Source organism: Myotis yumanensis, unplaced genomic scaffold, assembly GCF_028538775.1.
Source record: "Myotis yumanensis isolate MYYU_CA2020_CCGP unplaced genomic scaffold, mMyoYum1.0.hap1 SCAF_1, whole genome shotgun sequence".
Classification (NCBI taxonomy): Eukaryota; Metazoa; Chordata; class Mammalia; order Chiroptera; family Vespertilionidae; genus Myotis; species Myotis yumanensis.
The window spans coordinates 139,050,063-139,281,947 of NW_027223752.1; the positions used below are offsets into that span (position 1 = coordinate 139,050,063).

Here is a 231,885-nt window from a genome sequence, read left to right on the forward strand (position 1 = left end):
CATTGTTTATTCTTGTGTATTGTGTGTAGTATGTGCCAGCCACTTTAAGTCCATGATGAGAATTAGAGTTAGAAAAATGTGGGTGAGGACTTGGCCAGGTATCTCAGTTGCTTAAAGCCTTGTCCCTGATATGCCAAGGTTGTGGTCTTGATGCCTGGTCAGGGCACAATCCAGAATCAACCAATGAATGCATAAATAAGTGGAACTATAAACTAGTGTTTCTCTATCCCTATTTCTGTCTCTGTCTCTCTCTAACCAATGTTTTAAAAATATTTTTAAAAAATAGAAGTAAAAATGTGGGTGAGAGTTTAAGTAAGCATGCAGACCACAAAGAAGTTTTCCAGGTAAAGTGGCAGAGGATGATGTTTGGCAGGTGAAACCGCTATTGAGATTACAGGTTTGGCAGCAGGAGCAGCAGTGCAAGGGCTGAGATGACAAGTGAACTTGGAGGGGTTATGAGCAGAACCATTTCAATGTGCAAAATGTGTGTAATGGGAATGTTGGGAATGAGGTGAGTGCCTAGCTAAGGCAGGCTGATGAAAGTCTTTAGTGCTATGGAAAGGACCTGGTCTTGTCCTCTAGGCCTTGGGAAATTTATCAGATAGAATGCTTTTAGCTTCAGATAATAGGTGTTCTAATCAATAGAGGCTGAAACAATAGGAACCAGGATTGTTTTCATGGTTCAGTAATGTCATCAGGATCCTAGTTGTCCTTTTTTTCAGCTGTGAGGTTGTCAGTGTTTATGTCTGCTTACCTGGTCAGCTACTTAGAAATGGCTCCAAAGCATCCTATTCTCACATGTCAATATGTGAAGCTTGAAGGCCTGCTTTTCCTTGGGATTTCTTTTTCCTTTCTTAAACTTTTTGTTAGAGTAGAGTTGGCACACATTATATTGCTTTCAGGTGTGCATCCATAGTGGTTGGACATTTACATACTTCATGATGTGTTCACAATGATATGTCTAGTACCCATCTGTCATTGTGCAAAGTTATTACAATACTGTAGGCCCAGTGCAGGAATTCATCCCTCGGTCTGTGTGGTTGATCAGGCTGATTGGGACCTGTCTCACCCAGTCCCAATTGGGCCAATAGTGGCAGGGGGAGGGGCGGGGTGAGCGCCTGGGGAGGTTGGCTGTGGGAGCACACTGACCACCAGGGGGCAGCTCCTGCATTGAGCATTTGCCCCACGGTGGTCAATGCGCATTATAACTATGGGTCAGTTGTCTGGTCATTCAGTCATAATGGTCGCTTAGGCTTTTATATAGAGAGATTTGACACATTCTCTGTACTGTACACTATATCCCTGTGGCTTATATATTTTATAACTGGAAGTTGGCACTTGTTATACACATGCTTTATTTCATTCCTCTCCTCAACTTACTATCCTCTGGCAAGTAAGGGATCAGTTTGCTTTTTGAAGCTATGGGTCTATTTCTATTTTATTCTTTTAGATTGCACATGTAAGTGAGATCCTGTGGTCTTTGTCTTTCCGCATCTTATTTCACCTAGCATAACACCCTCTCAGTCCATCCACATTGCCATAAGTAGCAGGAATTCATTATTTTTTATGTCTGAGTAATATTTCATTCTGTATATATGTATATGTGCATGTGTATATGTATATAAAACCCACATATTCATTATTCATTTATCTATGGAAGGACACTACATTGCTTCCATATCTTGGCTATTGTAACTTAATGCTATGGTAAACATAAGGGCACAGATATCTTTTCAAATTCATGTTCATGTTTCTGTTGATTAATACCCAGAAGTGGAACCTCAGTTCTAGTTCCAATTTTTTGAGGAGTGTCCATGCTGTTTTCCACAGTGACTGTACCAATTTACAATCAACTGTACAGTTCAAGAGACTTTTGCTTTTTTCCATATCCTCACCAACACTTGTTATTTATTTATATTTTGATGACAGCCATTCTTAGATAATGAGCTGGTACTTCCTATGGTTTTCATTTGCATTTCCCTGATTAGTGATGTTGATCTATGTGTTTCCTTTAACCTTTTTCGAAATAAGTTTTTATTGTCTCTAGAGGAGACAAGGGAAGGGAGAGGGCCATAGAAACATCAGTGAGACAAAGAGCCATCACATCCATCAGCTGCCTCCTGCACGCCCCCTAATGGGAGATCAAGCCTAACTGTGCCTTGACCTAGAATATAACCAGTGACCTCATGGCTCATGGAAAAATGCTCAGTCCTCTGAACCACACAGGCTGGGCCTATGTGTTTCTTTTAAAATAGGAAGAAAACTGAGTGGCCTGCAGCTCACTTCCTCTAACATTTTATAGGCTTGGGTTACATCCCATGCTCATTCCTAAACCAGACAGTGGTCAACTTGTTACTGTGATGAGCTTAGTATAATCATTTCTCTCTTTGGAGTTGGAGAGATACCACCTTCTTTGTGTATCAGGACAGTAAATGTCCAAATACAGTTGTGGTTCTCCAGCAAAAATAAAGACCAAGGTAGGGAGCCAGGAATATTTGCTGCAGGGCTTCATTGCAGTTCTTGGAAGAAGAGTAAGAAGATTATATTTGATTAGGGCCTGGTGTTTGTGGCATGAAGCAGGGATCAGCAAGCTTTTTCTGGAAACCGCCTGATTTTAGTCATGTGGTCTGCATATCTACTCAAGTCTGCCATTGCAGTGTGAGGGCAGTCCTAGAGAATCTGCAAGTGAATAGGCATGGCTGTGTTCCACTGAGACTTTATTTACAAAACCAGATGGCAGCTTGGATCTCGCCTGTGAGCCCTATTTTGCTAACCCCTCATGTAGAGCATAGATGGAAGGAAACCACATAAAGAGACTGGGAGACAAATGAAGATTTTCCCTCCTTGGACTAGCATCAGTCCATTATGAAGTTTTTACCCATTTTTGTGGAAATGAGTCAGGAAGCTCAATTATTTTCATTCAAAATGTTAATTTTTTTCTAATTCTATGGCTTTTTCATTTGTTTTGCTTAAAAAATCATATTGATTTTATTAATTTAAGAAAGAACAATAACAATTAGTTGTATTATCTCACTGTGAGAGCCATCTGTAAAGAGCTCATGTTTGACTAGGGCAGTTGACAGTAGCAAAATAAGTGGAGACAGTAGGAGGCCGAGTTCATATGATTTCCTGGTGATTGCATGTAAAAAGTGGCGAGGAGAAAGAAATCTAAGGTGACTGACAGGTTTCCAGGTAGTGCACTGGCATTTAGATCAGACATAAAGAATAGGACTTTATCAGATGAACAGGAAAGAGCCACTGTTCCAGAGGTAAGACCAGTATTTTTCCATACATGTGGAGTTTGGTAAAATATCCCTACAGTTTGGATACAATTTCTTTGACTTTTTGACTTGTCCTGTGAAGATATGCTTTTGATAGGTGAGCCATGATTTTAGTTTAATAAGAAATTTTAAAAACTTTAGGAACAAATAAAAAGAACTTTGAAATAACTAGAACCCTATTTTGGTATATATGATAATTTTTGTTTTTCTACAGTTCTCCCAATATTGATTGATTCATGACTATTGTAGAACGTAATTAAACCCTGTTTAGTTGTATAAAATCGTCAGTGTGATGTCTTCCTTTCCTTTATAGGAACTTTGATACTATAGAACATGTTGTCAATCATTAGGATTCTTTTATTTCTTATTCTGAGTAAATAGTAATGTTGCTTGTTTCACATTATTTTCTGACATCATTGCTTTCTTTATCCCTTTCATGTCTTTATTCCAATAGTTATAGATCTGCGGCACACTCAAAATCAAGCATGGACTGAAAGAAAACCAAACACAGGTACTCTGAAATCAATTTCTGATTATCATCATGTATAACACACCAAATAATACCAATTTTACATAATGCAATTTTGTTAGAGGTTCCTAAACCTACACCTAGGTTTGCTGATTCCCAAGAAAAATTTATAGGAGTCAGCATATAGTTTTACTCATAAAAGAGGATTTATTTCTGGGAAAGGCCAAAACAAAATCAGAAAGAGAACAGGTGTGTGAGAGAAAGTGTGGAGGACACCAGGCACAAGCTTCCAAGAGTCCTCTCCCTGTGGAGTTACCAGCATGTGCTGAGTTGCTCCAGTGTCTAATTCTGACAACACACATGAACTATGTCATCTACCAGTCTTGTTAGACTCAGTGCCAAGGTTTTTATGGCACTATAATCACATGAGCATCTTCCGATAGCATGTACCAAACTTCTAGATTCCCAGAAGAGTGGTGCAGGGAGCCACTCTTCTCAGTTAGGGAAAGGTGGAAACCCTCCCCAGATTCAGGTTCAGACACCAACTGAAGGGCAGCCATTTAAGCAGGACTTTCTAAGGATAGCAGTCTTGAGCCTGCGGTAGGAAATGTTTCTGCCCAGCAGGTATAGCCCTGACCGAATTTTTGGTGTTGACTTAAAAATTTATTTTTAAAACGAGCAATATGATAATGTAATATGGTACTGGTTTGTCACAGCATCCATAATTGCTTGCAATGCTGGTTACTTCTGTGATGCTTGGTGGATATTTAACAGGTATTTGGCCGTAAATTACTAGTATAATATTAGGCAATTTTAAGGTTTCCTTTTTATACAACCAATTTTTCAAGACGATTTTTCTGTAAAATCATCATAATGATTTTTTATTTAAAATTAGAAAAAAAGTGTCTTTTAATTATATGGATGATTTAATTTTAATTTATGTCATGCTAAATCTATATCTATATCTATATCTTATCTATATCTGTATCTACATCTATATCTATATCTATATCTATATCTATATCTATATCTATGGAATATGATAGTTAGCAGACCATCACCACTGCTGAGGAGGACACTGCATCATGACAGCTCAGGAGGAGCTGAGCAAGCAGATGGGTGGGAGGGGACTGCTTACCGCCCCCACCCTAGTGACCAGGGGGAGGCTGGGGCTGGGGGTGGGCCAGATTGGAGACACAACCCATGGAGAAGCTGAGGTGGGGGCTGGCCAGAGCTGAGACACAACACACAGGAGCACCTGCCCCCACCCCAGCAGGCACAATGAGCATAGAGCTGGCCCCCACCCCGACACACAATGAGGTGGCTGCCGCTATGCTGGTCAGGTGCAGGTCCTGGCCAGCAGGGCACCTCCTCCCTTGATTACAATCGCGCGCTGGGCTTTTAATAATAAAGCAAGATATTCAATCATATTCATCAGTTACTTTCCTGCCCTAGTACACAGTTAAAATTATTGGCTTTATTTATGTTTTTCCATACGTTTCACTCAATTTTGGGAATAATACCAATTTTCTGGTACTTGGGTTTTTCTTAATTTCCAAGGTGACTGTGTCTTGAAAATAGTACTAATGTGGTCACGTATGTTAATAACACATTTTTCACAGAAATTCATAACCTTACTTTTTAAAGCAGTATTAGGTGCACAGCAAAACTGAGCAGCAAGTACAGAAAGTTCCCTTAAACCCTACATCCCCCTCACACAGCCTTGCTCATTTTTGACATCCTGCACCTGAGAGGTACATTTATTACAATGGGTAGATGTGCATTGATGCATCATTATAAACCAAAGTCCATAGTTTACATTAAGGTTCACACTTGGTGTCCATTCTATGGGTTTTGACAAATGGACGATGACACGTATCCACCGTTAACAGTATCTAGAGAATCACTTAACTGCCCTAAAAGTCCTCTGTGCTCTCTTATTCATCCCTCCCTTCTCCCCAGTCCCTGGAAATCACTGATCCTTTTTACTGTCTCACAGTTCTGCCTTTTCCTGAATGTTGTATAGTTGGAATCATACAGTGGGTATCTTTTTAAATGTTTAAAAATTACATCCAAGATATTTGGATGTAGTTATCAAAGATGTTCTTAGTCCTTTGTGCTTTGTTGTTGTTGTTTATCTGCTTAGGCTCTGCTGACATATACTGTACAAGCTGAAAAAATGACCTCACACACTCTTGCAGAGCACTAACTGTTTGGACCACCCTGAGCTATGATGTAGGCCCAGGTAGACTCTAGCACTGGAAGGGGACAATCTCATGTGGTTATATTTTACACAACCGAAATCACAAAATCTTTCCTACTTACCTTGAAGACGGTAATGCGGCCATAAACACTGTTTCCTATATGTTGCTGTGCTGCAAAGTGTAGTGCCAGCGACCAAGCTTCCTTGTGATAGGGTGTTTCATCCTAAACTAGCTAGTCTTCACTGAAGAGCCGGAGAAGTTGTATTGTGTTAGAGCAGAATAAGTGTACTCTCTTCTAACTGCTCTTAATGGAAGAGGTCCAGAAAACTCATGCTATTTACAATTTTCATTGTTAGTCTATGGTTCTGCTTCAACTAGTGAAACAATTTTCTCTCAGTCTGGTGGGGTTTGGTTAGGAATATGTTCATTGTAAATAATAGTTCAAAGGTAAGTATCAAATTTTGATAGATGCCATTCTTTTTTTTTCTTGCATTTGGTATATTTTAAAAGAGAAAGTAAATGTTCTTAATGTGTTAATGGCCTGCCAATAATATGATTCATATTCACTCTAGTATAGTCTTTAGGTGTGGTCCCAAAGGAATACTTCCTAACAAAGCATTAGTCCAGTACTTTTAAAGTCCAGTTTTTTTATTGTTTAAAAATGTATTTTATGTTTTTCTTTAATAGTGTTTGAGAGCTCTGAAAAAGACTCTTTAAGCAGGTAGGATTTTATGGATTTTTAAAACTATTTGTTAACTAAGGGAGTGCAGAGACAAAACCTAACATTTCTAAAGTGTTCTGCCATGAGCCGGTCACTACTTCATGTAATTAAGCCGTGTTATATAGTGTTCACAATAGCTCTGCAAAGTAGCTGTGCTATGTAGCCTACTTTTTCTAGTGAGGCCGCTGTGGTTCCGGGAGGTGGATGAATTGACCCACGATTCCATAGTTAGCAAGGGGCTGACCCATGGTTTGATTGTTAACCAGGCTGGCTCCCAAATTATTCTCTTGTCTCTCAACATACACTGGTAAGTTCCTATGTAGCACAGGCATTGAGATATGGATGCAAATCAGATAACTCAGAAAGTCAAATCCGATTGTGTATTAACTCTGACTTAGAGTTTTATTAAGTGGCTCAGTTAGTCCAAGTATGTATCTTACTGTACTTGAACATTGTAGTGGCAAATAGGACCTTGTTCTTCCCACCAAAGCTTTTAGGGCACATCTCAGTTAGCTATGGCCACAGAACCAAAGGTTTTACCTCAGCAAGGCCTAGTCAGGCAAGTGTTTTTACATAAAATGATATCTACTCTTCTTGACATGAATTATTTATCTGTAAGTGAGTAATCTCTATGTATAGACCATGTTATGTTAATTAAATTCAGCATGTATTTAGAGGATATTCCTAATTGATTTCTCTATTTACTGACTCCCAGTGTGGATTTTCCTTCAGGTTGTAACTTTGCCCAGTTGTATGAAGTTTTTTTTCATTTTCCCTAGTGCCTTCTTTCCTCTTCCATGACATTTACTTATTTACTTATTTATTTATTTTACTTTCTTCTCTGCTTTTTTTTTGGTGTGTCTTTTATTGTGTTATTTTTTTTCTACTCTGCCAGCTCCAGCGTTCTTCATTTTTTCATATGCAGAAAGACAGGCAGGTAGAATTTCAGGAGTTTGAGGAAGGCTATCAATTAATCAAATCAAAACTCCCTGTAGTACTTTAACTTGTTTAACATCCTGGCCCAGTGGTTGTTTACATGGAATATTGGAAACTGGTTTAAATTGACTCATGGGGATATAAAAAGTGGTGGAATTCATATGTAAATTCAGGTTGCTAAGTGTAGTACTCTTCTTTATCATTCTGTTGGCTAGTTTTAATAATAGACATACAGAGATTGGGTAGTGAACACAGTCAATAGAGGAAAAGAATGGAATTAGCAGGACTGTCTAAGTTCCAAGAGGAAAACACTGGGTGAAGGTTGGAATAAGAGTTTTGGAAAGGAGATGAGTATGTTGGGGTTTGTGACAAGTTAAATAAAATATTAAGAAGGAAGGCCATAGGGTGTTGGCAGTTCTCTAGAAAGACAGATTAAAATATGGGGTTCAAAGAAGTCCTGACAAGTTTGCTGCTCTTTTGTTAGTTTGTTTAATTGGAGGAACTAGCAACATTCAAGTTTTCTCTAGAAAGATATTTTAAAAATGTGAGCTAGTGGAAAAGTCTTTTGATTGCATAAAGGATTGTGATGTCAGCTACCTGAACGCTGATTCACAGAGTGGGGCTTAGGTCTCCTTGAAGCCTAGGGAACAGGGATTGATGAACTACATAGATCTATGCCCCAAGGCAGGTGTCTTCTCACTGCTACCTGTTTTCCCAATTAGTTGATGTGCTTCTCATCTACATGGAGGGTTGGGCAAAGGTAGGACTAGATGTCAGATCAGTAATGGAGTTGGTAACACGCCTATGTTATGCGTGGATTACTGAGATTCCATTTAGATTGTTTTCAAGGAGCAAGGAAAATAGAGAGCTCCTATTCTTTGTCATTTGAGCCTGTCCTTGTTTCAGGAGACTGTGCCTCACAGGCTGAAGATGTAAATGTTGGAGACTGGCATGGAGCCTGCAAAGGGTGATCTGGGATACATTTGTTCTTTGACATTTGGACATTTAACTTTCAACCACTTCAGGGAACTTCCTGTACAGTTTTAGGATAAAAGGAAGGAATGGGTTCTCCTTAACAAGTGGTTTCCATGTTAAAGAAGCAAAACTGCCATTTTTTTGACATTGATTAGTCTTTCAATCAGGGACAGATGTTGAAGAAGGATCAGTGTATCTTCCTACCTGGATGCAGGTCATCAGATGTGTTCCAGTTCAGGGTACAAAACTTGTGTCTACCCTTAATTGGTGAAAACAAATTAAGCTCAAGCAGAGTGTACCTTCATTAAATAGATCTTAGGTTGGGAGAGGTGGTGGCAGAAATAGGTAACTAAAATATTTTTTAAAACAGAGGTCTGGTGTTACTTGTATCAAGAAACTATTCCATTTATAGGTAGCTGATCTTTCACTTAGATTTTTTGTTGCTTTTTATTTTTTTCCTTTTTTTATTGTCTAAAATTTTACATATGTCTCCTTTTCCCCAGCTTGATCTCCCCACCCCCCTGCTTTTTGTTGCTATTTTAAAGTAATAAACTCACTTGTTTTTGTTGTATATTTTACTGTAAAGGCTTTCCAGAAAATCTGGCATTGATGATGCATGCCCTACATCCAACAATGAAGACTTTAAGGTACTGTGCTCCCTTGTGAAAGTAATTTTCCTGATATCAATATAATTTTATGTAGCAATAACTCTTAAAATTTTGTAGTGGCCTACCTGTCATTGTTTTATGTTTGTAATATAAAATGAGTCTTTTGTTGTTAAATCCTCAAGTGAGGATATATATTTTTTAAATTGATTTTAGAGAGAGAGGAAGGGGGAGGGAGAGGGAGCCACTGAGAGAGAGAGAGAGAGAGAGATGTGAGAAAGAAATATTGATTTGCTGCCTTCTGCATGTGTCCCAACCAAGATTGAACTGGCAACCTGAGTATGTTCCCTGACTGGGAATTCAACCTGTGACCCTTTGGTGCATGCGATGATGCTCCAACCAACTGAGCCATGCAGGCCAGAGTGGAAAATATGTTTATTTTATTATCTGATTCCTTTTATATGTAATTTCCACAATAAGGTAATCCATAGAGACAGAAATCATACAAGTTATTGCCAGAGACTTTGATAGGAGGAATAGGGAGTTCCTATTTCATGGGAATGAGGTTCCCTTCTGGAGTGATGAAAAGTTTTGGAACTAAATAGAGATGGTCATTGCACAGCATGGTACATGTACCAAATGCTATGGAATTTCTCACTTTAAAATGGTTTATTTTATGTTTGGTGAACTTTACTATCTAAAAAAACAAGAATACTATCAGAATAATAATCAAATGATTGAATTAATATCATATTATTCCTTTTACAACAATACAATAGGTTCATTTAAAACATGTCTTCTGATGAAGTTACATTGTTAATTTGAGATTTTTCTTGTTTCTTGAGTTAGGCCTGCATTGCTTGGAATTCCTATTTTAGGACTGCTTTCACTATGTCCCATTGGTTTGTCATCTCATTTGTCTCAAGGAATAATTTGATTTCTCCTTTGATCTCATTGTTAATTCATTCACTGTTTAGTAACAGGTTATTTAGACCCTCTGTATTTGTGTGTTTTCAGGTGTGCATAATTAATTTTTAATTTGATACCATTAAGGTTGAATTTTTAAGGGAAGATCTATCCATTGATGTCAATGGGGAGTTAAACCCCCAACTATGATTGTATCAATATTTTTTAGACTCTGAGTCTAATTTTTTAGAGTCAGCTCCTATGGTAGGTGAATAATTGGTATTTCCTGCTACTTTGTCTTCTAAATTAAAGATTCTATTCTCACCCATCTGGCATAGCTCAGTGGTTGTGTGTCTTGTTGGATTGATCCCATTATCATTATGTAATGGCCTCTTTTGTCACTTGTTAAAGTCTTAGTTTTAAATTCCATTTTTTTGGAATAAATATTGCTATCCAGCTTATTTTTGTTTGCATTTGAATAATTCTTTAAATTAATCTTTATTGTTGAGATAACTACAGATGTTCCTTTTTTTCCCCCCTTACTACCGCCCACCTGGTTTCCACCCCACCCCAGGCCCTCACCACTCCATTGTCTGTGTCCTTAGGTAATGCATACATGCATATAAAATCTTAGTCTAATCTCGTCCCGCACACCCCACACCCCATTCCTTATGAGAATCCTCAGTCTGTCCATTTCCATGCCCCTGATTCTATTTCATTCACCAGTTTATTCTGTTCATCAGATTTTTTATTCATTTGATTTTTAGATTCAATTGTTGACAGATATGTATTTGTTATCACTTTCTTGTTCATATTTTTTATCTTTGCCTTCTTCTTTTTAAAAAATACCCTTTAGCATTTCATATAATCCTGGTTTGGTGGTGATGAACCCTTTTAGCTTTTTCTTGTCTGTGAAGATCTTTTTCTGACCTTCAATTCTAAATGATAGCTTTTCGGGGTAGAGTAATCTTGGTTGTAGGTTTTTGCTATTCATCACTTTGAATATTTCTTGCCACTCTCTTCTGGCCTGCATAGTTTCTGTTGAGAAATCAGCTGACAGTCAGCTGACAGGCACTCCCTTCTAGGTAACTATTTTTCTCTTGCTGCTTTTAAGATTCTTTGTTTGACTTTTGCCTTTGGCATTTTAATTATACTGTGTCTTGGTTGGGTCCTCTTTGGATTCCTCTTGTTTAGGGTTCTCTGTGCTTCCTGGACTGGTAAGTGTAATTCCTTCACCAGTTAGGGAAGTTTTCTATCATTATTTCTTCAAATAGGTTTTCAATATCTTGCTCTCTTTCTTCTTCTGGCTCCCCTATAATTCGGATGTTGGTACACTTGAAGTTGTCCCAGAGGCTCCTTACACTATCCTCATATTTTTGGATTCTTTATTCTTTTTGCTCTTCTGATTGGGTATTTTTCTGCTTCCTCATATTTCAAATCATTGATGTGGTTCTTGGGATCCTCTAGTCTACTGTTGAATCCCTCTATACTATTCTTTATTTCCGTCACTGTATGCTTAAATTATGACTGCTCCTTTTCTTTTTTTCTTTTCTTTTTCTTTTTTTGGCATTCTCACTAAAATCCTTGAAAGTCTCACTAAGGTCCTCAGAAGTTTCTAGAAGATTCTTGAGTAACCTTATAACTATGGTTTTGAATTCTATATCCAGTAGTTCACATTCTTCCATTTCTTTCATTTGTGACATGTTTCTATGTCTCTGCATTTTGGCTGCTTCCCTGTGCTTGTTTCTATCTATTGTGTAGCTGCTAAGTCTCCTTGAGTTGATAGAGTGGCCTTGTGTAGTAGGTGTCCTATAGGGCTCCGTGGCTTAGCCCCGCCAATCACCTAAGGTGGACACTTTTGGAACACCCCTTTGTGGGCTGTGTTCACAGTTTTGTTGTAGTTGAGCCTTGATTGCTGTTGCTGTCTCTGGGTGGAATTGACCTCCAGGCCAATTGGCTGTGGGGATCAGTTGCAACTATAGTGGGAGAGCTACTGTGCTGGAGATACCCTTATGGAGCAGGACTTGCTTCAGTGGGGCTTTGGTGCTCACTGAGTCTGTCCCTTGAGTGTGATGTTTATGGATGTGAAGAGTTGTCATCTGGTATGGCCTCACACAGACCACTGGTACACTGGCTCTTTGGTCTCCAGAGAGGTGCAAAGTCAGCCACTGCCTGGGGCCATCCAACAGGAGCTGCAGACAAATCTGCAGATTCCTCCTCTTTGTATTGGGTTTGGAAATGTCCAGATGAGGCCCAACTGTGAAGCAAGGCAGGCTTGCACTGGTGCTGGTTCTTGGGACTTTTATTGATAGGTTTGGGGCTCCCTGACCCAGCTTCAGCTTGTTTGACAGATTTTTAGCCTGAGAAAGGACAAACTATTCATATGCAAAAGCCATTGAGCACAGCTTGGAGGTTGTAAATTGGGTGGGACTGAGTCTCAGGGAATCACCAGGGCAGAGCATACCTCAATGGCTGCCAGTCTGCTCTGCCTTGGAGCGGTCCCGGGGTCTGTGTCCCGAGGCCCCATGCAGGAACAATGAGCACAGATTGGGGGTTGTAAATTGGGTGGGACAGAGTCTCAGGGAATTACCAGGGCAGAGCAAACAGAAATGGCTACCAGTCAGCCCTGCATCGGGGAAGTCTCAGCACAAGAACAATGACCGCTTCAAGCACCTCCATCTGGAAGAAAGCTGCCCCTGAGTTCCTGCTCCAATACCAGACAGTCCAGTTCTCCCCTTATGTGTCTGGGTTTCCCAGAGCCTCGCCTGGCACTGGAGCTCAGAGGAATTGGGAGCTTGTAAATGTAGTTCATGGTGCCAGCCTTTTAAGAGGAGCAGGTGGGCTGCCAGCAGCCTGTGTGTCACTCAGCCCCAATCCACACTGGTTTTTACAGCCCATAGTTCTTCCTGCCCATAGTGACTTATTTCCTGAGCTCTGGGACCCTGGGCTGGGGGTCTGGTGTGGGGTTGGGACCCCTTGCTCCTCTGGGTGGCCTCTGCAGAGGCAGTCTCCCTCCTGATTAAAAAAGAGACACATCCGGGTGCCGACCAGCCTGTTCTGAGCCTCCGTGTCTCCTACCAGTCTCAGTGTGCTTTCTTCTTTACTTCTCTAGTTGTAGTACTTCCACTCACCCAGATTTCCAGTGGTTTTGGATGATAGTTGTTCTGTATTTTAGTTGTAATTTTGATGTGGTTGTGGGAGGCAGCAAGTACAGGCATTTACCTATACCACCACCTTGGTTCTCCTGAATAATGTTTCAACTATTTTTTTTTTTTTTTTTTTTTTTTTACTTATTGAGACAAAAGAAAGAAAGAGTGAGAGGCAAGCAGATAGACAGAAAAAGAGATACACAGAGAGAGAAAAACATTGATTTGTTGTTTCACTTATTTATGCATTCATTGGTTGCTTCTTGTATGTGCCCTGATGAGAGACTGAACCTACAAACTTGGGACAATGCTCTAACTAACTGAGCTACCAGGACAGGGCCTTTTTACTTGGCATTTTCAAGAAATATCTTTTTCCATCACCTTACTTTTGGTCTGTGTATGTCTTTTGCTGATGTGGTTCTATTGCAGACAGCACATATAGGGGTCTTGTTTTCTTGTCCATTCACCTACTCTGTTTTTTTAATTGGAGCTTTTAAGCCATTTACATTTAAAGTGATTATTAATAGGTACACACTTATTGTCACTGGACAAGATTTTTTAAATGATTTCAGTCTTTTTAAATTTACTGAGGCTTGTTTTATGGCCTAACAGGTGGTCTATCTTGAAAAATGCACTTGAGGAAAATGTATACCTTGCAGTTTTAGGGTGTAATGCTCTGAAAAAAATCAATAAAATTCATCTGGTAAAATGTATCCTTTAAGGGTGCTGTTACCTTCCTGATTTTTTTTTTCCTTTGGAAGGTCTATCCATTGATGTCAATGGGGTACTTAACACCCTAACTATGATTATATCTATATTTGCATTATATATTCAAATGTTCCTTTGGTGGATGCATAAATGTTTATAAGGGTTATTTCTTCTTGTTGGATTGATCCCATATCATTATGTAATGGCCTTCTTTGTCTCCTTTTATAACCTTAGATTTAACTTCTATTTTGTCTGACATAAGTATTGCTACCCAGGCTTTTCTTTGTACTTGAAAAAAAAATTTTAAATATGTTTTATTTTATTTTTGAAAAAATATATTTTGTCATGTGCCTTGAAGAGAATGGAACACAGGACCCTTCAGCCTGCAAGCTGACACTGTCCACTGAACCAAACCTGCTAAAGATGTGTTATTGATTTGAGAGAGACAGTAAGGGAAGAGGATATAGAGATATAAACATCAATGAGAGAGAAACATCAATTCTGTGCCTCCTGCATGGTCCCTACTGGGGATTGGGCCCATAACTGGGCATGTGCCCTGACTAGGAATCAAACCAGTGAACTCTTGTTTCCTGGATGGACACTTGATCTCTGAGCACACTGGCAAGGCAAAAATGTGTTTAATTATTTTTTTAACTTATTATTTTGAGAGAGAGGTAGAGGGAGACAGACAGACTGATAGAGATAGAAAGAAACATCAATTTGTTGTTCCATTTATTTATGCACTCATTGGTTTCTTCTTGTATATGCCCTGATGAGAGATTGAACCCACAAACTTGGCATATCCGGACAATACTGTAACCAACTGAGCCAGCAGACAGGGGCCTTTTTTGTTTGCATTTTTAGGAAATATCTTTTTCCATTTCTTTATACTTTCAGTGTGTGTGTATCTTTTGCTGAGGTGGATCTTTTGTAGACAGCACATGTAGGGATCTTGTTTCCCTATCCAGCCATCTACTCTCTGTCTTCTGATTAAAGCATTTAAGCTATATACAATTTAAGGGATTATTAAAAGTACTCACATATTGCCATTTTATTCTTCATAATCATTGCTACCCTTAATTATTATGTCTCTGCCTTTTTTCTTTTTCTTTATATAGAAGTCCCTTTAATATTTCCTCTAATATTGTCTTTTTTTGAGATGAACTCCTTTAAATTATGTGGAAAGCTCAATTTTACCTGATAGCTTTACTGGGTAGAATAGTTTTGGTTGTAGGTCCTTCTTTTTCTTTTTTTTTTTTTTTTTTCAAAAATGCTCAGCTGAATTTTATTTTTTTTGATATATCTTATTGATTTTTTACAGAGAGGAAGGGAGAGAGATAGAGAGTTAGAAACATCGATGAAAGAGAAACATCGATCAGCTGCCTCCTGCACATCTCCTACTGGGGATGTGCCCACAACCCAGGTACATGCCCTTGACCGGAATCGAACCTGGGACCTTTCAGTCCGCAAGCCGACGCTCTATCCACTGAGCCAAACCGGTTTTGGCGGTCCTTCTTTTTCATAACTTTGAATATTTTGTATCAACCCCTACCAGCCTGAAATGTTTCTGTTGAGAAAGTATCTGATAGGTTTATTGGGCCTCCCTTGTAGGTAACTATCTGTTTTTCTCTTTTTTCTTTTCAGATCCTCTCTTTGTCTTTAGCCTTTGCCATTTTAATTATGCAGTGTCTTGCTGTGGGCCTCTTGTATGGAGCTCTCTTTACGTCCTGCACTTGTATCTCCTTTTTCTTCACCTAGACAGAGAAGTTTTCAGTCATTATTTCTTCAAATCTGTTCTCAATTTTTTGCTCGCTCTCTCTTCCCTCTCTGGTGCCCTCTAATGTGGATGTTACTATGCTTTGTGTTATCCCAGAAGTCCCTTAAACTAGCCTTATTTTTTTTTAATTATTTCTGCTCTAATTGGGTGTTTCCTGATACCTTGTCTTCTAAATCAAAGATTCTATTTTCACCCAGCTGGCATAGCTCAGTGGTTGAGTGTTGACCTCTAAACCAGAGGTCACGCTTGGATTCCATGTCAGGACATATGCTGAGGTTGCAGGCTTGATCCCCAGTGTGGGGCATGCAGGAGGCAACTGATCAATGATTCTTTCTCATAATAGATGTTTTTATCTTTCTTTCTCCCCATACCTACCTCTCTGAAATAAATAAAAATATTTTTGTAAAAAAGATTCTATTCTCTGCTTCATCTAATCTGCTATTGATTCCTTTTTGTGTATTTTTCATTTTAGATATCATATTCTTTATTTCTGAGTGGTTATCTTACGTGATTTCTTTGTCCTTTTTTGTACTTGCTATCTCTTTGTTGACGTTCTCACTATGTTCCTTGACCATCTTTGTAACCATATTCTTGAACTCTGTATCTTGCCTTCATTTCATTTAGATTTTTTTTCTGGGGATTTCTCCTGTTCTTTCATTTGGGGCATCTTTGTCTCTCCATTCTGGCTGCCACGTGGTGCTTGTTTCTGTGTATTGGGTAGATCTGCTTTGCCTCCCAGGCTTAGTATAATGGCCTTATGTGCTAGGTGTCTAGTGAGGCACATTGGTACAATCTTTCTGATCACATGATGTAGGTGCTCCAAGAATGTCACCTGTGTGTGTTATTGTGTTAAGTGAGCCCTCCTTTGGTGGAATTTTCATTGCTGTAGGCCTGTTGATGGATGGGGTTCATCCTCATGCCGGCTGACTACACAGCATCAAGCTGTTGTTCAAAGATTGACCCCATGTGAAGTAATTCATGCCAGCTCGGGGTGGTGCCTGCCCAGATTTCTGTTTGGGTTTCTGCTTGTGAAGCTAATTGGGTCATGCTCTGAAGCCCCCCACTGAGTGTGTTGGTTCTGGGGCCTCTTGGGAGGGATGCTCTTGCAAGTCAATGTCAGCCTCTGCCTGTGATTTCCCCTGGGCTACCTGTGTGGAGCTACAAAGCAAGCCAGCTTGTGACTGCCTCTGCTGGGCCTGGGTGCGCCTGGAAGGGGCCAAGCTGCACAGCAATGCTTCCTTCTACCAGCACCAAGCCCATGGGGCAGCTGAGCAAAAAGCCAAAGTCACTCCAAGATCCACCTCCACCTACCAGCTTTCTGTTGGGGTCAGTCTCTGAAAGAGCTCCTGTTGGTATGTGAGTTGCATGAGATAAGTGAGTCATCAGGTAGGTGCAAGTGGTGTTTACCTGATTGATGCAGATTTAAACTCTTCATTTCTGGGTGTGAGGCCACTCAGCACAAGTTCCAGGGTATACAAATGCCAGTTGTCACCCACTGGGGACCTGGGGACCTTTCTGGTAGGGTGGGGCCAGCAGAATTCATCAGGCCCCAAGTATCAAGATTTGGCTGTGTGAAGAGAGGGCTTGGCACTAGAAAGGTGGCCTCAGTTAGACCAGCAAGGGAACAAATGCCCCCAACCCAAAGTCATACAACTCAGTCTCTGACACCCCCTGAGTCCATCTCAACCTTCTTAAGAGATCTCCATGAAAGTGTACACCATGGGCCCAGGCAGCTGGTTCTTTTGTACTGTGTAGCACCACAGGGCCAGGGACAAGGATTCAGGATGATGGGCTATTACCATGGTCGGCAAACTGCAGCTCGCGAGCCACATGCGGCTCTTTGGACCCTTGAATGTGGCTCTTCCCAAGCCTTAGGAGTACCCTAATTAAATTAATAGCAATGTACCTACCTATATAGTTTAAGTTTAAAAAATTTGGCGCTCCAAAGAAATTTCAATCATTGTACTGTTGATATTTGGCTCTGTTGACTAATGAGTTTGCCGACCACAGGGCTAGTGAATCCCCCAGGCTGATGCCATAAGGAGGGAGGACTTGACCCAAGGGTGATGGCATCTGTGGACATTGTGGGAGAGGGACTCAGCACAGGGAGGGCACCCAGGGGCCATAAAGCTCTCTCCCAGAGCCACATAAAGCAGTCTCTCCTCACATGACTCCCAGTCTACTCTGAACCATCCTTTCTTCATAGGCCCAGGGTGAGTGGTGGGAATGATTTAAAAATTTAAAAATAAACATTGACTTGTGCATGGGTGATACACATAAAGCTCTCTCTGGCACCAATGAATCTTCAATTTCTAGACTCAATATAAAGGGTGAAGTTGCTAAAACCATTAAAAAGGCTTATTATTGATGAATGCACCATGGCATCCAGTTATGCTATAAACGCCATAGATAGATTACTAAGAGAAATTATCGTTTGAATATTGCATTTGGTGGAAAAGTGCTCCTTGGAGGGGATTTTTGACAATGTCTCTGTGTTGTGCTGCATGTTGTGCCATTGGCTATAGTACAAACGAGCTTAAAGTACTGTACTGTTTGGGGATGTTTCAGACAGTTGTCCCTTAAAACAAATATGAGATCAGAGGATTCTGCTTATAGCAAATGGTTAGTAAAACTTGGAGATGGCAAACTAGATAACAGTTTTCATTTAGGAATGGATATTATTGAAATGCCCCATGAAATGATTTGTAACGGATCTATTATTGAAGCTAGTTTTGAAAATAGTATATCTATAGATAATATTAAAAATATATCTAAACGTGTGATTCGTTGTCCTAAAGGTAAGCATGTTCATAAATTAAATGAAGAAATTTTGGATAGACTCAATGGAGATTTTCACACTTATATGAGTGATGATCCTATTTGATTCAACAGATGATGCCAGGAAGAAAAATTTTCCCATTGAATTTCTTTTTTTTTTTTTAATATATTTTATTGATTTTCTACAGAGAGGAAGGGAGAGAGATAGAGAGTTAGAAACATCGATGAGAGAGGAACATCGATCAGCTGCCTCCTGCACATCTCCTAGTGGGGATGTGCCCGCAACCCAGGTACATGCCCTTGACCGGAATCGAACCTGGGATCTTTCAGTCCGCAAGCCGACGCTCTATCCACTGAGCCAAACCGGTTTCGGCCCCATTGAATTTCTTAATAGTATTACTCCTTTGGGAATGCCATGTCATAAATTAAAATTGAAATTAGGTGCAATCATCATGTTATTGAGAAACCTTAATAGTAAATGGGGTCTTTGTAATGGTGCTAGATTTATTATCACAAGGTTGCGACCTAACATAATTGAAGCTGAAGTATTAACAGATGCTGTGAAAGGAGAGGTTGCTCTGATTCTATGAATTGATTGCCCTGTCTGACACTGGCGTCCCATTTAAATTAATTTGAAGAGAGTTTCCCGTGATGCCAGCATTTGGGATGACTATTGAAAAATCACAAGGACAAACTCTAGACAGAGTAGGAATATTCCTACCTGAACCCGTTTTCGGACATGGTCAGTTATATGTTGCTTTCTCTCGAGGTAGAAGGGCATGTGACATTAAAGTTGTAAATATTTCATCACAAGGGAAATTAGTCAAGAACTCTGAAAGTGTTTTTACCTTTAATGTAGTATGTAGGGAGATATTAGAATAAGTTTAATCAATTTATCAGTCATTATTTTTATCAATGTTTTTATATCATGTCTTTGTTGTTATATCATGTTGTTATTGTTTATTTAGTAATCAATTCAAATGTTATTTTCATATGCATCTTACTTATTTTCTTTCATCTCTGACACTTCTATTAGAGAGAAAGGGCGACTAGAAATATTAAAATATTTCTTTTAGTTAATTTCCTTTCAATGTGCACAAATCCGTGCATCAGCCCACTAGTATTGTAAGAAGTGTGAATGGTGTCAGATGGGTATTGAAATTTCAGGGGGTTCACTTTGTAAAGTATCTGATTGTCTAACCACTATGCGGCACAACGGAAAGTAATACAAATAATGTTGAATGTGAACTGTAATGTAAAGATCAAAAAATATAAAAAGAGATAGAACACCTTCCAAAACTAAAATCATGGCAATTATCATTTTGACATGTATGTATCATATATGTCACATCAATTATTTGCAATAAAATCAATATTTATCTCTATAGGAGAAGATTCAGTTTTGAGGTTCATTGACTTTTAAAATGGAAAAAGCTTGATATATGATGCATCTTTATAAGAAAATGTGGATGAGTCCTCTCATTACACTACGGCAGTGGTTGGCAAACTGCGGCTCACAAGCCACATGCGGCTCTTTGGCTCCTTGAGTGTGGCTCTTCCACAAAATACCACGTGTGGGCGCCCATGTACAGTGCGATTGAAACTTCGTGGCCCATGTGCAGAAGTTGGTATTTTGTGGAAGAGCCACACTCAAGGGGTCAAAGAGCCACATGTGGCTCGCGAGCCGCAGTTTGCTGACCACTGCACTAAGGCATTAAATTACTTTTCAAAAGTCAAACTTAATTTACCTGATTAATTTGACAAAATTTTCTGTTTACTTATCTGATTGAACACTATAGAATTATATCCTTTCTTTTGGTGCCATACAATGCTAGGGATTGCATCCTTACCAAGTTTGGACAGTTCATCTAATCTTGGTTTTATTTCCATTATTAGTAGCTATGGGGCTAAAGTAAGTAGATTTTATAGTGATCGTATTACTCATTTTCCAGAATTGAACATTAACCACCAATCCATGGGTTTCACTCTGCTCCAGTGCTGTGGTAAACTGTGGTTCATATATTTTATGAGTACCACCAATTTTTTGAAGCCCTCAAAGATCTTAAAGGAAAAAGAATTGTAAAAGACAATGGGGGAAGGAATAGCTTAGTGCAGACCCAGGAAAGCTTCCTATTTGTTCCTGAAGCATGATTTCACATTCTCTAAATCTGGTGGGTAATGCAAGATCCAGGTTTGAAAGACAGAAGAGGACACATTTTGCATCTTTGTCCTTTTATTTCTCTGTCTCTGCTAGTTAAATGGGGTGGGGGTGGGTAAGGGGAATGTTAGGTAACAAAGTGTGGGTGTGATGTGAATAGGAGCAAAAAATTAAGAAAGGCCTGTTAGAAATCTTGGAAAAGTCATCTTCTTTACTGACACAAATGAAGTAGAATTGACAACAATTTTAATGACCTTTAATAATAAACCTCAACACACAAAATATTTTTATTGATTCAAGTCATAGCAATTTCATTAATTTCATAAAATTAATGAAAACACAGCCTTTTTAATGAATAATGTAATCAAAATATCCTTAATATTAAACTTTCATCAAAGGTTGAGGAAAAAAAGAAGCAGAAAAGCAGCAAAAGGGAAGTGTCAGGAAACATGGGTGATCGTGCTGATAAGGACACTGGCAGTATTGGACTGAGTCAGCAGAGCAACAAGGAACACACTGATAACCAGCGGCCAAATGATAAGATTAATGAAAACACAGTCATTTTCATGAATAAGGTAATAACAAAGCCAAATAATAAAAGCCAAATGGTAGAATTAATGAAAACACAGTCTTTTTAATGAATGAGATGATTACAATATCCCTAATATCAATCTTTCAACAAAGGTTGCAGAAAAGAAGAAGCAGAAAAGCAGCAAAAGGGAAGTGTCAGGAAACATGGGTGATCGTGCTGATAAGGACACTGGCAGTGTTGGACTGAGTCAGCAGAGCAACAAGGAACACACTGATAACCAGCGGCCAAATGATAAAATTAAAGAAAACACAGTCATTTTCATGAATGAGGTAATAACAAAGCCAAATAATAAAAGACAAATGATAGAATTAATGAAAACACAGTCTTTTTTTTTTTTTTAAAACACTACCGTGAAGCACGTGCAAGATCTATGAGTTAGTGCTTCAGTTAATTTTACTTAAATCCTTACAAAATAATTATTCTTTTTTTTAATTAAATCTTTATTGTTCAGATTACATTTGTTCCTCTTTCTTTCCCCCCCCCCATAACTCCCCTACTCCCAGTTGCCGCCCCACCCTCTGCCCTCACTCCTCACCCACTGTCCTCATCCATAGGTGCACGATTTTTGTCCAGTATCTTCCCGCATCTCCCATTCCCCTTTCCCCCCCAAGAATAGTCTGTCCATTCCCTTTCTATGTCCCTGATTCATTATAATCACCAGTTCATTCTGTACATCAGATTATTTATTCACTTGATTCTTAGATTCACTTGTTGATAGATGCATGTTTGTTGTTCACAATTTGTATCTTTACCTTTTTCTTCTTCCTCTTCTTAAAGGATACCTTTCAGCATTTCGTATAATACTGGTTTAGTGGTGATGAACTCCTTTAGCTTTTCCTTATTTGTGAAGCTCTTTATCTGACCTTCAATTCTGAATGATAGCTTTGCTGGATAAAGTACTCTTGGTTGTAGGTTCTTGGTATTCAGCACTTTGAATATTTCTTGCCATTCCCTCCTGGTCTGCAAAGTTTCTGTTGAGAAATCAGCTGACAGTCGTATGGGTATTCCCTTGTAGGTAATTGAGTCTCTTTCTCTTGCTGCTTTTAAGATTCTGTCTTTGTCTTTTGCTCTTGGCATTTTAATTATGATGTGTCTTGGTGTGGTCCTCTTTGGATTCCTTTGGTTTGGGGTTCTCTTCGCTTCTTGGACCTGTAAGTCCATTTCTTTCACCAGGTGGGGGAAGTTTTCTGCCATTATTTCTTCAAATAGGTTTTCAATATCTTGCTGTCTCTCATCTTCTGGCACCCCAATACACAGTCTTTTTAATGAATGAGATGATTACAATATCCCTAATATCTTTCAACAAAGGTTGCAGTAAAGAAGAAGCAGAAAAGCAGCAAAAGGGAAGTGTCAGGAAACATGGGTGATCGTGCTGATAAGGACACTGGCAGTATTGGACTGAGTCAGCAGAGCAACAAGGAACACACTGATAACCAGCGGCCAAATGATAAGATTAATGAAAACACAGTCATTTTCATGAATGAGGTAATAATAAAGTCAAATAATAAAAGCCAAATGATAGAATTAATGAAAACACAGTCTTTTTAATGAATGAGATGATTACAATATCCCTAATATCAATCTTTCAACAAAGGTTGCAGAAAAGAAGAAGCAGAAAAGCAGCAAAAGGGAAGTGTCAGGAAACATGGGTGATCGTGCTGATAAGGACACTGGCAGTATTGGACTGAGTCAGCAGAGCAACAAGGAACACACTGATCACCAGCGGCCAAATGATAAAATTAATGAAAACACAGTCATTTTCATGAATGAGGTAATAACAAAGCCAAATAACAGAAGTCAAATGATAGAATTTGTTATGCCCAGATTTCAGGATCCCCAAGAAACCACATCAGGGAGCCAGCCAGTCCGATGCAAAAGCATAAGAGTCTTTATTCGAGCTAGCTCGGCTCCCCGACCTTGCCGACGCAGCGACAGGAAGCAGAGAGAGATAACTCTGTGTGGAGACGGGTTATATAGGGGGAGTTGGTGGAAGGGGAGGAGAAAGGACTGTGCTCTGCTGATTGGCCAGGCATCAGTCTGTGTCTTGTTCTTGGGTGTGGCTAGCAGAGGCTTAGACTTCCGGGAAGGAGCTCCTTGCCAAGCACGTGGCCAAGGTAAGATGGAGCACTTACCCTGGGGCAAGGTGGAGGGCCTAGCCCTTACCCTGGGGCAAGGTGGAGGGCCTAGTCCTCACCCTTTCAGAATTAATGAAAACACAGTCTTTTTAATGAATGAGATGATTACAATATCCCTAATATCAATCTTTCAACAAAGGTTGCAGAAAAGAAGAAGCAGAAAAGCAGCAAAAGGGAAGTGTCAGGAAACATGGGTGATCGTGCTGATAAGGACACTGGCAGTATTGGACTGAGTCAGCAGAGTAACAAGGAACACACTGATCACCAGCGGCCAAATGATAAAATTAATGAAAACACAGTCATTTTCATGAATGAGGTAATAACAAAGCCAAATAATAAAAGCCAAATGATAGAATTAATGAAAAGACAGTCTTTTTAATGAATGAGATGATTACAATATCCCTAATATCTTTCAACAAAGGTTGCAGAAAAGAAGAAGCAGAAAAGCAGCAAAAGGGAAGTGTCAGGAAACATGGGTGATCGTGCTGATAAGGACACTGGCAGTATTGGACTGAGTCAGCAGAGCAACAAGGAACACACTGATCACCAGCGGCCAAATGATAAAATTAATGAAAACACAGTCATTTTCATGAATGAGGTAATAACAAAGCCAAATAATAGAAGTCAAATGATAGAATTTGTTATGCCCAGATTTCAGGATCCCCAAGAAACCACATCAGGGAGCCAGCCAGTCCGATGCAAAAGCATAAGAGTCTTTATTCGAGCTAGCTCGGCTCCCCCACCTTGCCGACGCAGCGACAGGAAGCAGAGAGAGATAACTCTGTGTGGAGACGGGTTATATAGGGGGAGTTGGAGGAAGGGGAGGAGAAAGGACTGTGCTCTGCTGATTGGCCAGGCATCAGTCTGTGTCTTGTTCCTGGGTGTGGCTAGCAGAGGCTTAGACTTCCGGGAAGGAGCTCCTTGCCAAGCACGTGGCCAAGGTAAGATGGAGCACTTACCCTGGGGCAAGGTGGAGGGCCTAGCCCTTACCCTGGGGCAAGGTGGAGGGCCTAGCCCTCACCCTTTCAGAATTAATGAAAACACAGTCTTTTTAATGAATGAGATGATTACAATATCCCTAATATCAATCTTTCAACAAAGGTTGCAGAAAAGAAGAAGCAGAAAAGCAGCAAAAGGGAAGTGTCAGGAAACATGGGTGATCGTGCTGATAAGGACACTGGCAGTATTGGACTGAGTCAGCAGAGCAACAAGGAACACACTGATCACCAGCGGCCAAATGATAAAATTACTGAAAATACAGTCATTTTCATGAATGAGGTAATAACAAAGCCAAATAATAAAAGCCAAATGATAGAATTAATGAAAACACAGTCTTTTCAATGAATGAGATGATTACAATATCCCTGATATCAATCTTTCAACAAAGGTTGCAGAAAGGAAGAAGCAGAAAAGCAGGAAAAGGGAAGTGTTAGGAAACATGGGTGATCGTGCTGATGATGACCATGACAGTATTGGACTGAATCAGCAGAGCAACAAGGAACAAAGTGATGAAATGAGTGAAAGCACAGTCATTCTTGTGAAGAAGGTAATAACAAAACCAAATGATAAAATTAGTGAAAACACAGTCTTTTTGATGAGGGAGATGATAACAATATCCCTAATATCAATCTTTCATCAAAGGTTGAAGAAAAAAAGGATGGGAAAAGCAGTAAAAGGGAAGTGTCAGGAAACATGGATGAGGGTGCTGATGACAGTGGCAGTGGTGGATTGAGTCAGCAGAGCAACAGTGAACAAACTGATCAGCAGCAGGTTTCTATTATGAAGAATGATGAGTCTGACAGGTAGGCCTACAGCAGTACTTAACAGTAGGTAATTATTCTTTTCCAATAAAAAATTCCAACTTGAACTAATATTACTGATTAACTAATTTTATATTTTCACTAGAGGGAGTGAACCTTGCTTGATAATTAGAAAAATGCAAATCAACAAACAATGAGATACCAATTTTAGAACTGATAATGATAAGTAATTTATTAAAGAAAATATAAACCAGGATTGGCACGTGGGAGGAAAAGGCATTCTTGTGCACTAGTGGGAGATGTAATTGGCACGTCTTTTTTTGAAGGGTAATTGAGATTGTTTCAAAATTTCAAGTATGTCATTCTTTTATCCCAATTGCGTCACTTCAAGACATAAATCCTACGGGAAAACGTGACTTGTATGAACACACATGTACACATTCTAAGGATATTAATTATATATTATTATGTATATCAAACATACAGTTGGTCATTATATGTATTATTTATATATATAAAAGCCTAAGCAACCGAATGACTGAATGGCCAAATGACTGGTTGACAGGAGCTGTTCCTGGTGGTCAATGGGCTCCCACAGCGGGAGCACTGCTCAGCTGTCTGACCTGTCCCAGCAGCCACCAGCCTGGTGGCAGCCACTCACTCCCTCAGTAGTCATGTAGGTCCAATCTCTGGAGAACGGGCCAGGCACTGATGGACCTGCACTGTTGGCACAATCCTGACAGTGCCGCTGTCCTCCTGGAAGTCGGCCTCGGGCATCACGGCCACTTCCCCTCCCTAGAAGCTTGGCAAGGAAAAAAGACATACTAGTAAAGGCAGCTGTCAGGTGGCTCCCAACAACTGGTGCTAATGTCAGCAGGATGGATACGGATCCCAGCCCAGCAAGGGCACCTCACTGTCCACCCAGAGGGCTGATCACTGATCGCACCCCAGTCCGCCGCGCCCCCCCCCCCCCGCAATCCCCTTGGAAGGGGCAGCAGGTGCAGGGCTCATGGCTGGCGAGCACCGCTGAAGCTGTGCGAGCCTCTCCTGATTGGGAATGACTGGGCAGGTGCAGTGGGGCCTGGATGAGCAGCAGCAACAGGCAGGAGGGGCAGGCAGCATTGGACTGCCAGTTTTGGACCGAACCCACAGGCCATGCCAAGGGGCCCCACCGGTGCACGATTCTGTGCGCTGGGCCTCTAGTATATATATAAAATGTGACATAGATGTTAAAGATATATCATATACACATATGCATTAAGGATATTTATATAAATGTTACAAATATACATATGTATGTTAAAGATATTTATTACAACATTGTATGCCAAAAAGTTGGAGATAGTGTAAATAGCTATTTTTAAGGAAATACTTTATTATACCCATAAAATAATGTAGTATGCAGCCACTGGAAAAAAATGAGGGTAGTCTGGCCTACAGTATACTGATTATTAGACAACTGATGTGTATTTAAAGCATTAGGTTTAATGTCATGTCTTAAACAAATTTTGTGTGGATACTTTTAATACCTGCTCAGTTATGATAGGAAGTTATATGCTACACCGCCACTCTACTTTGTTTCCATCTAAATTACTAGCTACTTATTTTTTGTGTGCTTGTTCCTAATTCCTGAGTGTTCAAATATTGGACCCTCAAATTAATCTGAAAGCCCAAGATTTCACAAGGTAATTTGTCCCATATCTTATATACAAATTTCAGAATATTGAGTAAAAGCTATTAAACACATCAAGGGATTAATCTGCTAGATCAGGAGTTGACAAACCTTTTTGGTAAAGGGCCAGACGCTCAGTATTGTGGGCTTCATGAACCATCGGGTCTCTGAAATCTGTCATAGACACTAGATAAACCAAGGTGCTCCTCATGTCGTGAATCTTTTTGAAAGGTACCATGAGTGCATGCCTCTATCCTTCTTTTTTAAAGAGAATACATTTCAGTATGTACCTCACCCACTTTTTCAACAGGGACTGCATATTACAAAACTTACGAAAATTCAGTTTATAAAGTAAGAATATTACATGCATGTTTCCCCCTTTATTTCTATTACACAATTTTAATATGCTTGATTAGTGTACTTTGTACATTTGAGTAGTATATTCTAGAGTTGGATGATTTTCATCTAGAAAGAAATCCTTCTGTCATCTTTGTAAGCATGAGAAACATTATAATAAGGTTATTGAATATTATATATCTAGAAAAAAATGATGGCATCTTTTAGGTGTATAATTTTGTGAACAACTAGTCTGGCATGTTTTAAACCATATAGTGCCACAGCTGCGTAATTAAAAAACTTTCAAGTATTACAAAAATACTTCATAGTCACTATGGAAGGATTGAAAGCTACAGCTAAACATGAAGCAGATGAGATCATCCAGGGCTGTGCCATTTAGCTACAAAGTCCTGAAAAGAATGATCTATACTCACTGATTCGAATTTCCCTTCCATGCACTCTTGAGCCCACTCTAGTACTTTTCAGTCCCACCTCGTCTCCAAAATTGTTTTTCACAAGGTTAGTGCTTGTTTTCCTCTAATAAATCTAGACATAATGTTTTAGACCTGGTTTTACATAACCTATCAGCAATATTTGACCCAATGGAAAACTCTCTCTTTTTTCATTTGACTCTTAGAACTTTGTGTTTTCAGTGGGGAGGGGGAACATAATCACCTGGATTCCTCCTTGCCTTTCCTAGTCTGTCCTTAGTCTGGTTTCTCCTCATCTCCCTCCTTTTACACATTCAGGTGTCCCAGGATTCAGGCTTTGATCTTTTTTCTCATGACTTTTACTATCTTCTATATACTAATGATCTTCAAATTTATATCTCCAGACCAGATCTCTCTCCTTAATGCCAGACCTATATATCAAATTGCCTACTTGATATCTTTTTTTTAATAGCCATTGGGTGTTTCAGACTTAAGATCTCCAAAATTGAACTATTGATCTTCTTTCGCATAGTTGCCCTTCATGTGGTCTTTCTTGTTTGAGTTAATGACAGTTCTTCCAATTGCTCTGCCAAAAACTTGGTGTCATCCTCAACTCCTATCTTTCTCTTTGTCTTAAACCTCACATCTAATCTGTCAGCAACTCTTGTCAGGTTATCTTCAAAATACAGAGAGACCTCAATGTAAGGGACTAATTCAGGCAAGGGGGTATCCAAAAGCCAAAAGTCTGTTATATATAATAAATTAGGTTTTCTGAATGTGTATGTGAAAAACTGACAAATTAATTTACCCGCTTTTACTTATGTAGACACATTCGTTTAAAATTAAGTGTTTATGAAAAGTTTAGTTTCACAGAAAAATTTTCTATAGATATTATTGCTTATGTACTTACCATTGTTTTGAGACTGTGATAAGTATGCAATCTAAATTAAAATAAACATTTTTCCAAAAATACACTTTAGTTATATTTAACTAAAAAATAAACAATATTCTTAAAAACAAAACAAAATTTAAATTTTATAAGAACAGAAGAAAGTTTTCCTATATAATCATCTTTGGATGGTGATATATCCAGACACTCCCATTGTGGTGTGACGTTAATGTGCGATGTTGAGGCGCTTGCTTTAGGTAATCCTGCCTTGAAAAACCTGTCAAGTTTAGTTTGAACTTTTGAAGTCTGCTGTTTTTTATAATTAACTCCCTAATATTTCAAAAATGGGTGTAATAGAGCTGCATTTCATTATCTGATGAATTGCCAATAAGTGTTATTAGATCATGGAGATGAGATCCAAGCACTGATAACTTTTTGTTTGGGGCATGTTGTTTCTTCTTCCTCCTTATCTTCACTTCTACCCTCATATTCCCAGGTCATCAGCTCATCTGCTATTCACTTTCAGTCATAGTGTGGTACCCAGGGTCACCTTCATCTTCTTCTAACCATTGTAAAACCTCTTCCTCAGCTACTTGCCCACCAATATTCTGTGTTGTCCCACAGTAATCGGTAACCTCTACACCTTCTAAATGCAAGTCTCTCTTCATCATCAAGCCAGTTCTTCCAACCCGTTTCCAATGTTTGCACTTTCACTTCTTTTCATGCTGCATCAAAATTTAAAAATTGCTGATTTTAAACGGTAACTCTAAAACGGTAAGTTTTGTAAGATACACTGTCCTGTTGTATGTTCATCATTACTTTCTGTCTGCAATACAACCACTACTTCCTCTAAAAATTTTTTGCGGTATATTCATTTAGTTCCCAGAATTATCCCCCAGGTCCATGGGCTATATACAAAGCAGGCAGATGACTCATTCTATTTTTTAAAACTCTAGGATTATGAGTTTTGCCAGTGATTACAGGTGTCAGTTTACTAGGACGTGACCCATCGGTGTGGGCACATAGCAGTGCCAAGATCCTGTCCTTGCTGACTTTTCTTCCCGTGTCAGTTTCCCCTATTTGCAGACTGGTGTGTTTTCAGGCACAGAAGCCGGAACAAACCACTTTTGCCAGCATTGTAAACCTGAGGCTGTAGTGGCATTGCGTTATTTATATGTTCTATTAATTTTTGCCTAAATGGTTCAGACTCTTCTGTTGGAGCACTTAAATTTTCACCGTAAATTCATTTTCTCATAATTTCGTGCCCTTTGTGAAAGCGCCCAAGCCACCCATCACTTGCTTTGAATGGTGTGTTCATATGATTTGCAAACTAAACTGCTGCAGATTTCAATTTTCTGCCTGCACTGGGCCCACAGGAACGCTGTTGTGTGCACACTTAACAATGCTGCCTCAACTGAAGTGTCACCAGCCCATTCAATTGCTTTTTGGTGCCAATTTCATCAGTTTCCCATGTTTTCTGTGATTGGTGTTTACCCTGTACCACATATTAACATATTTTTTTATTTTGTCTTTGCGTTGTTTTTAACCCTCACTCAAGGATATTTTTTTCATTGATTTTTTAGAGAGAGTGGAAGTGAGGGGGGGAGAGACAGAAACCTCCATGTGAGAGAAGCACATCTAGTGGACCAGGGCTGGGGATGGAACCTGCAACCCAGTATGTGCCCTTGATCAGGAATTGAACCCGTGATCCTTTCGGTGCGCAGGCCGGCGCTCTCCCCACTTGGCCACAATGGCCAGGGCCGTCTCTGTTTCTTTTTAATGTCCAATACAGTTTGCTTTTTCTAATGCCATGTTGCTCACATATATGAAACACACATACTCTCGACTCTGTTTTGTATGATTTCTAATTTGTAATTTAGCATTATATTAACTCTTTTCCTTTTGTTTATATTTTAAGGTTAGGGTTACAATGATGTGTTTTACCTTACATATATAATTTTAATTTTTACTGAATAGGTCTAGAAAATGCATGCATTCACCAGTCACTGAGAATAAGCCAATGGGCAGGGCTGGGCAGGGCTGGGCACGGCTCAGTGCACATGGGAACATCGCCGGCTCATGTTAAAACTGCTGCAGAAAGTCACTCCAATCGCCAACAGAACCAATTACCCACACGCCACTTGGTGTGATCACATCCTGATCATTTGTCCAACATTGTTTAGGAGCAGAGACTCTTGGATTTAAATATGTAGACTATAGTTGAAGATAAGTAATATGTATTTATGTTGGTGAAATTACTACAGTGGTTTTACAACATGTGGCAAATTTGCTAACGTTTGTTAAAAATAATTGAATTAATTACAAAAATAACCTGTTAATTTAATTATAAGCAGATCTTGGTTAAAAGCATTTTAAAATTAATGGGGTGTTAATTTTCACTCATGACATACAGACCAGAAGTTTTATTTGTTAAATCCAAAGTCTTTTAATTCAATGCCTGCAAAATTGAGGGTTTACTGTATGCCCAGAAACCAATCACATCTTCCATTCCACGACACTAACATCTGTTATCAACATTAGCTTAATAGTCAATTAATTGACTTCTTTCCTTTTTCCTTCCTTCCTCCCTTTTCTTCTTATTTACCTTCTTTTTATCAATTCTAGTCTTTTATTCAATTGTAAACACAGCAGGCCTATTAAAAGCTAAGTCACATTGTGTTGTTGTTCTGCTCAGTACCTTCTAATTGCCTGATGCACTCAGAGTACATGCCTCCCGCAGGCACCCCTATAGCCCTGGCCATTGTGGCTAAGTGGTGAGACCATGAACCTGCACACCCCAAGGATCACGGATTCAATTCCTGATCAAGGGCACATACCTGGGTTGCAGGTTTCATCCACAACCCTGGTCCACTTGATGTGTTTCTCTCACATGGAGGTTTCTGTCTCTCTCTCCCTCACTTCCACTCTCTCTAAAAAATCAATGGAAACGGGGAGAGATCAACCAAAAGACTTATATGCAAGCATATAGGCCTAACCAATGGACACAGACAACAGGGGCCTGAGGGCATGAGTGGGGGAGTAGGGGGTAACATGGGAATAAGGACACATATGTAATAACTTAATCAATAAAATAATTTAAAAATCAATGGAAAAAATATCCTTGAGTGAGGGTTAACAACAACAAAACCTAGGTAGGTGTCCTGACTTAGAATCAAACTTGCATTTTGGCGTAAGGAGCAATGCTCCAATCAACTGAGCCACCTGGCCAGGGCTAACCAAATGTGTTCTGTTTAAAAGTTGCCTTCCGAACTCTTACCATTTGCAACAGCATGGATGGAACTGGAGAGCATTATGCTAAGTGAAACAAGCCAGTCAATGAAGGAAAAATACCACATGATCTCACTCTTTCATGGATAATTAAGACCATTACAAACTTTTGAACAATAATAGATACAGAGGCAGAGCTGCCTCAAACTGATTGTCGGACTGCAGTGGGAAGACCAGGGAGGGTTGGGGGCTGGAGGGAGGGGAGTAAGAGATCAACCGAAGGACTTGTATGCATCCATGTAACCATAACTAATGGACATAAGACACTGGAGGGGTAAGGGAGGGCAGGGGCTTGTTAAGGGCGGGGGCGGGAAAAAGGACACTTATGTAATACCCTTTGTAATACTTTTAGCGAAACATAAAAATTAAAAAAATTAAAAATAAAACAGTAAAAAATACATAAATAAATAAAAGTTGCCTTCCATCAGCTATGTTCAAAATAAAAACTATTTCATATTCAATAATTATAGACTTATTTTTGAAGTTTGGGTCAAGAAGAATTGTTTAATAATTGCTCTCGGCAAGATCCTCCCCTCCTTTCTAATATCTTTTTATTAGTTTTAGAAAGAGACGAAAGGAGAGGGAGAGAGAGATAGAAACATCAGTGATGAGAGGGAATCATCAATCAGCCACCTCATACACGCTCCCTACTAAGGATCGAGCCAACAGCCCGGGCATGTGCCCTGACTGGGAATTGATCTGGTGACCTCTTGGTTCATGGGTTGATGCTCAACCACTGACATACACAGGCCAGGAACTCTTCTTGTTTTTATTATTTTTTTTAGATGTTTAGTGATAACCAGGAGAGTTACTTGTTTAACTATATATGTTATAATTTTATTTTAATCCTCACCTGGGGATATGTCTTACTGATTTTAGAGACAGGGTGAGAGAGAGACACACACACAGTGATGTGAGAGAGAAACATCCATCAGTTGCCTCCTGGTATGCTTCCTATCCCGGAATTGAACCTGAAATCCAGGTATGCCTTGATGGGGAATCAAACTGGCAACTTTTTTGTGCACAGAAAGATGCTCCAATCATCTGAGCAACCTGATCAGGGCATTTTTGTACATTTGTTAAGGTATATGATAATGATATTCTTATGCATGCATTTATTCCATAAAAAAGTAATTATACTTTTCTGTTGGTAAGTTTCGCTTTTTATATTAAGACTAGAGGCCTGGGTGCACAACATTCGTGCATGAGTAGGATCCCTAGGCCTGGCCAGCAATCAGGGCCAATCAGGGCCTTCCTTCCCCTGGTTGCTGGCTGCCAACCCAGGCCTTGCTCTGTTCCACTTCTCCCCCTGTTCCTACGTTCTGCACCAGCTCCTGGTGGTCAGCACATGTCATAACAAACGGTCTAACTCCTGGTTGGTTGAACTCCCGAGGAGACAATTTGCATATTAGCCTTTTATTATATAGGATTAAATATTAGGCTAAAAGTCTACAAAAGTTACCAATTAAGTTCATTTTCAAAGAAAATCACAACTAATTGGATTATTGCCATTTTCTAACTATATATATAATGACATGCAGGTATTTTATTCAACTTCTAATTTTTCCCCAGTTTATTGAGCTATAATTGACATGTAACATTGTATATTTTGAAGGGATATAGTGTGTTCATTTGATACACTTTTATGTTGTTAAATGATTAACACAGGATTCTTTGTTCACATTTCCATTACATCACATGATTACCAATTCTTTCTTTGTGGTGAGAACATTTAGATCTACTCCATTAGCAACTTCCAAGTACATAATAAAGTATTGTTAACTACAATCACCATGCTGTACATCAGACAGGGTTGAGTCATATATGACATTTATTCCAATGATGCTGGCAATATGAGAGAGCAGCAGGTCATCCAAGAAAATCTGCTCTGCACCCCCCACACCATAAGCCAGCTGCTTATATGCTGTAGAAAGACAAAGATTACATGTCGTAAGCAAAAGAAATAAGAATGGGTATGCAAATGCAATAAAAATGGGTATTACAGGCATGGGGAAGTAGGCAAAAGGAATAAAAATGGGTATAATGGTTATAGATTACAGGCAATGCAAGCTGGGACTCCATTGTTTCACCAAAAAGGTTGTGAATCTTTCCATGATAATAAACAGTTAAAGAGGATGGACCACATTTCCAGGTTAACTCCCAAGTCCAAGGGGGTTGGTTGGGGGAAACTCCCAGCCAGATGAGAATATGTTTTCTTTAATCAGAACAAAACAATCATGGTTAACACAGCATTATTAATATTTCTTATAACTATAGGTCATCTCTACTATTCTATTTCTGCTCTTAGCAGTAGGATTTCCCTCTTTCTCATACCTGAGAAAATGTCACTGTGTGTGTGTGTGAACATATATGTGTGTGTACACATATGTACCATATACATGTATATATATACACACACATATATACATGCACATTCACATACATAATACACACATATATACAAAATACATAGAAACATATATACATACATACCACATCCTCTTTATTTGTTTGTTTATTGGTGAGCACTTACTTTATATATTTTGCTATTGTGAATAAGGTTGCAGTGAACATGGGAGTGTAGCTATCTCTTTGAGGTGGTAATAAAAAATGAATGACTGTTCTATAAATGTTTGTCTGTCCATTCAGTCCAATGTTTGGTTCAAGTTTAGCATTTCCTTACTGATTTTGTGTCTAGAAGATCTATTCATTGCTGAAAGTGAAGTGTTGGTGGCCCCTGCTATTATTGTATTGTTGTCTATTTTACCTTTAGTTCTGTTAGTATTTGTTTACTATTTTTAGGGGAACCAATGTTGGGTGCACACATATTTACAGTTGTTATATCTTCTTTATGAAGTGATCCCCTTATAAAGACCTTCCTTGTCTCTTGTTACAGTTTTTGGCTTAAATTCTGTTTTGTCTGATATAGTATAGTTACAGCTATTCTCTTTTGGCTTCCACTTGCAAGGAATACCTTTTCCAACTCTTCACATTGAGCCTTTAAGTATCTTTAAGAATGAATTGTGCCCTGACCTGTATGGCTCAGTTAGTTGGAGCACATCAAACAGACCTTCAAACCTCAGAGCGAAGGTGGGGGGCGGGGGAGGAGGGCACGGGTAAGAGATCAACCAAAGGACTTACATCCATGCGTATGAGCATGACCAATGGACACAGAAAATAGGGGGTGGGGGCATGTGCTGGCAGGGGGGGCAGAGCCGGCAGCTGGGCAGAGGTCAATGGGGAAAAAGGAGACATAAATAATCTTTCAACAATAAAAATTTTTTTAAAAAAGATAATGAATTGAGTCCTGGCCTGTGTGGTTCAGTTGGTTGGAGTACCATCCCTTATATCAGAAGTTTATAGGTTTGATTCCCAGTCAAGGCATATACCTAGGTTGTGGGTTTAATCTCCTGTCAGGGTATGTATGGGAGGCAACCAATCTGTGTTCTCTCTCACATTGATGTCTGTCCGTCTGTCTGTCTGTCTGTCTTTTTCTCTTTCTATTCCTCTCTTTCTAAAACCAAGGAGCATATACTCGGGTAAACATGAAAAATGTTTAAGAAAATGAATGAATTGAGTCTCTTGTAGGCAGTATACAGCTGTTTCTTATTATAATCCATAAAGGCATTCTATGACTTTTTTCTTTTTTATTTGATCTATTGAGGTTACTCTGGTTAACAAAATTTCACAGGTTTCAGGTGCACAATTCTACAGCACAGCCTCTGTACACTGCATTGTGTGTTCACTACCCCAAGTCATTCTATGCCTTTTGATTGGAGAACTCAGCCAATTTATAAAGTAACTAGAGGCCCAGTGCACAAAATTTGTGCATGGGTGGGGGGTGGTCCCTCAGCCCGGCCTGCACCCTCTCGCAATCTGGGACCATTGGCTCCTAACCACTCACCAGCCTTTCTTCCTGATCAACCCTAACCACTCTGCCTTCCTGCCTGATGCCACTAACTGTTCCCTTGCCTGCCTGATCACCACTAACCACCTCTGTCTGCCTGCCTGACCTTCCCTAACCACCTCTGCCTGCCTTCCTGATAGACCCTAACTGCTCCCCTGCCAGCCAGATCACCCCTAACTGCTCCCCTGCCTGCTTAATAGCCCTTAACTGCCCTCCCCTGCCAGCTTGGATTCCTCTAACTGCCTCTGCCTCAGCCCCCACCACCATGGCTTTGTCTGGAAGGATGTCTGAAAGGTGTTTTCCATCTAAGTACCATATTACCCTTTTATCAGTATAGATTATTAACAGTAACAACTCAGTAATGATATCTTGTTTTCAGGCTGTTTTGTGGTTCCATTATTCCATTCTTCCTCTCTTGCTGCCTTCCTTTGTGAATTGAGGATATTCCATAGTTGTTTTTGATTCCTGCGCTTGATCTTTTGTGAATCTGCTGGAGGTTTGGCTTTGTGGTTACCATATAGTTTACATAAGACATCATATAAATATAACAAGCTATCTTATGTCCATCACAGCTTTGGTTATATTTAACTGCAGATTTTCCTTAGAAGAAGAAAAAAAGAAGAGACAAAAAGTTGATCTGTTATATGAAAAAAATAGGGTGCAGTTAAGAAAAAAAGAAGAGCACTCTATTAAAGAAGTTGAAATGAACCCCTGTCTTCAAACCACCATTAGAACACGAGACATTGTATCAAAGATTGTAAGAGAGAATAAGGTAAATTTATCTTTGGTAAAAATTTCTTATTTCTTACAGTATTTTATCAATATTTATATCTCTTTGATTTTAAAGTATATTATTATGATTAAAACAAAAATTTTGTATCTCATTCAAAATGTGAATTATGACATTTATGACTAAAATTATTAATTTATTACTATCCTTGGCATCTAACAGATACTGTGTATATGTTTTCTAAATGAAGAAATGGAAAGTAAATTGAGCTTAACCATTAATATAAATGTTAATTTTGGCTTTTAGAAAATTTTGACATAGAGTTTAAGTTGCCTTGAGACTGTGATGGAACTAGTCAAATTTCCATAAAGAAATTTTATTTCAGAATATTGTATTTTTGCTCTATGGCAAATATAGCTATCACTTAAAATTTGACTTTTTCATGGAGAGGAAAGATCCTTGTGCTTAAACAGGCTACTTCCTTTTCACAGTTTTTTAAGGTACTGCTCTTAAGGTTGGACTTTTTAATGGTATGAGACCAAAAATTCAATGAAATGTGTTCCTAGGTCAGTGATGGTGAACCTATGACAGGCGTGTCAGAGGTGACATGCGAACTCATTTTTTGGTTGATTTTTCTTTGTTAAATGGCATTTAATATATATAAAATAAATACCAAAAATATAAATCTTTGTTTTACTATGGTTGCAAATATCAAAAAATTTCTATATGTGACATGGCACCAGAGTTAAGTTAGAGTTTTTCAAAATGCTGACACGCCGAGCTCAAAAGGTTCGCCATCACTGCCCTAGGTTGTAGAAGAGCAAAATTACACTCAGAGCCAACTTTCTCAAGAACAGAACGCCAGAATGTTACAAGATGGAAATCTGAACAAACACCTTTGCAAACCAAAGGAGATAGAAATAACTTATGAGAAAATGAATTCTGAGGTAGTTTAGACATTTTCAAGTGTGTGTGAGTATGTGTGGGTGTGTACATATTTAAGAAACCAATACTTTACATATGGAAACTATCGAGGATTTAAAAAGTGTGTGGTGTGTGTGTGTGTGTGTGTGTGTGTGTGAGAGAGAGAGATAGCGGTGACATTTTGGATAAAACTAGTGGCCCTGTGCACAAAATTCAGACACATTTAAAGGGAATTAATTAAAGGAACTATTTTAATATTGCTATTTTCCCTTTCTCTATAATAGAAGTATCTGGCTGGCCCCACCCCCATTGGGCAACACCAAGACCCAGCTGGCCCCACCCCTGTCAAGCCCCGCCAGGTGGGTGATGCAGCCTCACATCCCAGCACCAGGGTGGGGAGCATGGCCTCAGGTCCCCCAGCCCTAGCGCTGGGGCGGGGGGTGCAGGCTCAGGTCCCCCCGGCCATGGCCTGTGCCACGCAGCCTCACCCAGATCCACCGTGCCATGGGACCCATCAATGCACCTCCTGGTGACCAGTTGTTTGGTTGTTGCAGATGAAAATAAAGTCATGCATTTAAGCATGTACATTCATTTTCAATGCCTGATTTGTCCACATTCTCTAAATTGCAAAATAAATAAGATCTTCAGCCAGACAACATCATAATGCCAAGTTCTTTATATAACGACACATACCATTCTCTCCACTCAGAAGGCTCCATTTGAGTGGATTAAATGTATGTGACTCATATGAAAGGCACTGCTGTTTGCTCTTAATAGAGGAAGCATTAGCTCATTACTCATCACTATAAAGTGCTATAAAGTGGTTTCTGACTTAAAGAACAGAAAGAAAAATAACAAAAAATAAATAAAATGTTCAGTGCTGTGGACGGCAGAATCCTCTCCCTATCCTTTTGTGTTTTTCTGCTTTTCCCATGAACCTATTTGCGCTCTGCCTCAAAAAAAAACACAAAAAATAAAAAACAGAGAAGACAAAATCAGATGCTGTAATCTGCATTTTATAGTGTCATTTGAGTACAAAGAGGTGTTTTTCAATCTTTACTTTTTGTTTTTAGTCAATGCAGCTCAAACTTGCTCCCAACATTCCAGGAGCCAGGCCAACATGGCTGTGCAGACACACCTTTGCTAGGTGCTGTCAGGCTTCAGGGCTGGGGCAGGGAACACGCCAGGTGTTGCTGGAAATGAATCAGCTCTCCTCTCTACATAGAAGGAGTCTTTTCATCATAAAATGCAAACAGCAGCCATTTTCCATTACCCACTCCCCACCCCTCCTCACCTGGGGCCATAGGAAGGGGCTGGGAGGATATTTATTCTCAGCTCTTTGATTTCTCTTATTTAACTGAGCCCATTTACAGCTGCTTCTCTGAGGACAATGCCAGCCACTCAGGGCTAGCCACTACTGGAAGGCAAGTGGCAGAGCTGACCAGGGGCTTTGACCAAGCCTGAGCACGTAGGTCACAGCCACCTCAACAGGCGGGCTACTCCCGAAGATTTGAGGCCCCTCCCAGCTCTGCACCCCAGCTCCCTGCTCTCCCCCTTTCACCCACAGGTGCCACTGGCTTCGTGTGCCCCAAGGCTTTGTGTGGAGATGTCAGGGTTGCAGGTTCAAGACACTCTGCCTCCTCCTGGCACTTTGAGCCATAAGTGCCAGCAGGGACCTTTCCACTGGGTTTTGGTCTTTGGTCACTGCTGAGGTTTTCTGGACTCTCTAGGCGAGGGACAGCCAGGACCTTTGCCTCTGACCAACACCCTTCCTGCAGCCTGCCTGGGGTAACCCAAGCCCCAAGAAAGCATGGGAGCGTGTCTGGCCTGTGTGAGGGGTAGGGGGATTTGGCTAGCCGTCCCATCCTCAATTGCAGTGGGAGAGGCTGATCTGGTGTGGGGCCAGGGCAGGGACTGGGCAGGGAAGCCATCTTGTGACAGTGTTATGACATGAGGGTCACTTTGCATATTATCTCTTTATTATATAGGATGATATTGTTCATTCAAATCCATTTGTCTCTCACAGCCAAGTAGTGACATTCACAATGGCCTCATTCAAAGGGGAGGCTTTTAATATTTTCCATTGTGCATGATCTCCAAGGTATTGTTACTAACAACAGATGTTCCAAATTTGGGCAGTGATCTTATTTCCTTGATATATCAATAGAGAGGTTAGTTTTCACTTCCATTGATGGAATGGAAGAGGGTATAACCGATTCAGAGATGATATTTTAGATGTCATTCATGTACTTGTGAGAAAAGAAACAATTTGTTCCTAGTAGTATCCCATTTTAATACAAAGGACTTCTGAAGAGAATGACAGGCCATAATATATACTCCTTGATAATTTATTGGTAGGTATTTCATTCCCAGTAAAGTAGTTCAGTGTATTTTCCCTCATTTTACAATTATTACTACTTTAAACATCATGAACAAGAAATAAAAGTTATTGCATTACTGAAGCAACAACAAATCTCATGATATTCTAAGAAGAGCTCTGTAACTTTTATCTTATTCACCATTAGTTTTTTGAAACATAGACTTCTTTTGTTTTTCTATATCCACACTGGAGAAGAACTATGAACTGGTGCAAGAGCACGAATTGTGGAATCTGAAAACCTGGGGAAAATCCTGAACTTGCTTATGTGTTTAACCCCTCCATTCCAGATTGTGATAACAGAATGAGGCCATTGATGGATGTAGAAGTGCTTAGGAAAATGTTCGCTTATCAGTTAATAGTAGAGGTAGTTTTTGTAACTAACTCTGAAAGTATTAGAAAAGTAGAATATCTATGGGTTAATATTGGGAGAAAATAATTTTAGGAAATTTAGTTTATCCTATTATAAGCATGGTTAATACTCTTACTGTGGGGTAACTATAGGTTCAGACTATAATCTCAATTTGTAAGTGTAGTTAGCGTTATTAACCTTTTACTTAAATGCATTCTGGGCTTGTGATTATTTAGAAAAAACCTTCCTAATTCTGAGACTTTTAAAATTCTCTTGTGATTTTTTTCACTTAAAAAAATTTATATTATATTACATTTTTGAACTTTGGAGAATTTATGCTTGTATAAAGTTAGAGGTTTGGATCCAACTCTATTTTTTTCCAATGGGATATCCACTTATTGCAATTTTTTATTATAATAATAGATTATTCTTTAGTTTCAGAAGCTATCGTGAAATGTCATTTCAATGTTTTAGCTAAAAGTCTTCTTTATGTTGCATAGGTTTCTGAGAGTTCTGGAAAAGAAGAAAGTCGATTGCATGGAAATCACATGTTGTGGAATGAAATTGCCAAGCTAAGACTGGAAATAGGCACAATAAAAAATCAGGTCCAGGAAATGGGAAAAAATGTTTTTGAGGCAATAGCAATTGTCAAAGAAAAGAGTGACTGTCTTGAAAAGACAAAAAGAAAAACAGTATTTCAACACAATGCGGAGCTTGAAGTTCTGAGAGCTGAGCTTATAATGCTGAACAGTAAACTGGAGGATGAAAAACAAAACAGAGGAAGACTGGAAGCAGAAGTTGAATCATACCGGTCTAGACTGGCTACCGCTGTACAGGATCATGAGCATTGTCAGACATCAAAGGGAGACCTACAACTTAATTTCCAGAGAGCAAGAGATGAAGGGTTTTGTTTATGGGACAAAATGAATTCGAATATGTCTAACCTAAAATATAACAATGAGATTCTTTCTCAACAACTTTCAAAACTGGAAAGTAAAAGCAATAATTTAGAAATTGAGCTTCATCACACAAGAGATGCTCTCAAAGAAAGGACATTGGATTTAGAAAGAGACCTCATTCAAAAGCAGTGTCAAAAGGAGGAAATTGAACACACGTGTCAAAAGGAACAAGGTAAAGTGGATAAAGACATTGGAAAGCAGGAATCCTTACAGGAGAAGTTATCTCACCTACAGAGTGAAAATATGTTGCTTCGAAAGCAATTGGATCAGGCTCACAACAAAGCTGACAGGGAAGAAAAGACAGCAATTAACATCCAACATCAGATTCAGGATAAAATAAGCATATTTAATGCTGAATGTGTAAAGCAAATTCATATGCTGAATGAAAGAATTAATGAATTAATCAATGAATGGCAGCTTTTTAAAGAAAGAATACATCAGTATGAAAATGATCATGTAGAAAAAAATGTAAGTATCCAGACAGATAAGTATTTTTCAAGTTTCCTAAGAGAAAATTCAAAGTAACATTTGATGATGGCTAAATGTTGAATCTAGTTGAATATTAAAAATATATAGATTATATATGTGTTTGCTCTATCAGCTTAAAAGCAGACATTGTATCCAGCAAATGAGCATTGGACCTAAGAGGTGTTTTTCTTTTCTTTTTTCTGAGTATTTATTTCTAATATAATTTTTAAAATTATAAGTTTATAGAATTCATTTTTAATAATTGCTGCAAAATTTCTGAAAATGTAACCACCAGGTCTGACTGAGCAGGCTCTGGCCCTCACGGTTCACTGCTACCATATTCCCAGTGTTTACTACTCAAAAGGTGCTCAGTACATATGTGTGGGAACAAAGTATAACCCTGTGGTGATTTCACTCCTAAGAATCTGCTATTCCAGAGGCAATCTAGACTGTCCTGTAAAAAGATTTTCCTACAGAAGGAAATTTTGAAAGCTACAGAAAATACCACCATCTTCCATATAACACGTTATCTTTGAAAAGGGGGTGGGTTTCTAATTTTTAGTATAAGCTCAAATGAAAAAACTGTCTCTGATAAATTCTCCTTGAGGTATTTCTTCCACAAAAACTCTTAGGCCCTGGGAAGTTAATTTGTCTGATATGCTTTAGCACCCTGTGTGGCATTATTCCCAGGATGTTCCTTGGTTCTAGCTATGGCTCTGGAAAAACAGAGCCAAATCGGTACCTCCAGGCCCCAGAGGGCACTGAGCTGGTACTGAAAACTGCTGGGAGCTCTCACTCCCTGGATTTATTCTGGTTCAGTTTGGGTCCTCTTTCTTTCTTTTTCTTTTTTGTTTGTTAATCCTCATGACAGAATATTTTATCCCTTTAATTTTAATGTATATTATTATGTTTAAAAGCAAATCAAAAAATGTCATCTCATTCAAAATCTGAACTTTGGCTGAAACCGGTTTGGTTCAGTGGATAGAGTGTCGGCCTGCGGAATGAAAGGTCCCAGGTTCGATTCCGGTCAAGGGCATGTACCTGGGTTGCAGGCACATCCCCAGTAGGAGATGTGCAGGAGGCAGCTGATCGATGTTTCTCTCTCATCGATGTTTCTAACTCTCTATCTCTCTCCCTTCCACTCTGTAAAAAAAAAGAACAATAAAATAGATATATTTTTAAAAATCTGAACTTTGACATTTATGACTAAAATTATTAATTTGTTACTAGTCATGGCATGTAACAGATGCTCTGTGTATGTTTTCTAAATGAAGAAATGGAAAATAAATTGAGCTTATTCATTAACATAAATGTTAATTTTGGCTTTTAAAAAATGTTAACATACAGGCTAAATTGCCTTGAGACTGTGATAGAACTATTCCAATGTTCATAAAGAAATTTTATTTCAGAATACTGTATTTTTGCTCTATGACAAATGTGGCAATCACTTAAAATTTGACTTTTTCATGGAGAGGAAAAATCACTGTGCCAAAACAGGCTACTTCCTTTTCACAGTTTGTTTAAGGTACTGCTCTTAAGCTTCGGTTATATTTTTTAATGGTATGAGACCAAAAACTCAATGAAATGTGTCCCTGGGTTGTAGAAGAGTGAGATTACACTCAGAGCCAACTTTCTCCAGAACAGAATGCCAGAATATTACAAGATGGAATTCTGACCAAACACCTTTGCAAACCAAAGGAGATAGAAATAGCTCATAAGAAAATGAATTCTGAGATAGCTTATTTAGTCATTTTCAAATGTGTGTGAGTATGCATGGGTGTGTATATATTTAAAAAAACAATACTGTGCATATGGAAACTATAGAGGATTTAGAATGTGTGTGTGTGTGTGTGTGTGTGTGTGTGTGTGTGTGTGATAGGGGTGACACTTTGGGTCCATTAGAGAAAATGATATTGTTAATTCAAATCCATTTGTCTCCAACAGTCAAGTAGTGACTTCACAATGGCCTCATCCTAAGGGGAGGCTTTTAATACTTTCCGTAGGAATCAATGTGTTGTCCATGATCTCAAAGATATTGTTACTAACAACAGATATTGCAAATTTGGGCAGTGATTTTATTTCCTTGATATATCAATAAAGAGGTTAGTTTTCACTTCCACTGAATGAGGGTATAACCAGTTCAAAGATGATATTTTAGATGTCATTCTTCTACTTTTGAGAAAAGTAACAATTTGTTCTAAGTAGTATCCCATTTTAATACATAGGACTTCTGAAGAGAAAGGCATGCTGCAATATATACTTAGTGACAACTTATTGATAAGTATCTTATTCCTACTAAAGTAGTTCAGTGTATTCCTTCCCCCCCACACACACACACATTGCTCATTTAGTATTACTTTAAACATCATGAACAAGAAATAAAAGTTATTGCAGCAACAAAAAACTCATGATTTGCTAAGAAGACTCTGTAAATTTCACCTTATTCATCATTTGATTTTTGAAACATAGGCTTCTTTTGTGTTTTTATATCCACACTGGAGAGGAACTATGGACTGGTGCAAGAGCACGAATTGTGGAGTCTGAAAACCTGGGGAAAATCCTGAACTTGTTTATCTTTTAACCCCTCCATTCCAGATTGTGATAACTGAATGAGGTCATTGATGGATGTAGAAGTGCTTAGGAAAATGCTTGGTTATCCGTTGTTCGTGGAGGCAGTCTTTATAACTATCTAGGAATGTATTAGAAAAATAGAATATCTATGGGATAATATTGGGGAAAAATGTTAGGAAATTTAGTTTATCCTAATATATGTAGGGTTAATACTCTTACTGTGGAGCAGCTGTGTGTTCAGACTGTAATCTCAATTTTTAAGTGTAGGAGTTAGTAATCAATTACTTAATGCATTCTGGATTTGTGGTGATTCAGGAAAACCCTTTCCAATTTTGAGACTCTTATAATTCTCTTGTGATATTTTTCATTTTAAAAATTCATAATTGTATATTAAATTTTTGAAATTTAGAGATGTTGTGCTTGGAAAAAATTAAAGAATTGGATCCAACTCTATTTTTTCCAGAAGGATACCTACTTATTGCAATTTTTAAAATTATAAACATAGTTATTCTTTAATTTCAGAAGCTATCATGGCATGTTTTTCAATGTTGTAGCTAAAAGTCTCCTTTGTGTTTTTTAGGTTCCTGAAAGTTCTGAAAAAGAAGAAAGTCTATTGATTGAAAATTGCATTTTGTGGGATGAAAATGCTAAGCTAAGACTGGAAATAAACAGAGCAAAAAATCAGAAGCAAGAAATGGAAAAAGAAGATGTTGAGGACATTGCACTTGTCAAAGAAAAGCTTGACCATCTTCAAAAGACAATAAGAGAAACAGTATTTCAACACAATGAGCAGCTTGAAGTTCTGAGAGTTGAGAACACTGTGCTAAACAGTAAACTGGAGGATGAACAACAAAACAGAGGAAGACTGGAAGCAGAAGTTGAATCATACCGGTCTAGACTGGCTACCGCTGTACAGGATCATGAGCATTGTCAGACATCAAAAGGAGACCTACAACTTGCTTCCCAGACAGCAAGAGATGAAGGGTTTTGTGCGGGAAGGTCATTCTACAAACCAGTTGAAGTAGGCATATCTTTCATGTTCTCTCACTTGGAAATATTATGAAAGCATGAAAATGTTCAGATCATTGTAATATGTACATCCAGAAATGACAACTAAAAAAATTAAATCTAGATCCACTAATGGATATTTTTAAAATATTGATATAATTCACACATTGTATAATTTGCCTATTTAAATTATATGAGTCAATATTTTAAACATATTCAGAGAGTTGTGCATCTATCCCCTCAGTCAATTATATAATATTTTTATCACTCCAGAAACAAACTCCACTTAGCAGTAACTACCAGTTTCTCGCAAAAACCAGTCTCATTTCTGTCTCTATTGATTAGCTTATTCTGGATATTTCATATATATGCAATCACAGAAGTTATAGTCCTTTGGACTGGCTTCTTTCCCTTAATCTCATATTTTAAAAGTTTGTCCACATTATGGCACATAACAATATTTTATTTCTTTCTTTTTATTGCCGAACAATACTTCACCATGTGGCTCTTCCACTTATCCATTTATCAGTTGATGGAAATTTGTATTGTTTTCACTTTTTGGCTGTTAGTAATTCAACTATGAGTACTATTGTACAAGTCATTGTGTGAACATAGGTTTTTCTCTTCTTGTCATGGGATTTATTTTTTTAAATATACTTTATTGATTTTTTACAGAGAGGAAGGGAGAGGGAGAGGGATACAGAGTTAGAAACATCGATTCAGCTGCCTCTTGCACGCCCCCTATTGGGGATGTGCCTACAACCCAGGTACATGCCCTTGACCGGAATCGAACCTGGGACCCTTCAGTCCGCAGGCTGATGCTCTATCCACTGAGCCAAACCAGTCAGGGTGTTGTCATGGGATTTTTATCCTCTGAGATAACTGACCTGATTTCAGCATCTCTCTGCCTTTACTCATGCTGTCCATTCTGTCTTTTCAGTTTCTTTCCCTCCTGCCTCATCCTATATCTATTCGGACCTGGCTCCCAATCTCCCCTCTATGAAGCATTCTCTGTTTCAACTCTCACTGACCTCATTCATTTCTGCACTTATCATCTCATTTGTGTGGAATGCTTTAGCCCTGAATTTCCCATTGTCTTAATTTTCTTCCCAAGAGATAATCTTGTCTTTCTATGTGTTAATTTGTCTGTGGGGGATATTATTTGATATAAGTGTACCTATCTGTGTATAAATTGAACACATTTGAGCTTAATATTGTTAAGATACAACTAAATACTTTATATCACTGGCAGTCTTGGAATTCAAACCAAGATATTTGATCAACACAAATGTTGAGGTAAAGAGTCTTCTGCATTGGCAAGAAAATAGCTCTAGCTTTCCCAAGCCTTCAAACAATATAGTTGAGATAACATGTGAAAAGAACTTCAGAAGACTTTTATTGGTCAGGTCTCTATGAAATAAGAATGTATTATTATTTTTAAAGGCAAATAATTGATAATCTGCCACTTGCAAAAATAACATTTGCATTATAAGAGAAAAACAAGACAGAGAATGCTGGTCAACATCCTAAGGGTGAAGGTGCCCCCAAACTCAGAACACAACAGTAGTACACTCAAAGTGACGCCAGTAAGAATCAACATAAAATGTACAAGCTTAGCAATCTACAAGGGCGATCCAGGTCACTCATGGTTTATGAGTGTGTGGTTGAGGATATTGTTTATGAGGAGCAAGAAGGGAAAAGGAAAAGTACAGATGACCTCAGTAAAGGGGTCAAGGCTAGAAATGTTGATAGGGAACCTGGTTTAAAGTGTTGAGATTGAAGGATCTCTGAGAGAATTTTAAGAAGGGAACAGATTGATTTCTAGAAGTCTATTTCTATTTTGCTTGGTAGTTCAGTTTGTTTATTAAATTCCACATATGAGTGAAGTCATATAGTACTTGTCTGCTGCTCATGGTGGTGGTGTTGGGAGGTGGTATAGGGATTGAGCAAAAAAGAGAAAAATTAGAGAGGACTCATGGACATGAACAACAGTGTGGTGATTTCCAGGTGTGTTGGGGGTTTGGGTGGAGATGGGAGAGGTCATAGAGGGGATACATCATGATGGAAAGAAAATAAAAAAGAAGTGAGGTAGAAAATAAATTAAAAATAAAAAAAATTGTGAACTTGGGCGATGAACCTATAGAGGGCCAATATAATATTCTATCTTTTGCTTGTTAGAAATTTTCTATACTAACAGGTGAAGAAAACACCCTATTGTCTTAGGTGAACACTGTCTCTATCTGCTGCTGGACTGGGGCTCCCCTAATTGATTCTTCAGAGTATTCCTCTTCTGTGTATGTCCGGGATTTGGTCCTATCAGCTTTCTGTCTTTTAGGGATTCTTAGTTTGAGGTTGTTAACTTTCTGTCTTTTTGAAATTCCTCATAATTTTTGTTGTATTGATTATATACTTACTTTCTTATGCTAAGTACATAATCTCTAGCCCTTATTTTTAGCTTAAGTATTCAAAACAAAGGTCATCAAGTTTTAAAACCAGGTATTGAGTTTCTTAAACTTGTTACATTTCCCTTGAACCTCAATATGGTTCTAGTCCATGGCATTCAATGCAGTGAAGAAAAATAAACATGCTACCACTTCCTTCCCCAAGCAAAAATAAATAAATAAAGAAGGAATAGACAGAGTGGAAGACTGTACATCATGGTTACTGTTTAGAAATGAAGTGCTGTTGGAGGGCCGGAGGGAGAGTGTGTATGTGGTCATTGTTATCAGTTGCTGCTGAGAAGTAAAGCATTAAGGGACTAAAAGAAGATGACCCTCAAAAAAAGTTAGTGCAATTATAGAATGGAAAGTCAGATTCTTATGTAAAAGAAAAGAATGAGTGTTGAAAATATGAATATGTGGATGAGACCTTGCATTTAAAAAATGTTAGATTTTAATGGGTGGGGACAACGGGATGACACAAAAAGCTACAAAAGTCAAGTGAAAGTTATGTTTTATATAATATAGAGAAGACACTTTATTTAAAGATAAAGGTGTATAATAGAAAAGGAGAAAATGAAACCTATGGAAGAAAGCTTACAAAGAATGAGAGTCTTTATCTCATCCTAAAGTCAGGTTACCATCATAAGGTAATGGGGACTGCATGGGAAGTTTTCAAAGATGACCTTAGTAGGATGTGGTTTAATAGAACCTGGGATATCTGGAACTATTGGTGAAAATGTTTCCAGGGCATCTTAGAAACTAAAAGGTCAATATAGCCACTCTCTTAAATATTTTTTAGCACTTAGTATTTAATATTTTATATATAAATACCTCTGTTTTAACAAACTTTGGCAATTTAAGTTTCAGAAAGAAAGTGGTAAAAAGGTAAAATAAACTTAAGCTGCTGTAAGAAGTAATTATTTTTTAAATCTGTTCATATTGGCATCAAGTTTATAAACTAGATTTTATAAACTTGTCTACACACGTTATTCATGAACTCATGAGAAATTGTATTTTTAAGAAAGAAAAGTGAGTCTGTCGATTTTTAATGATTTTCTTTAATTTTTTTTTCAAAGTCTCAGCACGAAAAGGAAGACTTAAAAAAATATATTGAGTCAAACATCTTTCTGCAACAGAGGTGGCAGCAAGCAGTGAATACAAAGAATGACTTAGAAAAAGAGAAGACCAGGCAAGATTTTAATATTTCAGATCATTTCTGCTGTGAATTAAGATTTAACTGTCATTTTACTTTATTAAAACTGAAATACAAATTTATTTCATCTCTGTAATTTTCATAATTAAATTATCCTATTTTAAAAATTACCACAGAAACACACAGCACAATCTGAAACTGTTTTGAGGTCCACGATATTGTACTTACTCTTTTATGATTCCTAAAACCGTAATGAGGCTGCCTTTTGCATATCCTGTCACCTGCACTCTTCATGTCCACCTTGAATTTTTATTTCTGCCACATATCTGGTCTCTCTGGTGACCTTCCCTTCTTTTGATAGTGTGTGTCCCTTCCGCCTTCCAATAGTTTAATAACTAAAACTTATCTGTGTCATTGTTTAACAACACTAAAAATTATCTTGATTTGGCTTATGTTTCTTTTTATTTTTTTTATTTATAAAAGATATCACACATACAAAATGTCCGTATGGTTTAAAGAAGAAATTGGATAATCCTGTTTTTGCCACTCATAGAAACACAATGGCATCTTTCCCATGTCTGGGGAGCCCCCACCTGGCTTCCTTTCTGTTTATTGCCTGAGTTCTTCAGTTTGTTCTCTGATTCTCATCAGTGTTTTCCCTCTCATTTAACTGTCTTTCTCTACATTGTTTCATATCCCTTTCACTGTGTTAACACTGTGCTAGCAAAGCTCTCTTGTTAAAACAGTCTTGAAGAGACTGTTACACCTTATCTCCCTGATTTCCCTTCTTCTAAAGCCTGCCTCTTTCTGATTTCCCCTTCCACTCAGACTTCAAAGATTCTTCTTTCCTGCTTCTCCTTCTGTTTTGAATGATCTCCTAGATGTTGGTAATTTTCTTTACTTCTTGTAGACTATTGTCAGTAGGTACCAAAAGGTATTTTTGTGTTTTTTCAAAACATTCACATATAACTATGCTTTTCTTCTTCACCTTGGATACTGGTCTCTGGTTTCTAGTTGATCTTTAATAATAGATTAATGATTTATAGTAACATAGTAAAATGAATATTAATAATAACTTATTTATAAGAACTCTATATAGTTACAATATTAACTATATAGCCATATCACGTATGTCATGACTTGTTTCATTTTATTTACATAAGATTATAATTTAGTTTGTAGGATTTCAAGCAGTATTAGATTAGAACAAATGAGAGCATCATAATTTATAGATTTGTTTTATATTATTTTATAAACATAATATCTGTTTAAAAAATAACTAAAGGCCCTAGCCGGTCTTGCTCAGTGGATAGAGCATCGGCCTGTGGACTGAAGCGTCCCAGGTTCGATTCAGGCCAAGGGCACATGCCTGGGTTGTGGGCTCAATCCCCAGTAGGGGGTGTGCAGGAAACAGCCAATCAATGATTCTCTCTCATCATTGATGTTTCTATCTCTCTCTCCCTCTCCCTTCCTCTCTAAAATCAATAAAGAAATATATTTTAAAAATAACTAAATATTTAATCTTAAAGAATTTGACATATTTGTTTTGTACATTTCTTCAGACTTAAAAAACTCCTAAAAGTTGCAAAACAGAAATTACATGAGTGTGATAATGAAGAGCTTAGTTTCCCTGGAGATTCAAAACCAAGTCCAGCTGACATGGAAAGTCAGTCTAAAAAGCCAAAACAGAAGGTAATTTTAAATCAGTTTTGGGACCCAAAATTCACCTAATTTGGGGAAATAGATAACATTCAATGCTTTGGTGGTAAAATATAGATTTTTCTGTTAATTTAATAGACTTGGTATCAGTGAAAAAGACAGCTTTTTCTTTATCACTTTTCTATGAAAAGGGCCTACTGTTAACTCTCTATGTCTTGAACCCTGGCACCAGCACCAAGTCCAAAACATTTTGGTGGCAGCTTTACTGAGACATAACGAACATACCATGCAGTTCACTCATTTAAAGTGTACGGTTCAGTGCCTTTTTCTGTATTCACAGAGTTACACAGTCATCATCACAGTCAGTTTGGGGACATTTTCATCCCCCTAAAAAGTAGCCCTGTGCCCTTTACCAACCACCCTGTGCCAGCTTCCACCTCCCCACTCTTCCTGGCCCTCAGGAACCACTACTGTCCTCTCAGTCTCTCAAGATTTGTCTGTTCTGCACATTACATATCAGTGGAATCACACAGTAGGTGCTCCTTTGTGACTGCCTTTTTTATTTAGCATAATGTTTTCAAGGTACATCTCTTTTGTAGCACGTATCACCAGTACTTCATTCCTGTTTATTGCTGAGTAACATTTCATTGCATGAAGTGACTACATTTTTAAAAATCTATTCATCGTTTGATGAACCTTTAGGTTACTTTCACTTTTTGGTGTTGTTACTAATACTGCTCTGAATCATGTACAACATTTTATGTGAACATATGTTTTCATTCTCTTGGGAATCTTATCTAATAAAGAGAGAATGTGCAAATTGACCATCAGGCTATAACGGTCAAGATAGCTGCACCCACAGGGGAGGCCAAGTTCCTGAGTTCCCTAAACGAGCCTTAAGGAGAAATCAGCAGGGACCTGAGGCTGCGTGGTGGTAGGCCAGGGCAGGGGACCTGAGGCCACACCCTCCCTGCCCCTATGCCAGGCCGGGGGACCTCAGGCTGTGCCCCCCCCCCCTCAGTGGAGCTTGACGGGGACCACAGTCCGTGGCCCCCACCCAGCAGGGCATCACAGGGGACCTCAGCTGTGCTCCCCACCCTAGCGCCAGCCTGTGGGACCTCAAGCCGCACCCCCTGGCCCAGGCCAGAAGACCTCAAGATGCACCCCCTGACCTAGGCCAGGGAATCTCAGTCCTCACCCCCCACCCCAGCACTGTGCCAAGTGACCTGAGGCCATGCCCCCCTCCCAGCGGGGCTTGATGGAGGTAGGTCTGGCTGGGTCTGGATCTAGCCCAATGTGGGTAGGGCCGGCCGGGTCTGAGTCTTATGTGATTTTGAGGTGCATGTGTGTGGGCAGAGACTTGACTCTGGTTCCTATGGCACACCCCAGACTCTGACAGGAGGAAGACTTGCATATACATTTTACTAATTTTCTTTCACCTCTGACACTTCCATTATAGAGAAAGGGCAAATGGCAATATTAAATATTTCCTCTAATTAATTCCCTTTTAATGTGCACATACTTCGTGCACCGGGCCTCTAGTATAATTATAAATGGAATTGTTGGATAAGATCTTTAGCCTTTTGAGAAACTGCCAGATTGTTTTCCACAGTGGCTGCAGCATTTTGCATTTTCATTGGCAGTGTATGAGGGTTCCAGTTTCTCCACATTCTTGGCAACACTTATCATTACCTGTTTTTTTATTGTAGCCATCCTAGTAGGTATGAAGTGGCATCTTACTGGTTTTGATTTGAAATTGTCTAATGACTAGTAGTGTTGACCATTTTTTCACATGCTTATTATCCATTTCCATATATTCTTTGAAAAACTATTCAATTCCTTTGCCTGTTTTTAATTAGATTATCTTTTTATTATTTAAGTGTAAGAGATCTTTAAATATTCTACATACAAATCTCTGACTAGATAATGGATTTTCAAACATGTCTTCCATTCAGTAGCTCACCTTTTCATTTTCCTGATGGTGACTTTCAAAGCACAGAAGGTTTTGATTTTGATGAAGTCCAGTTAATCTATTAATCTATTTTGTCTTTTGGTTTCACATCTAAACTTGAAGTAAGACAGAGGAGACTTTGTATTTAAATGGTGCCAAATCCAGTCCTGAAGATATACACCTATGTTTTCTTCTAAGTCTTTTATAGTTTTAGCTTTTACATTTTAAGTTAACTTTTATGTATGGTCTGAGGTAGAGGTCAAATTTTATTCATTTGCATGTGGATATCCAGCTGTCCCTGGACAATTTGTTAAAAAGACTACTCATATCTGATTTATTGTTTGGCACCTTTGTCAAAAAGCAGTTGGCCACAAATTGGGTTAAGTTTTGGATTCTCCCTTCTACTTCACTGATGAATAAGTCTGTCCTTATGCCAGTACCAAATCAAATGTTATGAGTATCTTTCCCAGTCATCTTGCATATTACTAGTTGTTTTATGTAATTAAAAAAGTCAGTGTAGTGGAATGTTTTTACCTCTACTTTTATGGAGGTTTCTTGTTTCTTGATAAAGCTTATGGCCAGCTTATGTTTTGGTGCCTCTGTGACATGATGGGAAAGTAGGCTTACAACGATAACACCCATTCCTTTTTTTTCTGCATTCAAACCCAGTGCCTCCCACTTCACTTCCATTTCCATGAAATTCTAGTAACAGGATCCGCTGACTTAGCCATTTCCTTCATTGTGTTTAACTCATAATTCATAGACTTGCTGGTAGGTGTCACTGCCTGGGGAGGAAAAGATTAAAATCTGGACTGTCACCTTTCCTCATCAGAAATGCCTGACTTTGAAATCTCAAATTTTATTTTATTTCTTAATGTATTTCAGAGAGGGAGGGAGGGAGAGAGAGAGAGAGAGAGAAGCGAGAGAAATATCAGTGATTCGAGAGAATCATTGTTGGGCTGTCTCCTGCATGCCTCCTACTGGGGATTGAGCCTGCAACCCAAGCATGTGGCTTGGACCTGAATTGAACCTAGGATCCTTCAGTCTGCAAGCTGAAGCTCTGTCCACTCTCCCAAATCGGCTAGGGGTAAAATCTCAAAATGTTAAAGCCAATTTGTTTCCTATGGAGAAACACTGAGGTATAACATACAAGCAAGCTTGAAGTAAGCTAGAGAAGGTATTGTACTTAAATGGTGCCAAAAGGCATTGCAGTTGTTTTGCCCCTGAAATTTAAAATGATTTCATAATCCTCTCTGTTTCCTCACTGAGGAAAGGAAAGCTTAGTCCTAACCTTGGAGTGCTTCTCTGTGGCCCTTGGCTGTTCCCTCTGAGACTTTGCTCTGTCCTTTTCATAAGAGATGACATGTGCTTGCAGCTCTTTTTGCAGCCTGCGTCCTCCCTGTGGAACATCTAAAGCCCACAGGCCCTTTTGATCGTGTACTGTCTTGGTCTCCCTTAAAGAGGCAGAGCTAGCAGGCAGGGTTTCTCCTTCTACCATTCTCTTAGGTTTGGGTGTCTGTCCAGTTAATTTTACTGGGGTTCATGGCATTAAAAAAGCCACCTCACAAATAGTTTTCAGATCAGATCTTCACCTTGGGCTTCCTGGAGGTGTTGTAGGACACTGTCTTTAACATTCTTACATTCTGAAAATCCTTAAAGGAATTTGAGGCACCACATAAATGCTTCTGAGGTTTTAAGGCAGCAGTTCTCAACCTGTGGGTCACGACCCCTTTGGGGGTGGAATGATCCTTTCACAGGGGTTACCTAAGAACATCGGAAAACACATATATAATTACATGTTGTTTTGTGATTAATCACTATGCTTTAATTATGTTCAATTTGTAACAATGAAAATACATCCAGCATATCAGATATTAACATTCTGTTTCATAACAGTAGCAAAATTCCAGTTATGAAGTAGCAACGAAAATCATTTTATGGTTGGGGGTCACCACAACATGAGGAACTGTACTAAAGGGTCGCGGCATTAGGAAGGTTGAGAACCACTGTTTTAAGGAGTTTTATAAATGTAGGTTTCATCCTCTGACCATGTTTTCCTGGAACACCTTGGATTTGATGTTAGCCCAGAAGCCATTTCTTTATGTTAGGATTATTTGACAATTGGACATGTGGGAGAAGGTACAAATGGGAAATCGATATTTGAAACCCGTAAATTGGGTCCTTTTTTATTTATTTGTCTATTTTTAGCTTATGATTCTCATCGATTTCACTTTCAGCTGCTTCCTAGCGAGAATCCCTGTCATCTTCCTTTCAGCGTCATTGTGTTCACTTGCCCAGAAGCCCTTGCTGTCAGCCTCCTCAGGGGCCATCAGGCCTCCACTCACCCTTTCTTGGAGGCCCTTTTGGTTTTCATTCTCACGCTTCTCTACATTATGTCGGGTTCTACCTGCCGCCTGTTCAGAGGTGCTCCCATACGTGTGTGTGTTGCTTTTTTAGTGTCAGCACTCTATTTGTAATGTCAGTATCTTGTGCCAGTTACTTATTGCTGCTCAGTAACCACCTCCAAACTTCGTGTCTTAAAGCAGCATTTACTTGTTCACAAATCTGCAGTGAGGCCAGCTCTTTTCATTTCCACTTGCCATCAGCTAGGATGACTTGAAGCTGGGAAGTTGAATCATCTCTAAAGGCTTGGTCATTCATGGGTTTCTCAGGTGCAGCAGGCTTTTGGCTGGGACGTTCGCTGGGACAGTCTCATCTGGACACTTGTTTGAGGATGACCATGTGGCTTGGGCTGCTTCGTTCTTCACAACATGGTGGCTGGGTTCCCAGGGTGAGCTTCCCTGGGGAGAGAGTCCGATGGCACCCAGACATAACAGTCACACAGCAGTCACCATATCCTATTCACCAGGACCCAGGTAACACTGAGGCCAGCACCTATTTCCTGGACAAGTGCCAGAGAATCTGGAGACGTGCTTCAAAAACTCAACATCCCTCACCTTGTCTTACCAAGTAATCATTGTATCTGAAGGAAAGTAGTTCTTCCCAAGTCATGATCACTGACATTCCAGCAAGTTTGTTGTTGTTGTTGATGATGTTGTTTTGTTTACTATGTTTCCTTAGTTTGTGGGAAGTAACAGAGAATTTCAAGATAGCACTATTGGATTAAGTCCCCATCCCCATTTTTTTTTTTTAATTCTAAAAAATGTAGGGCTCATCTCACTAAACTTTTACAGTGAGAAATGTAATTTCTCAGTAACGCAGGGAATCATTTCTTTTTGGAATGCAATTCAAGTTAGCATCAAACTTTTGTAGTTCAGTGAAAAATTTATGACATTAGAGTCCATATTTATAAGATTCATTAATTAGTCTCATTTTGAAAGTCTTACTTTGGGAGGCATTTGCTGACTCAGTCCTGAATATCTCAACATGATATCCCTAAAACATTTGTAAATATTATGAAGTGTTAAGATGGGGAAGAGGAAACAGACTTTCTCCTAAAGGGCAGCATATAGATATTTTATGGAGGACAGACATGAAAAAGTCTTCGAAAAAGGAGTATAAAATTAAGTGCAGACATTTTGTCAAAGATGACAACAGTAAATATATTTTTTTAACTCCTGGTCATTTTAACTTTGGTCTTGATTCTGAGTAATTCAAGGTTCCACATTCCAAGACTCTACCACTGTACAAGTAACATTTTATTGCAATTGAATTCATTTCAAAATTCCATACTGGCGACCGCACCTTCATAATCAAACTATATTCTTTTATTCATGCAGAATGATGAGCTTACAGCAAAAGTGCAACCGTCATCTTCAAAATGTATACCCCTGGATGAAAAAAAGACACCTCTACAGCAGTTAGCAATGGAAGCACTTCTAAAGGAGTGTGAAGAACTAGAGAATACAGCAAAGAAGTGGGAACAAGAAAATGTAAACCTCAGAACACATATGGAAATGAATATGGTAGAATCCTGTGTAGCAGAAGAGTACAAAAAGAATATTGAAGAAAGAACAGGACGGGATGAAGTAGACAAATATAAACAAATCAATTCATTTTTACAGGTTAATTTATTGATCTTTAATGTGCTGTAATTCATTTCACTGCAAATTACCTTTTAGATAAATACAGTGTATTTGTGTTTCCTCTACTTTCTTTAATAGCAATTTATTATGTAGACTTCTGGAAGGAAGGTGGCATTTGTTTTACTTTTCAGTATTTCAGTTTCTATCCTTATTATCGCTAAATTGATCTTTCCAAATGATTCCTGGTAGAGTATCATTTTATTTTTAAGACCAATTGATGTAAAACAAGAGTATCAGGAAGAAAAGGTAAAAAATGTGATTAATTTTTATGTTCTACTTTTAAAACTTTAAACTGATTCTATTATTCTCTGAATGATCAGATTACATGAGTACTAATAGAAGAATATTAACTTTATAACTCAGATTTAATTCAGTGGACATTGTTGATAACTTTTCAAAATTTCAGTTTTTTTCACACTTAAAGCTGATCTCTGAGTCATTGACTCAAAAACTAAAGAAAACATATATAAATTACTTTAAAAATGTATCCTTTTTATTTGCTTTAGAGACTAAGAGAATCTCAAGAAATGTCAGAGCAGATGATAAATAATCAGGATGCAAAAAGAAGTTATTTGGAACTCAGAAATAAAGAGCTAAAATCAGAGCTCTCCAGAGTACAAGATTCTCGAGATGACAGAAAAAAAGAATTAGAAAAATATGTGCAACTCTACCAAGAGCAAGTGAAAGGCAGAAAGTTACTGGAAAATGAACTAACTGAGTAAGTCAAACACAGAGTCAGAGAAAATGAATTTAACTCAATGAGCCTCTATGCTTAAAATATAATTACTGTTGTGCCAGGTTCATGAGATTAGCAGGACGTGAAAGCCAACTAAATAGTATAACTTTGGAAAGGGATGTTAGTAAATAAACTTACCTTTCAAATGTCCCTCCAAGACAGTTTCATCTGTCCCCTTTTTTGCTTTTACCTTCCTTTATTTTCCTGTTAATATTTCCATGTAGTTAACTGGGTCTATGACTAGTCTTTAAGCTGAGTGTCTTGAAGTTGTAAAATGTAGACAGCTATCTACACTAATAAAAGATGAACATGAAAATTGGTGTCACTCCGCTACGCCTACCAGTCAGTCAGATGAGTATGCAAATTAACCCAACAAAGATGGCGGTTAATTTGCATATGCAGGCTTGGAGCGAAGACTGAAGGCTCCAGCCAGAGTGAAGACTGAAGAGTGAAGACTGAAGAGGCTTGGCTTCTCCACTGATGCCTCAGCGGAGAAGCCAACTGGTCACAGAGCTGGAGGCTTGAGCTGCCCCCTGCATAGGAGGAAGCCAAGCTTCCCACCTGCCCTGGCCACCGCTCGAGGGAGAAAACAACACGCAGGTGGGGCCAGGAGTCGGAGAGATCAACACAGAGGGGCACCTGCTCTGAGCCTCCATGGTGCGGCTGGGGGCAGGCCCCCAGTGGACACACACACACACACACGGTGCCTGCTCTGAACCTCTGTGGCGTTGCTGGGGCAGCCACCAGTGAACACACACACACACACACACACACACGGTGCCTGCTCCGAGCCTTTGCTGTTGGACTGTGACTTAGGACTGCTCCCTGGGGAGCAGGCCTAAGCCATCAGTAGGACATCCACTGAGGTTCTCCCAGACTGTGAGAGGGAGCAGGCTGGGCTGAGGGACCTCCACCGTCCAGTGCATGAATTTCGTGCATTGGGCCTCCAGTATTATTATAAAACTGCTCATCAGATGCCCCTAAATAGAAATACTTATGATAACAACTTAAGCACAAAGGGCTAAGTTACTTCAACACATTCTGGTACTTGGTAATTTTACGTACTTAATTGTGATCTTGGTTATTATCCCTAGAGGACGCCTTTAGACAAACTATTCTTTATAGTTTTTCTACTCTCCATAGAGACATACATGTTAAACTAGAGGTCCAGTGCACGAATTCTTGCATGGGTGGGGTCTGGCTGACGGAGGAAGGGAGGTGGGAACTTGGAAGGTTGGCTGGCTGGCCCCACCCCCTGATTGAGGGGACAATTTGCATTTTTGGCTTTTACTATACAGGATAGGGAAATATTAACATAAGGGTGAGGGGCAGTATAATTGACAAAGTGGATAAAAATAATGTGTTCTGCAGGAGGAGGGTATGGGGAAGACAGAAAGGGAAGATCCCACCTCCAACGCCTTGGTAACAATGTCATAAGCAATGGCCTCTGGAGCTGTTTTCGGTCATTTGATCACCAGCCAGGCTATCTTGTTCTCCCTTAGAGGTTGTTATCCTAAATTATGACTTGGTGTCAAGTTATTAATATCTCCAAAGTAATGAGTGTATTGTACAGGGTGGTAAAGGCAAATGCTTGGCAATGCCTTTGAGGGATTTTTTTTTTAATCTCTAAAGTGGCTGCTAAATATGTCCAAGGGCATCTTCAAGGATCTTGTAAGTACAGCCCTTCCATAGGCAGCAAGTATTACCTGATAAGCTGTCTACATCACTGATAGCCTCCCCACTTTGGATTACTTAGCTGGGACCCCCTCTCCCCACTGTCTGGAAACATAAATACTTTTTTAGAACAATTAAGAATCTATACTTGAATAGAGTAGGTCTGCTCTGACACATTTTCATTGCTAAAATGCTATTTCATGGGAAATTCCATTTACTATCCTGGCTACTTTAAAATAATGCAAGTCACTTAGGAAAAAATAAAATACTAAGCATTTGTTGTTTACAGTTTTCACAGGACTCAGGAGAGGCTAGCAGAAGTCAGGACCGAACTTCTCCTGGAGACACAGGATAACAGGAGGCCAGTCCTGACAGCACCTTGTGTTGGAAATCTTAATAACAGTTTTCTACCCAGGAGAAATTCTACTCCAAGAGAAAACTTGGACAGTCCAACCTCAAGGTCATACACTTTAACTTTTCAGAAGGTTAGTTATATTATCTGTTTTAACCTTAGGTTTCAGATTTCTGATGAAATTCATCTGTTTAATTGGATGAAATTCTGAGTTGGTTAATTGACTTAAATAAAATTGCTTAAATAAAAAGTTGCTCAAATAAAAATCTTAATTATTGTGCTAATATAGAAAGGAGACAGAAATTTTATAATCACTTTTAAGTCCCTGGATCTCTCATTTTCAAGAGATACCTATAATTAACTTTATTCAATAAATATGACTAAAGTGACATATTTTTAAACTTCTTAAAAAGCTGCATTTCAGTTTGATTTTAGAAATTATATATTACTAGAGGCCCAGGGCACAAAATTCATGCACTTGTGGGGGGTCCTTCGGCCAAGCATGTGCCCTCTTGCGGTCCAGGAACCCTTGGGGGATGTTTGATTGACGGAGAGGAGCAGGCCTAAGCCGGCAGTTAGACATGCCTCTTGCAGTTAGGAACCCCTCGCTTCTTACTGCCTGCCTGTTCTCTACTCTTTACCTATTGGCTCACTGCTGCTTAGCACTGCCTCGAAGGCGGGAGAAGCTCCCACCACCGCCACTGGGCTTGCCAGCCATGAGCCAGGCTTTTGGCTGAGCAGACCTCCCCCTGTGAAAGTTCACTGACCACCAGGGGGCAGCACCTGAATTGAGCGTCTGCCCCCTGGTGGTCAGTGCGAGTCATAGTGACCAGTTGTTCCACCATTCAATTGATTTGCAAATAAGCATCTTATATAATTAAGAGCTAATATGCTAATTAGACAGAACAGCAGAACGACTGTCTGGATGACCTTCTGGACTAAGCCTGGGCTGTGAGGGCCTGCCGAGGCTGCGAGGGGCTGCAAGGGGCTGTGAGGGCCGGTGGATGCTGTGAGAGGCTGCAAGGGCCCACCGAGGCTGCAAGAGGCTGCAAGGGCCGTGTCCTTTGCACGAATTTCATGCATCAGGCCTCTAGTCCTTCTAATAAAGAGGGAATATGCTAACTCACCCTCATGCTGTTGCAAAGATGGCAGCGCCCACAGCCAATAAAAGGTGAATACGCTAATTGACTGCCACACCCTCAAAGATGGTGGTGCCCACAGCCACAAGATGTTTGGCTGGGGAGAGCAGTTGGGGGCGATTGGGCAGGCAGAGGGGGCAGTTGGGGGCAATCAGGCTGGCAGGGCAGGGTTGTTGGGGGCAACCGTGCTGGCAGGGGAGCATTTAGATATTGATTAGGCTGGCAGGGGAGTGGTTAGGAGGTGATCAGGCTGGCAATCAGAAGTGGTTTGGGGCAATCAGGCAGGCAGGCAGGCAAGCGGTTGGGAGACAGCAGCCACGGATTGTGAGAGGAATGTCTGACTGCCGGTTTAGGCCCTGTGGGATCAGGTCTAAGCTGGCAGTCGGACATCTCTTGAGGGAAAATGCTTGAGCAGACATATCACTAGATTTTCTTTTTTTTTTTTTAATATATATTTTATTGATTTTTTACAGAGAGGAAAGGAGAGAGATAGAGAGTCAGAAACATCGATGAGAGAGAAACATCGATCAGCTGCCTCCTGCACATCTCCCACTGGGGATGTGCCCACAACCTAGGTACATGCCCTTGACTGGAATCGAACCCGGGACCCTTGAGTCTGCAGGCCGACGCTCTATCCACTGAGCCAAACCGGTTTCGGCCACTAGATTTTCTTGCACATGGAATTATTTTCTTAGAACTGGAAACTTAAAAATTTATTCCAGACAATTTTATAACAGAACAATTCCTCTAATTTAAACATTTTTTATATTCAACTATTTTTCTGTGTTTGTGTTCCTAACACAATGCATGTTACGATAGTCCCTTGTTGTTTTATAAATCTCTGTTACATAGAGAGACTCAATTTAACATTGATTGATTTTGAACTTTTGGTCCATTTCTAAAACTTTCAGAAAATATTAGAATTCCAATGATTTATTTAAGTTATAGTTTTCTATTTCTCAAATGTGTATTCAGTTAGCAAATCTTCATATACAAATACATGAAAGTTAAAACAGTTAAGATTCCTAAGACTATAACTTTGTACATGGCATATAGAACATTCAGTCTCACCAGAATGTTGAGTCACAATTCTTCCTGACTAAACACAGGCCTCACGTTTACATCACCAAGGCAGTACCTTTCCACTCTGAATTTTACCTGTGTTCGCTCTCTCACAGTGGTTATGCTAGTTTCTCAAAAGGCAGAAACAGAGTTTACAAACTTGTTTACTGCATCAATTATGTGATCTATATAATTCCTCATGTCTTCACTTGGTTTGTCCACTTAGACAATTGCCCGTAGTCATTTTATCTTTTAAAGGATACCGATAATTGCTCAACTTCTGTTTTTCATTTTTTTTCTGTATTTAACTTTTCAGCTCTCTGATCAGCAAATTTTTCCTTAGTTTTTTTCTCTGCAGCAAAATACATGTTTTTAACATTACAAACTGATAATGTATTTCCTTCAATCATTAGCCTATTTACAGTTGGATAATGAATTGCTATGGTCTAAATGGGCAAATGTACTTGTCTTTATTATGTTTATATTAATTTATTTTATAACATTTAAAATTAGAATATCAAATTTAACTTAAGATATCAATAGTTACTAAAAATATATTACATATGGGAATATGTATGTGTTTGTGGTTTGTATGTGTTTATCAAATTGGTTTCAAAAAGAGAAGGCAACATTATTTTCTAACCTGTAATATCAAATATAACTGAATGGAAGCTTATCAATAAATTAGTGTTAAATGAATGACACATATTTGCATTTGTTGTGTTTTGCATGGCTGTCAGCTTCTCTACATTTCTCTTTTATTATTATTTTTATTATTTATGTATTTATTTTTATTGTTTAAATATTACAAATAGTAGTACATATGTCTCCTTCCCCCCCCAGCTGACCTTACTCTAGCCTCCCCTACCCCCCAGCACATGCCCTCACCCCCCTGCCAGTGTCTTGCGTCCATTGATTATGCTTATATGAATACATACAAGTCCTTCGGTTGATCTCTTAACTCACCCTGCCCCCCAACCCTCCCAGCCTTCCCACTGTCATTTACCAGTTTGTTCGATGCTTCTCTGCCTCTGTATCTATTTTTGTTCATCAGTTTATAATGTGCTTTATTATCCATAAATTAGTGAGATCATGTGGTATTTTTCTTTCACTGACTGGCTTATTTCACTTAACATAATGCTCTCCATTTCCATCCTTGCTGTTGCAAATGGTAAGAATTCCTTCTTTTTTTATAGCAGCATAGTATTCCATTGTGTAGATGTACCACAGTTTTCTAATCCACTCATCTGCTGATGGGCATTTAGGCTGTTTCCAAATCTTAGCTATTTGTAAATTGTGCTGCTGTGAACCTAGGGGTGCATATAACTTTTCTGATTGGTGTTTCTGTTACTTGGGATATAATCCTGGAAGTGGTATTACTGGGTCAAATGGCAGTTTCATTTTTAATTTTTTGAGGAAACGCCATACTGTTTTCCACAGTGGCTGCACCAGTGTGCATTCCCACCAGCGATAATGAAGGGTTCCTTTTTCTCCCCATCCTCTCCAGCACTTGTTGTTTGTTGATTTGTTGAAGATAGCCATTCTGAAAGGTGTGAGGTGGTACCTCATTGTTGTTTTGATTTTTATTTCTCAGATGATTAGTAACTTTGAGCAAGTTTTCATATGTCTTTTGGCTTTCTGAATGTCCTCTTTCAAAAAGTGTCTATTTAGGACATTTGCCCATTTTTTGATTAGATTGTTTATCTTCCTTTTGTTAAGTTGTATAAGTTCCCTGTAAAGGTTGAAGATTAAACCCTTATCAGAGATAACATTGGCAAATATGTTCTCCCATGCAGTGGGCTTTCTTATTGTTTTATTATGGTTTCCTTCACTGTGCAGGAGCTTTTTATTTTTATGTAGTCCCATTTGTTTATTTTCTCTTTAGTTTTCCTTCCCTAGGAGCTGTATCATTAAATATATTGCTACGAATGTCTGATATTTTGCTGCCTATGGCTTCTTCTAAGATTTTTATGGTTTCCCATCATATGTTTAAGTCCTTTATCCATTTAGACTTTATTTTTGTGTATGGTGTAAGTTGGTGGTCTAGTTTCATTTTTTATTTGCATGTATCTCTCCAGTTTCCCCAACACCATTTATTGAAGAGATTGTTTTGACTCCATTGTATGCTCTTGCCTTCTTTGCATAATATTATTTGCGCATAATGCAGTGATGGCAAACCTTTTGAGCTCGGCGTGTCAGCATTTTGAAAAATCCTAACTTAACTCTGGTGCCATGTCACATATAGAAATTTTTTGATATTTGCAACCATAGTGAAACAAAGATTTATACTTTTGATATTTATTTTATATATTTAAATGCCATTTAACAAAGAAAAATCAACCAAAAAAATGAGTTCGTGTGTCACCTTTGACACGCATATCATAAGTTCGCCATCATTGGCGTGATGGCTTGTGTCAATTTCTGGGTTCTCTGTTCTGTTCCACTGGTCTGTATGTCTGTTCTTGTGCCAGTACCAGGCAGTTTTGAGAACAATGGCTTTGTAGTATAGCTTGATATTTGGTATTGTGATCCCTCCAACATTGTTCTTCTTTCTTAAGAGTACTTCAGCTATTCAGGGTCTTTTTTTATTCCAAATGAATTTTTGGAGAATTTGTTATAAGTCTTTGAAGTATGCCGTTTGTATTTTAATGGGGATTGCATTGAATTTATAGATTTCTTTGGGTAGTATGGACATTTTAATGATATTGATTTTACCAATCCAGGAACACAGTATATTATTCCATTTGTTCATGTCTTCCTTTATCTCTTTTTTCAATGTTCTGAAATTTTCTGAGTACAGGTCCTTTATCTCCTTGGTTGATTATTCCTAGGTATCATAATTTTTTTGTTGTTACAATGGTAAATGGGATTGCTCTTTTAATTTCTATTTCTGTGAGTTCATTATTGGTGTATAGAAAAGGTATAGATTTCTGGGTGTTAATTTTGTATCCTGCTACATTGCCAAATTCATTTATTAAGTCTTGTAGTTTTTTGATGGAGTCTTTGAGGTTTTCTAGGTACAATATCATGTCATCTACGAATAAGGACAGTTTTACTTTTCTTTCCCAAATTGGATGCCTTCTATTTCTTCTTTTTGTCTAATCACAATGGCTAGTACTTCCAGGACAATGTCAAACAGGAGTGGTGAAAGATGGCATCCCTGTCTTGTTTCTGTTCTTAGTAGAAATGGTTTTATTTTTTGCCCATTGAATTAGATGTTGGCTGTGGGTTTGTCATACATGGCTTTTATTATGTTGAAGTATGATCCTTCTATCCCCACCTTGCTGAGGGATTTTATCAAGAAAAGGTGTTGGATTTTGTCAAATGCTTTTTCTGCATCAATGGATATGATTATATGGTTTTTATCTCTCAGTTTGTTTATATGGTGTATCACATTTATTGATTTGTGTATATTGTACCATCCTTGCATCCCCAGAACAAATCCCACTTGGTTATGGTGTATGATATTTCTAATGTGTTGCTGGATTTGGTTTTCTAGGATTTTGTTGAGGGTTTTAGAGTATATGTTTATGAGGGATATTGACCTATAATTCTTTCTTTGTACTGTCTTTATCTGCTTTTGGGATTAGGATATTGCTGGCTTTGTAGAAAGACCTTGGAAGTGCTCCTTCCTCTTGAATCTTTTGGAATAGTCTTAGGAAGATAGGTTTCATTTCTTCTTTAAATGTTTTGTAAAATTCCCCTGTGAAGCCGTCTGGACCAGGACTTTTGTTTGTTGGAAAATGTTTGATTACTGCTTCAATTTCCTCCATAGTTATCAGCCTATTCAGATTTTTTTATTCCTCCTGGCTCAGTTTTGGAAGGTTGTATTTTTCTAGGAATATGTCTATTTCTTCTAGCTTGACCAGTTTGTTGGAGTAGAGTTGCTTATAGTATATTTTTATGATTTTTCATATTTCTGTGTGTCTGTTGTTATTTCACTTCTTTTGTTTCTGATTTTGTTTATTTGGGTCCTCTCTCTTTGCTTCTTGGTGAGCCTGGCTAGAGGCTCATCTATCTTGTTTGTCCTTTCCAAGAGCCAGCTCTTGGTCTCATTGATATTTTGTATGTTTTTGTTTGTTTGGTTGGTTTTTGGGGGGGTGTCTCTCTGTCATTCATTTCTGCTCTGATCTTTATTGTTTCCTTCCTCCTGCTCACCTTGGGCTTTTCTTGTTGCTCTCTTTCTAATTCTTCAAGTTGCAGAGTTATATGGTTTATTACCAATTTTTCTTGTTTTTTTGAGATAAGCCAGTAATGCTATGAACTTCCCTCTCAGTACTGCTTTCATTGTGTCCCAAAATTTTTGGATTGTTTTGTTTTTATTGTCGTTCGTTTCCAGATGTGTTTTATTTCTTCTTTGATCTCTTTGGCAACCCACTCATTGTTTAATAGTATGCTATTCAGCCTCCAAGTGTTTGAGTTTATGTGATTGTTTTTACTGTAGTTGATTTCTAATTTTATGCCATTGTGATCTGAGAAGATGCTTGATATGATTTCAATCCTCTTGGATTTGGAGAGACTTTGCCTGAGTCTCAATATGTGGTCTATCTTTGAAAATGTCCCATTTGCACTTGAGAATAATGTATATTTTGTAGTTTTGGGGTGGAATTTTCCAAACACTCTGATTAAGTCTATCTGATCTAGTGAGTCATTTAGGATTGAAGTTTCTTTGCTAATTTTTTGTCTGTAGGATTTATCCAGTGATGTTAATGGGGTATTAAATTCTCCTACTATGATTGTGTTGCTTTCAATCTCACCCCTGAAGTCTTCCAGGAGTTGTTTTTTTTTTATGTATTTGGGTGCTCTTGCATTAGATGCATAAATGTTTACCAGAGTTATATTTATCCTCTTCTTGTATTGATTTAGAATTATGAAGTGGCCTTCCTTGTCTCTTGTTATGGTCTTCACTTTGAGGTCTATTTTGTCAGATATAAGTATTGTTACCCCAGATTTTTTTAAATTTCCATTTGCCTGATAGATATTTTTTCATCCCTTCACTTTCAGTCTGTGTGAGTCCTTTGTTCTGAGGTGGGTCTCCTGTAGACAGCATATATAAGGGTCATGTTTTCTTATCCATTAATTCATTTGATGTCTTTTGATTGGACCATTTAATCCATTTACATTTAACGTTCTTATTGATAGGTACTTGTTTGTAACCATTTCTGTATTTTTAGCTTGTGTTCCTTCGTCCCTTTCTATTTCTTCTTTTTACATCATTCCCTTTAGCATTTCTTGCATTGCTGGCTTGGTAGTGATAAACTCTCTTAGCCTTATTTTGTTGGCAAAGGTCCTTATTTCTCCTTCAGTTTTTATTGATAGACTTACTAGATAGAATATTCTTGGATTCAGTCCTTTGCTTTGCATCACTTTGTATACCTCTTTCCATTCCCTTCTAGCTTGATGTGTTTCTATTGAGAATTCATTTGATAATCTGATGGGGGATCCTTTGTAGGTAACACTCTGTGTCTCTCTTGCAGCCTTTAAGATTCTCTCTTTGTCATTAACATATGCCATTGTAAGTATGATGTGTCTTGGTGTGGGTCTTTTGGGATTCTTCTTGCTTGGGACTCTCTGTACTTGGGTAATTATTTTCTTCATATCAGGGAGGTTTTCTGTCATTATTTCTTCAAATAGATTTTCTAATCCTTGCTGCTCTTCTTGTCCTTCTGGCAGCCTTATTATATGTATATTACTTTGTTTTGCATTGTCTCAAAGCTCCCTTAGGCTCTCCTCCTGCTTTTTAATTTTTTCTCTCCAGTTGCTGTTCAGCTTGAGCTCGTTTCTGTATCTTATCTTTCAACTCACTAATTCGGTCTTCTGCTTCTTCTAGTCTACTGTTAAAACCTTCCATGGTGTTTTTTTTCATAGCTATATTACTTTTGATTTCTTCCTGGTTGTTGCATATGTTGTTGATTTTCTCGTCCATCCGGTGTATGAACTGTATGACCATACTCTGAATTCTTTTTCTGTCATGTTGCATGCTTACTTTTCACTTATTCCTTTCTTGGTGATTCCTAATTTTCTTTCTTCTGGGGATTATTTCATTGCCGCCCCATTCTAACTACCACCAGAAGGTTCAACTGTCCAGTTGTGGGGGCCTGGGCCATGTGCTGTGGGAACTTCCCACCCCCGAGTGTCACTAAAGAGCTCCGACACCAAGAGGTGTGGCTGCCATGGGTTGGTGGAAGCCACGTTTGCCCAGGATCAGGGTCACAGGTGCTCAGTGTGGCCTTGTGCCTGCACCGAGAATCAGGGACTCTGCCTGCGCTGCACTGAAACAGAGACCCCGCTGGCGTGTGCTGAAAATCAGAGTCCCCTAGCATGTGTCAGAAGTCAGAGACCCCCTGTGTCTGCACCGAGAACTGAATATCAGAGTCTTTGTTGCTTGGTGCGGCCTCACGCCAAGAGTCAGGGTCCCTGTGTGAGCATGTGCCAAGAATTGGAGTCACTGGCTCTTAGTGTGAATTTACTGAGAATCAGAGATCCTAGGCGCGCACGATCAGATACAGAGTCAAGTCACTGGTGCTCAGTGTTGCCTCCCGCATGGAGAATCAGGGTCCCTAGTCTGCTTGAGGAACTGGGTTGCACAGTAGCACTGTGTCGGCAAGAGGTCCACTCCTGCCTGCGGAAAACAGCCTTCCATGTGTGCTTGTCCTGAATCAAGGTGAGGTGGCTCTGCCATCCTGTGTGGGTGTGGGGTCTGGTCCCACAGGTGTGTACTGTGGAAAACAAACTCTCTGTGTCCATGTACCCAGGCTCAAATTCAGCCTAGCCTTCCTGCGTGGACCCAGGGTCTGGTCACAGGAAACAAACTCCTCAAGATTGTGCTCCCCGGACAAATTTAGCGCAGCCTCCCTGAGTGGGCATGGGGTCTGGCCCAGGGAAACAAATTTCCTGTGTCCGCACACCCAGGCTCAAATTCAGGTAGGACGACTGCTGCTATGTGGGCAGGAGGTCTGTTTGAGCAGAGAGAGTCTAGCAGCCCAACCTGCACCCCCTCCAATCTGGGAGCCCTCAGGGGAGTCCTCTTCAATCAGGGAGTTTCTGTCTGTCTTTGTAATCATATGAGCAAATTGTCTGAGACCCCAAGCCAGTTTGGTTTGGTGCTCACAGAATAATAGAGATCTTTTTTTTCTTTGATCCATTGGTGGAGATTTCCTAGAAGTTGCAGGATATCTTACTTTTAATTTTGTCTTGACACTTTGACTTTACTTATGTCTCTCACCTTTGCTTTCTCTCCATTCCCCACCCGCAACAGTACCTTGCTCCAGGTTCACTTTGCTCTAGTGTCTAGGAGATCCCACAACACATCTGCCACCAGAACTATAATTCCCAGCATTCCTGGTGTTCCCCAGGCTCTTGGTTTCAGCTTCTGGGCCATGAGCTGCAGAATCCCAAAGGACTGGGAACTCCAGCCGCCCCCAGGCTTGGCTGACAGAACCTGACACTCCAGTGGCATCCCTGGGACCCCGGCTGCTTGGTGCCGGTGCACACGTTCTGGCCACAGGCTTGGAGCAGGCGGGGTCCCAGGGATGCCCGCCATGTTGCTCCAACGATGAGGCAGGCAGGCATCCCACCCCACCCCCAGCTGTTCAGTGCCTGCATGTGTGCATGCTACCCACGGACCCGCCATCTTTGTTGGGGTAATTTGCATGCTCACTCCTGCTTGGCTTTGGGCATTTTGGAGGGATGGTCAATTTACATATTTGTCTATTATTTGTTGTTATTGTTGTTATTAATCCTCACCTGAGGACATTTTTTCCCACTGTTTTTCAGAGAGAGTGGAAGGGAGGGAGGAGGGGGAGAGAAACATTCATAAGAGAGAGGCATATCGACTGATTGCCTCCCACATGCAAACAAACTGGGGGTGGGGGGCAAACCCACAACCCAGGTATGTGCCCCACACCACGAATCAAACCTGAAACCCTTAGGTCGACGAGCCTTTGCTCTAACCACAGAGGCAAACTGGAAGCAGCTATATATTGATTTTTTTATTCCTCAAATCAAAGATTTTCTGAAACCTTTGTTGTTCATATGAGTAAAGAAATGTATAGTCATAATACAGACAGCAACATAGTTTCAGTTATTTTTTTCCAGTAGAATGCTCATGTGACCTTATGACAGTACCACTTTTGTCATTTTAGGTTGAAAAATTAATAGCATACAACATACTTTAAGATTTTAATTTTCTAAAAGTATAAGAATAGAAAGCTCATTTTAAAGAAAAATCCATTTAAGTTAAAAAACTAAACTTTTATAAATAGCAGTTTTTATTGGAATTGCAAAGTAATGCATTCAGTGTGAAATATGATTTGACTTGCTTAACCTTCTTTGAACAAATGGTATCAAATATCACTTTTCTGAAGTTATGCTTATTCAATAGACAATAATAATTGTATTTTTATCAGATTAATCTAAATAGCATTATATATGCCTGTTCTCTAAAATTAAAATGAATACAAGTTAATTTCACTTATGTGATTTTTTTTCTATTTGTTCAATCCTGATTGCTCTAGTCTCTAAAAGTGGTACTTAAAGGACACATTACATAACCTATATATATCATTCCTCTAATAATGTCTATTGTTTAACCTAAATACTAAAATTAATATTTGCCCTATTTCAGATGTGGCAGGAGTTTGAAGAAACACTAACTAGTGGACTAAAAGAAGGTATGTTGCCAAAATTTATTAATAATTTTAGATATCATTGACTTTGTAAATAAACTGAAATTAGGAAATGGCATCTGTTTCCATGTTTGGATAATACATAGTGCATTAAATATTTTCTTATCCATGCGAATTAAAAATGTGAAAGTATAAACATTCTTATGGGAGAATATATTTATTCCACATGTAATCGTCATGTTCTACAGCTCCTTAAACATCTCACAAGCCCATCATTTCTCTTCATTTATGACTATTCCCTTTCTTCCTTCTGCTCTTTCTATGTACTGTTGACTTGCACACTGGAACTATGGTCAGAAAATTGGCTTCATCCATTTCTCATGGTTTTGCTAGTGATATAAGGCCAGATAACCAGACTCATCTAGTAATACTGAGTCAAGCAGTTAAAGTTCATATAACCGTCAACTGAGAGGGAATTTTTAAAACTCCAGTCATTGACTTTGTAATTCACTTACCTTTTACCCTCATGAAAAATTCCAAATTCCTTTGCATAGAGTAAAGTCACTGAAATCCACTTAGTTTTTGCCAAAAAATTCTGCCTTATCTTTGATACTTCCACTACTCTGGCCCTTTGCTCTAGCAGCTAGCTAAACTAGACATTTCTAGTTCCACAAATGGTCTTCCTCACGTCTAGTCCTGGCATCTGCTTCATCTCTCTTTTATTTGTCCATCAGGTATCAACTTACATATCACCTCTACCAAAAACCAACACAAAACTGGGATATCTCCTCTGTGTGCTCCAATAGTGCCCTGTGTTATACTTGTTAGTGGTATCCATGACTGAGTGCAAATTGCCTGTTCATTTGTTGTTGTTGTTTTTTAGTGTATAGTACACTAGGGGCCCGGTGCACAAATTGGTGCATGGTGGGGTCCCTCTGGGTGGCCTGCAGCGATCGGGCCGAAACCCATAGTCCAACGCCACCTGCAGCTCCTACCTGCCGCTCCCACTCATCCGTGCCCCACTGTGCCTGCTGCAAGACCGTGCCCAATCAGTTCTGATCAGGAGATGCTCATGCTGCAGCAGCAGCGCTTGCCACTCATGAGCCCTGCCTCTGGAGCCCTCCCAAGGGGAGTAGCCTGTGGAATCACACTGAAACTGGCTCTCTGACATCCCCCAAGGGGTCCCGGGTTGCAAGAGGATGCAGGCCAGCCTGAGGAACCCCACCAGTGCACAATCAGGCCAGGGAGGGACCACAGGGAGGCTCCAGGGCTTGTCCAGCCCATCTCACTCAGTCCCAATCAGCCAGACTCCAGCAGAAAGCTATCCTACCAGTCAGAGCATCTGCCCCCTGGTGGTCAGTGCACATCATATCGACTGGTCGACTACTTGACTGTCTGTCCCCTGGTGGTCAGTGCACGTCATAGCAAGCTGTTGAGCAGCCTTAGCATATCATTAGCATATTACGCTTTGATTGCTTTTTCTGTTACTCTACTGTTCAGTCTATTTGCATATTACCCTCTTATTATATAGGATGAGAGGCTCGGTGCACCAAATTCATGCCCGGGGTGGGGAGGTTCCTCAGCCCGGCCAGTACCCTCTTGCAATCTGGGACTCTTCGAGGGATGTCCAGCAGTTGGACATCCCTCTCGAAAAAAGGGACTGCTGGCTCCTAAGCGCTCACCTGCTTGCCTGCCTGATCATCCCTAGCCACTCTGCCTGCCTGCCTGATCGCCCCTAACTGCTCATCTGCCTGCCTGATTGCCCCTAACTGTTTCTGCCTTGGCCCCCATCATGGTGGCTATGTTCAGAAGGATGTCTGAAATGACATCCAGAAGGTCATTCCACTGTCTAGTCTAATTAGCATATTATGTTTTTATTATTATAGATGACTCTTCAGGGGTGGGCTGTTTCATCTTCAACTTATAACTCCAGTGCTTTTCCTATTACCTTCATGCATGGTGTTGAATAAATGAATGAAGGACAGGAAAATCAGAAGGTCTGATATTTGGCCATGATAACAATTAATTCAGTGTGCAATCATGGGCAAATTATACTTCATAGTAGTCTTGTATTGTGTATTATAGTCAGATATAGATGTTTTCATTCTCCTTAACACTTATACTTAATTGTAGTTTAGATAAAGAATAGAATTATTTTTCTTTCCAGATGCTGCTGAATTTGAGGCTGAAACCTACAGAGCTTGTTCAGTGGCATCAATCTATCAGTCAAGTTCAACCCAAGATCTACTTTTGAAAACACAGCAAGAATATAGAGAGATTTTGCTGAAAAACTACATGATCTAAAACATAACCAGTAAAAGTTTATGTACTAGACTGTGCATAACATCTTGTTTACATTAGACACACGATGTAAAATCTTTACTAAAGAAAAAAAATTTTAATCATATGTGTCTGATGAAAATTTATATAGTATTTTAAACTGGGTTTTTGGGGGGCATCAAAATAAGTTTTAAGCACACTTTGTACTTGAAAGCCAGCACTTTTGAGTTATACATACTCAAACTGCCCAAATACCAGCTGTTCAAACAACACTGAAACAAACAACTTTTAATTCATACTTTAGTGATGCTAGTTGATAGATTTTTTTCTTTTTTATTTTCTTTTTTATTTTTGTTTTTTAATTTTTTTATTGCTTAAAGTATTACAAAGAGTATTACATATGTGTCCTTTTTTTCCCCGCCCTTGACAATCCCCTGGCCTCTCCTACCCTCCAGTGTCTTATGTCCATTGGTTATGCTTACATGCATGCATACAAGTCCTTCGGTTGATCTCTTACCCCCCTCCCTCCTGCCCCCCAACCCTCCCCGGCATTTTTGCTGCAGTTTGACAATCTGTTTGAGGCAGCTCTGTCTCTGTATCTATTATTGTTCAAAAGTTTATAATGGTCTCTATTATCCATGAATGAGTGAGATCATGTGGTATTATTCCTTCATTGACTGGCTTATTTCACTTAGCATAATGCTCTCCAGTTCCATCCATGCCGTTGCAAATGGTAAGAGTCCTTCCTTTTTTACAGCAGCATAGTATTCTATTGTGTAGATGTACCACAGTTTTCTAATCCATTCATCTACTGATGGGCACTTAGGCTGTTTCCAGATCTTAGCTATGGTGAATTGTGCTGTTATGAACATATGGGTGCATATATCCTTTCTGATTAGTGTTTCTGGTTTCTTGGGATATATTCCTAGAAGTGGGATCACAGGGTCAAATGGGAGTTCCATTTTTAGTTTTTTGAGGAAACTCTATACTGTCTTCCATAGTGGCTGCACCAGTCTGCATTCCCACCAGCAGTGCAGGAGTGTTCCTTTTTCTCCAAGTCCTCTCCAGCACTTGTTGTTTGTTGATTTGTTGATGATAGCCATGCTGACAAGTGTGAGATGGTACCTCATTGTTGTTTTGATTTGCACCTCTCAGATGATTAGTGGCTTTGAGCATGTTTTCATATGTCTCTTGGCTTTCTGAATGTCCTGTTTTGAAAGGTGTCTATTTAGATCCTTTGCCCATTTTTTGATTGGATTGTTTATCTTCCTTTTGTTAAGTTGTATGAGTTCCATATAAATTTTGGAGATTAGGCCCTTATCAGATATGACATTTGCAAATATGTTTTCCCATGCAGTGGGTTTTCTTGTTGTTTTGTTGATGGTTTCTTTTGCTGTGCAGAAGCTTTTTATTTTGATGTAGTTCCATTTGTTCATTTCCTCTTTAGTTTCAAGTGCCCTAGGAGCTGTATCAGTGAAGAAATTGCTTTGGCATATGTCTGTGATTTTGTTGCCTTTGGATTCTTCTAGAATTTTTATGGTTTCCCATGTTACATTTAAGTCCTTTATCCATTTTGAGTTTATTTTTGTGTATGGTGTAACGTGGTGGTCTAGTTTCATTTTCTTGCATATATCTGTCTAATTTTCCCAACACTATTTATTGAAAAGACTATCTTGGCTCCATTGTATGTTCCTGCCACCTTTGTCAAATATTAATTGGGCATATTGGTTCGGGCCGATTTCTGGGCTCTCTATTCTATTCCACTGATCTATATGTCTGTTCTTGTGCCAGTACCAGGCAGTTTTGAGAACAGTGGCTTTGTAATACAGCTTGATATCTGGTATTGAGATCCCACCTAATTTGTTCTTTCTCAGGATCACTGCAGCTATTCGGGGTCTTTTTTTATTCCAGATGAATTTTTGGAGAGTTCGTTCTAGAGCTTTGAAGAAGGCCATTGGTATTTTAATGGGAAGTGCGTTGAATTTATAGGTTGCTTTGGGTAGTATGGACATTTTAATGATGTTGACTCTACCAATCCAAGAACATGGTATGTTCTTCCATTTGTTTATGTCTTCCTCTATCTCTTTTTTCAACGTCCTGTGGTTTTCTGAGTAGAGGTATTTTACCTCTCTAGTTAAGCTTATTCCTAGGTAGCTTAATTTTTTTGGTGCGATGGTAAATGGCATTGTTTTTATAATCACTCTTTCTGGAAGTTCGCTATTGGTGTACAGAAATGCCTCAGATTTCTTTGGGTTAATTGTGTATCTTGCTACATTGCCAAATTCATGTATTAAGTCTAGTAGTTTTTGGATGGAGTCTCTAAGGTTTTGTATGTATAATATCATGTCATCTGCAAATAAGGACAGTTTTACTTCCTCTTTTCCAATTTGGATGCCTTTTATTTATTCTTCTTGTCTAATTACAATGGCTAATATTTGCAGTACTATGTTGAACAGGAGTGGTGAGAGTGGGCATCCCTGTCTTGTTCCTGTTTTTAGGGGAAATGGTGTTAGTTTTTGTCCATTGAGTATGATGCTGGCTGTGGGCCTGTCATATATGGCTTTTATTTTTATTTTTATTTTTTTTTAAATATATTTTATTGATTTTTTTACAGAGAGGAAGGGAGAGAGATAGAGAGTCAGAAACATCAATGAGAGAGAAACATCGATCAGCTGCCTCCTGCACAACCCCCACTGGGGATGTGCCCGCAACCCAGGTACATGCCCTTGACCGGAATCGAACCTGGGACCCTTCAATCCGCAGGCCGACGCTCTATCACCTGAGCCAAACCGGTTTCGGCAATATATGGCTTTTATTATGTTGAGGTATGATCCTTCTATTCCCACCTTGCTGAGAGTTTTTATCAAAACTGGGTGTTGGATTTTGTCGAATGCTTTTTCTGCATCAATTGATATGACCATATGGTTTTTTTCTTTCAATTTGTTTATGTGATGTATCACGTTTATATATTGTGCCATCCTTGGATTCCTAGGATAAATCCTACTTGGTCATGGTGTATCATCTTTCTGATGTACTGCTGGATCCAATTTGCTAAGATTTTGTTGAGGATTTTGGCATCTATGTTCATGAGGGATATTGGCCTGTAATTCTCTTTCATTGTGTTGTCTTTACCTGTTTTTGATATTAGGGTGGTGCTGGCTTCATAGAATGAGCTTGGAAGTGTTCCTTCCTCTTGAATTTTTTGTAGTAATCTGAGGAGGATAGGTTTTAGTTCTTCATTGAATGTTTGGTAAAACTCCCCACTGAAGCCATCTGGTCCTGGGCTTTTGTTTGCTGTAAGCTTTTTGATGAGTGCTTCAAATTCTTCCATAGTTATTGGCCTATTGAGATTTTTAGATTCTTCCTGATTGAGTTTTGGTATACTGTATTTTTCTAGGAATTTGTCCATTTCCTCCAGGTTGTCTACATTGTTGGAATTAAGCTGTCCATAGTATTTTTTAACAATCATTTGTATTTCTGTGCTGTCTGTTTTTATTTCACCTCTATCATTTCTAATTTTGTTTATTTGGGTCCTCTCTCTTTGCTTCTTGGTGAGCCTGGCTAGAGGTTTGTCAATCTTGTTTATCCTTTCAAAGAACCAGCTCTTGGTTTCATTGATTTTTCTGTATTGTCTTTTTGTTCTCTATGTCATTTATTTCTGTTCTTATCTTTATTATCTCTTTCCTTCTGCTCACTCTGGGGTTTTCTTGTTGCTCTCTTTCTAATTCTTTGAGTTGTAGCGTTAGATGATTTACTACCATTTTTTCTTGTTTTTTGAGATAGGCCTGTAGAGCTATAAACTTCCCTCTCTGAACTGCTTTCATTGCATCCCATAGGTTTTGGATTGTTGTGTTTTCATTGTCATTAGTTTCCAGGATGCTTTTAATTTCTTCTTTGATCTCATTGCTAACCCAATAAATATTTAATAACATGCTATTTAGCTTCCAATTGTTTGAGTATTTATTTTGGTTTTTTTTTTATTGTAGTTCATTTCTAATATTATGCCATTGTGGTCTGAGAAGATGCTGGGTATGATTTCAATGTTCTTGATTTTGGGGAGACTTTTTTTGTGAACCCATATGTGGTCTATTTTTGAATGTGTCTTATGAGCATTTGAGTAGAATGCATATTCCGTGGCTTTGGGGTGAAGTGTTCTGAAGATGTCAATTAAGTCCATCTGATCTAGTGAGTCATTTAGGGTTGCTGTTTCTTTGCTGATTGATTGTCTAGAGGATTTATCCAGTGATGTCAGTGGTGTATTAAAGTCCTCTACTATGATTGTATTGTTGTTGATCTCTCCTTTGATATCTTCCAGGAGTTTTTTTATGTATTTGGGTGCTCCTGCGTTGGGTGCATATATGTTTACCAGGGTTATATCTTCTCATTGTATTGATCCCTTTAGTATTATGAAGTGGCCTTCCTTATCTCTGGTTAAGGCCTTTACTTTGATGTCTATTCTGTCCGATATAAGTATTGCTACCCCAGCTTTATTTTCCTTTCCATTTGCCTGAAAGATATTTTTCCATCCCTTCATTTTCATTCTGTGTGAGTCCCTTCTAATGAGGTGTGTCTCTTGTAGCCAGTAAATGTTTGGGTCATGTTTTTTTATCCATTCAGCCACTCAATGTCTTTTGGTTGGAGCATTTAGTCCATTTACATTTAAAGTTATTATTGAAATTTACTTGTTTGTAGCCCTTTCTTTTTTTTCTGTGGCTGTTTTCTTTCTGAGCTTTTTCTTTTTTCTTTTTACACCAGTCCCTTTAGCATTTCTTGCATGGCTGGCTTGGTGGTGATAAACTCCCTTAGCCTTTTTTGTCTGTGAAGCTTCTCATTTCCCCTTCAATTTTGAATGATAGCCTTGCTGGTTAGAGTATTCTTGGATTCAGTCCTTTGATTTGCATCACTTTGTAAATTTCCATCCATTCTTTTCTGGCCTGATGTGTTTCTGTTGAGAAATCATTTGATAATCTAATGGGAGATCCCTTGTATGTAACTTTCCGTCTCACTCTTACAGCCTGTAAGATTCTCTCTTTGTCCTGAACATTTGCCATGGTAATTATGATGTGTCTTGGTGTGAGTCTTTTCGGGTTCACCTTGTTTGGGACTCTCTGTGCTTGTGTGACTTTTTTCTTCCCCACCTCAGGGAAGTTTTCTGATATTATTTCTTCAAATAAGTTTTCTAATCCTTGGTCCTCTTTCTGTTGTTCTGGCACCCCTATTATTCGTATGTTGTTTCGTTTCATGTTGTCCCAAAGCTCCCTTAGGCTCTCCTCCTGTCTTTAAATTTTTTTCTCCAATTTCAGTACAGTTTGGGTGTGTTTTACTTCCTTGTCTTCTAATTCACTAATTCGGTCCCCCGCTTCTCCTAGTCTACTGTTGATTCTTTCAATGGTGTTTTTTATTGCAGCTATATCGCTCTTCATTTCTTCTTGGGTCTTACATAAGTTATTGATTTTTTCATCTGTTTCTTCTTGCTTCTTGCATAAGTTATTGATTTTTTCCTCCATCCGGTTTATGCACTCTAGGACCCTTATTCTGAATTCTTTTTCTATCATGTTGCATGCCTCTGTCTCACTTAGCTGCTTTTCTGGCGAGTCCTCCTTTTCTTTCCTTTGGGGGTTTCTTTGCCTACCCATTTTTGATCTCACTGACATATCAGGATGTTGAGTCTTTCAGTGGCTGCTCCCTGGGTGGCAGTGGCTCCTTGGTCTGTGCTTGCTCCTCGAGCGGTTGCGGTAGCCACTGCTCCTCACTTGGCAGCAGCTCCTCTGGTGGTTGCTGTTCACAGCTGTGGTGTCTCTTCTGGCTGTGGGGGGAGGCTTCACGTATAGCTATTGCTCCTCAGACAGAGGGTGTGGTGATCAGGAGGCTGCTGTTGCTTGGATCTGCTGCGTTGATTTAAATCCACAAAGTACAACAGAACAAGGCACAATGTACCAGGCACTGAACACAAATATATTCACAATATTTTTTTTTTTTTTTTGTGGTTCTATTCCAATAAAACTTTATTTATAAAAACAGAAAGCTGGCAGAATTTGGTTCATCATCCATAATATTCTAAACTCTGAACAAAAGTATTGATCATTTATTGATCCCTCATAACGTTCCAGAGCCTGTGCAAGCACTTTGCATTTCATTTCAACAATCCTAAAAGATTAATATTATTCCCACAGTTCTACAAATGTGAAAGCTGATGCTCATGTTAGATAACTGGCCCAAAGTCTGGAAATTGTAACTGGCAGTGCTGAAATGCTGGGGTCCAACCCCAGCAGGTCCAGGGGTCCCCAAAGGTGTGGACGGAGTCAGCAAAGAAGGAATGACACAGAGGCAGCGTTCAGTCCATCAGCATAGCCATGTTCTCTAGCAAGGTTCTCTCTCCAGGTTGTATGTCCATGTTCTCTCGATAGGTTCTCCAGATTCTCCAGCCAGGTTCTGTCCAGGTTCTCCTGCCATGTTCTGTCTAGGTTCTCCAGCCAGGTTTTGTAGCCAGGTTCTGTCCAGGATCTCCAGCCAGGTTCTGTAGCCATGTTCTCTCACTAGGTTCTCCATCCAGCTTCTCCAGGTTCTCCTGCCAGGTTCAGTCACCAGGTTCTTTAGCCAGGTTCTATCCAGGTTCTTTTGCCATGTTCTGTCTAGGTTCTCCAGTGAAGTTCTGTAGCCAGGTTCTGTCCAGGATCTTTTGCCATGTTCTCTGGCTAGGTTCTGGTTAGGATCTGACCTATATTCACAATATTAATAACCCCAAATAAAGGTGACCACTCCAATTAAGAGAATTAGGGAATAAGGAAGAAAGAAGAGAAAAATACAAAAGAGAAAAAAGAAAAAAATAAGAAAAATAAACAAAATAGAAGTGCAAAATGAAATTGGAAAAAAAGAGGGGGGAAAAAAGAAAAAAGAGTGAAAAGAGAGAATCAAGTAGTAAAGGGGTAGAGACTATTTGTATGAGGAGAGAACTCCAATAGAACTGCCACTAATCCCAACAAATTCCAGCAACAGATCCCTGGAGATGAATGCAAACTACAAACAACGAATGATATCAAGAGAGGCAAGGGTAAACAGAAGCACAAAAATAACCAGGGGGGTGGGAGGGACATAGGGTAAAAACAAGCAGAAAAAAATAAAAAGAAAAAGCAAAAGAACCTCACAACCAGTCCTAAAAAAGAAAAACAAAAACAAACATAAAAACAAGCAAAAAAAAAAAAACACCCAAATAATATACTCAACAATCAAGCAAACAGCAAGAAAACAATAGAAAGATAAGGGAAAAAAATGTTTGGATAGTGAAGAAAGATAAGGGATAGGTGTATAAGGATTTAGAACAGTGGATTGAAAATAGGATATATAAGTAGGGTGAAATTAGACAGGAGGTAAAAAGATGGAATAGGGAAAATCTAAAGCAGGAATAGGGTAAGAGAAACAGGACACCAAAAGGGGAAAGTGAGGAAGAGGGTAAATGTGACCACCTGAGTTAAGAGAATTAGGGGATAAGCAAGAAAGAAAAGAAAAAGATAAAAGAAAAAAGAAAAGAAAAAAATAAATAAAAGGAGTGCAAAAATGAAATTGGGAAAAAGGAGGGGGGAAAAAGAAAAAAAAAAGCAAAAAGAGAGAATGAAGTAGAAGAGGGGAAGAGACTATTTATATGAGGAGAAAACTCCTATAGAACTGCCACTAATCCCCACAAATTTCAGCAACAGATCCCTGGAGATGAATGCAAACTACAAACAACCTATAATAGCAAGTGAGGCAAGGGAAAACAGAAGCACAACAATAACCGGGGGGGGGGGGGGGGGGGAGGACCAGCAGAAAAAAATAAAAACAACCTCACAACCAATCCTAAAACAAAACAAAACAAAAAAAAACAACAACAATATCCTCAACAATCAAGCAAACAGCAACAAAACAATAAAAAGATAAAAGAAGAAAAAAATTTGGATAGTGAAGAAAGATAAGGGAGAGGTGTATGAGGATTTAGAGCAGTGAATTGAAAATAGGATATATAAGTAGGGTGAAATTTTGACAGGGGGTAAAAAGAAAGAATAGGGAAAATCTAAAGCAGGAATAGGGTAAGAGAAACAGGACAACAAAAGGGGAAAAGTGAGGAAGAGGGTTTTAGCATAGAGGTAAAATTGAGGTAGGGAAAATTGATGCTAAAGGAACGATGAAAATAGAATGGAGAACACTACTCCCAAAATAAAATAGAGAGAAAATAAAATGGCACTTTAAAAAATGGTAAAATGGTAGGAGTAATAATACTGGTTAAAAATAATAATGTAGTAATTAAAAGGATAAAATCAGGTGATGGAAAAATAAAAAAAATTGGTTTCTTAGTTAAAAGGCGAAAAAAGAAAAAAAAGAAAAAATTTGCAGTAGTGAAGGTCTTTCGGTTCTACTCTTCAGCCTGGCTTGCCTTAGTCCTGCCAGGTATTCAAGAGAGTGTTGAATTTCCCTGTGATACACTCTTCCTCCGTGTTGTAAATCACAGTCCTGATTTTAAAGCAGGTCATATTTGTGATCCAGACTGCCTTAATTTGTGTTCACCTAAGAGTCAGTTTGTGGCTCAGCCTCTGGGTGGCAGTGTTTTGGGGTTGGCCTCTGAGGCTGTATGGCTTCTCTATCCAGCAGCAAGGGTATATTTTCTCTATTGCACTTAAAACTGGTTTGGGGAGGTCAACTGCCCAGAGCTGGTTCTTTAATCGTTACCCTGCTCTGTGTTGTTGGTGGGCCTGAAAGTCCCTCTATAGGCCAGACCCTGGTAACTCCCAGGGACTAATCAGATTATTTGATCCTTTATCTCGTACAGGGTGGAATCTGGGTGTGGCTGTTCTCCTTGCCCAGGGGCTGGGGGGAGGAATTCCACGCTCCGGAGAGAATGGCTGCCCCAGTCCTGGGCCTAAGGGTGTCTCAGCACCCAATTCGCTGCCACCTCCCCCGGCTCCCCCTCTCTCCTCAGCCTCTCCCCAGATTCCACTCGTCCGCACCTTCTCCCTCTCTTCAGGACAGGTGAGTGTCTGTATCTGAACTGTCCTATGAGCAGGGTTCAGTGTAAACAAACAAACAAACAAATGCCAGCCTGCCGCGGAAACGCTCCTCTCTTACCGGCACTGCATGATCTGGTCAGCTCCTTAGGCTGCCCCCTTTAGGCTCAGTCCTCTGTAATCACAGAATCCAAATCTCAAATCCCCCAGCGCCAGCAATCTCGCAGAACTCCTTTCCCCAGTCAGGGGCTGTGTCTGTCCCAAGAGACATGGCTGTCTGCCACTTGGTCTCCCTCCGACCCTCTGGGCTCAGAGGTCTGGCAAACTTTCCTGCCCAGATCCCTGGTTTTTTACCTTTCCAGGGGAGCTCTGCCCTTCCTGGCTGTAAACTGTCTCACCAGCTGAGTAATTTCGCCAATTCAGGGTGGGTGTTATTAGTTTCAGCTGCTTACTACATTTGCTCCGGAACAAGACCTGGGACATGTCTGCCTATATCGCCACCATCTTGCTTCTCCTAGATTTTTTTTTATATATTCCGATTTTATCACAATATTTGGCCCTAACGATTTTGATAAACATAATTTTGATATCTGCTGCTATGGCCACTAATTGGATGTATTAAAATTATTATAGTGCCATTAGACTTATGTAATTTTTTAAAAGTATTTTTTTTATTGATTTCAGAGAGGAAGGGAGAGGGAGAGAGAGATAGAAACATCAGTGATGAGAGAGAATCATTGATCAGCTGCCTCCTGCACACCCCCTACTGGGGATTGAGCCTGCAACCCGGGCATGTGCCCTTGGCCAGAATCAAACCTGGGACCCTTCAGTCTGCAGGCTGAAGCTCTATCCATTGAGCCAAACTGGCCAGGGCTAGACTTAAGTAATTTTAAATGCTGATTCCAAAATCTTTCCTCATGGGGGAAATAAAGTTTGCCCAAGGCTTTTCTACCTTTCCACTTACTGATTGATTTTTTTTAGAAAGAGTCTTAAAATTACAGAAAGGTCCAAGTACAAAGAACTCTGTTGCCCTGAACTATTTGAAAGTAAATTGTTGACACTGTGCCACCAAGCCTTATTCCTTTAGAACATTCCATTTGCCTACCATACCACCTTCACAATCAGAAAATTCACCCTAATATATTCCATAATTTCATCCTCGCATCTTTTTCAATTTTTGCCACTGGTCGGTAGTATCTGTTAGAGCATAAAGACCCTGTTCAGATCCATGGGTTACGGTGAGGGCTGGTGTCTATTCTTCTCCTTCAGTCTGGAACAGGTCCTTAGTCTTTCCTTCACTTTCATGACCTTGAATCTTTTGAAGAGGAAGTTCCACTAAAGTATGTAGAATGTACTTAAATGTGGATTTTTCTGATGTTTCCTTATGATAATATTTAGATCAGACATTTTTAGCAAGAGCATCACAGAGGTAGTCCCATACTCTTCTCATTGCATCCTGTGATGTGACCTACAGTTTTGATTTGCCATTCCTGGGGCTGTTAATGTTGATCAGTGAAGGCAGTATCTGCTTGGCTTCTCTGTACTATTTCCTTTTTCACTTCACAAGTATTGCTTTACAGGGAAGGTTTATGGAGCCAGTGTAAATATCTCTTCTTCATTAAACTTTTGACTCATTTATCAATACAAACTCAATGTTTATTTCATTTAATGGGTTATAATTTGTTAAAATAAATTTTAGAATTTTTCTTTTAGAAATATTCTGTATTGGAAGTTTCAGTCTTATAGAAGAATTACAAGAATAGTACAAAGAATTCCTGGAAACCATTCCCCAAAGGTTAACATTTTACTACAATTACTTTATCCTTTCTCACTTCTTGTCTATTACCTAAATAAATGTAAATGTAGGTTGGTTAGATATAATATATGAACCATTTGTAAGTTACAGACACAATACCTCTTTACTCCTAAATACTTTAGTGTGAATTTCCTAAGAAAAGGGAATTATCTTACATAATTGTAGTATAATTATCAAAGTCAGGGAATTAAAATTGGGTCAGTATTAATATTTAATCTTGGATCTTACTCAGATATTTGCTATTGTCTCAATAATATCCTTTATATTCCAGGTAAATCCAAGATGATGTGTTATGTCCAATGTCGTGTTTCTTTAGTCTCTTTTAATCTGGGACAGTTCTGTAGGCTTCCTTTGCTTTTCATGACATTTATAGTTTGAAGAGTACAGGCCAGTTATTTGCAGACTTTCTGCTTAGGTTTGTTTGAAGTTTCCTCATGTAGCTTCACGTTATGCCATGTGGGCAGGAATCTCACAACAGATGCTGACTTCTTCCCATGCAGCAAATCTGCAGGCATGTGCTCAGCTCCATTACTGCCAGTATTGACTATGATCATATGGTTAACAAGTGTCTGCTCTGTTTGTCCAGAGTAAAGGTACTATTTACCTTTTGTATGTCACAAACATCTTGTGTGGAGGTACTCTGTCTATAAATAGTTTGTTACGCCTCAAAATTTCACCTACTATTTTTAGCATCCAGTGAAGATCCTTACATGAATCAATAATAATTATGTTGTTTGCCAAGTGATATTATGTTGTTTGCCTTGCTACAAAAATAAATGCGATAGAATAATAATAAGAATGCCATAAAAACAATAAGGTTGATTTAGCTGGAGGAAGAACAGATTCCCTCATGAGAAAGGCAAAGAGTTTGAAGGTCAGACTCCACAAAGTGAAGGGGCATTGAGCTCTGTAAGGTCAGGATAGACACATGTGGATGATGCGCCTGCTCCTAAACAGGGTTTCAGGAAATGGGTTGTGTTTTCATTGTTACTAGATCAGAAAGAGTGCCTGGGCCCCATCAAATTGAGTGAGGAAGAGAGGCAGGGTCCCAGCTGCCTGGACTGATCCCTACAGGGTGTGTCTGAAAGCTGCAGAAAAACCCCCTAGTGAAAACAAGGAGGGCCTCCAGTCACTTAGTGGGACAAAGATACGAATTGGCTACAGAATATCAGGCCAGGTTTGAGAGGGGAAATCAGGATAGATCCGTGTAAACACTCAAAAGTGAGTGACTTTTAAGGACACCACTCACTGTATGTTGTAACCTGGGGAATATGCTCAAGAAATTATGGTGAAGATTGGAGGGAAGGCACAGAAAAGATGAGCAATATGGAAGGAAGGGAAAGGGAAAGACTATCCTATTCACTGAGCTATTGTTTTTGTTATGGATGTTGGTCTGCTGGAATGATCTCTTCTGGAGGGACTATCTAAGCCAGGTCTGACCTATTTTTTTTTAATATTCAATTTAATTTTTAAAAAACTTAATAAAAATATAACAATCAAAAAATTTAAAGTATACTCACTACCCATTCCAGTAAGTCATATCAACTATAGAATAGGAAAAATAAATTCAGAAGTGTAATTACTTTAAAATACACTACCTCCACTTTTGTCAATATTCTACATTTATATATATATTCTATAGGGGACGCAGAAATCCTTTCTAAAAACATTATCTCCTTAAAATCTTGATTATAGCCACAGGCAATATTTGACATATAAAACTGTTGTACAGGCCTTTCAAATTTGGCATTTCATTGGTACAATACAATGACCAACAGGTATAATCACTGTAGAGTGCCTAGACATTCCAGTAAGAGCCATTATTTTTTTTAATGTAGAATGATTAATATATATTCTACAAGGGGCAGTGAGGTGAGTAATTCTATAGGGTGTGTCCTGACATAACTTTAAAATTGTATAATAACACAAACAACTTTGTTAAGGCCATGTTTTATTTGCTGATTAATGGACAAAAGGCAATGTAATTTATCTTCAAGTATTTTCTTGAAAGTCTGTGCTCATAGAAATCCTGAAAAGTTGGAAAGACTGTTAAATCACTGAAACTTTAAATATATCATACACAATCTTGTTTGTACAAAAATACAAGTTAAACATAAAGCCATCATGACAATTTTATGCAAATCTGCTTTATTTGATCTTTAGTTATTTATAAAAGTTTCTCAGTTCTGTTGAGAAAATATCAGTACCAGATTAAATTACTATCTATTGGAAAAGGGCCCTAAAAAGCTTATTTTAGCATTAAACTTTTATGTGATCAAGTGCATTGCCTAATTGAGATCACCTAAACACTGCGGGGGGGAGGGGGGGCAATATGTCTAAAAACCATCAAATAATTTGGCTGTAATGTATCATAAAATAAAGAAACCTCACACATCTGTACAATGAACAGTATGTATCATACACACACACACACACACACACCGGTGTATACCAGCGTGCATGTACACGCACACGTAGAGGCAAGGACACACGCCCAGTCATAAAGCCTAATGAGGTGCTCTTCCAGTTCACTATTCAGCTTTGCATTTTTTCTTACTTCATCAAATCAATATCTTTTTGTCACGTTCCTTTCTTGAAGACAGTATGTAGAAGATCATGACCATATTCCTCAAGGTCTCCTTTTCCTTCCTCAAGTGTAACAAAATCTCCCTCTGGTGTTTTATGTAAAGACTAGAGACCCGATGCATGAAATCCATGCAAGGGTAGACCTTTGCAGCCCTGGCTGCCACAGCGGCTGCCTCAGCCCTCACAGTCCTGGCTTCATCTGGCAGGTTATCTGGAAAGTTGTCTGGACAGATATTCTGCTGTTCGGCCCTTTGGTCAATTTTCATGTTACACTTTTATTATTATAAAGACTAGAAGTCTAGTGCACAAATTTGTGCATGAGTGGGGTCTGGCAGGCCTGCCCTGATCAGCGGGGTTGGCCAGTGGGGGGCGGGGGCGGCACAGGTGGTTGGCCGGTCAGCCACCCCCTGGTTGAACTCTGGGTTGAGGAGACAATGTGCTTATTAGCCTTTTGCTATAAGGATAATCAACCTTTTTTGGACCTTTTGTTGGGATCAGCAACTGGGTCCTTGAAGACATTAACCCCAAGGCCATTGGTTACAACATAACTACGCTTAAAGGAACGATTCAAGAGATCTCTTGTTAATTTTTGTAGCAAAGCTCCCCAGAACCAAAGGCAATATTTTCAATACTCCATTTGTTTTGCTTCATGCCTTCTACAATCTCTTGTAAGGTACCAATATCTACTCCATCCTCTTGAATAACTTGAAGATACAGTGGCAGCAACTTGTAGCCCTTTGAGTTCTTAGTAATAGGGGATTTCTTGCCTAAAGTATCCAAAACCTTTAATACAGTGTCCAGAGGATTTCCAGAATCAGGTCTGATTATTAGTGGTGCCTCTGAACTTCTTGATACTATTAAATGTGTTGATCTTCACCCCATATTTTCTCACAAGCATTATAAATGTCATAATTATTGCTGACCACAGATGCAGGCACTGAAGAAAATTGTGTTACTATATGTTCAAAAGCATCTTTTTCATGGTCTTTCCCCCAGGCTGTTATGGTACTGTGTTCTCCTGCTGGAAGAGAACAGCCTGGAACTTGATCTTTCATTCACAGCATTTTTTTAAAGCAATTCCTGCTACCGTATCCATTCTTCTGAACTTAACCAAATAAGCAGATGCTCCCATGCCAGCAGTCTCTTGGGAAGAGACTCCTCTATAGCCAAAATACATGCAACTTGTATTCCAGACCAACTAAGTTACCAGATGTTTCTAACAAACATTTGGCCAATATTTTCTTCAACTCTCTAGAATTTGTGGCCACAGTGATTGGATACCAGGAGTGAACAGGAATTGTCTCAACCCACTGTATAAGCCATTTACACTCTTGATCTGTGTTTTTTCCACTGTGAAGAGCATATTTCCTCTGTGAATGACAGAGCCCTCAGGGACAGCTTTTACTTCTACTGGAAGATGCCCAGGGTATTTCTCCAGAATGTAGTTCCGCCCCTTTTCATTAAATACATCATCTTGGAAATGCTCTATGTACGCCTCTTTGGCTTCCTGGATCTTCTCCTTGGTCACTACTTTACCTTTTAAGTACTTATTAAGAATGTACTGCAACCCAGAAAATACTGTTTCCTCATAGTTCATCTTCCTTATTTTGGAGTTTTCTGTCTTCTTTCCATGGCATTCAAAGTAGGAATAAACTTTGCTTGTGTTAGGTGAGTATTGTTTATAGTGAGTAACCTTGTAGGAGTTGGTGGCCAGAACATGCTGAACTCAGCTTCTGCCTCAGCATTCATCTCAGGCCAGAGTGGGAACACGTAAGGGGGGCTGCCTGGCACTACTGTGAGAAGGAAGAAAAAATGGGCTTCACCTTGCTCTGTCCCTTATGTCACCGCTGGTCAGAGGAGGAGTTGAGAGGGAAACAGAGTGTAGAGGCGAGGCCTGAGGAGGGCGGGCCAGTAGCTGGAAGTGGCAGGGGTGGCAGGGGCTAGGACATGTGCACCTGGGAGTAGGATGGCCTCACCTGGGCTCCATGACCTAATTTTTTAGTGACCAAATGCATTGATGACAAACATCTTGCATGACTAAAACATTCAACGTGAAAGAGACCAGTGGATTTTGATGTAAGAGTTGGAGACATTCATAACATTGTTTCAGGTTTCTCATGGCCACTAACCTTTAAAAAACTACTTGTTATGTTTTGGTGTGGTATCGAACAATATCCACAATTATCTGAAAAGGCTATTAAAATACTCTTCTGTTTTTCAACTATGCATATATGGGATGTGGCCAAATTTTCTTTATCTACTCACCCACAACAGCAAATGACAAAAGATTGAGTACAGAAGCAAATGTGAGAATCCACTATCTTCTATTAAGGCAGACATGACAGAGATTTGTAGGAAAACTTTCACCGTTTTCAATGTGGTACGTGTTAGGGTTTTTGGCAGGTGAAGCAGGCTATGAAGGAATTCACAACTAAAAGAAGAGATAGTTTTTACTTTCCCCAAAGGGAAAGGGCCCTTGTATTGCTAATCAATACATAAGCAAAGAACAAAACTTCCCTCCCTCCCTCCACCCCCTTTTAAAGCCTTGGCTACTGTTGCTAGGTGTCAAGGAAGGGAGGGGTTTTGGGGGGCGGGGAGGCTGAAACTGAGCATTCATTAGGGGCATTGTCCATTAGTCCTTCAGGAGACAGTCCACACAGATGTCTTAGGGAGGTGTCTTATCGGTATTTTCCCCAAGCCTGTAAAACATGCTTAGAGTAAAAGTTATAAAGCGTTCAAAAGAGGCTTGTTTGAAGGGGAGTGGAAAGGGAAGTTTTTAGTAATTATCCCTGAGTTGTAAACCAGCAGGGAGGAGGTGTATGCAAGAATGTAGCCTTGAGAGTAACTTGTCTTGTTGTTTGAATCAGAAGAGCTACAATCTTGGATATTCATGACAAGGTGCTTCTCATAAATTGTGGAAGGTTACAGCAAAATAAAAGAAAGGCCTTTTTTCCTGTCCTTACAGTACCTATTCAATATTATTTCCTGTTCTTACAGTACATATACAATATTATAGCTGAATATTACTGAGCCATAAGAAAAGATGAAATACTGCCATTTTCAACAACATGGATGGATCTTGACAACATCATGCTAAGTGAAATAAGTCAGATGGGAAACGTCAATAACCATGTGATTTCACTTACATGTTGGATATAAACTGAAAACAATAAACAAAGAAGACAAACAAAAACTCATAGACACAGACAACAGTATGGTGGTTACCAGAGGGAAAGGGGAGTTGGGGAAGTAGAAACAGGTAGAGGGGGTCAAATGTGTGGTGACAGAAGGAGATAACTTGGGTGGTGAACACAATGCAGGATAAAGATGACCTACCATAGAATTGTACACTTGAAACATACATTTATTAACCAATGTCAACGCAATAAATGTAATAAAAATCTTTAAGTACCATCTTTTTCAATGTTTTTCTTTTTCAAATATAATTATTTTTTCATTAAAATCTTTATCATGTTAACATAATAGTTTTATAATAGATTTAAATGAATTACTGAAATAATTAAAACGTTTTCATTTTAGCTTTTAGTATGCTAATGTCAGTAGAATGATTGATGTAAAAAATGCCTATTAGAGATTCTGAATAATTCTTAAAAGAGTAAAGAGATTGTGATAATGATGGTCTCTAGACTAAGGAATCCAAATATAATTTAGGAAGTGAGCATAGTTTTATAATCCAAACTGTACAAGTTTTGGCTTAGAGTGGCATTTTGATTTGAAGTGTTTTTCAAATGGTAGTGTTAAAGTAGGTTATGTGGTTATCAGACTTTGTATTATTTTAAGTCATCTTATTTTGAAACATTTCTAAACCTTCATTTTTATGTTATGTCTTTAAAATACAACAGAGGAAGTGTAAAATAAAACAGTATTTGCAAAGCTGTAGAGTTGTTTTTTGTGTGTGGAACACTAGTGTGTGTGTGTTGTTTGTTTTGTTTTTGATTAACCATGACTAGTTTCCTGAACTAGCTAAATAAGATATAAGAATGCTGAAAAAGATGTATGAGAATCTGGAATATTCCTGGTATCTTACATATACAGAATGACCTAAATGGAGAAAATTTTACAGTATTTAAAGAATGTACAGGCCATTGCCATTTCAGAATGTACGTGGGTGTTAATTCACCGCAATGAGAGCCCTTGCCTATTAGTGGTCACTGCTATGTAGCATCTGTGGCCACATGGTTACTGAGGTTGAGGATTCTGGTGTCTTTTCTCCCTCTAAGCGGGCGGTCACCATCAAGTCCCTCCCAGCAGCAGGTTGGGTCAGGGCAGGCGCTGCTCAGGTCACCTCTGTGCCTGGTCACCGCCTTGGTTTGGAGCCTCACTCCCTGCGGCTGCGCTCACCCGCCGCCCGCCTTCGCCGCCCCTGCTCCTCCCCAGCGTCGCCCAAGGGTCCTCCAGCTGCACGGAGACTGGAGACCGAGGCAGAGGGAGGACGGAGGACACAGCGCCCGCCGCTGCCGCCGGGCTCCGCACCCTCGGGAGGAACGTGAGTGCCCGCCTTCTTCCCGCAGCGCCCGCTTTTCTCTTTCCCGGGGCGTGTTGCGGGGGGGGCGGAGGAGGCTCTTCTCCCCAAGTTGCCGGGTTTCTCCCACCTCCGGTGGGAGACGCGGCTCTTCCTCCGGGGGCAGCAGGCGCACGCAGAGCACACGCGGGGCCGCAAGGGCGGGTGCTCCCACCGCGGGCCGCCCCCTCGCCTCGCCCCCATCCCCTTCCTCCTGCCCGGCCGGCGCGGACGCCGCGGAAACCGGCCCCGGGGCTCCGGCCACCAGGGCTCCGGCCCCCGGGGCTCTGGCCTCTGCTCCCCGCCGTGCTCCCCGCCGCCCACCGCCTTTCCCTGCGACTGCGGGGCTGCGAGCGCGGGTGGGACCGGGAGCAAGACCCCTCCGCCTGACTTCCAGGCAGCGCCTTTCCCAGGGGGGCCGCTCCTTCGGGCTGGAGGTGGGAGCCAGTCTGTGCAGGCGGCTCCACCCCCTGCAGGAAATTATTGTCTCTGGGGGAGAGCGGGTGGCCTCGCAGGTTGAAGGATGGCTTGTCAGAGGCCCAGGAAGGCGAGGGAGGAGGGACAGAGCCTCTAGCTGCCACTTGGTGCTGGGTCGCTGCTCTGTGCCAACAGCCCTGGGCTCAGCGCACTTAAGGGTTTCTTCCCTGTCCATTGTAGCAGGAGGCTGCACCGTGTAGCACAATACCGAACTCACATTATTCATTCCCAGCTTCTCCTGCTAAATCTATGATCTGATTTTAGTTCCGTTGTATTTACAGTTAATCTCAAGACACTGGTTTTAATGAAATATGTAAATGCAACTATGTTTGGTAAAACTACATATAATTTATCCTAAACACTTTTCCTAATTTGTTGTTTAACTGTTCAGTAATTACAAAATATGTGATGAATTCTGTAATTTAATTCAAAGCTGGAAGCTTTTTTTGTTTTGTTTTTTAAATAGTAGCAATGTGGAATACCATACTTCTTTCTACATGTTCCCCAGTTTTTTTTCATGCCTGTCTTTTTTTTGGCTTTTTTATTTTTTATTTTAATATTTTTATTCTTTAAAGTATTACAAAGTAGTAAATATGTCTCCTTTTCCCCTCTCTGCTCCCCCCCCCCCATGTCTGTGTTTATTGGTTATCATAATTTCCTCTTTTTCAAACGTACTCCATTGGCAGTGTTGGGAAAATTGGACAGATACATGCCCCCCAAAATGAAACTACACCACCAACTTACACCATACACAAAAATAAACTCAATATGGATAAAAAGACTTAAATGTAAGTAGTGAAACCATAAAAACCCTAGAAGAAACCATAGGCAGCAAAATCTCAGACATTTCACATAGCAATACGTTTACTGATACATCTCTTATGAAAAGGGGAACTAAGGAGAAAACAAACAAATGGGATACATCAAAATAAAAAGCTTCTGCACAGCAAAAGAAACCATTAACAAAACAAAAAGAGAGCCCACTGTATAGGAGAACATATTTGGCAATCATACATCTGACAAGGGGTTAATATCCAAAATATATAAGGAACTCATACAACTTAAAGGGAAGAAAAAAGATCCAATTAAAAAATGGCCAAAGGACCTAAATAGACACTTATCGAAAGAGGACATACAGTTGACCAAGAGACATGAAAAAATGCTCAAAGTCATGAATTATCTGAGAGATGCAAATTAAAATGACAATGAGGTACCATCTCACACATGTCAGAATGGCTACCATCAACAAGTCAACAAATGACAAGTGTTAGTGAAGCTGTGGAGAGAAAGGAACCCTAGCACACTACTGGTGGGAATGCAGGCTGGTGCAACCATTACAGAAAACAGTGTGGAGTTTCCTCAAAAAATTAAACATGGATTTGCCATTTGACCCAATGATCCCACTTCTAGGAATGTATCCTAAGAAATGTGAAGCACCAATCAGAAAGAATGTATGCACCCCTATGTTCATAGCAGCACAATTTACAACAGCTAAGATCTGGAAACAACCCAAGTGCCCATCAGTTCATGAGTGGATAAAAAAGCTGTGGTACATTTACACCATTGAATACGATGCAGCAGTATAAAGGAAGAATATCTTACCCTTTGAGACAGCATGTAGGGACCTGGAAAGTATGCTATGTGAAATAAGTCAGTCAGAGAAACACAAATATCACATGATCACACTCATATATTGAATCTAAGTAACAAAATAAACTGATTAACAGAATGGACCCAGAGACATGGAAGCATGGAACAGAGTGAAGAATCTCAAAGGGAAGGTGGGAGAGGGTGAGTCGGGAGGGAGGTAATCAAGCAAAGACCTTGAATGGATAATCCATGGACACAGACAAAAGGGTGCTAAAGGCCTGGGGCAGGAAGGGGAGGGACGAGAGGGGGCTGGAGGTGTCAAAGGGGAAGAAAGGGGGACATAAGTAATACTTTCAACAATAAATAATTACTTAAATAAATAAATGTACTCCATTGGCCTCTGTCAACTGGGACTTTCCCACCCATTCTATGCAAGTTATTATTTTTTATTTATTTATTTATTTATTCATTTTTAATTAAATCTTTATTGTTCAGATTATTACATTTGTTCCTCTTTTTCCCCCCATAGCTCCCTTCAACCTGGTTCCCACCCCACCTTCTGCCCTTACCCCCTCCACTGTCCACATCCATAGGTGTATGATTATTGTCCAGTCTCTTCCCGCACCCCCACACCCCTTTCTCCCCGAGAATAGTCAGTCCACTCCTTTTCTATTCCCCTGATTCTAATATATTCACCAGTTTATTCTGTTCATCAGATTATTTATTCACTTGATTTTTAGATTCACTTGTTGATAGATGTGTATTTGTTGTTCATAATTTGTATCTTTACCTTTTTCTTCTTCTTCCTCTTGTTAAAGGATACCTTTCAGCATTTCATATAATACTGGTTTGGTGGTGATGAACTCCTTTAGCTTTTTCTTGTCTGTGGAGCTCTTTATCTGACCTTCAATTCTGAATGATAGCTTTGCTAGGTAAAGTAAACTTGGTTGTAGGTTCTTGCTATTCATCACTTTGAATATTTCTTGCCACTCCCTTCTGGCCTGCATCGTTTCTGTTGAGAAATCAGCTGACAGTCGTATGGGTACTCCCTTGTAGGTAACTGACTGTTTTTCTCTTGCTGCTTTTAAGATTCTCTCTTTGTCTTTCGCCCTTGGCATTGTAATTATCATGTGTCTTGGTGTGGTCCTCTTTGGATTCCTTTTGTTTGGGATTCTCTGTGCATCCTGGACTTGTAAGTCTATTTCTTTCACCAGGTAGGGGAAGTTTTCTATCATTTCTTCAAATAGGTTTTCAATATCTTGCTCTCTTTCTTCTTCTGGCACCCCTATAATTCGGATGTTGGTGCGCTTGAAGTTGTCCCAGAGGCTCCTTACAGTATCTTCATATCTTTGGATTCTTTTTTCTTTTTGCTTTTCTGGTTGGGTATTTTTTGCTTCTTTGTATTTCAAATCTTTGATTTGATTCTTACGATCCTCTTGTCTGCTGTTGGATCTCTGTATATTATTCTTTATTTCAGTCAGTGTATGCTTAATTTGTAGTTGGTCTTTTTTCATATCCTCCGGGGTCTCACTAAATTTATCGGCGGTTTCTAGAAAATTCTTGAAAAACCTTATAAGTATGGTTTTTAACTCTATATCCAGTAGTTTTCTTTCCTCCATTTCTGTCATTTGTGACCTGTTTCTTTGTCTTCGCCTTTTTTATGCTTCCCTGTGTTGGTAGAGTGGCTTTGTGTGCTAGGTATCCTTTAGGGCCCCGTGGCTCAGCCTCTCCAATTACCTTAGGTGGACACTCTTGGTGCACCCTTTTGTGGGCTTTGTGCACAGTCTTGTTGTAGTTAAGCCTTGATTGTTGTAGGTATCACTGGGAGGAATTGACCTCCAGGCCAATTGGCTGTGAGAATCAGCTATGTCTACGGTGAGAGAACTTCTGTGCTAAAGACACCCTTCTGGGGCAAGACTTGCTTCAGTGGGGCTTTGATGCTCACTGAGTCTGCCCCCTGAGTGTGTCCCTTATGGATCTGAGGAGTTGTAATATGGATGGTCCCACTTTGACCACTGGGTACACTGGCTCTTGGATCTCTAAGGAGGTGCTAATTTAGCCTCTGCCTGAGGCTACCCAGCAGGAGCTATGAAGAGATCTTCAGATTCCCCTTCATTGTTTGGGGTTTTGAGGTGCCCAGATGAGGCCCAGCTGTGAAGCAATGCAAGCTGCTGTGGGGCCTTGGGCTTTCTCTTGGAAGTTCTGGGTCTGTCTGGCCCAGCTGCAGTTTGTTAGGCAATTTTCAGATTGCAAAGGGCCATGGCATTCATATGCAAAAGCCTCTGCAGCTTGGGTGGGGCAGGGTCTCAGGAAATCAACAGGGCAGATCAAGCAGCTATGGGTGATCCTCAGCCCTGCTGTAAGAGGCCAGGCGTCTCAGCATCCAGTATTCACTGCAAGCACTGCTGAGAGAAAGCAGCCCTAGGGTTCCAAGTTTGGCCCACTGCCAGACAGTCTAGCCCGGGGGGGGGGGGGCACGAACTTTTTGACTCAACGGCCACAATGGGTTCTTAAACTGGACCGGAGGGCTGGAACAAAAGCATGGATGGAGTGTTTGTGTGAACTAATATAAATTCAAAGTAAACATCATTACATAAAAGGGTACGGTCTTTTTTTTTTTTTTTTAGTTTTATTAATTTCAAACAGGCCGGATCCGGCCCGCGGGCCGTAGTTTGCACATGGCTGGTCTAGCCTCTCCCCGTATGAGTCTGGGTCCCCAGAGACTTTCCTGGAACTTAAGTTCAGAGCAGTCAGGAGCTTGTGACTGCCTCCGATTCAAAAAGACAGCTGCGTCCTCAGTTGCCAGCCTTTGCTGCATGCGCCTCCGTACCTCTGCACTTTATTTCTGCACCGCACCTCCTCTGAGTCTCAGTGTACTTTTCTCTTTCCTTATAGTTGTAGACTTTCCACTCAGCCAGCCTTCCTGTAGTTCTGGATGATGTCTGTTTTGTCTTTTAGTTGTATTTTTGAAGTTGTTGTGAGAGGCAGCAATTTCAGGTGTTTACCTATGCCGCCATCTTGGTTCTCTCTCTATGCAAGTTATTTAAAGCTGAAATGAGTGTGGTCCTTTCATCTGCTCTACAGTTTCAGCATATCCAGCATTAGTTCCCAGCAGCTCAGAATCTTTAAGGAAGTATCTAAATCTAGAAATGGTGTCCATGGAGCTTACTTTGAAAGCAATGTCTGATTCAAACTTTGGCCATATATCTGGAAGAAGCCAGTGCTGCAGGAGGAGGTGGTATGAATGCAAAATGAATCCAGGGCCCTGAATTATATTTTCAGTGCAGTATTTTCCCTTTTGATATACTATAGGTATGCTGAAGTTTCTGTAAAAATATGGGGGCCCATTTACATGTATCTAGCCTTTCTCTCAGAGTATAATTTTAAGAAAATATTAATATAGGTTATTGGGTACATTGTATCCTTTCTCTTAAACATACTAAGCTGATGTGGCTCAGTTGGTTGGCATTGTCCAGTGCACTGAGGGGTTTCCAGTTTGATTCCAGGTCAGGGCACATGCCTGGGTTGCAGGCTTAATCCCAGGTAGGGGCATGCAAGGGGCAGCCTTTCAATGTGTTCTCCCATCAATGTTTCTCTCTCTCTCTCTAAAAGTCAATGAAAATGTTTAAAAAATAAAATAAAGAAGATGGAGGCCACTCTTTGGGGAAAATATTTAATGGCCTGAACTTGGCTCAGGTAATGCAAATAGAATATTGCAAGTAAAGAACAGTATTTATTTGGCAACTAATTGAATATGGAATTGAGAAATGAGTCACACATTATCACCTTGGCAGTAATGAGAATGTGAAATCTAATAATATATATTTAATCCATTAGAAGAGGAAACATGAATAGTCCATTTTAGAACTTTGGAGTTGGACTTTCTGGCCTGCCATTTATATTATCTACTCCTTGATGACAGAGACTTTCATACTAAGTTGTTTTTATTTTTTAATTGAGCTTCATTTTTTTATTGTTGACACTATTACAGATAATCCTATTCTTCCCCCTATGCCCACCTTCACCAATCACCCCCCCCTTCCCTCTGGCCATCATCATACTGCTGTCTGTGTCCTTGGGTTATGCATGTATGTTCTTTGATATTCCCTTCACCTTCGTTCATCTAGTCCACCCTTCCTACTGCCCCTCTGACAGCTGTCAGACTGTTTCATGTATCCATGCCTCTGTTTCTATTTTTCTGGTCAGTTTATTCTGTGCATTAGACTCCACATATAAGTGATCTCACATGGTATTTGTCTTTCTCTGACTGGCTTATTTCACTTAGCATAATAATTTCTAGGTCCATCCATGCTGTCTCAAAAGGTATGAATTCCTTCTTTTTTACAGCCACATAGTGTTCAATTATGCAAAGGTACCACAGCTTTTTTATCCACTCATCTACGGATAGGCTATTTCCAGATCTTGGCTATTGTAAATAATGCTGCTACGAACATAGGGGTGCATATATACTTTTGAATTGGTATTTCAGTTTCTTCGGATATCCTCCCAGAAGTGGAGTCGCTGACTCAAAAGGCAGTTCCATTTTTATTTTTTTGAGGGAACTCCATACTGATTTTCCATAGTGCCTGCACCAGTCTGCATTCCCATCAACACTGCGTAAAGGTTTCATTTTCTCCACATCCTCACCAGCATTTGTTTGTTGATTTGTTGACAGTAGCCATTCTGACAGGCATGAGGTGATATCTCATTATTTAATTTGAATCTCTCTAATGATTAATGACATTGACCATTTCTTCACATGTCTGTTGGCCATCTGTATGTCCTTTTCAGAGAAGTGTCTATTCAGGTCCTTTGCCTATTTTTAAAAAATATGTTTTTATTGATTTAGAGAGAGAGAATGGGAGAGGAAAAGAGAGAGAGAAACATCGGTAGAGAGCAACATCGATGTTGAGAGAGAAACATCAATAGGTTATCTCCTGCACACACTCCAACTGGGGATCCTGCAACCTGAGTGTGTGCCCTGACTGAGCATCAAACAGGAAACCTTTTGGTCCATGGGGCAATGCTCAACCTACTGAGCCACACTGGCCAGGGCCCTTTCCCTATTTATACTTGGACTGTTTTTCTTCCTCATGTTGAATTGTATACTTTATTTATATATTTGGGAAATTATCAGATGTATTTTTGCCCAATATTTCCTCCCATACTGTGGGTTTTCTTTTCATTTTGTTTATGGTTTCTTTTGCTATGTAGAAGCTATTTAATTTGATGTAGTCTCATTTGTTTGTTTTTCTTCATTTCCCTTGCCCTAGGACACATATAGGCAAAAATATTGCTATGAGAGATGTCTGAAATTTTACTGCCTATGTTTTCTCCTAGACTTCTTATGGTTTGTGACATTAATTTAAGTCTTTTATTAATTTTGAGTTTATTCTTGTGTAAGTTAGTGGTCTAGTTTCTTTTTTTTTTTTGTACATGTAACTCTCCAATGTTCCCAGCACCATTTACTAAGAGATTGTCTTTATCCCATTGAACATTCTAAAATGTTCAAACACATGGAGGCTAAGTAGCATGTCATTAACAATGAATGAGTTAACAATGAAATCAATGGAGAGGCAAAACTTACCTGGAAACAAATGAAAATGAACACACAACAACCCCAAATTGATGGGAGACAGCGAAAGCAGTCCTGAGAGGGAAGTTCATAGCATTAAAAGCCTTCCTCAAGAAGCAAGAAAAATCTCAATTAGACAGTCTAACCCAGCCGTGGGCTAACTATGGCCCGTGGGCTGGATCCGACCCGTTTGAAATGAATAAAACTAAAAAAAAAAAAAAAAAAAAGTACGTTTTATGAAATGATGTTTACTTTGAATTTATATTAGTTCACACAAACACTCCATCCATGCTTTTGTTCCAGCTCTCCGGTCCAGTTTAAGAATCCATTGTGGCCCTCGAGTTTGCCCACCCCTGGTCTAACACAACACTTAAAAGAACTAGAAAAAAAAAAGCAGTAACAAACAAAGCACAGAGTAAGCAGAAGGAAAAAAATAATATAGATCAGATTGGAAATAAATGACAGAGACTGAAAAAAAAATACAGAGGATCAATGAAACCAAGAGCTGGTTCTTTGAAAAGGTAAACAAAATTAATGCACCTTTAGCCTGACACATGAAAAAACAATGAGAGAGGCCTGAAATAAAAAATCAGAAATGAAAGAGAAAGAACAACTGACATTACAGAAATACAACGGATTATAAGCAGACCCTATGAACAACTATATGTCAACAAATTGTCAACCTGAGCAAAATGGGCAAATTCTAAAAATATAAAACTTCCAAAACTGAACTGGGAAGACTTATTCCTTCATTGTAATAAGACTATTCAGATTTTCTGGTTCAGTAATCAAAAATCTTTCAGCAAACGAAAGATTGGATGGCTTCACAGGCGAATTTTACTGAACATTCAAAAAAGAATGAACACCTGTCCTTCTAAACTATCCCCAAAAATTCAAGAAGAGTAAAGATTTCCAAGCTCTTTCTGTGAGGCCAGCATTATTCCAATTCCAAAACCAGATAAAGACTACAAAGGAAGAAAATTATATGCCAGTATCTCTGATGAGCATCCTATCTAATAAAAGACAAAAGGGTAATTAACCATACCTCTGCTATGCTTCCCATTAGCTAATCGATGAGATATGCAAATTAACTGCCAACAAAGATGGTGGCCAGCAGCCACACAGCTGAAGCGAGCAGTAGACTTGCTTGCTCCAGTGATGGAGGAAGCCAAGGTTCCCTGCCTGCCACGGCCCGGCTCTGAGCTTCAGAAGCAACGATGTTTCAATTACAGAAGCTAAACAAACCCCAGATACCTTCTTTCAGCCAGCTGCAGCCTCAGAGCTGGAAGCACCAGTGAAGGCAACAGAGTTTCAATTATAGAAGGTAAATAAGTCCCAGAATAAAAAAAAAAAAAGAAAAAAAGGAGAGGCTGGGAGCTTCAGCCGCAGGCCAGCCTGAACACAGCCCTTAGCCTCTCACCCAGACTGGCCAGGCACCCCAGTGGGGAACCCCACTCTGAAGGGGGTGTGGCCAGCTGCATACAGCCATTAGCCCCTTACCCAGGCTTGGCAGGCACCCAAACGGGATTCCCACCCTGATACGGGACACACTTCAGGACAAACCAGCCGGCCCCCATCCATGCACCAGGCCTCTATCCTATATAGTAAAAGGGTAATATGCAAATTGACCCTATCATCAGAAAGACTGGGAATGACTGGTCACTATGACACACACTGACCACCAGGGGGAAGATGCTCAATGCAGGAGCTGCCCTCTGGTGGTCAGTGAGCTTCCACATGGGGGAGCTCTGCTTAGCCGCAAGCCAGGGTGATGACTGCCAGTACAGTGGTGGTGGTGGGAGCCTCTCCTGCCTCCTCAGCAGCACTAAGGATGTCTGACTGCTGCTTAGGTCTGCTCCCTGCTGGCAGATGGACATCCCCCGAGGGCTGTCAGGCTGCCAGAAGGATGTCTGATTGCCAGCTTAGGCCCAATCCCCCAGGGAGCGGGCCTAAGCCAGCAGGTGGTCATCCCCCGAGGGATCCCAGGCTGCGAGAGAGCACAGGCCCAGCTGAGAGACCCCCCACCAAGTGCACAAATTTTTGTGCACAGGGCCTCTAGTAGATACTGAAATCCTCAACAAAATATAATCAAGTCAGACCCAGCAATACACTAGGAAGACCATACACCATGATCAAGTGGGAGTTATTCTGGGGATGCACAGCTGATACAATATTTGCAAGGCAATAACTGTGAAACATAACATAAACAAAATGAAAGATAAAAATCATGATCATGTCAATAGGTCCTGAAAAAGCATTAGATAAAATCCAGCATCCATTTATGATAAAAATTCTCAGCAAAGTGGGAATAGAGACATCATCTTTCAACCTTGTAAAGACCATATATAAAAAACCTACAGCCAACATCAGACTCAGCAGGCAAAAACTAAAAGGATTCCCCTTAAGATCAAGAACAAGACAGGGATATTGCTTTCATGCATAGTAATGCAATTCCTAGCCACAGTGATCAGACAAGAAAAAGAATGTTTTCCACTTAAACATTTGTGAAAAACCCTCTATCCCTATTTTTTAAAAAGACAGTGCTTTGTTATCATACATTTACAATATAAGACTCATTTTATACTGACAAAATGCATCAAAGTAAAATAGCATAGTATGTTAAGTTTTTTGAAGTTGCTCCACTAGTAATCTTTATCAAATGGAATAGCAGTGTGTGTAAGAGAATCATGTACCTGGAAGGCACATTTATCTATTAGGATATGTTTTAAGTACATTATAAATGCTTAACACAGGATTTTTCTTCTCATATCAAATGAAGGTGCTTGTTCATTAATCTTAAGATTTTAACCTTGCCCCCAACACATGTAATTTAAAATAATTTTATGTCAACACATATTACTTATTTTCTTGAATTCTGAATCCATTAAATTGACTTGACTTGCAAATTAGCTTCATACAGATGAATGTATAAAGTGTTATGCAACAGCAATGTATGCTTTTTCCTGTAGGTTATATGTAATCTATTACAAAGCATTTTAAACTTTACTCCCCCTCATAAAAATATCTACTTCAGAGAAGTTTATTTGATTTAGCTGGGCAGTTTAAAATAATTTTCTTGGAACTTGTATTAGCTTATTGCAAAAGATTTCAAAACAACCTAAGCGTGGTCTGGCATTCCAATAAGCCATAAAACATGATTCTTATATTTTATCACTAAGCAAACACCTTAATTTTCTCAAATTCTACAATTGGTAGAAGTAGCAATGTATTATCTCTACTATTACAGTCATTATTCAAAAAGGAATAGTATCACATTTCATTTTTAAATAGCTATCAGATGGAATGCTTCAATTGGAATATTCATTATCTGTCTCAATTTAAAAATAATTAAAGAAGTGCTTAAATTTAATCTAGAAAACATGAAATATATTAAAATAAATTTCTAAGGAAAAGAAAAATCTTACTGTTTCATCAAGTTATTATTAAAGTGCAGATAACTAAGGCATTGGTATATTCCTTTTGTATTATATTCTTTCTTAAGTGGAAATAGGTGTCTGTTTAAAATGTCATATTAGCCCTGGCTGGATAGCTCAGGTGGTTAGAGCATTGTCCCCATAGGCAAGGTTGTAGGTTCCATCTCTGGTCAGGGCATAAACAACAATCAACCTATGAATGCATAAGTAAGTATAAAAACCAACCAAACGCCCCCCCTCTTTCTCTCTTTCTAAATTTAATTAATTCATTGCCATATCTAAGTCACTTACCTGGTATACTTCGGTGATCACTTAGCCTAACATTTTGGGTTGATTATATTCCATAATATATTCTACATTGTACTCTTACGGGAAGAGAAAACCTGCCACTATTATACTAAAACTCTATATTCTGTAGTTTAAGTGTGTATATTCTGTATTTTACAGAATATTCTGTATTCTGTGTTTTCTATACTTCCGTATTTCAGTATCAAAATTTTAATATGCCAATCATATTCCCCTTATAAAAATGATTTAGTTTAGCTGTATATTGTCCAAAAATTACATATTGGTAAAAAGCAAGTGTCTATTTACAAAGGCCAGTGTGTAGGACTAAGAGGGGATAAAACAACTAAAAAATAAGTGCATTTAAAAATGTTGTATGCTCTAATAAACTTTAACCAGTATATATGAGTTCTGAGTATTCTGAGGAGGACATATGCATGCATTACAGCACACACACACACCTGCAGAAGAAAGTAAATTAATGCACATGAAATAACTGCAGAACAAAAGATTATTAATTTTGAAATAAAATTTTTAAAATAGAAAACAGATTAGTGGTTGCCCAGGTTAGGAACAAGAGGGAAGAGGGTGTGGTTATAAAAGGGCAACACAGAGAGGCATCCTTGTGGTGATGAAAGCCTTTTGCATGTTGACTATAGTGGTGATGGATACACACAGAAAAAATTTTATACCACACACACACCACACAAATAAGTACAAGTGAAACTGGGGAAACCTCAATTAAATCCATGCATTATCAAAATCAACTCCTGGTTGTGATATCATAATACAATTTTCAGGTATATGGGATCTTGGATTATTTCTTTGTTTGTTTGTTTGTTTGTTTTTAATTTTGTTTTATTGGTTAAAGTATCACAAAGAGTATTACATATGTCTCCTTTTTTTCCCCTTGACCTTCCCCCGGCCGCCCCTACCCCCCAGTGTCTTGTGTCCATTGGTTGTGCCTATATGCATGCATACAACCCTCCCTGGCCATCCCACTGTTGTTTGATAATCTGCTCTGCCTCTGTATCTATTTTTGTTCATCAGTTTATAATGCTCTTTATTATCCATAAATGAGTGAGATCATGTGATATTTTTCCTTCATTGACTGGCTTATTTCACTTAGCATAATGCTCTCCAGTTCCATCCATGCTGTTGCAAATGTTAAGAATTCCTTCTTTTTTTACAGCAGAATAGTATTCCATTATGTAGATGTACCACAGTCTTCTATTCCATTCATCTACTGATAGGCACTTAAGCTGTTTCCAAATTTTAGCTATGGTGGATTGTGCTGCTATGAACATCAGGATGCATATATCCTTTCTGGTTGGTGTTTCTGGTTTCTTGGAATATATTCCTAGAAGTGGGATCACAGGGTCAAATGGGAGTTCCATTTTTAAATTTTTGAGGAAACTCCATACTGTCCTCCATAGTGGCTGCACCAGTCTGCATTCCCACCAGCGGTAATGGAGGGTTACTTTTTTTCCAAGTCCTCTCCAGCACTTGTCGTTTGTTGATTGGTTGATGATAGCCATTCTGACAGGTGTGAAATGGTACCTCATTGTTATTTCGATTTGCATCTCTCAGATGATTAGTGACTTTCAGCATGTTTTCATATGTCTCTTGGCTTTCTGAATGTCCTCTTTTGAAAAGTGTCTATTTATGTCCTTTGCCCATTTTTTGATTGGATCATTTATCTTCCTTTTAAGTTGTATGAGTTCCCTATAAATGTGATAACATTAGCAAATATGTTCTCCCATGCAGTGGGATTTCTTGTTGTTTTTTTGATGGTTTCTATTTCTGTGCAGAAGCTTTTTATTTTGATGTAGTCCCATTGGTTTATTTTCTCTTTAGTTTCCAATGCCTCAGGAGCTGTATCAGTGAAGAAATTGCTTCGGCATATGTCTGAGATTTTTTTTGCCTTTGTATTCCTCTAGTATTTTTATGGTTTCCCATCTTACATTTAAGTCCTTTATCCATTTTGAGTTTATTTTTGTGTATGGTGTAAGTTGGTGGTCTAGTTTCATTTTGTTGCATGTATCTGTCCAATTTTCCCAACACCATTTATTGAAGAGACTGTCTGGACAATTTCTGGGTTCTCTATTTTATTCCATTGATCTATATGTCTGTTCTTGTGCCAATACCAGGCAGTTTTGAGAACAGTGGCTTTGTAATACAGCTTGATATCTAGTATTGAGATCCCACCTACTTTGTTCTTCTTTCTCAGGATCTCTGTGGCTATTTGGGGTCTTTTTTTATTCCAGAGGAATTTTTGGAAAGTTTGTTCTAGGTATTTGAAACATGCTGTTGGTATTTTAATCGGGAGTGCATTGAATTTATAGATTGCTTTGGGTAGTATGGAGGTTGTAATAATGTTGATTTTACCAATCCATGAACATGGTATGTTCTTCCATTTGTTTATGTCTTCCTATGTCTCTTTTTTCAATGTCCTGTAGTTTTCTGAGTAGAGGTCTTTTACCTCTTTAGTGAAGTTTATTCCTAGGTAGCTTAATTTTTTTGGTGTGATGGTAAGTGGGATTGCTTTTTTAGTCTCTCTTTCTGTAAGTTCACTATTGGTGTATAGAAATGCCAGTGATTTCTTGGCATTAATTTTGCTACATTGCTGAATTGGTTTATTAAGTCTAATAGTTTTTTGATGGAGTCTTTAGTGTTTTTTATGTATAATATCATGTTATCTGCGAAGAAGGACAGTTTTATTTCTTCTTTTCAAATTTGGATGCCTTTTATTTCTTCTTCTTGTCTAATCACAATGGCTAATACCTCCAGTACTATGTTGATCAGGAGTGGTGAGAGTGGGCATTCCTGTCTTATTTCTGTTCTTAAGAGAAATCGTTTTAATTTTTGCCCATTGAGTATGATGTTGGCTGTGGGTTTGTCATATATGGCTTTTATTATGTTGAGGTATGATCCTTCTATTCCCACCTTGCTGCGAGTTTTCATCTAAAATGGGTGTTCGATTTTGTCAAATGCTTTTTCTGCATCAATTGATATGACTATGTGGTTTTTATCTCTCAAATTGTTTATGTGATGTATCACGTTTATTGATTTGCAGATATTGTATCATCCTTGCATCCCTGGGATAAATCCTACTTGGTCATGGTGTATGATCTCTCTGATGTATTGCTGGATCCGATTTGCTAAGATTTTGTTGACAATTTTGGCATCTATGTTCATGAGGGATATTGGCCCGTAATTCTTTTTCATTGTGTTGTCTTTACCTGGTTTTGGTATTAGGGTGATGCTGGCTTCATAGAATGAGTTTGGAAGTGTTCCTTTCTCTTGAATTTTTTTGAATAGTCTGAGGAGGATAGGATTTAGTTCTTCGTGAATGTTTGGGAAAACTCCCCTATGAAGCTGTCTGGCCCCAGGCTTTTGTTTGCTGGAAGCTTTTTGATGACTGCTTCAATTTCTTCCATAGTTATTGGCCTCTTGAGATTCTTAGCTTCTTCCTGATTGAGTTTTGGAATGTTGTATTTTTCTAGGAATTTGTCCATTTCCTCCAGGTTGTCTAGTTTGTTGGAGTAGAGTTGTCCATAGTATTTTTTAACAATCATTTGTATTTCTGTGGGGTCTGTTGTTATTTCTCCTCCATCATTTCTGATTTTGTTTATTTGGGTCCTCTCTCTTTGCTTCTTGGTGAGCCTGGCTAGAGGTTCGTCAATCTTGTTTATGCTTTCAAAGAACCAGCTCTTGGTTTCATTGATCTGTTGTATTGTGTTTTTGGTCTGTGGGGGGGCTGTTTCTCTCTTTTCCATGGAAAAGGAAACAGTCCATTTGCTGAGTGGAGGAGCTGGGGATTAAGAAATTAAAGATAGACCAAGAGGCAGAAATAGATTTTAACCTGGGGCCAGGTGGGCGCCATCCTCTCTGATGGAGAGGTGGCAAAAAGCAGCCTGAGACACACAGCAGGTTTATTTTAATAGCCTAGATTTACATATCTAGTTCAGCCCCTGACTGATTAACATGTCAGCCTTATTGGGGAAGCATGTTCCCAGGGCGTAGCTGCCTATGCTCTAAGTTCAACTGAGAATAATTATAAGAAAATGCCTAGGTGCCTCCCAGGTGGCCCTCTACATTGGTCTCTATATCATTTATTTCTGCTCTAATCTTTATTATTTCCTTCCTTCTTTTCACTCTGGGATTTTCTTGTTGCTCTCTTTATAATTCTTTGAATTGTAGAGTTAGATGATTTACTACCACTTTTTCTTGTTTTTTGAGTTAGGCAGATAGAGCTATAAACTTCCCTCTCAGGACTGCTTTCATTATGTCCCATAGTTTTTGGATTGTTGTGTTTTCACTGTCATTCATTTCAAGGATGTTTTTAATTTCTTCTTTGATCTCATTGGTAACCCAATCAATATTTAATAACATGCTATTCAGCTTCAGAGTATTTGAGTGTTTTGGATTGTTTTTATTGTAGTTTATTTCTAATAATGTAAAAAGAAATAGAAAATAAATCAACAAACAAAAACAGGAAAACAAAGAAAAAAAGAGATAACAAAATAATAAAAAGTAAAAAAATAAAATGAAAAAGTGAAGTGTTCCTATGGCTGGCTTAAGATCCCAGTCTTCTGTACTATTGTGTTTCTCAGGTTCCAATTGCTGGGACTGAAAGTCTCTCTTTAGGCCTGTCCCTTTGTACTCTCAGAAACTATTTAGGTTGTTGTTGTTTTTTTAATCCTTTGTTTTTTTGTATCCATTCAGCTACCCAATGCTTTTTCACTGGAGCATTTAATCCAGTTACATTTAGGGTTATTATTGATAGGTGTTGGGGTCCAACCCTAGGAGGACCAGGAGTCCCCAAAGGTGTGGACGGAGTCAGCCAAAAAGGAATGACATGGAGACAGATTCAGTTGATCAGCAGCCTAGCCAGGATCTCTAGCCAGCATATCCAGCCAAGTTCTGTCTTTTATTGTCTTACTAGAGAACCGGTGCATAAAAATTTGTGCACTCGGGAGGGGAGGGGGGCCCCTCAGCCTGGCCTGTGCCCTCTTGCAGTCTGGGACCCCTCGGAAGAAAACGACCTGCTGGCTTAGGCCTGCTCCCGGGTGGCAGAGGGCAGGCCCAATCCCTAAGTGCAGCCCCTGGTTGGGCTCAGAGCAGGGCCGATTGGGGGTTGGGGTGCTGCCCCCTATCATGCACAGAGCAGGGTGGATCGGGAGGTTGTAATGCCACCACTAGTCACTCTCAGGGTAGAGCCAATTGGGGGGTTGGAGCACCGCCGCCTGTCACACTCAAGGCAGGGTCGATGGGGAGGTTGCGGGGCCACCCCCTGTCACACTCAGAGCAGGGCTGATCAGGGGGTTGAGGCACTGCCCCCTGTCACTCACAGAGCAGGGCCCATCAGGGGGGTTGGGGCTCTGTACCTTGTCACGCACAGAGCAGGGTTGATCAGGGGGTTGGGGAGCTCCCCCCATCACACACAGAGCAGGGTCGATCAGGGGGTTTGGGAGATCCCCCCCTGTCACACACAGAGCAAGGCCCATCAGGGGGTTGAGGAGCTCCCCCCTGTCACTCACAGAGTAGGGCCGATAGGGGTGTTGGGGCACTGCCCCCTGTCACACACAGAGCAGGGCCGATAAGGGGTTTAGGAGCACCCCTCCTGTCACACACAGAGCAGGGCCCATCAGGGGGTTGGGGAGCTCCCCCCTGTCACTCACAGAGTAGGGCTGATAGGGGAGTTGGGGCACCGCCCCCTGTCACACACAGAGCAGGGCCGATGGGGAGGTTATGGCTCTACCCCATCACACACAGAGCAGGACCGATCAGGGGGTTGGGGCGCTGCACCCTGTCACACACAGAGCCGCTGGGCGATCGGGGTTGGGGAGCTATCCCCTATCAGGCACAGAGCAGGGCTGATCAGGGGGTTGAGGCAACTTCCCTGTCATGAACAGAGCAGGCTGGATAGGGAGGTTGTGGCCCCGCCCCCTGTTTCACACAGAGCTGCAGGGTGATTAGGGGGTTTGTGCTCAGCCTCCTGTCATGCTGATCCCGGTGCTGGGAGGCATATTACCTTCTTACTATATAGAATAGAGGCCTGGTGCACGGGTGGGGGCCGGCTGGTTTGCCCTGAAGGGTGTCCTGGATCAGGGTGTGGGTCCCCACTGGGGTGCCTGGCCAGTCTGGCTGAGGGCCTGAGGGCCATTTTCAGGCTGGCAGATGACTGACGCTCCCAACCTCTCCTTTTTTTCTTTTTTTTTTAAAATTCTGGGCCAGCTTTACCTCTGAGGCCTCAGCTGCTGAAAGCAGGTTTCTGGCCTTTGTTTACCTTCTGTATTTGATACAATGTTGCAGTCCAGCTGGCTGAATCCCGGCTGACTAAAGCAGGTTTCTGGGGTTTTGTTTAGCTTCTATATTTGCAACACAGTTGCTTAGAGTTGCAGCTGAGAGGCCGGCAAGTCAGGCGGGGAACGTTGGAGTCTGCTGTCACTGGAGCAAGCAAGCCTCCCTGTTCGCTTCAAGCTGCCTGGCTGCCTGCCACCATCTTGGCTGGCAGATAGGTACTTATTTATTGCCATTTTAATTTTGTATGCCTAGGTTTCTCTCTGTGTTTCTCCTTCTCGTTATAGCAGTTCCTTTAGCATTTATTTTAATGCTGGCTTGGTGGTGATGTACTTGGTTAGCCTTTTTTTTGGTCTAGGAAGTTTTTTCTTTGACAATCTATATTGAATGATAGCCTTGTTAGATATAGTAATCTTGTTTCAGATCCTTGTTTTTGATTACTTTGAGTACTTCATACCATTTCCATTTGGCTTAAAGGGTTTCTTTTTTTTTTTCCAGCTAATTTTTTTTTCTTTTTTTTATATTAAATCTTTATTATTCAGATTATTACATTTGTTCCTCTTTTTTTACCTCCATAACTCCCCTCTTTCCAGCTCCCACCCCACCCTCCGCCCTCACTTCCCACCCACTGTCCTCATCCATAGGTGCACAATTTTTGTCCAGTCTCTTCCCGCATCTCCCAAACCCCTTTTCCCCCCAAGAATAGTCAGTCCATTCCCTTTCTATGTCCCTGATTCATTATAATCACCAGTTCATCCTGTACATCAGATTATTTATTCACTTGATTCTTAGATTCACTTGTTGATAGATGTGTATTTGTTGTTCATAATTTGTATCTTTACCTTTTTCTTCTTCTTCCTCTTCTTAAAGGATACCTTTGAACATTTCATATAATACTGGTTTGGTGGTGATGAACTCCTTTAGCTTTTTCTTGTCTGTGAAGCTCTTTATCTGACCTTCAATTCTGAATGATAGCTTTGTTGGATAAAGTAATCTTGGTTGTAGGTTCTTGCTATTCATCACTTTGAATATTTCTTGCCACTCCCTTCTGGCCTGCAAAGTTTCTGTTGAGAAATCAGCTGACAGTCATATGGGTATTCCCTTGTAGGTAACTGACTGTTTTTCTCTTCCTGCTTTTAAGATTCTTTCTTTGTCTTTTGCTCTTGGCATTTTAATTATGATGTGTCTTGGTGTGGTCCTCTTTGGATTCCTTTTGTTTGGGGTTCTCTGCGCTTCCTGAACCTGTAAGTCTATTTCTTTCACCAGGTCGGGGAAGTTTTCTGTCATTATTTCTTCAAATAGGTTTCCAATATCTTGCTGTCTCTCATCTTCTGGTACCCCTATCATTCTGATGTTGGTACGTTTGACACTGTCCCAGAGGCTCCTTACACTACCTTCGTATTTTCGGGTTCTTTTTTCATTTTGCTTTTCCGGTTGGGTGTTTCTTGGTTCTTCGAATTTCAAATCCTTGACTTGATTCTTGGGCTCCTCTGGTCTGCTATTGGGAGTCTGTATAATATTCTTTATTTCAGTCAGTGTATGCTTACTTTCTAGTTGGTTCTTTATCACACCATCGAGGGTCTCATTAGATTTCCTGTACATCTCATTAAGTTTATCGACAGACTCTAGAAGCCTCTTGAGAGACCTCAAAAGTGTGGTTCTGAACTCAATATCCTCCCTTGATAGTTTTGTGCTGTTTCTTTGTCTCCGCATTTTTTACGCTTTCTTGGTGCACCCCCTAGTGGTCTTTGTGCCCAGTCTTGTTGTAGTTAAGCCTTGATTGTTGTAGTTAATACTAGAGGGATTTTACCTCCAGGCCGACTGGCTGTGAGAATCAGCTGTGTTTGCAGTGGGAGAACTTCTGTCCTCTAGGGAAGTGCTAATCTAGCCTTTGCCTGAGGCTATCCGGCAAATGCCTCTGTGCAGGGCTTGGGCAGGGCGGGTCCCACAGGATCAACAGGGTGGAGGAGGGAGCAGTCATGGCTGCTCTCATTCTGTCCCCAGGGGTTCTTGTCTCTCTGTCCCAGCAACTGCTGCAAACCTTGGAGGGACTGAAGCCAGACAGTCCCGCTTCTCCCGTTTGAGTCTGGGTCCCTAGAGACTCGCCCGGATCTGTAGCTCAGAGTCTGAGGCTCCCTCCGGATTGAAACAGACAACCAAGCCCTCAGCCACCAGCCCGCGCCGCGCGCACTCTGCACCTTAGTATTTTACTTCAGCACTGCACCTCCTCTGATTCTCGGTTCCTCCTAGTTGTAGAACCTCCACTCAGCCAGCCTTCCTGTGGTTCTGGATGATGTCCGTTCCGTCTTTTAGTTGTATTTTTGTAGTGGTTGTTCGAGGCAGCAAACCCCAGTGTTAACCTATGGCGCCATCTTGGTTTCCCCCGCTTAAAGGGTTTCTGATGAGAAATCAGGTGTCAGCATTATGGGATCTCTTTTGTAGGAACAGTTTGCTTTTCTCTTGCTGCCCTTAGGATTCTCTCTTTGTCTCTAAATTTTGGCATTTTAATTATGATGTGTCTAGGGATGGGCCTGTTTTGTTTCTTCTTACTTGGGGTTCTCTATACCTCCTGAACTTATATGCCTTTTTCCTTTACCAAGTTAGTGTAGTTTTCTGCCATTATTTCTTCAAACATGTTCTCTATTCTTTTCTCCCTTTCTGCCTCTTCTGGTACACCTGCTATTCTAAAATTGTTACCTTCCATGTTGTCCCACAACTCCCCTAAACTGTCCTCCTGTTTTTTAATTTTTTTGTTGTTGTTGTTCTCTGATTGAGTGAATTTTTTCAACCCTGTATTCTAATTCACTGATTTGATCTTCAGTTTCCCCTAATCTGCTTTGTATTTTTTCCAATGTGTTATATCATTCTTTATTTCCAACTGTTCTTTTTTCAGTTACTATATCTTTTTTCATGCTGTTGAGCATCTTTACCATCATCACTCTGAACTCTGTTTCAGATAAAATTCTTATCTCTGCTTTATTTATCTCTTCTCCTAGATAATTCTCTAGTTCTTTCATGTGGGGGTTGTTTCTTTGTTTCCTCATTTTGGCTGTCTGTTTGAGTTTATGACTATAGCTCTCAGTCTCTGGTGCAGAACACTGTTAAATGCTGTTTCTGATTAAGTAGACCAGGTAAAGACTCAAAGCCTCCAGAGACTGCCTCTGCCTAGAATCGCGGTTCTCAACCTGTGGGTCGCGACTCCTTTGGGGGTCAAATGACGCTTTCACAGGGGTCGCCTAAGACCATCAGAAAACACATATATAATTACAGATTGTTTACAGTAGCAAAATAACAGTTATGAAGTAGCAACAAAAATAATTTTATGCCTGGGGGTCACCACAACATGAGGAACTGTATTAAAGGGTCGCAGCATTAGGAAGGTTGAGAACCACTGGCCTAGAGACTGATAGACTTGAATTGCCTCCAGGCAATCATCCTCAGGTGTGGTGAGAGATTTTTCAACAGGGTGGGGCAGTTGCTTCTGCCTGGAAGCTAATTGTTATTTTTTTGTCTCTTAGGTGGCCTCAGGGCATGGTGTTTTCCAATAGGATGAGTCAACTGTCTTCCCCCGAGGCAAGGCAGGTGTCTATGTGGGAAAGATGTCCTTTGCTGCATGAGAGAATGACTCAGCCCAGGAAACTGGGGGTGTTTGTCTTTTGGGCTCTAATCCATGAGTCTACAATCCTGGCTTCTGCTCACACAGCTCCAGTCCACTCCACCCTCCCTCTGCCAGAGCACAAGGTGGGAGACTCCACAGGGAATGTTTTGCATTGGCCCTTTAAGAAGGTGCCTGAATTTTCAGCTGTCACTCCAGGGCAGATAGCAACCTTGCTGCTTTTCACAGCCAGATGGTATGTGGGTACCCTCCTCAGTTGTGTTGCTCTCTGCTGAGGGGCCCAGCTTGGGGATTAGATTCCAGAGTTCTTAGTGGCACCCCCTTGCTCCCTCCCCTCCCCCCCCCCCCCCCCTGCCCCGCCACAGCTGAGATATCTCTCTGCAACTTCAGTTGCTGTCTGTAGGCATCCAACCAGCCCTTCCCCACCTCTGCCCCTTCTACCAGTCTTTGTGCAGTCTCCACTTTCGGTACTTGGGTATCAGGGTTCTCTCCTGCAAGTCTTCTGTTGATTATTCAGGAAGTTTTTTTGTATTTTAGTTGCAATTCCAGTTTGTTCCCGGGAGCATGTCCATGCACCATCCTCTTACTCTGCCACCATTTTTAATCCCTGGGAGTTGATTTTCTTTTTAAAGGGTTGTCCTTGTTTTGTCTAATAAGTTTCCTCCAGCAAATTTGTGAAGTTTGTCCCTTCTGGAGTGTGCAGACATTCATGTATGTCCATTTATAAAATGTTTAAATCTTGCTTCCTAAGATTTGCTGCTGGGTCTGCATTGCTTAGCATTTAGCCAAAGATTGGATCAAAGTTCTCTTTACACCTCATCAGTTAGGACTTCCACTTGCTGATGGATCTGTGTGTTGGCTCACAAGGACATTCAATGATCAGGTCATTTTCAAGTCTGCCCTGGTTTTGCACATCCCAGAGAATGAATGAATTGGTTGTGGAAGAGTGTTCCACATGTTTCTTGGTTACTCTTACAGGGAAAACACATTAATGACAGCCTTTGAACTGGAATTGGAAAATGTTTGCTAAGGGATTTGGTAAGGCATCCATCTCTCAGTCATTTTTCATTACAAAACAAATACTAGTCTACACATTATGAATTCCATTAGCATAACTTAAATGAGTGTGCAGGGAAAGTTGAACCAGGGCATTATTTGAGTCTTAGATAGGCATGAGGATTCCAAGCAATACCTTTCTACAGGGCATCTGCTCTGGGTCCAAAATTAGTTCCACAAAAATCTAGGAATGGGAAATTTTAAATTCCAATTGCTCGTTTGCCCAAGGAAACACAGAAACTCAGAGTTGGCCTAACGTTTACTCTGAGTATCTCTGGTCCATAGAGAAACTCTAGGTTCCACTGACCTGGAGTCCTGGTGACTGGTTCCTACCTCTCTGCAGCCAGGTCATGTCTTTGATCCTCAGTGCAGGCTGAATCAGGAATGCCAGAGTCTTCTGGTCACCTGTCACTACAGAGAGCCTCTCCTGTAAATCTGAGGAGCAAATAAGGTACAATAGGTCATTTTCTAATTGGGCTGCTGAAGGAGGCAAATGCTTGGTGATCATTGTTTAAACCATTCACACACACAAAAAACCAGTTGGTCTAGCTTAGCTGAGTTGTCTTGAGAATTTTTTGTTGTTGATTTGGTTAATTGTTCTTTTACCAATGAAGGCACTCATCCCTCAGCAGGGAACCCTTCACCAGCAGCAATTTTTGCAGAAGGTCCAGGCACTCAACTTCTGAGTTTCCATTTCCAAGCAATTTTGCGAACTATTGAACCAAAGAACAAAATGGCAATAAATGGCCTCAGAAGAATAACTCCCTAAATTAAAATCTATGTGTTTGTCTTGCTGTAAGATGTGTTTACCAAACTTTTACATTTTCCTGGTGCGTTTTATGCAATGTTGGTTTCTGTTACTCTTCATTTTGGCTAGCTTCTGAAATCATTAGCAAATGTAGTAGGAATGTGGTGAGCTCTGAGTTAGATGGTTTTGCATTAGCTGTTGCCTTGGGCCTGCTCCTGCTCCTGTGCGTTTCACCCACCATAGCAGGTGTGGTCCTATTGGAATTGCTGGATCAAGAACTACACTAAAAGGAGTCTCTGTTGGCACTCACATGTTTATACCAGTTACTGTGGAATATGGAGTCAACTATTTTACCTTCCTAAGAAATGGACTAAAGATGAAAAGACAGGAGTTGCTGATAGAGAAAGATGTAAGCAAGGGGAAATGAGTATTTAGATTTTAAGTTTGTAAATCTTAAAGAATATAGAACATGTATGGAGCACAAGAGGCTTCATAATGGTGAAGATGATCAGCTCAGTAAGAGAATTACTGAAAAATTTGGCTAAAGTGATTTGAGGAAAAAATAGGTATTTTATGTCATTAAAAAAATATCTTACCCTTCAATAAAAACAGCCTCTCTTGCTTGCATTTTACTTTTCTTGTTTTTTTTTTATCTGCATCATAAAATTCCTCAATAAGACATCTTCCTGGTGAAATCTTTACCATCCAGTTTGCCTTCCCTGCGAACCTTCCATAAACTGTCAACTCCTTCACCAGTTACAAAAGTAATAGCTTGAAAACTTCTTCAGTCTGATTGTCAACTGTAAAGATATTAATATAATAATAATTTATAATGATAATGGAAAAGTATTCCATCACAATAAAAAATGAAAAACCCTGATATGTCTAAAGTGGGCAGGATTTACATAAGGAAAAATACTACCACATCGCCAATAGTGTCAACAACAAAAACAAACCAAAAATCCAAACATGAAAGTATCGCCCTGCCTGGGAGCTCAGTTGGTTAGAGCATCGTCCAGGTATGCCAAGATTGTGGGTTTGAATCCCAGTTCAGGCACATAGAAGAAGCAACCATGAAAGAATAAATAAGTGGGACAACAGATGTTTCTGTCTAAATAAATAAGAATATTTTAAAAAGCTTTATTTAAAAAAATAACTACCAATAGATAAGAGGAACATATAATAGGACTTAAATAAATTGAGAGACATCATATGTATCTGCATATACTGATTCAAGAGATTATCAGTTAAAATTAATTCTCAAGCTAATTAAAATTTCACTAAGATTTCTTTTAAAACTTGGAATACTGATTAGAACTTCATTTCAAATAATTTCAAGGTAAACATGGCCAGGAAGAGACAGAAAAAGAATATTAAAGAGGGGGAACATTGTAACTGTAAAACACTACAATACGTTTTATAAAGAAGCTAAAATAGTGCAGTGCTGATGCAAAAAGAATCAGACAGTCCAATGGATAAAACAGACCACCCAAAAACAAAAAAACATAACCTGAGAGTTTAATGCATGGTAAAGTGACATTTTAAACTAGGTGAGAAAAGGTGGTTTGGGACAGGTGAATAGCCATTTTTTCAGGAAGTTCTTAAATGTGAACACCATGCTCCAAAATAAATCTTGGATTGATTAAAGATTTATTTGGCCCACCTCTTACACAAATTAAAATGTAAGAGGTGGGCCAAAGGGGGAGGATTAAGAGGCCTGCAGAAAGGTGCTTTCATCTGGAGAGCGGGCACTGGTTTCTCATAAATGTGCACCTGCAGACACATACTGCCACAATCTCTGAAACCATGAAAACATCCTTCTGTTGTTGCATCTGCTAAATTCCCTGGAGGTTGTCTGGGGCCAGAGGGATGTGGAACAGATATAAACGGGGGCACTGGGAGATTTAGAGGTGTTTTTAATGGGAGTTTTCTCAGGGACCAGACCTTGAGCATCCTGAAGTTCTACACCACCCTAGCCCTGTTCATAAGCAAAGATTGCTTTTTCACCGGGGCAACTATTGCAAGTCTCTGGAAACACCTGGCCAACTCCCAGGGATGTTTGAAAAGAACCCAGACCTGCCCACAGACAATCACTGAGATTTTTTTAATTTTAATTTTTGTTAATCCTCACGGAGTATATTATTTCCATTAATTGTTTCTTTGTGGAAGGAAGGGAAGGAGGAGGGGTGGGGGTGGCAGAGAGAGAAACACCAATGTGAAGGAGACTTTGGTTGACTTCCTCCCGAATGCACCTGATGGGACCAGGGATCTATCTGCAACCTAGGTTCATGCCCTTGACCAGTTATGGAAACCGCCACCCTCTGATGCTCAGGCAGAAGCTCTAACCAGGGAGACACATCCACCAGGCAGTCTCTGCGATTTGAGTTACTTGGGCTTTGCACATGGGCTCTGGCTGCCCTTGACCACAAGGCCCTACGCACATGCCTAGTGATGTCAGAGGCCGTTGCTTGGTTACTGCGATTCCGAAGGGAGAGATGCTAAACTGCCAAACTGCCCTGCTTGAATGCTGTGGTGTGAGGTGGTTGGCTAGAGAGCTAGTATTGAGCTCAGGAGGCGCGAAAAGTGGAGGGAAGGTAAGGCTTCTCTGAAGCCCTGACTCTCCACCATGAAGAAGGTGTTTTCTTTTCTGAAAAGTCCCAGGGTGGGGGCCATGGACTCCCCCACCAATCCAGGGAGGAGTGGCTTGGGAGCCCCAAGGCCTCTCTTTCGAGACACAGATATGGGAGCGATCCACAAAGCTGCCAGCGTGGGCAATGTGCGGAAAGTGAAGAAAATCCTATTGTTCAGGAAAAGCGGCCTGAACGATAGGGACAGGATGAGCAGGTAATGGGGACTGGGAGGCTGGGGTCCTGGGGTCCACTGGGAGGAGGTGGGTGGACTTGGGAGAGACACCCCTTGCAGGTCTCAGCAGGTGGGAGCAGCCTCCTGTCAGCCAGGGTGCTGTAGCTCCTCCCTGGTGGACACCTGACCTGGGGTCTAGCCCTCAGACCAACTTTATGAGCAAAGACAACAACATAAGGACCCTCTCACAATGCCTCTTACAGAACACTTCACTGACAACCTTTAAGGGATGTAACTGCATATCAATAATGGAAACACAATTAAGTATATACAGTATTTTGTATTAGACAGAGGCCTGGTGCACAGAATTTGATCACTGAGGGAAGGGGGGAGTCCCTCAGCCTGGCCTGCACCCTCTCACAGTCCAGGACCCCTCACTCCTTACCGCCAGCCTGCGCACTGCTCCTTAGTGTTGCCGCAGAGGCAGGAGAGGCTGCTGCCACCGCCGCTGCCCTCACCAGCCCTGAACCCAGCTTCTGGCTGAGTTAAGCTCCCCCTGTGGGGGCACACTCACCACCAGGGGGTAGCTCCTGCGTTGAGCATCTTCCCCCTGGTGGTCAGTGATATCATAGCGACTGGTCATTCTGCTGTTCGGTCGATTTGCATATAAGGCTTCTATTATATAGGATGTACACATTTTTACACTATAATGTTACATGCTATAGAAAAATGCATAATGAGAGAAATAATTCCCATAATCAATCACCTTCTGAGCTAAAAGTTCTTGGGATAAAATCCAATACCCGCTTTATATCAGTGTGCACCTGTGTTCTTTATGGAGGGACCTCAGAAGGAACTTTGAGGTGGGAAGATGGCTATGGTCCTGATTAAGAAGACTCACTTTCTCAAAATGTGTGCTCTTCCTATGTTTATCAATTTTACAACCAAGTAAATATGTTTTAAAATTGTTTCAGTTACATGCTATCTTTCATTGATCTGGTGAAATTAAGAAAATTTTGTATAGTAGACACAGGTTTACCCTTCTAGCTATCATCAGGTGCTATAAACTTTCAGAAAGTATTTATTTACAGATAAATAGTTGGAACAGAATGGAAAATGCCCAAACACCCCAAATATATGTAAGACCTTAGAAATTGATACTGGTGACATTTCATGTTTGTAGAAAAAGGTCAATTAAAAATGGACATTTTATGTTAAGTATTGGGGGGAAAATAACTAGATTAAAATAAATTTCCAATTAAAAATTTTAAATATAGAAAATGAGAAAAGTACCAGAAGAAAGCACAAAGGTTTATTTATGCATTTTTAAAAAAATGTTGACCAAGACTTCAAGAGCAAGATTTCAGGAGGTTGATTGAGCAATATAAAAAATTCAAACCCTCTGTGTATCCGAAAATAATATTATCAAAATCAAAGAAAATGTGCTTGCAAAATATTTGCAATGTATGTGTATCAGAGGAAAAAGTATGTCTTCCTTTTACAGAGAAGCCTTTAAAATCAACAAGAAAAAACTCTAATTTGAAAGTGGACAAAGTGCTTTTTGCATAAGTATAAGTGACCAGCAGACAAAGGAAAAAATATTTAGCGTTCCTGGTAAGAAAAGGAATAAGTTAAAAGAGGAGTTAAATAATATTTTCCATCCACAAAATTTGTGAAGTTGACTAGCGATTGTCTTTATATTGCTACTTCAAATTTAAGTTGCTTTTGATTTTGAAATAGGGAATTTGATGCTGAGTACCACACTTAACATATGTATTCTCTATACCCATCAATTCTCTTTATACTAAAATATCATTATGAAATAATTAGATAAATTACACAATTTGTTTTACTCAGCACTTCTTAAAATAGCAGTGTATTAATAAGAAAGACTCAGCTTGGTTATACATACAAACAGACTATGATCTTCTGTTATGGAAAAATATGTGCAAAATGTGATAAAATTTATTTCTGAGCATTTGTATTATAAACTAGAGGCCCGGTGCACAAAAATTTGTGCACTCGGGGGGGTCCCTCAGCCCAGCCTGTGCCCTCTTGCAGTCTGGGACACCTCGGGGGATGACCACCTGCTGGCTTAGGCCCACTCCCGGGGAGATTGGGCCTAAGCTGGCAGTCAGACATCCCTCTGGCAGTCCAGGAGCCCTTAGGGGATGTCCATTTGCCAGTGGAGAGCAAGCCTAAGCTGCAGTCAGACATCCTTAGTGCTTCTGAGGAGGCAGGAGAGGCTCCCACCATCACCACTGTACTGGCAGCTGGCAACCTGGCTTGTGGCTGAGCAGAGCTCACCCCTGTGGGAGCGCACTGACCATCAGGGGGCAGCTCCTGCATTGAGCATCTGCCCCCTGGTGGTCAGTGTGTGTCATAGTGAACAGTCATTCCCAGTTGTTCTGCTTTTAGGGTTAATTTGCATATTACCCTTTTATTATATAGGATGAACATTTCCTTTAATGAACACATACAGACATTCTAGTAAATATTATGAATTGATTTCTCACTTTCTGTTTTTTGGAAAATTTTTTGAGATTTGGTATCTTCTGACAACTATTGGCCTCTTCAGAAGTAAAGGGGATATTTTTATGTTTATTTGATGTTTACTGTTGACACTGTTACAGATGTCCCCCATTTCACCCCCTTAGTGCCCTTCCACCCAGCCACCTTCAGCCTTCACACATTGCTGTCTGTGTCCATGGGCTGTGCACATATGCACATATGTTCTCTGGCTAATCTCTTCCAGTTCCCCCACCCCTTCCATCTGAGATCTGTCAGTCTGGCCCATGTATCCATGCCTCTTCTCCTATTTTGTTTGTCAGTTTATTTTGTTTGTTAGATTCCACATGTAAGTGAGATCATATGGTATCTGTCTTTCTCTGACTGGCTTATTTCATTTACCATAATAACCTTCAGATCCATCCATGCTGTGGCAAAGGGTATAAGAGCTCCTTCTTTTTTACAGCAGCGTAGTATTCCATGGTGTAAATGTACTACATCTTTTTCATCTACTTATCTACTGATGGGCACTTGAGTTGTTTTTCACCTATGCCTGTAAGCACATCATATGTGTTTTACTTCATATAGCTTTATTACATATAATATGTAAATGGTTATAGATAAATCTTTTTAGTTGTGTGGTTATAAACATGAAACATTCAAAATAGTGCCCTGACTAGTATGGCTCAGTTGGTGGGAGCATCGGCTGGTACCCCTCCTGTACACTGAAAGGTCTCAGGTTCTTCTCAAGTCAAGACTCCTATCCAGGTTTCTGGTTTGATCACTGCTTGGGTGGGGTGCCTATGGGAGGCAACCAATTGATGCTTCTCCTTCACCTCAGTGTTTCGCTCACTCTCTCCCTCTCCTTTCCTCTCTCTCTCAAATCAATTAAAACTAATTTTTAAAAAACATTTAAAAATGTTCTTTTTGTTTTATTGTTGACAGTATTACAGACTTCTCCCATATTTTTCCTTTTTTGTCCTCCCTCCACCCAAACCCCACCCCACCAGGCAACTTTCCCATATTATTGTCTGTGTCCATGGGTTATGCATATACGTTCTTTGGTTGATCTTTTCCTGTCCTCCCACTACCACCCTGATATCTGTTGATCTATTCCATGCATCCAAAGCTCTGGATATATTTTGTTCATCAGTATGTTTTCTTCATTAGATTACACATATAAGTGAGATCATGTGATGTTTTTCTTTCTCTAACTGGGTCTTTTTCTTTAAAAAAGTAATAAAATAGAAAATATAGGAGAACTATGGCCTGTGGGGATCAGCCAAAACAGGCAGTCCAACACCACCTGCCGCTCCTGCCTGCCACTTTGGCTCATCCCAGCCCACTGCACTTGCCCCCACCACTGTTCCTGCTGCTCTGCTGCAGTCTCTGGGCTGTGGCGGCCAACCGTAAGCCCTGTATCTGGCGCCTGTCCATCAGCTGAGCCACACTCCCACTGTGGGAGCACACTGACAACCAGGGGCAGCTCCTGTGTTCAGTCTCTGCCCCCTGATGGTCAGTTCACATCGTAGTTACTGGTCGAGCACTTGCATAGGCTTTTATGTTTATACTAGAGGTCAGCGCACAAAATTGAGTGTCCCTGCCCGCTAATCGACATCCCCCCACACACGTGAGCCTCACTGTGCCCGCCTCACTGCACCCACCTTTCCACAACTACCCGCCCACCACCCCGCCACCTGCTGGCCACCAGCCTTGCTGTGATCAGAGCTTGCAGGCTGTGGGGGAGGGACTGAGAGGTGCTCCATGCACCTCCTGGTGACTGGTCATTTGGTCATTACGGCATGAAGGCATTATGTCCACTGGCCTTTTTATAATATAGAATAATGGCCCAGGGCATGAAATTCGTGCACATTAAAAGGGAATTAATTAGAGGAAATATTTTAATATTGCTATTTGCCCTTTCTCTATAAAAGAAGTATCAGAGCTGAAAGAAAATTAGTAAAATGTATATGAAAATCTTCCTCCTCTCAGAGTCTGGAGAACACCACGGGACCCAGAGTCAAGTTCCCAGCCACCCGCTGCACCTCGAAATCACACGAGACCCAGACCCGGCAGGACCCAGCCCCATTGGGCAAGATCCAGCCCCAGCCAGCCCCACCACCATCAATCCTCGCCGGGTGGGGGGGAGGGGGCGGCGCAGCTTCAGGTCCCTCGGCCTGGCACCAGGGCAGGGGGCATGGCCTGAGATCACCCATCTACCCCCGCCAGGCGGGTGGCGCAGCCTCAGGTCCCCACCCCGACTCAGCACCATGCAGCTGCACGCAGGTCCCTGCTGATCACTCATTACGGCTTGTGACGGGAACCCTGCCTTTGCTGTGGGCATAGCCATCTTGTAATGGCCTGATGGAGTGAGGGTCAATTTGCGTATTATCTCTTTATTATATATAGGACTAGAGGCATGAAATTCGTGCATGGGGGGTTCCCTCAGCCCCGCCTGTACCCTCTCCAATCTGAGACCCCTCAGGTGATGTCCGACTGCCGGTTTAGGCTTGTGGATCGGGCCAAAACTGGCACGGATAAAACCTAAACCATCAGTCGGACATCCTTCTCACAATCCGGGACCCCTGGCTACTAGCCGCTCACCTGCCTGCCTGCCTGCCTGATTGCCCCTAACCACCTCTGCCTGCCTGTCTGATGGCCCTTCACTGCTCTCCCCTGCAGGCCTGATCACCCCTTACTTCTCTCCTCTGACAGCCTGATCATCCCTAACTGCTTTCCGCTGCTGGCCTGATCACTTCTAACCACCTCTGCCTGGCCCCCCCCCCCCCCCCCCCACCATGGCTTTGTCTGGAAGACATCCGGAAGGACATCAAAAGATGTCTGGTCTATCCGGTCTAGTTAACATATTACCCTTTTATTAGTATAGATAGATAATATTCCATTGTGTAGATATACCACTGGTTTTTAATCCACTCATCTGCTGCTGGGCACTTAGGCTGTTTCCAAATTTTAGCTATTATAAATTGTGCTGTTATGAACATAGGGGTGCGTATGTTCTTTCTGATTGGTGTTTCTTATTTCTGGTGATATTTTCCTAGAAGTGGGATTGCTGGGTCAAATGGAAGTTCCATTTTTAATTTATTGAGGAAACTCCATACTGTTTTCCAAAGTGGCTGCACCAGTCTGCACTCCCACCACAGCAGTGTACAAGGATTCCTTTTTCTCCACATCCTCACCAGCACTTGTTGTTTATTGATTTGTTGATGATAGCCATTCTGACAGGTGTGAGATGGTACCTGGTTGTCATTTTAATTTGCATCTCTCAGGTTTTTAGTGACTTAGAGCATCTTTACATATGTCTCTTGGCCTTCTGTAAGACATTCTGAATTGAAAATTGGATTCCAATGTCAGAGATGTTAAAGTGAGAGAATATAAGCATTTTAGAATAATTGAAATTCTGTGTTCTTTCTAATCCTTAAAACACATATGCAAAGTAGGTATAATGATATCAGTTTGCTAATTGACATGTTGTCTTTGTAAAGTGGCGGTAATAGTAATAATGATACTAATATCACAATTATTAAGCTGTTTTTTATGTGCAAGTTACTGTAGTAAACACTTTGCATAGATTCTCATTAAAAAAAATAGTGGTGGCCTGTGAGATTCCTATTATTTTTATCCCCATTTTGTTGATGAGGAAATTGAGGCCCAGAAAGGCCAAGTGACAGCTACTAAGTGACAATTAAAACAGGATCAGAACCAAGTTGAGCTGAATTCCCAGGTCATCCTCTCCGTATTCAAATAGGCTTTTCCTTCACTAATGTGGTGAGTAACAAAAACTAATAAATATCGTACTGTCTCCAGAAGAAAATTAAATATTTGCTTTGAAGGCATAGAGAGAAATGTTTACAATTATGTGGATATTATATGCTTTCATCTGGTGCCCTCTAATTCTCTAAGCAGTCCTCTCACTTTCATAGGACTGCTTTGCATGTGGCCTGTGGCAAGGGCCATCCGAGAGTGGTGAGATTGCTAACACGCAGACATTGCTTATTGAACCTCTGTGACATTGACAACAAAACAGCTCTCATTCACGTATGTATTAGCCAACTATGTCAACATGAGGGGGGTTTAATTTAATTACTTAGAATAAAAATGAGTTTGTCTCATTTAACTAGAAGCCATTGGTGAAACTTGTGGAATGTTTACTTTGAATACCTAGAACTTATAATCTATTTCTTGGCATAATACTGACAGGCTATACAATATGACCAAGAGGAATGTGCAACCATTCTTCTAGACCATGGTGCCAATCCAAATGTAATGGACATCCATGGCAACACTCCTCTTCACTATGCTGTCCTTGGCCACAATACAGCTATAGTGGAAAAGCTACTTTCCTGTATGGCAAATATGGAAGCAAGAAATAAGGTATAGACCAAGTAACTTTATTTACAAAATACTTGAAATACATGTTTTTACTTTATTTTCAAGCCTTTTAAAAACTATACGTTCTATTAATTTTAAAGAGAAAGGAAAGGAGAGGGAGAGAGATAGAAACATCAATGATGAGAAAGAATTATCCATTGGCAGCCGCTTGCCCATCCCGTCTGGGGATTCAGCCCACAAACTGGACATGTGCCCTGACCTCCTGGTTCAAGGGTCAGCACTCAACCACTGAGCCACACCAGCCAGGCACAAGGACTTTCTTTCTCCTTCCTTCCTTCCTTCCTTCCTTCCTTCCTTCCTTCCTTCCTTCCTTCCTTCCTTCCTTCCTTCCTTCCTTCCTTTCACACAAAGATTTTCTTTCTCACATACATACACTGAATACAATAGATCAGGCCCTATCACCATGGAGACACTCCAAAGCCCAATCAGGGCGGGCTGGAGAAATGTAGTGTCCATGGAAGGGGCAAAGCTCTGCCTCTCAGCTACCCTTCCACTCCAGAAGGAAGAACTTCCTGTTAGTGCCTGGGAGTGGGAGATGGGCTCAGAGCCCACTAAAGCTGAAGGCCTGGGGGAGTGAAGTGATGCTGGGGCCTGGCTGCTGTGCTGGCAAGGGCTTAGGAAATGGTGCTGCTGGGGATGGGTGGGAGGAGGAGGCCTAGTCCCCAGCAAGGGGAGCTGGGTGAGTGCAAGAGGGAAGAGGAAGCCCCAGTCCACAGGCAACAAAATAGCAACAGGATACCACGATAGGAACACAGATTCTGGGAACCCGTACTGTAAATGTTGGAAGTGAGATTTGGAGAAGGATGCTGCAGTTAATCTGTTGAAGAGGAAGTGCAGGGCATTTTAAAGGGAAGAACAGCAGTGACTGCACAGGGGTGAGAAGATGGGGATCCTTTTATTTATTTTTCCTCCTCACCAGAGTATTTCCCATCCTCCATTGATTTTAGAGAAAGTGGAAGGGAGGGAAGGATGAGGGGTGAGAGAGAGAAACATTAATGTGTGGGTACCTCTTGCATAGGCCCAGACCAGGGCTGGGGACCAAATCTGCAACCCAGGTACAATCTCTTGAATGGGAATCAAACCTGGACCCTTCCATGGGCAGACCAATGCTCTAACCAGTGAGAACACCAGCCAGGGCAAAAGGGGCTACTTTTTATTTACTTTCTATATTATATGTGTAAGTTCAGAGGATCTTTTATAAGTTTTAATGTTCAGTTTATATTTATATAATTTAATAAATTATAAACTGTTTTTCTGTTTATACAGGATGACTTCACACCACTTTCACTTGCTAAATATGAAAACAAAGAGAAAATGGTGGAGATTTTAGTAACTAGAGCTTCAAAAACCAATCACATGGAAAGGTACAATTGCTCATTCCTTGTTTTATATTTGGAGGGTACATTTATTAAAGCTGGGGCCAGTGAAACAATGAAGGGCTGAATTGGAACTATTCTCAGCTGTCAGAGAGACTGAAATAAAGCTGCAGGAAAAGACCAGACTTTCTCCTTTGTTAGCAGACCTGCCCCCCAAGGACACTAGAACATCTTTGTTCAGGTAATGGAAGGTCCCATGTCGCCTTTCCCAGAGAAGTAGGCAGCAGCCTACCTGAGACTCCATAACTGAGGTTGGCCCCTCAAAGGATCTCTTTGCCATAAGAATGAAACATTCCCTAGTGAGTTTAATTTACCTCAGGTTTCAAAATATTTTAAATTATGCCTCACATGGAAGCCAGTTAGAAATCTCTGATTCAAGAGTAGGTTATTGGTCCTTACAATTGTTAAGGCCCCATAATGACTCATCAGTATCCATTAGTGACAGGTAGGATTCTGTCATCCAACCCAGTTGGGTGTGGACAGGGATATTAAGCATCATTCTCATAAAGATCTGCTGGTTCACAGTGTGAGTAGATAGGGAAGGGATAGTAGTGGTCCAGGCCACATCCTGACTTCTATTAGTTTTCTGTGGTCGACATGATTCACAACAGAAATAAGGGAGCATTGTGTTATCGGACTTCATGAGGTAATATATTTATACATACATTTAGTTGCAAGTTATATAGTAGCTAAAAAACCCTGAATTATAAACCCCAAAGAAAGAATAGGTAATAACCAAAATCCTATATAATAAAAACCTAATATGCTAAGTGTCTGGTTGTCTGGTCATCCATTCAACCAATAAAAGCATAATGTGTTAATGATATGCTAAGGCTGCTCAACTGTTCACTATGATGTGCACTGATCACCAGAGGGCAGATGCTCCAACTGGTAAGTTAGCTTGCTGCTGGGGTCCAGCCAATTGGGACTGAGCGAGATGGGCCAGACATGCCCTGGAACTCTTCTGTGGTCCTTCCCTGGCTGGCCAACCTCCTGCTTCCCTCCCCAGCTCCAATTGTGCACCAGTGGGGTCCCTCTGCCTGGCCTGCACCCTCCCTCAATCCAGGACCCCTCAGTGGGGCACATTGACTGTCAAGTAGTTCCATCCTATATAATAAAATGCTAATAGGCAAGTCAACCAAATGGCAGAATGACCGATTGCTATGACGCACACTGACCACCAGTGGGCAGAAACTTAACACAGGAGCTTCCCCCTGGTAGTCATTGCACTCCCACAGGGGGAGTGTCACTCAGCCAGAAGCCCTGAGATGGCCTCATGACTAGCAAGCACAGTGGCAGTGGCTGGAGCCTCTACCACCACCACTGCAGCACTAAGGATGTCTGACTGCTGGCTTGAGGGCAGGCCTAAGCCGGCAGTTGGACATCCCCCGAGGGCTCCTGGACTGTGAGAGGGCACAGGCCAAGCTGAGGGACTTCCCTGCCCCGAGTGCACGAATTTTGTACACCGGGCCTCTAGTTAATATTTTCTGAGAACTGCAACATTTGAATGTTAGAAACTATGAAAAACCCACATTGGGATTTCATTTGGATTCTAAATTAGTTTCAAAAAATAAAGCTCATAATGAGAGTTTTCCTTTGCCTTGCTGTTTCTCCAAGCATCTCTTTTTGCTGTATTATGTCATTTAATTCTCCAAACAACCTTCAAAAGTAAGGTAGTAAAACTATTATTTTGTAAAGGAGGACCTTGAGCCATAGAAAAGTGACTTGTTTGAGAAAAAATAGCTGTTGGTTATAGAACAGGGATGTCTGAGTTCAAGAGACTTGCCATTATGTCAAGTTAACTCTAGTTAATTCACCAAACTATATTACCCTCAAATCCTGACTGTTTCGTGCTTTTAAAAAAAAAAATTACATGCTTCATAAGAAGTTTGTAGAACTTACAAGTTTGAAGTGTATAGTAGAATTAAAGTTTTAATATTGACTCTGATGTTATCTGAAATATTCTAAGAATTTACAATATTAGGAAAATATTTTTATGTGTGTATTGACATAGTAATATTATTTATAACCTTTTTTTTAATTGATAGCGACCAACAACTACCTTCAAAATATAAAGAAGAAAGACCTATAAGATCTTCTGACGGTAGCAATCTTGGTAAGACTTCTGATAGTGAATTACTCTTGGTTGTCCTACCATGGATGAATTATGAGTAAGTTTTGCTAATGAAAGAGCAATAAAAGAAAACCCACAAATAATGTGTAAGTTGCATGTATAGTTTTTCTTAATCTCTTTCTTAATAGAATAGTGTTCGGTATTATTAAAACAGTTAATTATAGGTAATTTTAATACCTGGGGCAACAGTGAAAAGAGGTTCATTTATTTAGTCCTTAACTCTAAAATCCTATATGATATCTTTATGTAAAAAAGAAAAATGATTTTAAGTTACGTTGTTGTATGTTTCCTCTATATTCATTTTGTAACTAATTGGACTTGTTTTAAAAATGAATCTTTTGTTTAGTTTTTACAGCCAGTAGATTACATTTAGTAAATGAAAACCTGTTTTTTCATAGTGATTTGTCTGACTAAAAAAGTCACTAAAACTGGGAACTCAACAATATTTTCCTGGTACCACAAACAAATGGCAAAAAATAAGAACTACAGCACTTAGTTGAACTACAACGCTCAATGAGATTGTTTTTCTTGATTTCAGAGAGGAAGGACAAGGAAGAGGCATAGGATCATCAATGATGAGAGAGAATCATTGATCAGCTGCCTCCTGCACACCCCACACTGGGGATCGAGCCTGCAAAGGGAGCCTGTGCCCTGACTGTGAATCGAACTTTGATCTCCAGTTTCATAGGTCAATGCTCAACCACTGAGCTGTGCTGTCAGGGCCCAATGAGGTTATTTTTCAAAGATACCTACTGACAGCACAGAAGTCAGAAAGGCCAAACCTGTTGAGAATCATGGAGTATTTCATATATAATGCCAACAAGATCTCACTGTTATCACCTTTATTCATCAAATGTCAAAACAGAATGAGATATGATGATTCAGTAGAACAAGAGGTTTCCTTCTGTTTGTTGGATAATTGTCAGAACATTGTCATTTCTTAGAACAAGATACTCTGTTACCATTGATCAGAAGGTAATCATAATAAGTATTCAAATAACCCAATTCAGGACTCCTACAAATTACAATAAAAGTACAAAAGTGTTTCACAATGACAAAAATGCCATAGTGCTACCCAGATGTGGCTCCTAGTTAATTGTGCAATCGGAAATGTATGAGGACACCTTGGACTCGGTAGACCTTTATCAGAGGACTTGTGTAGGCCGGTTTTGCAACTTTTAGGAAATACAAGGATGAAATGGTGTTTTGACCCTGAAATTTCTCAGAATATGAGAGCGCTGTCCCTGGTTTATTTCTGTTTTTGTGTGGTTTTTTTCAGCAGAATTTTCAATTTTTTTCCCAAAATCTAATTATTAATTTACTTACTGGTCTACTATTTAACTCTCAGGTGCCTTTTAGGTACTGAACGACATTCTTATGTTGCAGAATTGAAATATTTTAAAAACACAGTCCCTGCCCTCTAAGAATTTGTTAATGTCATTGTCATTCCTATTACTTACTATACTTTATTCAGTGCTTACCAGGTGGTAGAATGCACTAGGACTTTATAATTATCATTTTTTTTATTGATGTGAAGTATGTGCCAGCCACTTTAAGACCATGATGAGAATTAGAGTTTTAAAAATGTGGGTGAGGCCTTGGCCTTGTAGGTCAGTCCTTAAAGCATTGTTACCAATATGCCAAAGTTGTGGGTTTCATCCCTGGTCATGCTACATACCAGAACCAACCAATGAATGCATAAATAAGTGGAACAATAAGTCGAAGTTCTCTCCTTTTCTCTCTCTAATCAATGTTTTTAAGTAGTTAAAAATCAAATAAAAATAAAGGTGTGCTTGCACACCCAAGTCTTTCTCCGTTTCTTTTCCCACAGGGATGTATCTCCCAAACTCTGAGGGACCCCAGGAGGCTTACAACCAGAGCAACAATGGTCAGTGGCAATTTATCCCGGGCAAACCCTATAAACCTGTCCCCAAGACCCTCTTTTGTCTGACTACTTAGTGAGCCTAGGCTAATTTCTCCATCCCTTTCTTGTTTCACTATCCCCAACTTTAATAAATGTCCTCTAAAATTCACACACACACACTATAAAAATTTTAAAAATTAAAATCTGGGTGGGATTTAAAGTAAGCATGCAGGTGGAGGAGAAGTTTGCCAGGTAAAGGGGCAGAAAGGTTATGTTTGGCGGGGGAACAGGTATTGCAATTACACGTTAGGCAGCAGGAACAGCAGGGTAAGAGCTAAGATGCACACGTGAAGTTTATGGGATTCATGAGCAGTGCCGTTTCAATGTGAAATGTGCGCTACGGGAATGGTTGGGAATGAGGTGAGTGCTTAGCTAAGGCAGGCTTATGAAAGCCCTTAGTACTACAGAAAGGACTAGATCTTATCTTGTACATCTTGGGAACTTATCAGATAGAATGCTGTTAGCTTCAGATAATAGGTGGCCTAATTAAGAGGCTGAAACAATAGGAACCAGGATTGTTTTGGTGGCTCAGTGATGACATAAGGATCCCAGGTGTTGTCCCTTATTCAGCTGTGAGGTTGTCAGTGTTTATGTCTGCTTTCCTGGTCAGTAATTGGCTAGGCTCCAAAGCATCCTATTCTCACATGGCAATATATGAAGGCCAAAGCACTGCTTTGTTCATTTTTAAATTTTTTAAAAATCTACTTGGTACACAATATATTACTTTCAGGTGTATGACATAGTGGTTTGACGTTCACATATCTTATGCTGGGTTCACAGTGAAAAGTCTAGTAACCATCTGTCACCGAGCAAAGTTATTTCAATAATTAACACATTCTCTGTGCTGTGGACTAGATCCCAGTGGATTACATATTTTATAACTGGAAGGTTTTACTTCTTATTCATATTCTTTATTTCATCCCTCTCCTCAACTATCCTCTGGCAACCATCAGTTTGTTCTCTGTAGCTACAGGGTGTGTTTCTGTTTTGTTTGTTTTGTTGTTTTAGATTGCACAGGTAAGTGAGATCAAACAGTACTTGTCTTCCTTTATCTTATTTCACTTAGCATAACATCCTTTTGGTCGATGCATGTTGTCCTAAATGGAAAGATTTCATTCTTTTTTATGTCTGAGGATACATGTATATACACACATATATAATCTTATATACATATAATATATATATACTGCACCTTCTTTATTCATTTATCTATGGAAAAAAATCTATGCTGCTTCCATATCCTGGCTATTGTAAATCTTGCTGCAGTGAATATGGGTGTGAATATCTTTTCAAATTCGTGTTCATGTTTCTGTTGGATACATACCCCGAAGTGGAATGGCAGTTCTATTTCCAATTTTTTGAGGAGTGTCCATGCTGCTTTCCACAGTGACTGTACCAATTTACAATCACTTGAATAGTGCACGAGGCTTTCTCTTTTCTCCATATTCTCGCCAAAACTTGTTAGTTATTCATATTTTGATGACAGCCATTTTGAGAGGAGTGAGCTGGTACTTCATTAAGCCTTTCATCTGCATATCCCTGGTTAGTGATGTTGAGATATGTGCTTTCTTTAACTTAAAAAAATAAAACAACAAACAGACTGTCAAACTACAGCAGGAAGACCTGGGAGGGTTGGAGGGGGAGGGGGTAAGAGATCAACCGAAGGACTTGTATGCGTGCGTATAAGCATAACCAATGGACACAAGACACTGGGGGGTAGGGGAGGCTGGGGAAAGTCAAGGGGGGGAAAAAGGAGACATATGTAATACTCTTTGTAATACTTTAAGCAATAAAACAAATTTTGAAAAAAGAATAATAACCAAGATTGAAATGTAATTGAACTCTTTATGTGATTAAAAATGTTTTGAGAAATTAGTTTACACATCAAAAAAAAATATGGTTTTATTGATATTTAGTGAGAGAGGATAGGAAAGGGAAAGAGAGATGGAAATAGCAATGAGAACCATCACATTGATCTGATGCCTACTGCCCACCCCTTCTGGGTATCAAGCTTGCAACCCATGTGGCCTGACTGGGAATAGAACCAGCGACCTCTTGGTGCATGGGACAATGCTCAAGCCTCTGAACCACACTGGCCTGGCCTATGTGTTTCCTGTAAATAGGGAGAAAATGGACAGACTTTCAGTTGACTTCCTCTAGCAGTGGTTCTCAACCTTCCTAATGCCAAGACCCTTTAATACAGTTCCTCATGTTGTGGTGACCCCCAACCATAAAATTATTTTTGTTGCTACTTCATAACTGTAATTTCTCTACTGTTATGAATCATAATGTAAATATCTGATATGAGGGATGTGTTTTCATTGTTACAAATTGAACATAATTAAAGCATACTGATTAATCACAAAAACAATATATAATTATATATGTGTTTTCCGATGGTCTAAGGCGACCCTTGTGAAAGGATTGTTCGACCCCAAAGGGGTCGCAACCCACAGGTTGAGAACCACTTTAGAGTGAAGTTTTATAGGCCTGAGTTACATCACATGCTCATTCCTAAACCAGTTATTGGAAAACTAGGTACTGTGATGAGCTTAGTATAATTATTTCCCTTTTTGGAGCTGGGGAGACACCACCTTCTTTGTGTATCAGGACAGTAAATGTCCAAATACAGTTGTGGTTGTCCAGCAAGAATGAAGACTGACGTAGGAAGCCAGCAGTGTTTACTGCAGGGATTCATGGGAGTTTTGAGTGGAAGAGGAACAAGATGAGATTTGATTATGGCCCTCTGGTTATGATAGGATGGAGGGATCAGCAGGCTTTTTCTGTAAAGGGCCTGATTTTAGGCCATGTGGTCTGCCATGTCTACTCAAGTCTGCCACTGTGGTGTGAGGGCAGTCCTAGAGAGTCTGTAAGTGAACAGGCATGGCTGTGTTCCAGTGAGATTTTATTTGTAAAACCAGATGGCAGCTTGTATTTGGCCTTGGGCCCTCCTTTGCTGACTGACCCCTCATGTAGTGGGTACATAGAAGGAAACCACATAAAGAAACGTGGAGACAAGGGAAGCTTTTGCCTCCTTGAACTAGCATCAGTCCATTATGAAGTTTTTACCCATCCATGCAGAAATGAGTCAGGAAACTATATTTACTCCATTTGAAATGTTAGTTTTTTTCTAGGTCTATGTCTTTCTCACTTTTTCTGCTTAAAAAAATCTTATTAATTTAATATGGAACAATAATAGTTGGTGGTATTTCCCTCCCTATGAAAGCCATTTCTTAAGAGCCCATGTTTGACTAGGGCAGTTGACAGTGGCAAAATAAGTGGAGACAGTAGGAGGCTAAGTTCCTATGATTTCCTGGTGATTGCATGCAAAAAGTGGTGAGGAGAAAGAAATCTAAGGTGACTGATAAGTTTCCAGGTAGTGCACTGGCATTTAGGTCGGACATGAAGACTAGGACTTTTTCATATGAGCAAGAAAGAGCAACAGTTCAACTGGAAAGAGCAGTAAGTTCCCATACATGTTGAGTTTGATGGAATATCCATGGATATCCCTACATTTTGGATACAATTTCTTTACTTTGACTTGGCCTGCCAATAACTGCCTTAAACAGGTGAACCATGATTTTAGTTTTATTATAAATTAGGAACAAGTTAGGGAAGAATTCTGTAAGCACAAGGATACTATTATACTAATATGATAATTATTGTTTTTCTGTAGTTATCACAGTTACTTGATTGATTCATAACTATTCTAAAAAGGAATTAAGCCCTGTTTAGTTGAAGAAAATTGTCAGTGTGATGTTTTCCTTTTCTTGAGCGGAACTTCCATGTTATAGAACATGTTGCCAATCATTAGAGCTCTGTATTTTCTATTCTGCGTAAATAAGGTTGTTGCTTGTTTCACATTGTTTTCTGACATCATTGTTTTATTTATCCCTTTCTATGCCTTTCTTCCAATAGCTGCAGATCTACAGGAATCTCCAAAACAAGCACTGAGCAAAACAAAATCAAAGACAGGTATTCTGTGCAATCAGCTTCTGACTGTAATTATATATAACACCTCAAATCAAATAATAACAATTTCACATAATGCAATTTTGTTAAAGATCCTAAACCATAACCTAAGTTTGCTTATTCACTAGAGAGATTTATAGGACTCAGCATATAGTTGTGCTCATACCTGAGATTTATTACAGTGAAAGACCAAAGTAAAACCAGCAAAGAGAAAAGGTTTGCCTGTGACAAAGGGTGGAGGAAACCAGGCACAAGCTTCCAAGAGTCCTCTCCCTGTGGAGTTAGCAGGAGGTCTTCATTACTCCAGGGTCAAATTCTGACAACACACATGAACTGTCATCTACCAGTCCGGTTAGACTCAGTGCCAAGGTTTTTATGTCATGCTAACCACATAGGCATCTTCCCCATAGCATGTACCAAAATTCCAGATTTCCAAAAGGAAAGCCAGTGTTCAACTTGAACACCATTGGTTGTACAAAATGTTTAGGCACAGGGAGCCTCTATTATCAGTTTGGAAAATGTGAGAACCCTGATCGGATTCAGATTTTCAGACACCAACTGAAGGCTATGCGTTTAAGCAGGACTTTCTAAGGATAGCAGACTTGAGCCTGCTGCATGAAATGTTTCTGCACAGCAGGTATAGCCCTGACTGAATCTTTGGCGCTCACCTACAATTTTATTTCAAAAGCAAGTAATATAACATGGAATTAGTTTCAGTCGCATCATCCATAATTGCCTGCAATGCTGATTACATTTGTGACTCTCGGTGAGTATTTAACAGGTATTTGTACATAAGTTACTAGTGCAATATTAGGGAATGATAAACGTTTCTTTTTATCCAATTACCGTTTCAAGATAATTTTTAGATAAAATCAGCATAATAATTTCTGATTTAAAATTAGAATATAAAGTGTCTTTTAATTACAAATAAAAAATCACTTTTTGTTTGTGTTGCACTAAATCCCCATTTATAATTATCAAGTAAGATTGGTATACTTACCAATTATTTTCTTGTCCTAGTTTACAATTAAGATTATTGGCTTTATTTACGTCTTTCCATATGCTTCACTCAATTTGGGATAATACCCATATTCTGATCTTTATGTTAATTTCTAAGGTGACTGTGTCTTGAAAATAGCATTAATATGTTGATATATATTAATAGCAGATTCAGCGGATACATTTTTTAAAGAAAAATTAATAAGCCTTATTTTTTGAGCTGTTTTAGATGCACAGCAACATTGAGCTGAATCTACAGAGTTCCCATCAACCCCACAGCCCCTACACACACAGCCTCGCTCATTTTTTATTTCCTGCACCAAAGTATATTTATTACAACAGATGGACGTGCATTGACACATCAATATCAACGAAAGCCCATAGTTTACCTGAAGATTCACTCTTGGTGTTGTACATTCTATGGGTTTTGACAAATGTATGATGGCACATATCCACCATCAAGAGTATCGTATAGAATTGTTTCATTATCCTAAAAATTCTCCCTGCTCTGCTTATTCATTCCTACCTTCTCCCTAACCCTTGGAAACCACTGAACTTTTTTTTTTTTTACTGTCTCCATAGTTGTGTATTTTCCTGAGTGTTGTATAGCAGAAATTATGCAGTGGGTATCTTTTTGAGTGTTTAAAAAATTAAAATGCTAAGGTAATTGGATGTAGTGATCCAAGATGCTCTTTGAACTTTGTGGTTTGTTGTTGTTGTTCATCAGCATAGGCTATGATGACATATGCGGTACAAGCTGAAAGAGAATGACTTCTGTAGGCATTTGCCACCTAATGTTGAGGGTTGAGAAAAATGACCTCGCGCTCTGCTGCAGAGCACTAACTGTCTGGACCACCCTGCTCCATGAGCTGGGACAGATACACTGTAGCAATGGAAGGAAATAGTCTCATGGGTTCTACTTTATCAAATTGGACTCACAAAGTCTCTCCTACTTATCTTGCAACTAGAGTCTCGATGCATGAAATTGGTGCAATGGATCCGGCTCCCGCCGTTTTGGAGGCTGCCTCGGCCCCCGCCCGCCACAACAGCAGCCTCTGCCTCGGCCACTGCTGCCACGGCTTCATCCGGAAGGTCATCTGGAAGTACGTCTGGATGTCCAGTCTAATTAGCATAATACACTTTTATTATTATAGATTGGAAATGGGGCCAGAAAGAGTCTGCTTCCTATGTTTTGCTGTGCTGGAATGTGTAGTGTCTAGTGACCAAGCTTCCTTTTGATGGAGTGTTCCATCCTAAACTGGCTGTATTCACTGAGAGCTGGAGAGGTCATACTGTGCTACGCAAAGTAATGTAACTGCTCCTAAGGGAAGGAGTCCAGAAAACTAATGCTATTTAAGTTTGACATTGTTATTCTATGTCTAGAGGCCCCGTGCACATATTCATGCACAGGAGGAGTCCCTTTGGGTGGCCTGTGGGGATCGGGCTGAAACCCGCAGTCTAACTCTGCCTGTAGCTCTTACCTGCCACCCCCGCTCATACTGCCCCACTGTGCCAGCCGTGGGCTGGTGCCCATTTAGTCCCTATCCAGAGAGGCTCGTACGCCAGCAGCAGTGCTTGCCACCCTTGAGCCCTGCATCTGGCGCCCTCCTGAGTGGAGTGGCCTGCAGGGTTGGGTCGAAACCGCCTCTCCAACATCCCCCAAGGGGTCCCAGGTTATGAGAGGGTGAGGCCAGGCCAAGAGACCCCACCGGTACATAATCAGGGGTGGAAGGGACCTCAGGAGGGCTCCAGGATGTGTCCGGCCCATCTCACTCATTCCTAATAGGCCAGACACCTACAGCAGGCTACCTATTGGTCAGAGTGTCTGCCCCCTAGTGGTCAGTGCAGGTTATAGCAAGCTGTTGAGCTGCATTAGCATATCATTAGCATATTATACTTTAACTAGAGCACCAGTGCACAAAAATTTGAGCATTCATGGGGGGAGGGGGTGCCCTAGCCTGGCCTGTGCCCTCTCGCAGTCTGGAACCCCTCAGGAGATAAGGACCTGCTGGCTTAGGCCTGCTCTCAGGTCACAGAGGGCATGCCCAATACCTAGGTGCAGCCCCTGGTCAGGCTCAGAGCAGGGCCAATCAGGGGGTTGGGGAGCTCCCCTCGTCACTCACAGAGCAGGGCCCATCAGGGGCTTGAGGAGCTCCCCCCTGTCATGCACAGAGCAGGGCCGATCAGGGGGTTTAGGAGTTCCCCCCTGTCACTCACAGAGTAGGGCCAATAGGGCAGTTGGGGCACCGCCCGCTGTCACACACAGAGCAGGGTCAATCAGGGAGTTGGGGCGCTGCCCCCTGTCACACACAGAGCAGGGCTGATCAGGGGGTTGGGGAGCTCCCCCCTGTCACCCACAGAGCAGGGCTGATCAGGGGGTTGAGGAGCTCCCCCCTGTCACTCACAGAGTAGGGCCAATAGGGGAGTTGGGGCACCACCCCCTGTCACACACAGAGCAGAGCGGATCAGGGGGTTGGGGTGCCACCCTCTATCACCCACAGGGCAGGGCCGATCAGGGGATTGGGGCGCCACCACTGTCACACTCAGGGCAGGGCCAATGGGGAGGTTATGGCTCTACCCCATCACACACAGAGCAGGGCCCGTGGAGGGGGGGAGATGGGGTGCCGCCCTCTATCACCCACAGAGCAGGGCCGATCAGGGACTTGGGGTGCTGCACCCTGTCACACACAGAGCCACAGGGCAATTAGGGGGTTGGGGAGCTCCCCCTTATCAGGCACAGAGCAGGGCTGATCAGGGGGTTGGGGCACCTTCCCTTGTCACAAACAGAACAGGGTGGATGGGGAGGTTGTGGCCCCGCCCCCTGTCACAGACAGAGCCGCAGGGCGAGCAGGGGGTTTGGGCGCTGCCCCTTTGTACGCTGATCCCAGTGCCGGGAGGCATATTACCCTTTTACTATATAGGATAGAGGCCTGGTGCACGGTTGGGTGCCAGCTGGTTTTCCTTGAAGGGTGTCCTGGAACAGGGTGGGGGTCCCCACTGGGGTGCCTGGCCAGTCTGGGTGAGGGGCTGAGGGCCATTTTCAGGCTGGCGGGTGACTGAAGCTCCCAACCGCTCCTTTTTTTCTTTTTTTTTTTTTTTAATTCTGGGCCAGCTTTAGTTCTGAGGCCTCAGCTGCTGAAAGCCAGTTTCTGGCCTTTGTTTTTCCTTCTGTATTTGATACAATGTTGCAGTCCAGCTGGCTGAAGCCCGGCTGACTGAAAGCCGGTTTCTGGGGTTTTGTTTAGCTTCTATATTTGCAACATAGTTGCTTAGAGTTGCAGCTGAGAGGCAGTCAGTGGCATGCGGGGAACATTGGAGTCCGCCATCACTGGAGCAAGCAAGCCTCCCTGTTCGCTTCAGTGCATGGCTGCTGGCCGCCATCTTGGCTGACAGTTAATTTGCATAAGGATATGCTGATTAGCCAATGGGAAGGGTAGTGGTCGTACGCTAATTACCATGTTTCTCTTTTATTAGTGTAGATTGGTTGAACAGTTGACTGGACTACCAGACACTTAACATATTAAGTTTTTATTATATAGGATTCTTCTTCTACTAATGTTGCCATTTTCTGTCAGCCTTATGGGATTTGGTTGGGATTATGTTCATTATAGATAACAGTTAATAGGTAGGTATCAAATTTTGAAAGAACCCATTCTCTTTTATTCTTGGATTTGATATATTTAAAAAGCGAAAGTAAGTGTTGTTAATGGCCTGCTAATAATATAATTAATAGTCCCTCTGGTATAGTCTTTGTGTGTGGTCCTAAAGGAATACTTTATAACAAAGCATTACTCTGATACTTTTAGTGTCTTGTATTTTTCTATTGTTGTTTTAAAATGTATTTTACTTTTTTCCTTAATAGTGCATGATATCTCTGAAGAAGACCCTTTATGCAGGTAAGATTTTATGGGTTTTTAAAAGCTATAAGTTACCTAAAGGAAAACAGAGAAAAGACACTAAAAGTTCTAGAGTGTTCTACTGTGTGCTAGACCCTATATTATATATAACCTGTGTTATATAATCATCACAATAGCTGTCAATGTAGCTGTGTATTGTAGCCTACTTTTTATTAATGAGGCAACTATAATTCAGGGAGGTGGATGAATTGACCCATGATTCTATAGTTAGCAAGTGGCCAACCCATGACTTGACTGTCAACCTGTTTGACTTCCCAGTCTATTCTGTTGTCCCTCAACATACACTGATAAGTTCCTATGTAGCGCTGGCATTGAGATATACATGTGAATCAGACCGACTCAGAAAGTGAAGTCTGATTGTGTGTTAACTCTGATTTAGAGATTTTCTAAGAGGCTTAATTAATCTAAGCATTTATCTTACTCTCCTTGACAATTGTAGTGGTAAATAGGACCTTGCTCTTTTTACCAAAGCTTTTAGGGCCCTTCTCAGTTAGCTATGGCCACAGAACCAAAGGTTGTACCTAAGCAAGGCCTCATCAGTCAAGCGTTGTTAGGTAAAATGATATCTATTTTTCTTGGAATGAATTACAGTGGGGCCTTGACTTAGGAGTTTAATTCGTTCCTTGACAGAGCTCGTAACTCAAATTACTAGTATGTCAAATCAATTGTGAACGAGTGAGACACGTGATGATGGGCTGATGTTGTGGCGTTCACTGTGACATTTGCTGCGCCAACTAGCGGTGGGGTATCTGAAGCTGGCTCATAACCCGAATTTTAGCTCGCAACTCATAGCAAAAAATCGGCCGAGAGACGGCTCATATCTTGAAAAACTCGTTAGTCGGGACACCTGTAAGTCAAGGCCCCACTGTACTTACCTGTAAGTAAAGAATATCTATGTATAGTTCATGTCATATTAATTAAATTCAGCATGTATTTAAAGGATATTTGTAATTGATTCCTCTATTTACTGACTTCCCAGCTTGGTTTTCTCTTCAGGCTACGACCTTTGCCTAGTTGTATGAGGATTTTTCCTTGATCCTATGGTATTTTTTCCTCTTCCATGAATTCTTGATTTATTTTATTTTATTCTCTGCTTTTTTTAGTGTTTCTTTCATTGTGCTTTTTTCCCCCAATGCTGCCAGCTATGGTGTTCTCCATTTTTCTATAGACAGAATCAAAGGCACATAGAATTTCAGTAGTTTAAGGAAGCCTAGTAATTAATTAAACAAAACTGCCTCTAGCTATTCAACCTGTATTTAATATCATGCCTAACTAATTGTTGGCATAGAATACTGGAAATGAAAAGAGATTAAAGTGACTCATTGGGATATATAAGGTGGTGAAACTGACTTATAAAATCAGGTTGCTAAGTGTAATACACTACCTTCTTTATCAAATCTGTAGGAAAGTTTCATAATAGAAATATGGGGAGTGGTAGTGAACACAGTCAATAGGGGGTAAAAATGGAATTAGCAGGAGAATCCCAAGTTTCAAGTGGAACAACACTAGGTTGGGATTGAAGATGAGAATATTGGGGTTTGTGACAAGTTAAAGGTAAGTTATAATAAGGAAGGCCATAGGATGTTGGGAGTTCTCTAGAAAGGCAGATTAAAACATGAGGCTCAAGGAAGTCCTGAAGAGATTGCTACTCTTCTATTTGTTTGTTTAATAGAAGGAAATAGCACCATTCAAGGTTTCTTTTCAAAGATATTTAAAACATTGGAGCCACTGGAAAGATTCTTTTGATCACAAATAGGACTGTGGTCTCATCAACCTGAACTCTGATTCACAGAGTGGGACTTAGGTACCCTTGAGTCCTAGGGTGGGCTCAAATGGAAAAAAAATAGGAGCTCCCTATTTCCCTGGCAAACAAACTAAATGGAGTCAGAGTGATCCACTCATTACATAAGTGTGTTACCCAACTCCATTACTGATGTGACATCTATTCCTTCCCCTGCCCAACTCTCTGTGTACATGGGAAGCACATCAGCTAATTGGTTTATCCTCATGCTGCTACACACAGTATACAAGCTGTTGTTTAAAGACTGACCCCATGTCAAGCAATTCATTCCAGCTCAATGGAGTGCCTGCCCAGATTTCTGTTTGGGTGTTCTCCTTTTGGAGCTAATTGGGTCATGCTCTGAAGCCCCCCACTGAGTGTGTTGGTTCTGGGGCCTCTTGGGAGGGACACTGTTGCAAGTCAATGTCAGCCTCTGCCTGTGACTTCCCCTGGGCTACCTGTGTGGAACAACAAAGCGATCCAGCTAGTGACTGCCTCTGCTGGGCCTGGGTGCACCTGGGAGGGGCCAAGCTGCAGAGCAATGCCTCCTTCTACCAGCACCAAGCCCATGGGGCAGCTAAGCAAAAAGCCCAAGTCACTCCGAGATCTACCTCCACCTACCAGCTTTCTGTTGGGGCCAGTCTCTGAAAGAGCTCCTGTTGGTATGTGAGTTGCATGAGGTAAGTGAGTCATCAGGTAGGTGCCAGTGGTGTTTACCATGTTGTTGCCGATTAAAACTTGGCTTCATTTTTTGGTATTAGGCCCAGTTAGCAAAAGTCCCAGGGTACACAAATGCCAGTTATCACCCACCAGGTACCTGTGGATCTTTGTGTTTGATGGGTCTCAGGGAGTCATTAGGATAAGGCCAGCAGAATTCATCAGGCCCCCAGGTATCAAGATTTGGCTGTGTGAAGAGAGGGCTCAGCACTGGAATGGTGGCCTCAGTTAGACCAGTAAGGGAATAAAAGCCCCAACCCAAAGTCACATAACTCAATCTCTGATACCCCCTGAGTCCATCCCGACCTCCTTAAGAGACCTCCATGAAAGTCTACACCATGGGCCCAGGCAGCTGGCTCCTTTGTACTGTATAGGTTTACAGGGTCGGGGACAAGGATTCAAGAGGTACGTTCCCCAGGCTGAGGCCATAAGGAAGGGAGGGCTTGACCCAGGGGTGATGGCATCTGGGAGAGGGACTCAGCACGGGGAGGGCACACAGAGGCCATCCCCTCAGCTCTCTCCCAGAGCCACACAAAGCAGTCTCTCATCACATGACTCCCAGTGCACTCTGAGCCACCCTTTCTTCATAGGCCCCAGGGTGAGTGGTGGGACCTTGTGTACCGGACCTTTAAGAGGGCTCTTGGGTTCCTAGCAGACTCTCACCTTTCCTGGGAGGGCAGAAGCCCTGCTTATTTTCACAGCCAGATGTCCTGTGAGCTCCTCTTCCAGGCTCTGGTTCTCAGGGCATTGTGATCATTTTCAGAAGATGACCAGGGAGAGTCTACTAGGGACTCAGGGTCTGCTTGAGATGGAGGAACAATTTTGAGAGTGGGTTCTCATTCAGGAAATATTTGTAATGCTGCAGAGACAGACATTCCAAATGCATCTTTCCTTCACAATCAAGCATTTTACCTGTCAAATTAGAAGGCATTTGTCTTAAGCTTGCTCCTTCTTTAGAGTTATCACGTAGTGGCTCTTCCTCATGGCATTCCGTCATTTTGAATTTTACAGAAAATTCATGTGACCTCTGCTTTGACTCATCTTTGGAAAGTTGCAAGTTCTTCCTCTGCTCTAATGTGCCCTGTTTGATGCCCATTTCCTCCTCCTTTTGCACAGAAGGGTGTCCTGAATATGCAGATGTATCCTCTTTGTCACATGCCCTATTTATTTGTGATTCTTGAGACATTTTTTCTAAATGCAAAGGTGGGAGATGAATATGCTTGCTTTGATTTTCAGATGTCTTTGCTGTTGGGGTATATGTTTTTGAAATAATTTATCCTTGAGTAATCAAGTATGGACAAAGATAAGTTAGAAAATAATTAAAATTTAACTGTTAGGATTCTTAATCTATGATTAGTTAGTTCCAATCACAGGATTGAAACTAAGAAGTAAAGAATAATAATAACTTGCCTTGGCCTAAATACAAATAAAAATATGAACCCTCACACCTAATTTTGGCACTATTGGAATTATACAATTTATTAGATGCTAAATCTATCAAAATTAAATTACTAGCTGAATTTTAACATTGCAGATGCTTCCTTCCTCACTTAAAATATTTCACCTCACCATATCCTAACAGTGAGCCCCTAAAGTGCAGAATTTGTTAGGGGTGCTCCAAGATGGAGGCAAAAGAGGTGAAAGTCACACTCACCTCCTCCCTGGGCCAAATTGGAACGAGAACTAAATTATATAACTACCAACCTGAAGATTATCTGAACATTAGTCTTATACCCAAGATCTACAGAAGAAGCCTCAGCTACACTGGCAGGAAGGACAGAGATTCCAAAAGGGCTGGCCCCACATCCACTTGTGGTGGCTGAGAATGCAGAGGCATGTCTCAGGGCAAAGGTCCCCCTGAGGAGCATGTGGTCTCAACCACATGCTGGGCTCCCACCCTTGTTTGAGGAGTCTGTGCCCTCATAAGCTGAAGATGTAAATGTTCTGGAGCCTGCAGAAGGGTGATCTGGGAGTGGGAAGGCTAGCAACATAAGCATTTGTTTTTTGACATTTGGACATAGAACTTTCAACCATTTCAGGAACTTCCTGTATAGTTTTAAGGTAAAAGGAAGGAATGGGTTCTCCTTAATAGGTGGTTTCCATGCTAAAGAAGCAAGACTGCCATTTTTGACTGACATCGTTTAGTCTTTGGACCAGTGACAGATGATGAGGAAGGGACAGTGTATCTTCCTACCTTGACTTAGGTCATCAGATGTGTTCCAGTTTAGGGAATAAAAGTTATGTCTGCCATTAATTGGTGAAAACAGATTAATCTCAGGCAGAGTGTGTCTTCATTAAATAGCTCACAGGTTGGAAGAGGTAGCAGCAGAAATAGATAATGGAAAGTATTTTTTTAAAAAAAAAAACTAAGGCCCAGTGTTAATTATATTAAGAATCTTTATTTGATATATAGATAGCTGATTTCTCACTTAAATTGTTTTGTTGTTTTTTCAAAGAAATGGACTCACTCATTTGTGTTGTATATTTTACTACAAATCTCGCATTATTGATTCATGCCCTACATCAGACCATGAAGACTTGAAGGTAAAGTGATCTCTTGTGAAATTAATTTTCCTGTTCTGAATTGAATTATGTCTATCACTTACTCTTAAAGTTTCCTAGTGGCTTCCCTATCATTGTTTTATGTTTGTAATGCAAAATTAGTCATATTATTGTTAAATCCTTCAGTGAGGAAATATGTTTTGAATTGATATTAGAGAGAGAGGAAAGGACTGGGAGAGAGAGAGAAAGAGAAACATTGATGTGAGAGAGAAACGTTGATTGGCTTTCTCCTGCATGGCCAATCATGGGAATGAACTGACAATCTGTGTATATGCCTTGACTGGGAATTGAACCCCTGACCCTTCCGTGCATGGGACAACACTCCTATCACCAAGCCCCACAGGCCAGAGTAGAAAATATATTTATTTTATTGTGTGGTTCTTTTTATATACAATGTCCACAAAAAGGTGGGTCCATAGAGACACAAATCAATCAAACAGGTGGTTGTCAGAGACTTGGGTAGGGGGGATGGGGATTCTCTATTTCATCGGAATGAGGTTCCCTTCTGGAGAGATTGAAAAGTTTTGGAACTAAATAGAGGTGATCATTGCATAGCATGGTGTATGTGGCAAATGCTACTGAATTTTTTACTGGTTTACTTTATGTTTGGTGAACTTTAATCATTAAAAAAAGAATACTGTCACAATCAATCAATCAGTCAAATGAAGATAATGTTACCCCTTTTAAAACAATCCAATAGACTTATTTAAAACATGTCTCCTGGTGAAAGGTTACAGTGTTAATTTGAGACTTGTCCTGTTTCTTGAGGTAGGCCTATATGGTTGTGAATTTCCCTCTTAGGGTTGCTTTCATATGTCCCATAGATTTGGGGTTGTCATATTCTCATTTCATTTGTCTCTAGGTATCTTTTAATTTCCTCCTTGATCTCATTGTTAACCCATTCACTTTTTAGTAACAGGTTGTTTACCCTCCATGTGTTTGTGTGTTTTCAGCGTTAATTTGGTAATTGATTTCTAGTTTGATACCATTGTGGATGGAGAAAATGATTTCAGAGAGAGAGGAAGGGAGAGGGACAGAGAGATATAAACATTGATGAGAGAGAAACATCAATCCTCTGACTCCTATATGTTCCCTGCAGGGATTGGGCCCACAATCTGGGCATGTGCCCTGAAAAGGAATCAAACCAGTGACCTCTTGTTTCCCGGGTCAACACTATTTCCTATCTCCTCCCTATCTCCTCCTTCTGGTACTCCTATAATGTGGCTGTTCCTATACTTTTTGTTGTCACAGAAGTCTTTGAAACTAGCCTCATTTAAAAATATTTGTTTCCTGCACTAATGGGATATTACCTGCTCTCTTGTCTTCTAAATCAAAGATTCTATTTTCACCCAGCTGTCATGGCTCAGTGGTTGAGTGTCAAACTTTGAACCAGGAGGTCATGGTTCAATCCATGTCAGGATATATGCCAGGGTTTCAGGCTCTGAACATGTTTTAAACAAAAATGAGGAGAGTTTTTATAATGATACAGAAAATAAAAAAGTAAGGATCCTAGTAGTTATGTCTGAAGTGAAAGAAGACCAAGACTTTGCTATGCAGATGAAAAAAAATATGACCCCAAATACCATGGATTGGAAATTAGGCATGTGGGGCATGCAGTAGGCAGATGATCAGTTATTCTCTCTCATCATTGATGGTTGCTTTTTTAATATTTTTATTGATTTTAGAGCGGAAGGTAGAGGGAGTGAGAGACAGAAACATCAATGATGAGAGAAAATCATTGGTTGGATGCCTCCTGCACATCCCCTACTGAGGATAAACTGGAATCAAACCCAGGACCCTCAGTCAATGCTCTATCCACTGAGCCAAACTGGCTAGGGCTCATCATTGATGTTTTTATCTCTTCCTATCCCTTTATTTCTGAAATCAATCAAATGTATTTTTTTAAAAAAAGGTTCTGTTCTCTGCTTCACTAATCTGCTACTGATTCTTTCTAGTGTATTTTTCATTTCAGATATTATATACTTTATGAGTGGTTATTTTATATGGTTTCTTTGTCCTTTTATATACTTGCTATTTCTTTGTTGAAGTTCTCACTACATTCCTTGATCATCCTTGTAATCATGTTCTTGAACTCTGTATCTGGTGAACATTTTTCCTCCATTTTATTTAGTTTGTTGTTGTTTTTTCTGAGTAATTCTCTGTTTGTGTTTTTGTTTGTTTTTTTGTTTTGACTTGGGTTATGTTTCTTTTTATTACCATTTTAGCTGCCTCACTGTACTTGTTTCTGTGTATTGGGTATATCTGCTTTGCCTCGCACTCTTGGTGTAATGGCCTTATGTATTAGGAGTCATGTGAGTCTCATTGGCATATTCTTTCTGATCACCTGAGCTAGGTGCTCCTGAAATGTCACTTGTGTGTGTTATTGTGTTAGGTGAGCCTGCCTTGGTAGAGTTTTCATTGCTGTTGGTCTGTTCATGGAAATTGGGCATTGTACCTACACCTCAGTTTAGTGATCTGAAAAGCAATCTTCCTTTGTGCCTTGTCTGTGGCAATGGTTCAATTAAAAAGCCATGATATGTCTGCTGTTACAAATACTTATAAAGAAACAAAGCCAAATCAAGACTTGTTCCACAAGCCATTATGTGCAAATAATTGCAGTGCTAATTATTGTAAAAGCATGGACTCTAAATTAAAAGATGAGAGTTCCTCTGCACTGCACAATGACAGAATACCTGGAGTACCTATAATAATAAAAGCGTAATATGCTAATTACACTGGACAGCCAAACAACCTTCTGAATGTCATTCTGGACCTCCTTCCAGATGAAGCTGCAGCAGCGGAGGCCAAGGAAGAGGTGGTTAGGGGTGATGAGGCAGGCAGGTGAGCATTTAGGGGCGATAAGGCAGGCATGCAGAGTGGTTAGGGGCGATGAGGCAGACAGGCTAGCGATTAGGGGTGGACAGGCAGGAAGATGAGCAGTTTGGGGTGATCAGGCAGGCATGTAGAGTGGTTAGGGGTAATGAGACAGGCAGGCAAGTGGTTAATGACAATCAGGCAGGCAGGCAGAGGGGTTAGGAGTGATCAGGCAGGCAGGCAAGTGGTTAGGGGCAATCAGGCAGGCAGGCGAGTGGTTAGGGGCAATCAGGCAGGCAGGCAGAGGTGTTAGGGGTGATGAGGCAGGGAGGCAGCCTGGTTAGGGGCAATGAGGCAGTCAGACATCTCCTGAGGGGTCCCGGATTGTGAGAGGTTACAGGTTGGGCTGAGGGACCCCCCTCCCCATGCATGATTTTCTTGCACCAGGCCTCTAGTATTTAAATGAAGAACTACAGCAAGATATACAAAGGCTTAAGAATGACATAGACATGGTAAAAGTAGAGAGCCTGGCTTGGAAAAAAGAGAAATTTCAACTTCAAAAAGAGGTATATTTTCACTTGCTTTTGTTCTCTTTACCAATTCTCTGATCCATTCTCATTTTCCACTACTAAAAAAAGTTTGTGTATAAAATGAGTTTGTCTAAATATGTAATTCTGCTGGAACCGGTTTGGCTCAGTGGATAGAACATCAGCCTGCGGACTGAAAGGTCCCAGGTTCGATTCCGGTCAAGGGCATGTACCTGGGTTGCGGGCACATCCCCAGTAGGAGGTGTGCAGGAGGCAGCTGATCAATGTTTCTCTCCCATCGATGTTTCTAACTCTCTATCTCTCTCCCTTCCTCTCTGTAAAAAAATCAATAAAATATATTTAAAAAAATAAATAAATATGTAATTGTATATTTAAGTAGATTCTATCAACTAAATAATAGTTTAGGAAAACATTCTCAAGTTTGTTTTTTAATTATGTCTCTCTGTTAGTCGTTCTTATGAATTGGGAAACTAAGTTAGCTTTGTACATGTGACCTTCTGAACCAGTGAAAGTATAAAGGAGATTGCTGAAAAAAAAAATGTAATAAGCACTAGAGTTTTGTTTTGTTTTAAGTCCATTGGTTTAAGTATAAATTATACCCCATAGCCTGGCTGGTGTGACTCAGTGGTTGAGCATTGACCCATGAACCAAAAGTTTCCTGTCTGGATTCAGGGTCAGGGCACATGCCTGTGTTATAGCTGGATTTTCAGTAGGGGGTGTGTAGGAGGCAGCCAATCAATGTTTATCACTCATCAATGTTTCTATCCCTCTCCCTTCTGCTCTCTTTAAAATCAACTTAAAAAAAAACACCCATAAATTGCATCCCAGAAACAATAAAATGGAAGGAAGTTATGACTGAGAGAAGGGATATAAACAAATAGCCCCAGCTAAACTCATCTATTTTTGTGCTATAGTGTGTGCAATCTTCGATGGTTTACTGAAAACCTTGGAACCTAGAATTCCAATATGATCACTTCAAGATATTTTTATTTTATTTTACTTTTGAGTTATTGTTTCTGTTCAATATTATTTTTATTAGTTTCACATGGACAGCATAGTGGTTATTCATATACTTTGCATCACAGTCCCCCCAACTTTGAAGTACCCACCTGCACTGTACCTAACCATTGGAATATTATTGCGATATTTTACTAACAAACATATATACTTTCATGTATATTTGTTATCACCACTCTCAGATGTGTTTGTTGAGTCAAACCTTTATGTTGTTTAATAAAGTATGATACTGCCATAAAAAAACAAAATCTTACCATTGTGACAGCATGGATAGGCCTAGAAGGGATTATGCTAAGTGTAATAAATCAGACAGAGAAAGGTAAGTTCTGCGAGAGTCCACAGCCAGTGTGGCTTTCGAGGGTTCTAAGGCTTGGAGGAAGAGCTGACGCACAAATGATACACAAGATGAAATATTATTTTTAATACCGGGATAACCAGAGGACAACTTAACCATAGCAGTCAAGTTCTCCCTGTTGCTCCTTTCCCGGCTGCTTTTATTAGCTAGAATACACAATTGCCTTTAGGAATGCAAACAGACATACCAATGGTAATTGTTTATTAAACAGTAAGATTGTCAGGTTTGGGGGAATTTTGCTTTAGGCCATTGAGTCAGCAGCAGGTAACAAAATGTAGATATTCATCCTGTGAATGTCAAAAGGAGTCCTGGTCAGCCTTCTGCCAGACTCCTCACATTTATATCTGTTACTGTTGATCTTGGTCTCCAGCAAAGTTCCATCTGATTTCACTTACTAGTATATATGGAATGTAGAAAGTAGAATAGATGATCTAATAAGTTTAAAACAGACTCATAGGTAACAGAGATCTGACTGAAGGATGCCAGTGGGAAGGAGGTTGGTGGACTGGGTCAAAAGTAAAGAGATCAACAAGTACAAATTGGTAGTTAAAGAATAGTCACAGGGATGCCAAGAGAATATAGTCAATCATGTTGTAATAAGCATGAATGGTGTCAGATGAGTATTGAAATATCAGGAGGATTACTTTGTAAAGCGTCTGATTGTCTAACTATTTGCTACACAACTAAAACTAATGCAAATAATGTTGAATGTGAATTGTAATGGAAAGATTAAAATATATAAAACCATAGAATACCAACCATAGAATACCTTCCAAAAATAAAAGCATAGCAATTATTATTTTTAAAAAATATTATTTATTTTTCTTTATTGATTAAGGTATTACATATATGTCCTTATTCCTCCATTCCCCACCCCCCCTCAAAGCTCATGCCCTCACCCCCCTGGTGTCTGTGTCCATTGGTTATGCTTGTATGCATGCATACAAGTCCTTTGATTGATCTCTCCCCTTTATTCCCACCCTCCCATACCTTCCCTCTGAGGTTTGAGCATCTGATCAATGCCTCTCTGTCTCTGGATCTGTTTTTGTTCATTAATTTATGTTGTTCATAAAAATCCACAAATGAGTGAGATCATGTGATATTTATCTTTCTCTGTCTGACTTATTTTGCTTATCATAATGTTCTCCAGCTCCATTCATGCGATTACAAATGGTAGGAGTTCCTTCCTTTTTACAGCAGCATAGTATTTTATTGTGTAGATGTACCAGTTTTTTAATCCACTCATCTCCTGATGAGCACTTAGGCTGTTTCCAAATCTTAGCTATTGTAAACTGTGCTGCTATGAACATAGGGGTACACATATCCTTTCTAATTAGTGTTTCTAGTTTCTTTTTTTAAAAAAATATATTTTATTGATTTTTCAAAGAGAGGAAGGGAGAGGGATAGAGAGCCAGAAACATCGATGAGAGCGAAACATCGATCAGCTGCCTCCTGCACACCCCCCACCGGGGATGTACCCGAAACCAAGGTACATGCCCCTGACCGGAAGCAAACCAGGACCCCTGAGTCCGCAGGCCGATGCTCTATCCACTAAGCCAAACCCATTCTGGCGGTATTTCTAGTTTCTTGGGATATATTCCTAAAAATGGGGTCACTGGGTCAAATGGCAGTTCCATTTTGTTTGTTGAGAAAACTCCGTACTATTCTCCACAGTGGCTGCACCAGTCTGCATTCCCACCAGCAATGAAGGAGGGTTCCTTTTTCTCCGCATCCTCTCCAGCATTTGCCATTTGTTGATTTGTTGATGATAGCCATTCTGACAGGTGTGAGATGGTCATTTTGATTTGCATCTCTCCGATGATTTGAGCATGTTTCCATGTCTCTTGGCTTTCTGTATGTCCTCTTTCAAAAAAATATCTATTTAGGTCTGTTTCCCATTTTTTGATTGGATTGTTTATCTTCCCTTTGTTAAGTTCTATGAGTTCCCTGCAAATGTTGGAGATTAAACCATAACGTTGGCAAATATGTTCTCCCATGCAGTGGGCTTTCCTGTTGTTTTGTTGATGGTTTCTTTTGCTGTGCAGAAACTTTTTATTTTGATGTAGTCCCTTTTCTTTATTTTTTCTTTAGTTTCCATTGCCCAATATCTTCAGCTATATAGGTGAAGATATTGCTTCAGTATATGTCTGATATTTTGCTGCCTGTGGATTCCTCTTAAGATTTTTATGATTTCCTACTTTATGTTTACATAAGTCCTTTATCCATTTTGAGATTATTTTTGTGTGTAGTGTAAGTTGTTGGTCTAGTTTCATTTTTTCGCATGTATCTTTCCAATTTTTCTAACACCATGTATTGAAGAGACTGCCTTTATCTCATTGCATGCTCTTGCCTCCTTTGTCAAATATTCATTGAGCATAGTGGTTTGGGTCAATTTCTGGGTTCTCTATTCTCTTCCATTGGTCTATATGTCTGTTCTTATGCCAGTACCAGGAAGTGTTGAGAACAGTGGATTTGTAATACAGCTTGATATCTGGTATTGAGATCCTCTTACTTTGTTCTTTTTTCTAAAGATTGCTGCAGCTATTTGAGGTCTTTTTTTATTCCAGATGAAATTTCAGAGAGTTTGTTCTAGTTCTGTGAAATATGCTGTTGGTATTTTAAGGGGGGGAGGTGCATTGAATCTATATATTTCTTTGAGTAGTATGGACATTTTAATGTTGATTCTACCAATCCAAGAACATGGTATGTTCTTCCATCTGTTTATGTCTTCCTCTATCACTTTTTTCAGTATCCTGTAGTTTTCTGAGTACGGGTCTTTTACCTCCTTAGTAAAGTTTATTCCTAGGTATCTTAATTTTTTTGGTGCAATGGTAAATGAGATTCTTTTTTTAATCTCTTTTTCTGAAAATTCACTCTTGGTGTATAAAAATGCCATAGATTTCTTGGCATTAATTTTGTATCTTGCTATATTGCTGAAATCGTTTATTAAGTATAATAGTTATTTGATGGAGTTTTTAGGGTTTTTTCTACGTAAAATATTATGACATCTGGGAATAATGACAATTTTAGTTCTTTTTTTCCAATTTGGGTGCCTTTTATTTCTTCTTGTCTGATCGCTATGGCTAGTACTTCCAGTACTATGTCAAACAAGAGTGGTGAAAGTGGGCGTCCCTGTCTTGTTCCTGTTCTTAGGGGAAATGTATTTAGTTTTTGCCCATTGAATATGATCTTGGCTGTAGGTTTGTCATATAAGGCTTTTATTATGATGTGTTATGATCCCTCTATTCCCACTTTGAGCAGTTATCATTTTGACATGTATGTTATTATCATACTAGAAACCCAGTACATGAATTCGTGCACCAATGGGGTCTCTTGACCTGGCCTGCAGGATCAGGCTGAAGCCAGATCTCTGAGATCTCTTGAGGGGTCCCGGACTTTGAGAGGGCACAGGCCAGGCCGAAGGACCCCACCAGTGCATGATGAGGGCCGAGGAGGGATCTGAGAGGTTGGCTGGCATGGGAGGGGCCGCAGGTGGTTGGCCATCCAGGGGGAGGGACCACGGGAGATTGGCCGGCCAGTGGGGGGGGACCACAGGAGGTTGGCCAGCCATGGGAGGTTGGCTGTGGGAGGATACTGACCAGCAAGAGGAAGTTCCTGCATTGAGTGTCTGCCTCCTGTTGGTCAGTGCACATCACAGTGACCAGTTGACTGGTCGTTCAGTCATTCAGTCATTTGTTCACTTAGGCTTTCATATATATAGATAAGTCACAGAAATTATTTGCAATCCTCCTATATAATAAAAGGGTAAAATGCAAATTGACCCTAACAGCAGAACAACCAGAATGACCTCTGGACCAGTCACTATGAGGCACACTGACCACCTCTTGGTCTCTTTCCCTGGCCAGCAGGCTCCAATTGCCTGATGGCCACCCACGGCAGGGGAGGGGCTGACGAGCTGGCGGGAATAGCCAACCTCTCAGTCCCTTCCCCCAGCCATCAGGCACTAATCACGTGATGGTGAATGGGGAATTGGCAGTGGGTGGCGGTGGGGGGTGGGGCCAGCTGCAGGAAGCTGGGGAAGATGCCCTGATCACAGGCCAGACCTTGGGACTGTACCTGCTCATGAATTTCGTGCGCTGGGCCTCTAGTATCTAATAAAAGAGTAATATGCAAATTAACCATCATTCTGTCACTCTGTCACAAAGATGGCAGCAGGCAGCCACAGAGCTGGAGTGAGCAGGAGGCTTGGGTTGCTCCCGGCAATGGAGGAAGCCAAGCTTCCAGCCGACCTGGCTGGGCCTGGGCTCCACTCAAGGCTACAAATTTTCAATTATAGAAGATAAATAAATCCCAGATACCTGCTGAAAAAATAAAGAAAAAAGGAGAGGCTGAGAGCTTGGGTTGCCGGGGGCATGGCCAGCCTGAAAACAGTCCTCAGCCCCTCACCCAGGCTGGCCAGGAACCCCAGTGGGGACCCCGACATTGAAGGGGGTGTGGCTAGCCTGAAAATAGCCCTCATCCCCTCACCCAGGCTGGCCAGGCACCCCAAGGGGACCTCCTCCCTGATCTGGGACACCTTTCAGGGCAAACCAGCCGGCCCCCACCTATGCACCAGGCCTCTATCCTATATAGTAAAAGGGAAATATGCAAACTGACCCTAACAGCAGAATGACTGGGAATCACTGGTCACTATTGTACACACTGATCACCAGGGGGAAGATGCTCAATGCAGGAGCTGCCCTCTGGTGGTCAGTGCGCTCCCACAGGGAGAGCTCTGTTCAGCCACAAGCCAGACTGATGGCTGCCAGCACTGCGGTGGTGGCGGGAGCCTATCCCGCCTCCTCAGCAGCGCTAAGGTTGTCTGACTGCAGCTTAGGTCTGCTCCGTGCTGGCAAGTGGACATCCCTCGAGGGCTCCCAAACTGCCAGATGGATGTCTGACTGCCACTTAGGCCTGTTCCCCCGGGGAGCAGGCCTAAGCCAGCAGGTGGACATCCCAAAGGGGTCTGAGATTGTGAGAGGGCACAGGCTGGGCTGAGGGACCCCCCCACCCTCGAGTGCACAAATTTTTGTGTACCAGGCCTCTAGTAAACTCAATATTTGTCTCTAAAGAAGAAAACTGAGTTTTGAGTTGGAAAGAGATTGAGATATTATGCTCCTTATAAGAAAAAGTGGATGCCACCTCTCATTACACTAGGCATTAAATTACTTTTCAAAAGTTATACCTAATTTATGTGATTAATTTGATGAGATTTTATGTTTATTTATCTGATTCAGCATTATAGAATTATATCCTTTCTTTTGGTGCCATAAAATGCTAGGTAATGCACCTTTAAGAACTTTGGACAGATCATTAAACCTTGGTTTCATTTCAGTTATCTGTAAATATGGGGCTAACATAAGTATATGTCTACTTGTATATCCTCTAGCTATAAGATTTTATAGTGATTGTTTGTGAAATTATGAAAGCATTACTTATTTTCCAGAATTATACATTAACTAACAATTCATTGATTTTACTCTCCTCCAGTGTTATGGTAAATTTTGGTTCATATATATTTTGAATACCACCACTTTTTGATACCCTCAAAGATCTTAGAAAAATTAGTTTTAAAAGGCGATGAGGGAAGGAATAGGATCCTGCAAAAAGAGGATATCTTCCTATTTGTTACTGATGCACAATGTCATATCCTCTAAATCTAGTGGGTAATGTAAGACCCAAGTGAGAAAGACAAAAGGGGCAAATTTTGCATATTTTGTCTTTTTATTTCCTTGTCTCTGTCAGATAAACATATAGGTCACATATATTATTTGTAATAAACTTAATATTTGTCTCTAAAAAAAACTGAGAAGAGAAACTGAGTTGGTTTTTTAATTTAAATTCTTAATTGTTTAAAGTATTACATATGTCTCCTTTTTCCCCCATTGACTTCTACTGGGCTGCGCCCAAGCCTCCCAGCACATACCCTCACCCCCCTACTGTCTGTAGCCATGGATTATGCTTATATGCATACATATATGTCCTTTGGTTGCTCTCTTACCTTCCCCCCCACACCTCCCCTGCTCTCCCTCTGAGGTTGTATTGTCTGTTCAATGCTTCTCTGTCCATGGATCTATTTTTGTTCATAAGCTGATGTTGTTCATTATATTCCAGAAAGGAGTGAGATCATGTCATATTTATCTTTCTCTGACTGGCTTATTTCACTTAGTATAATGCTCTCCAGGTCCATCTATGCTATTGCAAATGGTAAAAGTTTCTTCTTTTTTATAGCATCACTAGAGGCCTGGTGCATGAATTCATGCAGAATGGGGTCCCTTGGCCTGGCCGGCCGACTGGAACTGTCTTGCCCAGTCCCAATCAGGGCAATTGGGGCCATCTGTGTGTGTGTGTGGCAGGGGGTTGTATTGCGGAGGTTGGTCAGCCAGAGATAGGGGCCGATCGTGGCCATTGGTGGTGGGGTAGGGACACGGGTGATTGGCCGGCTGGGGTGGAGAAGAGGGACATGGGACGTTGGCTGGCCAGCCCCGTTGGGGGCCGGCCCATGGGGGGGCGGGGAGGGAGGGACCACAAGAGGTTGGCTCTGGGAGTGTACTGACCACCAGGGGGCAGCTCTTGCATTGAGTGTCTGCCCCCTGGTGGTCAATGCGCATCATAGCAACTAGTGGTTTGGTCACTTAGGCTTTATAGAAATATAAATAGAACTAGAGGTCTGATGCACAGAATTCATGCAAGGGGCTCAGGCCTCACAGCCCCACCTTTGTCCAGAAGGTTGTCCAGACTGTCATTCTGCTGTTGGTCTAATTAGCATATTAGCTCTTTATTACATAGGAATCCATTGTGTAGATATGCCACAGTTTTTTAATCCACTCACCTGCTGCTGGGCACTTAGGCTGTTTTCCAATCTTAGCTATTGTAAATTGTGCTGTTATGATCATAGGGGTGCATATATCCTTTCTTTTTTTTTACTTGAGGATATTTTTCCATTGATTTTTAGGGAGAGTGGAAGAGAGAGGGAAAGAAAGAAAAAACATTAATGTGAGAGAAACACATTGATTGGTTGCCTCCTGCACAAGCCCAGACCAGGGCCAAGGCCGGGGAGGAGAATGTAATTGATGTATGTGCCCTTAATTGGAATTGAAGCCAGGGCCGTTTGTTCCAAAGGCTGATGCTCTATCCACTGAGCCAAACTGGTTAGGGCCATACATCCTTTCTGATTGGTGTTTCTTATTTCTTGGGACATATTCCTAGAAGTGGGATTACTGAGTCAAATGGGAGTTCCATTTTTAACTCTTTGAGGAAACTCCATACTGTTTTCCACAGTGGCTGCACCAATCTACATTCCCACCAGCAGTGCAAGATGATTTCTTTTTCTCCGCATCTTCACCAGCAATTGTCATTGTTGATTTGTTGATGGTAGCCGTTCTGACAGGTGTGAGATGGTACTGCGTTGTTGCTTTGATTTACATATCCCAGATAATTAGTGACTTTAAGCATGTTTTCATGTCTCTTGGCCTCTGTATGTCCACTTTTGAAAAGTACCTATTTAGGTCCTTTGCCCAGTTTTTGATTGGTTCGTTTATTTTCCTTTTGTTAAGTTGTATGAGTTCCTTATAAATTTTGGAGATTAAACCCTTATCGTATATAACTTGGTAAATATGTTCTCCCACGTAGTGGGCTCTCGTGTAGTTTTGTTGATGGTTTCTTTTGCTGTGCATAAGCTTTTTATTTTGATGTAGTCCCATTTCTTTATTTTCTCCTTAGTTTCCATTGTTCTAAGAGTTGTGTCAGTAAAGATATTGCTATGCCATATGCCTGATATTTTGCTGCCAGTGGGTTCCTCTAAGATTTTTAAGGTTTCCCATTGTGTGTTTAACTCCTTTTTTCATTCTGAGTTTGTTTTTGTGTATGCTATAATGTGGAGGTCTAGCATGTATCTGTCCCATTTTCCCAACACCATTTATTGAAGGGACTGCCTTGACTCCATTGTATGCTCTTGCCTCCTTTGTCAAATATTCATTGAGCATAATGGCTTGGATTGATTTATGGATCCTCTGTTCCATTCCACTGGTCTATATGTTTGATCTTGTGCCAGCACGTGGCAGTTTTGAGAACAGTGGCTTTGTAATATAGCTTGATAGTTGGTATTGTGATCCCTCCAACTTTGTGCTTCTTTCTCAAGATTGCTGTGGCTATTTGGGGTGAGAAAACTGAGTTTTAAGGAACGTTTCAGATGATATGTGAATAGCAGCACAAAATTAAGAAAGCTCTTTGAGAAAACTTGAAAAATTCTGCTTCTTTATTAAAAAAGAAATGAAGCAGAATTTATAACAATTTTAATGATAAAATTAAACATACAAAATACTTTTATTGATTCAAGTCATAGCAACTAAACTAAGATTCAAATGATCAAATTAATGAAGTATTTTTAGTTAATAAAGTAATAACAATATCCTTAATATCCAACTTTCATCAAAGGTTGAAGAAAAAAAGGAGCAGAAAGTCAGTAAAAGGGAAACATCCAGAAACATGTACGATGGTGCTGATGACAGTGACAGTGGTGGATTGAGTCAGCAGAGCAACAGTGAACAAACTGATAAGCACCAGGTTTCTATTATGGAGAATGAAGAGTCTGACAGGTAAGCCTACAGCAGTACTTAGCAGTAGGTAATCTTTCTTTTCCTATAAACAAATTCCAACTTGAGCTAATATTCCTGATTACCAAATTTTTTATTTTTACTAGACAGAGCGAACCTTGCTTGTAATCAGAAAGATGCAAATCAACGAACAATGAGATACCATTTCTTGAACTAATAATGATAATTATTTTATTAAAGAAAATAAAAACCAGAATTGGCACTTGGGAGGAAAAGGCATTCTCATGCACTCTCGGTAGATGAAATTGGCACTTTTTTTTTTAAGGGAAATTGAACAAGTTTTGAAATTTCAAGTATTTCATTCCTTTATCCCAATAGCTTCACTTCCAGAACTAGATCCTACAGGAAAACATGACTTGTATAAACACACACCTACACATTCAAAGGACATTAATTATATATTATTATGTACATAAAACATACAGTAGGACAGGAGGATTTCTTGCTAGATGAAAATCCTCCTCTATCTATCTATAGATAGATAGATAGATAGATAGATAGATAGATAGATAGATATAGATAGATAGATATAATATGACATAGATGTTCAAGATATATAATATACACATATGCATTAAGGATATTTATATAAATGCTACAAACATATGTATGTATGCTAAGGATATTTCTTACAACATTGCATACCAAAAAGTTGCAGATAGTGTAAATACCTATCTATAAGGAAATGCATTATTATACCTACAAAATAATGTAGTATGTAGCCAGTGGAAAAAAATGAAGGTAGTTCTGGTCTACAGTATAATGATTGTTTCACAATGGAAATGTATTTAAAGCATTGGGTTTATATCATGTCTTCAGCAAATTTTGTGAGAATACTTTTAATATCTGCTCAAGTATAAAAGGAAGTCATATACAACACTGTCACTCTACTTTGTTTCTATCTAAATTGCTAGATACTAGTTTTTTGTGTTTTGTTCCTAATACCGGAGTGCTCAAATATTGGACACTCAAATTAATAGGAAAGCCCAGGGATTTTCACAAGGCAGTTTGTTCCATGTCTTATCCACAAAGTAGAGGCCTGGTGCATGAAAATAATGCACTCGGGTTAGGGGATCCTTCAGCTTGGCCTGCAGCTATGGGGAGCAGGCCTAAGCCATCAGTTGGACATCCTTAGCCCTGCAGCGGAGGCAGGAGAGGTTTCTGCCACCGCCGCTGTGCTCACCAGCCATGTGCCATGCTTCTGGCTGAGTGGCACTCCCCTGTGGGAGCGCACTGACCACCAGGGGGAGGCTCATGCATTGAGCATCTGCCCCCTGGTGGTCAGTGCATGTCATAATGACTAGTCGTTTGGCTGTTTGGTCAATTTGCATATTAGCCTTTTAATATATAGGATTTCGATATATTGAGTAAAATCTATTAAAACACATCATGAGTCTAATCTGCTAGACGAGGGGTAGACAGACCTTTTCTGTAAAGGGCCAGATAGTCTTTAATACAGTCTCTATGAACCATCAGGTCTCTGAAATCTGTCATAGACACTAGGTAAAGGAGTGGGATTGGCTGTGTTCCAATAAAACTTTATTTACAAACACAGGCTCTGGGCTGGATTTGGCCTGCAGGCATTCGTTTGTTGACCTTTGCATTATAAACCAAGGTGTTTCTAATGTAGTGAATATTCTTTTTGAAGGTATGCATGCATACTTTTATCTTTCCTTTTTAAGAAGAATGCATTTCAGTATGCACCACACACATTTTGTCAACAGGGACATCATATTACACAATTGACAAAAATTCAGTTTGTAAAGTAAAATTATTACCTGCATGTTCCCCCTTTATTTATGTTACACAATTTAAAGATGACTAACTACAGTGTACTTTGTACATTTGAGTAGTGTAACATATTCTAGGATTGGATGATTTTCATCTAGCAAGAAATCCTCCTGTCGTCTTAGTAAACACGAGAAAATGATAATCAGGTTATATAATATTATATATCTAGCAACATTTCATGAGATCTTCTAGTTGTATAATTTTGTGAATTTCTTTTTTTAATTCTTAGCCTGAAATGTTTTAAACCAGTTAGTGACACAAGTATGTAATGAAAAAATTTTTAAGTATTACAAAAATGCTTCATAGTCACTATGAAAGGATTGAAAGTGACAGCTAAACATGAAGATGATGAGATCATCCAAGATTGTGCCATTTAACTACAAAGTCCTGAAAAAAGAAAAGGTCTATACTCACTGATTCTAATTTCCCTCCCATGCTCTCTTGAACCCACTCACATAATTTTTAGTCCCACTTCTTCTGAAAAATTGTTTTTCTCAAGGTTAGTACTTATTCTCCTCTAATAAATCTAGGGATAATGTTTTATACCTGGCCTTACCTAACCTATCAGCAATATTTGAACCAAAGAAAAACTTTTTTCATTCATCTTTCAGGACTTTGAGTTTTCAGGGGGTTCAAACAGACTAACTCAGTTTCCCCCATGCCCTTTCTAGTCTGTCTTTCTTAGTCTGTTTGGTTTCTCCTCATCTCCCACCTTTTACACATTCAGGTGTCCCAGCATTCAGTCCGTGGTCATATTTCTCATGACTTTTATTATCTAATATATACTAACTAGAGGCCCAGTGCAAGATTTCGTTCATGGGTGGGGCCCCTCTGGGTGGACTGCAGGATTGGGCCAAAACCCGCAATCTAATGCTGCCTGCAGCTCCTTCCTGTTGCTCCCACTCATCCCGGCCCCACTGTGCCTGCTGCGGGCTCACCTCCAGTCAGTCCCATGAGTCCTGCATCTGGCACCCTCTTGAGGGGTGTGGCCTGTGGGATCGAGCTGAAACTGGCTCTCCCTTCACCCCCTGAGGGTTCCCAAATTTCAAGACGGCACTGCCCAGGCTGAGAGACCCCACCAGTGCATGATTGGGCCTGGGAGGGACTGTGGGAGGGCTCCAGGGCATGTCCAGACGTGTCTTGCCCAGTCCCATCAGGGCCAGCTGGCTGAGAAGAAACCGCGGGAGAGCTCCAGGGTGTGTCTGCAGCAGTTGACAGTTGACAGGTCTCTGGATGACTGAACACTTAGCATATTAGGCTTTTATTATATAGGATTAGATACTAGCCTAAAAGTCTATAAAAGTTACCAAATAATTTAATTTTCAAACAAAATCATAACTACTTGGATTATCACCATTTTCTACTATCCTATCTAATAAAAGAGAAACATGGTAATTAGCTGTACCTCCGCTACCCTTCCCAATGACTAATCAGGGTGATATGCAAATTAACTGCCAGCCAAGATGGGGGCCAGCAGCCAGGCAGCTTGAAGCGAACATGAGGCTTGCTTGCTCACTGACGGAGGAAGCCAATGTTCCCCGCCTGCCGTTGCTGGCCTCTGAGCTTGCAGTTTGAAACATTGTTACAAATATAGAAGTTAACAAAACCCCAGAAGACTGCTTTCAGCAGGCAGGGATCTCAGAGCTGGAGTTGAAACAGTGTTTCGATTATAGAACCCAAACAAACCAGATACCTGCTTTCAGCAGCTGAGGTCTCAGAGCTGGAGCCAAGCCTCAGAGCTAAAGCTGGCCCAGAATAAAAAAAAAAAAAGAAAAAAAAAAGGACAGGTTGGGAGCTTCAGTCACCCACCAGCCTGAAAACAGCCCTCAGCCCCTCACCCAGACTGGCCAGGCACCCCAGTGGGGACCCCCACCCTGAAGGGGGTGTGACCAGCTGTAAACTGCCATCATTCCCTCACCCAGGCTGGCCAGGCACCCCACTGGGGACTCCCACCCTGATCCAGGACACCCTTCAAGGCAAACCATCCGGCCTCCACCCATGCACCAGGCCTCTATGCTATATAGTAAAAGGGTAATATGCCTCCCAGCACCAGGATCAGCGGAGCCCAGAGGACTCCCGGAACTGGGATCAGCGTGACAGGGGGCAGCACCCAAACCCCCTGATCGCCCTGCGGCTCTGTGTGTGACAGGGGGCGGGGCCACATCATCCCTATCCGCCCTGCTCTGTTCTTGACAGGGGAAGGCGCCCCAACCCCCTGATCAGCCCTGCTCTGTGGGTGATAGAGGGTGGAACCCCCCCCCCCCCCCCACGGGCCCTGCTCTGTGTGTGACGGGGTAGAGCCATAACCTCTCCATCGGCCCTGCCCTGAGTGTGACAGGGTGCAGCTCCCCAACCCGCTGATCTGCCCTGCTCTGTGTGTGACAGGGGGGCAGTGTCCCAACTCCCCTATCGGCCCTACTCTGTGAGTGACAGGAGGAGCTGCTCAACCCCCTGATGGGCCCTGCTCTGTGCATGACAGGGGGGAGATCCCCAACCCCCTGATGGGCCCTGCTCTGTGCGTGACAAGGTACAGAGCCCCAACCCCCTGATTGGCCCTGCTCTGTGCATGACAGGGGGTGGCGCCGAAAGCTCCCCATCGACCCTGCCTTGAGTGTGACAGGGGGCGGTGCCCCAACCCCCCAATCGGCCCTACCCTGAGCATGACTGAAGGTGGCATCGCAACCTCCCGATATGCCCTGCTTTGTGCATGACAGAGGGCGGCACCCCAACTCCCCAATCAACCCTGCTCTGAGCCCGACCAGGGGCTGCACCTAGGAATTGGGCCTGCCCTCTGCCACCCGGGAGCAGGCCTAAGCCAGCAGGTCATTATCTCTCGAGAGGTCCCAGACTGCGAGAGGGCATAGGCCGGGCTGAGGGACCCCCCTTCCCTCCGGAGTGCACAAATTTTTGTGCACTGGGCCTCTAGTCCTATATAATAGAAGCCTAATATGCTAAGTGTCTGGTCAACTGGTCGTCTATTCAATCAATCAAAGCATAATATGCTAATGACATGCTAAGGCCATTCAACTGCTCACTATGACATGCACTGACCACCAGGGGGCAGATGCTCCAACCTGTAGGTTGGCTTGCTGTTCAGGTCCAGCTGATTGGGACTGAGTGACATGGGCCAAACATGCTCTGAAGCTTTCCCACAATTTCTCTCTGCCTGGCTAACCTTTCATGTCGCTCTCACATTTCCATTATTGCACCTGTGGGGTCCCTCGGCCTGGCCTGCACCCTCTTGCAATCAGGGACCCCTTAAGGGATGTTGGAGAGCCGGTTTTGGCCCGCTCATGCAACCCAGGCTGAGGGACCCCGCTGGTGCATGAATTCGTGTACCAGGACTCTAGTATATATATATATATAAAATGATATGTGAGTATTTTATTTTTTCCAATTTCTAATTTTTTCTAGTTTTTTGAGATATAATTGACAGATATCATTGTATATGTTGAAAGTATACAATTCTGTTCATTTTATACACTTTTAGGTTGTTATACTAGAGGTCCAGTGCATGAAATTCATACACGGGTGAAGGGGGAGGGGTCCATCAGCCCAGCCTGCACTCTCTCCAATCCGGGACCCCTTGGAAGATGTCCAACTGACTCTCACAATCTGGGACCATTGGCTCCTAACCACTCACCTGCCTGCCTGCCTGATCACTCTTAACCCCTATGCCTGCTAGCCTGATTGCCCTACCTGCATGCTTGATCACCCCTAACTGCTCTCCTGCTGGCCTGTTCACCCCTAACCGCCTCTGCTTTGCCCCGCACCTAGGACCCAGGATTCCCTCATCTGGCCAGTTGTAGGCACTTGGGACACAGAATTCCCTTCCTCTGACTGGCCACAGGCAACCAGGAACTGGGCTGGGTTCACCCAGGCTGGCTGCAGCCACAGGGGACCATGGGCGGGTGGCTTTGCCTGGTAGGCAGCCACGGCCGCCCGGGACTCTGGGGTTGACAGCTTGTCCCTCTCCCAGGCGGCAGGCACAGGTGCAGCTGCTGGCACCAAGGACTGTGGGGCTGGTGGCTTGTCCCACTCCCAGGCCACAGCAACAGCCCCTGGCACCTGGGACCATGGGGCGGGCAGCTTGTCCATCTCCCAGGCCCCAGCCTGACTGGTCTCCATTTCTCTCTTGTGAGCTCATTTGTGCCTGGCTGGTCCCCATTCCTCTCTCAGGAGCTCATTTGTGCCTGGCTGGTCCCCATTACTCTCTCCCGAGTGTTCAGTGTCTGAACAGCTCCAGTGCAACAGCACAAGGGCATGAGGGCATGAGGGCGTGATGACCATTTGCATATTAGCTCTTTATTAAATAGGATTAGAGGCCCAATGCATGAAAATCATGCATGGGAAGAGGGTCCCTTCAGCCTAGCCTGCACCCTCTTCAATCTGGGATTCCTGGGATCAGGCCTAAACTGGCAGTCAGACATCCCCCTCACAATCTGGAACTGCTGGCTCCTAACTGCTTACCTGCCTGCCTGCCTGATCACACCTAACTGCCCCGCCTGCCAGCCTGAACACCCCTAATCACCTCTGCCTACAAGCCTGATCGCCCCTAACTGACCTCCCTGTTGACCTGGTCACCCCCAACTCCCCCTCCCACAGGCCTGGTTGCACTTTACTGCTTCCCCTGCTGGCTTGGTTGCCCCTAACTGGCCCCCCTCAGGCCTGATCGCCCCTTACTGCCCTTCCTGCAGGCCTGGTCACCCCGAACTGCCTTCCTTTGCTGGCCAGGTGGCCCCTACTGCCACCCCTTGCTGGCTTGGTTGCTGCTCACTGCCCCCTCTGCGGGCCTGGTCGCCCCACACAGCTTGCTGTTCAGTTGTTTGGTCGTCCCTCACTAACACCCCTGTCAACCTGGTTGCCCCACGCAGCCTGCTCTTCGGACATTTGGTCATCCCTCACTAATCCCCCTGCCAGCCTGGTCGCCCCATGCAGCCTCCTGTTCGGTTGTCCATCGAGTTGTTTGGTCTTGATGTCTGGCTTTTTATATATTATTAGAGGCCCGGTGCACAAAAATTTGTGCACTCGGGGGGTGGGGGGAGGGGGGTTTCCAGCCCGGCCTGTGCCATCTCGCAGTCTGGGGCCCCTCAGGAGATACAACCTGCTGGCATAAGCCTGCTCCCGGGTGGCAGAGGGCAGGCCCAATCCCTAAGTGCAGCCCCTGGTCAGGCTCAGAGCAGGGCCGATTGGGGAGTTGGGGCGTCGCCCCATCATGCACAGAGCAGGGCAGATCGGGAGGTTGCCATGCCACCCTCAGTCACGCTCAGGGTAGGGCCGACTGGGGGGTTGGGGCACCGCTCCCTGTCACACTCAATGCAGGGTCGATGGGAAGGTTGCGGCACCACCCCCTGTCACCCACAGAGCAGGGCCGATCAGGGGGTTGGTGCGCCACACCCTGTCAAACATATATACATACCACATCTTCTTTATTTGTTTATGTATTGGTGAACACTTAATTTATAAATTTTGCTATTGTGAATAAGGTTGTAGTGAACATGGGAGTGCAGCTATCTCTTTGAGACAGTGATAAAATATGTATGACTGTTCTATAAATGTTTGTTATGTCCATTTGGTCTGTTTTGTTCAAGTTCAACATTTCCTTGTTGATTTTGTGTCTAGTTGATCCTTCATGGCTGAAAGTAGAGTATTGATTCCCCCTACTATTATTGTATTGTTATTTATTTCTACCTTTAGTTCTGTTAGTATTTATTTAATATTTTAGGGTAACCAATGTTGAGTACATACATATTTACGATTGTTTTATCTTCTTTATGAAGTAACCCCCTTATAAAAGACCTTCTTTGTCTCTTGTTCCAGTTTTTGGATTAAATTCTGTTTTGTCTGATACAGGTATAATTACAACTGTTCCCATTTGATTTCTACTTGCAAGGAATATCCTTTCCATCTCTTTGTGTTGAGCCTTTAAGTATCTTTAAGAATGAATTGAGCCCTGGTCTGTGTGGCTAGGTTGATTGGAGGGCCATCCATTATAGCAAAAGTTTATAGGTTCATTTCCAGTCAAGTTTGATATCTGGTCTGGATATGAATGGGAGGCAGCCAATAAATACATTGGCTGCCTCACATTGATGTTTCTCTGTCTGTCTGTCTGCCTGTCTTTGCATTTCCCTCTTTCTAAAACCAATGAGCATATCCTCAGGTGAGGATTAAAATGTTTTAAAAAAATGAATGAATTGAGTCTCTTGTAGGCAGCATATAGTTGGTTCTTATTATAATCCATAAAGTCATTCTATGCCTTTCTCTTAATTGAATTTATTGAGGTGCCTTTGGTTAACAACATTATACAGGTTCCAGTTGTGCAGTTCTATAGCACACTCTCTGTCCACTGCATTGTGTGTTCATTACCCCGAGTCATCCTATGCCTTTTGATTGAAGTCAATCCATTTACAAAGTAATTATTGACAGGTAATGACTTACAATGCTCTCTTGTTGTTTTCTGGCTGTTTTGCAGTTCCATTGCTCCATTCTCCCTCTCTTGTTGCCTTGCTCTGTGAACTGAAGATTTTCCATAGTGTGGTTTGATTTCTGCTCTTTATTTTTTGTGAATCTGCTGGAGGTTTGGCTTTGTGGTTACCATGAGGTTTACACAAGACATCACCCTATATAATAAAGAGCTAATATGCTAATTAGACCAAACAGCAGAATGACCGTCCAGACGACCTTCCAGATGAAGCCGTGGCTGCAAAGGGGCTGCGAGGGTTGAGCCCCTTGCAAGAATTTTGTGCTTCGGGCCTCTAGTATAAATATAACAGGCTATCTTATGTTGATCACAGGTTTGGTTATATTTAACTGCAGATTCACCTTAAGAGAAGAAAAAGAGAAGAGAGGAAAAGCTAATCTGTTATGTGAGAAAAATAGGGTGCAGTTAAGAAAGAAAGAAGAGCACTCTATTAAAGAAGTTGAAATGAACCCACAACTTGAAACCACTATTAGAACACAAAACATCACATTGGATATTATAACAGAGAATGAGGTAAATTTATCTTTGGGAAAAATCTCTTATATCTAACAGTACTTCATCAATATTTATATCCCTTTAATTTTAATGTATATTATTATGTTTAAAGCAAATCCAAAAATGTCATCTCATTCAAAACCTGAATTTTGGCCAAAACCAGTTTGGCTCAGTGGATAGAGCATCGGCCTGCCAACTGAAAGGCTCCAGGTTCGATTCCGGTCAAGGGCATGTACCTGGGTTGCAGGCACATCCCCACATCCCCAGTAGGAGATGAGCAGGAGGCAGCTGATCGATGTTTCTCTCTCATAGATGTTTCTAACTCTCTTTCTCTCCCATCCTCTCTTTTTAAAAATAAAACAATCAATAAAATATATCGTTTTAAAAAAATCTGAACTTTGACATTTATGACTAAAATTATTAATTTGTTACTAGTCATGGCATGTAACAGATGATCTGTGTTTGTTTTTTAAATGAAGAAATGGAAAATAAATTGAGCTTATTCATTAACATAAATGCTAATTTTGGCTTTTAAAAAATGTTAACATACAGGCTAAATTGCCTTGAGACTGTGATAGAACTATTCCAATGTTCATAAAGAAATTTTATTTCAGAATACTGTATTTTTGCTCTATGACAAATGCGGTAATCACTTAAAATTTGACTTTTTCATGGAGAGGAAAAATCACTGTGCTAAAACAGGCTACTTCCTTTTCACAGTTTGTTTAAGGTACTGCTCTTAAGCTTCGGTTATATTTTTTAATGGTATGAGACCAAAAACTCAATGAAATGTGTCCCTGGGTTGTAGAAGAGTGAGATTACACTCAGAGCCAATTTTCTCCAGAACAGAATGCCAGAATATTACAAGATGGAATTCTGACCAAACACCTTTGCAAACCAAAAGAGATAGAAATAGCTCATAAGAAAGTGAATTCTGAGATAGCTTATTTAGTCATTTTCAAATGTGTGTGAGTATGCATGGGTGTGTATATATTTAAAAAAACAATACTGTACATATGGAAACTATAGAGGATTTAGAAAATGTGTGTGTGTGTGTGTGTGTGTGTGTGTGTGATAGGGGTGACATTTTGGGTCCATTAGATAAAATGATATTGTTAATTCAAATCCATTTGCCTCCAACAGTCAAGTAGTGACTTCACAATGGCCTCATCCTAAGGGGAGGCTTTTAATATTTTCTGTAGGAATCAATGTGTTGTCCATGATCTCAAAGATATTGTTACTAACAACAGATATTCCAAATTTGGGCAATGATTTTATTTCCTTGATATATCAATAAAGAGGCTAGTTTTCACTTCCACTGAAGGAGGGTATAACCAGTTCAAAGATGTTATTTTAGATGTCATTCTTCTACGTTTGAGAAAAGTAACACTTTGCTCTAAGTAGCATCCCATTTTAATACATAGGACTTCTGAAAAGAATGGTATGCTGCAATATATACTTAGTGACAACTTATTGATAAGTATCTTATTCCTACTAAAGTAGTTCAGTGTATTCCCCCCCCAACACACACATTTCACATTTAATATTACTTTAAACATCATGAACAAGAAATGAAAGTTATTGCATCAACAAAAAAACTCATGATTTTCTAAGAAGACTCTGTAAACTTCACTTATTCATCATTTGTTTTTTGAAACATAGGCTTCTTTTGTGTTTTTATATCCACACTGGAGAGGAACTATGGACTGGTGTAAGAGCAGGAATTGTGGAGTCTGAAAACCTGGGGAAAATCCTGAAATTGTTTATCTTTTAACCCCTCCATTCCAGATTGTGATAACTGAATGAGGTCATTGATGGATGTAGAAGTGCTTAGGAAAATGCTTGGTTATCCGTTGTTCATGGAGGTAGTCTTTATAACTATCTAGGAATGTATTAGAAAAATAGAATATCTATGGGATAATATTGGGAAAAATTTTAGGAAATTTAGTTTATCCTAATATATGTAGGGTTAATACTCTTACTGTGGAGCAGCTGTGTGTTCAGACTGTAATCTCAATTTTTAAGTGTTGGAGTTAGTAATCAATTACTTAATGCATTCTGGATTTGTGGTGATTCAGGAAAACCCTTTCCAATTTTGAGACTCTTATAATTCTCTTGTAATATTTTTCATTTTAAAAATTCATAATTGTATATTAAATTTTTGAAATTAAGAGATTTTGTGCTTGGAAAAAGTTAAAGAATTGGATCCAACTCTATTTTTTTCCAGAAGGATACCTACTTATTGCAATTTTTGAAATTATAAACATAGTTATTCTTTAATTTCAGAAGCTATCATGGCATGTTTTTCAATGTTGTAGCTAAAAGTCTCCTTTGTGTTTTTTAGGTTCCTGAAAGTTCTGAAAAAGAAGAAAGTCTATTGATTGAAAATTGCATTTTGTGGGATGAAAATGCTAAGCTAAGACTGGAAATAAACACAGCAAAAAATCAGAAGCAAGAAATGGAAAAAGAAGATGTTGAGGACATCGCACTTGTCAAAGAAAAGCTTGACCATCTTCAAAAGACAATAAGAGAAACAGTATTTCAACACAATGAGCAGCTTGAAGTTCTGAGAGTTGAGAACACTGTGCTAAACAGTAAACTGGAGGATGAACAACAAAACAGAGGAAGACTGGAAGCAGAAGTTGAATCATACCGGTCTAGACTGGCTACCGCTGCACAGGATCATGAGCATTGCCAGACATCAAAAGGAGACCTACAACTTGCTTCCCAGACAGCAAGAGATGAAGGGTTTTGTGCGGGAAGGTCATTCTACAAACCAGTTGAAGTAGGCATATCTTTCATGTTCTCTCACTTGGAAATATTATGAAAGCATGAAAATGTTCAGATCATTGTAATATGTACATCCACAAATGACAACTAAAAAAATTAAATCTAGATCCACTAATGGATATTTTTAAAATATTGATATAATTCACACATTGTATAATTTGCCTATTTAAATTACATGAGTCAATATTTTAAACATATTCAGAGAGTTGTGCATCTATCCCCTCAGTCAATTATATAAAGAAAGAAAGAAAGAAAAAAAAGATTGAGTGGTGAAAATATGAATATATGGGTGAGACCTTTGCATTAAAAAATGTTATATTTAATGGATGGGGACAACAGGATGACAGAAAAAGCTACAAAAATCAAGTAAAAGTTATGCTTTTATGTAATATAGAGAAGACATTTTATTTAAAGAGGAAAGTGTATAACAGAAAAGTAGAAAATGAAACCTATGGAAGAAAACTTACAGAGAATGAGATTCTACATCATCCTAAAGTCAGATTACCACCATAAGGTAATGGGAACTGCATGGGAAGCTTTCAAAGATCACCTTAGTAAGATGTGATTTAATTGAACCTGGAATATCTTGAACTATTGATGAAAATGTTTCTAGGGCATCTTTAGAAACTAAAAGGTCAATGTAGCCTTAAAAAGTATTTTAGCCCTTAGTAATTTATATGTCAAAACCTCTGTTTTCACAAACTTTGGCAATTTAATTTCCATAAAGAAAGTGGTGAAAATGTAAAATCAATTTAAGCTGCTGTAAGAAGTCATTATTTTTTAAATCTGTCCTATTGGCATCACGTTTATAAACTAGATTTTATAAACCTGTCTACTACCATTTATAAACTTGTCTACCCATGTTATTCATGAATTCATTAGAAATCATATTTTTTAAAAAAGAAGAGTCTCTAGATTTTTAAAAATAATTTTCTTTAAATTTTTTTTCAAAATGTCAGCACAAAAAAGAAGAGTTAAAGAAATATATCGACTTAAATATATTTCTGCAGCAGAGGTTGCAGCAAGAAGTAAATGATATTGGTGATTTAGAAAAAGAGATTACTCGGTAAGATTTTAATATTTCAGAACATTTCTGCCATGAATTAAGATTTAACTGTCATTTTACTTTATTAAAACTAAAATAAAATTTATTTCCTCTGAAAATTTTTATAATTAAATTATCTATTTAAAAACTTACTGGAGAAACACACATTGCAATCTGAAACTGCTTTGAATGATATGATATTGTACTTACTTTTTTATGATTCATAAAACCATAATGAGGATGCCTTTTGCATATCCTGTCAACTGTTCTTTTCATGTCTACCTTGAATTTTTAATTCTGCAAAATATCTGCTCTCTTTGGTGATATTCCCTTCTTCTCATAGTGTGCATCCCTTCTGCACTCAAATCTATCCTATCTAATAATAGACAAACATGGTAATTAACTGCAACTTCGCTACCCTTCCCATTGGCTAATCAGTGAGATATGCAAATTAACTGCCAACCAAGATGGTGGCCGGCAGCCAGGCAGCTGAAGCGAACAGGAGGCTGGCTTGCTCCAGTGATGGAGGAAGCCAAGGTTCCCCGCCTGCTGCTGCTGGCCTCTGAGCTGCACTCCAAGCAACTATGTTGCAATTATAGAAGCTAAACAGAGCCCAGAAACCTGCTTTCAGCCAGCCAGTCCTCAGAGCTGGAGCTGTAAGAGTGTTTCAATTATAGAAGCCAAACAAAAGCAGATACCTGCTTTCAGCAGCCGAGGTCTCAGAGCTGGAGCCAAGCCTCAGAGCTAAAGCTAGCTCTCAGTTCCAGTGACAGCCATAGAAAGTAAATAAATCCCAGAATCAAAAAAAAAAAAAAAGAAAAGGAGAGTTTGGGAGCTTCAGTCACCCGCCAGCCTGAAAACGGCCCTCAGGCTCTCACCCAGACAGGCCAGGCACCCCAGTGGGGACCCGCACCCTGAAGGGGGTGTGACCAACTGCAAATAGCCATCATCCCCTCATCCAGGCTGGCCAGGCACCCAAGCGGGACCCCCACACTGATCCAGGACACCCTTCAGGGCAAACCAGCCAGCCCCCACCCGTGCAACAGGCCTCTATCCTATATAGTAAAAGGGTAATATGCAAACTGACACTAACAGCAGAAGGACTGGGACTGGCTGGTCACTGTAACACACACTGATCACCAGGGGGAAGATGCTTAATGCAGGAGCTGCCCTCTGGTGGTCAGGGTGCTCTCACATGGGAGGAGCTCTGCTCAGCCACAAGCCAGGCTGATGGCTGCCAGTACAGCGGTGGTGGTAGGAGCCTCTCCTGCCTCCTCAGAAGTGATAAGGATGTCTGACTGCAGCTTAAGTCTGCTCCCCGCTGGCAAGTGGGCATCCCCCAAGGGCTGCCAGGCTGCCAGAGGGATGTCTGTTTGCCATCTTAGGCCCAATCCCCTGGGGAGCGGGCCTAAGCCAGCAGGTGGTCATCCCTGAGGGGTCCCAGACTGCGAGAGGGCACAGGTTGGGCTGAGGGACTCCTGCTCCCCACTGCCCCTTGAGTGCATAAATTTTTGTGCACCCGGCCTCTAGTCCTATCTAATAGACAAGCTTGGTAATTAACCATACCTCCGACATGCTTCCCATTGGCTAATCTGGGTGATATGCAAATTAACTGCCAACCAAGATGGCGGTTAACCGCCAACAAAGATGGCGGATAATTTGCATACTACAGGCATGATGGGACAGCGCCATCCTGTCTGTCCCGCTGCCATCCAGGCCTGCTATCTGTGACCCTGGTGGCAGGCAGAGCATATGGGACCCGACCCAGGGCTGGCTGGCAGGACCACAGTGATCTGCCACCGGACACGCCCACAAATGGCCTGCCCAGGGATCCCAGGTTGGCGGGTGCTAATGCACCAATCAGCCTCCGGCTACACCCGACAACAACCCTCCCATGGGTATCCTGGTTTGGAGGGTGCTAATTCACCAATCTGCCAATGGCCATGCCCAGAAACGGCCCTTCCATGGGGATCCCGGGTTGGTGGGTGCTAATGTATGGATCTGCCAACACGCACACCTGGACCGCCTTTGCTCTGCGCAAACTATGCAACTGGGAGAGGGGAATGGGGCCCCTGGGAGCAGGGCGGGAACTGCCCGGGGTTTGCGTCAGGCAGCCCAGAGTGGTGTGCAAACTATTGCTACAGGTAGTTGCTTGCTCATTCACTTACTTGCTCATTCATTCACTCATTCACTCGCTCATTCATTCAGTCATTCACTCACTCAGCAAACCCTCTCAGGTCCCTGGTACGAGGGCAGGCACTGAAGTTGACGCAGGATAAGGCAGAGCTATGTTCTCAAGATGTCAGGCAGCCAGGAGAGGGGCGCCAGGCACTGGGAGCAGGGCGGGAACTTTCCCGCGTGGGCTTCAGGGAGCCGGGAGTGGGGCCAGAACTTCTGCCCTGTTGCCATGGCAACACGGCAGAAGTTCCTGCCCCTTAGCTGCTTGCTCATTCATTTACTCACTCATTCATTCACTCATTCACTCACTCATTATTCACTCACTCAGCAAACCTCTCAGGTCCCTGGCACCAGGACAGGCACCGAAATTTGAAGCAGGATAAGACAGCACTATGTCCTCAAGATGTTAGTAATTCAGTAGGGCAGAGCAGGCGCATGAACGAGGCAGTTGTATGCACAGATGCAGTGTACTGGGTTCAGTGAGGGCTGTAACTAACACTGACTTTGTTCCCTTGATAAAATGGGGCCTCGGGAGCCAGGCCACCCCAAGCCTGTAGGCCTGTGCCTAGGCCAGGAGTGGCCAGGGTCTCAAAACATGACAGAGGATGCAGGTCGGGCTGAGGGGTCTGGCCCCACCCCTCACCCTCACCCCTGAGTGCACAAATTTTTGTGCACCGGGCTACTAGTGTATATATAAGTGACTGTTACTACCGGTTGACTGAACGACTGGTCCACTGGTTGATATGATACCCACTGACCACCAAGGGGCAGATGCTCAATGCAGGAGCTGCCCCCTGGTGGTCAGTGCACTCACAAGGCCAACCTCCCGCAGCTGGCCTACCTCCCACAGTCCCTCCCCTTGGCCGGCCAGCCCCGATTGGCCCCAATTGGGACTGAGCAAGATGGCCAAAATCAGCCCCAATCACTGGCCAGGCCGAGTGGTGCCACCTGTGCACGAATTCGTGCACTGTGCCTCTAGTAATTTAATAACTAAAATCTATCTGTGTCACTGTTTAACAATGCCAATAATTATCTTGATTTGGCTTATGTTTCTTTCTCTTTTTTTAGTTATAAAAGAGATCACATATACAAAATGTTTGTATGATTTAAAGAAGAAGCTGGGTAATCCTGTGTTTATCACTCATAGAAACACAATGCCATTTTTCCCATGTCTGGGGAGCCCCCACATGGCTTCCTTTCTGTTTATTGGCTGAATTCTTAAGTTTTTTCTTTGATTCTCTCAGTGTGTTTCCTCTCACTTTACTGTCTTTCTCTATATTATAACCCTTTCACTTTCTTAACATTGTGCTAGCAAAGATCTTTTCTTAAAACAGTCTTGAAGAGACTGTTACACATTATCTCTCTGATTTCCCTTCTTCTAAACCCCTGCCTTTTTCTGCTTTCCCCTTCCACTCAGACTTCAAAGATTCTTCTTTCCTGATTCTATTTTGAATGATCTCCTTGATGTTGGTACTTTTCTTCCTTCTTGTAGACTATTGTCAGTAGGTACCAAAAGGTATTTTTGTGTCTTTCCAAAACATTCACATGTAATTGTGGTTTTCTTTTTCACTTTGAATACTGATTTCTGGTTTCTAGTTGATATTTAATAATAGATTAATGTTTTATATTAACATAGTCAAATGAATATAAGGAGTCTATATAGTTACAATATTAACTATATACCCATATCACATATGTCATGACTTTTTTCATTTTATTTACAGAAGATTATAATTTAGCTAGTATGCTTTCAGAAAATATTAGATTAGAACAAATGAGAGCATCATAATTTATAGATTTATTTATTTTATATGATTTTATAAGCATAATATCTGTTTAAATAATAACTAAATATTTAATCTTAAAGAATTTGACATATTTGCTTTGTACATTTCTTCAGACTTAAAAAACTCCTAAAAGTTGCAAAACAGAAATTACATGAATGTGATAATGAAGAGCTTAGTTTCCCTGGAGATTCAAAACCAAGTCCAGCTGACATGGAAATTCAGTCTAAAAAGCCAAAACAGAAGGTAATTTTAAATCAGTTTTGGGACCCAAAATTCACCTAATTTGGGGAAATAGATATCATTCAATGCTTTAAGTAGTGAAATATAGATTTTTCTGTTAATTTTATAGACTTGGTATCAGTGAAAAAGACAGCTTTTTCTTTATCACTTTTCCATAAAAAGGGCCTACTGTTAACGCTCTCTGTCAGTGGTTCTCAACCTGTGGGTCCCAACCCCTTTGGCAGTTGAACGACTCTTTCACAGGGTTTGCCTGAGACCATTCTGCATATCAGATATTTACTTTATGATTCATAACAGTAGCAACATTACAGTTATGAAGTAGCAATGAAAATAATTTTATGGTTGGGTCATGAGGAACTATATTTAAAGGGCCAGAGGCTTGAGAACCACTGCTCTATGTCTTGAACCCTGGCACCAGCAACAAGTCCAAAAAACTTTTGGTGGAAGCTTCACTGAGTCATAATGAACATACCATGCAGTTCACTCATTTAAAGTATACAGTTCAGTGCCTTTTTCTGTATTCACAGAGTTACACAGTCATCATCACAGTCAGTTTGGGGACATTTTCATCCCCCTAAAAAGTAGCCCTGTGCCCTTTACCAACCACCCTGTGCCAGCTTCCACTTCCCCACTCTTCCTGGCCCTCAGGAAGCACTACTGTCCTCTCAGTCTCTCTAGATTTGTCTGTTCTGCCCATTACATATCAGTGGAATCACAGAGTAGGTGCTCCTTTGTGACTGCCTTTTTTATTTAGCATAATGTTTTCAAGGTACATCTCTTTTGTAGCACGTATCACCAGTACTTCATTCCTGTTTATTGCTGAATAACATTTCATTGCATGAAGCGACCACATTTCTTAAAATCTATTCATCATTTGATGAACCTTTGGGTTACTTCCACGTTTTGGTGTTGTTACTAATACTGCTATGAACATTCATGTCCAACTTTTTATGTGAACATATTGTTTTCATTCTCTTGGGAATATAATTATAAATGGAATTGCTTGATCAGATCTTTAACCTTTTGAGAAACTGCCTGATTGTTTTCCAAAGTGGCTGCACCATTTGTATTTAACTGATGGTGTATGAGGGTTCCAATTTCTCCACATTCTTGCCAACACTTGTCATTACTTTTTTTTTATTGTGGCCATCCTAGTGGGTGTGAAGTGGCATCTTATTATTGGTTTTGATTTACAATTTTCTAATGACTAGTGATGTTCACTATCTTTTGACATGTATATATTCTTTGAAAAACTATCTATTCAATTCCTTTGCCCATTTTTAATTGGATTGTTTTTGTATTATTGAATTGTAAGAGTTCTTTAAATGTCCTACATACAAATCCCTTATTAGATAAAGGATTTTCAAATATTTCTTCCATTCAGTAACTTACCTTTTCAGTTTCCTGATAGTGCCTTTCAAAGCACAGACGGTTTTGATTTTGATGAAGTCCAGTTAATCTATTTTTGTCTTTTGGTTTCACATATAAACCTGAAGTAAGGCAGAGGAGACATTGTATTTAAACAATGCCAAATCCAGTCATGAAGATATACACCAATGTTTTCTTCTTAAGTCTTTTATAGTTTCAGCTTTTACATTTTAAGTTAACTTTTATGTATGGTCTGAGGTAGAGGTCAAATTTTATTCATTTGCATGTGGATATCCAGCTGTCCCTGGACAATTTGTTAAAAAGACTATTCATATCTGATTTAATTGTTTGGCACCCTTGTCAAAAAGCAGTTGGCCACAAATTGGGCTTAGATTTGGTTTCTCCCTTCTACTTCACTGATGAATAAGTCTGTCCTTATGCCAGTACCAAATCAAATTTTATGAGAATCTTTCCCAGTCATCTTGCATAGTACCAGCTGTTTTATGTAATAAAAAAAAGTCAGTGTAGTGGCATGTTTTTACCTCTACTTTCATGGAGATTTCTTGTTTCTTGATAAAGCTTATGGCCAGCTTATGTTGTGCTGACTCTGTGACATGATGGGAAAGTAGGCTTACAATGATAACACCCATTCCTTTTTGTCTGCATTTAAACCTTCAGCCTCTAACCCAGTGCCTCCCACTTCACTTCCATTTCCATGAAATTCTAGTAACAGGATCTGCTGACTTAGCCATTTCTTTCATTGTGTTTAACTCATAATTCATAGACTTGCCAGAAGCTTTCACCACCTGGGGAGGAGAAGATTAAAATCTGGACTGTCACCTTTCCTATTTAGAAATGCCTGACTTTGAAATTTCAAATTTTATTTTATTTTTAAATATCTACACTAATAAAAGAGAAACATGGTAATTAGTGTATGACCACTACCCTTCCCATTGGCTAATCAGCATATCCTTATGCAATTAACTGTCAGCCAAGATGGCGGCCAGCAGCCATGCACTGAAGCGAACAGGAAGGCTTGCTTGCTCCAGTGATGGCAGACTCCAATGTTCCCCGCCTGACTTGCGGGCCACTCAGCTGCAACTCTAAGCAACTATGTTGCAAATATAGAAGCTAAACAAAACCCCAGAAACCGGCTTTCAGTTAGCCGGGCTTCAGCCAGCCTGACCACAACATTGTATCAAATACAGAAGGAAAAACAAAGGTCAGAAACTGGCTTTCAGCATCGAGGACTCAGAGCTAAAGCTGGCCCAGAACAGAAAAAAAAATAAGAAAAAAAAGGAGCAGTTGGGAGCTTCAGTCACCTGCCAGCCTGAACACGGCCCTCAGCCCCTCTGCCAGACTGGTCAGGCATCCCAGTGGGGGATCCCACCCTGATCCAGGACACCCTTCAGGGCAAACCAGCCGGCCCCCAAAGGGTAATATGCCTCCTGGGACCGGATCAGCAGAGCACCTAGGATCCAGGCCCCGGGATCAACATGACAGGGGGCAGCGCCCAAAACCCCTGATCACCCTGCGGCTCTGTGACAGGGGGCAGGGCCACAACCTCCATATCTGACCTGCTCTGATCATGACAGGGGAAGGTGCCCCAAACCCCTGATCAGGCCTGCTCTGTGCCTGACAGGGGGGAGCTCCCCAAACCACTGATCGCCCTGCGGCTCTGTGTGTGACAGGGTGCAGTGCCCCAACCCCCCGACCCGCCCATTGGCCCTGCTCTGTGTGTGACAGGGTAGAGCCATAAACTCCCCATCAGCCCCACCTTGAGTGTGACAGTGGTGGTGCCCCAAACCCCTGATCGGCCCTGCTCTGTGGGTGATAGAGGGTGACGCCCCAACCCCGCTCCATGGGCCTTGCTCTGTGTGTAACGGGGTAGAGCCATAACCTCCCCATCAGCCCTGCCATGAGTGTGACAGGGTGCAGCGCCCCAACCCCCTGATCCGCCCTGCTCTGTGTGTGACAGGGGGTGGTGCCCCAACTCCCCTATTGGCCCTACTCTGTGCCTGACAGGGGGGAGCTCCCCAACCCCTGATCGACCCTGGTCTGTGAGTGACAGGGGGCAGCGCCCCAACCCCCTGATTGGCCCTGCTCTGTGCGTGACAGGATGTGGCTTTGCAACATCTCCATCGACCCTGCCTTGAGTGTGACAGGGGGCAGTGCCCCAACCCCCCAATCGGCCCTATCCTGAGCATGACTGAGGATGGCATCGCAACCTCCCAATCCGCCCTACTCTGTGCATGACAGGGGGCAGCGCCCCAACTCCCCAATTGGCCCTGCTCTGAGCCTGACCAGGGGCTGCACCTAGGGATTGGGAGTGCCCTCTGCCACCCGGGAGCATGCCTAAATCAGCAGGTCGTTATCTCCCGAGGGGTCCCAGACTGCGAGAGGGCGCAAGCCAGGCTGAGGGACACCCCCTTCCCCTGGAGTGCACAAATTTTTGTGCACCGGGCCTCTAATATATATATATATATTAATTTTATTGGGATTCATGGCATTAGAAAAGCCACCTTACCACTTGTTTTTAGAGAGGAAGGGGGGGGGGGAGAGAGAGAGGGAGAGAGAGAGAGGGAGAGAGACATCAATGATGAGAATCATTGATGGGCTATCTCTTAAATGCCCCCTACTGGGGATTGAGCCCACAACCCAGGAATGTGCCCTTACCTGAATGGAACCCATGACCCTTCAGTCTGCAGGCTGTGCTCTATCTACTTACCCAAACCAGCTAGGGCTGAAATCTCAAAATTTTAAAACCAATTTGTTTCCTATGGAGAAACACTGTGGTATAACATACAAACAAGCTTGAAGTAAGCTAGAGAAATTGTATTTAAATGGTGCCAAAAGGCATTGCTGTTGTTTTGCCACTGAGATTTAAAATGATTTCATAATCCTCTCTGTTTCCTCACTGAGGAAAGGAAAGCTTAGTCCTGACCTTTGAGTGCTTCTCTGTTGCCCTTGGCTGTTCCCTCTGAGACTTTGCTCTGTCCTTTTCATAAGAAATGGCCGGTGCTTGCAGCTCTTTTTACAGCCTGTGTCCTCCCTGTGGAACATCTAAGGCCCAGAGGCCCTTTTGATTGTGTACTGTCTCGGTCTCCCCTCAGGAGGCCAAGCTAGCATTCTCTTAGGAACTTTGAGTGTCTGTCCAGTTAATTTTATTGGGGTTCATGGCATTAGAAAAGCCACCTCACCACTTGTTTTCAGATCAGCTCTTCACCTGGGCTTCCTGGAGGTGTTATAGAACAGTGCCGTTAAAATTCTTACATTCTGAAAATCCTTTGAGGCACCACGTAAATGTTTCTACGGTCTTAAGAGTTTTATGAGTTTTGGCTTCATCCTTCAAACATGTTTTCTGGACATCCTGGATTTGATGTTAGCCCAGAAGCCATTTCTTTATGTTAGGATATTTGACAATTGGACATGTGGGAGAAGGTATAAACAAGAAATCAATATTTTAACCCGGTAAATGGGGTCCTTTTATATTTACTTGTCTATTTTTAGCTTATGTTTCTCATCAATTTCACTTTCAGCTGCTTCCTAGTGAGAATCCTTTCAGTGTCATTGTGTTCACTTGCCCAGAAGCCCTTGCTGTCAGCCTCCTCAGGGGCCATCAGGCCTCCACTCACCCTTTCTTGGAGGCCCTTTTGGTTTCCATTCTCATGCTTCTCTACATTATGCCGGGTTCTACCTGCCACCTGTTCAGAGGTGCTCCCATATGTGTGTGTGTTTCTTTTTTAGTGTCAGCACTCTATTTTTAATGTCAGTATCTGTGCCAGTTACTTATTGCTGCTCAGTAACCACCTCCAAACTTCGTGTCTTAAAGCAGCATTTACTTGTTCACAAATCTGCAGTGAGGCCAGCTCATTTGTTTTCCACTTACCATCAGCTGGGATGACTTGAAGCTGGGAAGTTGTATCATCTCTAAAGGCTTGGTCATTCACGGGTTTCTCAGGTGCAGCGGGCTTTTGGCTGGGACGTTCTCTGGGGCAGTCTCATCTGGACACCTATGTGAGGATGACCATGTGGCTTGGGCTGCTTCGTTCTTCACAACATGGTGGCTGGGTTCCCAGGGTGAGCTTCCCTGGGGAGAGAGTCCGATGGCACCCAGACATAGCAGTCACACAGCAGTCTCCATATCCTATTCACCAGAACCCAGGTAGCACTGAGGCCAGCACCTATTTCCTGGACAATTGCCAGAGAATCTGGAGACGTGCTTCAAAAACTTAACATCCCTCACCTTGTCTTACCAAGTAATCATTGTATCTGAAGGAAAGTAGTTCTTCCCAAGTCATGATCACTGACATTCCAGCAAGTTTGTTGTTGTTGTTGATGATGTTGTTTTGTTTACTATGTTTCCTTAGTTTGTGGGAAGTAACAGAGAATTTCAAGATAGCACTATTGGATTAAGCCCCATCCCCATTTTTTTTTATTATAAAAAATGTAGGGCTCATCTCGCTAAACTTTTATAGTGAGAGATGTAATTTCTCAGTAACACAGGGAATCATTTCTTTTTGGAACGCAATTCAAATTAGCATCAAACGTTCACAGTTCAATAAAAGACATATGACATTAGAGTCTATATTTATAAGATTAATTAATTAGTCTCATTTCCAAAGTCTTATTTTGTGAGGCATTTTTTAACTCAGTCCTGAATATCTGAATACCATTCCCCTAAAACTTTTGTGTAAGATTATGAAGTGTTAAGATGGGGGAAGAGATATGAGACTTTCTATTCAGGAGCAATGCATAGTCATTTTGTGGAGGAAAGACATGAAACAGTCATAGAAAAAAAGAGTATAAAATCAAGGACAGAAGAGATGTTGTGTGGCAAAGATGACAACAGTAAATACATTTTTGTGACTCCTGGTTGTTTTAACTTTGATCTTGATTCTGAGCAATTGAAGGTTTCACATTCTAAGATCCTACCAGAGTATAGGTAACATTTTTTTGCCACTGAATTCATTTCAAAATTTCATACTGGTGTCCACACCTTCATAACCAAACTATATTCTTTTATTCATGCAGAATGATGAGCTTATAGCAAAACTGCAACCATCATCTTCAAAATGTATACATCTGGATGAGGAAAAGACACCTCAACAGGAGTTATCAATGGAACCACTTCTAAAGCGACGTGAAGAACTAAAGGATAGAGTAAAGAAGGCGAAACAAGAAGCAGTAAATCTCAGAAATATAGAAAAGAATATGGTAGAAATCTGTGAATTAGAAGACTATAAAAAGAAGCTTGAAGAAAGAGCAATACGGGATGTAGCAGATAAAGTAGAAAAAGTCAATTCACTTTTACAGGTTAATTTTTTTGATTTATTGTGCTTTAATTCATTTCACTGCAAATTACTTTTTCGATAAATACAGTATTTTTGCCTCTCCTTTACTCCCTTTAATAGCAATTTATTTTGAAGATTTCTGGAAGGAAGGTGGCATTTGTTTTTCCTTTTCACTATTTTAGTTTCTAACATTATCACGAAATTGATCTTTCCAAATGATCCTTCATTTTAGTTTTAAGACCAGTTGATGTAAAATAAGACTATTAGGAAGAAAAGGTAAAAAACATGATTTCAAAATTGTACCATACTCTTGAATTAAGTTATATTTTTTAACTTTTAATATCTTAAACTGATTCTATTATTCTTTGAATTATCAGATTACATGAGTACTAATAGAATAATGATTAACTTTATAACTCAGATTCAATTCAGTGGACATTGATGATAACTATTTTAAATTTCAGCTTTTTTCACACTGAAAGCTGATCTCTGAGTTGATGACTCAAAACTAAAGAAAACAAATATAAGTGTTCAGCTTATAATTACTTTAAGAACGTATCCTTTTTATTTGTTGTAGAGACAAAGAGCATCTCAAAAATTGTCAGAGCAGATGATAAATGATCAGGCTTCAACAAGTCACTTGGAACTCAGAAATAAAGAGTTGGAGTCAGAAATCTCTAAAGTGCAAACTTCTCAAGATGATATCGAAAGAGAATTGAAAAAATATGTGCGACTCTACCAAGAAGAATTGGAAGGCAGAAAGTTACTGGAAAATCAGCTAACTGAGTAAGTCAAATGCAGAATCAGAGAAAATAAATTTAATTCATTAATTAGCCTCTAAACTTTAAACATAGTTACTATTGGGCCAGGTTCATAGATTAGTAGGGCGTGAAAGCCAACTAGGTCGTTTCACTTTGGAAAGTGATATTAGTAAATAAACTTACCTTTCAAATGTCCCTCTAAGATGGTTTCATCTCTCCCCCTTTTTTGCTTTTACCTGCCTTTATTTTCCCAACTTAATATTTCCATGTAGTTATCTGGGTCTACTACTAGTCTTTAAGCTGAGTGTCTTGAAGCTCTAAAATGTAAACAGTGATATTATTATAAAACTAGTGGCCCAGTGCACGAAATTGGTGCACAGGGGAGGAGGGGTTATCCCTCAGCCCAGCCTGCACCCTCTCCAATCTGGGAACCCTTTGGGGGATGTCCGACTGCCAGTTTAGGCTTGATCCCTGTGGGAATCCCCACAGGGAACGGGCCTAAACCGGCAGTCAGATAACCCTCTTGAAATCTGGGTCCGCTGGCTCCTAACTGCTCACCTGCCTGCCTGACTGATAGCCCCTAACCACTCTGTCTGCCTGCCTGCTCGACCTCAGCTGCCCCCCGACCAGCCTGATAATCCCAACTGCCCTCCCCTTTTGGCCTGATTGCCCCTAACCACCTCTGTCTTGGCCCCACCAATATGACTCTGTCTGGACAGACATCCAGAAGGTCTCCTGGTCTAATTAGCATATTACCCTTTTATTAATGTAGAAAGAGGCCTGATGCATTGGTTGGGGCTGGTTGGTCTGCCCTGAAGGGGGTCTCAGATCAGGATGTGGGTCACCTTGGGGGGCGTGGCCGGCCTGGGTGAGAGGCTGGGGTGGTTTGCAGGCCAGCCATGCCCCCATCAGGGTGGGGGCCTTCACTGGAGGGCATGGCCAGCCTGGGTGAGGGGCTGAAAGCCATTTGCAGGCTGGCCATGCCCTCATCGGGGTGGGGGTCCCTGCTGGGGGAGCATGGCCAGCCTGGGTGAGGGGCTGAGGGCCGTTTGGGGGCGGTTTGCAGGCTGGCCAAGCCTCTGGCTTTGTCAGAAGGTCTTCAGAAGGTCTCCGGTCTAATTAGCATATTACTTTTTTATTAGTATAATTGCTTGTCAGAAGCCCCCGAAATAGAAATAGTTAAGATAAAAACTTAAACACAAAGGGTTAAGTTACTCCAACACATTCTGGTACTTGGTATATTTACTTTCTTGATTGTGAACTTTGTTATTATCAATAGACTAGAGGCCCAGTGCATGAAATTGGTGCACAGATCGGGTCCCTAGGCCTGGCCAGCGATGAGAGCTTATCAGGGCTTTTGGGCTGCCAGCCTGGGCCTCCCTTCATTCCTCACCACCCCCTGGTGGTGAGCACACATCATAGCAAGTGATCAAATGCCCGGTCTTTGGTTGAACTCCCAAGGAGACACTTTGCATAACTAGAGGCCCAGCAAGCAAAATCACACAAAACCCAGACCCGCCATGCTAGCAGGACCCCAGGCCCACCGTGTGAGAGTAGCTCACTGCCTCTGCCACGCAAGCTTCAGACCCCGACTCTGTGCCAAACGGCTGGCGGGCTGGGGGCAGCGACTGAGAGGTGCTCCATGCACCTTCTCGTGATAGGTTGTTTGGTTGTTCTGGCTTTCCAGCATTATGGCCACGGGCCTTTTATAATATAGATAGATGGCCTCTAGAGCTGTTTTCATTCATTTGATCAGCAGCCAGGATATCTTGTTCTCCCTTACAGGTTGTTGTTCTAAATAATGCCTGGGTGTTAAATGATTAATATCTCCAAGGTAATGAGTGTATTGTACAAGGGTGGTGAAGGCAAATGCTTGACAATATCTTTGAGGGATTTTTTTTAAATCTCTAAAGTGGCTACTAAATATGTCCAAGGGCATCTTAAAAGGTCTTGTAAGTACAGCCCTTCCAGAGGCAGCAAGTATTACCTGATAAGCCGTCTGCATCACTGATAGCCTCCCCACTTTGGATTAAGTACTTAGTTAGGAACCCGCTCCCCCCACTGCCTGGAAACATAAGTACTTTTTTTAGAAAAATTAAGAACCTGTACTTGAATAGAGCAGATCTGCTCTGACATGTTTTCATTGCTAAAATGCTATTTAGTGGGCAATTCCACTTACTGTCCTGGCTACTTTAAAAAATTGCAAGTCACTTAGAGAAAAATAAAATACTAAGCATTTGTTGTTTACAGTTTTCCTAGGATTAAGGAGAAGCTAGCAGAAGTCAGCAACAAACTTTTCTGGGAGAAACAGCTCAGCAAGAGAAATTCCATTCCAAGAGAAAACTTGGGGATTCCTACCTCAAGTCCATGCACTTCAACTTACCACAGGTTAGTTATATTATCTTTTTTCCTCTTGGGTTTCAGATTTCTGATATAATTCTTGTGTTTCATTTGGTGAAATTCCGAGTTGCTTGATTGACTAGTACACACTAATAAAAAGTCTTAATTATTGTGCTAATGTAGAAAGGAGACAGAAATTTTATAATCACTTTTAAGTCCCTGGATGTCTCATTTGCAAGAGATACCTATCATTAACTTTATTCAATTACTATGCCTGAAGTGACACATTTTAAACTTCTTAAAAAGCTGCATGTCACTTTGATTTTAGAAATTATATATTCTTGTCTAATAACCAGTGGTGTACTTGGAGATGCTTTGGCTTACTTTCTAATGGATTTTAAATTGGTGATGGTTCATAACCATTTTTAAGTTTTGTTGAACCCCAACTTTTCCACCCTAACCATAAGTGAATGATTGACATCTAAATATTTAACCATTTATGGATATTTGCTACTTAAATGAAATGGAGATAAATCATTTTAATGAATTAAATAAACTTGTAGCACTAAAAGGTTAAATTTCTCTAAGTGAAAATGTTTGTCATCTTCTTAGGTCAAAGGACAGTGTTAATTGCTATTTACTTCTGCAATTTCATTCCAATTGTTATAAAATGTCTTGCTGAGCAGCTGGTCATTCATAAAATAGTTAAATTTAACAAATATTTGAATTTTTATTTTTAAATTTATGTATTAATATTTGAATTTTTAAATGAAGGGTACTTATGTCTGTTTATCTGCACAGCACTTGAATGATTGATGACTAAGATGGCAATGATAGGGAGTCTTGAAACAGCAACTAGCTTCCATTGTGTATCAGTGCTATTAAAATATTCCTTCTTCATCTTATTATTGACTTCTTCAGCAGCAGAATTTCTGTTTGGTTCTTTTTTATACTTCTCATCTGTTTGGTAAAGTACTGCTTCTGTTCATTCATTTCATTCCTGAGCTTGTTGAACTGATTTTGAGTTTTCTTGTATCTCGCTGAGTTCCTTCATGACTACTTTGCTATTTTGATTTCTCTGTTCATTTAGATCACTATCGTCCAGTATTCTGAGTTTCCTTCTGGAGAATTATCATTTTCTTTCTGTGTTAGTCTTACTATGGTGGTCCAGGCTGCTTGATGGGTTGTTCCTCTGCTGGCACATTTGAAGTGCTGAACACTTTTCTTAGGAATGTTGTGATTTTCACAATTCAGCAGGTTGATAATTTCAGGTCTTTCTTTTGTTTTCCAGTAGATGGTCTTATAGTGCAGTTTTTCTTTTCTCTTACCTGTACTACTGAAGCTTGGGGAGGGTGTGCAGTGAGTTAAAGTGTTTGAGGCTTACCCTTGGACATGGGAGCGGCAGCCTGGGTAACTAGGGTGGTGGGTGCCAGTGCTGTATCCTGGTCGCCAGGGCCTCAGGGCACCCCATGGTAGTAGGTGTGGGTGTGGCCAGTTGAGGGGAGCCAGTTTGTGAGCCTACTGAGTTGCTGCCTCATTCCCTTTGGCCACTGGCAGCATTGTGCTGTGGCCTGGAGGCTGGAAACTTGGCTCTGCTGCTGCTCCTGGTCTGTGGTGGTGTGAGCACAGCTGCAGCTGGGGAGGGATCTGGATTTGGGGAGGGGAGGGACTCCTACTGGGCAGTGGTATGGGCAGTGCACCCTGCCTCCCCCACCAGTACTGTGTTTTCAAGGGCTGTAAGTTCAGCTGTGTCCTTGGAGAACTGCAGTAGGGACCTGTCCCTGCTCCTCTCTCCATCCTGCCTCTCCTGCATATCCCAAGACGTCCACTATCGAGGTGAGTAGAGGTGCCTTTGTTGGGTTCTAGATGTTCCACTTGTTGTAGATTTAAGAGGAGACACACTTTGTCATGATGCTGATGTCACCCACTGAAATACCCATTTCAATCAATGCACGATGGTTTATGGTTTTCATTATTTTTTATGGTGTTTTTCATGCAGGGAAAGGTAGCACAGGCCTGTGCTAAATGAGACTTCAACCTCTTTTTCTTAGTTTGCTTCATCATAACACAACATAGAAGAGCAAAGCTAAGAATTTCTAGACAGCCTTTAGGCCAAATATAGTCTCAGTTGTTAAAAATTTGTAAAACTGGGCTACTGGTACAAAAAAAAAAAATCAAATGCTTTTGTAAATTGTTAAGCAATACTATGATGCAGACTTGAAATGTCCTCACCAGAAAATCAGAAAATGCAAAATGAAGAGGGAAAAGAATGTAAATGCAGAAGCAATGCAAGGGAAGATATTTATGGAAATGTTTTTGTTTAATATTTTGGAAGGAATGAGGTGCTTACTCTTAGTATTTCTATATAAATTGAAAAAAATAGTTGATTTTAAACTTAACATTGTAGTTTCAAGGTATACATAGTTTCCCTGAGGGGCATTGGTTTGCCAAATCATGCTAGACTCAGGAAGAGAGAGTCTGAAGCACCAATCTATCAAGTTATAGAGATAGGCCGCCAAATTTCTTAGCAGTTGGGGTTTACAAAATTCTTAGACTTGTGGAAAGAAGGTGCCTTGTAGAGTCACTGGGAAGGTAATTATTGCCATTAGGAAAACAACTAATTCTATGAGAGATGGTAACATGCCTAAAATAATAGAAAGGGGTGGGTTTGGGGATAGGGCATTATAAAACAAACAGACTTCTAAAGATTATTGAGTTATGATTCTAAAGAGTAAATATTACAAATGCATCAATATTGAATTTGTTTATCAATCCCCTTTATTTGCAAACTTTAAACATTTTGAACTATTCCTACTGTAGTGCTCTGTCTTATTCGGCATTGTTTTTCTAACTTTAAGGACAATTCTATCTAATAATAGACAAACATGGTAATTAACCATACCTCCGACATGCTTCCCATTGGCTAATCAGGGTGATATGCAAATTAACTGCCAACCAAGATGGCGGCTGGCAGCCAAGCAGCTGAAGTGAACAGGAGGCTTGTGCTCCAGTAATGGAGGAAGCCAAGGTTCCCCGCCTGCCTTGCCGGCCTCTGAGCTGCAGTTTAAGAAACACTGTTGCAATTATAGAAGCTAAAGAAAACCCAGAAACCTGCTATCAGCCATCAGAGCTGAAGCAGCAGGACCGAAACAATGTCGCAATTATAGAACCAAACAAACCCTAGATTCCTGCTTTTAGCAGCTGAGGCCGCAAACTGGAGCCAAGCCTCAGAGCTAAAGCTGGATCTCAGCTCCAGTGATAGCCATAGAAGGTAAATAAATCCCAGAATAAAAAAAAGAAAAGAAAAGAAAAGGAGAGGTTGGGAGCTTCAGTCACCCACCAGCCTGAAAATGGCCCTCAGCCCCTCACCCAGACTGGCCAGGCACCCCAGTGGGGACCCCCACCCTGAAGGGGATGTGACCAGCTGCAAACAGCCATCATCCCCTCATCCAGGCTGGCCAGGCACCCCAGTGGGGACCCCCACCCTGAAGCAACAAGATGGCAGCTAATTTGCATACTGAAGGCAGGCGGCAGCGGGCAAGGCTGTCCGAAGTACGGACCCGGATCTGTGACCCTGCTGGGCGGGGTCAGTGCTTGAGGCTGTCCCCGGTCTGGGACCCAGATCCATGATCTGCCAGGCGGGGGGCACCGCGAGAGGCTGTCCATGGGACCAAGACATGGATCTGTGACCCTGTTGGGCAGGGGACTGTACTTGAGGCTGTCTGTGGTCCTGGAACCCTGTTCTGTGACCTGGTGGGTGGGTGGCAGTGCTTGAGGCTGTTTTTGGTCCCAGGACCAGATCTGTGACCCTGCCAGGCGGGGGGCAGTGCTTGAGGCTGTCCGAGGTCCTGGGACCCGGATCCATGACCCTTCCTGGCGGAGGGCAGCTCACATAGGGGCAGATGGGCCGGGGTTGGGCAGGGCAGGACGCCTGGCTTCTGCCCAGCCCCAGTCACTCTGGGCAGGTGAGCAGTGCAGAGAGCCTCTGGACAGGGGAGGCAGGCAGGCGAAGGGCGGCCTGTACTCCACACATGGCAGTGGTGACAGCTGTGAGTGCACCAAGGGGATCCTTCAGGCTGAACTGAAGTAGCGCCCGCAGGCCCCAAGGAGGGGCTGTGCAAGATCCTCCTCCTGGCCCAGAAGGTGCAGGATCCCAGTGACAGCCACCATGGCGGGCCAAACTGACGTCCTCCTGGCCACAGCACAGGGGTTTGTGGATCTGCAAAGCCAGAGGCCTCCCATGTGCACATCCCCCCCTGGCGTGCAAACATCCCCCAGCACACTGTCACCCTCTCACACCTGCAACAGTTGCAAACCAAGGCGTGCACAAGTTCCCCCCGCCTCTCCACCGCACTTCCATCAACCCGGCATGCCTAACACCCCCACAGGATGTGCACACATCCCCGCTGATGCACTCACGTCCTTTGGAGAGTGTCTGGGTGTTCTGGGTGCTGAGGGCGGGCGCCTGTGAGATGACAGTGAGAGGGTGGAGTGGTGATGCCCTGTTCCCATGGAGGCCAGTGCAGCTACGAGATCACCTCTGGGGTGTGGTTAATGCAGGTGCTGAGGCAGGAGCAGGTGCAGACAGACACACCTGGTGGGCACGGGGGGCCCTCGCTGAGGTGCCTTCGGTCAGCGTTCAAGATCAAGAACCCAGAGGCAGAGAGGAATTCTGTCCTCTCAGTGAAACAGTGGGATAGTTGGGGCGACTATAGAGGAGGAATATGCACTTTGGGTGCCAGCACCCATAAGCGAAGGCTGCCCTGACTGAGCCTCGCTTGCTTGGGGCCTAGTGCACTCCTGCTGGGCAGCAGATGACAGGACGTGCTTTTCCAAATTAATTAGAGAAAACATTGATTCTTCTGCTGCCCACGAAGGTGGAAAGTGAAGTGGGGAGACATGTGGGGAGTGAGCAAGGTTCCCCGCCTGGGGGTTCCAAATCTGCTGTTGGTTTCTTTCACTGCTGACTAGAGATATACAGGGTGTCCCCCCAAAATGTATACACACTTTGAATACCTACTAATTCCAATGGTTTTAAGCATAAGAAAGAAACAACAACAGGGCTGTTATCTGTTAAAAGTGTGGGCACAAACAGGACGTATGGACATTCCCTGAGGGGTCTCAGATTGGAGAGGGTAAAGGCCAGACTGAGGGGCCCCTTCCCCCCCCCCACCCCAGTGCACGAATTTTGTGCACCGGGCTACTAGTCCTATATAATAAAAGAGAAACATGCAAATTAGTCATTCCTCTGCTAAGCGAAAGCCCTGCTCACAAGCCACAACCACCAGCCACGCCCACCAGTCAATGAAGAGTGAGTATGCAAATTAACCTGACAAAGGTGGTGGGTAATTTGCATAAACAGAGCAAATTACTGGGGAGCCCACAGCTTGGGGGGATGTGGCTCCCTCAGTTGGGGAAAACCCAGAACCTGGGGAGCACCAGGAATTCTGGAAATAGTAGTTTTGGTGGCAGCCCCAGGACCTGAAGTGGAAGCCCAGAGTGCAGGGAGCACCAGGAATGCTAGGAATCCTAGTTCTTCTAGAGACTAGAGCAGTAGTTCTCAACCTGCTGGCCCTTTAAATACAGTTCCTCATGCTGTGACCCAACCACAAAATTATTTTCGTTGCTACTTCATAACTGTAATGTTGCTACTGTTATGAATAGTAATGTAAATATCTGATGCAGGATGGTCTTAGGCGACCCCTGTGAAAGGGTCGTTCGACCGCCAAAGGGGTCGCAACCCACAGGTTGAGAACTGCTGCACTAGAGCAAAGTGAGCCTAGAGCAAGTTACTGTTGAGGTTGGGGATGAAGGGAAAGCAAAAGTGAGAGAAATAAGTAAAATCAGAGTGTCTAGGAAAAATTAAAGGGAAGATATCCTAAAACTTCCTGGAAATCTCCACCAATGAAGCAAAGAAAAAAAAATGCCTCTATTAATCTGTGAGCAACAAACCAAACTGGGTTGGGGGTCTCAGACAATTCACTCATATGATTGCAAAGACAGACAGAAACTCCCGGATTAGAGAGGGCTCCCCTGAGGGCTCCCAGATTGGAGAGGGTGTAGGTCGAGCTGAGGTTCCCCTTCCCCCCGCCGGCCACCCCCCTACCCAAAGTATCGCTCCAATCTGTGATTTCAGTTCTCTTCACGTTCATGATATTTAGATTTGTTGCATTTGCTGTCATTACATGGAAGTGAGCCTTGCCCAATTGATTCCATTGTACTGGTATAGCTTGCTACTTATCTGATTTGTTCATTCTTACCATCAATTTTCACATTCTAGTTTAATTCTGGATGTTTGTCCAATACACCAGAAGTGATTTCACAGTTTTATTTAACTCTGTTATTTAGTTTATTATGATAAATTACAAAAGTTAAAATTAGCTTGAACAGACGTATCACTATATTTTCTTGCACTTGGAATTGTTTTCTTAGAACTGAAAACTTAAAAATTTATTCCCGACAATTTTATAACAGATAGAATTTCTCTGATTTCAAAATTTTTTATATTCAACTGTTTTTTAATATTTGTGTTCCTAACACAATGTATGTCACCTAGTTCCTCATTGTCCTTTCAATCTGTGTTAAATAGGGAGACTCAATTTTACATTGACTGATTTTGGACTTTTGGTGCATTTCTAAGACTTTCAGAAAACATTAGAACTCTAATAATTTATGTAAATAATTTTTTCTATTTCTCAAATGTGTATTCAGTTAACAACTCTTGCTATACAAATACATGAAACCTAAAACAGTTACTATTCCTAAGACTTTAGCTTTGTACATGGCAGACAGAACATTGTGTCTCCACAAAAGGTTGAGTCTCAGTGCTTCCCCATGAAACACAGACCACATGTTTACATCAACAAGGCAGTGCCTTTTTACTCTGAATTTTGCCTCTTTTCAAACTCTCACAGTGGTGATGCTGGTTTCTCAGAAGGCAGAAACAGAGCTTAACAAACTTGTTTATCACATAAGTTATATGCTCTATGTAATTCCTCATGTCTTCATTTTATTTTGTCCACTTACACAATTGCCCTGTAGTCGTTTTATCTTTTAAAGGCAACCGATAATTGCTCAACTTCTTCCTATGCTTTTTTTCCATTCATTTTTCTCTGTACTTAACTTTTCAGCTCCTTGATTAGCAAATTTTTCCTTGGTTCTTTTTTTTCTGCAATGAAATACATGTTTTTGATATTTACAAGCTGATAATGTATTTCCTTCTCACATTAACCTTTTTACAATTAGATAATGAATTGCTATAGTTCAAATGTGCAAATGTACTTGATTTTATTTTGTTTATATTACATTTATTTTTATAACATTTAAAATAAGGATGATACCAAAATTTAACTTAAAAATATCAATAGTTACTGACCATATATCACACACGGGAATGTAGATGCGTGTGTCGTTTGTATATGTGTATCAATTGGTCTCAAAAGGAGAAGGCAACATTATTTTTCAACCTGTAATATCAAATGTAATAGAATGGTAGCCTATCAATAAATTAGTGTTAAATGAATGAACATATATTTGCATTTTTTGTGTTTTGCTGTTGTTGTTGGCTTCTCTGCATTTTTCTATCAAAAATATAACTTTTCCCTCTTTAAAAGGGGGTTGTTTTGAACAACGTACATTAAGTATAAAGTCAAGGAAGGAGAAGACATTTCTGTAAGTGTAGAGTAGTCATCTTTCTTGTTGGACCTGTGCTGGAGTAGATGGCAAATGACAGCCCTGCTTCCCTTTTGAGATTAGATCATAGAGTCAGGCAGATGGAGATGGACTTACTAGCTTGGTTACTCACACATAGTAAGGAATTGGAAAATATGGTTTAGATGTGGGGTCACAGGGCTTCTGAACACTCATCCCAAATCAGGCAGTTTCACACCCAGTTGTGAGTGGAGGGAAGAAATACCTGACACCTGTCCCTGGGCAGGCTGCTCCCTGCAGAGATGAGAGCAGACCCAAGTTCATGTGACTGTGGGCAGCCATGTCTTTTCAAAGAAGTGCTTTGGGGCTAAGCAAGCATCCTCAGTTCCTTCTCTCAAGTGCTCACATCAGATATCTCTTCTGTCCCCTAGTTAGGAAGGTAGAGAGAGCCTAAGGCCTCCTGTGGAGACTGGAGGGCAGAGAAGTGAAGGTGCTCCTATGATTTCTGATGGAGTTAAGTCATAATGGAAATTAAGTTCATGTCTTGTGTACAGACCAACTAAGGATGAAAGAGGTTGGGCAGAAGTATGCCAAACAGTAAAGAGAAATCTGTTTTGTGTTTTAAATTTTGCTATAGATAACCCCCAACACAGATAATTCATTTGTTGGTTGATTTGGGTAAACCAAGTTTTATTTGGAGGGAATGGATAGTTCCTTTAAGGAAGAATTTCCTTAGTTTAACTAAAGATTTTCTCCTTCAAGTTTCTTGTCCTGTGGCTAAATAATCTGTGCTTTATTAATTGAGTGTAATGACTGCTACAAATAGGATATAGGATATTAATTTCTGTTTCTATATTTTTACTCATTGCTTAAAAATTGATAGGTGAGTTACAACGCTATTATTTTGTGTCTCATGCTAAAAAGTTAGTGAGCTACATGACAGTTTTACAGATTCATTTTCTCTGAGTTATAGTTAAAGTTTTGTTTATTTTTCCATAAATATGAGGAAGGAGCCGGCACAGAACCTTAGGCCTTAGAGCCCACTTTGGGCCTGCAGCTAATTGGTTTTCTGACCTCAGGCAACCTGTAATCTCTCTGAGCTTTTGTTGCCTCTTAGGACAAATTAGGAACTTGGACTAAGTCAGTGATTTTCATTGGTTATGCTTATATGCCTGCAACAAGTCCTCCGCTGTCCAAAAGAGAGACGGGAACCAGAAAGTAAATGAAACTCTGAGTAACCACAAGAGCTGCCACAAAATAAAAACATTAAATATTGTGCAGTTTATTCAGGGGACATTAAAGCCTTCAAGCAGAATTGTGTATTTGGAGCCAAAGTTTCAAAGTTTGCTTATCTGGTTTCTCAATTACTAACATATTAGAAATGACAATTAAGGGGAGGTAAAAAAGACTAGCTGCTAATGATAGACAAACTGACATTAGCAAGAAATACAAGAGAGAAATAGAGCATGAAGGGAGATATACCAATTCCAAATCCTGGCAGTTTGTGCATATTTTTTTGATGTTTTTGTAACTTTATTTTTCAATTACATTTCACATTGAATATTATATTAGTTTCAGGTGTACAACATAGTGATTAGACATTTATATAACTTACAAAGTGATCACCCCATAAGTCTGGCACCCCCTGGCACCATACATAATTATTACAATATTTTTTTAAATTAAATCTTTATTGTTCAGATTATTACAATTGTTCCGCTTTTGCCCCCGATAACTCTCCTCCACCTAGTTCCCACCCCACTCTCTGCCCTTACCCCCCACCACTGTCCACATCCATAAGTGTACGATTTTTGTCCAGTCTCTTCCCACACCCCCCACATCCCTTTCCCCCCAAGAATTGTCAGTCCACTCCCTTTCTATGCCCCTGATTCCATTATATTCACCAGTTTATTCGGTTCATCAGATTATTTATACACTTGATTTTTAGATTCACTTGTTGATAGATGTGTATTTGTTGTTCATAATTTGTATCTTTACCTTTTTCTTCTTCTTGCTCTTCTTAAAGGATACCTTTCAGCATTTCATATAATACTGATTTGGTGGTGATGAACTCCTTTAACTTTTTTTTGTCTGTGAAGCTCTTTATCTGAACTTCAATTCTGAATGATAGCTTTGCTGGGTAAAGTAATCTTGGTTGTAGGTTCTTACTATTGATCACTTTGAATATTTCTTGCCACTCCCTTCTGGCCTGCATAGTTTCTGTTGAGAAATCAGCTGAGAGTCATATGGGCACTCCCTCTTAGGTAACTGACTGTTTTTCTCTTGCTGCTTTTAAGATTCTTTCTTTGTCTTTTGCTCTTGGCATTTTAATTATGATGTGTCTTGGTGTGGTACTCTTTGATTCCTTTTGTTTGGGGTTCTCTGTGCTTCCTGGGCTTGTAAGTCTATTTCTTTCACCAGGTAGGGGAAATTTTCTGTCATGATTTCTTCAAATAGGATTTCAATATCTTTCTCTCTCTCTTCTTCTGGCACCCCCATAATTCGGATGTTGGTACGCTTGAAGTTGTCCCAGAGGCTCCTTACACTATCTTCATATTTTTGGATTCTTTTTTCTTTTTGTTTTTCTGGTTGGGTGTTTTTTGCTTCTTTGTATTTCTCATCTTTGACTTGATTCTTGCAATCCTCTAGTCTGCTGTTGAAACTCTGTATAATATTCTTTATTTCAGTCAGTGTATGCTTAATTTCTAGTTGATCCTTTTTCATAACCTCGAGGGTCTCACTAGATTTCTTGAGGGTCTCACTAAATTTATCGGCAGTTTCTAGAAAATTCTTGAAAAACCATATAAGTGTGGTTTTGAACTCTATGTCCAGTAGTTTGCTTTCCTCCATTTCTGTCATTTGTGACCTGTTCCTTTGTCTCTGCATTTTGGCTGCTTCCCTGTGTTGATAGAGTGGCTTTCTGTGCTAGGTGTCCTATAGGGCCCAGTGGCTCAGCCTCCCCAGTTACCTGAGGTAGACACTCTTGGTGCACCCCTTTCTGGGTTTTGTGCACTGTCTTGTTGTAGTTAAGCCTTGATTGTTGTAGATATCACTTGGAGGAATTGACCTCCAGGCCAGTTGGCTGTGAGAATCAGCTGTGTCTGCAGTGGGAGAACTTCTGTGCTTGAGATACCCCTCTGGGGCAAGACTTGCTTCAGTGGGGCTTTGGTGCTCACTGAGTCTGCCCCCTGAGTGTGTCCCTTATGGATCTCAGGAGTTGTAATCTGGATGGTCCCAATCTGACCACTGGGTACACTGGCTCTTGGATCTCTAAGGAGGTGCTAATTTAGCCTCTGCCTGAGGCTACCCAGCAGGAGCTATGGAGAGATCTGCAGATTCCTCTTCTTTGTTTGGGGTTTGGAGGTGCCCAGATGAGGTCCAGCTGTGAAGCAATGCAAGCTGCTGTGGGGCCTTGGGCCTTCTTTTGGAAGTTCTGGGTCTCTCTGACCAAGCTGCAGTTTGTTAGGTAATTTTCAGGTTGCAAAGTGCCAGGCCTTTCATATGCAAATGCCTCTGCACACAGCTTGAGTGGGGCAGGGTCTCAGGGGTTCAACAGGGTGGAGCAAGCAGCTATGGCTGCTACTCAGTTCTACCCTAAGAGGCACCGTGTCTCAGTGTCCCGCAGTAATCACTGCAAGCACCTCTGAGAGGAAGTCGCCCTCGAGTTCCAACCGATGCCAGACAGTCCAGTTTCTCCCTGTATGAATCCGGGTCCCCAAAGACTCGCCCAGAAGTGGAGTTCAGAGCATTTGGGAGCTTGTGACTTTCTCCTGATTAAAAAAGACAACCACGTCCTCAGTTGCCTGCCCTTTTTGCGTGCGCCTCCCTACCTCTGCACTTTACTTCCGCACCTCCTCTGAGTCTCAGTGTGCTTTTCTCTTTCCTTCTAGTTGTAGAATTTCCACTCAGCCAGCCTTCCTGTGGTTCTGGATGATGTCCTTTTTGTCTTTTAGTTATATTTTTGAAGCGGTTGTGCAAGGCAGCAATTTCTGGTGTTTACCTATGTCGCCATCTTGGTCTCCCAATTTGCTCATATTTACCTTCACTATGCTTTTTGTATGAAAGCAGAAATCTATGGAACTTTCCATGAAATATGACATATATATGCTTGATAAAAAATTAAAAAAAATAAATCAGTGATTTTCATACCTTAAATATTTTTATAGACTAGAAATTTTATTTTTAGAATTTGCATGAAAATGTTTTATATAATACAGACAAATCGAGCTGCCTAACTAAGGGGGGATGGAGACTCTGAAGCTCTGCAATCCTGCAGGTGTCCACAGGGGAAACAGATTCCTATGGGAGAGAGTTTGGGAACTACCAGTTCTGAGAAAAATCCTTCTAATGACAAATCCTTTGAATTGAATGTTGCTATACTTTTTTCACCTTTTTATATTGTTGAAAATGACACAATAGGAATAAAATGGCAGATGTGTTCTCCTTATTAATGTTGGAACTTCAAGCTCCTTCCACCCTCTGGACAAAGTCCTCACCTAGAAATAAGCATAAACATCACAGAAGTAAATATTTAGGAAAGGAGCTTTTGTGGGAACAGAGAATAATGTTCCATGGGTAGTTTCTTAATTCAAGTTGTGTAAAAGTGTGATTCACATAATACCTATTTTATTAATGGTGACAGAAAAGTGATTCAATAAAGGCCTTGGTCTTTATCTAGTATCGAGCTATTTATTTTACAAAGTCTGTCTAGTAATGTTGCCACATTATCCATTTAATAAGGCCTATCTGTCATGCTATTGTCATAAGTGTTAATAAAAACAGCCTCCAAAAATACTGGGGAGCATGTTAGTCATAAAATTTGTCTTCATACCTGAAATTTGGCATTGGGTATCACATGATAATGATCACCACAGTGTTTAATGCTTAATATACTATTTTAAACCCTGTTTCAGGCATTGAGTGAAAAGATACCTTTTTAAAGAAAAATTTTATTAAGAACACTCTAGATCAGGACACTTTTAATATAATTGGAAGTATTCCCACACATTTCATTATTAAGTAGACTATAATTATAATTGTTTGTTTCCAAATGTAGCTCTAATTTCTAGAAAGAAAACAAGGTTATTACAATTACAGAATTATATATTGATTTTTGTTACTGTTATTTATCCTCACCTGAGGATACTTTTTCCATTGCTTTTCAGAGAGACTGGGAGGGAGGGAGGAGGGGGAGAGAGAAAAGAAACATCCATGTGAGAGAGAAATATTTAATGGTTGCCTCCCGCATGCAACCCTACTGGGGGCGGGGAGCAAACCTGCAACCCTGGTATGTGCCCCAGACCAGGAATCAAACCTGCAACCCTTACGTCAAAGGGCTGAAGCTCTTTGAGGAAAACCGGCCAGGGCCATATATTGATTTTTTTATTCCTCAAATCAAAGATTTCCTGAAACTTTTGTTGTTCATATGAATAAAGAAATGTCTTAGTCGTAATACAGACAGTAGCATAGTTTCAGTTATCTTTTGCCAGCAGAATTTTCATGTGACCTTATGACAGTACCACTTTTGTAATTTTAGATTGAAAAATTAATAGCATAGAACATATCTTAAACTTTTAATTTTCTAAAGTATAAGAATAGAAAGTTCATTTTATTATTATTTTTTTCTTTTTGAAACAAGTTTATTAATTTGTTAGTAATATATATATAATTGTTAGGCAGAATGTGAAGATGAAGGGTTGCTCTCTCCTACTGGCAAATCAACTACATAATACGTCACAGTATGTGCAGACGTGTACATTGAGGATCTTGGCAAAAGTTTAATCAAATCCCGCTTTCAGTTTATTAAAGAATTTCTCAAGAGTGCCCTTGGGGGAGGTGCAGCAACTTCATGACCAAGTCACAGATCTCTTCAGAATTCATTCTTATAAAGGCAGTTTTGATTATGTTGATCCAAGTTATGCGGTGGTGGCAGGATGGGTAAAGGCAACGTTTCATTTTTAGTCTCCCCAAATGCTGTCTCACTTGATTTAGGAGGGCTTGGGAATTCTCTTCCAGGGAATTTCTGCCATGTGAGTAATGTTCCTGAAAGTTTGTGCAGTCATGAGGAATGGGTCTCTCATTATCTGTGCATGATGGGGAGCTGCTTTCTCTGATAAAACTTTTCCATCTCCTGGTAAAGGGGAAGCTGTGGTAAGACAAAGAGTTTTGCCATTTGGTGAGAGAGGGGGGTGTCTTTTGTTTGTTGCAGTGAAATTCGTCAAGTGCAGTTGTGTGCTGTCTTTGCCAAGGCCTTACGGGAATCCTACGGGGCACAGGCTTTCTTGATGGCAGTTGGGGTTTTCAGTTCAATCTGTACTTGAGTCACCAGATGCAAATTAGACATTTCTCCCTTCAGCTCCCAGTATACATTTTGCATATCATCACTTGAAATACTTAGTCTTTGGAGAGCTCTGCTCTGCAGATTGTCTTCCTGAGATGGATGTGTTGGTTTGGCTTTTTGAGGCTCTATTCTGAGAGAGTTACATTCTTTTTTCATGGGTTCTAGTTCTTGTTCCAAGCCATGGATCTTCAGGTCACAACTCAGCTTTTCCACCTCCCAGTTTGATGAAGGTGGATTTAAATTCCTTATCACCTGCAGTGTCTCCACCTCTGTTCTTAGCCTGAGGACTTCTATTTCTTTAGACTGCTGCTGTTCATTCAATACTTTTAAACATTCAGGTTGCCTTTGTTCATTTTATCCAATTTTCTCTTTAAATTATCTCTATCAATGCAAACCTCTCGGCAGGCATGATAAAGCCTTATTTAATTGTTCTCGGCGCACAGAACATGTTTTTTCATCTAATAGAGCGCCTGTAAGCTTTTCTTCCGAAAATTTTACTCATTTTTTTAGGAAAGGGTTTTTTTTTTTCTCTGAATCCTTAAAGCGTTTTTTGATGTCTTCATCAAAAAACAGTGACAAGGGCAAAATGTGAAGCAACAGACTCATCTGAATATATTGAGTCCGAAGTCACTTATCTCTCCTATGGGCTTTTCCATGATTTAGAATGCAGACACTGTCTTCTGCCAGCATATCCATGACAACTCGAGTCAGGCTGCCTCTGGATCTCCAGCGTTGGGAACAGGGTCACCAGGGGTCACCACGGGCTCCCTCCGGTTTCCTGGAAGACACCAGACACCGCCTCTTTCCCAACGAAGGCCTCTGCTCCAGGTACACCGTGGAAGGGTCCCCATTGCCTTGGCCTGGGCTGTGCCAGGACCAACCACTGGGCTGGGGCCTGGGGATCAGGAAGGAGTGGCAAGAGGGGCAGGAGAAGCTGAGGCGCCCCCGGGAGCAGACCCCTACCCAGCAACATGCCTGCGAGGCACAGAACCACGTGTGGCCCCTCAGCGCCCCCATGGGCAGCCCTCTCCCTCCGCCCCCCAGCAGGGAAAGGCAACTCAGGGGGGCTGTAGGCTAGCAGCACCTGGCCTGAAGGGGGATGTAAAGATCATTTAAAATAAAAATCAATTCAAGTAAAAAAAAAACTCACAAAAACCTAAATTTTTATAAATAGCATTTTTTCTTGGAACCGCAAAGTAATGCATTCAGTGTTAAATATGACTTGACTTGTTTAAACTTCTTTAAACCAATGGTATCAAATATTACTTTTCTGAAGTTATGGTTATTCAATGGACCAATAATAATTGTATTTCTATCAGATTAATCTAAATAGCATTATATATGCATGCTCTCTATTATCTAAAATTAAAATGAGTCTGAATTAATTTTGTTTATGTGATTATTTTTCTATTTGTGCAATCCCTAATGCTCCAGTCTCTAAAAGTAGTATTTAAAGGACACATTTCATAAGCTATATATCATTCCTCTAATAATGTCTCTTATTTAACCTAAATACTAAAAATAATATTTGACCTATTTCAGATATGGCAGGAGTATGGAGAAACCCTAACTAGAGAAGGTATGTTGCCAAAACTTATTAGATATCGTTGATTTTGTAAATAAACTGAGAATAGGAAATGGCATCTGTTTCCATGTTTGGATAATATATACTGCATTAAATATTTTTTTCCATGTGAATGAAAAATGTGAAATATAAACAGTCATAAGGAAGAATATACTTATCCCACATGTAATCACCATGTTCTATGGCTCTTTTAAGACCTCAGAAGTCTACCAGCATGCATCTCTCTTCATTTCTGGCTATTCTCTTCCTTCCCTCTGCCGTGGACTGTCGACCTGCACACTGAAACTATGGTCAGAAAACTGGCTTCATCACTTCTCATGTTTTTACTAGTGATATAAGGCCAAATAACCAGACTCATCTAGTAATACTGTCAAGCAGTTACAGTTCATGTAACTGTCAACTGAGGGGAAATATTCAAAACTCCAGTCATTGACTTGTCATTCTTTTACCTTCATGAAAACTCCAAATTCCTTTACGTGGAATAAAAACACTGAAGTCCATTTAGTTGTTGCCAAATAATGCAGCCTTCTATTTGCTGCTCTGCCCCTTTGCTCTAGCAGCTAAACTAGACATTTCCAGTTCCACAAATGTTCTTCCTCATTTCTAGTTCTCGCATCTGCTTCATTTCTCTTTCTGGCATACTTTTTTTTTGTCCATCAGATATCAACTTACATATCACCTCCAGCAAAAAGCTGACAATATTGACACAAAACTGGGATGTCTCCTCTGTGTGCTCCAATAGTGCCCTGTGTTATATTGGTTGGTGGTATCTATGACTCTGAGTGAAATTGCTTGCTCGTTTGTTGCTTTTTCAGTTTACAGTAAACTAGAGGCCCGGTGCCCGAAATCTGTGCAAAGGTAGGGTACTTAGGCCTGGCTGGCAATCAGGGTCGATTGGGGCCTTCCAGCTTTGGGCCCGGGCCTTGCTTCATTCCGCGCCACCTCCTGGTGGTCAACACACATCATAGCAGCGTTCGAACTTCCGGTCTCCCGGTCAAACTCCTGAGGGAACACTTTGCATATTAGCCATTTATATATATAAATGATTGTTCAGGGGTGGGCTGTGTCATCTTCATCTTGTAACTCCAGTGCTTGTCACACTACCTTAGTGCATGGTGTTGAATATGGGGAAAACCAGAAGCTCTGATACTTAGCCATGATACCAATTAATACTGTGTGCAACCACTGAATTAATAATTATGTTTCATAGTATTCTTGTGTTGTATATTGTACCCAGATATAGAAGTCTTTATTGTTTTTAACACTTATACTTAGTTGTAGTTTAAAGAATATAATTCTTTTTCTTTCCAGATGCTGCTAAATTTGAAGCTGAATCCTATAGAGTTTGTCCTGTAGGATCTGTAGGATCAATCAGTCAGTCAAGTTCATGTCAAGATTTACTTTTGAAAACACAAAAAGAATATAAAGAGATTTTGCTGAAAAATTACATGATCTGAAACATAAACAGTAAAAAAATTATTTACTGTACTGTTTACATAACATTTTGTTTTCCATTAGACACATGACGTGAACTTTTATTAAAGAAAATTTTTTTTGATCATATATTTGATGAAAATTTATATAGTATTTTAAACTGGGGTATTTTGGGGGCATCTAAGTAAGTTTCAAGCAGATTTTGTAAATGAAAGCCAGCACTATTGAATTATAAATATTCAAATTGCCCAAATACCAACTGCTTAAACAACATCAAAGCAAACAACTTGTCATTCATATTTTAGTGAAGCTAGTTGATAGATTTTTTTTACATACTCCAATTTTATCACAATATTTGGTCCTAAAGATTTAGACAGAGATAATTTTGGTATCTGCTGCTATGGCTTCTGTTTAGCTATATTAAAATGTTATCATGGCATTGGACTTATGCAATTTTAAACACATATTTAAAAATTTTTCCTTGTGGGGGAAATAAAGTTTGCCTAAGGCTTTTCTACTTTTCCATTTTTGAATGAATTTTTAGAAAGAGTCTTAAAATTACAGAAAGTTCCAAGTTTTAGTTCAAAGAACTCTGTTTCCCTGAACTATTTGAGAGTAAATTGTTACACTGTGCCACCATGCTTTATTGCTTTAGTACATTCCACTTGTCTACCATACCACCTCCACAATCAGAAAATTCACACTAATACATTCTATAGTTTCATCCTCACATCCTTTTCAAATTTTGCCACTTGTCTGTATAGCATGAAGACCCTGTTCAGATCCATAGGTTCCATTGAGCTGTAGTGTCTACTCTTTTCCTTCAGGCTGGAACAGGTCCTTAGTCTTTCCTTGACTTTCATGACATTGAATCCTTTGAAGAGGAAGTTCAACTAATGTATGTCGAACGTCCTTCAATATCAGATCATGGATTTTTCTGATGTTTCCTTATGATAATACTAGAGGCCCGGTGCATGAATTTGTGTACCAGTGGGATCCCTTGGACTGGCCTGCAGGTTTGGGCTGAAACCAGCTCTCTGACATCCCCTGAGTGGTCCTGGATTATGAGGGGGGACGTGGGAGGTTGGCCAGCCACAGAGGGACCATGGGAGCGCTCCAGGGCATGTCCAGCCCGTCTTCATCAGCCAGACTCAAGCAGCAAGCTAATCTACTGGGTCGAGTGTCTGCCCCCTGGTGGTCAGTACATGCCATAGCAAGTGGGTGGCCTTAGCATAGCATATTACACTTTGATTGGTTGAACAGATGACCAGACACTTAGCATATTAGGCTTTTATTATGTAGGATTTAGATCAGACATTTTTAGCAAGAGCATCACAGAAGTAGTCCTATACTCTTCTCATTCTATCCTGTGATGTGTCCTACAGTTTTGATTTGTCATTCTTTGTGATGTTAATGTTGATCAGTGAAGGCAGTGTCTACTGGGTTTCTCCACTGTAATGTTTCTTTTTTCACTTCACAATTATTGCTTTATAGGGAAGTTTTTAGAGTCAGTGTAAATATCTCTTCTTCATTAAACTTTTAATTTACTCATTTATCAATATGAATTTGTGGTTTATTTCATATAATGGGTTATAATGTGTTAAAATTATTTTTAAAATTTTTCTTTTAGAAATATTTTGTATTAGAAGTTTCAGTCTTATAAAAAAGTTATAACAATAGTACAAAAAAATTCCTAAAACCATTCCTCAAATGTTAACATTTTACTACATTTACTTTATCCTTTCTCCCTTCTTGTCTATTACCTAAATAAATGTAAACGTAGGTCTGTTAGATATAATATATGAACGATTTGTAAGTTGCAGACATGATACCTCTTTACTCCTAAATACTTTAGTGTGCATTTCCTAAGAAAATAGAATTATCTTACATAATCAACACTAATAAAAGACAAATATGCTAATTAAAGCAAAAGAACCACAGAAGTCCAAAAGTGCATTTGGTATCTTATTAGTAGTACTATTATTAGTGCTGTATAAAAATTTTAAAAACTATTATAGTTTAAAGTGAATACTTATCTACACTAATAAAAGAGAAACATGGTAATTGGCGTACGACCGCTACCCTTCCCATTGGCTAATCAGCATATCCTTATGCAAATTAACTGTCAGCCAAGATGGCAGCCGGCAGCCAGGCAGCTGGAAGTGAACATGAGGCTTGCTTGCTGCAGTGACTGTAGACTGCAACGTTCCCCGCCTCACTTGCTGGCCTCTGAGCTGGCAGTTTGAAACATTCTAACAAATATAGGCCGGGATCTCAGAGCTGAAGTTATACATTGTTTCGATTATAGAACCGAAACAAACCAGATACCTGCTCTCAGAGCTAGAGCCAGAGCTAAAGCTGGCCCAGAATAAAATTATAAAAAAGGAGCCGTTGGGAGCTTCAATCAACAACCGCCAGCCTGAAAGCAGCCCTCAGCCCCTCATCCAGGCTGGCCAGGCACCCCAGTGGAGACCCCCACCCTGATCCAGGACACCCTTCAGGGCAAACCAGCTGGCCCCCAGGCCTCTGTCCTATATAGTAAAAGGGTAATATGCCTCCCAGCACCGGGATCAGCGGAGCCTCGAGGCCCCCTGGCACCGGATCAGCGTGACAGGGGGCAGCGCCCAAACCCCCTGATAGGCCCTGCTCTGTGTGTGACAGGGTGTGGCACCCCAAACCCCCCCCCCCCCCCACGGGCCCTGCTCTGTGTGTGACAGGGTAGAACCATAACCTCCCCATCGGCCCTGCCCTGAGTGTGACAGTGGCGGGGCCCCAACCCCCTGATCGGCCCTGCTCTGTGGGTGATAGAGGGCGGCGCCCCAACCCCCTGATCCGCCCTGCTGTGTGTGTGACAGGGGGTGGTGCCCCAACTCCCCTATCGGCCCTACTCTGTGAGTGACAGAGGGGAGCTCCTCAACCCCCTGATGGTCCCTGCTCTGTGTGTGACAGGGGGGAGCTCCCCAACCCCCTGATGGGCCCTGCTCTGTGTGTGACAGGGTATGGAGCCCCAACCCCCCTGATGGGCCCTGCTCTGTGCATGACAGGGTGCAGCGCCCCAACCCTCTGATCCACCCTGCTCTGTGTGTGACAGGGGGCGGTGCCCCAACTCCCCTATTGGCCCTACTCTGTGAGTGAGAGGGGGGAGCTCCTCAACCCCCTGTTGGGCCCTGCTCTGTGTGTGACAGGGTATGGAGCCCCAACCCCCCTGATGGGCCCTGCTCTGTGCATGACAGGGTGCAGCGCCCCAACCCTCTGATCCACCCTGCTCTGTGTGTGACAGGGGGCGGTGCCCCAACTCCCCTATTGGCCCTACTCTGTGAGTGAGAGGGGGGAGCTCCTCAACCCCCTGTTGGGCCCTGCTCTGTGTGTGACAGGGTATGGAGCCCCAACCCCCCTGATGGGCCCTGCTCTGTGCGTGTCAGGGGGCGGCGCCCCAACTCCCCAATCGGCCCTGCTCTGAGCCCGACCAGGGGCTGCATCCAGGGATTAGGCCTGCCCTCTGCCACCCAAGAGCAGGCCTAAGCCAGCAGGTCATTATCTCCCGAGGGGTCCCAGACTGGGAGAGGGCACAGGATGGGCTGAGGAACCCCCTTTCCCCCCTGAGTGCACAAATTTTTGTGCACCGGGCCTCTAGTCTAATCTAATAAGAGAGAAACATGTAAATTGACCTCACCTCTGCTACGCCCATGCCATGCCCACCACCCAATCAGAGCAACTATATGCAAATTAACCCAACCAAGATGGTGGCCGGCAGCCACGGAGCTGGAGCAAGCAGGAGGCTTGGTTGCCCCGGCGATGAAGGAAGCCAAGCTTCCCGCTTGCTCTGGCCGACTGTGGCCTCCGCAAAAGGCAACAAAGTTTCAATTATAGAAGCTAAATAAATCCCAGATACCTGCTTTCAGCCAGCCTCTGTTATGCCCAGAGTTCGGGGTCCCCAATAATCCACCACCAGGGAGCCTTTTCCGTTGCAAGAGCAAAGGGTCTTTTATTCAAGCCTGGGACTTGGTCCCCCTCCTGCCTCCATTACTGGATGCAAGAGAGAGCCCCAAGTTCCAAGAGAACAAAGAAGTTATAGGGCTTGGGGTTGGGGGCACACTCTGACCACTGATTTGGTCAATTCCAGTTGGTTGAGTGAGGGCCGGGGGCTAGTGACGCAAGGGCAGCATGCAGCTAGGGTCTGGTTACACAAAGACAGGGGGGTGGCTAGCATACTCTTGGCCTTGGGCTAGTTTTCCCCACTTTCCCATTGGCCGAGATAAGGGCAGGCTGAGTAACTGATACATTCTGCGGCTTTTTCTTGGAAGAGGGGTTAAGGACACAGCTAACAGTCCTGTTCTGTCCTTTCACCTCCACTGGGAGTTTGGGTGGCTGGGGGCTGTGGCCAGCCTGCAAACAGCCATCAGCCCCTCACCCAGGCTGGCCAGGCACCCCAGCAGGGACCCCCACCCTGAAGGGGTTGTGGTCAGCCTGCAAGCAGCCATCAGCCCCTCACCCAGGATGGCCACAACCTCATGGGGTGAGGGTCCCCACTGGGGGCTTTGGCCAGCCTGCAAACAGCCATCAGCCCCTCACCCAGACTGGCCAGGCACCCCAGCAGGACCCCCATCCTGAGGGGCAGTGACCAGCCTGAAAATGGCCCTCAGCCCCTGACCCAGGCTGTCCAGGCACTCCTATATAATAAAAGGGTAATATGCAAATTGACCCTAAGAGCAGAACGATTGGGAATGACTGGTCACTATGACACACACAGACAACCAAGGGGAAGACACTCAATACAGGAGCTGCCCCCTGGTGGTGGTCAGTGCAGTCCCACAGGGGGAGTTCTGCTCAGCCACAAGCGAGGCTGATGGCTGCCAGTACTGTGGTGGTGGTGGGAGCCGCTCCTGCCTTCTCAGCAGCACTAAGGATGTCTGACTGCAGCTTAGGTCTGCTCCCTGCTGGCAAGTGGACACCCCCTGAGGGCTTCTGGGCAGCAAGAGAGATGTCTGATTGCCAGCTTAGGCCCATTCCCCCAGGGAGTGGGCCTAAACCAGCAGGTGGACATCCCCTGAGGGGTCCCAGACTGCAAGAGGGCACAGGCCGGGCTGAGGGACCCCCTCGAGTGCACAAATTTTTGTGCACCAGGCCTCTAGTTATGTTATGTTTAGGATGTATTCCTTTTGGTTTGCTTAGTTTTTGGTTTTCATCAATTTTGGAAAATTCTATGTTTATTTTTTCAAGTATTTCTTTGCCATTCATCCTATTCTCTTTTTCTGGAACTATGACTAGATAGTTACACATATGTTGCTAACCCTAGTTTTCATATTATCTATTTTTGTCTGTGTGTATTACATTCTCCATAATCTCGTCAGACCTATTTGCTAGTTTATCAATTCCCTTTTTTATTACTTTGTTGCCTAATCTAGCTACTAAGTTTTCTATTTCAATTACTATACTATATCCTTCATTTCTAGAAATTCAATTTGTTTCTTAATCAAATATCTTTGTTCATTTTTAAAATAGTTACTTATTTTCTGCTCATAATTGTTATCATCTCAACTTCTTTATTGATACCAAAAATATGTTATATTATATTTTCATATAATGCAAAATGTTGAAATCTGTTTCCTTGTTCATGTTGTGATATTTTTTTATTTGTTTTGCAATAGTAACCACTTCCTTGGAACTTTATTGTTGAGAGTTGTTGGGGCCTCAGGTTGAATGTGAGTTTTGCCAGATAGGGTCTGAATTTGCTTCTTTCGAGTACTCAGGAGCCAATAATTCAGGATCACTTTTAGACATATTTTCAGCTTGATTTTCTTCACTGACTTTGGAACACAATTCAGCATGAAGTTATACATTTTTAGTGGATACTCTCCCACAGATAGGTTTAGCTGCCGGCCCCATCTTTAGGGCAGGTTTACCTCAAATTCACCATGACACTGGGTTCCAGCTTTGTATGGATAAGGGAGAATGATTTCTGCTATTACAGGTCTCCCAAGCTAGGCTCTAGTGTAGTCTCCTATACTCTCATAGTTCTTAAAATAAATCTCAAGTTCATTGGTGTTTTATGGAAGCCTTCAGGGTGAAAGCTAGATTAAGGGCTTATTTCTCTCTCTTATACTTTGTATTGGTGTCCTGATTATTTCCTATTTCCTTGATAGATAAAATATACATTAAAAAAAACTTAAGCCAAAACTGGTTTGGCTCAGTGGATAGAGCGTCAGCCTGCAGGACTGAAGGGTCCCAGGTTCGATTCCGGTCAAGGGCATGTACCTGGGTTGTGAGCACATCCCCAGTAGGAGATGTGCAAGAGGCAGCTGATCGATGTTTCTCTCTCATCGATGTTTCTAACTCTCTATCTCTCTCCCTTCCTCTCTGTAAAAAATCAATAAAATATTTAAAAAAAAAACTTAAAATATTTTTTCAGATGTTTTCATTAGTAAAAGTAAAATTTTTCATTGAGTCTTATCTACCATATTGCTAGAGATCGAATACAACATTCCATTTTTTTTAACCCTCATGGAATTGTTCCAGATTTTCTAGGCTTATGATGCAATTACAGTTAAATAACTAAAGGATCTTTGGTATTTTCCAACAGCCATAGGGGCTGAAATTTCTATGCAGTATTAGAGGTGTAGGAGCAGGAATTGCCAGCTATTCAATTTTACTTTCTCACAGCATAAACCCACTTTTATACTAAATTCAGCCAGGTAGAATTAGGAGTTTTCCACTTTAATAAACTTTATTATCTCACTAGAGTCCCGTTTGCAGGAAGTTTCCTGCAAGAATAGGGCTTCATTCCTGTCTCTGCAGTTCCTACCCCACCCGTCTCTGCCTCTCCTACCCTGCCCTTCTCTGCCACTCCTACCCCACCCTTCTCTGCCGCTTCTCTCCCACCCATCTCTGCTACCTCGGCTCTGTTGCTTGGCTTCCTTCTATGGTGTCTTCAGTCTTCACTCCCAGCCGGTATATGCAAATTAGCTGTCATCTTTGTTAGCGGTTAATTTGCATATTGCCCTGATTAGCCAATGGTGGGCATAACGAAAATATGGTCAATTTTCATTTTTGTCTACTATTAGATAGGATAATGAGATCTGGTTATCCACTTATTGATGAGAACAAATAATTACTGTGTTAATAAGTATACTGTATATTGGCAATATACTTGGGCAATAAACATACATTGATAATATAAATTATATATTGATGGAAATAAACACTGTGTCAATTTAAAATTTTTTTCTACATTGACAACTTTTTTAAACATCGAATTTTCTTTTTCTTCCCCATATTCAAAATGCAATTCTAAATACATAGCAAATATACATTTATAAGATTTCCATAAATCACATTTAATTCAGTTAATAATTTACTTTTCATTTATGATGTTGGTAATTTGCATATTCACATGCAACATTTACTTCTTAAGAAGAATACTTATTTATTCTGAATGGGCAGAGGAAGTAGTATAGGAAAAATGCAGTCTTGTAAGCCTTAGAAATAGAAGTACAGGAAAACAAGTGAAGAGGTATGTATATACTGAGTCAAATTTCTCTGGTAGTTTTATGGACAATGACTATAGAATTTTTAAAAAATTAGTCTCAAAAATCACAGCATTAATTTATACCCCTTTATCTGTTTTACTGGAAATGTTTTAACTGGAAATGTGCCATAACTTAAATGGTGCAAGTTTAAAAAAAATATTACAAAGGACATTAAAGGTATTAAATTATCTGTAGCCATATTGACTATATGGCTATATTTTGGAACATGGTTTTCTCTATGTGTTTTAAGTGAAGTTTGAGGTTTCTTTTTCTCATGGTAGTTTAGAAACATACCTAATTTCATTGAAAACATATCAAGACCCTAAAGTATATGTAATGTATTATACTTGGCATCCATTGCCCCAGTTGAGAATGGTAAAAATGTTAAGAGTTCCCAAAAGAAATGCAACTACAAAGAAGTGAGTCTGATTTTTCAATGAACATAATTTCTAAATCAAATGTGTTACTTTTTCAACATATTTACTTTGGGAGGCAATATATTTATTTTGATGATGCTGTCATTCCTCAATACAATTTGTAAAATTATTTTTAAATTTGCCTTGACAGGCAATTTTCAAACCCCTTCCCCTTTTTCCTATTATACTACACATCCTCCGATGTACATAACACACACATAAACACAAACACATGCACTTCCTTTCTTGAACGAAACCCAGCATTACTTAATTTGAACATCCATTTATTCAACAAATTGGTATCAGAATAATGTTTGGCTGCCTCCAAAACCAAATCTATGCCTAAAAGACAAATAGATCTCAACCCTAACAATATTCAAAACCAGGTTGAAATAAATTCCCCTCCAAAAAAATCCCCCAAATATTTTAAGTAATAACACCTCTATTGGAATAAGTTAATTGCAAACCAAGATCTTTACTTGTAAAATGACACGATTCATTCAAAAGTATAAACTGAGCTGTGTTCCCTCAAACATCAGTTGCATTAACTCACAGTAATAACCAACAACACTTATGTAGTGCTTTTCTGTTTACAAGCAATTTCTAAATCACTTTTCTCATTGGATCCCTAACATAATCCTGTGAAATAACTCAGATATAGTAGCTTAGGAACCTTAATTATTTCATTGTGTTCACGGATATCTTTTAAAATCCTTAGTCTCAGCAAAATCTGTTAAAATTGATGTTACTTGAGAGTTTTCATGACAAGAATAAAATTGTAACTACATGAGATGATAAATGTTAACAAAGCTGTTGTATAAATCATTTCACAATATATACATACTAGAGGCCCGGTGCACAAAAATTTGTGCACTTGGGCGGGGGGGGGGGGGGGGGGTTCCTCAGCCCGGCCTGTGCCCTCTCGAAGTCTGGGACCCCTTGGGGGATGACCACCTGCTGGCTTAGGCCTGCTCCCCAGGGGATTGGGCCTAAGCTGGCAATCAGACATCCCTCTGGCAGCCCGGCAGCCCTCAGGGGATGTCCACTTGCCAGCGGGGAGCAGACTTAAGCTGCAGTTGGACATCCTTAGCGCTGCTGAGGAGGCAGGAGAGGCTCCCACCACCACCGCTGTACTGGCAGCCATCAGCCTTGCTTGTGGCTGAGCAGAGCTCCCCCATGTGGGAGCGTACTGACCACCAGAGGGCAGCTCCTGCATTGAGCGTCTTCCCCCTGGTGGTCAGTGTGTGCCACAGTGACCAGTCATTCCCAGTCTTTCTGCTGTTAGGGTCAGTTTGCATATTACCCTTTTACTATATAGGATAGAGGCCTAGTGCACGGGTGGGGGCAAGGTGATTTGCCCTGAAGGGTGTCCTGGATCAGGGTGGAGGTCCCCACTGGAGTGCCTGGACAGCCTGGATGAGGGGCTGAGGGCTGTTTACAGCCTGGCTGGCAACTGAAGCTCCCAGCCTCTCCTTTTTTTCGTTTTTTTTTTTTTTTTTTTTTTTTTTTTATTCTGGATTTATTTACCTTCTAAAAATGAAACTTTGTTGCTGTCATTGGAACTGAGAGCTGGCTCCTCTCACTCCAGCTCTGAGGCCACGACCTGCTGAAAGCAGTATCTGGGGTTTGTTTAGCATCTATAATTGAAACTTTGTTGCTTTCAGAGCTCAGAGCTGGGCCGTGGCAGGCAGGGAGCCTTGGCTTCCTCCATCACTGGAGCAAGCAAGCCTCTTGCTTGCTTCAGCGGCGTGGCTGCCGGCCGCTATCTTGGTTGGGTTAATTTGCATATCTTGCTGATTAGCCAATGGGAGGTGTAGGGAAGCTATGGTCAATTACCATGTTTGCCTATTATTAGATAGGATATTAAATTATTATGCATACACCTTAACCATTTGAGTCCCAAGCAGCGCGATCGCACTCCTGAGATTTTATGTCGAGAAAACATACGATTCGTTTGAGTCCCAGGGGTACTGAAAAAACACTGTCGAAGAATCCCAAACAGCGCAACCGGGCTTTCTCTAAATGAGTACAAAAAGACCCAAACAGCGTGATAGCGTTTCTTTTATTTTATGTCGAGAAATACCAAGCAGCTCGATCGCATGCTTGGGACTCAAATGGTTAAACTAATACAATGTTATATGTTAATTATAGATTTTAAAAAACCATGGTGGAGGAAAGAATTGATATGTCATGTGGGTGTCTGGGATAGAAAAATGAAAAAGTGAGAATATATGGCCCTGGCCAAGAGGATCATCAGTTGGTTAGAGGGTCATTCCATACACCAAAAGGTTATGGTTTGATTGCTAGTCAGGGCACATACCTAGGTTGCAGGTTCTATCCCAGGTTAGGGTGTGTGCAGGGGGCAACTGATCAATGTTTCTTTCCTTTCCTCTCTCTCTAAAAAAAAAATCAATAAAGAAATATCCTCATGTGAGGATTGTTTTTTTTTTTTAAGTGAGAAAATAGATGGTTCCCAAGTACCTAAGCATCATAGTTTCATGGAATAATAAAAGTTGAAAAAGTCTTCAGAATTTACCTAAGTCTGATTTCTTTTAATATTCAAATAAGAAAATAAAGCCTAGGACAGCTAAGTAACTTTTTTCAATGAACACACAATTAGCCAGAGCCTCATAGTAAAACTGTATAGAAATTTGTGGAATGAGTCTATCTTTGATTTCATGTCATTTCTATTGCTGCATTCTATTTTTACAGTTTGTGCTGTAATGTTTTGTTTAAAATCCCACTCATATATACCCAGTTAATTGTAAGTTTAAAAACACATTCCACAAGAAGTTTAAAAACACATTCTATAAGTAAATATAAGTATTTTTATTTTCTACATTGTGTAATTTTGCTTTACTCTTTCTCATTGCTATGAATGTTATAGTTTATTACAAACAAAAAAATTACTAATCCTCTTAGGATGCACAATATTGCTAACAAAATGAATAGAAATAGAGTTTTTATTCTATTCTCATGACAAATAATGTTTAAATATTCTGAATAACCAGCTAAATGACAACTTCCCACTTAAATATACCTTCAGAGTCTAAGAATGAAGGTGCTTTTCTTTAAAAAAATATTCAGTTAAACGCTGGCTGGGTGGCTCAGTTGGTTGGAGCATCATCCCATACACCAAAAGTTTGCAGGTTTGATTCTGGCCAGGGCACATATCTAGGTTGCAAATTTGATCCCCAGTTGGGGTGTGTATGGGAGGCAACTGATTGATGTTTCTCTCTCACACCAATGTTTCTTTCTCTCTCACCCTTCCTCTCTCATAAAAAATCAATGAAAAAACAACATATCCTCAAGTGAGGATAAATGAAATATATATTCAGTTAAAATGAGACGCTTTGAGAGATTTTTTTATACTGGAAATTATATTGAAAACTAGAAAGGCAAGGTATCCTATCTAATAAAGAGGGAATGTGCTAATTGACCCTCACACTGTCAAAAGATGATGGCGGCCACAGCCAATAAGGAGAAAATATGCTAATTGACTGCCATGCCCTCAAAGATGGCAGCACCCACTGCCACAAGATGGTGGCACCAAGTCCCTTTAGCCCCACCTGGGCGGCAGGGATGCTGCAAGGCCTGGCCCGCCTGCTTCCAGAGTCTCCCAGTCCTCTCAGCCCCCCAGCCCCCCAGGGCTGGCCCAATGCACAGACAAGCCTCAGATGGCGGCTGCCCAGCTGGCCAGGGCCACCTGAAGATCAGGTAACCAGGGCCGGTCGAGGCTTGGCTACTGGTAGCAGCAGAGGTGTGATGGGGCATTACCTTCCTCTGATTACCAGGTTGCCTCCCACCCCTGAGGGCTCCTGGACTGTGATAGGGAGCAGGCTGGGCTGAGGGACAGCCCCTCTAGTGCATGAATTTTCATGCATTGGGCCTCTAGTAATTTAGATAAACACAAAAAGTATCTATTTACAGAAGCAACAGTTATTTAATTTTTTTTGCTTCTCAACCAAGATACATTGCATTATTCATATTGATATACAACCTGTAAACCATATTAGAAGAAAATGGTAAAACTGTATACTTTTTATAAATTTGAATTCAAAGTTCTGTGACTCAAATGTAGATTTCAATAAAAGAATGAGAGTTGATCACTGGATGTAAGCCACTGGATGCAGCTGTTATGACTACTGTACTTGCACACTTTCTTGTAGGTGAGTAGGTTGACAGTTTTCTAAAAACTACCTGAAGGCTGTTAGCTACTCATGCTTCTCTTTAGCATTCCCAGTAAACAGAATTTCCTACAAGACTCCACACTCTTAGGAAATACGTTGGCTCAAATTGAGCTTTATTTTCCAGTATTCGGGACATACTAGTAGCAGTGGTTCTCAACCTTCCTAATGCCGTGACCCTTTAATACAGTTCCTCATGTTGTGGTGACCCCCAACCATAAAATTATTTTTGTTGCTACTTCATAACTGTAATTTTGCTACTTTTATGAATCGTAATGTAAATATCTGATATACAGGAAGTATTTTCATTGTTACAAATTGAACATAATTAAAACATAGTGATTAATCACAAAAACAATATGCAATTACATATGTGTTTTCCGATGGTCTTAGGTGACCCCTGTGAAAGGGTCATTCAACCCCCAGAGGGGTCACGACCCACAGGTTGAGAACCGCTGTACTAATAGTATGCCACCAAACCCATGGAACTGAGGACCTAAAAGGAACAGTCTCCCTTGTCTTTCCTCCAAACTTGAGAGAAAACTACAAATCAAGAATAACACATCAAGGACACAAGCAGTTCTGTATATGTACCAGTGTATGTATGTACACAGAAAAAAAGTCTATTAACATTAGTTGCCTTTGGAGAGGGAAATGGAATCAGTAGAGTTTTTATAGTCTTTATTCTCATTTTTAGTCTCCATATTTCTGTATTAAGATTTTTATGAGGTTTTCTTATGTTCTTTAAAATACATTTAAAAGAATTATGCAATTCTTCAAGTTTCAGAGAATAAAAAATGATAACTTTCCTTCGTAATATTTTACATAGATAGAATCTGATGATTGGCTTTTAGGTAACTTAATCCCACTGGTCACAATTTAAGGTCCTTTCTTTCTTATTGTCGTTTACAAAGAAGATAGGGGACTACCTGGAATCTCCTATGATAGTAGTTTTCAAATATTTTTCAAGCCCAAAATCTTTTATCCAACAAAATCTTATCCTGAACCCAATGAATGGGACAGATAAAGGTGGCGCTGGAGGGACCCTGTCCACCCCCCGCTGTTCCACCTGGCAAGCAAAGCACACTTTAGAAACCACCTCTGTATCTGGTAAATATGTGTTCATATAAGGAGAGATGTTGGCTAAATCAGCCTTTTCCTGTTCAGGTTGCCTTGGTGATCTAAATGTTTGAAAGCACTTTCTGTAATAGTCCAGAGGAAATAAAAGAGCTGTCAACTTGCAAATGTCCACAGGCTCTAGGTCAAGTAAAATATGCTTTCTGATATCAACTGAATTCCTGCTATAAGATCATCACATGGATAAAGACTAATAACAGTTACCCCTGTTATTTTCTGTTTGTGAGTATTCGCACAGATTTCTGGAGGTGCTGTATGTGATGGACTCATGCAGTGGAAGGAGCTTCTCCACAAGGGTTCATTAATGATAATAATAATGATTATATGCTCTATAATGATCCTAATAATAGAAATCTCCTACCTTTGGTGTTCATCCATTCATGTGTTGAACATGTAGGTTCTCAGTCTCATGCAGTATTTCTATGCAGAATATTCAGAAACCTTTCAGTTTCTGGACTGTTAATTAATTCTAATCTAATGGTCATTTCCCAAATCAAACCCTACCCAGCAGTGAGGAATTCAAATCAAGCAAAGAGTAAGGCTTAAAATTTCCTGGACAATGAAATTACTGAAATGACTAAGAACATTTCCCCCAAATGAGAACTACCTTATTAAAAAGTGTTAGGTGTGCCAACCACGTGAGAGCAAGTATCAAAGGAAAACTGCTAATCTATTTGTTTAATTGATATGGTAATTTGGTTGAACCACCAATAAAAGAATATTAGGCCTAGGTAAGAAAGGACTCAATACTGGCTTCTCTCCTTTCTGATCTCTCTCCCTGTGAAGTGCAAATGTATTTCATTGTAAGTTTAAAATATTAGTTTTTGACCTACTGAAATCAGAATCTCCAGAGACTGAATCTGCCCAAGTGTGGCTGACAAGATTTACTTTCTAAGTGCCGCTGCTCAGGTATGCCAGTGGGTCCCTGCCCGACTCCTAGAGATAAGTCGTGATTGGTCAGTATCAGTCTTTGTAATACCATTCCTTTTTGCCAGCTGTTGGTTTAGGGCTAAGCATGATTCATTTCTTGCCAATGAAATTTGTGCACAAGGCTATTGAGGCCACTGGGTAAGATTTTCCTTCCTAATAAAAAGAGGCAAGGGGAAAATTCTTTTTTTGTCTTCAAAGGCCCTTGTGTTTGTGTGTGGGGGAAAAGAGGGGGAGGAGATGTGGATGGGAACTGTGTTTCTTGGAACTCTAGCAGCCATCACTTACCCATGAAAAAAAGGTCAAAATTAGCTCATAGAAAGCAACCTAGACCCTGCTATCATTGGGCTACTGAACAAACCCTGTATCTACCTACATTCAAACATCTTGTTGTATGAGAAAAGTAAACTTAAATTTTTTTAAGTCAATTTCATCCAAATATCCTGTTACTTGCCGCCAAAAGCAGCCTAACCAATGTAACAGATGATTCTGATGCAGAGCCAACTCTGCGAAGCTATTTATAAGGAGTAATGATGAGCAAGGAACCTTAGGCTTACCCAGTCTCCCTAGCTTTTTGACACGGTGCAAAAAAAATGAATGATCAGAACATAGAAGATGGATGATCACAACACTGCCTTTGTATTGATAATTCTCAAAAAGATCCAGATAATAACATTTTAGTGCCAAGGGTTTTAGTGTCATTCTTTTAGTCAACAGAGATTATATAGATTTATAAGGTTATATAGTTTCTCTCCTCAACCCTCATAACTTGAAGTGAAGTTGTAATGTTTGAACACTGAATGAAAAAATAGTTGAACTTACCAGCATTTGATTGTTTTCTAAATTTCTACTCAAGTAACAAGCAAAACAACAACAGAACACCATTATCATTGCTGCCTATAACATTTTTTTGCTTTCTCTACTTGGCAAAATTCTATTAGTTACTCAAGATCTAATTAAAAGTCACCACAAATAGTATTTCCCAAGTCCATGTAAACTAACTCTGTCCTTTTTATTTCCTGAGGACTGATTCATTCATTCACTCATTCATTCAACAAACATCTACTAAGCTCTTGCCAAGTTCTAGCCCTTGTGCTGGAATTCAAACGTGAACAGGCTGTAATCTAGTCATCAAATTATAGCTCATTCCTTAAGCAACCATAATGAAGTGTGGTAACTTTCAATTTTAAGCACATGTGCTAGAAACCTCACCCCTTTACAATCTGTGAAGTTTATCAGACTTTTCCTGGGTGTCTGTGGTGTGTAAGGCACCAAAAGGTACAAAGATGACTGAGATGCTGTCTCTCTTCTTTAAGAGAGTGATAGAGACTAATACGTCTTCACCAAACTAGTTTCCCCTGCTGCCTGGGCATTTAGATAGTTGACATTTCCCAGCCTCTCTGCAGGTCAGTGTGGCATGTGACCGAGGTCTGGCCAATGGGATGTGGGAATAAATAATGCCTCACCTATAAGAAATATATCATGCAATCCTCTCTTTTCCTGACCATTGCCTGGAAACTAAAGTCTTAGGGAATGGCAGAGCCCTAATATACAGAGTTTGGGTTCTTGAATCACTTAATCGAAGGCCAACAGCTAAATAACATTACATGAGCGAGAAATAGGCTTTACCTGAGAGAGAGATAAGCTTCCATTGCATTGTTACTGAGATTCTGGATTTCATCTGTTACAGTAGCTGGCATTACCCTTAAGTAATATAATCATGATGTGCGAAGTGTAGGCATAGAGTTAAGCAGGGGACAGAAAGTATTGCCTTGCTTGGCTGGGGTCAAGTGATACTTGAATAAAGCCTTGAACGATGACTTAGTCTTATAAATAAAATCAACCATTACAGGCAGAGGAACTACATGATTAAAGGATGAGAGGTGGGAAGGAAAGTGCACATAGGGAACTCTATGTATGGCTATATTAATTAGAGCATCATGTTCAAAATGTGGAGTGGTCAGAGAAATATGGAGATGAAAAGCCTGAGTGTAAATCCTGTGACACTGCCTCCCACGTGGGTCATTTTGGGCAAGAGAACCAGTCTGGATATGTTTCTTCACCTGTGAAATGGTGATAATGCCTGTCACAAAATCTTAAAGCACTACGAGGCACATGTTAGAGTCCCCATGCAGTGCTCCCAATGTTTTATCTTCCTTTTACAAGATTTTCCCTGAGAATGCAAATACTGTACTGAAGAGCACAGATAAGGGACACTGGTAGATTCAGACCTTTCAGTCCATCATATAAACCACAGAAAAATAAATTTTAAAAATGGATTTTTAAAATGACAAAAAGCAGAGAGGAACAAGATGGCAGCATAGGTAAATTCCTATACTTGCTGCCTCTCACAACCACATCAAAATTACAACTAAAAGGCAGAACAACTACCACCCAGAACCGCGGGAAAGCTGGCTGAGTGGAAATTCCACAACTAGAAAGGTGAAGAAAGCGCATTGAGACTGGTAAGAGGTTCGGAGGCACAGAAAGTGCTGGCACCTGGATGTGCTGCTATTTTAATTCTATACTGAACTGAGGTCCTCCCCATATTCATCCAATTCTTAACTTTTCTTTCTGTATATAAGATTCTGCTCCCACCTTCTTTACTGGGAATTTGGTGTTTGTATGTTTTGGTTTGCCTGTTTGTTCTCTGGGTTTTCTCCATATATATATATACTAGAGGCCAGGTGCACATAATTTGTGTACTGGGGGTGGGGGTTGGTCCCTCATGGTCCCTCAGCCCAGCCTGTGCCCTCTCGCAGTCCAGGACCTCTCACTCCTTACCATCTGTCTGCTTGCTGCTCCCTACTGCTCGGCTCACTGCTCAGCTCACTGCTCCTTAGTGCTGCTGCAGAGGCTCCCGCCACCGATGCTGCGCTCGCCAGCCGTGAGCACGGCTTCTGGCTGAGTGGTGCTCCCCCTGTGGGAGCACACTGACCACCAGGGGGCAGCTCCTATGTTGAGCATCTGCCCCCGGTGGTCAGTTCATAGTGAGCAGTCTTTCCACCATTTGGTCGATTTGCATATTAGGGTTTTATTATATAGGATAAGACAGTGATGGCGAACCTTTTGAGCTCAGAGTGTCAGCATTTTGAAAAACCCTAACTTAACTCTGGTGCCATGTCACATATAGAAATTTTTTGATATTTGCTACCATAGTAAAACAAAAAGACTTATATTTTTGATATTTATTTTATATATTTAAATGCCATTTAACAAAGAAAAATCAACCAAAAATATGAGTTCGCATGTTACCTCTGACACATGTCTCATAGGTTCGCCATCACTGGGATAGGATATTGAATGTGAACTGTAAAAGAAAAATAAAATTTAAAAATGAACCAAATAAAATTTTAGGTCTGAAAAATTTCTAATGTATATATATTTTTAATTCTCACCTGAGGATGTTTTTAAGATTGATTTTTAGAGAGAGAAACATCCATGTGACAGAGAAATAGTAGTAGGCTGCCCTCTGCACCTGCTGACCCACCGGGATCTAACCTAAACCTAAGTATGTGCCCTAACCTAGAATCCAACAGGAAATCCTTTGGTGTACAGGTTGAGACCCCAACCAATTGAGCCATCTGGCCAGGGCAGATCTGAAAAAAAATTTTTAAATGTACCTCCAGGCCCTGGTTGGTGTGGATCAGTAGTTAGAGTGTCCTCCCTTGCACCAAAGGGTCATGGGTTCGATTCCAGGTGAGGGCACATACACAGGTTGTGGGTTCCATCCCTGTTGGATTGCTTGGGCAACTGATCGACGTTTCTCTTTCTCTTTCCCTCTCCCTTCCTCTCTCTCTAGAATCAATGAAAAAAACATATTCTTAGAGGAGGACTTAAAAGAAAAAAAATGCTGATTTGGTTCAGTGGATAGTGCTTCTGCGGGCGGGCCAAAGGGTACCGGGTTGGACTGCGATCAAGGGCATGTATCCCGGTTGCAGGCTCAATCCAGGGCCCTGGTTGGGGATTCAGCAAGAGGCAACCAATGGATGTCTCTCACATTAGTTTCTGTCTTTCTCCCACCCTTCCACTCTCTATAAAAAAAAAAATCAATGCAAAAATATCCAGGTGAGGACAAACTAAAACAAACAAACAAACAAACACCCATTCTTAGTGTGATTATTGAAGGAGCATATGAAGTATTTGTTGAATGAACGAGAAGGGATTGGACTTGGCTTTCTAACTGTTTTAGCAACTCTGCAAGGCAGAAGGTTTATTTTTTATCTTAATTTTTATTGATTATTTTAGAGAGAGGAAGGAAGTGAGAGAAACACCAGTGTGTTGCTCCACTTATTATGTTTTCTTTGGTTGTTTCTTGTCTGTGCCCTGACCAGGGATCCAACCCGCAACATTGCTGTATCAGGAGGAGGTTCTAACCCACTGTGCTGCACGCTACCTGTCAGGGCCCCTCAACAAAACCCCTCTGGTGTGCCCTGGCCCCTGTTGTTGGTCGGAGCTCCTCTGCCACAGCAAAGGTTTGGGTTCCATTCTGTCAGGGCACCTAGTTAGGTTTCGAGTTTGATCCCTGGTCAGGGCTGACTGCTGCTCAGGAAGTGACGGAGGATCATCGAGGTCCATGTGCTCTCATCATTTGGTGGGGAGCTGGGGTTTCACAGCTGACATGGCTGACTCCGATTCCCACTACCCCAGGTCCTCCATCAAGGATGACTCCAACTATGGCAGCTGCGTGGCCTCCGCCAGCATATACATCCGCATGAGTAGGTTGCCCTCTCCACAGCTTTCCAGGCCTGGCTGCTGCACAGTCTCCCCGGGAGGTGGATTTCTGGGGTTCCCAGGGATAGCGCCCTCCGCGCCAGACTCCCAGGGAGAGCGGGGTCCTAGAGGGAAAGCACTTCGCTCTGCCTCCCTCTGGGACTCCTGGGCTGGAGTGGAGCACCCATCCTGTGCAGGGCTCAGAGGGGAGAGCCGCCCCAGGGAGGCCTCCTAGCTGGGTGCTGAGAAAACAGAATTGGAGGCCTTCCTCCTTGAACCCTGTCATTTTCAGTATAGAAAGGGACAGATGAAAGCCTCAGCTGCCTCACTGGGGCAATTTTAAATGAAGTTGTTATTTATTTATTTCTTTTGGTGAAAATAAGTTTATTGTGTAATCATTGTGATTACACAATAACTTGCATTGAGTTATCTGCTGGGATGTTTGTGCTTTAGGGCACGTGAACACATTTGATTTGATTTGATGTAGCCTCAGGTCCCCGGCCCTCGTGCAGCACGCAGCCACGCCCACCCACTCCTGCCAGTTGTTATCCATGAGGGCGTCCTGGACTAATTTGCATGTTCCTCTAATATATATATATATATATATATATATATATATATATATATATATATATATTCCATTTTTCTTCTTTTACTTTTCTTTCATACCGTTTTTTCTCTCTTCAATATCATTTGTGCTCTCTTTTCTCTCACCTGATTCTCTTTTGTCTGGTGGTCACTTATATTGGGGTTACTGTGAGTACATTCATGTTTTGTCCTCTTTGTGTCGTGTCTTGTCAAGGTGAAGTTTATGCTGTTTGGCCAATGTGCTAGAGAGCGAGCCACATAACCAGACACCCGGAGAAGAGACTCCATCCAAAAATGGGTCAATAACATTCCAGATTCAACTACAGAGACAGGAAGAAGGCGGCAGTGAGGGAGAGAGCATGAGTGAGGGGGCAGAGAAGGAGTGTGTGGTCATGTAGGATGTGTGTGTGTGTGTGTGTGAGTGTGTGTGTGACTGAGGCACAGTTAGATCCCACAGGAACTTTGGGGGGAGGATAATCAGGCTCGCCTAACTAGGCAGCCTCTGCTACTGTTGCGGGCAGTCCCGGAGTGGCTGGCTCTTCCTCAGAGGCCTCACGATTTTGAAAGGGAGAGCTGCTGTGACTGGGAGCCCAGCCTCACCTCCACCAGGGTACCCTCGGATAATACCCAGAACTCTACAGCCATCCCCACTGGGGACATGCAGCCTTGGCTGCAGTCCCACGATCAATGAGACTCTAGCCACCTTGGGCGAAGGCTCCTGTGAGTTTCGAAGTGCGCTCCCCTCTGACTGGCCTCATTGCTTTAGCCCAGGGCACTGCAACCATGCGAGCAGCAGACACATAGGCAGCCTACTCCCATCCAAGGAGCAGCAGCCCCATGACTGGCTGGCCCCAGCTGAGGAACAGCAGCCTCACATGGACTGCCCCCATCCAAGGAGCAGCAGCTGTGCGAGTGGCCCACCCCCCTGTCCAAGGAGTGGTGGCCAAGTGCACAGCTTGTCCCTATCCAAGGAGCAGCAGCTGTGTGAGCAGCCCACCCTGATCCAAGGGGAAGCCCGCCCCCACCCCTGCCTGAGGAGCAGCAGCTGCACGAGCAGCCTGCCCTTGACCAAAGAGCAGCAGCTGCATTCAGCCTGCACCCATCTGAGGAGAAGTAGGTGCATGAGCAGCCCACCCCTGCCCAAGGAGTATCAGCCTTGCACACAGCTCACCCATGTTCAAGGAGCAGCAGCCTTGCGAGCAGCCTGCCCCCATCTGAGGAGCAGCAGCCACTCAAACAGCCTGTCCCTGTCCAAGGAGTAGAAGCTAGAAAAATAGCCTGTTCTTGTCCTAGGAGCAGCAGCTCTATGAGCAGCCCATACCTGTTCTAGGAGTAGCAGCTACATGAGCATCCCGCCCCCATTCAAGGAGCAGCAGCTGCCTGAGCAGCCTGCCCCGGTCTGAGAAGCAGCAGCTGCACAAGCATCCTGCACACATCTGAGGAGCAGCAGCCCTGCGCAGCCTGCCTTCGACCAAAGAGCAGCAGCTACATTAAGCCCGCACCTGTCGGAGGAACAGCAGCCACATGAGCTGCCCACCCCCCGTCTGAGGAGCAACAGCTGTGCAAGCAGCCTGCACCTGTCTGAGGAGCAGCAGCCTCGTGAGCACCCCAGCCCCATACAAGCAGCAGCAGCCCTGCAAGCAATCTGCCCCTCTCCAAGGAGCAGTGGCCTCACGAGAAGCCCGCCACTGTCTGAGGAGCAGCAGCCTTGTGAGTAGCCCACCCCTGTCCAAGGAGCAGCAGCTGCATGAACAGCATCCCCCCACCAGCCAGAGAAACCAACACTGCTGGGAACAGCACCAATCAAGAGAGCCACTGCCAACTGAGGAGCAGCCGCTGTCACGACCGCCCAAGGAACAGCTGCTACGCAAGGAGCCACTGTCCACCAAGGAGCAGCCCCTGCACAACTCAACACCTAGGTCCTTCAGTGAGAACAAAAATGGGTGGACAAAGAAACACCCAAAGCAAAGAAAATGAGAATCCCCAGAAAGCACATAAGTGAAACAGAGGCATGCAATATGTCACATAAAGAATTCAGAGTAAGGGTCATACAGTTCATAAACCAGATGGATGAAAAAATAAACAACTTATGTAAGAATCGAGAAGAAATAAAGAGTGATATAGCTGCAATAAAAAACACCATGGAAAGTTTCAACAGTAGACTAGGAGAAGCAGAGGACCGAATTAGCAAATTAGAAGACAAGGAAGCAAAACACACACAAACTGAACTACAGTCGGAGAAAAAAATTAAAAGACATGAGGAGAGCCTAAGGGAGCTTTGGGGCAACATGAAACGAAGCAACATACAAATAACAAGGGTCTCAGAACGACAGGAAGAGGGACATGGGTTAGAAAACCAACTTGAAGAAATAATATCAGAAAACTTCCCTGATGTGGGGAAGAAAAATAGTCACACAAGCACAGAGTATCCCAAACAAGATGAACCCAAAAAAAACCCACACCAAGACACATCAGAATTAAAATGCAAATATGCAGGACAAAGAGAGAATCTTAAAGACTGCAAGAGAGAGACAGAAAGTTACATACAAGGGATCTCCCATTAGATTATTAAATGATTTCTCAACATAAATACATAAGGCCAGAAAAGAATGGAAGGAAGTTTACAAAGTGATGCAAAGCAAGGGATTGAATCCAAGAATACTCTAACCCGCAAGGCTATCATTCAAAATTGAAAGGGGAAATAAGGAGCTTCACAGACAAAAAAGGCTAAGGGAGTTTATCACTACCAAGCCAGCAATGCAAGAAATGCTGCACAAGCATCCTGCACACATCTGAGGAGCAGCAACCCTGCGCATGGGTGAGCTGTAAAAAGAAGAAATAAAAAGGAAAGAAGGAATATAGGCACAAAAAATAAAATTAGCTACAAACAAGTACCTATCAATAAACCTTTAAAAATAAACTGACTAAATGCTCCAATCAAAAGACATTGAGTGGCTAAATGGATAAAAAAATATGACCCATATATTTGCTGTCTACAAGAGACCCACCTCAGAACAAGGGACTCACATAGACTGAAAGTGAAGGGATGGAAAAATATTTTTCAGGTAAATAGAAATGAAAAAAAAAGAAAAGCTCGGGTAGCAATACTTATATCTGACAAAATAGACCTCAAATTGAAGGCCAAAACAAGAGATAAGGAAGGCCACTTCATAATGCTAAAGAGATTGATACAAGAGGATATAACCCTGATAAACATATATGCACCCAATGCAGGAATACCAAAATATATTTTAAAAAATCCTGGAAGATATCACGGGAGAGATCAACAATAATATAATCATAGTAGGGGACTTTAATACACCACTGACGTCACTGAATAAATTCTCTAGATAAAAAATCAGCAAAGAAATAGCAATCCTAAATGATTCACTAGATCAGATAGACTTAATTGGCATCTTTAAAACATTTTACCCCAAAGCCATGGAATAAACGTTCTCCTAAAGTGCATATGGGACATTTTCAAAGATAGGCCACATATTAGGTCACAAGCAAAGTTTCTCGAAATTCAAGAAGATTTAAATCATATCAAGCATCTTCTCAAACCACAATGGCATAATATTAGAAATAAACTACAATAAAACAATCCAAAAAATGCAAACACTTGGAAGTTGAATATCATACTATTAAACAATGATTGGGTTACCAAAGAGATCAAAGAAGAAATTAAAAACATCCTTGAAATGAATGACAATGAAAACACAACAATCCAAAATCTACAGGACACAGAAAAAGCAGTCCTGAAACAGAACTTTATAGCTATAAAGGCCTACCACAAAAAAATAAGAAAAAATGGTAGTAAATCATCTAACTCTACAACTTAAAGAATTAGAAAGAGAACAACAAGAAAAGCCCAGAGAGCAGAAGGAAGGAGATAATAAAGATTAGAGCAGAAATAAATGATATAGAGACCAAAAAGATAATACAAAAGATTAATGAAATCAAGAGCTGGTTCTTTGAAAGGATAAACAAGATTGATGAACCTCTAGCCAGACTCACAAAAAAGCAAAGAGAGAGGACCCAAATAAACAAAATCAGAAATGAAAGAGGGGAAATAACAACAGACCCCACAGAAATACAAATGATTGTTAAAAAATACTATGGACAACTCTATTCCTAAAAACTAGACAACCTGGAGGAAATGGACATATTCCTATAAAAATACAACATTCCAAAACTCAAACAGGAAGAATCTAAAAATCTCAATAGGCCAATAACTATGAAAGAAATTGAAGAAGTCATCAAAAAGCTTCCAGCAAACAAAAGCCAAGGACCAGATGGCTTCACAGGGGAGTTTTACCAAACATTCAAGGAAGAACTAAAACCTATCCTCCTCAGACTACTACCAAAAATCCAAGAGGAAGGAACACTTCCAAGCTCATTCTATGAAGCCAGCATCACCCTAATACCAAAACCAGGTAAAGACAACACAATGAAAGAGAATTACAGGCCAATATCCCTCATGAGCATAGATGCCAAAATTCTCAACAAAGTCCCAGAAAATCGGATCCAGCATTACATCAGAAAGATCATACACTATGACCAAGTAGGATTTATCCCAGGGATGCAAGGATGGTACAATATCCACAAATCAATAAGCGTGATACATCACATAAACAAACTGAGAGATACAAATCACATAGTCATATCAGTTGATGCAGAAAAAGCATTTGATAAAATACAACATCCTTTCTTGATAAAAACTCTCAACAAGGTGGGAATAGAAGGATCATACCTCAAAATACTAAAAGCCATATATGACAAACCTATAGCCAACATCATACTCAATGGGCAAAAACTAAAACCATTTCCCCTAAGAACAGGAACAAGACGGTGATGCTCACTTTCACCACTCCTGTTTGACATACTGGAAGTGCTAGCCATAGTGACCATACCAGAAGAAAAAATAAAAGGCATCCAAATTGGAAAAGAAGTAAAACTGTCCTTATTTGCAGATGACATGATACTGTACATAGAAAACCCTAAAGCAGGGGTCCTCAAACTTTTTTAACAGGGGGCCTGTTCACTGACCCTCATACTGTTGGAGGGCTGGACTATAGTTTTAAAAAAAACTATGAATAAATTCCTATGCACACTGCACATACCTTATTTTGAAGTAAAAAAACAAAATGAGAACAAATACAATATTTGTTTTTGCATGTGGCCCGCGGCCGTAGTTTGAGGACCCCTGCCCTATAAACTCCATCAAAAATGAGTAGACTAAATAAATGAATTTGGAAATGTAGCAGGATATAAAATTAATGCCAAAAAATCTATGGCATTTCTATACACCAATAGTGAACTTATAGAAAGAGAGACTAAAAAAACAACCCCATTTACTATCGCACCAAAACAAATTAAGATACCTAGGAATAAACCTAACTAAGAAGGTAAAAGACTCAGAAAACTACAGGACACTGAAGAAAAAACAGCTGGAGGAAGACATAAACAGATGGAAGAACATATCATGATCATGTATTGGTAGAATCAACATCATTAAAATGTCCATACTACCCAAAGCAATCTACAGATTCAATGCACTCCCCATTAAAATACCAATGCCATATTTCAAAGATCTAGAACAAACTCTCCAAAAATTTATCTGGAATAATAAAAGACCCCAAATAGCTGCAGCAATCCTAAGGAAGAAGAACAAAGTAGGTGGCATCTCAATACCAGATATCAAGCTGTATTACAAAGCCATTGTTCTCAAAACTGCCTGGTACTGGCACAAGAACAGACATGTAGATCAATGGAATAGAATAGAAAACCCAGAAATCGACCCAAACCACTATGCTCAATTAATATTTGACAGAGGCAAGAACGTACAATGGGGTCAAGACAGTCTCTTCAATAAATGGTGCTGGGAAAATTGGACAGACACATGCAAAAAAATGAAACTAGATCACCAACTTACACCATACACAAAAATAAACTCAAAAATGGATAAACGACTTAAAGATAAGACAGGAAACCATAAAAATACTAGAGGAATCCAGAGGCAGAAAAATCTCAGACATATGCTGAAGCAATTTCTTCACTGATACAGCTCCTAGGGCAATGAAAAACTAAAGAGAAAATAAACAAATGGGACTACATCAAAATAAAAAGTTTTGTACAGCAAAAGAAACCATCAATAAAACAACAAGAAAGCCCACTGCATGGGAGAACATATTTGCCAATGTTATCACCGATAAGGGTTCCCAAAATTTATAGGGAACTCATACAACTTAACAAAAGGAAGATAAACAACCCAAACAAAAAAATGGTCAATGGACCTAAATAGATACTTTTCGAAAGAACACATAAGGAAAGCCAAGACACATATGAAAACATGCTCAAAGTCACTAATCATCCAGGAGATGCAAATCATAACAACACTGAGGTACCATCTCATACCTGTCAGAATAGCTATCATCCACAAATCAACAAATGACAAGTGCTGGCGAGGATGCAGAGAAAAAGGAACCCTTCTTCACTGCTGGTGGGAATGCAGACTGGTGCAGCCACTGTGGAGAACCGATAGAGTTTCCTCAAAAAACTAAAAATGGAACTGCTATTTGACCCAGTGATCTCACTTCTAGGAATATATCCCAAGAAACTAGAAACACCAATCAGAAAGGATATGTGCACCCCTATGTTCATAGCGTCACAATTCTCCATAGCTAAGATTTGGAAATAGCCTAAGTGCCCATCAGCAGATGAGTTGATTAAAAAACTGTGGTACATCTACACAATGGAATGCTATGCTGAGGTAGAAAAGAGGGAATTCTTACCATTTGCAACAGCATGGCTGTAACTGGAGAGTATTATGCTAAGCGAAATAAGTCCGTCAGAGAAAGATAAATATCACATGGTCTCACTCATTTGAGGAATATAATGAACACTATAAACTGATGAACAAAAACAAATCCAGAGACAGAGAAGCATCGATCAGACTGTCAAACATCAGAGGGAAGATAATACAAAACACATGGGGATAATACCCCATGAACTCTACAGCCATGGGTGCTGCACCTCCCACACCCACAACCTCTCACGGCTTCTCTGTCTTTTATAGTATCATACATCATTACACTTAGTGCAATCCCTACTGGGAGTGTGGGGATAAGGGGGAGAGATCAACCAAAGGACTTGTATGCATGCTTATAAGCCTAACCAATGAACACAGACACCAGGGGAATGAGGGCTTGAGGGGGAGCATGGGAGGGGAATGAGGGGATAAGGACACATAAGTTATACCTTAATCAAAAAAGAAAAATTTTTTTTAAAACATTGCCAATATTCTAAGAAAATATGAATATGTAATTTTAAATTATTATAGTCTAAGCAATAGGATAATGTTAGAAAAATGTGGCTGCCAGGAGATCTCTATGTTTTGGAAATTGATATTATAACTACAAAAAGGAGAATGAATATTACTAGACAGAAATCTCATAGGTGTCATATAAAAATATGTGAACATCTAATTTTTATGAAGCTAAATCACTTTTTGGTCCTCATTCAAATAAATAGCAGCAAAAAATCCTTCCAAATATTGAAAAGCAGTTTAAATCTTTACTGTGGCATATTCGGTATACGTAGATTAAAGTTTCCTCCGTTCATATTCTCATACCCATTGAACAGCCCACTTCCCCCTCTCCCAGCCCCTGGCAACCACCATTCTACTCTCTGTTTCTCAGGTTGACTATTTTCAATATCTCATGTAAATGGAATCACAACTGGCTAATGATGGCAAGACATTCTCTGCTTATGGATTCAAAGACTTAATAATGTTGCAGTGTCCATACTACCCAAAGACATCTACAGACTTAGTGCAATCCCTACTGAAGTCAAAACAACTTTTTAAAAATATAGAAACAGAAAAACAATCCTAAAATTCATATGGAACCACAAAATGCCCCAAATAGCCAAAGCAATCTTGAGAAAAAAGATAAAGGCATCATACTTCTAGGTTTTAAAATGTATTACAAAGTTGTAGTAATTAAAACAGAATGGTACTGGAATAAACACACATATAGACCAATGGAACAGGATGCGTATATGGCCAACCAATTTTCTACAAGGATGCCAAGAATAAACAATGAAGAAGGATACTCTCCTCAACAAAAAGTGTTGAGAAAATGGGTATCTACATGCAAGAGAATAAAATTGGACCCTTCTCTTACACCCCATGGTGATACACACAAACCAACTCAAAATGAATTAAAGATGAAGTGTAAGACCTGAGTCTAGAAAACTCTTAGAAGAAAACGTAGGAGAATAGCTTTATGATGTTGGTCTAGGCACTGATTTCTTGGATGTGACACAAAAAGCACAAGCAACAAAGGCTAAAATAGGTTAGTGGGGACTATGGTCTTGTTTTCATCTCCCTCAACTGCATTCTGCATTGTAAGCACCAAGGGACTCTGACAGACACAGTAACTTTCTGAGCCAACATTATAAGAACAGGAGAAAGACAAAGACATAAAATAAAGTCGAAGTTTATAATCAGAAGTGACATCACAGATAATTCAAAAATGCATTTTATTTTATATGCTTTACTTCATTTTTACAATGATCAAAATTCATTAGTTGCAAAATAAATTAAAATCTATGATATGGAAAATAAACATATACATGTGCCAATGATTGTCAATATTGTTAACAAAATTTAATTTTACCTAAAGCAGATCAACACTTCCAAATAAAATACTTCAATTTCTATATTTTAGCAAAACACCTTACTTATAATAGTAGTTTGATAAAATTTAAAGGACGAACTAGTAAATACACAAGTGCATAAAAGTTACTTCTATAGTTTACATGGCAAACAAAAGAGAAATACATATAAAGATCATGTAGCTATTGTTTCCAATCACAAAAAGACCTAGTGTAACCATTATGTGATATAGATTTCTACCAAGAAGTTAGTCCCATCATTTTTCAAAACACTAAAAAAATTAGATCTTCTACACAGCTGGACTTGGGTAAGAGTTTAATGAAACCCACTATTAGGAGGGATAAAGCAAACTGAGCTAGCAGGTATCAGCACTGTGCAGGTTTGTTGTTATATGTTGTTAAAAGCCAATTTTCTTATTATTAGAATTTACTTTCAACACACTGTTAATGTAGTAAGCAACCCTGGAGATTCTTCCAGAACTATGAAACTTGAGTGTTCTTTCAGAACTATGAAAATAACTTTTATTACCCAAGGTTTTATATATATATACATATATATATAGATAGATAGATAGATAGATAGATAGATATAGATAGATAGATAGATATATACATATATATATATATATATATATATGCATTGCTTTATCATTTTGAAAATATCTTTTGTGTTTGGTTTACAGAAGAGAGTTAATTCATTATTTTATAGTATCATACATCATACAAGTTCACCTGGAAATTCCTTCATATTCACCTCCTTTCTCCACTAATTCTCTATTATAAGCACTTGTTTTAGTTCTATCATTAATTTATTTCCCACACTTGGTATGTTACTATTAGGATAATGACATTGACTGTGTCTGTGGACCTTACCTTTTCAGTGTAGGAAACACAAAGATTGCACATGATTAGATATGTATCATTAGCCTATTACGTTTCTGAATTAGTGGTTCCATCTCAAATGAGGCAATAATTTTTCCCATATCTTACACAGTTTTTTAAAATGGTAATATGTACAAATACATACTGTAGACTGTAATGTGCTGTGGGGCCCTGTCTAAGAATGCACTGGATGTTCAGGCCACTCTAAGCATGGGCCTAATCACGGTGCTCAAGGCCAACAGACTTTTCAGCAGGTGCAAGACCACAGCGCTCTCACGGTATACTGTGCCTGTGTGCCCTTCTGCAGCCAAAATGATTGACGCAACTATTGGCACGAAGCCTTCTTTGTCTCTGGGGTAATATACAGGTTACTGCCCAGCTAGTCTGGAGTGTGAAGAAGATGAAGCTAGAGACCTGAGAGCTGGTACTGCTACGATGTAAGACTAAGAGCTCACAGAGAGCTCGGATATAGCTGCCATGTTAACCAGCCAGTGTGCTGGGCAGGGGAGACAGGAGAAGCTGCTGAGCCAGCGAGGCTACTGAGGCTGTAGCTCTAAGGGAGAGCTCAGGCACTATTGCTCTGCAAAGCTTTAGGTTTAGAGGCAGCATGTGGCTGCTCAGATAATAGCTGTGGGTACAGGGATTAATGCTGCCTTGCAGGAAAGACATGTATTTACCAGCCGGTGTATGGCTGCCTGCCTGATTGGGACACTGTTATGAAAGACCGTGTTGTCTGATGACTATATGGCCAGTGGCTTCTGCAATACAGACTCTTATACACCCACAACCTCTCACGGCTTCTCTGTCTAAGACCCGGTGCCCAAGGAGGTCCAGCCCCAGGCAGAGGGGCTCGGACCCAACAGCTGTAACTAGTGAGCAGAAGATAAAGGAAGAGCTTGGACTAACTTCCCAACAGTTAATATAGTGGGCAGGGTTTGAGAAGGGACCTGCCCAGGCGTAGTCAGGAAGAATTTTGGAGAATATATGGACTCAGAGCAACTCAGGGTAGCAGTTCCCGTGCAGAGCTCGGGCTGTGCTCTGACATGCGCTGTACAGATATAAGCTATAAATATTTCAGTAAAAGTGAACACAATACTCTTCCTTAGTTGTATGGAAATTCAAGTCACATATATGGATCCATGAATAGATGATGCCTGGATCACTAATATCCAAACATTAGTGTGAGAATATGATTCCTGGTTGGGATTTGATCATAGCTTTTGGGTATTTGTGTGGTTTTTCCAGTTACCTATTGTGTCAGGCCAGCACAGCTAAGGGTTCAGGGAGCCTGAGAGGGGGCAGTGAAGGATTAAAGAAAAGACAGAGGATACAGTGGGCCTCGGTGGATCTCCTGAGCCTGGCTGAGGCCACAGAGGATTCAGCCAGCAAGCTGAGGCTTTATTTTATAGCCAGAGGTAAACAAGGTAGTAGTCACCATAGTTACAATGTTCTTGTGAGTTTCACTTCTTTTGGCAGCACTTGCTGCACCTCCCACAGCCCATTAGCTGCCTAGGAAGGATCTAGTGGGCGGCCATAAGGTCAAGATTAATTATGCTTAGAGGGCTCTGCCCTCTAAGCTGGGACTTGTTTGTGGCTCTGCCACAGGTCAATCTGAGGCTTAACTCTATAGCTGCTCCCTACAACCTATGACACAGGAAACTCAGTTTAACTAACCATAGATACTCATAGATTTAGTGGTTACTAGAAAATACAATTAGTTCTGAAAACACTTTGGGACATTTTAATTTTGTTATAGTAGTCTTACTTGTGATAGCTGATAAGCAGGGCAAGTGTGCATATGTAAAATGTGAATTATTTGACATCATATTGGAATATGCTCTATTCCCACAACTCCTAGCCGTTCTAGAAACATAGTAACGTTTGGAAATGTAATATAATTTTTATTTTTTTGCATCAATCTTATGGATTTAGTACATTTCTTCCTATTTCTCACTTACGAACACTCTGGACTCTGCCTACAATGGGAAGTAAAATCGAATTGCTTTGCAGTAGCAGCAATGAAATGCATTCTGTCACTCAGCTGATATCAGTGACCGAGTGAAATTAGATCATTTCCTAGCAGTGAACTCAAAAGGAAAGCTTTTAAATGTTCCACAGGAATCTTAGTGTGCCCTTGTCAGTATAATGTAGCCGATAGAGTGACAACCTGATTTCCCAGTAAGTATTCACTTTAGCCATGCCAGCTGCTGGGCTCTACCACTGAGTATGGCTTTGATATTGAGTAGAGATGGTCATCTTTGAAGGACGTAAATTGTCTTATTTATTACTGATGTTCCTTGTCTCATTTATTAAAAGACCTTGTCACAGCTGGAGACTGCAGCTACTTTCTTTCCATATATATATATATATATATATATATATATATATATGAAATACATTGGATTGTAAAATAGTTTATTAGTGTTTAGGCTGTCAGCAAGCTAGAAATACATAATATTCAGAAAATATGTAATTTAAAACAAAACCTATGCATAATGATCAATTATTCTAAGTGTGTTGTATTAATTAAAAACTTTTATTTTTAGTTAAAACAACCCAAATACCCATATTAGAAATTTTAAAGAAAAGTGAAGCTTGTGAAATTGGGAATTCTTTGTGTAATCATCTACAAAAGATGATCATGGATGTAAATTTTTATAAATATAGTTAATTAATTATTCCTAAATATTATGAACCAGGTTAGGACATAAAAATATGATTTACATAAACAGCACTTGTGAAGTGGACAAAATACTAAACTCTTATACTCTTAGATGTTTTCTAGAGTCAAGTATATTTGGACTTGGTGGTTCAAGGTCAGAGGGAATGCATGTGCGCAAAAGAAATGTATAGAAAACCCTCTTGATCATGACTGAATGATAAAACCCTAGTGTATAAAAACTTGTACTGGAAAAACCTATCAAATATTTTAATATACATGGGAGAAAGTTTCCAAATAAATCAACTAAGTGTATTCTAATAAAATAATTAAAAAATATTCAGAGTAAAAATAAAACAGTAGCGTCCCTTTCTAGCCATGGCAACGTAATAAACTGGATTAACCCTCTCTCCTTAAGCAAAAACAAAATCTAAAGGCAAACAAAAATATATGAAATAATTGTTTTCAGACATTTGACAAATGCAGTGTAGATCTGTGATGCTTTAAGAAAACAAACATGGTGAGTCCTGTAAATTTCCCCAAATTATTACCTGGAAACATCTTCCTCACTGCCGACAAGAAGGGTTTCTGAGTGTACAGTGGGGGTAGGTGAGATTTCACCTTCTCATGTTTTTATAATCTAGAACATCTGTCTGCAAAAGACTCAATAGTGGGGTATTTCTGGCCCGTGGAGAAACATTAAGGCACCGTTCTAAATTATGGAGCTGAGTATATTTGATCTGACTGAAAAATAACCATGAATTATGCATCTTAACTTATTAGTTTTAGGGAAAAAATTGACGGGATGATAAATTCAATGAAAAGCCATCAACATTTTATACAGCAAAGTAACTGTATTTAGAATCAATAGGGGTGAACCAGGCTTTAAAATGAATGACTGATGATCTTGGATTAGTCTATTAACTTATCTGGATTTAGTTACCTCATATGTAAAATGAAATTGCTAAACAAG

The 231,885-nt window shown here is 40.8% G+C and overlaps 2 protein-coding genes and 1 pseudogene across 2 annotated transcripts; 2 read left to right on the plus strand and 1 right to left on the minus strand.

The window, feature by feature from the left end:
- The first annotated feature begins 24,829 nt into the window (after nt 1–24,829).
- LOC139017455 (ankyrin repeat domain-containing protein 26-like) lies at nt 24,830–64,929 on the plus strand. The gene is made up of 9 exons (XM_070425925.1): nt 24,830–24,937; nt 25,033–25,193; nt 36,269–36,446; nt 40,558–41,484; nt 44,636–45,076; nt 56,008–56,292; nt 56,820–57,031; nt 59,013–59,208; nt 64,867–64,929. The coding sequence occupies exons 1-9, from the start codon at nt 24,830–24,832 to the stop codon at nt 64,927–64,929; spliced, it is 2,571 nt and encodes an 856-aa protein (XP_070282026.1).
- A 21,097-nt stretch (nt 64,930–86,026) lies between these two features.
- On the minus strand, nt 86,027–87,309 carry LOC139017502 (nicotinamide phosphoribosyltransferase pseudogene; annotated as a pseudogene).
- Nucleotides 87,310–89,973: 2,664 nt separating this feature from the next.
- On the plus strand, nt 89,974–199,710 carry LOC139021729 (ankyrin repeat domain-containing protein 26-like). Its single transcript, XM_070432274.1, has 21 exons — nt 89,974–90,067; nt 122,421–122,535; nt 122,698–122,871; nt 124,156–124,253; nt 126,314–126,381; nt 128,231–128,287; nt 132,242–132,298; nt 134,263–134,397; nt 137,157–137,190; nt 142,165–142,252; nt 155,441–155,601; nt 164,227–164,404; nt 166,731–167,171; nt 168,136–168,242; nt 172,300–172,429; nt 178,829–179,110; nt 179,666–179,874; nt 182,100–182,237; nt 196,843–197,007; nt 197,722–197,758; nt 199,076–199,710. Exons 3-20 carry the CDS (start codon nt 122,764–122,766, stop codon nt 197,747–197,749), a joined length of 2,484 nt encoding a protein of 827 aa, XP_070288375.1. The 5' UTR covers nt 89,974–90,067; nt 122,421–122,535; nt 122,698–122,763; the 3' UTR covers nt 197,750–197,758; nt 199,076–199,710.
- The last annotated feature ends 32,175 nt before the right edge of the window (nt 199,711–231,885 follow it).

What these genes read in the sequence shown, in the direction of transcription:
- LOC139017455 (XM_070425925.1), top strand. Translation starts at nt 24,830, where the DNA reads ATGGGTGATCGTGCTGATGATGACCATGACAGTATTGGACTGAATCAG. An exon ending in CTGGAAAATGAACTAACTGA is followed by an intron (nt 57,032 to 59,012) that starts GTAAGTCAAACA and finishes TGTTGTTTACAG; the next exon opens with TTTTCACAGGACTCAGGAGA. An exon ending in ACACTTTAACTTTTCAGAAG is followed by an intron (nt 59,209 to 64,866) that starts GTTAGTTATATT and finishes TTTTGGGATTAG; the next exon opens with GATATTGCTGGCTTTGTAGA.
- LOC139021729 (XM_070432274.1), top strand. Translation starts at nt 122,764, where the DNA reads ATGGACATCCATGGCAACACTCCTCTTCACTATGCTGTCCTTGGCCAC. An exon ending in CAAAACAAAATCAAAGACAG is followed by an intron (nt 132,299 to 134,262) that starts GTATTCTGTGCA and finishes TCTTGCAACTAG; the next exon opens with AGTCTCGATGCATGAAATTG. An exon ending in TTAGAAAAAGAGATTACTCG is followed by an intron (nt 168,243 to 172,299) that starts GTAAGATTTTAA and finishes ACATTTCTTCAG; the next exon opens with ACTTAAAAAACTCCTAAAAG.